This window comes from Electrona antarctica (genome assembly GCF_951216825.1).
Source record: "Electrona antarctica genome assembly, chromosome: 16".
NCBI lineage: Eukaryota > Metazoa > Chordata > Actinopteri > Myctophiformes > Myctophidae > Electrona > Electrona antarctica.
This window is the reverse complement of record NC_136797.1, coordinates 38,438,229-38,709,911: the sequence shown is the minus strand read 5'-3', so window position 1 is coordinate 38,709,911 and position 271,683 is coordinate 38,438,229. Positions and strand designations below refer to the sequence as shown.

Genomic DNA, 271,683 nt, shown 5'->3' with positions numbered 1-271,683 from the left:
TCCCTGGATGCCAACGATGAACCTCTGCCCCAAACGGCCTGTTATAGCGCCACCAGAAGGCCGACTTTTGTAAAACACAATTTTTGATATTACTCCTCCAGATTCTGTCCAAACATCCCGCAAATCGTTACACAGTATAGAGGGTATGCGCATGCTTAAAGTGAATGGCACATCGAGTGGCAAATCGAGTGGCAAAGCAACATGCAAAGTGAGTTTAACATTGTTTAACGTTGTTTAATGCAATCAGATAGGACTTTTCTGTTTGGATGTATGGGCTGTCAAGGCCAGAAAATAGTTTTTTGCCACTCAGTAGACATTCCTGCATAACTTCCAGGTTTGATGATGATTTCACGCGCATTCCCTCTATTAGTACTCATGTGTTCAAGACGGATCTGTTCCGATATTTCATATTCCATCCTAATTGGCTAACATTGGCTTTCAAAGTTTGCAGGATTGGCCCGTTTTGAACAAAAAGCCTCAAATCATGAACGCAGCGTGCAAATTAACGTGAAATCTTTCAGACTTTCCTACTAGGCTGAGGAATATATCCCACCCTTTTCACATTGGCCTGTTATAGCGCCACCAAACCTGCCCTGGTGGAGACCTGTGCCCCGAGGGGCACTATTTCTAGTTACTACTGAATAAACAATGATTATATAAGAGTATAGACAAATCATTTTATGTACTTAAAACATTAAGGTTCTAGACTTAACATTTGAATATAAAATGGTTTATTTTAACAAAGACAAACAACTGCTACTCTGTTACATTACACCCACTGACCTCCCCTATCACTAGGGTAATACACATTTTAGATCAATATATTTTTTTAGCCAGCCTGGGAAAGCAAACACCTACTGACCGACCTGGGGAATCCAGTCCTCCCTGGTCAAGGGAGACATTATGCTTCTGGGCTACAGGCAGGGCTACTCTTGCTACCGCCCTTGGGTAGACGTACAACCAAAGTGAAGTAGATAAAAACTGATGTGTAGTTTGCATAATACATGTTTAATCCACATTTCCTCCACCCATACAAGTCAATGCTACAACAGTCACTAAAAAGCACCAACAGAGTAAGTTAATGAATAAAAGGTTGTCTACAAGAAGTTAGTGTGTACAGACCACATGCTCCTTAGGAGTGCTAGGACCTGGGTTGGAATCCGACCCCGGCCTTGTCTCATCTCTCTACACGGACCTATCTGAAATAAAATACAAACTAAATATAGCTTTGTTAGGTAGTGGTGTTCGAGCAAACCCCTCACCCCTTAAAAATAATTAACAAAAACAAATACTTTTTTGCTTCTCTATCCATGCCAACGTGAGTTGACACTAGTTATTTAAGTATTGTTATAAAGTAGGCTTTTTGTGGTACATGTCACAAAGACATATTGGTTTTTGACACAGAACAGAAGGTTAAATCTCAGATCAATCACTCGTTCATTTAAACTAAGTGACAATGATGACACACAATGATGAGCTGATTTTAACCGCTTGATGGCAGCCTGAAGTTGCCTGGCTACCAGTGGTGGAAAGTATCTACCGTAAGTACATTTATTTTAGTATTTAAGTAAACTTTTGAAGTATTTGTACTTTACTTGAGTATTTCTAATTTCAAATACTTTTACTTCTAAATCCCAGAAGCAAAATATAGTACTCTTACTCCACTACATTTATTTATTTGAAAACTTTAGTTATTTGGTAGATTGATTATTACACATACATTACCCACTTCAGCCATATATATATATATTTTTTCCTTCCTTTTTTTTTTATTGGCCGATCTACAAGCTCATCTGCTATTTTCAAAAGATTTTCATTCATCTGAAAACCTGTGCATACTGCATAGTGAGTACTTTTCCTACTTTAAGTACTACATTTTGATGTGACGCCAATGTTTTTGTACTTTTTTTACTCAAGTAAATTCTGAATTCCGGACTTTTACTTGTAACGGAGTATTTCTACATTGCAGTATTGATACTTTTAAACTTTTAAAATGTGAGTACTTTTTCCACCACTGCTGGCTACAACAGCCCCTGAAACACTAGACACCACTAGCCAGCCCTTTGAACAGGGCTGCCTGTTACAACAGCCCCTGAACCACTAGACACCACTAGCCAGCCCTTTGAACAGGGCTGCCTGTTAAAAGATCTCAATACCTGTAGAAATAATTATATTATGTAACATTGAATAATGGAAGTGAAATGAAATTCAAGAAAAGTGTCAGGCTAGGCTAGGGCACGTCATTCTCAAACATGTTTTTTGAAAACAGACGATCTACAAGTACACAGCGTGCCACAGCGCAATGCGTTTGGAACTTGCAGATCGGCTATTTTCATGGGCGATGTCTACTTGGGGATCCTAGGCATGGAAACATTCAGGGACCACTGTAAATAGGAAACACAGTGGCACTCAGAGAAATATGCCTAGTAGTGGAATGAAGGCCTTACAGAGTGGTGTCTTAATGAATTATTAACATTAACATTAATCAAATTCCTTTATTTTCATATAACTTCAACACCTATTTGTACCAGAGGTTAAATCGTCTAGTTAAACTTGTAAAATCTACTTAAACTCTTAAAATATCAACAAAAAAACAATGTTTTTAAAAATGTAATTTGAATCTGGTGAATTACAAAATGCAAACAAAAATGAATTATCTGTTGCCAATTCTATTGCTAAAATGGTCTACGTGGAATATTTGGTTGTAGACAATTGTCAGCTTTGTGTAGGAGGTAAGGATTTGGAGAGAAAACTACAGCTATAAAAACATGATAAAAAAACCCCGCCACTTTACAGTTTGACAGAACCTTTTAGAAAGGGCTCGTATACTTTGCATCATCATAATTATAATGTATGAACGTCATCTATTTAGATTTTTGTATCATCAACCTGAAGAGTCCTTGTTATAAATGCAATTATTGCTAAACAGGGGAAGGAACCAGTGCAGGGAAGAAGGGAAAAAAATGCCAAAATATCTTAGATCTGCCACCCACACGTGTGTGCTGTGCTCACTTTCCTCACCAACCTGTCCTATTTTAAATAGAGTACAAATGCCCCCAAATCCACCCAAAAAGAAAAAAAAATGAACAATCATTCATGTGTATTTGCATGTGGACTACCCCTTTTCTGTGCTCGGCTGCAAACAAAAACAAACTTGGTTCCTTCCGCTGTTGCCAAGTGCCACTAAGGCTACCAGTTAAGAATAAAGAACAGTATAAAATGCCGAGCAGCCACCACCACGCGCATGCTGCGATAGCTCTCGTTTTAAAGGTTATACAAAATGTACAAAATAAATATGCTGAAATCAAATGACCTAGCATGTTCCATATCTGTGTATAAATAAGCTTAATATGGATATCGTCTGACAAAGCAGATGTACCTTAAATCTCCATTCATTTAAATCCCCAATGTCTCCCGCTTGCACACAAGAACATCCATCTGCATCTTGGGGAAAAATAGGATACATATTCTGCTGCTAAGGCGTTTTTTTGTTGTTTTACATTAGCTAATGAGAAACAAATGCTTAAGCTCCGTTTATATTCCGTCGCACGACGGCAGCGCCTGCCGGAAATGGCCGACCTACAAGCTCACGGTGTGTTGCAGGCGCGCAGTGGCGAGAGCTTGCCGATTGGCTATTTTCGGCGTGCGCAAAAGTGTAAATTAAGCCTTTGTTTCCTCCTTCTCTTTGCGATCAGCCCCGTTGGTCAATGAGTGGTCAATATTTGAGCCACGGGTGAGCTGCGATAGAGTCTTTGCTGCGGTCACCGTAGTCGTAGAGCAGCTCTTCGCCCTCGGCCACGTTCCGAGACGCCACCAGGATGAGGTGGGGCACGTCGTTGATGTCGTGCAGCTTGGTTTGGCAGTTGCCATTTTTACTGTGATTTATCAGCCTGCCCATTCGGCCAGTCTCATTCGTGGCATCCACACTAGAAAAAGAGAGAGATATATATATAAAAGATACTTAACCCATTTAGGCCTGACGTTGAAATAAATAAAAAAAGTTCGCTCTGAAAGAATATATATTCAAAGATTTGTGCCGCATTTTTACGATTTAAAAAAAATAGCAGACTTACAAGCTCGTAGCTTGTAGATCTGCTATTTTTCAATAGCTAAAGTATAACATAATGCTTAGTTAAAACACCAAAAGGGGTTCCCGCCCAGAATGGGTTAAGTATCATTAAGGTTAAAAGCAACAGGATAGACACGTTTTTAGTCTGCAAATATTTCTACCTAGGTCTAAGTTGTTTCTGCCGGATTGTTTGTCCAAAACGGTATAAAATTATTTATAGTTTTCCAAAGATTTGTATACATTTGAAACTCAAAATAGGCCATACTGTATAATATGAGTACTTTTACTTTTGGTATTTAACTACATTTTGATGCCAATACTTTTGTACTTTTACTCAAGTATTGAATTGAATTTGAATTCTGGACTTTTACTTTTAACTAGTATATCTATATTGCAGTATTGATACTTTTTCTTAAGTAAAACATTTGAGTACTTTTTCCACCACTGCCTGCAAGGGAAATGCTACGGTTCATTTAACATACCAGTATGTTTTGCAGAGGTGCTGAAAATAGTACATGTAGCATCCCGTGGCAGGGTTTTGAGAGTACTCGGCCTCCCTCTTTTTGGCATCGGTGATGTGCAGAAGATCGCCATGGTACTCCACGATGTACTCGCCTTTCTGGAAGCACTGGGTGGCAAACACCCCTCTCCCTTTCCCCTCGATATGTTGCACCTGTACCACAAAAAGAAAAAGGGAGTAGTCAAATGATGGTGTATTCATATAATTAAGTGGCAATACAAGCTATAAAAGACACTGCTAGATACAGTCCAAGTTATGCACAATATAGGGGGCTTATTTCCAGGCTGACATAGTCTCATGAACAGAGATATGTTGGAATAATTCCACATTTGTAACAAACTAAATTCGAATGAAGAGAAGCTCCATAACAAGCATGGACCTTTTAAAATGGCGATGTTAGAAAACAAAATTGGAATTAAATGACACAGCCTGGTTTTATTTTATTTATTTTTTACCTCCATTCCTTCCTCTATCCCGTTTGTAATGAGATGATCAATGTGCTGCTTTTGTTCACACTGACAATAAAACACAATGAGAAGGTGTTACTGCAAATGAACACATTTCACCTCCACACAAATACACTTAATATGAAGCCATTCTAAATACCCATGAGGTAGAAAATTGAAATACAAACAGCTACTGTAGGACTACAAGAAGAATTTAACCAAATTGCACAAAAAAACCCACCTTGATTTCGTCTTTACTTTTTCTCGAGCTCCGTCGAATAGGAAAGAAGTCGGTAACTTTTCGGTTTTGTGAAGTCCCATTTTCAGTACTGCGATTAACAAAAGAGACATTTACAACCATGTTTGACTACATGGGGGCGACCCCCACCCCCCCACACACACACACACACACACACACACACAACAAAAATACAAATAAATAAAAGTTCTAGATTTGAGACATTGTTGATTTCTGCCCCCATGTTAAATCTGAAAAATTACAAATAATGTAAAAAGGAAAACTAAAACATAGAATGCCACCCTTGATGATCGAGACGCCTTACATTCTTTTGGTGGACTTCTTTCCTTTGACCTTGCGTCGTACGGCTCTCCTCTGGTGGGCGAGCGGAGCGGAGCAGTTGTTGGTGAGGAGGGGCATGTGAGCCGTGTTGCTGCCCAGAGGGAGGGGCATGTGGGCCGCGTTGCTGCCCAGAGGAAGAGGAACCTCCACCGGAGAGCCACGCCACGTCTGAGCCGGGTAGTGCAGCTGTGGTGGCGACGGCTCCTCGTCTGACCAGCAGGGGGAGCACTGGTCTTCCTTCTCTGTCAACTCTGAAGCGTTCTGCATTTTCAAGCTGATGGAGTTTGGTTTGCTACCTGGGTGTGAAAATGAGCAAATGGTGGAAATTGAATGACTCGATAAAAGTAATGCTCCCGCACCATTCTGGTTCTGTAATATACTCATATGTTGCAAGACATCGGCGTTGAGCAGGTTTCTGAAAATGTCAAAGGACAAATAGAATAGACTCATACAGTATAAACTGTATGTGTGCATTCGGTTGTATTGTATTTTGTATTGTTGTCTTTAAACATTTTTGCAGTATAATAAAGAGACAAATAAACCCCTCTTGATTCTAACTTTTAGTTGTTGATAAAGAAAGAGAAAGCTTGTTTTGCTGGAGGAACCAAGATATTACCCTGGCCCCGGTTTCTTTTTTTTGCATGCATTTGTAAAACACTAAGGAAAATAGCTCTTTCAAAAGAACTCTCTTCCACCACCTTGTGAGTAACTGTCAAAAAGTCATTTTTGGAATGAGACCAAATGCATGTTTCAAAAGATGTGAATATGATTTGCCTGGACAAGCACACATTTTGCAACAGGAATGTTTGTGAGGTTTCCAACCTCTAAAAAGGTTGGGTTCATTAACAGGTGAGCAATTCTGCATTTGAAGGAAAACACAAGACTGCTACTCTATAGAATAAATGAAATGGAAATGAAAATTATAACACTAGCAGTACAGATGCATCAGCTTATCCAAACGGTATGGCATTTTGGAATAAATTAAATCCCAGTCGTGCCAAAAGCCACTGTAATTATCCTTTATTTACATGAAAACAAGAGTATTAAAGAAACTGTTTTAGCAGAGGCGTGGAAACAGCTTACTCAAAACTATTTACTTAAACATAGTATAGACATGTGGAAACAGCTACACAGTGCTGCTATCGATCAACAATGAGCAGTGTAGTTTACTTGCATGTAAACTTTTTCTTACCAGCTATAGCAGGATGGCATCGCAAAGCTATGAATTGTGGGCTATTGACTCAAGCAAAGTCTGCAGCAATGCATCCATTACACTAGTGTGCGGGTGTGCCCTCATCATGCACTCACCAGCTTTCAAGTGCAAACCAAGAGCCGGTCGCATTTAATCACGGATTATGTGCTTGTTTACTGGAAAAGTTCTCAAAGCCTCCGTTTGGAATAAACCTCAACAGAAACACAACGTACCTTCCTCTTGCCACTGTGTGTCATGTTGTAGACGCTGTATAGGAGAGTATCTTCCTTCTTGTGTCAGCTTGATCATCACCTCATCGTGAACGGGAGATGTAGGGCTGTTACGATTACAATTTGACGGTTAATTGTCATAAAAATAATCACGATTAACGATTTAATTGGGTTTGTAACATTGAACATTGGAACATATGAATAATTGAATATAGAATACATTTCTGTTTTCCTGGTAATCAAAAAATGCACAGGGCAGATATGACAAATAACTGAAATATATAAAGAAATTACTGGCCTATTCATTATGTTTATATTTAAAGGCTAAAGAAATAGAGGAAATAGCTGATATGCAAGCTTTTTTAACGTAAACAACAGATCAAATGGTTGGCTGAGACTAGCTCCATACTGTCTTCAATATGAGAACAGCCCGAGCTGTATCTCTGTATTTGAAATTTGAATGGTTTCAACTACTGTACATAGTGTATGGTTTATCTTTAGGTGAAACCATTTTATATAGGCTACACTGTATAGAATGCACATTTGTACTATCTTGGTTTGTTATAGTCATTTAGCACATTTATGTAATTGTAAGGTCAGGTGGGATATCTGTATAGCCAGATCCATATGGAATTGCGCACTAATTCATAAATCACACACACACACACACACACACACACACACACACACACACACACACACACACACACACACACACACACACACACACACACACACACACACACACACACACACACACACACACCGTGCACGCTGATGTAATGCCATATTAATAACATGGACAAACTTCCAGTGAGTTCCAGCCTGGTCCTGGATAACAATACATTTAGTTCAGGTAGTGTGTATTGTGAATGTGTATGTGTATGTGTATGATGAATTCCTGTTCTGTTCTTTGGCTAAATAGAAGTGTAAGTGTGAGTATGAGTAAGTGTAAGTGTATAGAAGTGTATATTTGTACGTCTCTAAATGATTTTGATGAATTGAACAAGGTGGACCCTCTTGTAAACAAGTGTAATGCTTTATTGGGGCGTCCACTCAGTTAACAGTTTTTGTATTTAGTTGTGCTTGAAATGTACTGTAATTCTGCAAACTGTTAATAAAAACTTCAATCAAGTGTGCACACACACACACACACACACACACACACACACACACACAATTCTACTTGGTACAAACTTGAATAATGAGACCCCCGACCCAGTTGAGTTCCTATCCTATAACACTGATCTAGAGTTCCTAGTGTAAATGACAGTAAGAGGGTGGGTGGAGCTATATGGGACCTGGGTCTTCTTGGTTCGCCATTGATTGATTGATGATGACCCGTTAAATAATGTCATGTTGTTATGATTCACGCTACTGCTTACACCCAAACACGTCACTGACATCAGTAGTGAGCTGCCTGCAACAGATCATGCAATTCTGCTGACCTGATCTAACATAGAACATGGTGTCTGTGTCCTCGGCTCGCCCCCCCCCCCCCCCCCCCCCCTTCCTTCAGTCAGACAGACATGCTGGCAAGTGGCAAACAACACCAAGGCAAGCAAGCAAGCACACAGTATATCAAACACATACGTTGCTTTCAGTACCTGCCAACAGTAAATAAATACACCACTTTGACTTCAATCTAAGCGCAAACGAAACTTACCCCCGTCCAGGTCGGATTTGTTTTCGTGTGGTTCCTCCTGCTGCCTGCCTGGATGCTCGGTTGGTAAAGGGATCCGTACATGTATATCCAGTAAATGCTACCGTTTCCAAACTATGCTTCGTCTGTCATACATTAGTCATTTACACTTTCGCTCAGGGACACTTTCACCCGACTTTAACGTCACGGACGCGTCCATTTTACTCTTGTCTGTGCGGAGGTTTTAAAGTCTTCAACCGATGATGATGCAGCCCGCACGGCTTCTCTCCGCCATGTTTGGTTTGAAAATGAGGCAGCTTTCTGTCGCCCTCTGGTGGTGCTTTATTTAAAACTGACAAGGCTTCAAAGAACAATGGAATATATATATATATATATATATATATATATATATATATATATATATATATATGTGTGTGTGTGTGTGTGTGTGTGTGTGTGTGTGTGCGCGCGCGCGCGTGCGCAGGCTTTATTTTACACATTTTAATATACATTTATTTATATTGCATGCAAGTCGATATGGCAGTTAAGTGACAAAGACATCAGTGCATTTAATTAAATGAGGAATATTTCAATTCATTAGCTTTATTGGCATGAGAAAACAAACATTTACATTGCCAAAGTGTCAAAATATAAAAACAGTTGAAAATGGGAACGTATATATATAGTTGGAGGGGGTACAGCATTTTGTAAACAGAGCTGTCTCAATTCGTTATATACATGTTATACATTAGGGTATAAAGCTTTTTGAGTAGTGCAGTATTTATTTATTTTTTGCAGTCACTTTGGGACAAATAGCAGCACCCCCCCCCCACTATTTTATGGGGAAAGGTTAAACTGGGCACACATGTCTAAGGGAGTTTTAGGACATAATCACTTTTGATTGATTAATTGATTGAATACTTTAATTGCAGAAAAAACACACAGGAAAGTACAGTTCAATATAAGGTCTGCTAAGAGGATTTGGCTTGCTTCCGGACCATTGGGGTCCTGACTCCTGTTCTATCATATTCATATTCAACTGAGTTAATTCATCATATCCTTTTAGCATTTCAAACCCAATTTATAATCAAATCACTCATAACGACATGCCCAAAATAAAAACGTAGGGACTAGGGACGCCAGCCAGGCCAGGTTCAAGTTGTAACTTTTTAGATTTTGGGGACACGTGGGAATTTGGAAAGCGCAAACCCACGCCGCCTGCTGGTCACTTTCCCCAACAACAACAAGAAGCCCCGCATGTCGTCACTTCCTAAAAAGACCTCAAACGGTCACGTGACACCAGATAACTCGCCTCGTCTTATTTTTTTTTAGCTTTTAATCTTCGTCGTTTTTTTTAACAAACGCGCGCCGAAATGACATCTTGGTCGCTTTGGTTTCACCGCGGGGGCGATCGGCCGGTGCTCGGCGGAGGAGAGCCGCAGTGGTCGCCGTTCTTCTTCGGGACGATGGAGATGGTGATCGGGACGTGAAGTGAAAAGGGTAGCAGCGCGAGCGGCCAAGGCAGCAACAACACAAGGCAAGGCAGCGAGCGAGCTCCGGGGTTCAGGCTGCGTGCGTCACGTGACCGGCATGCGGCTTTAGCGTTTGATAAAAAACATGGCGTGGTGGTGCTGGTAGTCTGTCTCGACTCTGGAGCGAGCAGCTGAACAACAAACACCATCACACATACACTGTCTGGGACCCACAGCGGTCGCGGTGTACCTGGCAAGTGAGTTCACATGTATCGTCTTTTAATTGATATTATGTTTGTTGTTATTTAATCTTAAGTACATTTTATGTATTTTAGTAATTGTACGTATCTCGACACATTTTAAATTCATTTAATCGGGACTGTCTGGCTGCGAGCGAGCCGAGGACACACACACAGCTCCAGGCTTCGCTTTCGTAATCTCGCGTAGCCACATGCCCCAGATTCATACGTCGTCCGTGCAACGGTGTCGCGCGGCGAACAATGTGCAGATCTGCAAGCTCACGGCGCCGTGCGTTTCGCGGACGTCCGCGACTTATAGATTCGCTGTTTTACCGCCGCCGCACGACGGAGACAGAAACGGGCGACATCTCTGCTTCTCTCTAGGGCTAGGCTGTGGGCCCTTGTGGGGGAACCTAAACCTATCTTTCCCCCGGGGCGGATACGGAACTGGCTCGCGTGCGTGCATGTCTCTGTACGGGTTTAAATGACCGGATGCGGTAGGGGGGCTCCAGACCGGATCCCAGCATCAGAGCAGGGAATACGGAATGCAGTGTTGCCATGTCTGCTTATTATACGCGACGTTGGGCTGGGTTGTGTTGCTTATTTGGGCATGTTTCCTAAATATTGTTTAAACGAGTGGTTCTAAAATCAGTGATGCAAATAGCCTGCATCCTGACTCACTAAATTGAGAAGGATGCAATCATGTCACCCTCCCGGGGTCCTGGGATGCAATACTGTACTCAGTACTGTACTCTAACGGCGTCGTTGAAGTAAAGGTGGCCTTACACTAGCCGATAATCGGGCATTTGAAATCTGACAGCACCACACACTACAGGATAATCGGAGCGGGGGCCGAGCAAATATCAAACATTCTTGATGTTGATCGGGCCGATCGCGCGCGGGGGGTGCCCGATTGAGTCGGGCACCCCCCGAGCGTCAAAAATGCCCGATTATCGGCTAGTGTAAGGCCACCTTAAGACTCAAAAAAATGTCCCTGGGCTGGGACCAGTAGTGTCGCTCAAAATCCTGAGGCCCCCCTGCAAGGATCCGGATGGGGCCCTTTCACCACAGTGTAGCCTATAACATCACAGAAGACTTACCATCTTCTCTGCGATTTGGAAAATCGCATTGCATTTGCTGCCGTGAATCCAGATGTAAACATTGAAGCACATGTGGATCTCCCACAGACAACGGCAACACCGTCCAGGGCACAAGCAGATATACGCAACAAGGGGTGGCAAGATGCCGTGAGTGGTAGGAGTCTCTTCCTGGTTTTTAAAGCTCCACCCATGCTGCAATTTACAGCGTCTGCAAAGCGTTTCCGTTTTTCTGGCCGACGCTGCAAGTTGCGGTGTGGGTGGCGCTTCATTTCCATCCACCAGCTGTTTAAAAACCAGGAAGAGACTCCTGCCACTCACGGCCTCCCCTTGTCGTGTATATCTGCTTGTACCCTAGATATAAAAAAAATAGATGCCTCATTGGCTGCTGCAGTTCATTGGAGCGATGTGTCTCCATTGAAGGCAGGGAAACTTTGACAGAAAAAGACTCGCTCACCGTATAGAAAATAGAAGTAAAACTCCTTAAACTGAGACTTATTTTCTTACATCTCAGTTTAAGGAGTTTTACTTCTATTTTCTATACGGTGAGCGAGTCTTTTTCTGTCAAAGTTTCCCTTATGTTTTTGAGACCACCGCTACCGTAGTCAAGTCTGGAAAGGAAAAAAAGGACGAAGAAAGGCGCAACAGTTTTCTCAGTACTCCATTGAAGGCAGGAAATCAAGCGGAAGTGCTGAAGGAACGCTGCGTCGCTGCCCAAGTTACGTCACTCATGCGACTCTTCCATGTCTCTAGGTGCTGCCACACTATCGAAAGAGCCGCGCACGTTCTCGGCTGTGCGCAGCTTATTTTCCGAGTTTTTAGACAGCTGGTGGATGGAAAAGAAGCTCCACCTCCGCGGAAGACTTGCGTGACGGCCAGATTCCCGGAAACGCTCTCCTCCGCGCAAGTCGTCCGCGGAGATGGAGCATAATTTCCATCCACCAGCTGTCTAAAAACTCGGAAAATAAGCTGCGCACAGCTTAAGAAGTGCGCGGCTGTCGACCGTTTTGCGCTTAGGTGTGGAAACAGTGTCTCGCTGTCACTTAAGTGACTACTGGCCAAACACAGCTTTTCCAGGACTTATGTTACGCACTGTCGCACGCAGAAGATTACTTCGCAAGGAATCTCGGGAAAATTGTGCCTTCAATTTTGACACGCGCCCCAGAGCCGGAAGAGGCATCTACCTTTTTATGTCTATGCCCACAGCAATGATGTCACTCCCTGGACTGATCTCAAATGTAAAATGGGTGGCCAACCAATATCTATTGCAGGGTGCATCGCTTGCGGAGCCTCAAATATGCCAGTGGCTGGGACCCATTACATTGAAAATCACACCCAAATTAATGTCATTAACACCCCCCCCCCCCCCCCCCCCCCCCAACTGGAGAAATAGTCTGTGCCAGCCTGCTTGCCAGGGACCCCCATACAAGATCAGATTTTATTGTTAAAATGTTTTAAAAAATATTAATTTATTTTTCTTTCTCCATTTATTTATTGATTGAAAATAGCAGATGCATTATCTTTGCTTCTTTTGGTCTTGTTTTCATAGACCCTGTTGCTTATTTCTCTCACGGCATCTGGCAACACTGACCAGTGCCTTTTTTCTGGTGACGCGAGGTTACATTATCATCTCCTTCTCTAGCATTTAGCATTAGCTTTAGCGATGAGCTAAGCTATCCTCCGCGCTGTTAAACCACACACACAGTGAGTGTATAAGCGTGTGACCGTCAACAATATCAAAACAATGCGGCGATAATTAGCCAAGCTAGCATTACCTAATGGTTGTAGCTAAACGTTATGATTTGGAATTCTAAACAGGCGACAATATAAAGCTCCAGTGAGAACTTGGGTTTAATGAGAACTGTTTAAACCGTCGTTAACTTTAACTATTGGTAAGTTTCACTCTTGAGCTGATAGGAGCGTTTTAATTTAGCATTTAGCTTTAGCCAAGTGAACCTACATTACAACCAGCATGTCAATTAAATTTAACACACGGACGAACGATGAACGGGCGACGTGTTTTTTATGAAGGGAAGTGTTGCTAGTGGTTCCAAGTCTAAAACCCACGTTTGTTGTTATTGTGACATGGCAGTTTGTGGATGAGCACATATCAAGGTGGACAGCTCAATCATTATAAGCATGGGTTTATTTATTATAAACCTCGTCATTGGTGGCGCTAGCCGAACACAGCAGCACATAAACAAACGCATCGCAGCACGTAGTGAGCTTGCAGATCTTCTTGTTTTCGGTGTCGTGGTGGTCGCGATTTACCGGGTCGTGTCATTGGTGTATGGATGGATGGTTGGTTATGTATCATGTTATGGTTCATCGGTGCTGTGTTGGTTACCTTTTTAATGATGGCAATGATTTAAATAATTATTATGTTGGGTTATGCTGTAATAATAACTGGTGGGAAACGACTTGAGACACACACACACGGAGCAGGAAGTTGTTCAGTGCAAACACGTGCCCGCCTGCCCTGCCGTCGCTGCCTGGGTCTGTCTGGGTCACTTTGATGCTGGACTGGTGACACAGCCCTCCCAGTCCCAGCCAGGATCATTGAACGTTATTATAACACTTTATTGTAGCGACCTTTAAACTTGTGTAAATACAAAGTAGTTGTGTAGAGCCAACTATTTATAACATCTAGGTATCTAGGCGACCATTCATTTGGAGAGCTGGTGTCTTTGAGCATCATGTAAAACAAACGTTTAGCTTGCCTTTACTAGCTGTTTACTCTTCACTTTATCTGTGATTGTCTTAAGATTTCTGCCAACTTCTTTATTATTTAGCCTTGTATTGTTAATTTGCGCCAAGTTGTGTTTACAATGAATTTGAGAGACTGATTCGGTCGTTTGTTCCCACATGTGACCCGCATAGCTGGACATGCATCTACTGATAAGCTTTCAGCTTTAATACGGTTTGACCAGGTCAACATTGTAATACTCTTGTATTATTGCAATCACTGTAGTTTAACTTTGTTTAATCATCAAGCTGTTGGGAGGATGGCTAGTTGGTGTATCACATTTCCATTGATGTCACTTTAAAATGTACAGTATAGTGAGGTTGGTAGTGATAATCATACATATTTTTCTTTTGCAGATGGATCCAGGACAGGATTTACTTCTGACTGCGTTAAGTGAAAGCGGCATTTGCCCCAACGATGTATTCGACATTGAATCTCAGGATGTTGCACAAACCCCCTCAGCCCAGCAAGTATGACGCCTGTATTTGGAGCTCACAGTCACAACTCTCTCAAATGTCTGTGATTACATAGAAAATGAAGTGTTAATGTGACTATCACTTGTGGCCCCATGTTGAGTTAGCAGAACTTTTATGGTGTGTTTAACGATGTTTTTTTATTGTCTGCCCCTAGTCTATCTCCATCAGTGCCCTGGGTGCTGGTTTGGGGACTGAGGCAATGGGAGCTTTCAGGACTGAGACTGCGGCTCTACACCCCATAGTTACTATCAGGGTATGTTAACCACTTAAACTATGTATAATACGTTGTATGTCTGTAGTGAAAATAGCCCATCTACAAGCTTGCATTTTGATGCTTTTTTTTTTTTGCCTATTAATCACATGCCCAGTAATAGGGACGCTAGTGTTTCATGTGATTAACAATGTATTTGAGCCGTTTTTCTATTCTAATTTTTTCCCTTTTTATGTGTTCCCATAATCTTCCCAACAGCACAAACCTCAGCCATCTACAACCACATTTGTCTTAAATCAGTTGAATCAGTTACCTTCGCTAGGAACCGTGGTGACCAAACAATCATCCAACCCCATCAAACACACCATCACTGTGACCAAGGTGGTGCACGTGAACGCTTCGGCTCTACGGGGTTCGTCGTCGGCCTCCGCTGCCTCCATGAATCCTTCGGTATCCACTGCTGGCACAGATCAGGTAAGTTTACCAAGCTTATTTCGGAAATCAAAAAATACGGAAGAATTGCAATTGGCCTTTGGTTACACTCCATTAGCGAATGTTCTTCTCTTCTCAGATCCAGCTGAAGGACCTCCTTAGGATGAGGAATCTGAAGAGCACCGGTCTAAAGGGCAACAGTCTGATGGAACTCATGAAGCTCAAGCCCCCGCCTGACATCGCTCAGCCAGTAGCTACTGCGACAGCCACAGGTCATAGTGAGTTAAACGGACACAGCTATAACATTTCTAGAGGAATTTGTTCTCTCAAATACATTTAGCAGCCGACTATTAAGTATACGTGGGCAATATTCATTGTGTTTAGCCAAGCCACGAAAAGCAAAAGAATCCTGCACACTGTCTTCACTTAGAGCAAAAATGTAATGCAATTACAACTTTTCGCTTGCTCGGATCTTCATCAGGTAACTATGTATATACCTGTTGGGGCCCTATGGTCAACTTAATCACATGACTCCAGAAATCACGTGTACCAGAGTTTGTGAAGTTTGGATACAATATGTAGACGTTTCAAAAGCAACAGCTTAGCATTTCTAAGACCTGTATGCTCTCTTGGACTTTCAGTGGAAATGAACAATGGTATAAAGAAGGAAGTCTTGAGTAAAGATTCTCCTCGCATCTGGGTAAATGATGACATGAAACCACAGAGCTTCTCACCTAGCCTGGTAAGTCTGGAATGCTATCATTAAAGTGTGTGTGTGTGTGTGGGGGGGGGGGGGGGGGGGGGTCAATGACATGCCTGCACATAATGGATATAGATAAATGGTCTCATGTCAGACTTTCATTTGTGTAATCATGTCTTTGTTTACTGTATTTAGAGAGAGAGTGTGTGTGTGTGTGTGTGTGTGTGTGTGTGTGTGTGTGTGTGTGTGTGTGTGTGTGTGTGTGTGTGTGTGTGTGTGTGTGTGTGTGTGTGTGTGTGTGTGTGTGTGTGTGTGTGTGTGTGTGTGTGTGTGTGTGTGTGTGTGTGTGTGTGTGTGTGTGTGTAAAGAGAACCAAAACAATTGAAGATGCAACATGTATCGTGCAACATGAAATGTAATATGAACTAATTGCAATTAAAGTATTAAGAAATGACAAAATAGGGATGCCAGGTGGAAAGTTGGTGAACAGTTTCTAACCAGTCGGTCGATTTGAAATGCTACAAAGCACTCGTTTTTCTCACAGAAACTCCCAGGGATGAAAGAGGAAGATGACCTTGAGGAGGAAGAGGAAGAGGAGTTGGGTGTTGCAGAAACGTATGCAGATTACATGCCAATGAAACGTGAGTCAACTTATAGAAACGTATGCCGAGTACATGCCAATGAAACGTGAGTCAACTTATAGAAACGGATGCAGAGTACATGCCAATGAAATGTGAGTCAACTTAGAACTTGGTTGAAAAATGTTATTACTGTTCAGTGATGCAGCTATATTCACGAATACCTGTAACTGTTTGGGATGCGACGACAACTTGCCCATCACAACAACACTGGCTTTTAATTTAAGTAATTTATACTTGGTATAATGGTGTTGCGCAGGGAGGATGGTCAATCTACAAGCTCGGCTTGCAACAACATTGTGAACGCTTTGGACATCTATTTGCCCATAATGCCATACCCAAAAATTGTGATGCCAAGTTTTAATTGGTAGCATATTTCAGCATTTTTACTTGTTACTTGCGCAAGCAGAGCGCGCAAGTACTGCGATCGGCTGGGTATGTCAGTGTTGTTGCAGTGGTTCTCGACTCAGGACCAGGGGCCAGGGCCCATTTGAGAATCTCAAACGTGATCGGCCGATAAGGCCCACCCATCCGACCACATAACCCGGCAGTTAAGTGGTCAGATAGGTGATCACTTAAGTGTTTTGCCAATTATTTGGGAGCCCACTTGGCAATATCCTGATCTTTTGACCTGGTTCATCCAGTAAAGATTGGCCAGCGGCATCCTGATCCTGTGGTGGAGACCAGCTCCTTGTCCAGTGTCAACCCACCCGACGTGTGGTACAGACTTTCTATCCCAGAAGAAACCATGGACCGAGGTTGGCTGTCTGCTTTGCAGCTGGAAGCCATCACATATGCCGCTCAGGTAAACGCACTATTTATGCCAGGCGTGTGAACGTTTGCCGTCCTTCAGCCATAGGACTTCATTACCTGTGGACATAATATTCCAAACGAGAGGTATGCTGAAGTCAGAAATAAAGACGGAACATTGCCCATCTGGTCAAAACCATGAAGAGTTCCCTAGATTAGGAGATACGAGCCATTCTTTCTGACCCGTAAACAAGGAAGTGAACGGCAGCGCGCATGTGCGAAACAGCAAGGAGTACGGTGCAGAAGGAGAGGACAACAAAAACAATCTATTTTAAATTTTGTTTTATATCAATAAAAAAAGCCCTAAAGACCTGTATACACATCCAAGGCCACCTGCAGTTTGATTAGAAAAGACGTGTACACGTCCAAAATTGTTAAGAGTGGCAACTGCCAGCTTGCCATAATTAAGTCATACTTAAGTACCTGATGATACAACTTATTTCTGTTTGTAACCATTACTTTTACTATATATAGTAAGATAATTACAATCCTTTTCCAAGTATCCTATATCATAACATGACCAAGTATCCTTGCCCAACCTTAATGGCTGGTGCGTGGCCATTCTTTCCAACTCGAAACCCAATAACGTTAGAAAATGCATTTTCAAATTGTGTTTAGTTAGACATACCAACAGTCAGACACCCTCCTCAAACCCTAACCTAACCTCACAGGAAGCCACGGGTGATTTCTAACCCGCAGCACAGATTAGTTTTAACCCGCCATGCATGTCGGGAGTCACAAGTGTTTTTTAACCCACAGCACAGGTGATTTTTAAACCGCAGACTGTAGGACTGTTTGTATGTCTCACCAACGTATGCCTTGCAAATCTTTATTTTGCATTCAATCTTCATCCCCTTTTATCATTCAGTCACCAAAGCTAAAAACTCTTGCCTTTCTGTCCATGGCAGCAACACGAGACATTCCTCCCTAACGGCGACCGAGCTGCATATCTGATCGGTGACGGAGCAGGTGTTGGCAAAGGAAGGACCATTGCTGGGATCATCCACGAGAATTATCTTTTAGGACGGAAGAGATCGCTATGGTAAGAACAGCCTTTCTTTACAGTAGACGATGAGTGAAACTTGTCTTTGTACCTATGCACTATGAAATGTGGAATGATTACCCCCTACTTCAGTTGACAGATTTGTATCCTTTCTGTTTGACTTGTTTATATAGGTTTAGCGTTTCAAACGACTTGAAATATGATGCTGAAAGGGATCTACGGGATATAGGAGCGAAGAATATTCAGGTTAATTCGCTAAACAAGGTAATATAATCTAGTTGAATAAACGGATGTTGCTGCTTTAAAAAAAAAAGAAGATATGATCTAGTTGAATAAACACATGTTGCTGCCTTAAAAATGATAATTGACATTTAATTTACCCATCTTGTTCATTGTATAGTTTAAGTATGTTAAGATCTCCTCCAAACACAACGGGAGTGTGAAGAAAGGAGTGATCTTCGCCACATACTCGTCACTGATAGGAGAGAGCCAGTCCGGAGGGAAATACAAAACGAGGTTTCAACAGCTGCTCCACTGGTGTGGAGAGGACTTTGATGGAGTCGTATCCTTTCAAAAAACAATTAGCCACTTGAGCCCTATTTTCTTTTCTTTGTCATATGATGGTGTTGTGGGAAAATGGCCAATGTACAAACTCGTCAGTCGACGCGTTGTGAGCTTGTTGATTGGCCATTTAAATAGGGAGGCCAATTTGAATTGGTTATGATAAATGGTCACTATCCTTTCTGTCTGTTAATTGTACATAGATAGATTTTTGCGCTTCGTAAAACAGAATTGAGAAGAACACCCATAGTTATTTCTCATTATTTTTCTCCATAAATGTTGATGGTTTTTCTTTAACCCGTTGTCTTTAAGATTGTCTATGACGAGTGTCACAAAGCCAAAAACGTTTGTCCAATTGGATCGTCTAAACCTACCAAGACTGGACTTGCAGTGCTGGAGCTGCAAAACAAACTTCCCAAGGCACGGGTTGTGTATGCTAGTGCCACAGGTTAGTAAGTCATTGTAAAATTATAGTAGTGCTGCGTGTTTTTATGGCGTGGCTCTGTGGGAGTCTAGCTGTCTGTGAGCTCATTTTGTGTCTGAGCTAATCTTGCGCACCGCTGGACCGAGTGGGCCACAACAAATGTTCATGTTTTTAGCCAGGTGCAACCTGGCTCTACTGTCGATGTTGAGACTAGTGTGGGCCTAGTGGACACTTTTTCATGATTGGCTGCCTCTAGCGCCTCTAAGCCAATGGGAGATAAAACCCATAGTCTGAACGCTGCAACATGAAGCCGTGTCCTCTAAGGCAGCCAATGGGAGATAAAACCCATTAGTCTTTTTACTGCACCTGGCAGTTATGACGTGAATCATTCTTGTTTAACTTACGTTTTTATAATGGAGGTCACTGCATTTGATCTACTCTTTCAACTTGGGGAAAGATGTCCTGAGGTAGAGGGCTGAGAAGAGGCATGACAGTAGCTGGATTTAAACTTTTTCTTGGTTGCAAGTCTTCAACTTGCAACTCACTGGCTCTACCACAAACCTTCTCTTTTTTTCTCTATCCAGGTGCCTCTGAACCTCGAAACATGGCCTACATGAATCGACTGGGCATCTGGGGAGAAGGAACCCCCTTTAGAGAATTCAGCAACTTCATCCAAGCTGTTGAGCGCAGGTGTGTGTGTACAATGAAATGGGTTGGGACACATTCCTCTAATGTATTGAAAAGGTGATTTCTTTGTTATGGTGAAAGCATTCTGATATATTTTGTCTGACCGTTTCTTAGGGGTGTCGGTGCCATGGAGATAGTTGCCATGGATATGAAGCTGAGGGGGATGTACATTGCAAGGCAATTGAGTTTTACAGGTGTGACCTTCAAAATCGAGGAGGTTCCTCTGACTCAGGCATACATCAAGATGTACAACAAGTCTGTACGCCTGGTAAGAACGTGCTAACTGCTTAAGCCCTATACGCTTTGTCGTACGTCAAATAGCCGATCTACAAGTTCACAACGTGTCACATTGTGATGGGTTGTAAATGTGTATTTTCACTATTCTTGAAAAAGGTTTTGGGTTTAAAATTTGATATGGTTAATTCGCTTGTGAAAGTATTTATATTGGTTAATAAGCTTGTGGAAGTACTTATATTTCCCTTATTTGCATTGCCCAGTGTATTGACTTGTCGTGTTTTTGTTTGTATTCCTTTTCAGTGGGTGAGCGCGCGCGAGAAGTTTCAGGCGGCTGCCAATCTGATGGACGCAGAGCAGCGCATGAAGAAGTCAATGTGGGGCCAGTTCTGGTCGGCTCACCAGAGGTTCTTCAAATACCTCTGCATCGCCTCTAAGGTTCGCAGAGTTGTCCAGCTGGCAAGAGAGGAAGTTCAAAATGGAAAGGTGAGCTTTGTCCTGGAAATAATCTGATTTCTCTTCAATCACTGCCTGGACATCCTCTCCTTTCTATTCATAATCACTCTTACGATGCTAAACCTTTTGAATTCATCTTAATTTGCCGTAATTATTTAATTACTGTAATACATTAACCACTTAAAGCCTGAATTATACTTCTCCATGCAATGGTGTCCTTATCTACAAGCTTTGTGAGCTTGTAGATTGGCTTTTTAGGTTATATGATGCTGGAGTGGCATACTACGACAAACTATAAATGAAGCACCTAGGCTTTTTGACACTGTTCATGTAGGATGACATGCCCAAAATAGGGAAGGCACTGTTTAGTTAAGTTATTAGACTAAGATCATGGTAACTCTAAAATGTGGGTTCATTAGCATCCGCTTTCCATGATGACGTTTGAGCAATATTGTTCCATTAGAGTGAATAATTAAATGTTTTTTTGTTTTGTTTTCAGTGTGTGGTCATTGGTCTCCAGTCGACGGGAGAGGCACGGACACTTGAGGCCCTGGAAGAAGGCGGTGGAGAGCTCAACGACTTTGTTTCCACAGCAAAGTAAGGAGCTCTACACATTAACACGATCATTCCCGGGATTCCTTCAAAATAGGAGCTCTGGGGTGCCGGAAAGACATGGCCGCTTTTACTCTGACCCCCTGTCAAATAAAATAGTCGTAATCGTCTAATCGCAATTATTTGAGATTATAGCAATGTATTATCGTCGATCGTTTCCATGTTTCCAACATTTTTCAAAAATAGCAGATCTACATGCTTAAAACACATTTTTGGGAAAGAAAAAAATATTAAATGTGTCTGCCATTTCTTTGTATATTTTAGTTATTTGTCATACCTGCACTGTGCAATTTGTGATTACGAAGCCTAAAAGTTGTTGTACAACTTTTACAATGCAAAAAACACTTAAATCATTCATCTCAATTAATTGTGTGACAAACTGACGATTAATTGTCAACTTAAACTTGTAATCGTGACAGCCCTAATCATGACAGCCCTATCTGTAAAGTGGCAAGTGTAGTGGTACACTAAACACTCCCATTCTTCTTTTTTGTTTTAGAGGTGTGCTGCAGTCTTTGGTTGAGAAGCATTTCCCAGCTCCTGACAGACAGAAGCTCTTCAGTCTGCTGGGTATTGACCTCTCTGTAAAGAAGACCCCTTCGCCCAGCGAAACTGCAGCTCAACAGAAGGCCAACAAAAGGAAAGGTACTGTCGGCGGTGACTTCTGTAGCGTGTGTATATATATATATATATATATATATATATAATTTTCTTTTTTTTGCCAACGAACTTATAACATTTTGTACTAGCCCATTTGTCAAATCATTCCAGATCCAAGCATACGTATATATATTTCTCCCCCACCGTCTTTATTCAATTAAACCTAAATTGTACATTGTCGTACGATGGTGTTGTGTGGCAAAGAGAGCCCATTTACAAACTGGCAACACATTGCATCACGTGTTGTGAGCTTGTACAGTAGATTGGCAGCCCTGCCATATGTTTTCCTGTAGTGCCATGCCCAAAATCGGAATGACAGGGTTTAAGTGGTTGGAGAAGTTGAAAAATCTCTTTTAAAATATGTTTTTCATTCCTAATATGGTCTTTTCCATACAGTTTGTAAGTTTCTCATTTGCCACCAACTTAATACTCCTTAAGTTGTTAAGTTTAGTTATAGAGTGCAATTATAATGAAGAAAAAAGTGCAGACCTTTCAAAAGGCGTTTGGGGCTTTTCTTCTATGCAATGTTTATTAATCTCTCCTCACTCCTCCAGGTCCAGAAGTTAAGAAGGTGACCAAGAAGCCTCGCAGGCACGGCGGCCTGTCTGGAAGCAGCTCGGACAGCCAGTCCGAGTCGGACAAAGAGTCTGATAAAGACGGCGATAGCGACGACAGCTTCAAGTCCGCCAGCTCGGTAGAGGACGACGACTTCAATCCCTTCAGAGACGAGTCCACCGACGATGAGGAAGATGGTTAGTCACTTAACCTCTTAAAACCCTTGCAGGATCTATATTCCGAGGGAAAACCTTCGCCGGAAAATGGCAGATCTAAAAGTACAACCTTACAACGCATCAAAAGCTTGTAGATCTGCTATTTCCCTGCAAAGAAATCTAATATAGAGTAAAGACACTAGCTGCATAGTGCTTTAACAATTACACATTTACACAAAGAATTGCGATTAACGCTTTAATTGCGTTTTTCTTATCTTTTTAACGTTACAACGTTGCCAATTGTGAAAAGAACTTGAGTACTAATATTATATCTCATTTATTACTGTGACTGTCACCTTTTATTTTGTCCATTGTGCTTAGATCCATGGCTCATCAGAAAAGAACCAAAGAAACGGAAAAAGAAGCAGAAGAGCAAGACGAGACGGAAGAGCATCGATCCAGACTCCATTCAAAGTGCCTTGCTAGCGTCTGGACTGGGCTCAACCAGACCTGCTTTCACTACCTCCGCCCTCATCCCCCCAAGCACACCCGCCATAGGTCAGAATTGGATTGATTGAATACTTTATTAGGCAAGAATGTAAACGGTACAGAGTACAGTCAAACACTTAGTCTAAAAGAATATCTCCTTGGGGTCTTGTTTCCATTCCAGTCCTGGGTATTCAATTCATAATCATGACGTGAAAACTAACAACAATATTCAAATCACCAAAAATAATAATGTACAGGTTGGGGAAAATAAAGGAAGGGGGTTTATGAAGTTGAGTTACAAACCCCTATGAACATTGATTCATCCCATGTACAACCATGATTGTAAGCTGTTTAGTTACACCTAGATGCTTGTTTGAATTTAGAGTACACTAGACAATAAGCCCCAATGCATTTTGCAATGACTTCCTCTGTCACTGTTGTCGCAAGTGATCGGTTACTCGTATAACCCAGATTTTCAATCGAAGCGGTCCGCGTGCAGTCTGAATGCTTCCAGAGGGCAGTGCTTTGAATTTCCAAATGACCAGAGAAATGGAGCACCCGGCGTGTGCTCTGACACTCCAGAGCGTGTTATATACAAATGCGCCCAATTTTATTTCTTTTTTTGTTTGTCCATTAGTAAAAGCAGAGAGTCAGGACTCTTGCCTGACGAGCCAGGATGCCGTGGAGGACGCCCAGCTAATGAAGAAAGATCTCCTGGAAAGGCTTGAGAAGCTAGCCCAGGATTTGCCTCCCAACACTCTGGACGAGCTCATCGACGAACTGGGAGGACCAGAATGTGTGGCAGAGGTAGGTACTAATATCTGGTCACCACTATGTGGCCAATCTTCATATTATTTATATTTCCTTGCTGTCGGGCAGAAACCTTGAATCTCCATATTTCAATCTTTATTTTTGTAAGTGAATGGCCTACTTCTTCATAGTGTTGCGCAATATTGTGAAAATAGCCAATCTACAAGCTCTCAACGTGTCACAATATAACGCCTTATAGCATATTAGCTATTGAGAAACAATTCTGAGCTTGTAACTAAATTGTGTATCCATTGGAACACAGGTTATTTATTTTAATATTTTAAACAAATGTTTCTGCCCAACTGCAACGATGATTTGGCCACTACAGAGACCCAATGTTGCTAAGCGGTCATCTGCTCTGTGTTTCAGATGACTGGTCGTAAGGGCCGCGTGGTCAGCAACGACGATGGAAGCATCTCCTACGAGTCGCGCTCTGAGCTGGATGTGCCTGTGGAAATCCTCAATCTGACAGAGAAGCAACGATTCATGGACGGAGAGAAGGTTAATATTTAATATAGGAGTAGAAAGGGTAAAACGAAGACATGAACCACTTGTATGTAGTTCGTTGTGTGATGAATAGTGAATATAGCCAATTTACAAGCTCAACAAGACACGCACTGTCATGCGTGTCTTGAGCTTGTACAGTTGCTATTTGTTTTATTTGGAATTTGTTAATTTTTGCCTATAATGACGCCGCCCCAAAATGGGGACACCAGGGTGAAGTGGTTGAGTCATTTGGTGACTCACTGACTGAAGAAGAATGATGCATAAATTGTAGTGGCAATGTTTTGAGGAGGGACAAATGTCTTTCTTTCTTTCACCCAGAACATAGCAATCATCTCGGAGGCGGCCAGCTCGGGTATATCCTTGCAGGCTGACCGCAGAGTCAAGAACCAGCGGCGGAGAGTCCACATGACTCTGGAACTTCCTTGGAGTGCAGACAGAGCCATACAACAGTTTGGTCAGTAGACCTTTTCTCTAACCACTCGACAATAGCAAATTGTGTGGTCTCTCTAGGCTAGGGCTGCAACAATCGAGTGTTTACTTGCCGATTATTCTTTTGATTCGTTTTTCAATTAATCAAATATTCGATCAGCGGGTTTAGAAATGTACATGTATGTATGTAATGTGTGTGTGTGTGTGTGTATATATATATATAATTTCTTTTCTTTTTCTTCCAAGTAATCGATTAATGACGAGCCCTTTTTTATACCGTAAAGATTTTGAAAATAGCTGAGCTTGAAGATCTGCTATTTTCACTAATCTTTTAAATTGTTTGCATATGACATGCCAAAATAGGGATCTATTATTTATCTATTAATTAATATTAACTAAATTATCTGTTTTTGTATTCAATGTAATTGATTAGTTCAATGAATGGTTGCAGTCCTAATGGTCCCAGTATGTATGTTGGCCTGTCTAACATGATGTTGTTTCTGTTCTCTCAGGGAGGACACACAGGTCAAACCAAGTCACTGCTCCTGAATACATCTTCCTCATATCAGAGCTGGCAGGAGAGCAGAGATTTGCATCCATTGTTGCAAAACGACTAGAAAGCCTGGTAATATATTGGATATCTATAATATATTGGGAAGAAAAAGAATGTCTGAATTTTTGTATTTGAACTAAATGCAAATTATTGATAGTATTTTGCCCTTTGTAACAGGGTGCTCTTACCCATGGCGACAGAAGAGCTACAGAAACGAGAGACCTCAGCAGATTCAATTTCGACAACAAAGTACGCAATTTGAAGCATAAATGTCTGTTCATTTTCACCTTGAGATGAATAATGTTTTGATTGTGTGGTGACTGACCATCTCTTACCACAGTATGGCAGAAATGCGCTGGAAATTGTCATGAAGTCCATCGTAAAACTTGATACTCCGTTAGTGCCTCCACCATCAACATTTGAAGGGGATTTTTTCAAAGGTATTGGTCTCAATATTTTCAGACATATGACATGTTGCTTACCGTGTTAGATGCACTACAAAGATATTGGTCAAATTATTGTTTTTTGACTACTAGATGGATGGTTTATGATGTTCAACTCATTAAGATTATGTCTGTTTTATTTATAGAAATCCAAACTGGATTAATTGGAGTGGGTCTCATAAGTGTGGAGGATAGATCAGGAGTCATGTCTGTGGACAAAGGTAATAACCTTTCTTTACAAATGAAAGTTACATTGTGCAATAAATTGATTGTCACGAGGCATGAAATGATGAGCATTGATTGAACAGAAAACCAGTTATCCATGTTGTTTGGCTTCAACCAATCAAAATCTGCTCACCCCGTGTGTGTGTGTGTGTGTGTGTGTGTGTGTGTGTGTGTGTGTGTGTGTGTGTGTGTGTGTGTGTGTGTGTGTGTGTGTGTGTGTGTGTGTGTGTGTGTGTGTGTGTGTGTGTGTGTGTGTGTGTGTGTGTGTGTGTGTGTGTGTGTGTGTGTGTGTGTGTGTGTGTGTGTGTGTGTGTGTGTGTGTGTGTGTGTGTGTGTGTGTGTGGTCATTTTAATTTGATGGAAGCATGTGGAGCCATGAGAGAGCTGGCTTTGTTATTTATCGTAGGGGCCACAAAATGGCCACTTCAACCCTATCGATACTATCTGATGCTATACTACCTATTTTCCCTCTTCATCAAAAACTATAAGCTTGTAGATCTGCTATTTTCACAAAGTTTGCCCTAGAATAGGGACGCTAGGGATGAGTGGTTATGCTCAACCCCCTGGGAGGGGGAGGGGGGGGAAGAACAATGTGAGAACATTGCTTTGAATGTGTTTGTGTGCATTCTTGCTCTTCCAGACTACAACAACATCGGGAAGTTCCTGAACCGTATCCTGGGCATGGAGGTCCAGCAACAGAATGCCTTGTTCCAGTACTTCTCTGACACGCTGGCAGCTGTTATTCAGGAGGCAAAGAGGAACGGCAGATATGACATGGGCATTCTAGGTGAGATCAGTTGATTGTTAATTCAAAACTGTTGCAAAGGGAGGGTATGCGTGTGACATCATCATCATACCCTGAAGTTATGCGGGATCGCCTACTGAGTTACCACTCACTATGTGTGTGTGTGTGTGTGTGTGTGTGTGTGTGTGTGTGTGTGTGTGTGTGTGTGTGTGTATATATATATATATATATATATATATATATATATATATTTTTTTTAAATCTGTAATGGTGGTGATGTGTTTTCACAATTAAATGTTTGCTTATATTGACATGGATGGACAACTTCCTTGTCTTGTACTAGATCTGGGCTCGGGTGATGAGAAGGTACAGAAGGTGGAATGCAAAAGATTCCTAACACCAGGCTATACCACAGCAGGACACGTTGAGCTCTACACTGTATGTCATTTCATATACGTCTGAAATCTGCAGAATGTTGCCCTTTTATTTGTTTTTTGCTTAGGAGAAAATATCTGCAATTAATTGAATGCTTTGAAACAATCGCTGCATTGATTTGTAATACCCTTAACTGTTTTATCAGGTAAGTGTGGAAAGGGGAATGTCGTGGGAAGAAGCCACCCATGCCTGGGCAGAACAGAGCGGATCAGATGATGGATTTTATATACAGGTACACTCCCTGTTCTTTCGTGTACATGTACAGTTCATTTGTTAACCAGCTCACTGGCCTTGGGTTGGAGTGTCCGCCCTGAGACTATGATGCCATGGATCAATTCCTCGGTGGGGTCAAGCCAAAGACTACAAACATTGGACCCGGTACCTCCCTGATGGGAACCTAGTATCAACAGTTTGATAAGTCCCTGTGGCATACGGGTACTAACGGCATGTCCAGGGGGTTGTGCTTGTACAGTATATCATGGCTGAGGGAAGCACTTGTACATCAAGCTACATAAGCAGGAGACTGGTTCCACTTCCCAAGGCCACTTACTAACAGTTGATTTCATATCGCACAGAGAGGATTTTTATTTTTAAATGGGGGGGCGTTGTGTGTTTTCTCCAGGTCGAGTATGTTTTCAGGTGGGGTCAGTTTTTTTTTGCGTAAACCTTATATGGGTTCATCATGGTTATTGGATAATCCATTAAAATGCAAAGCACTGGGCAGTATGTTTCAGGTGTGGTCTGGTTTAGCATACTAAAAGCTTCCATTGATTGAAACCTTTATTTCAGGGGAATCCATTGAGACCAAGATCTCTTTTTCAATGGTGCCTGTGTACAAGAAGGAACATTTATAACAATGATTTTACAAAGATGTAATACAAAACACAAAAAATATATTACACTTAGCAGGTGCATACTAAGGCCTTCCGAGTTCCAATACAAGGTCGGCTAAAAATAGCAAAATAAGGACATAACTTTTCTTGACATTCATTCCGTATATATGGAGCGCATACACCCTGAAGGCAGTATCTCCCAGCTTAGTATTGGTTTTAGACACCTTCAGCATATACTTACCTTGAGATCTGGTACCATGACTTGATGTATTTGGAATTAGGATCTAGCAATTTTGTAAAATACAATCATAATGTATGAATAATTGGTTTGTCATGGAAGAACCATTCAAAAACAATTGGTACAGATCAGTTGGCAGTAGTACCAGTGGTAAATGGGGGTGGGGAAGTGGATTTCTTCCCCCAGACTGTATTGTGGAATATGGGCGGTTTGTGTGTGTGTGGAGGGAAATACACATATTTTATAATGGGCTATAAAGTAATATATTATACAATAATTTTAGTTGAAGACAACACAACTGAGAGAATGAAAGAAAGCTGTAGGTTGGAGAAGGAATCGACACTAAAAATTAGGTTCTGCCACTACATTGACACTATTCATACGGGAGGGGGATGACCGTGTCAATTTCTGGGAAACGCAACAAGTCTCCCCTCAAAAATGAAGAGCCGGTTTGCTTCCTCTGGTTGCCTCCTTGGCTGTTGGTGCTCGGCTACAGTCGATATCAAAATGATAAAAGATACTACTAAAGAACTTTAGCTCAGATTCACATTTTTCAATTTGCTACATTGGGCTGCTAATGCGTTGTTGGCATGTAGCTCTCATTAAAGGGGAATACCACTCATTTTCAACATACAACTATGTCTGTTTCTCTCTATATACCTTAGAGTTGTGTGGATATAAGAAAAAGACACACTCTTCTGTCTATGTTGCCTTGAACTGGATAATCGATTGTTGGGATCATGTGATCAGTGACATACGGAAGGTGTACTCTTAGGCCCGCCCTCTAGTCTGCCTCGTTCATCAGAATGGGGAATCTCACTTCCAGCTGAAGCAGCATGACTTGAACTTCAAGTCATGTTGTTTATAATGGCCTACATTTCACAAGACATGGATAATAGAAATCAATCTGCTGAAAAAGTCTTAACTCGCATGGTTTCAGCTGGAAGTGAGATTCACCATTTCCGTGAATGACGCAGCCTATTGGGCAAGACAGAGTATTTAATAAGGTGTATATAAATGTAATTGAAAATGAGTCTGATTGAAATATTGGCCAGATAACACTTATCAGTGTGACGTTATGTTATGGACCACATGAGGAACACATTGCAGCTAGACAGACATGTCACTGAATGTAAATGTACAACAGTCTCTCACAGGTCTCAAAGGTCTTTAACTTCAGCAGGAATGTAAACGTTACAACAAATCAATGTTTTTAGGTGAGGAACAACAAGAAGACAGCCATACTGGTGAAGGAGGTGAACACCAAGAAGAGGTTGTTCCTGGTGCATCGGCCCAACACGGGCAAACAACTCAAACTGGAGGCATACGCAGACATCAAGAAGAAGTGTAAAAAGGTAATACAAATGTCAAGTGTTGACATCATAAATGTGCGCTGGGTTAACCCATTCAGGCCTGACGTCGAAATAAAAAAAACGTTCGCTCTGAAAGAATATATATTCCAAGATTTGTGCCGCATTTTTACGATTTTTTCAAAAATAGCAGACCTACAAGTTCATAGCGAGCCACTCGGTGGCGCGCTATGAGCTTGTAAATCTGCTATTTTTCAATAGCTAAAGTATAACATAATGCTTAGTTAAAACACCAAAAGGGGTTCCCGCCCAAAATGGGTTTAAAGCTATAATATGACACACATGCGTCCTCAGGTCTAAATGGGTTAAACTTTTTAAATGAGGTGATTATTTCAACTTTTATCCTTTCTTAGGTCTTGTCGGATGATGCAAAGCAACACTGGATGGACCAGTACAAGTCCTCTGCAACGATCTGCTCTCATGCATATTGGTATGTAGTCACAGAAGAGCACTTTCGACATCATGGTTGGAGTGCTTCCACGAAAGCCTTTAGTGATGCCAGCAACTTTTGAACCTATGAAGTTATATCAACCATTGCTTTGTTTGAACGCAGTCGCCTGTGTTAATCGCACACACACATTGCCTAGCTGAAGCTAGTTGTGGTAAGGATTTTAAAAAATACCGTTAACACTTGTTGACAAATTACACTTAGGGGGTCCTACAGTCCAGCAGTGGAACGCTTTGGATTTCATTTTCCCCCCCTTTATTTACCAAGGGTAGTAGCTGAGCACAAGTGCTCATTTTCAGCAACGCCCTGCACAAAAACACAGGCAGACACGCACATTAAAACCTGGGAGCTGACCAGTACAACCACAGTCTTATACTGTTGGCCACTAAGCAGCTCCACTGGAGCAGTTGTGGGTTCAGTGCCTTGCTCAAGGGCACTTCAGCTGTGGGTGATGATGACCAATCACTTCCCGACCCAGATTTTTCCTGCCCGTCCGGGGAATCGAACCGGCAACCTTTCGTCAACAAGGGTGCTCCTCTAACCCTTTTACCGTAGAAATGCATGGCAGGAAAGTGTCATGGCCCCTTATGTCAGTCACTTAACAGTTTGACGGCCGCTAATAGTTTACTCCAGTGTTCCACCGCGCGTAATACGACATTCCCGCTATTTGTTTAATGCGTTTAATTTGCTGTTTTAAAATAATTAAAAAGAAACGGCGCATTTATCCGGGACCTGATGACGAGGCCGTCGCGTTATGACGAAACCGGAAATCAAGTCATCATCTGGGCTGCTAGGGCTTCTGGGAAATTGAGCTCAATGTAAGTGGACGGGGGGTTTGTTTGGACTACAATGCCTCATAGAGGCGGATTCTGTACCGCATTGTAATGGCCGCTGGTGATGATGATCATAACATGCCGACGGACCATTCTAAGCCGGATTTTCGCGGATCAAAAGCCCAAATACTTCAGCGTATGCTCTAAAGGTAATAAAACAATCTCGGCAGCGTAGAATATTTGATGAAATGGCGGGTAACGCGTATAGTAGAACTGTTAACATAAATGTCTGTGCTTGTACTATGTGTCTGTGTGGTTAAGCCCTATCTGTGGCGTACGTCGGAATTTAGTTGATCTACAGGCTCACAAGGCATTGCATCACGCCACATTGTGAGCTTGTATGTCTGCTATTTTGCAACATACAACGGGGATAAAATGAAGCATTCCTGTGCCCCCCCCCCCCCCCCCCAGGCGAGGACACTGTAAGAAGGCGTCGATGGGTCTACACTGCGACATTGGTCTTCGGTGTCGGACGTACTTCGTCCTGTGTGGCTCGGTGCTCAGCGTGTGGACCAAAGTAGAGGGCGTGCTCGCGTCAGTCAGCGGAACCAATGTGAAGATGCAGATTGTTCGCCTTCGATCAGAAGACGGACAGAGGATAGTTGGTAAGTTAAAGGCCAGACATTTTGAAATATTTAAATAATTAATAAATTGCATTCTTTAGCTGGGCTGGTTCCTCAATGTCATGGTATAAGACTATAGACCGATTTGAACGTATAGTAATAAGTTTAAAATTTTCTTCCACAAAAATGTTTGGGATTTTGGATATATTGTGATGAGGCGTAAGTGTTGTCTTTTACTCGTCTTAAGCCTTATTTTATTTACATAAAGAAATATCTAATTTACAAACTCATTGTGAGCTTGTAGATTGGCTATTTTCACAATTTAAAAAAATGTTGACCAAGTACTGTACCACATATCGTACTGTGACAATATGATTACACATTGATTTGATTGTTGCCCAGCCCTAATTTCAATGCATCATATCCAATGACAGGAAAATCATGTCAGTAATTGCTTATTCTTTTTCCTTTACCTTTTTTTTTTACAACAGGCTTGATCATTCCAGCAAACTGTGTGTCGCCGCTGAGCAACATCCTGTCAACATCAGACCAGTGCCAGCAGCTTGCAGTGCAGGAGCAACAGAAATGGCAGCAACTTCACCCCCAAAGTCTCAGTCACGCGCACGATACATAGCATACCACTCATTCACCCCGGGTTCACGTCCTACCCTGAAGGAACTGCAAGTCTCCCATTTTGTGCATTTTAAGCTCATGTCCCTACTACCCCTTGTTGCGCGGCTCTTCAAGCTCTCAACATATTGTGCGCTTGTAGATCTGCTATTTTTGGTGTACGACACCTGCTCGCAACAAAGTGTAACTAGCTTTATTCTGCCCCACCCCACCTTTTTTTTCCTCTTTTCTTTTAAGGGTCAGAAGGTGCCATGCTAAGCTGTGGCATTCATAAATGTAAAAGCAGTGGCTGGCAAGTACAGGAAAGATTTCAGGTTTTATCCCCAGAGACAGTTTTCACCTTGAATTTTGATCGTTTACGTTTGTTTCTCCTCTGATATTCAGAGTGAAAGATTTGATAAAAGATGAAAAAAGAAAGACAATTTGGTCGATTTTGTTTGTCGAGGTGGCAGTGTGCAAGGGCTGTGGGAACACACGATATCCAAGAAGATGGTGTATTGGTCGAGGTTTTCCCTCTTAACCACTGTTTCTCTAAGTGGTGTGTAATAACCCTGTCTGTGTCTGATGAATCTCAGAGTTGCAACCTGTTCTAACTGTGTCAAGACCAAAGGTAGTTGAAACCATAGTGTACATGATGTGGATACCGCATTCGCCGCTGCTGTTCACAGGAGCTATGCGGCAACACGGCTGCTGTATTGGCAGGGGCAAGCCGTGCCAATATTTATGCATGTATTGAAGCATGTGGTCTCTCCACAATTAAATTAATTGCAACTGGCTGAATTCCCATCCGGTTGATTTAATGAAAGCTGTCGGTTTTCATACCAAAATACATTGTGTACATGGTAACTCGGGCAAGTTGCCCTGCTAATATGTTGCCCACATTGATGTACAATCTCGTGGCCAATGCGGCATCTGTGTGTATTCAGTCTATGGTTAAAACGGAGAAAGACCACAACATCGTCAATGTGAACCTGAGACAAAAGAAAAACCCCCATGTGGTTCTTTCCAAAATGGGCAATGCAACTTTTGAGTTTTTACTTGTCCTATAACCTGTCACAACCATAAATGATATTTAAAAGTTTATTATGAAAGCACAGATTTTTGCACTCAACTAATTCCTTCTCATTCTTTCCATGTCACTGGTTTGGGCATATTCTTTAAACCCCTAGCTCGATTTGTCCAAGTGGTGATCAAGGAGTTGGTTGTATAATGCTGTGTAATTCATATTTACAGTTGTCATAAGAAATGACTGTACGCATCATTGGGCTCTGTAAGGCTTCATCTTGGACTGGTCTTGGTTTGTTTCCACTTGATCTTGACCCAGTTCAGAACTGGTATGTATGTTGTACATATTTTGAGTTGGACTTTGTCACATTTAGTGTGGTCTAGACGAACAGTCCTTGACAGCCTGGTTAGTGCCACAGAAAATTGCCAACCTTTAAGCTATAATGCATACTCCTACAGAGGAAAACCTTCACCCACCCCAGTCACTGACAGAAGGATTATGAGAATAAAGAGGAAACCTGACAATACATGTGTCAAGAAATGAGACCCTTGCCAGAGACCAAGACGAGACCGTGACATGCTTGGACCAAGATTGATATTTTTGGTGTTGACAGAGCAAGACCAATCTGAAGCACTGCCCTGAGATTTCTTTAGTGATCTCAAAGTCTTCTCTTCTGAAGATTGAAATATATTTTCTATTTTTCTTTGTTCTTGTTTGTGATAACAGGACAGTGCTCAGGGGTTAACACTCTTGGAAAATTAAGAAACAAAAAGCAAGAGGCATTACAAAAAAGTCTTGTATGACCACAACAGACATGTTCTTTCCACTTCTGTTCTGACGAACACATCACCTGTGTTTTTATTTTGTCCAGTTAAGTTTACATCTTGCATCCTCCGTTAATGTTATCAGCTCTCTATAAAACTGCTTTGTTGAGCCACACAAGATGACTATAATCAGACTGGATAGCTTTAGTTCACCAAAGTGTTGAACGCTCTTGCCTCCTTGTTTTTCTACTGGATTGTAGAGCTGCACTGCAAAGGACGGGGCAACATCTGGCGATGTCTGCGAGCTGCCTAAATGGAATGGGAGTATTGTAGAAATATGCCCCAACACATCGAATCTGTGTATTCAAGACTTTGCTCTTTTATTTGAGGTGTGCATATCCTCTTCCCTTCTCATCCATTAAGATGGATATGAATGGGCTGCAGGGACTTGTCTTTGTGTGTCACCAAATTATGAGCATTTTGTACACTGTAAAGTAATATTAATTCAGCAATGCAGTACTGCAGGAGTTTAACATTAAGAGTTGAGTGGCAAATATTTCTGGAACATTCTACCATTTGCATTTATTGAATCGTAATGAGTCTGATTTATACTTGGTTGGACGTGGGTGGCGCACACCCAAAATGGCAGCTCAAGCTGCAAGCAATACAAGCTTAAAATCTGATCTACAAGCTCACAATGCACTGAGCTTGTAGATCAGCTATGTTAAGGTGCGCGACACCCGCGCTTACCTAAGAATAGCTCTGGCATAATGTATACATGTGATGACCCTCCCCTATTGTTTGTTTGTTCTACTTATTACGTTTTCTATGTACAGGAGGTTCATGGGCAGTGCTGCAGGGTCATCACTGCATAGCTGCACTATCACATTAAACAAATCTTTTCAACTGGAATGTCCACCATATACATTTGCCAGTGTCTGACGTCTTTGTTTTGACAAGTGACATGTTATGTACATGGGCTGCTGACTTTCTAAAAAGCTTTGAGTGCTGTACACAATGTACACAACGGGCAGTTTTGATTAGAAGTTAAAACACTTGAACAACTTTTACCATTGCACGAGTTGCACTACTGAGTTGTACAAAAATAAATCTGCATTACACGATTTGAATGCGTGCAATGATCAATAAAGCTTGATATACTTGTATCATGTGATTACTGTGTTTGCTTTAATACAGCACTACATCCTGGTGTGAAATAGAATGGTACAGCAATGGATCCCATCATTTACAAAGCTTAAACATGGGTGAAACTAGATGTAAAAGTTGATAGAAGACCAACAGGAACAACAGCAGTATGACTTTCCTCATTCAATCATTGACAATGTCTACTTCATTTCTATTCCTCAACTTGATGGGCCCTCTTTGCATCCCTATTTCAAACGGAACAGAAGCTTGCACGTGTCAACATTTGAGTGTTGTCAAAATTATTCCTTAGTATTTCTAAAGTACAAGGACACAAGTAGCCACAATATTCTGCATTAAATTCTGGATATTTTAAACATGCTTTTACTTTCTGGTAATAAATCTGAACTTGTAATGCCACGAGTTAAATAGCCCACTTCCTCTTGTATTGACTGGAATTAGTTAATATTGTTAGGCGTAGCATGGGTTTCTACCACACTTGCAAATTGATATATTAATTTTGTATACTGGGGAAGAAATTATATGGTTGCTTATATCTAACCTTTATATTTTACACACAGGGTGTGTGTGTGTGTGTGTGTGTGTGTGTGTGTGTGTGTGTGTGTGTGTGTGTGTGTGTGAGAGAGAGAGAGAGAGAGAGAGAGGTCAGAGAAGGAGAAATAGCCCAACAGACCATATGTCACTATGATATACTAGCCTATTTGACTCAGATTCATACAAGGCCTGTTGCAGTAGCTTTTAGCAGAATAAAATTTCTTCTGCCTGTTTCACACTGACCTGAAAATTGATATATTAATTTTGTATACTGGGGAAGAAATGATATGGTTGCTTATATCTAACCTTTATATTTTACACATGCTGTGTGTGTGTGTGTGTGTGTGTGTGTGTGTGTGTGTGTGTGTGTGTGTGTGTGTGTGTGTGTGTGTGTGTGTGTGTGAGAGAGTGTGAGAGAGTGAGAGAGAGAGAGAGCGGTCAGAGAAGGAGAAATAGCCCAACAGACCATATGTCACTATGATATACTAGCCTATTTGACTCAGATTCAGATTCATACAAGGCCTGTTGCAGTAGCTTTTAGCAGAATAAATTTTCTTCTGCCTGTTTCACACTGACCTGAAAATATGCTAAACTGTCCCATAGCTAGGGTCTCCCATGAAGGATGCTACCATAACAAGCATAATAGTTTAAACTTTTTGAAGAAAACCGCAGTATCTCCATTTCTCTCATCAAACAAGGCCAGGGAAGGGATAGGTTAGGCCTAGTAGTAGCAGGAGCATACATTTTTGTGATGTCTGTCTGATTGATGGTGGTGGGGCCGGGGTCCCCTCATGCAAGCGACCACCAGGCCCCACACACTGAGCCAACGGATCGTGACGCTGCGAGACATGATTGGACCATAGGTCCTGATCACTGTGTGTCTGTGTGTCCACCAATGGTCAAGAACGGGTTAGGGTACTATGAAGTATGAACCCCAGGCCACTGAGTGAGGACTCGGGGGCCAGATCATCACAACTCAATACTGGATGCATGGGAGTCAAAAACGGCTCGGACCCCCTTGCCTCGACACGTGACTCAAAATTAAGAGAGAATATTTGATATTTTAATTGAACTTTTAACGCTAAAACTCGAGCGGTACATAGTCGTCATGTCGACACGGGACGCGACGGACGCATCCCCCCAGACAAAGCCAGGTATCTATCAAGTCTTTGTGCTCAGAAGAATAATCTTCTTCTGCTTGGTTTATTATTCGTCGTACGGCGGTGTCGCTAGATCGGCTATTTTCGGCGTAATCGCCCCCCCCTCCCTCCCCGTGGACGGTTAAAGAAAATAAATAAATAAATAAACTTCATTGACAAACAAAAGCAGGCGCTGTTACCTAAATATTCCTTCAAGTCGTGGGTGTAAAACATAGAACTTAAAAAACCCGTCACAAAGTACTCTTTACCCACATAGCACGAGCCTAAAGTTTACTTTTTATGTGTTTCGGGAAATGTTATGTTTGAAAAGTTAAGCAATAAAGTGATGCCCATCGTCGATATAGAATTAGTAGTGTTTCTAGACTCTAGAAGAGTCTAGATCAAAGTTGATCATCTATTGTTTTTCCCAGTGGATCTTCTATATAAAATGCCCAAGGAGCAAAATACACTTGAGAAAAATATAGCCTATATTTTCTTTTTGTGTGTGTTAATGTTAAAACAAGCGAACACGTGTTTGGATTGTGGTGGTGATGGTGGGATTGCATTGTGTAAAAAAAAAATCCCCACCATCCAGACGATGTGTAATAATGATGTGTAGTTGCAGTGTTTAAAGCATAGTGGGTGTCAATATAAAGTGACGGCCATATTTGCCGGCGCCGCCGTTGTAAACAAAAAGTGAGAGACAGACGCTTCACTGAATTTCGGGTCATTTTTATTTCTTTAATTTACAATGTCTCTGGGAATGTCCTACAAACCCAACGTCCACCAGCCCATCCCGGGAACTTCTGGCAACCCGGGTAAGAGAAAAACAGCGGCGAAAACGAGCGCATCCAGCCGCTAGATCGAGTGTTTTAATTCGGGGTCTCGGCGAATACCTGGAGAAAGACCGTGGCGTGTAGTTTTTTTTTGTCCAGTTATATATATAGGGTCAGATCCTGGGAAGCTAGGCTAATTCATATCCGCCATTATTACTAATGTAAAGAGTCCCATGCATCCAGCGCACGGCAGCGCTGACATCAACGGTTGGCGGTTCTGTGGAGATTAAAATACGGATTCCCCCGCGTCGGGTTCTACCGTCGACCGACCCGTGTCCAGGATAAAGCCGGGGGGGCGCCGCTACATTGTGACAAAAATGTATCACTTTGGCTTCTTGAATCAGCCTTGTTCCGTTTCCTCCATGATACTCCCTCGCCGCGCAGAGCCGCTGCTGCTGATTGATCTGCCTGTGAATGTCTTTTTTTCCCTTCTTTTTTTCACGACTCTTCGAGGACACCTCGCGTTCGACGACGCGTACTGCAAGTGGGGGGAAAAAAGCCAGTGATTATTTCTTTCTCTCAACCTTTTCCCCCTCGGTTTTTTTTAATAGTTTTTTTTCTCGCCGGGGTCTAAAACTGAACTAACTCTGTCTCTGGGAGTGGAATGGAATAGTTTGGTTCCATATTATGTACATTCTTCTGTTTCTAACCATCAGTCATTATTTAGGGATCATCCAACTGCCAGAACCTCCCTGGCCTGATTGAGGGACCTAATGTTACTTGAGAACAGGCCAGGGCAGGAAGACCATCAAATACAACAAAGATTTACAACAAAGACAGTGATTTTAAGACAAATAACTCATATTTGGCCGCCAGGGGTCCTTGGGGAGGTTCAAGGCAAGGGGTCCCCAGTGAAATCTCAATACATCATTTTTGAGGGGTAGAAGACCAAACTGAAGGGGCCACGGTTTGCATTGCATCTGCTTTGTTTCTCTGCCCTTTTCATCTTGTACTGAAAACTATATATTTTTCTTTTAGCAGTTGGAAACATCCAGTCTCCCTCAACACCCAACTTAGCCAACTTAGCCAACTTAACATCCTACAGACCCCTCCTGAATGACTACGGATCACCCTCTTTAGGATTCTCACAGGTATTCAATTTCATCATGGGCTATACCAGTGTTTCAAACACATTTGTGGGTCACGGACCCATTTTATGGGTCAGACTATTTTCTTTTCCTACATTAAAAAAATTCCATAAAATCTATAAGCTCGCGAAGCTGCACCTATTTTCACTAGTTTGGGCCCCGACAAACGTCTAATCTCTGTTTTGTGTCTCAACCTGAAAAGTTTGGGAACCACTGGTTACAGCAGGATTTTTTTACTTTAACAATTATAACAAATTAACCCATAACATTTGATTATATTTGTACACTTGGATAGCAAATAAATTAGGATTAAACACTGAGGATTTTACTGAGGACCTTTTAATGTGTAATGTCTAATTGGCATTAGGGCTGTCCGCTCATTTCCCATACACATTTCTAGAAATAACCCAATTTAATTCTACCATTTTTATAACTTCTAAAAGCAAGTAGCCATTGTGAAATCAACATTACAATGTGTAGTTCTCAACCTCACCAACATGAAAAGGCTGTATGTGTCTGTATGATTGCAGGCAGTATACAATTTTACTGATGTTGATTAAATCAACTCCTGTAATTGATTTAGTCTACACCAGCGGTCCCCAAACATTATTGGCCGTGCAGTGTGCACCCCCTGTTACCTCCTGACCTAGCTGACGCACCCCCAGCGCTAAGTCTCGTTGTATTTGGCCGAAAATGATACATTTAAAGGGGCATTCCACTCATTTTCAACATTTTACTATGTCATTAATATACCTTAGAGCTGTTGTGTGGAAATAATAACAAAGTCCCCCTATTCTGTGTTTCCTAGAACTGGAGGTCTGAAAAAAATCATTAACATGGTGAATCACATCTTGAAGATGTGATTCACCATGTTAATGATTTTTGTGTTAATGATTTCTCTAGGAAACACAGAATGGGGGGACTTTTTATTGTTTCCACACAACAGCTCTAAGGTATATTAATGACATGGTAAAATGTTGAAAATGAGTGATATTCCCCTTTAATGATTATGGCAAATAATCACAGAATCACAGAATGTCACTGCACTGAGAGACATGCAGCTGCTGTATACTCCCACAGCTGCGACGTTTTTTGGCGCAGGCCATTTTTATAGAATGTATGATATTCATCAACCTTATAAAGCCTATACTTGTTGACCAGAGTCCACCAGCAATCTAGGCCCCCTCCCTTTGTCCCTCTACACTCGATATATTTTCTGAAATCAGCCGATCTATTGTATGATCTCCTGTTTGCTTCTATGTTTGCCCCAGAATATGGACACATTGATTGATTGACTACTTTATTAGACAGAAATGTGAAAACCGCAACAGAGTACAGTCAAACACTTGGTCTACTCTAAAAGGATGTCACCAAAAAATAAGTCCTTGCGCTCTTGTTTCCATTCGGTGAACAGGGTCCTATGTATGTTTTCATTCGGGTCATAATTCAATTCAGAAACATGACTAATACATGAATAATAACAACACAATTCAATGTCATCACAAAATAGGGGTTCACGTTGTTAAATAATTAGTGTTATTAGGGCTGTCACGATTATGACATTTTACTTGACGAATCTTGTCACTCAAATAATTTCAATTTAATAATAATAATAATAATAATAACTATTTATATAGCACCATTTCAAAAACAAATGTACAAAGTGCTTCACAGTAACAATAAAAACAACAATAAAAGTTGCAGTAACAATCACAAAGAATGTACAATTGAATTGTGTTTCTGTTGAGCTGTCTTCGTTGAACATCATGGAACATTATGAATACAAATGACATTGCTGTTTGGCTTTTAGGATCATGAACAAAAGGCACACAGGGCAGATAGGGCAAATCATTTATAATTGAATAACTTTATACTTTATAAAAATAGTGGAAATGGCAGATCCACAAGTTTGAACTTGTAGATCTGCTATTTACACTATTTAAAAAATATATGTGTACAGTTTTCAACATAAGGATTATGACGATAATGACGATTATGCAAAATAAATGCAATTATCTCAAATAATTGCGATTTAGGTCGATTGTGTAATAATTGTGACAGGCTATCGTTTCCTTCCAGGGCTCTACTGGGACCCAAGTGCCTCAGAGCAAATATGCAGAGCTGCTGGCCATCATCGAGGAGCTGGGGAAGGAAATCAGGCCAACGTATGCTGGGAGCAAGAGTGCAATGGAGAGACTGAAGCGAGGTACACCAGCTGTTCTCAAACGTTTTTGTGCCAAGGACCGCCAAACTATATATATATATTAGGGCATTAAGCAACTAGTCGACTAGTTTACTAGTCGACTAGTAAATCCACTAGTCGACCTTGTTGGTACTAGTTGACTAGTTGATAAGAAAAAAAAAAGTTTATTTTTTATTTTATTTCCCCCCCCCCCCCCCGATTTTGTAGGCCTCAAGATCAGGTAGATTATAGGTATAGTCACCATGTACACAGTCTTTCAATGTACAAATATTTATAAAAAAAAAAAAAAAAAGTTTATTTTTTACATAATAGGTAGTTAAACAACTAGTCGACTAGTAAACTAGGCAACTAGTCAACTAGTAAAAATGACTAGAAGTGAATGCCCTAATATATATATATATATATATTCAGATTTTAATGAGTAACACCTTATCTATTATTGTAACTCTTTTTCTACAGGTATAATCCATGCTAGGGGTTTGGTGCGCGAGTGCTTGGCTGAGACTGAGCGGAATGCGAGGTCCTAGCTAAGACGACACTGTCCTCTCCGCAAGAAGAACAAGATGTGTGTCTCACGTTGAAGAAAAAAATAAAACTCTTGCATGGTATTTCCTTTGAGAAGAGGAACAAGGAATGGATTTTTTTTTTCTTTTTCTTTTTTGAAAATATCATAATGGTGACATTACTTGTGAGTTTTTCCTTATAATGTATTTTTTTCCCTCTTTTTTTGGGGTGTGTGGGGGGGGGGGGTGCATTAATGTCTAGATTATTGGAATACAAATGATGGGAAACAATGTATTTTTTTTATTTTTGCCCCATTTTGAGGTCATAGTTTTGACTTTATATTTAAAACAGTGATTGATGCATGCTAATGGGCTCATGATAGCCTACTGGGTAAATTGTTGACACTGCATGGCCTGTACAGCGCTAGACTAGGAGAGGAGACTAGACTTTTTGATAAATTCGGTCTGTTTTTCAGACCCTTACACGGGTGAGTAGAGCTTGATTCGTAATGCGCCGTACAGCAGTTTCTGCGTGTGCGCCAACCGCCGTGCGACGGAGTACAAATCAAGCACGAGCAAAAGGACAGAAATGTGCCAAACTGATTGGTTCGTTCATGTTGAGGTTGTTTTTTTGGTAACAAAAAAGGAAAATGCTGTTACTTGCATCTTTGTATGTATTTATTACTCAGTGTAATAAATTGTATTTTCAGTTTAGTTGTCATTGCGTAATTCATGTGCACTGCACTGTTCATTGTCCAGTTTGTGTACACACGTAAAACATTTGCTCATTCAAGTGGTTGTTTAATCCAGGGTTTCTCAAAGTGGCTGCCGTGAGTCCGTGACCATGACCCAAGTCCAGGGATGCCTCAGAATACTTCGATAATATATGACTCTGTAAAACAGCACTGTACTTAGTGTGTTCTTTTTCAGTGTACAGTGTACAAATACACTGTACACCAAATATCTTTGCCAAAGCAAAACTGCACACTCTCAATGCGTCACAGCCAGGGCTGGATTTACAGGGGCCCCTGGGCTAGACAAACTTTCAACAATTAGGGATATTTTGGTTTAATTTTGGGGTACCCAGCCCCCCAAAAGAGACACAGACTAGTTGCTGTGCATGGTGGGCTTTAGACTGGATAAGGCTTTCCAACAACACAGCAGCCACTGTCTGCAGTGCAGACAACAGAGCAGAAGCTCTCAATGTTTTAATCATAATACAACTAAATATACTATAACTAAACACATCTTACTTGAATTGGATTGCAATAGTTTACAATTTCATCATACATTTTTATAGTAATTTTCAATCTGTCCTATAATGGAAACGGTATATTCTCTCAAGTTTTACTGCACAATTATGAGGTATTTCCAATTTTCAGTTTACTTGCACTCCACTACACATTCTTGTTTTGAAAGTCCACTGCCTGTTCTGCAGCTGATATGCTATTGCAACCTTCAAGAGAGCTGCCACCACGGGTCATACACATACTGGTACTTCATGCTGTTGTGAATGATAATGAAGACCATAACTGATGGCAGTGGTGGAAAGTAACTAAATACATTTACTTAAGTACTGTACTTAATTACACCTTTGAGACATTTGTGGGGGCCAGTTTCGAATTGCAGCTGTCCGTACATGCTCTTTGAGAGCAGTTTAGAAGGAGGAGGGCTCCTGTTAGGGTCTTCAAGGTGTTTTTGTTGACCAGTGAGGAGATCCTGTATAGGAATCTTGTTCTTTTGTTGACGTTTTTGATTACGTTGGTGGCCATTTTATCACCGGAAAGATTTGCCTCCAGGATGGAACCTAGGTAGGTAATTTCATTTTTTCGTGTGATAATATTGTCACCCACTAACCAAGAAGCCATCTCCAAAGAGAATGCATCAGTTCTTCCCAGGTCTAAGATAGTTTGTTATCAGCGAGCCAGGTGCAGATTCTACCGAGTTCAGAGCTAAGGGCCTTTTCAACCTGCAGTTTGTTCCTGTCTGAGACCAGAAGTGCTGAGTCATCTGCGAACAGCAACAAATTGCAGTCACAAGCTGATGTCATGTGGTTTACTTCGGAACAGTAAAGGCCCTAGTATGCTTCCTTGTGGAACGCCACAGCTCACTGGGTTAATCATGGATGTATTTTACTTACAGTAAAAGTGTTCATCGATGAGTATGATAATTTAACATGTTAACTGTTACTGGATGCTTGTCACAAGTAGGCCTACTCACCATTTTTACTTAAGTAAAAGTATAGAAATACTGTGTTTGTTGCAAGTATTCCGTACTTGAGTACAAAAAGTAAAAAAGTACAAAAGTATTGGCATCAACATGTACTTAAAGAACCAAAAGTAACTCATTATAAAGAATGCCCCATTTCGTGTTTTCAAATGTATAAAAGTATTTTGAAAATAAGAAAAAGCCTCCACACCCATTCTGTTCTTTTTGACAAGCATCATCACTGTCGTTCTACCAATCGGCGTTGAGCTGTGCAGCACCAGATCTACAAGCGATGGAGCAGATACCATAGACATAGACAGATACAAGCTAGTAGCTTGTAGATCTGAACTTTTTTGGGTGGGGGGCGACACCGTCGTACGGATGGAGAGTACAACTCACTATTTGCGACCAATCAGCGCTGAGCTGTGGAACGTTGCAGCAGGGGACGGACGGCAGGGTTGCCGAGTCCGTTTATTATAAGCGACTTGTTTTTCTGTGAAGTTGCAAAAATATTGCTATACCGTTAATCTGAGTTCCCAGAAGTTTTATTTTTCGCCACTACCGTAGCCTGGGTTTCAGCCTGATTTGATACAAATCAGGCTGGAACCCTAGACTTTAGAGAGGATTTGAATGGAATCATGTATCTGCAGGATCAGGTCTCAGGAAGATGTAATTAGTGTATACGGTAGATACTAGATGTAAGGGGACTTAGTGGTAGGTTGCCTACTGTTGCCTACCCCATGGCAAATGTCCCTATTCATATCAAGGTCCATTATTGATTTGGCATTTGAGCCACGGACCACCCTTTGATGAGATTTATATAGCCTCTCAGAACCAAACTTAGAATATTTTGTTATTGAATTTGTTGGATAAGATTTTGTTCACAATTCCATGCTGTGTTGATGTGTGGTGCCAATGGGAGAGATAACAGGCCAACGATGATCAAAATAACAAGATCTACCGGTACATTCTCTAATTGTAGACATCTCGTAAATTACGTATGCAGATGTTTAACAATAATAATTTAACTCTTGAGAGTGTAAATTATGGGTCCATTTGATTTCATTTGAGATTTAACTCTCAAGAGTTAAAGATCTTTAAGGGTCCATTACCAACTCTCCATCATTTAGCTAGCTTCAATGAACACCCTCATGGACCACTGGTGGTGGTCCCCGGACCAGTCGCTTCTTTTTGGCTTGTTTTTCCACAGACCTGGTTGCTTATCTGGCAACAACAACCGCCGCTGCAGTGCAGAGAGGCAAGCAGCAACCCCGCCGCTAGCCAACTATATTAAACTACATCACACACACCATAAAACACAAGGAAAACATGGACGATATTAGCAGGTAAATAATACGCAACAACACACCCACACACTTCACCACGAGCACGAATGCAGCTGCGTTCCCGGCGAAGCACGTCATTACGTGTGGAATTAATTATCTTCTTCTTATCAATGTCACTGCATGCACAGCTCGCGCTACTGCAGGGCTAGCTTCACGAAGAGCTAACTGAGCTAACTTATAGATATGAATTGTGTATAGTTGTGGATGGTAGCTATATAATACCAGTGCTTTTTTATCATTAAATAACAGCTTGTTGTAATAACGTCCGGGCTGTGCATCCCAGTTGGGACGGGCTGTGCGCATCAGCGCTGGCGTGAAGACGCATATGTTATCTTTTAGTAAAACCTTATCTTGTTTATACTTATGGCTTGTGTTGGTATGTCTCTGTTATTTTACTTGTTTAAATACAATCTAGAATAGATGATGTGTGCCAGGCAGCCACTGAGCCACACAAAGGTGTGTGTGTGTGTGTGTGTGTGTGTGTGTGTGTGTGTGTGTGAGCAACACGCACCCTCCTCATCAATGTAGACAGGACTGCAGAGAGAGCAGTTGGGTTGGTACCTGCCTTCCCTTCCCTAGAGACTACTGTACTACTATATAACACTAACCAATATGCAGCACCAGCCAGTAACACTACAACTGTTATGTATAACTAGTGCTGCATCTTGTTAGTGTTAACTAGTCAGTTAGTAACTACTGCATGTTACCAACTAGTGCTGCATCTTGTTGGTTAGTGTTAACTATAACTACTGAATGTTACCAACTAGTGCTGCATCTTGGTTAGTGTTAACTACCGAATGTTACCAACTAGTGCTGCATCTTGGTTAGTGTTGTTAGCTAGTGAATGTTATTGGTTAGTGTTAACTGATGCATCTCGGTTAGTTTGTAACTACCAGAGCCATAGAGTAAGACAGAGTTACGACAACTCCGTTCACTTCATGGGGCCAGTCCAATGGCAATGGCGGCTCTTCTACATATACTTCTATTGGCGAATAGGGACACCTTAAGTTTACGGAATGCATTGGAGTCTACTATGGGCTCGCACGAGTACATGAACCATGTGGCCGGGCTGTTTTCTGCCCCCTCAATGTCGCAACTCTGTCTATACTCTATGGCTCTGGTAACTACTAAGTAGTTAGTACTAGTATAGTAACTAGTATCAACCATCCATAATTGCCTCATTGAGGATTCTTCAGTGCTAGACTAGATGTTAGGTCAGGAAGTTTATGATAAGCATTACGGCCACACAGCCAACTCAAGGTACGGCCACTGAGCCGACTTGGGGACCCAACACAAGGACAACACAAGAGATGGTCACGGCCACACAGCCAACTCAAGGTACGGCCACGGAGCCGACTTGTGGACCCAACGCAGCTCCTCCAAGGAAAACAAACAAATGAACGGAGCTGAACGTGAATCCCCCCCACCGCCCACCCCTTTTTTCCCCTCACTGTATATGTTTCTTTTCCCTTTTTACCTCCTTTATGATTTCCTGTTCTGTCCTTTGTCTATATAGAAGTGTCTATTTGTACGTCTCTAAATGTTTTTGATGAATTGAACATTGTGGACCCTATTGGAAACAAGTGTAATGCTTAATTGGGTCATCCACTCACAGTTAACAGCCTTTGTATTGAGTTTGTGCTTGAAATGTACTGTAATTCTGCAAACTGTTAATACATTTTTCAATCAATCAATCAATTATTTATTTATTTACTTACCAGGAACAGAACAGTGCACATTACTCAACATGTCAGTTTTCACATTCATGTAAATGAGCCAGAGTTAGCCAAAAGCACATTTTCATCAGTAGTCCCTGAGCACAGGCTGTTAAAAGTGGTGATATAACTACTACCAATACAAAACATAGACCTATCAATACAATACAAGACGTAAGTGAACATAGTACAGTACAGGACAGGACAAAGAACAATGGTATAATATGAAAGATTGGGTTTACAAGTTTGTTTTGCTTTAAGACATCTCTTAAGGTTGAATTTGAAAGTCAAGTAGTTGGTGGTCTCTCTTAATTCGGTAGGAAGACTATTCCAGTGATGGGATCATGGGAAGCTTAACAGACATTGACATTATGTTGTCTTTAGGGGTGTCAATATTATTAAACAATCGTCTGATCGCAATTATTTGAGATAATCGCAATTATTTTGTCATAATCGTTACGGTTTCCATGTTGAAAGTTGTTCATACATTAAAAAAAAATCACACCCGTGTGAACTGAGTGGTGCAAGGTCTTATATAGCCTGATCAGCTGTGGTCTGACGTAATGTCAGTGACCATAGTAACCATGCTCATTCTTTTGAGGGACAGGTACACAAACACACACACACAGGTACTAACAAAGCCAGTTGTTGGAGTGGTTTGCACCACTCAAAAAGAAGAAATAGCAGATCTACATTGCTTACAACTCGTCACTTTGTGATGCGTTTTTAGATCAGTAATTTCTTGGTATATTTCAGTTATTTGTCATATCTGCCCTGTGTACCTTTTTTATCACGAAGCCTAAAGGTGGCCTTACACTAGCCGATTTTTTTCAATCTGAAATCTGATAGCACCACACACTACAGGATAATCGGAGCGGGGCAGAGCAAATATCAAACATTCTTGATGTTGATCGGGCCGATCGCGCTTTGAGCGGCCCCGAGCAGATCGATTGAGTCGGGCACCCCCCGAGCGTCAAAAAATGCCCGATTATCGGCTAGTGTAAGGCCACCTTAAAAGGCAAACAGAAATCTATTTTTTATTAATAAAGTTCCAATTTCCAATGCCAAAAACACAATGAAATTGTTAATTGCAATTATTTGTGACAATTAATCATCAACTTAAATGTGTAATCGTGACAGCCCTAGTTGTCTTCATTCAGTAATGTCATGATGACTCATTACATAATAGTGAATTAGCTGTCATGTAGGACACTTGATGATGGACACTATAGCCCCCAGAGGCTAGGGTCGGGATCTTCAATCTGGGTTCCCAGATTAAAGTTTTCCTTCCTTGTGCCCTTTTTGAGGGCCGCTATGCCCTCCAATGCATGGCTTTCAGAAATTATGTCATAGGCTAGCCAAGTCTGTGGACTTTTAATGTTTGTTTAGAGCCTTATTATTAATCCCCCGTCACCAACCAAGTCTATGGGTTAATGTTTGTTTAGGGTTAAATTATGATGTAATTCGTGCCAGCCAAGTCTATGGACTTTAATGTTTGTTCTAGGGCAGTAAATAACAATGTAAGACGTCGTCTGTCTGATATAAATTCATCTTGTAATAAATCACGGATATGAGAACATCATCCCAAAAATCTGGCCGCCCGTCACTTGACACAAGTGTGATTTTATTTTTTGTACTACAGGTGTCCGAGTGATCTTCTCTCCATGGGCCCTTAAGCATGTCCACAGATGACAGTATCTCTGAGGATGTGTCCAGCTCGGTGGGGGCCTTGAGCCACTGCCACGTCGGTCCTAACGGAGATGGGGGTAAGGAGAGCGAGACCTCTCTGGTGTCCTCGGAGGGGACATCGGCCTCTGGGCTCGCTGGGCCAGAGGACGGACACATCCCGACCTCACGGACACCTGTAGACGCGCTGGACATCAGGCCGCTGGACATCACGCCAGCATGCAACAAGATCAGGTACCATACAGCAGGGGTGCCCACCCTTTTTTGACTTGAGAACCACTTTTAAAATGACTAGCTCAACCAGATCTACCAACCCAAACATGTATTACCCCATTGCTGAAATTACTTTGAAAATGTACCTGAGGGGGATTTGGAATAGCGGTGCTGGCGTTACATATAAGACAAACACACTTGGATTGGAATGGGAAATTGAGGGGAACATTTACACGGTATTAGGGGTGCACGATTATGAAATTATGACCGATTTCCGATTATTTGCAGAGTCATATCTGCCGATACCGATTCTGACCGATTCCTATATTACGGATTGTGCTGCCTTCAAACATTACAAAGACACAAAACAAAAGCGACACTCTTGAAGACAAAGTATTACATCATGGAATTGCCTACTGTAGAAACCGTGAAGTGAGCTGACAGGCCCTTCTTGATGTTGATATCAAATCAATCAAGTCACCTTAATTCAAGTGGCAGATGCCAAAAATGTAGGGGTTTTTTTTTTGGGGGGGGGGGGGGGGGGGCATGTCAGTTTATAACCCAGTGCTTCTCAAACCTTTTAATGACAAGGATCATTTATTTGGCCGCGTGGACCTACATTTGAAAATTCTAAATTATTTAGAATAATTTTCAAAATAGCAGATGTGCAAACTTGCAGTGTGGCACGAAGTGACACGCTGTGAGCTTGGAAGTCAAAATGATTGTGATGCTATCTTAACTACTTTTGCTGGGGACCCCCCACCCCTCCTGTTACTGTTATTTCTCAGGATTCAAATTCAAATACGGCAAAAGTAGCAGATCTACAAGCTCGAAATGTGTTTCGAGACATTTCGAGCTTGTAGATCTGCTACTTTTGGTGCTTTTGTGTGACACTGATCATGTATTGTAGGGTGTTAATTTACGAGAACCCCCCCCCCCCCCAAAAAAATGTAGATAAGAGGTTTCTGCCTGACAGCAACAAACTATGTAACATGTCTATTTTGTGAAGAGACTTGGTGTGTATACAAAAAAACAACGCACCAAGTGCAAGCGACATTGATAAATTCCAAATATTATCAAAGTATTCTGAGGCCCCACTGGACTTGTGTCAAAGCATCCTAGGGTGCCACGTCACCTACTTTGAGAAACCCTGCTCTACACGTCACACAGACCTATCTGAAATATAGCATAAAAAAACAAAAACATTCCTTGCCGGCTGGAACATTGTGTTCAATACCAACTGCAGTCCTCTAGACTCTAGAGCGTGGAACAAGCCTTAAAATGTGCCAGAGTTGGATGTCTTCAGTCCAAAATGAAATGGGCCAATGGCTCTGTAACTGGGCAATGAAGGCAAAGACGTTGGAGTGCCATGTCATTTGGTTCCAAAGTACTTAATTTTACATACAGTACATCATACATACACGTATGTATGATGCTTAGCGCAAATAGCCAGTCTACAAGCTCACAGCGTGCCGAATCACAATGTGTTGTGAGCTTGTAGAAAGTTTATCTGCGCTATTTCTTTAAAAATAAATCTTTCAGAAAATCAAAAACATGTTCCAAAATGGACCTGGGGGAATCAATTAATCTCACAATATTCTGTTCCAGGGACTCCCAGAAGCAAAGATTTGAGTTAGAAGTTTTCTCTTTAAAGACTTTTTTCAAAAATAGCAGATCTGATCTACAAGCTCATAGTGTGGCACAAAGTAACTCGTTATGAGTTTGGTGGCTAAAATCTAAAATGACACAGATGCTTTTCCGGTTTTAATGGGTTTAACCCATTCAGGCCTGACGTCGAAATTTAAAAAAAAAAAGTTTTCTAAATCATGACAATTTTCGGAAAGAAAAAGGCACATTTTAACGATTTTTCAAAAATAGCAGACCTACAAGCTCATAGCGCGCCACTCGGTGGCGCGCTATGAGCTTGTAGATCTGCTATTTTTCAATAGCTAAATTATAACATAATGTTTAAAACACCAAAAGGGGTTCCCGCCCAAAATGGGTTAATGGTTAATGTGGTTAAACGCTAACGTGACATGGATGCGTTCCAGGTCTCAATGGGTTAATCAGAGGCATGTGTGCAGACTGCAGACAACATTTGAGCTGAACATTGCAACCTTCTTGCCCATCTTGTCAACAACAGAGACAAAAACCTATTCCTTCCCCACTGATGACAGCCCTGTGGGCTTTTGCTCACTATACTCATTCTCCCGCAGTTTGTTAATACCAACCACTGGAGAATGAATGCATTCATCATGGATATGCTAGCCCTCTGTCTGCGATTTCCTTTTCAATTCAAGTACATCAAAACCTGGAGATTGAGATTGAAGAGATTGTTTTTGGTACACCACCAGAGATACACAGATCCCCCATTACTATTCATGGTGAACCGATCAACCAGGTATGTTCGTACAAATACCTAGGAGTAGTAATTGGACCATCTGTTGTCATGTAAAGATCAGATTGATTCAGTGTGTAAGAAAACAAAGCAAAGAATCTACTTCCTTCGCTGTCTAAGATCCTTCGGTGCTAGTAAACGGATTCTTCTTTTGTTCTTCACTTCTGTTATTATGAGTGTTCTTCAGTACTGTAGTACCACCTGGTATGGATGTTTGTCTGCAGCCCTAAAGTCACAACTGCTGCAACAACTGAACATTTGTTCAAAGATTGTTGGATAACCACTTCAGAAACCTTATACATCCACGTATGATAACAGCATCCTAAGGTTAAGCAAGGAATATCACCTCTAATACTAAGCATGTGTTGTATGGAGAATATAGGTTGCTACCTTCAGGAAGGAGATATAGTGTACCAGCATACAATAAGGTCAGACTAAAGAGGTCCTTTGTCCACCAGTCGACTTTGAGGCTTAATCAGGAGTTGTAGTAGCCACGGGGTAATCTTGGCGGTGGACATTGCTCTTGTCTTCATGTCTTTATGTATGTAAATTGTCTTGTTCTTTGTGTTATGTCAAATAATGTGTGTATATGTGTTCTGCATACTTGGCTGCTCGGTCGCAAGACAAATTTCAGTGTGAACTGACAATAAAGTACTATATCATATATCATATGAGCATAAAACATAACATTACATCACAATCGGTCGTCTTTGGTTACGTCTTAACTACACTTTCACTGTCTCTCTAATGAATAATATCCCATTGTATTATGCTTCTGGCTATTGTTTCTAACACGGAATCTTGTACATCTGTGTTATTGTTTGAGGTTTGGTCATATGACTTAGAACGACCTGAGGCCGATTCTTACAAATCGTCTCTGTCGGGTAGAAACTCCAAAACTGTTACTTATCAGGATTCATATTCAGGGCACCTAGGCTGCTAAAGCCTGACAGCGTGTCGCGGGTTCGATTCCCGATCCCGACGACCTTTGCTGTGTGTCACTCCCCATCTCTCTCTCCCCATTTCCTGTCAGTCTCCTGTACAAAAAAAAATAGAAAAGAAAATGAAGATAAGAGGCCTGACAGCGAAAATGAAATGCCTTCTAAAACAGTTTTAGTCAAATCCAGATCAGTTTTCAGAAAATGTATGTACACAGTAGCTAAGATCTAAAATGAATGCTTTCAGGTCTGAATGATTTAAACCATGTGATATTGTACATAACCACACTAAAATACAGTTTATGGCTGTCTTTGTTAGGAGGCTCTGTCTAAGCACCGACGAGGCATTTGAACAGGGGAAAAACCTTCCGTTCATCAATCCCAGTCCTTTGGAGACCCTGAGGGTGCTGGTGCAGGAGATCCAGAGCAGTGGAGAGACGGACCCCGAGATCTGGAAGGACTGTGAGGTGAGAACCTTTTTTTATTATAGAGATGGCTCAATAATATGTCGCACTGTTCTTGTGAGATTATAAGAGCATGTTCAGTCAGGCCTTTTGATGGATTTGATTGCCGTAGCCATTGATCTCATGTAATTGCATTTGCATGCCTCATCTCTCTCCCTCTCTCCCTCTCTCTCTCTGCTATCACGTTTTGTTTGTCATGTGGATCACAGCTGAAAGCACAAACATTGTAAATTTGTTTGTACATTGTTAACACACAGTACCACACTTAAAGCTGATGGTTTAATGTTCAGGAGACAGTATTCTTGGAACACTGATATACAGTGCTACCAGCAATGTGGTTGATATCACTTGGTTACATCCATTGATGTAAACACATTCCAGTCCAAAGTCTTACTTGTTGTGAGCTTGTATATCTGCTATTTTCAAAGAATCTTAAAAAGCTTTGCCAATAATGTCCAAAATAGCACCATGGTTAATGTGATTAAAGTTGTGCATGTACAGTTGTACACCAAGATATTACAGCTCTCCAACAGTGGGAATGATGGAGTGTAAAATGGTTTATATATAGTATAGTCTGGTGTAAACCCAGTAGAGGTGCTCCGATCAGGTTTTTTGGAACCGATCCTGATCACCGATTGTTTTTCTCACGATTGGCCGGTACCGATCTTGTGCGTAAGGGGAAAATTGGAATATTTCCAAAATTAATATATGTCAAAACTGTTCCTGTGTGTGTGTGTGGTGAGGAAGGGGAGAATGTTTAGGCCCGTCACAAAGATGCAAAACGACTTGATACTATATATCTGATTGACCTTTATAACACTTAAGTGGTATAAAATCACCGATCACCAATATACCGTAGTCATTTGGAGTGAAAATCGGGCGATCACCGATGGGTGGCTGATCAATCGGAGCACCTCTAACACCCACCACTAAGTTCAAATAGCGACAGATCTCCACTTGAGTAGGATCATTCTCAGTTGGAAAAATGCTTGCGTGGATATTCACTATTATTGTGGTCACATGACAGTGGCGGACACGCCACAGATGTTCCATTGGATTCAGCTCAGGCCACATACACTTGGCCAGGTCATAGTTTTCATGTTTCTTCTTCCATAGAAACTCTTGTGTCATTTCGGCGGTATGTTTGGATCGTTGTCATGCTTCTGTCATGCTTCTGGAGAATGGGAGTCATCTTGTCAGCCGGTATTTTGGTAAGGCACATGGAGATCGTCTCTGTCGGGTGGAAACCAACCAAAACGATGACTTTTCAGGATTCGAATTCAGAAATGGCAAAAGTAGCAGATCGACAAGCTCAAAATGCATCGCTTCACGCCGCTTTTCAAGCTTGTATTTCTGCTACATTTGATGCCTTTGTGTGACGCTGTAGTATGATCAAGTAGGGCAGGGGTTCTCAACCCGTGGGTCGCGACCCCTCGGGGGGGTCGCCAAATTATTTTAGGGGGTCCCCAAATTATTTTCAAAAAAAAAAAAAGATTTTGTTTTTGAATTTCTTTTTCACGATTTTTCAAAAATAGCAGACCTACAAGCTCGTAGCGCGCCACTCGGTGGCGCGCTATGAGCTTGTAGATCTGCTATTTTTAAATAGCTAAATTATAACAATGCTTAAAACACCAAAAGGGGTTCCCGCCCAAAATGGTTTAAGGTTATTGTAGCAGTCAATTTATATTGGGGGTCGGGAGGGGGCAAAGCATTTTCGGGGGTCCCCGGCCAAAAACGTTGAGAACCCCTGAAGTAGGCCAGTAGGGCATTCATTTACAAACAAAACAACTTAAAATATGGAGATAAGAGGTTTCTGCCCGACAGCAACGATATATTATAGATAGACCTTCATTGATCCATTCAGTTGCATGGCAGCACCCCAGTACGACATACAGGGCAGATACCGTTGGGAGTAGAGTGATGCATATAAGCTTCAAGAGTCAGTGTGAGTAGTGTTTCCCGTAAGGCACCGGTTGAAAAATTGCAGGAACAATATAGAAAAATCACCAGAAATGAAAAAAGATTAATAATAATAATAACACTCAACTCTTACCTTCTCTAATAACAACCTAAAACATGAACCTTGGTTGAAAAATAAAACAAAGTAACAAGAAAGGAGTAAATGGGTAGTAATGGGGCGGCAGTGGCTCAGGGGTAGAGTGGCCGGTAGAGCAGCCAGATGTTCTATCCCAGGCTCCCCTTGAGTTAGTGTCGAAGTGTCCTTGAGCAAGACTCTGAACCCCCTAATTGCTCCTGATGTGCAGGTTGGTGCCTTGCATGGTTTCCTCCACCATCGGTGTGTGAATTTGTGTGTGAATGGGTGAATGCAATGTAATCTATGTAAAGCGCTTTGGTTAAGTGCTATAAATGTAATTTACCATAACGCACAGGAAGTATACGGTAAATAAGATACGCCCAAAGGAGATTTAAGGTCGGGCATGGTCATCTGCACATGGACCGACCAGGATTTGCATAATGATGTGCATGATGTATGAGCTACATCCACAGGCTTTCACGGTGCCATCTATAAATGTCATCTCCCTAACCGTAACGCATCTTTGCACTCATCATGCTGCCCTGTGTCGTCACGCTCTCACCTCCCTGCTTCGCTGCCCAGATCATTTTCTTTTTGTATGTCAGATTTCTCTCTATTTCTCACATACTGCATTGTCACAACATCATGTATTGTACACTTCCCGATGCATAATTGACAATGTCGACCGAAACCTGGTATTTTTCCTCGAACAGGGCCGATGGTTGCATCTCTTTCAGCTGGTCGAGAAGCAATACCACGAGCAAATCCTTGCTCAGCAAGAACAATACCAGTGTCAAATTCAGGTCAGTCTGCTTGCTAACAGCTTAATCTTAGTCATGCCATGTTGTTGGTAATTACTTAGTGGACAATATTCATGTGTATTAAACAAACCAACAACAACATGGAATGCTTGTTTTACAGCTGATTCAAGACGAAATTAAAGCCTTGGTTCAACTCCAGAATCGCCAGGGCAGTGGCCAGCCGACCCCTGTCAATGCCGCCCTCATCCCCAGTGACCCTTCTCCCCCTGAGGACTTGACCAGTGCCCCTGCCCGCTACCCTTTGACCTCCCCCTCGCCTCCTCCGCCCGATAGAGCGCCGGAGACCTCGAACTCGGCGGTTCCCGGCACCGAGGAGCGTTTGGCCACGGTCAGGAGCAGCGGCTATGGGACCCTGTCTGTGTGGGAGTCGGGCCTGGGCCAGACGCTGTCTCCCGGGGACGTGCACGAGGTCAGTCCCAGGAAGGGGAAGCACCCCGAGTGGACCTGCGGCCTCCAGGAAGAGCTCCCAGAGGTCACTGGGAGGATACACCAGCAGAGCTTTTCTAACGAGACGACTCCAGGAACTGGAGAATCGTGCCCGTTGTCCAGCCAGCAGAGAGACTCTAGGTAGGTCTTTAGTTTAGCCACTTTCAACCCAAATTAAAATGTGTTTGCTAAAGAGCCGGGGGAAACCCCTGTTACTGAACACTACTGCAATTATTAATATCAGAATATAGAGCTTTAGATTTTTAACCAAAATCTATTCGCTTTTACACACAAATATCACTTTTAATTGGTTAAATCATGTATTCTCTTTTCAACGGGACCTGATCTATTCTGTTCCTGCCTGGCAGTGCCAACCAGCCTTTGACCTCCTGGGCCCAGAGGCAGAAGCTGAGGCTGAAGAAGGGCAGGGCAGGGCAGACGTCACCCCAGGTGTGTGACTACTACCAGGAGCCCCTGAGCCCAAGGGAACCACACAGACACACAGTCGCACTGGACCAGGTACACTGCAACTCACTAGCAACTAACTGGCTGCACTCGTGTGTTGATTTTGACAGCAACATTTTGATTTAGTTTTAGTCATAGTCTTTTGAATACAATTTCATGTAGTTTTTCCATGTCATTTTAGTCATCTGAAAAAAATCTTGTTTTAAAAGCAACTGCCCACAGCCCTCTTATGAGAAAAATTGGTGGTATTTTATCATGAACATTAGTGAGGACCTATTATATGAATATAAGTTGAAAAGTGGTGAAGTGGTCCTTTAAACAGTATCTTTTCTATTAATATGTTATGGATTAATTTTAATGTGCATTTTGAGACATTTAACTATTTTTTGCAGCACCCCCCTGTATTAAGTAACTCTTGTTGAATGTATAGGTTATTTTTGTGAAGTCTCACCCAGTCATGTCTTATTGGCTTGCAGAATCAACTGACTGGGCTTTCTTCTAACGTGTTTCCCCTGAGGAGGAGTGACAGCCTGCTGTCTGAGGTGTCAGGTAATGACACACTGACAGAGAAAAGACTGGACTGATATTAATGTTGTCCTAATGGGAACATGTAATGACCAGAAGAGGGTGCTATCGCACACAAGGCTTGCAATTCATTTTCACCCAGCATTCTAGTAGACACAGTTTAAAAGATTATTTTCAAAGATTGTGAAAAATAGTCTACAAGCTCACAACGCACCGCATCGTGGTGCGTCGTTGTGAGCTTTTAGATCAGCTATTTTCACAGTACGACCAAGTCGTACGATGAACTACAGATTGTAAAACTTATTTTTTCTTTCTCCTCTCAAAACGAATATCCCAAAACCTACAGAATATAAACATTCAGAATCAGAACAAACTTTCAGAAAACATCTAGTTCATAATGATTTGTGATTAAACTCATCCGAGATTTTTGCCAAATTGACATGCCAGGTTTAAGCAATGGCTTCCTTTTGCCACCATTCCATAGAGGCCAGATTTGTTCAGCGGTCTGGAAATTGTTGACTGAAGCACATTTTCTCCTGCCTCAGCCGATCTACAGCAGTGTATCAGTTACATTTCTTCTGGACAAAGAAACTTGAGCCTAATTTACTCCCTGTAGTTTATGACGAAATAAAAGTTCAATGCTTTGATATTTGGGGCCTTATCTTGTGTGGCGCCTTATCCCTTATGACTAATCTTGTTTTTTTGTATTTTGAAAAACATTTTAAAATGTTGAAAATGGCCAATCTACAAGCTCATAATAACGTGTAGATGTAGATCGATTATTTCACTAGTGTGGTTGCCAGTGGGCAACGAGACTATAGTAATTGCCCGACTTTATTTATTTATTCCTTATAAACTTTATCTGTTACCTGTGACGTCATTTGGGTCAATACATTATCACCATACATCATCATCATACTGTACTTAGTGAGCTACTCGAGGGAAAGTGCAACCACACTTCCCAAAATTGTGAATTTTTGAAGTTTAAAATCTTTTTCAAAATATAAAGACATTCCTAATAAGACCCTTATGCCTTATTAGGCATTTATTTTAATATTTTGAATCGCACAAGATAGGACCCTTTTTGGTAAAACATTCTACATATCTTAGGAAACTTGTTTTAGGCTAAATGATGCTAAAATGTGTTTAATTTGTTCCCAGGCCTGACGTATTGGCGTCTGAATGAGAACGAGATCTATCGTCCCCTTCCGGATAGCTTTGACAGCGGCGCGTACCTCCTTTTGCAGGAGGTGTCCATGAGTCTGGTAGGTGTAAATAATGGAAACCTACTACTAGTATTATTCATGTGTTCTCTGAGAGAACTGTGTATTTTGATTATGCCATATACTGCATGTCTTAAATTGATAACCGTGATGTCATCGAAATCCAAGAACTCTGTGTTTTCTTTCTCGTAATTGAGGTGATATGAGGTGAGGGACGATATTAGGAGCTCAATAAAAACTTATCGCAACATCCCGGTTATCATATTAGCGCTTCTGACGCTAGAGAAGGTGATCGGCGGTGGCTCAAAAATGGCCGATTACTTCTCCCAGTTCACGGAGCCGGCCCATGGGGTCTTCTTCGTGGCCTTTTTCGGCCATTCTGTTGGCACTGCTGCCACCACTGCACCGGTGTCAATGGTGGCATGGAATCGGTTAATTACATCAAACAAGCCACAGAACAGAAAAGGAACAACAATTGATTGCTACTTGCCTGTCAAACCGTCGAGTGAAATAGATGGACGTGTCGTTTACAAAGCCTTAAATGCTGGTGTCATATCTCCCACAGACTCCACCTCAAGAGCCTCGGCTGTCTCTGAGACAGATCTACGAGAACAAGCAGAAACCAGAGCCTAAGCACACTGACTGGGACGGCTCCGGCACATCCAGTCCTTTGTCACCGCAGGTAATGCACACCAGAGAGTATTAAACCACAGATTACCAATGTTTTGACTGATATTTTGTAAAAAAAAAAAAGAAAAAAGAAAGACATGAGAAAGAAAAAAAGGAAACATTTTCTATTTTATTTAACCACTTACTGAAATCCTTTCGAAAATAGCCAGATCAAACTCAAAACAAGCATTAACTTTATTACATTTTTGAAAACATTTTGCCCAAAACAGGTTGAAAGTGGTTAAAAATCGGGACACATCAGCCGCATAATTGCCTGACGTCATTCAAAAAGTAAAATAATGTCTGATATATCAGCCAAAGCGATATATCGTTCTCATTATACATAATTACACACACGTACATACAGTGAATGGACTCTTTATAGTCTTAGGCAGAATAGCTCTCATAACTTGCACATGTTTCTTTTTGTTTGCATTGCAGCAGGCGTTAACTCTGGACCCTGCCGTTCACATGCGCCAGTCAGAGCGAACCTCCGGCGTCACTTCTCCCTCCAACATCAGCAGCCCCTCCTTCCCCGCCCAGGCGGCTCATCACCTCTACCCGAAGCACGGGGCCCCCGGGACCCCTGTCAGCCCCGACAGCGTGGTAGAGTGCAGCGCCAACAACCCCGGAGACACGGACTGCTCCTCCAACATGTCCAGCTTCTCCCCTATCAAGGTTTTAAAATAGCTTTGGATTTTCCATTTGTTTTGATTAGTGTTAGTTCGTTTTGAATGTTTTCTTTTTTTCTAATTCATTTAGTTATTAGTAGTTTTTGTTTTTGGAAATGCTATTTAGTTTTAGTTTTGGTTTTAGTGTTTTTTTTATACTTTGGGTTATTTGTCAGGTGCAGGATTGAATAGGTAAGTATTGTGTAATAAAAACGTAAACGATAGCATTTGGAAATGTATTCAGTTACGGATCCGATGGTAATTCTGACGACATGCGGGAACAACGGTCGGACTAGGGCTCGAACATGCGTTGCTCCCGTGTTTGCGGTTATGGTTAGGTTAGGGTTTGAGGTAGGTTGTCGGTCTAATGACTGTCGGACCAATAACAGTGTCAGAACTAAAGCCTGTACCCTTGTAAACACACAATACAGTTTCAGCTAGTTATCGTTTTGTATTGTAGTTTTTATTTAGTTCATTTAACGAAAATGTGTTTTTAAAAAAAAAATGCTATTTTGTTTTTTATTTAGTTTTAGTTAACTGTATTAACCTTGTCCGCTACCAAGGTGCAGAGCCCCTGGGCACACCCGTCGCAGCAGTCCGCTTCCCGGGACAAGGACCAGACCCCCTGTTCCTTTACGGCCAGGGTCAGCGAGGAGGAGGGCAGTCTCACCAGCACGCTGAAGCTGAAGTCCACCTCTGGCGCCAGTCAGCACGTAGAGAGGTCTTCGCTATCGGGAGATCCTGTTGCCCTTTCTCTGTGAGTGTAATGTAGCAAGCCTCTTATAACCACCTTATGCCATTTGAAAACTTGTGAAACGGGTCATTCTGCATGAAGAGTACTTCCTACAGAAGTACATTTTGATACCAATAGTTTTCTACTTTTACATTGTAAAACAGTTGGGAGGAAACCACCCTACTGCATTATTGAGGTTTTTTATTTTGTTTGCATAAATCAGTGCTATTGAACAGTATGAACACCCTTTACGTCTGTGTGTTGTTTCGAAAATATTGAACCAATGGAAAGTAGTAAAAAAAAACCTTGGACAAAACCTCTTAACTCCATTGGACCCTCAAACTGTCTGCTAAAGCAATTAACTCCACCACCTCTCCCACTCTTATGCAAGTAATTGACAATATATAAGTCACAACACCAACTTTGATGAGGCAGTATTGCTTTGTTTTCAAAATATAACGTTTTCTTAATTTCCTGAAAAATGAACATTTTGGAGTTAGGTGGTTTCTTCCCGACAGCAGAGATATCTACATTGCAGTATGGATACTTTCACTTAAGTAAAATAAGTGACAGAGTGAGTACTTTTTCCACCACTGTCCATTCCTGCAAAAGTCATTTTCTTATCCATCCATCCATCCATCCACCCCCCTCTTTCTCTCTCTGTCTCTCTCTCCTCGTAGGCTGAGGCAGAACCTTAGAGAGAAGCACTACAGACACGTGGATGATCTGAGAGCTTATTATGAGTCTGAGATCCAAACCCTCCGAGAAAAGCTCAACCTCAGAGACCTGCCCCAAGACCTGGAGCAGAGCAACCAGGCCCTCCGAGAAAGGTGTGTCTGTGTGTCTGTTTGTGGGCATGCATTCCTGGCTATAAAGACGTTGTGCGATGGTGGCTAAAAAATAATTGCCGATCTACAAGCTCACAACGTGTCACATTGAGAGCTTGTAGATCAGCTATTTTGGTATGGTGAAGTGTAAATGATCTTTCTCCTTCTAGGTGTGAGCATTTAGAGCGAGCTCTGGCTGAAGCTGCCGGTCATATCAAGGAACTAGAGGGCAAAAATTTCACACTGGAAAAGAAACTGGTAACATTGCTAGATCCTTCTACTATTTTATTTGGGATGTACAAGGCCTGTGGTGTTCTAATCTCTTTGTTATGTAGATAATGATCCGAATGAGTTCTGTTTTGGACAAAATATCACTTTGGATATCCACTATTTTTCAGTCACAGTGCATTTTAACAGCAGCCGGCAGCCAGATGAATTTTCCGGAAGTGCACTATTTGTCTATGCAACTACCGGCGAACGGCAGCGATAGCAGGCGCACAGGCGATAGTCGAAAAGTGGGTGGTGGAATGTCGCCCGAAAAGTTGAAAATAATTCATCTTTTGGGCGACATCGTCCGGCGATAGTGGGCGATTAGGTGATAGCCAATGAAATTCAAGTGTCGCTCGCCGTTGTTCTCCTGCTGTTAAAACGCACTGTAAGTAATTCCTTTGCATTTTTAGGTTAGCCTAAAAGCTAAACAGAAATGACATTTCTATTCATTTGTTCCAGTGTTCAACGACAAAAACGCAAATAAATCGTTAAGCTCAATTATTAGCTTGACAATTAATCGCCATGTAAAATGTCATTAATTGTGACAGCCCCTAAGAGTGGTTTACGTGACGTCTCCTCCTCGCCAGGTGGAATGGCCGGAGCGCTACGCCGTGGCGGTGGCCACGGTTAAATCCCTGCAGCAGCGCCTGGAGGAAAGCAAGCGGTCCGGCGCAGAGAGGGAGGCCTCGGCCGCCCGCCTGGAGAGCCGCGTCCGCCAGCTGGAGGAGGCGGCGCAGGCCGCCTGCCGGTAGGGATGGGACGACGATCGTTGTCACGCTTATCGTGATAAAAAAACCCACTCATAGCAATCGTATCGCAGAGATTTTAATGTATCGTGAAATTGTCTTCCGTCATTGACTAGGATGAATGGGCTTTTGTTGAGCTGCAAATTCTCTGTAAAGTATATGGTATGCTCTTATTTCACTCTACAAAAATCGGTTCGCCACAAATAGCCTATCTTTGGCTAACGTCCCCCCCCCCCCCTGAATAGGGATGCTGGGTGTTCAAGTGCTAAACAAAAGTGCCATTTTGATAATAATTGTAATTATTACAAAAAATTGCCACAATAACCGTAACACCAGGGCTCCACCGGGCGTGTCAGCGTCGCGTCACCGTCACCGTCAGGGAATGTTCCCTTTTTAATCAATGAAGGGTGGCTCCACTGCCCGCGTTGCGTTGCGTTGACGGAGACGCGACGCGTGCATTACAATTGAACCGGTGCGTTTTTTGACGCACGCGACGGAGACGCAACGCGTCCGGTGGAGCCCTGGCGTAACATGTGGTTTTCATGTGGTCCATCCCTTCCTGCAGGGAAGCCCGGGACAAGGAGGTCAGGAGGGAGCGGGAGTACAAGATGCTGCAGGATGTGAGTCTGCTTTGCTGGTCTCCTAATAGTGCTGCACAATTAATCGAAAAAAGATCACAATCTAGATTCAGACACCTATGAGATCTCATTTCTAAATTTGAGCAAGACTGGTGCAAAACTAGTGAGCTATCTCGCCATTGACATTTCTAGGTAAAATATATCTTAAAAAGGTATATGAGGAGGTTTCCACCACGTAGCAACCATCTTCTTAGACATCATTTAAAATAAATAAAGATGGATACGGTGTAATGTTAACTTTAGTTAAGTTTAGCGGCAACCATACTCCAAAATGTGGAAACATTTGGACATTCCCAAACGATTATGAAAGAAGGTACCTATAAATATTTGAAGTGGAAAAAGTGCAGTTGGGACTATTTAAGCCTGTATCCCTTTCTTATAGGCCATTATAACTTAAAACTAAGTTTGAATAAAATATCTGCTTTTCTTTTCTCAGCTGCTGGGGGAGTATGACTCTCTGAAGAAAGTCCATGTGGGGGTTAAGGTAACTATTCTATAATTTATTGCGACTGCAGGTCGCATTTACTATGAAAACGTACATTTCCCGTCAGTCAGTCAGTTAGTTAGTTAGTTAGTCACCCCCAGGCATGGCCATATACAGTATGGTCATTCCTGTTCTGACATTCCATATGTTGATCCTTCCCCATCCATCCTTCCTCTTCGATGTCTGATACCTGTCCGTTTTAAACTCTAGACGGGCCTGCTCCAAAGTTATTAGTGCAGCCGCGCCCGGCAGCCGGCGAAAACTAGAGTTCTTAACAGGCCCGAAAATTAAGGCCCGGCCCTACCTAGGCTCTCATCAAACCCTGTACACTCAAGATACTGCCCCCGCTGCCACACTTAGATCTCCATATGGAGCTGACCTGTTCTGACATAAGGGTTTGAGGTCAGATGTAGAGATGCTGACCATATATGGTCATGCCTGGGGGTGACAAACTAACTAACTGACGGGAAATGTACGTTTTCATAGTAAATGCGACCTGCGTTCGCAATTATTATTATTGTTAATATTGATGGAGTAATTGTATTTCATACAAATGTCAGAAATTAACTACCGTAATTCAGTCATAATCCTGTTGTAAAAGGCACACATTATGTGGATCTTCACTCTTTATGTTGTTCACTGCACCTGTACCCAACAGAACAGCCTAGTGTCGGCAGAGGACAAGCATCACCGCGCCAATGACCAGATATCGGAATTGAAAAGGTGAGTCAATCTGAGTGTTAATCTGGTTGTTCTGTTCTCGGGGTGATAATGAAACGTGATGAGTGTTAATCTAGTTGTTCTGTTCTCGGGGTGATAATGAAACGTGATGAGTGTTAATCTAGTTGTTCTGTTCTCGGGGTGATAATGAAACGAGATGAGTGTTAATCTGGTTGTTCTGTTCTCGGGGTGATAATGAAACGAGATGAGTGTTAATCTGGTTGTTCTGTTCTCGGGGTGATAATGAAACGAGATGAGTGTTAATCTAGTTGTTCTGTTCTCGGGGTGATAATGAAACGTGATGAGTGTTAATCTGGTTGTTCTGTTCTCGGGGTGATAATGAAACGTGATGAGTGTTAATCTGGTTGTTCTGTTCTCGGGGTGATAATGAAACGAGATGAGTGTTAATCTGGTTGTTCTGTTCTCGGGGTGATAATGAAACGTGATGAGTGTTATTTTGGTTGTTCTGTTCTCGGGGTGATAATGAAACGTGATGAGTGTTAATCTGGTTGTTCTGTTCTCGGGGTGATAATGAAACGTGATGAGTGTTAATCTAGTTGTTCTGTTCTCGGGGTGATAATGAAACGAGATGAGTGTTAATCTGGTTGTTCTGTTCTCGGGGTGATAATGAAACGAGATGAGTGTTAATCTGGTTGTTCTGTTCTCGGGGTGATAATGAAACGAGATGAGTGTTAATCTAGTTGTTCTGTTCTCGGGGTGATAATGAAACGTGATGAGTGTTAATCTGGTTGTTCTGTTCTCGGGGTGATAAGGAAACGTGATGAGTGTTAATCTGGTTGTTCTGTTCTCGGGGTGATAATGAAACGAGATGAGTGTTAATTTGGTTGTTCTGTTCTCGGGGTGATAATGAAACGAGATGAGTGTTTATCTGGTTGTTCTGTTCTCGGGGTGATAATGAAACGTGATGAGTGTTAATCTGGTTGTTCTGTTCTCGGGGTGATAAGGAAACGTGATGAGTGTTAATCTGGTTGTTCTGTTCTCGGGTGATAATGAAACGAGATGAGTGTTAATCTGGTTGTTCTGTTCTCGGGGTGATAATGAAACGAGATGAGTGTTAATCTGGTTGTTCTGTTCTCGGGGTGATAATGAAACGAGACGAGTGTTAATCTGGTTGTTCTGTTCTCGGGGTGATAATGAAACGAGACGAGTGTTAATCTGGTTGTTCGTTGTTCTGTTGTATTCTCAGGGTGATCTCCAAGCTGGAGTCTCAGGTCAAACAGCTGGAGCATGAGAACCAGGCCAGATCACGCCACCACGCCCCTCGTAACAGCACACAGCCCTCTGGGGCCGGGTAAGCATCAAGGATGTAAAAATGTATATTCACCTCCTGTATGGATTCCATAGAAGCCAGCATGTCTTCTGTCGTTCTATGGAAGCATGTTTCACAGCAAAAATAGCCGACCTACAAGCCGACCTACAACGCATTGAGAGCTTGTATTTTCAGATATTATATTAAGATTAGAGCATTTTAAGTGGCCAAACTAGCAATTACTGTATGTTCAGAAGCAACTTCGGTGTTGGATATTTCATATAAAGTCCTCAATCTGTGATTTCTTCACCTGGTTGGCACCTGGTTAGTATGTAGAACATACTAGAATAATATATTTTACATAGTGTGTTGTTTAGCAGACAACACTAGTGGGGCGGGGGGGGGGCTCCTTTCCTTTCACACCGTACAAATTGTACATTACGACTTGACCATACAAACATTTACAGTCGAAAATTTATTTATGATTTATGACACAATCAAGCAGTTTAAATTCATGGGAATTAATTATAATATGATGCAGTATATAATATGATCCAGTCTCGTCGTAGCTACTGTGCTATTGGGTGACACTATTTTGTCATTATAAAAAGTATATTTTGCTGTAGGTGTACATCATTATTATTTTGTAATTAGCAATGTTCGCGTATTGGACAATAAAGTATTTTTAACTTGTCGCCAGTCTTTTCCACCACCCTGACCTGCTACCGTCCCCAAGCAAACACCAGACGGAGGCAGACCCCGTCAGCGGTCTAAGGTCTCCTCGTCGACTAACCGACCAATCAGAGAGTGGCAGGAGGTCGCCGTTCGCTCAGACTAACCAATCGAACGGCTACAGGAGGTCACCATATCTGCAATGTGACCAATCAGCCGGCTCAGGAGGCTTGGTGGACTCATCGGGGGGTGGCAGCAATAGGAGGTAATGTTTCAGTAACGTTTCAGACAGTGTTGGAAACTAGCCGATCTACAAGCTCACAATGTGTACAATTGAGATATTAGTGTGAGCTTGTAGATCTTTTAGATCTAGATCTTTTTCTTCTTTTAGGTGTGAGCATTTAGAGCGAGATCAGGCAGAAACTGCCAGTCATATCCAGGAACTAGAGCGCAAAAATGTCACTAGAAGTTCATGACTCCAGGGGTACTAGGGCCCGACAAGCCAAGTGCTTCTCCCTAGCCCCTTTCTGACATTTGGACAAGCCTGTAGAACACTGACGCTTAAAATGATTCGCAGTCCATGTATGTCCAATATTCCCGAAAATTAAACTGAACAGCATTGAACTAAAGTGTTCAAATAACTGTAGTGGGGTAAAAAAAGAAGCTGTGAGATGTAGTGGAGCAGACGTATAAAGTATCAAAAAAGTGTACTGTAATGTAGTTACTGCAAGTGGAGATCTGCAAGCTCGATCCACTGAACACTGTCCGGACACAATGATTAATCCACCGACCTGCCATTCTGCAGGTGTTCATCGCCGCCAGACAAACTGCAGAGTCATCCTCAGGAACACGGTGGTGGTTCCGGGCTCCGAGAGGCCGGAAGGAGAGACAGATCCAGCAACCAGACCCCCATGCTGAGGGCTCTGATAGAGCTGGAGGAGACCAGGTCCACGCAGAGCCGAGCCCCCTGTAAGTGCACTTCCTCTACCCCCATTAAGACCTGGAACTCATCCGTGTGTCGACTTAGCTTTTAACCACTTTAACCATCATTTTAAACTTTTGCCGTTGAAAAATAGCAGATCCACAAGCTCATAGTGTGGCACCGAGTGCCGCGCTATGAGCTTGTAGACCTGCTATTTTTTGAAGAATGGTGAAAAGGTGTGCACATCGTTGAATATATATTCTTTCACAGCTTTGGAACAACATATTTTGAGATGGGGGGGTCTGTGGCCAAATACAGATCATTTTTGGGGTCCTTGACATGAAAAAGTTTGAGCACCACTGATAACAGAAACATAGGTTTTTCAGAAAACTACTGTTAAGAAGACATTTGTAGAATCTGGTCTCAGGTCTTAATGGGCTGGGATCCAAACACCACTTATCCATTATGATGGATGAAGTCCAGCCTAAACCCTCATATGGAATTGCTGCGTTTACGTTCACTGCTGACATAGTAACAATACGTTTTTCAGAAGACATTTTGTAGAATCGGCCTCAGGTTTATAAGACCTCGTCTACAATCTGTGTGGGTCTTCTCTCCGCAGGGGGGGGCACCCAGAGGACCACGGTGGGCCTTGTGGAACGCAAGCACAAGGAGCCCATCCAGGAGCAGGTGGGAGCGGACGCCTACGTGGACGAGCTCGTTAGAGGAAGCGCTGGACCCGAGCAAGGAGCGGCCAGAGCGGTCAGGTGTCGTCACGACGGACCAGAGAGGGCTTCAGCGACGCCCCTGAGACCCCAGAGGATCCTCTCTCCAGAGAGGGCTTCAGCGACGCACCTGAGACCCCAGAGGAGCCTCTCTCCAGAGAGGGCTTCAGCGACGCCCCTGAGACCCCAGAGGATCCTCTCTCCAGAGAGGGCTTCAGCGACGCACCTGAGACCCCAGAGGAGCCTCTCTCCAGAGAGGGCTTCAGCGACGCCCCTGAGACCCCAGAGGAGCCTATCTCCAGAGAGGGCTTCAGCGACGCCCCTGAGACCCCAGAGGAGCTTCTCTCCAGAGAGGGCTTCAGCGGCACCCCTGAAACCCCAAAGGAGCCTCTCTCCAGAGAGGGCTTCAGCGCAAGGTTATAATAGTTTTGGAATTTTCATTATAGTTTAGTTGTAGTTTGTTTTGACTTTTTTTTTTCTTCTTCTAATTCAGTTAGTTTTAATTTGTGTTTTACAGCGGGTTTGCTAGTTTTTGTTATTTATTTTTACGCTTAATTTATAGTTTTTAGTGTTCGTTTAGTTTTTTCATACTTTGGGTTTTTTGTTCAGGTGCAGGATTCAAATGTAAGTAGGCCTATTGTGTAATAAAAACTCAACAAAAGATACAATTTAAAAATATATATATTCTCTTAGTGTAGTAACAAGAAAAACTAAAACTAAGGGCATTTTGTCTATAATTTTAGTTAGTTTTGTGTAGTTTTTCTTTTCTTTTCGTACCGGTAATTATAGTCATTTAGTTCAGTTAACAGATTTTTTTCAATTTTAGTTTGGGTTATTCCGTTAGTTTTTGTTAACTATTATGACGCTTCTTCAGCAGCACTCCTGAGACCCCAGCGGAGCCTGTCTCCAGAAGGCCACAGATCGTCGTCTTTACCCCCGCATCACAGCCTGCCTCCAGCTACTCCGAGTATGTAAAACACCCCGCATCTCTCTCACTCTCTCTGTTCAGTAGTTTAAAATTCACGTGACATCACGCCTCGTGACACGCTCCATATATGTCCGTCTCCATATATGAAGACATGGAGAAGACTGGATCATCACCTAGATCATTTAATCAAATAATGGAGAAGCTTATTTTTTGAGGGGCGCTAGCTGCTAGCTAGAATCTAGCTGATCACGGAATTGAGATGATTTGATTAGCTGAGCAAAGCACGTATTGAGGATAATAATATAAAAATCACACTTGTGTCAAGTGAGGGGCGGTCTTATAATCGTACATCATCATGACGTAATGACGTCAATTTGCTCATACAAATTTAATATTTGTGTTAGGACAAAATAGCCAATTTGCTCAGACACACAGACACACATACATTCTCAATTCATTGTCGATGGCATTTAATGTTTGTGTTAGGACAAGAATATTCACTATAGCTGAATATAGGAGGGGCGCTCCTATATTCCTCAAAGTGAGGGCAGAAAAGTGAAGACGGAAAAGTGAGGACGCAAATTGTGACTGACCAGATGAGATGATGTATGATGATAAGAGCGCCCCTCACTTCACATGGGTGTGATTTATTTTTGTTATATCAATGAATCGGATGTGAAAAAAATAACATCTTTATAATCACCTATATTGATTAGTCTTAACCACTTAAGGGAATAGTTCACCCAATCTATCTATCAATTACACATCCCATGAAGCCTTGAATTCATGGAGTTTTCTTTTGTTTTTGTCACATTCCTTATACATTCACAATAATTTGAGTCTCAAATGGTCAATTAGACTACATCGATTTGTTCAGTTACCCCTACCTGACTGTTTCTAATATGACGATAGCACAGGGATTGGGCACAATGGTATTTCATCTTGATTTCTAACGCTTTATTATGCGTAGTTCAACGCGATGAAACCGTTCTAGAACGTTGCAGTGGTTTCACCTCGGCTCGTCGTGAACCTTAGGTCTGAACTAGGCTTTAGAATCATAAAAATAAGCTACTTTTGTTTTTGAATGTCATTTTTCCTTTGGTTTCTGTTGGGCAGCCAAGAGAGAAACTCTACTTATGCCTCTGTCTGCAAGATCCAGTCCCAAACGTTGTCCCACGGAGAACTACTCCACTGCACTTGGACAGCTGCCAAGACAGCAACACCTGCAGAAAAGGTGAGCCTCTCATAGTGTTGCTAACATTGGACACTACAAACTACAGTATTTGCAAACTCTGCTGCCTGCCTCCTCACCAGAGACCCAATCCTGAGACCACATCATACCGGTCCTCCGCAACCTTCACTGGCTCCCAGTCAAACACAGAATAGATTTAAAAATACTGCTCACCACCTACAGTACAATGCAAGTTTCCCCTACCTCTCTGACCTCCCCAAGACAAAACGACAAGTGAATCGAGCTTGTGGATCTGCTACATTTGATAATTTTGTGGAATGCTGTAATTTGATCAAGTAGGGTTTTCATTTACCAGACAACACAAAACTAGAATGACTCAGCCATAACTGCCATATGGGTTTTTATGCCGTTCAGACTATGGGTTTTACGGTTACAGTAAGTCTCCCATTGGCTTAGAGGCAGCCAATCATGAAAAATCACACCTGTGTGAAGTGAGTGGTGCAACTCCGTGTGAGGGGTCCCTGGGGGGTCCCCGGAAGTTCCAGACCCACAGGAACGCGGCCAGGGTGCCGGCCCAGTTCCGGCGAGCTGCCCCACGTCCGAAACGGTAGAGAAATGAGAGAGTTACCATGTTGGAGTCTCCGGGGGGTCCCCGGAACATCCAGACCGCCAGGAACGTGCCCAGGGGGCTGGGCTGATTCCGGCGAGCCGCCCCGCGTCCAAAACGGTTGAGAAATGACAGTTACTGTGTGGTGGTCCCCAGGGGGTCCCTCTACTGTACTGTACTGTCACACCCAAAATCATCATGTGTGTGTTAGGCTGTGCAACAATGACACTTGGTTGTGAAAACCAACCAAACGCAATTTTCGTGCTCAGACAGACCCAGCCAGGGACGGACACAGCCAGCCAGTCAGCCAGGGACAGACACACATAGCTACTTAATGGAGTGGTTGCACCACTCAAAAAGTGTCCACTAAGGTCGTCAGTACGGTCGCTAAAAAGTTCCAATATGGAGATGATAGGTTTCAGCCCTACAGCAATGATATCATGTCATATCTCTTTCTGCAGGTTAGATGTTCCACTAGATCAGAGACGTCATTCATTCCACAGTGCCAGCCCCAGGAAGAGACTCCACTTTACAGCATCAAGAAGAGATGAAGGTAATTACTGTAGTTCATTCCCTTTCTCAGTCAAAGAATAAGGCTGGATGGCCAAAACAAAGGGAAAAAATATTAAATTTTAAATATTGTTTTTCTTTCCTGCGAGGTCGTTGAGGCAGTCTGCTGGAGTGGGTTTCCACGTTTCTTTACTTTAAACCTAGGCGGAATTACTTTTTTTTATGCCGATTGGACTGTTATTTATCGCTGTGGTGAGAACTCTTGCTCAGTCTCTTGAGTATCTGCAGTGTGCTTTTTTTAGCCCTGTGGAATCACAGGCCAGCTGCTTGGCTTGAAACGTGCTGAATGCCACAAAGTATAGAGGGTATATGCGAATGCATAAAGTGAGTGTCAAATCGAGTGAGTTAAAGTGAGTTTAACTCCGTTTAATACAATCAGATAGGACTTTCCTTTTTGGATGTATGGGCTGTCAAGGCCAGAAAGTATTTTTTTGCCACTCAGTTCCCGCACGCACATACGGCCTCTATAGTATTACAGTGTTAATTTATACACTGTATGTCAGGGTTCCCCAATTAATTTTCCTCAAGGGCCATATTTTAACTAGGGCAGGGTTTCTCAACCTGTGGGTCGCGACCCCTCGGGGGGTCGCCAAAAGGGGTTTCCGCCCAAAATGGTTTAAGGTTATTGTAGCAGTCAATTTATATTGGGGGTCGGGAGTGGGCGGGGCGGGGGTCCCGAGACATTGCCAAAGCATTTCCGGGGGTCCCCGGCCAAAAACGTTGAGAACCCCTGATCTAACCAATGCATTAATTGCATTACATTTTTTTATCTAATCATTTCACAAATGAACTAACAACTAACAATGTCAACTTCCTTTTGATTTTACTATTTGATAGATGGATCCACACTTACTTACTTAATCCTCTTCGTGCTGGATAGCACATAAGGTCTTCACCAACGAACGCCAATGCTGTCTGTCTTCTGCCCAATGTTGCAATTGGCCACCCCAACTCTTTCATTTCTCTCTCCACTGATCTTCTCCAGGTCTCTTTGGGCCTGCCTCTTTTTCTTTTCCCAGGTGGTGTCCATCTCATGGCTACCCTCTCATGGCACTTGGGTCCATTCTGCAAACATGTCCAATCCACATCCACCTTCTGAACTTGATCACATTTGACAGTGGGGTCATGCCTGTTCTCCTGTACAGGTCTTCATTGGAGACTGTCGTGGGCCACAGATAGGGCTTTAAATCCGATATTTTCAAACCGTAAAATCAACAGGAAGATGATTATATATATATATATATATATATATATATATATATATATATATATATATATATATATATATATGATGCATGAATGTAAGATTGTGGCCTTTCCTCCCCATGCAGACTTGCTTCAGTCGTGCAGTTTATCAGCTGACTTCTCTGGCAGTGTCAACCCCACTGACACCAACTCCCAGCTGGGCTGGGTTGAGCAGGGGGCAGGTAGGCACCGTAGGCCTTTCACAATGTATTATGAGTGACACTGTTGTCATTTTTTTAAACGGCCCTACGTGTCATTGTGGTGTCAGCCCACCAGGGGGTGGTGCTGGGCAGTGGACGGGAGCTGCTGGACTCATGTGAGGAGTTGCTCCTCCCGGCCAGACTCCACTCGCTGGCTGATGCTGAGAGGCTGCTGGATGAGCTCACACAGGAGAAGCTGCAGGTAAAGGCCTATTCATGCTCCTGTTTGAGGTGATAGCTTATCACCGCGGTATAGTTTTATAAAGGTTAGGAAACTATCAGCTATCACCGCGGACCCCGGCACATCTCTTTGTTTTTACTGTCCGACAAGCCCTTCCACTCTGGGCTATCACCTCGTTCACTGATTGGTCTAGAAGTTGGTTGGGCGGTCCCCTTGGTTTTGCATGCACAGGGGGGTTTTCGTATCTGGGGTTTATGCTTAAGGACATCACCGCAAGTATGATGGCCTCGACTCATTACCACCGTTTTAGTTAAATAGGTGATAACCTAATCACCTAAAACTGGAGTATGTATGAGCCTTAAGAGTTATTATTAAAATTATCAATTTTTCTCAGGAGTTCTCAATATCATCATCATAATATGATATTTATTTATTAGGCCAAAGACCCCCATTAACTCTGACAAATACAGAGTTCCATACAAATAAAGAGTTCCATACCAGTGTTGTTTTCGAACTTTTCGTCGACTAAAAACATCTAAACATCGACCATACTCGAGTCGTGACCCATACAAATTGGTCTGTGACCCACAAATAGGTCCCGACCCACCATTTGGGAAACCGTGAAGCGGAGCATTCAATTTCGAAAAGATGTTACGTCAAGTTGATGTTTGTGCCCGACAGCAACGACATTATCTGTCCTGTGTGTGCTGAACAGATTGAAGCAGCTCTGAGCCGGATCCCAGGGGCTGGAAGCAGAGTGAGTTTACAGAACCGCTTAGATGAGGTAAGAGCTCAGGGGAACGCTCACATTTGCAATCGTCTCTCAAGACAGATTCAGAGTTGTCGTTATTAGGTAGTGTTGATTTCATTGACTAAAACTTTTTTCACTGAGAAAAACCAAATAAAAACTAACCTATGATGACTAAGGTCGCCTTTCTGATGCGGATCAAACAATCACATTCTAGTTCGCCAAAAAACAGGAGTTTCGCTTCGCTTCCAAGCGCACCTGACTTTGATTGACTGCAGGTGTGAATGCAGTCCGCATCAAATAAAGGAAATGAAATGTGAGCATGAGGAGTAAACACAGTTTAGAGGGCATATTTTACGCAGCGCAAATATGGTCAGACGAGCACATTAATCAATTGCTTAAGGAAACATTAAAAACACTGCAGTGTACAGAATATTGTCTGTCTGTGTATGGAGCGCTGTCACTGTGTGTGGGGATCCGAGTGGGGACTTTCTTCATCTTGTTTAAATAGCCTACTTCAAAATTAAACACATTGCACAGCATGATCTATAAACTGTAGCTAACATGGCATATGCATAATAATTTCATATGATGATTGGATCATCTATGGGAGTAGGCTACATATTCGTCGGATAATTCATTGTTGCGCTCCCGTCTCCGCTGTGCCTCCGCAATGTGCCCAAAAGAACATGCACGCACGCACGCGCGCACACACACACACACACACACACACACACACACACACACACACACACACACACACACACGTCCTAACTATAACTCGAAGTATAATTTTAACACCATAGATTTCACTGTGTAGTTTATGAATTTAACACATGGGTGACCATAGATGAGTGGTTAGTGAGCCCACCTGGAGAGCAGGAGGCACATGGTTGTCCCAGGTACGATGTGTGTTCCTGAGCAAGATTCTTAACCCATAATTGCTCCCCGAGCGCCGTAGAATGACTGCTCCACTGCTCCTAGTTGTTATAGGATGGGTAAATGAAATCACTGCTCCTAGTTATAGGTTGGGTAAAATGCAGAGGATGAATTTCACCTATGTGCATATATACTATATATACATATAATGTGACAAAAACCACACCAAAAGGGGCACAGCTGGCGCAGTTGGTAGCGCTGTCGCCTCACAGCTAGAAGGTTGAGTTCGATTCCCGCTGGGGGCGCTGTAAATGCTGGAGGCGTGTTCTGTCCGCGTCATCAGTGCCCACACCCTAAGTTGGGTTGGCATGTTCTCCCCATGTCCCCTAGGGTAGGTACCCTCACAGAAAACATACAGTAATCCTGGTCTCTAAACTGCCTCCCCCTGGCCAGTTGGACGTGATACGTCCAACTGGGGAAACTCCCCCCCCCTGTCAGGTGAAAAGAAGCGGCTTGGACTCCTCATGCATTGAAGGAAACATGTCAGTCTGTTGCTCTCCCCAGGTTGGCAGAGGAAGTATAGCGCCCAGGATTACATTAGATAATTGACACTTTGTGAAAAAATGCGTTGCAAAATTGTGGGATTAAAAAAAAAGGAAGTGGGGAGTATTCTACTAGCTATCTCTTTATTCTATTCTAACATGGGAGCACCACCGGTAGAGGAGGGCTGAAGGAGAGTGAACGGCCGACATCCGCTCTCACAGGAAATTGGGCGATGCCTCCAGTGGCAAATGAATAGGAAAAATACATTTCTTTCCGATGAGTTCCCAGATTGCATTTGCAGTAGCCTCGGAAACACAGACGTTTTTTATTTCCAGGGAGAAAAACAAAGTCTGGGGCCGAGTCCACTTCAATTTGGCATACAGTAGCGCAAACGTCGTTCACTCTCTGCTGATTTCTGATCGTCTGCACCTTTGTTAAATTGACGCACACTACACTCACACACTCCTGTCGCTCTAATTAATTAGTCTCATGTCACGCAGCTGCGCCTAGTTTCTCGCTGCCTATGCCATAAAAAGCATAGGTGAGTTCCAGTCTACATTTGCAGAGACCACCATTGACCAATAATTTGAATTTCCACGTATATTGATTTGAAGACAAGAAATAAATACACACGACTGTAATACTTCCTACATTATTTACAATTTTAGCATTTAGCAGGCGCTCTTAATCCAGAGCGATTTTCAGGAAGCAAGAACAACACATGGCACTACATCAAATGCATAGAAATAGTCATCAAGAATCATAAGCAAGCTAAGAGCCTAACATCCATCTAACAGTAGAATATCTATACAATGAAACTATGAGTATACACACTATAGAGTGCTATATCTACATAATATGCTATCTAAATTACATACATTTAGCCTTTTGCCTTAGCCTTTCCTAAAATAAAGCTAGGTGGCTTAATTGTTTCATCTTAAACGGACAATGCTTCCACAGGTGGCCTTAGAGAATCGTCTGGAGAGAGTAAATCGTGAGCTGGGTTCCATACGCATGACTCTGAAGAGATTCCACGTTCTGCGCTCCTCCGCCAACGTATAGCAATGTCTGTCTGTCTTTTCTACGTTATGTTCCACGTACTGCGTTTTGGCCGTCCCCACCGAGCACGATGACTCTTAACTATAATGATCGTTGAGTGAGCATCCACTGCCACTAATTAAATTAAAATGTATTATTGTGCCAAATAAGTTGTCTCAAGACACTTTAGTTTACGTATAGAGCAGAACCCCAATGTTTTCCCCACTGCCCTCAGGCAGAAACAGGCTCTAATTTATTATCTGCCATCCACTTGAGTTAGAATAATGTTTTAAACCAGTGGTTCCCAAACTTTTCAGCCCGTGACCGAAACTACTGAAAATAGAAGATCTACAAGCTCACAACTTCTTAAACTAACTTTTCTAATTCATGAAAAATCTTTTACTTCGGTATTAATGAATGAAAACTTTAGCTTTTTAGGGGAATGTTTTTTTTTGGGAACCAGTGTTTTAAAATATATGGTTATAGTTATGATGCTTGGTGTGGATGATTTTTGCTTAGTTGTGCGCAGGCGTCGATCATGCGTCACTCTACAAGCTCACAATGCGTCAATGCGACATGTTGTGAGCTTGTAGATCTGCTATTTCCGTCTGGCATGCAACTAAGTATAAATTAAGCAATAGTTTTATATGCAGCACAGATTGTTTTTCAGTCCTCTGTATTATAGATTGTCTGTAAAAGAAGTCCATGGTATCTTTTGATACATATTATTATTACTCGGGGATATTTTTTATATGTTGGAAAGATATCACAATTTTTGGAGTATATTTTAGTAATACACAGATTTGTACAGTCGTTTACTTTTGTAATCACTATTTAATATTAAATGTTTTATTGGCCATTTTCAGGTTGACAATGTATGTTTCAGTTTAAACATGAATGATAAATAACTATCTAGCAGACATCCGATCCACCTGAAAAATAAAACTGCCATTTCAGTTTTGAGTAAACATTGTCATTGACATTGTTTTTATTTAATGTTTTTATACTTAAGTTTGTTACTTTATTGTGCATTTTAAAATATTTTTATTGGTATAAATCTACATTTTTACCGTTTTGTCCAAATGACTTGAAAAGAACCTACTTGAATTAAATTGCCTTTTTTATGTTTTTTGTTTTTTTCATCCACTTTACATTCCATGTCTTAGCTCTATATTCCAAATCAAAGAGAATTTGCAAAAGTTCTGAACCCTCTTGATTTCTATCAGAACCATTTGTAAAATCTAAACCAGCACACGTTTTCAATAGACACAAATAGCATAACTTCTGATAATGCTTATAGACATGCATGGCGTTTTTTGCACCGTTTAATTTGGCCATGCACTTTTCCAGGCACTTTGCTATTACTTACTTGATGTGACTTTCACTGGAATGATAATATTGTTCTGAACCAATAAACCAAGCCTTTAGATAACTGCAAGTGCAATCATTGGTCTGTTTCTTTGTGGAAAAACTACTGAACTGACTACTATTAGCTGGCGTTGAGTCTTGCTCAACACAAGGGTTTGCACCATTTTTGATAACTAGACCTGTACGTGCCCATCGCAGTCGGCCACCGGCCTACTTGGGAACGATGCAACTTGGGAACCTAATGATATATATGTTGTCATAGACGTTTTAACTGTCAGCCGGTGTCCTGCGTGTGCCTGTGTGTGAAGACTTCAAACTGACTGGGAACAATGTACTTGGCAATCAATTCGGCCCACTGGCAGAGCCTGATTGGTTGAGCCTCAATTGGCTGAGGCAGAGGCTGGAAATTGCACAGGTGAAAGGAGTTTGCCTCATTAGGCCCACTGGCAGGCCTGACCAGAGCCTTTTGTGGTGGTTCTGGAGAACCGTGGGTCCGACCGACTCGATACCTGGCACTGCACTCCCTGTGGAGGTGTGGAACGCGTGTGTCGAATGTGAAGTCGGTGGGACAAACGGTACTCGAGTTACGTGCATTACAACCGTAAACACACGTACGCACGCAGAGACGGCGCATTATATAGTAGATTAGGTTTCAATAATCTGGGGGCTGTACGCTGTCTCTGGTGCTGAAGTTTCAACACAGCCAAATTGAGCCAACCATAGGGATGTACGCTGTCCATGGTTCTGAATTCTCCCCTCGGGCCTCTTTGTGGTCAACAGTAGTGGAAAAAAGTACTCAAATGTTTTACCTACAGTAAGTAAAGTACCATTGTACTGAAAATATCACCAAACTCTTGCCAACAAATGGAAAGACCTTTCTAAAAACAAAGTATACATTTCGTGATATAATGAACCTTGAGTGTTCTCTACACTATTTTCTGTATAAGAAAATACAAACTATGTACAGGCTTTATAAATAGTTTAACAAAAAATGTGTAATTACAAATTCATTGTGTCCTTAAACAACAACTACAGCAGATTTGAGATGGCCGAGTATAAGCAACACAGCTGTAACAAACTAAATTATGAGTGTGGTCCTCCTGAGATTAACGACTGGCCCTGCTTGGCTCTGCTCCCCACTGCACCTCCTAGTCCCTCCAAACACTGTGCTACAAATGCACTCTGGTACACTTTGGAAAGCCAGTCCTACAGATCAGCCACACTCAGCTCAACCACTTCGAAAGCAGAAAACACTTTCTATAGTGTTCCATCCCGGTGACTATCTGTCAGAGTCTGGTTCGTTTATGGTATCATTTACAACAAGAGTTGTGCTGTTGGTGCTGCCACTCCACAGTTATGGTTCCTTCTCTGGTCTTTAACAGTTGAAATGGTCAGACAAACTGGACTGCTTTTTACTGTAGGTCTTGCAGAGAGCATTACAAAATGAGCAGGGCTTATCGAGCATAGGGAAGTAGCAGTATTAGATAAAATCTGTCACACACGTACAAAAGTAATAAGCCAAATCACTCAAAATATCAACAAATGCCAACGGATGGAAAGACCTTTTCTAAAGACAAAGTATACATTTCGTGATATAATTAACCTTGAGTGTTGTCCACATTGTTTTCTCTAGAAGAAAATACAAACTATGTACAGGCTTTATACATTGTTTAACAAAAAATATATAGAAGTATTAAAAATAAAAATAAATATATATATATAGAAATGTAATAAACAAATTAATTGTGTCCTTTAAAACATTAACCCGGGTGTCCCTATTTTGAGGGCACTGGCAAGTCAATTTTAACAGTATTTGTACTTTACTTGAGTATTTCCAATACTACTACTTCTACTCCACTACATCTCAGATCTAAACATTGTACTTTTACTCCACTACATTTATTTGAAAACTTAGTTACTTTGTAGATTTGGATTTGGATTAAAAAAATAAATTCTCAACCTGAAAACCATGGGAACAGCGCCACGTAGTGGACAAGGTGAGGACGCACAGACTACTAGTGCAGTTATCAGGATTACATGATGATGATGTGTATGCGCGCAGGTGCGCAGTAGTGGCGTATGGGAGAAGTTGGTCCCGACTCCCTAATGATTATCAAACGGGCTGCGAACAACCATATGGCAGGGTGAGTGATGGCCAGTAGCCACTGTTCTTTCGAGAAGCCATGACTACCGTACAATTCAGAAGTTTAATATTACTGAGGCATGCAACAAGGAGGAATGACACACGTCCAAATGAAGCAGCAGCGTGGTAAAGCTATAATATTTCCCCGTGAATGTGGGTGTGCATGTGTGTGTTCATGGTTTTGTACAGTACAGCTAGCTCATTACATGTTAATTATACTAATTAAGAAAAGGTTCCATGATTGCACCATGGTAACGGGTGCATTTCTTCACGCACGATTTGACTCTTAGATCACTGTTCTAACTAAGATAACTAGAATTATTGCCATTTCCAGTTTTAATATGCTATATATGGGCAATGAGTGTGCATTTTATTCTGTGTTTTTTGTTTATTTATGATGAAAAACAAGACATCTCAATCTCATAACATTATCTCTGGAATCAATCAATCAATCAAAAATGCAACTCTGCCAACATGTTGTAGTTCGCAGTGCAAATGTACTCCATTGGGGAGCGCTGTTTCCCTTGATCGACGTCCACTATGCCCTGTGTTCTGCACTGGTTGGTAGACGGCAGTATAATATACCGGTAGTGAGCTTGTTTGTAGCTCGTCTATTTTCATCGTTAAGTTAAAAGCTACGTGACGTGGGGAACCAATAGAAAACAATAACTACACTGCACTGAACAGCAGTATTTTTTGATGATTGATCATACAAGAAGCGGTATGTGGGTAGCCTATACGCACGCACCACTAGCAGGACACCCGTTCAAAGCTTAGGCTATACATTCATCGATTTTCCTCTCTTTTATATGTGAACCCTAGCTGCATGGTGGTTGTGAAATCACATCCTGAACAATAATGCATATAATGCATTCCGGTGGAAACCCACCCTAAAATGTAATACAAGATTGCTGTCACGTCGTGTGATGCATTTTCGCAGGTGAGTGAGTAGTGGATGGGTTGTGTCGCTGCCGCATAATAATAAATATTAACCTATAAACCAAAGAATGAGACATTGAGAAAATGTACACAGGGCCTATTGGGATTTAATTTTGTCCTCACACTTTTTTTGAATGAGAGGTGTTGCTATTCTTTAGCTGCAATACTATAGGCTAATCACATTCTGACTGTTATCATGGGAGAAAACGTAGCCTGCAGATATACAGTAATTGCTCCTATACATAGGCCTACAGCCTTTAATTGGTTTCAAACAATCCAAATGCTAAATGGATGAATTGATTGATTAATTGATTGCCATTGTTGTTTCTGTCAAAAGGACAAAAGGCATAGCAAGATTGTTGTCCTATGTGCCCAGTTCATTTCAGAACACTCAAAATGTGAATTTCACATATGTGGGTCATAAAACAATACATTTTAGGAATGAAGATGTGAACCAATCTGCCCTCTGCATACATTGTTACTTTTCGCCCATCACTTCCCTCTATATACCAGTGGTTTTCAACCTTTTTCACACCAAGCAGTGTTGTTTTTGGCAGCAAATTTCTATTTTAGTTTTAGTCATAGTCTCTTGAATAGTTTCCATTTAGTTTTAGTCACATTTTAGTCACCTGGAATGTTTTACTGTTTAGTCTAGTTTTAGTCGACTAAATGTCATGAGATTTTAGTCGACTAAATCTACGGTTGATTTAGTCGACTAAAATGTATTTTGGCGGGCCTCGATGCCGTCATAATGGCTGATTTTACACATGCTGAAAATAGCCGATCTACAAGCTCACAACGCGTCGCAGCGCGACGCGTTGTGAGCTTGTAGATCGGCTATTTTCAGACTTGAAAATAGTCTGAAATGACTTATGACTTATACTGAATTACTCATACTGGATCTCTTGTCCACTAGTCCCTTCCTAACATTTTAGTCTAGTTTTTATTTGTTGACGAAATTGTCAATATATTTAGTCTTAGTTTTAGTCATCATAGCTTAGTTCTCATTTAGTTTCCATTTAGTTTTCGTCAGTGAAAAAATGTAGTCGACGAACATTTTTCGTCTTAGTTTTAGTCGACGAAAACAACACTGACACCAAGGCCCATTAATTTGGCATTTGGACCACCTGGAACCCCCTCAAGGACCACTGGTGGTCCCTGGACCACTTGTTGAAAACCACTGCTCTATACCGGCAGTCGTCGAAGCGTGGTCGTGTTAACCTGCAGAAACACACTGCCCTCTCTGTCTTGAATAAAGTCATTGCCAAGGAGCTACTGTCACTGTACCTTTACATAATCGGTATAATTCTTTGCACAATCCACACAGAAAAAGGCCTGTTTTAATTCCAGCCCAAAAAAAACCACTTATCTGTTGCATATCGGTTATCTGTGATTGTCCCCTCTATAAAATCGCCGATCGGTTATCGGTATTGGTCACAAAAATCCATATCGGTCGGGCCCTATTTGTTTGGTTAGACAGTGATGTTTTTAGGTCTACCAAACTGTGTTAACACACAGTGAAATCACCAAGATACTGAACAGCCAGAGGGCAGTGTGTTTCTGTAAACATACACTACTCCAGTGGCTGATAACTGCCGGTGGCATAGATGGAGGGAAATTATGGTTATTTAAAAAGTGTTATATTGTTTTGTTTCGCTAAGAATTTAAGCCATTGTTTCTCAACGTTGTGTCCGGGAACTACCAGGGCTTATCTGAGATAATCGCAATTATTTTGTCATCGTTTCCACGTTGAAAATGTTATATAGCTGATCTACAAGCTTACAATACAAGCTTACAATGCGTGAAGCTTATTAGTGTGACAATTAATCGTCCACTTAAATGTGTAATGGTGACAGGCTAGCCCTGATCTGGACCACTGTGTATGAAATGGACCCCGTATCAGTCTTCTTTCGGGACGAGTCTGTTTGATTGTCATGTGTATCACATGGAACTGAATGAAGATGGAAGCCCCGGCGATCAGATTATCAGAGACAAAATGATTAGGTTTGCTTTTAATGAATGCTGTTAGGAAGCAGCCTGTGCAGAAAGAATGAGTCACTGTATTGATCGCCCCCTCCCTCCCCTTCCTTCACCCGTTCTCGCTGTCCCGCAAGCTCGTTTCCAACCATATGCTCTCCCTACCCCTCCCCCTGTCTTTTCCATCCATCCATTAGGATGTAGAGCATCCGCTTGGCAACTGGACGGTTTCCAGTTCGATCCCAGGCTCCCCCAGAGTTAGTGTCGAAGTGTCCTTGAGCAAGACGCTCAACCCCTAATTGCTCCCGATGAGCAGGTTGGTGCTTTGCATCAACATCCACACTGGCCATTAAATCGTGGCCATTATCGCCGAGACGATACAATTTCTCCACGATATGCCTTTTCAGAGATATTTCTATTTCTTTTCTTCGATTCTATACCTTAATTTATACTAATGTAGAACGACGGTTTCGTTAGCCCAAATGAATACGTATTTTGGTCTAAATGGTCTGTTACTCCTTTTTCTTTTAGTTTTTGTTACCTTGTAGGTTGTTGTATGTTAAAGGACCACTTCACCACTTTTCAACATCTCTTCATATAATTGGTCCTCACTAATGTTCATGATAAAACACCACCATTTTTTTCCTACTCAGTCTGTGTGTCATAGGAGGGCTTTGGGCAGTTCGGACACCCGTCCACCAGTGACATCATCATTAGGCAGATTTTTTTTAAACAAGAATTGTTTTAAAATATATTTAGATTTTTATTATCGTGAGAACGATGACTTCAACTTTTGCATTGCAACTTTTCAGGAAAAGAAAGCCTGCAGTTTCTATTAGCTTGGATTCACCATTGATGATGTCACTGGTAGACGGGTTTCTGAACTGCCCACAGCCTTCCTATGAGATACAGACTGAGTAGGAAAAAATGGTGGTGTTCTATCATGAACATTAGTGAGGACCAATTATATGAAGAGATGTTGAAAAGTGGTGAAGTGGTCCTTTAAGTAACTTGAAAAATAACCATAACAAATATTGTGTATTGTGATACTGCTTGAAATGTTTCCATATGATGGACCTCCCATAGAGAACCCCCCATTAGAACAAACCCTCCATCCTTCTCTCTCTCTACCCTTCAGTCACGCTGTGTCTCATATTTCCTCACATCTCTCTTCTTCACTGGGCTTCCCCGTCATCTCTCCTCTTTCCTTCCACTACTCGCCCTCCCTTCATTCTCTCCATCCAAACGTGTGTGGGGGGGGGGGGGGGGCAACTTTGGACGTCTTTTTCTGTAAAGTTGCTTGTAATATTGGTAGTTGCGAGTTGTGTTTTGTATTTTTGGGCTTGTTTGCTTATTTGGGCTTATTTCCTAATGTCATTTAAACCAGTGATTCTCTCACACATTTCCATGTCAAGGACCCCCAGAATAATGTATTTGTCCAAGGACCCTACACCCCTGTACATCTAAACTATTTGGTGCCAGTGACCCCCCCCCCCCCCCCCATACCAGATTTGTGCTGTTAAAATGTTTCAAAAATATTTCAAATTTGTCACATTCTTCCAAGATATTGTTTTGAAAATGGCAGATCCACAAGCTCACAACGTGTCGCATCGCGATGCGTCGTGAGCTTGTAGGTCTACTATTTTCAAATAGCCCAGTCGCTTCTTTTGTGCTTGTTTTCATAGACCTGGCTGCTTATTTCTTTCACACAATCTGCAACGGCAACAATGGCGTGGGGGGGAGAGAGACCAACCGCTGCATACCAATAACAGCGTGACTCGATCGTGTGTGTGTGTGTGTGTGTGTGTGTGTGTGTGTGTGTGTGTGTGTGTGTGTGTGTGTGTGTGTGTGTGTGTGTGTGTGTGTGTGTGTGTGTGTGTGTGTGTGTGTGTGTGTGTGTGTGTGTGTGTGTGTGTGTGTGTGTGAAGGGGCGGTGGGCTCTGATGGTGATGCCACGTCATAGCGTGCGTGGAATCTATTTTTAGCAGGGTAAACAGAGGGATTCCAGCCCCACTGCTCCGCTCGTGGCCAAAGACAGCCTGATTTATATGCTGTGCCGAAAATAGCCTATCTACAGTAATAGCCAGTCGAGTCGACTCTAATTGGTGATTGGTGACACACGTGTGTGTGATGTCAGGCATGAATGAATGAAGGAATCTTACCACTTCACTGCTGCTCTGAAAATCAACGAGGCACTCTCTGCCTTTCATTCATTCTTAATGACTGTTATATGCACCGTCGTACAACAAAGTATAAACAAAGCTTCATTTTCGACTCCCTTCTCTTTCATTCACTGTAGGAAACAAAACTGCACTTTTAATATTTGCATTTTCATTACTGCTGTGAAGGAAGTAGGGGGGGGAAAACATCTAAACAGTTGATAGAAGAATAATTCTTTAAAGGGGCATTCCACTCATTTTCAACATTTTACTATGTCATTAATATACCTTAGAGCTGTTATGTGAAAATAATAAAAAGGTCCCCCCATTCTATGTTTCCTAGAACTGGAGGTCTGAAAAAAATCATTAACATGGTGAAACACATCTTGATGATGTCATCAAGATGTGTTTCACCATGTTAATGATTCTTTTCATAATTACAGTTCTAGGAAACACAGAATGGGGGGACCTTTTTATTATTTCCACATAACAGCTCTAAGGTATATTAATGACATAGTAAAATGTTGAAAATGAGTGGAATGCCCCTTTAACCACTTAAACCCCATAGGCCTACTTAGTTAACCGTATTCCCAAGGCTCGTACAACCCATCGCCGTTTGCACTGCATTATATCAAATATATTCACCAAAGAAATCTGCTACATTTGCTGAACGTTGGCCCCGGGAATAGCTGATGCCAAAGGTGTGACCGTGCATCCATTTTCCCAGCACCAATTAACAGAGTGATATTCCCATGGGACAATGAGGTTAGGTAATTGCTGTAAGAATGTAAAGCCGCCACGGTGGACCGACCGTGTTTGTGCCGCTTAGTTTGAGCACTCACAATAATTAACAATCCCAGGGCTTTGTTCGTTGGCAGTGAGGCATCACTTCCTCATCAAACATTCACACACACACACACACACACACACACACACACACACACACACACACACACACACACACACGCGTGCACATGTACACACAAGAATATAAGAATACACAGTGTGTGTCTTGCCTCTCTCTGAGATGACATGACATTTTTACAAATCTTTGATGTTGAATGGATACAGAGCTCGCCTTTGGAAGCAGAAGGTCCCAGGTTCAATTCCTGGCCCTGGCAATGTGTCGAGGTGTCCCTGAGCAAGACACTTAACCCCTAACGCAGAATTTCCCATGTACGTGCGATGAAATGGGTCTAATTATTACTTGTTTATTATTCTACAATCTACAGTATAATGACATGCACAAGACAGGAAGGCCAGGTTGAAAGTGGTGACAAATGACCAATGAATAGGCCTTTACCCAGCTTCTGCTAGGCTAGGGCCAACTGTATATTATCCGCCAGGGCTCATACGTTGGTCCGACGTACTAACAGTCCAACATGCAACGGTCCGACGCATGCGTGGCTGGTTAAGACTCATGGCTCCCAGCATGCGTTTGTGGTTAGAACTCACCATGACTTCCCTGTGAGGTTAGGGTTTGGGGTAGCCGTAGGGTGTCGGACTAATGTTTTACCCAGTGTCATGCTATGCTAGGCTAGGGCCAACTGTATATTACCCACCAACTTCAGAGGCCTGGAAGCAGGCCAGACAGTAATGATATTGGTATTGGATGGTTAGTGGAGCTCCTTCTCTTTTGTTCTGATTAACACCACTGCCAACCTTAGCGGTGGTAGTGTGGTCTATTGTCTCTTTCTCAAATGATAACGCTCATCACCATTCTTGCTCTCACAGCCTCTTTTGTATTGCACATGTAATGTATGGCCTATGTGACCAGTTTGAAAGAGGATTCAAAATAGGATTTCATGGAAAGCCAACACTACAGTTGACTTTCAACGTGGCATGCCTACAGTATTTTGGGCATGTCATTATACAGTAGGCGTGCATTTCAAAAATAGCATAAATAGCTGATCTACAAGCTTGCAGATTGGCTATTTTCATTAGTTTCTTTATAAAATAACGCTTAAAGGAGTAGTTCACCTCACTAATTTTCTATCAATTGCACACCCCATGAAACCTTGAATTCATGGCGATGTTTTTCTTTTGTTTTTGTCACATTCCTGACCCAATAATGTGATGGCCGGCGGTAAGATGCTAATGTCTAGTAGGAGACTCAAATGCAGGTTCATTGAGACTCCACCATCCATCCATCCATCTTCAACCGCTTATCTGTAGTCGGGTCGCAGGGGCAACAGCTCCACCAGAGTGCTCCAGACTTCCCTCTCCAGAGCAACATTAGTGACTTCCTCCTGGGGGATCCCGAGACGTTCCAAGGCCAGTGAGTCGATGTGTTTCCTCCAACTGCGCCTTGGTCTGCCCCGGGGTCTCCTCCCAGTGGGACGTGCCTCGAGGATCTCCCTAGGGAGACGCCCGAGAGGCATCCTAACCAGATGCCCGAACCACCTGTTTGATGGGTTCATCATTCTTGTACTCCCTGTACTATCTACTTAGAAGCTGTGTTTGTTACACATTAGTGTTTTGGTGAGATTTTAGAGCCATTTCCAGCCAGCCTCAAGCTCATGTTCAACAAACATTTGCTTTTGTTTGCAATTGTACAGTGTATTCATGTATTTACATAACCAAAAGGGAACAGAGCCATCTCTGCTTAAGCCAACACAGCAACATAAACATTAAAGTATGATCTCATCAAGCCCTGTAGCACCAAAAGATGAGATAACGTGGTGAGATGACAAGATTAGCGATTTTTACAGTCACCAGTGGCGTGCACAGACATTTAGAGGGGCAGGTGCTCAAGTTAAAAAAGGGCACCTTGTGCAGCGCGTGGAACCGGCCGGTTGCCTTAATCCATTTTGGGCAGGAACCACTTTTGGTGTTAGCATTATGTTATGCTTTAGCTATTGAAAAATAGCAGATCTACAAGCTCATAGCGCGCCACCGAGTGGCGCGCTACGAGCTTGTAGGTCTGCTATTTTTTTTAAATCGAAAAAATAAAAATAAAAGTTTTTTTTTTTTTTTTTTTTCAAAAGGGCACATTGCCAAAAGGGCAGGGGGTGCTCTAGCACCCCCTAGTGTCTATCTGTGCACGCCACTGACAGTCACATTTATACCTTGGATTTGGGCCTAGAAACCTTCTGAGTGATTCTTTTCATCTTTCATCACAGTAGAGTATACATAAAACATAAAGTGGTAAAAGGAAAGCTAATCCTTTCGTTTCTTACAACTAAAAACTTGAAATGAACCAAGTCATGTCAGGATAAAACATATAAATGTATACATTTCACTGTTGCTCCAGTAAAACGAATTAATGTCTTAATCCATTATTCTTTATTCATTTATGGTTTTGTGTAACTCTGAGAGTGTACCACTGGAACCAAATCGACCCGCAATGTACAATTGTAACCAAATCGACCCTTACGAGTCCATTTGGTTACATTTGTACACTCAGTGGAGTAAAAAATAAACAGTGGACTGGAGACTTTACTGTGTCAAATGTGTTTGTTTGTGTGTGACTGTGACGTAACTGCTACAAAGCATGAACCGAGGAACGGACAGTGTTTGATGAATCGCTGAGATCCCCCGCCTCTCTTAGGAGGTCGTTTATTGGCGTCAGTTAACAGGACCAAGGAGACATGTCACAAATAATATCCCTCACCAGCCCAAATGCCAGCACCCCCCCCGCCCCCCCACCCCCCCTTGCACAACACACCCATGCCACGTCTAAAAATAGACTGTCTTTGCTCATCATCAGTGTAGTTTTCACTTCAGGGGCACGTTTGCTGTGTGTGTGTGTGTGTGTGTGTGTGTGTGTGTGTGTGTGTGTGTGTGTGTGTGTGTGTGTGTGTGTGTGTGTGTGTGTGTGTGTGTGTGTGTGTGTGTGTGTGTGTGTGTGTGTGTGTGTGTGTGTGTGTGTGTGTGTGTGTGTGTGTGTGTGTGTGTGTGTGTGTGTGTGTGTGTGCGCGCGCGCACGCCCAATCATCCCTCACTTCTTTCTTTTGTTATTGTGACATCACGGCATGCGTCTGTTAACCACTTCCTTTCTGTCTTTTTTTTAAAAAATCCGTTTTAAAATCCGTTTTGCAAGTTGAAGTTGTTCCTTCACTTCCTTGGCTTTGGAGGGGCTGTAAGGTATAGAATTTCGCTAAACGAAAAATGTAACATTCTGTTCCGTTCTATTTGCTCATGTCGTGACTACTAATAATAATACTGTAGGCTGTCTCCTTGTATATAGGAAGGAAGTTGGTCCATCATTTCAAAGCGGTTTCATAAGAGTGTGGCCTCTCGAATTCATTTGACAATCCATTCTTTGTTTTATAATGCTAATCATATATTTCTCATTTGCAGGAAGAAGAAAAGAATTGTGGCTCTGAAGATGCACTCTGGGGTAAGTGGCAAACACTTCAGTACAGTGTTACCAAATCTGACATTCATTCAAGGATACTTGATCTAAATACTATTTATGTTTACCATGTGTTATAATTATACCATGATTACTTATTTTTCATCGTAAAACCTTTCTTGACTATAAATAATTTAAGTGATGTGCTCATAATAACTCAACAATGATTATATTTGATACCAACATTGAAGTCAATAGATCTTATCTTTAATCAATTAAATTATTAATACTAGCAGTCTAATACAGGGATCATCTCCATGCTGGATGATGGTGGACATTTTTGTCAAAATTATATTTTTGCCACGGACGTACAAATGAGCGGACAAATGGGACAATAATATATTTCAGAAACATACTGTAAAGAGCTATAGCCTTAAATGACCTTTACAGGTCTGTAACTCTGATGTGAGTGTGCACATGGAGTGTTATGCAAATTAAAAAAAAGAGAACCAGTGTCCTGGTGGCCTCCCAATGTGCCACAGTGTCGCAGTGAATCAATGTCATACATATTCTGAAGAAAACCTGGAGACTGACATTCAGTAATTGGTAAAAAAAAAATCAGTAAAAAAAATAAGAACATTATAATGTTATGTAAAAAACATTATACATTTGTTTTTTTACACTAACACATTTGTACATTGATGGACCCCTAAGGGTCCATTTGATTCCATTTGGTTGAATTTGTCCACTCACAGAGTTACAGACCAGTAAAGGTCCATTTGGAACCCCCATAGGAATCGTTAAATAAGGGAACCGCTAAGGAATCGGATCGTTAAGAGCGAATTGTTATAATAAGGAACCGGAATCGTTACAATTCTGAAGTATCCATTCCCAACCTTAACCGGTGTGTGGAAATAGCTCTGGTGTGGAAGACCGATGAGATGCAGACGAGACGCAGCATCATTCATGTACAGCATGGGTTCTCAACCCGTGGGTCGCGACCCCTCGGGGGGGTCGCCAAATTATTTTAGGGGGTCCCCAAATTATTTAAAATAAATAAAAAAATAAAAAAATATTTTCACGATTTTTCAAAAATAGCAGACCTACAAGCTCGTAGCTGAGCTTGTAGATCTGCTATTTTTCAATAGCTAAATTATAACAATGCTTAAAACACCAAAAGGGGTTCCCGCCCAAAATGGTTTAAGGTTATTGTAGCAGTCAATTTATATTGGGGGGCGGGGCGGGGCGGGGGTCCCGAGACATTGCCAAAGCATTTCCGGGGGTCCCCGGGCCAAAAACGTTGAGAACCCCTGATGTACAGTACAGGAGCAGGGATCATTCATACAGTACAGCAGCCAGGGAGTGACATTCATATGCACGAGGCCCACAGTGGAGCGGAGGTGTTTAGCGTAATGTAATAGACGGAACGCAGGCTGATTCTGTTAGCTGGCTTCTGCTGATCATCCGATAGGGGAGGTGTACCGACGTGAGTGTGTGCGTGCGTGCGTGTGGGTGGGTGGGTGGAGTACCTATCAACAAGCCATTTCATTGCGAGCATGTGTGTCTGTCTCTGCAGAGAGGGGGGGGCTATACAGAAGATTTTCAGATTATTCGTCTAGGATTACATACTGCATATTTAAATTAATACAGATGTCATAACTGGGCTTACCTTGCTACTATCTTCATGTATCTGTAACTTTTACATCTGTTGCTGTCTGTCTGTCAAAGCAGCAGCCATAGGCTTGTTTAGCGAAGGTTCTTGCTGCTGTTCTCGCCAATATATTGAATTTAGATTTCCCCAGATGTATCTGTATACTAGGCCGAGAGGGTAAATGGTGCATTTATATGGCGCCCTTACAGTGTGCATCCTGCACGCACACACGCACGCACACACGCACGCACCCATTCACAGATGCCGTGTGTGTGTAGTGTACTGTACCTCTACAGTGGAATCCAAAAATAGGTCTATTTGTAAAGCACATTTGTGTTGTTCATCAAGAGCACAAGCACATTGCTTATTCACTGATTTGATAGTCAAAGAGCGAAGGGCCTCGCGGCGGCACGACACAGATGGTTCATTCAAATTCTGTGGATAGTGCAGGTGAGCAAAGACTCACAGACACCATGCAGACGGATACGACATAAGCCTGAGTTATATATTTGGTTGTTTTGAATAGAGTTGTTCCATACCGATATACCAGTGTATATCGGAAAAGCTGCCGACGGCGACACTGCCTAAAATTGCTGTGATTATTGCCAGTCTATGCCATTCCCAGACCATGTAATTTATCACACGATGAGATTTAATGTGCAATAATATTTTTAATTGATTTTGCACTACCGTTTGGGGGCGGCAGTGGCTCAGGGGTAGAGGCTGGTAGAACCATAGATATTAAAAAATAGATGGCCGCTGCAGTTCGGTGGAGCCATGTGTGTTGACGGGAGGGTGGAACAATTCTCACTGGGGGAGGAAGTAAGTGTGGAAGGCACGTTACGTCACAATGCCACTCAAGTGATTACTGGCCAATCAAATCGCTTTTCCGGGACTTACCGTATCAGACCTGAACATGCGCTCTGTGACGGACACTCATGCTTCCGCGCTACTTCGCAAGGAATCTCGGGAACGGCCGGATGGGAGAGTCAACGTTTTTAGTTCGATCCCAGTTCGAACCTGAGCTCCCCCAGAGTTGGTGTCCTTGAGCAAGACGCTGAACACCTAATTGCTCCTGATGATGTACAGGTTGGTGCCTTGGATGGTTTCCTCCACCTATATAAATGCACCATTTACCATTTCCCGTTTTATATTCCGTACAATTTACATTTTTATGAGTCTGTCATTTCGAGTCTGTCATTTCTCGACCGTTTCGGACGGGGGGCGGCTCGCCGGAACCGGGGCAGCACCCTGGGCGCGTTCCTGTGGGTCTGGAAGTTCCGGGGACCCAATGGAGACCCCCACACGGAGTTGCACCACTCAGTTCACACGGGTGTGATTTTTTTACTAACTGCACTTTAACTAATGGAATAATTTTTTTTATCAGTTTTTATCGCACAATTTTGCAACCCATTTTTTCACCCAGTGACAATTATCTAATGTAATCCTGGGCTCTACACTCCCTCTGCCAACCTGGGGAGAGCAACGGACTGACCTCATCCTTCCTTCTGTGCATGAGGAGTCCAAGCCACTTCTTTTCACCTGCGTGGAAGGAACACGTTATCCAACCAGTTCCTTTTCCCTCCATCAGGTGCCCCAGCTGGCCAGGGGGAGGCAGTATAGAGACCAGGATTACTGCATGTCACCAAAAACATGCAGTAATCCTGTATGTTTTAGATTATAGGGTTCCAACGTCTGGCTTTCAGACACGACGTCATACTCTATGGACTTTTAATGGTTGTCTTATTCATGCCCCTCCCCCCCCCCCACACACACACACACCCACAAATAATAATAATAATAAAATTAAATCAGGCCCCACCTTGTAACGCCATGTGACAGTCAAGTCTATGGACTTTTAAATTTGCTTTAAGTAGTGACGTCATATAGCAGCCACACAGTGGGCGCCCCTCACTTCACACAAGTGTGATTTCTTTTATCGAACTGTATCGGATCGTATCGACCGATGACCACTCTTCTGATCAAGCTCATTGAATGATGCTTGATATTATCTGGAGACGCTGGTGGACCTGGTCTGTTTATGTATAGTGAGATTAATAGCGTGTCTGTTAGTCATATACCGTACACATTTACACTAATACACTTGATTTGCTTTTTATTAAATATACGTATGTTTTTTTAATTGGTTTTATTGTTTTCCTACCCTATTGCTCTATTAGGAGCATGCACTTATGGCATATAGGCACTTGGCCTTGGTGGAGAAAAGGAATTAAATGGATGGGGGGGGGGGGGGGGGAAGCAGCATGGAGCAGGGTTTGAGCGAGGAGACGGAGAGGGAATCATTACGGAGCGTAGTTGCATTTATTAACGAGTAGGCCGTGCCCGTCGGACTTCCTGCATCACAACAAAAGCCACCAATCGGGCGGCAGCCTCATGCGTCTCCATGGTAACTAGAGCTTACCCGGTCCTGAGGAGGGCAGTGACGGGGAGAGAGAGAGAGAGAGAGAGAGAGAGAGAGAAGGGAGAAAAACTGAGCGGTGGGTGGATGAGGCAGAGGGGAAGAGAGAGAGGGAGAGACCTGATACTTGCTCCTCTGGTGGGGATTTAAAACATCTGCGTTTATCATCCCTGGCCGGTTGGTTGTTTGAGTGAGATTTGCAGACAGCCTCTGACAGACGGCAGCTTTCACAGCAGAGAGAGCACCCTGGGCAGTAGCAACGTGGCTACTACTAATAGAACGCCCAAACTGCTACACGTCGTTTTTGTACTTCCGATCAAGATGCGGAATGAATGGCAGCCTCAAACTCAGCGGAACAGCTTCGTCTAGCTGGGTTTAGGTGTTATTTCCTACTGTTAAGGTAAATAATTCTTGCCTTTTTGTTACGTTTGTGAATGCTGTCTTTAGCATGGGAATGTACGGTGCTGCAGCATGTGTGCCTCTCGCTCTCCTCTCTCCCGTGTCTGCGCCGGTTTAACCACATGAACCCTAGCAGCATCCCTGTTCTGAGCATGACATAACAGGCAAACATATGGACAAACATCCAGCAAAAAACGGACACAGCGAAAACGACGCAAATGTTCCTGTGAAAACGGACAATCTATACAAACTGAAACTATTCTATGCTATTTTGCTGTTCTACAACAAAAGTGTACAGGGTTTTTTAAGTGGCTAAAAACACAGGTGGATGAGATGAGATGACGGGAGCGACATGGAGGAAAGGATGCCTGGCTGTTACAGTAAGGTGTTTGACTTGCACTCCGAGTGGCTTAATCCATTGATACCTGGAACGCATCCATGTCACGTTAGCATTAGCGTTTTAAACATTATGTTATAATTTAGCTATTGAAAAATAGCAGATCTACAAGCTCATAGCGCGCCACCGAGTGGCGCGCTATGAACTTGTAGGTCTGCTATTTTTGAAAAATCGTTAAAATGTGCCTCAAATCTTTCCGAAAATTGTCATGATTTAGAAAACTTTTTTTTTTTAAATTTCGACGTCAGGCCTGAATGGGTTAAAACCGTAAATGGAGGAGAGATGCAACCATAATTGTGCTTTCGAGGATATATATAGCATAGACTCTGTTACACAGTAGAGAGGTGGGGTGGGTGGGATTACATATACACATACAGGACGCAATGTGCTGCTTGCTTTTACTTGCTTTTGTGGCGTGCAGGCAAATACTGAACATCATTATTTGTTATCTGTCACGACAAACGCTTGTACGTTTTTGTGGCGCTTGCGATGCTGTAATCGATAAGTTCACCACTAATGATGTTTGCGGCACGCACTAATCCCATAAGGATTGGGTGCATGGGGGACTCTCCGTTTGCTGTCCATCTGATGGAGCGAGCCAACCGCGGTGTGCAACATGTTTTGAACTAACACCGGGAAATCACACGTGTCACTTTGGATTTTAGCCACTTTAACAGAATTTTTACACTTTGGCTTTTCCTATATATATATATATATATATATATATATATATATATATATATATATATTTAAGCAAACATTTTTTACTCAAAACTTTGCTTCTGGGGGGGTCTCTGGAACAAAATACCAGGGGGTCCTCAGTTAATATAGAGCGTCACAATGATTTGAACCACTTCAACCATATTTTATACTTTGGCTATTAAAGTGTGTGTGTGTGTGTGTGTGTGTGTGTGTGTGTGTGTGTGTGTGTGTGTGTGTGTGTGTGTGTGTGTGTGTGTGTGTGTGTGTGTGTGTGTGTGTGTGTGTGTGTGTGTGTGTGTGTGTGTGTGACATTGATTGATTGATTGAAAATTGTATTAACAGTTTGCAGAATTACAGTACATTTCAAGCACAAACTCAATACAGTGACAAACTAGTTTGAGATGGGGTATAATTTTGGGTGTCAGATCTTGCAACATACGTTAGGATTTAGAAGACACATTTTTACAATCAACGGGCCTCGGTTCTTCATGGGTTAATGGTGGTGGGGTTGGCCGATTGTCATGTGCGGCACGATCAGTCGCCTTTCGTTCGTTCCTGGCCGTTGTACGCCCGTGGCAGCGCGTTGGCTGGCTGGGGAAATCACCCAGAATGCATAGTAAATCCTCCATTAACTCTGAGAATATACAGTTTTAGGTTTATATGTAATCTATATAAATGTGAGAGCAGCATACCTCCTGTTTTCTCTGGACTGAATAAATGTACAGAATAAGTACAACGTCCAATCAACAGCCTATATTTGTACGGTACGAGGAGGCACAGTATATGATCAGAGTGTATAGCATAGTACTTGGATGTACAACGGTACTTGATACAGTATGTGATCTACTGTATGTGTATATTGTAGTACTTTGCCTGTTGGCATTATGAACGTGTGTGTTGCTCTGGTGTGTGGTAGACTGCATCCTATTCATCATGCAGTACCAGTATGCTTAAGATCTGAAGAATATTGTAGTACTGTGATCAGTGTATATCCTGCCATGGTAAGAAAGAAAATGTCCGAAGGCCTGCCAAGGATCCTGTTTGCACAGATAGTGTGTAGGCAAACCTTTTTGCCTACACACTTTCGTTTTAGCGTTTTATTTTTATTTGTATACAAAATGTTAGTGATTTCTTTATTATATTATAGTCCTACTAGTCCTCAGGAACTTACAGCTGGCCACAGAGGATCACAGGATCTACACCTGGATACTAGGGGGCTGCCATACTGTGTGTTGTAGGCTCAATAGAGCGTCGCAGTCCCGCCTCCTACCCTGGACCAGGAAATGAAACCCAATGCATTTTCCTCATAGACATTTCTTAAAGTATTTATTTAAAGACGGTTACGCCGCGGACAAAGCCAACTCGAGTCGTGACAACTCATGACAACACAAACAATATTTTGGACCAAACAAATAATTACAAAGAAGAAAAACAACAAAAAAAGTGTTGTAACCTGCCGTTTTTTTCTTCTTTCTAATTATTTGTTTGGTCCAAAATATTGTTTGTGTTGTCATGAGTTGTCACGACTCGAGTTGGCTTTGTCCGCGGCGTAACCGTCTTTAAATAAATACTTTAAGAAATGTCTATGAGGAAAATGCATTGGGTTTCATTTCCTGGTCCAGGGTAGGAGGCGGGACTGCGACGCTCAATAGAGAGTATGCACACGCTCACTTTTCCACCGAGACACGCCCCCTCATGTAGGCAAAACATTGAGCAGCATGGAGTGTTGGAAATCACTCAACGGTCCTGACAGGTGGTATACCTGTTTCTAATTGACGCTAACGAGCGCTTCCTGACACTTTAAAATAATCACCTGCACGGAATGTCTATCTATGTTGGATTTTTCAACAAAAACTTGGCAAATAGAAAGAGGATAATTCAAGCTTTCCGTACAGCTACAATGTTGGTGAGTTTAACAATGTTTAATACAACCATTCAAATTCTTTATGGATGTATGGGCTGTCAAGGGCAGAAAGTAGTTTTTTGCTTACTCACGGGCAGATGAAACGATGCAGACGCGTTGTGAGTTGATTTGAAGCAGCTACACGCATCTTTGCAACGTCATGTCGCTGGCTTCTATTGACAATGAATGGTAAACTGCATTGTTTAATCTGCCCGTGTGAATGCAACATAACTTCTGGGTACGATTATGTCACGCGCATAGCCTCTATACGTAAGTTTGTGACCTCCCACTTCACATTCAACATAAAATAGCAGATGCTGTACATCTGCTATTTTAAAAAAGCTAACATGTTTGGAAGATTTAAGAATAATCATTTGCTTGTTAACGCAAATCTTCTCTTCTGGGCAGGTCCCTGGGGGGGGGAGTAGTCCATGGCCAAATACACGTAATTTTTGGGGTCCTCGACAGGAAGACTTTTGAGACCCAGTGCAGTACTGGGGCTAGTAGTGTTCTGCTCATTAGTGGTGACTGAACCATAACCTGTGTGTGTTGCTGCTGGGTATGCAACACAATATGTACAGTGGAAATGCAATACACACACACACACACACACACACACACACACACACACACACACACACACACACACACACACACACAGTGAATAACGTGTACATAGTATCATATATTGTGCACAGTATGTGCAGTGTACATAGTGCACACATTTATACATATGTACATTTATACGTACATTTATATACACATTTATACGTACTAATTTATATTTGACTCGCTCTGGTACAATTTTAATTACGATGTTTGTTTTCTTGTCCTCTCTTGATTGATTACCTGTGAGACAGACAGACAGACAGGTTCAATTAGCATGGCCCTGAAGGTGGATGATAAACTGTTAAGTCATGCAATATCGCTGGTCCTAGTCGTGGCGCATGCACACACGCACACACAGGCACAGAAATGGCTTTGATGTGCTGATTCACCGCAGCTTGTTTAGAGCTGATGAAAGAGAAATGCATGGCTGTCCTGAATGTCCATACTGTCTGACTGTGTTTTGGCTTAATGGGGCTTTTTATGTCTGTATGTATTTACTTTATCAGGCTTTTGTTTATGGGCTTATGGTTTACGGCATGTCAAGTGGTCATATAGCGTGCTTATGAAATGTAGGTTGTCGGAGATCTTAGATTAAAGCACAGAACAGACGGAATATGTTGTTGATAAAGAAGAGACACGTGGTTTTATTTGCAAGCTTAGCTAGCAGCATGATACCGCTTAAACCCTTTACTTAGATGACAGTATTCCCAAGGGCTATAGCCTACACAGTATATACTATCTGGCTAATCCAACCAAGATTAAACCAGTGAGGTCATGTGACTGACTCCTGCTCAACTCGTCTATCGGCAGCTCCTCATTTTTGAGGGGCGCTAGCCCCTCCTATATACAGGTTTAATGTTTGTTTTTAGTTCAATGTTTGTTTTAAAAACGCCATTGACAAAGAAGGGAACATTTACATCATCTTGTCCCTAACACAAACGTTAAATGCCATTAACAATAAAGAGAATTTAATGTTATTTTGTCACCGTTTGTTTTCCATCACCATTACATCCCCTAATCATAGCAACATGAGTTAGACTTTAATATATTAGCGCCCCTCACTTCACACTGGTGTGATTTTTGAGCGGTGCCTCCGCTCCATTACGGAGCTATGTCCGTCCGTATCTGTATGTATGTCCGTATGGCGTATGTCCATATGTATGTCCGAGCACGGAAAGCTGCAACACCCAAAGTGGCCAGTACAGTACAGCACAGAGTACACTACAGTACGAGCCCTGGGCCGTTCCTGGGGCTCTGGATGTTCCGGGGACCCCCACACAGACCCCCCCGGGGACCCCCACATGGTAACTCTGTCATTTCTCGACCGTTGTGGACGTGGGGCGGCTCGCCGGAACCAGCCTGGCACCCTGGGCGCGTTCCTGGGGGTCTGGATGCTCCGGGGACCCCCGCACAGTACAATACAGTAGAGTACAGTAACTATAACAATACATTTATTGTTATAGTTGCACCGCTCAGTTCACACAGGTGTGATTTTTGTATTTGTATGGGTGGTGTCTGGTGTTTTACTGTCTTTGTGATATTTTTGTCATTTTGTCAATATTAGTTAAATATTCACAGATTGCAGATCAACAGGCTGTTGCAGATCAAACATCTTTGACAAATGGGTCGTTCAAGAGGCATGAAACCATAGGCTGATTCAGTAGTTTGTTTTCCAGTGTTTCCATGTTAAAAACCACAGTGTAGCTGGCAGGGTGTGCTAGATTGAGTGTGACTGTACCAAGCGTAGACGGTAGTTGACAGTGTTGTTAAATGCACCTAAAATCTAACGCACCCATTATGAATTGTATTAGCTGCAGCTGCGTTGCTGACATTTCGGTGTACTGTAGACTGATGCAGCCTGGCAGGCATGTTTTTTCCCTGCTGTAGTTTTTGAACTGAACCCGCCTGGACAACAAACTAGAAAAGTAGACTTTTAACGTGCTCTCTTTTTTTATTTATAGTTTAAATAGGAACTGAAATGAGAAATGTATGTTTTGTAATAACCTAAAACAAAATAAATAGTAATAAAGGAACAAATAATTGTAGTGTCGTAAAAGTACAATATATGTCTCTGAGAGGTATAGTGGAGTACAAGTAAAAGTACTGCAAATTGGACGTACTCCAGTAAAGTAAAAAATAGCACAGTACTTGAGTAAATGTATTGGTGACATGACACTGATCGTAGGTCTCTAGAGGTGCACGTGCTGGCAGAGGCGTGGCCGTGGATCAGTGCACACACACCGTGCACACACCGTGCACACACCGTGCACAAGTCTCTCAGGAACAGCCTCTGTTACTTTCTGACCGCCCGGCACACTGCATAGTTCCTGCACACGACCAAATGAAGGGACCTGCTTATCGCACGGCTAGTATACAGACAAACGACTGTCTCTCTCTGATTCTCTCTCTCTCTCTCTCTCTCTCTCTCTCTCTGATTCTCTCTCTGATTCTCTCTCCCTCTGTCTCTCTCCCTCTCTGTTGGGATTTAGGTTGGCTGAGCATTATGGGCAAGTCACTGGGTCACTGGATTACCTTGTAATAGATCTGGAGCAGGGATGTTGAGCCGCGACGCACCAGGACACACATGAGAAGTAGCTTACTAGTAAGTAAATGCTATGTAAATTAAGAAGAATGTTGGCAGACAAAACGGTGGACTAGTTGGTGTTGTTGGTGTAGGTGCTCTGATATTGTTTTTCAGGTTTAAAGAAAAATTGTTTAAAAGTTAAAGCTTAATGTTAGTGCACTTTCCATCCAACCTAGGAGAGAGAACACCACAGAGACCGTTTATCAGCTTGTGTTCCGGTTCTAGTTGTGTGTTCATTTGTTTCTTTCGTCACTTCCAATTTCACTTGTTTGTCCTTTTATCCTGTGTGAGTTCTCTCTCCTGAATGGATGAAATTGCTATCCTGACCTGAAAGTGTATTTTCTGTTTGCTAAAGAGCTGTAGAGACGAGGAAACCACTAACATCTTTGGCTCAGGTCACCCCTGTAAATTGTTTCATCCACGGCACCCTTGAATTACATTGCGTCAGGGCACCCTAGGGTGCCATGGCACCCACCTTGAGAAACCCTGCTCTGCTGCTGTAGTACTTACAGAGGTACAGTATGAAGCTGATGATGAGCCACAGCATGACGTTACAGAATGAGAGAGTAGTAGAGGCTAGGCTAAGAGCAGAGGTGACATTTAGCAAACGGCAGCAAATAAGAGCAGTACAGATGCGCTTGCTCGCCCCGATAGTACAGATGGAGAAGTGCTGTATGGAGAAGGACTTACGGACTTACAAACGTCTTTTTTGTGGACCTAGAGACGGTATATAGGGTGCCAAGGAGAAATGTTCTGTCCTTTTTTCGCTGATGAAAACTAAATAAAAAACGAAATAAAAACAAAGCTTAGATGACTAAAACTAAGACTAAATATACTGACAATTTCATCAACAAATAAAAAGTAGACTAACATGTTAGGGTGGGACTAGTGGAGAAGAGATTCAGTAGAACTAAAAGACAAGTCATTGTGTTGCGCTCGGTGTTGCACTCTGAAAATAGCAGATCCACAAACTCACAGCGTGCTGCAACGTGTTGTGAAATGTGCAAAATGCAACCAAGTGTAAAATCAGGCATGTACAGTAGCTTTCCCCCTGCCGTTGTTGGAGATATTTCATCTTGTAGTGTTCATGCCTTCACTGAGTACCTGCAGATCACTGATAGGCTCTCAAAGCCTGTATCTGCACAAAGAATTACGCCACCATCAAGGCTTGATTGATTGAAGAATGTATTAACAGATTGGAGCATTACCTGCCAAAATGCATTCAAACTGTACATTTAGTCGACTGAAATCTTATGACATTTAGTTGACTAGTACAACTACCAACAGTAAAACATATGACTAAAACTAAATTAAATTTTATTCAAAAGACTACTACATAAAAACTTGCTCTCAAAATCAGCAGTGCGAGAGAGATGAGGTATTGCATGAGGAAGTCAGAAGTGGCAGAGAAACATAAACAAAAAGAAGACACTGCTATGTTTCCCCGGGAGGTACAGACTACAGACGAACGAGGAAAATACATCCAAGCAAGGCACTCTCTCCTGGCTTCACCATCGTGACATTTTGCTTGACGATTAATCGTTGCACAAATAATCGGGATTGACGATTTGATCGTGTTCTTGGCATTGAACATTGGTTCAAAGATTATGAATACAATATAAGTTATGTCTGGCTTTCAGGATTCGTAAACAAAAAGTCCACAGGGCAGATTTGGCAAATAGCCTAAATATACTGTACAAATAAATCAAATGAATGACATAATTAATGTTGACATGGCCAGGTACAAGCTTGTAGACCCGCCATTTGGAAATGGCCTATGGCTATTTATTTGGAAATGTATGACAATGATTTCAACAATTATGACGATTATGCAAAAGAATTGTGATTATCTCAAATATTTGCGAGTAGGCGATTTATGTAATATTTCTTGTGACAGACCTACTGTATATGTGTCGACCACTCAAGTCTTAGTCAGGATCTTGTTAGTCTGGTAAATGGTAAATGGTGCATTTATATAGTGCCTTTATCCAAGATGCTTTACATAGATTGTGCATTTCATTCACCCATAAACAGCTATTATATTAGGGGTTCAGCGTCTTGCTCAAGGACACTTCAGATTGTTGCCCAAGAACACTTTGACACTAACTCTGGGGGAGTCCGGGATTGAACTCATGGGAACCTTCTGGTTCGCAAGCGGCCACTCTACCCCAATCCACTGCCGCCCTGCAGTTTGCAGTCTGTACTACTGAGGAAACAAAGCAGAATGTCTTGGACTCCTTTTGTTTATATAGGTGTACAGTATGTTTATATACAGTAGGTGTACAGTAGGGGTGGGCAACTGGCGGCCCGGGGGCCACATGCGGCCCCCACCTTCACTTAATGCGGCCCGCATGTTAATATCAGAATACTGATATAGTATTTATTTCAGCTGTTACAATTCCAAACCCGCTTTAATTACTTCATGACTAGTATGACTAGTACTTAATGACTATAGTATTAAAATGTTATTGTCTTTTCATAAAAAAAGGTTACTTTTCAGGATTCCAATAAAAAAAATAGCAAAAAGATATTCAGGTTTTCAATTCAAATATAGCAAAAATAGCCGATCTACAAGCTCAAAACGCGTCGCATTGCGACGCGTTTTGAGCTTGTAGATCGGCTACTGCTACGACAGTAATATGCACTACATGTGGCCCTCTGGAGTGAATGTGGAAATATAGTGGCCCTCGCCATCGTCAAAGTTGCCCACCCCTGGTGTACAGTATGCCTACCTGTTCCACTAAACAGCACCTGTCCACTGTTAAATGCAGCGCTTCCTTCTTTTTGTTTTAACTTAACCCATTGAGACCTGCAGGCCAGTTCTACAAATGCCTTCAGTAATTGTGCAAAAGATCCCCAAAATGTACAGTATATATGTATTTGGCCATCTCGGGAGACCTGGGTTCGATTCCCGGGTGTTACACGTGCAAGAGCCGGTGAAGGAGTTTAAATACGTGGACTCAATTGTCCAGAGTGATGGGGGAGTGGAGAGGAGAGAGTGCAGGCAGGGTGGAACGGGTGGAGAAACATGTCAGGAGTGATTTGTCACTAGAAAGGTGGCGGCCAGAGTTAAAGGGATGGCGTATAAGAATGGGAAATGGTGGCGCTGATGAAAAGACATGAGGTTGGAGCTCATAGGCCTATCTCACAGCCCGCTTTCCACGCCCACTTCCGGTAAATAGTGGTGTCTTTAACATGAGCATTTACACGTTTTTTTCTCTGGAGAATCTAAGTACATTTTCTAATGTAAAAATGTGACAGACCAATATTATTATGAAGCAAACAAGATGGTAAATCAGGTCGAACAGATAGAACAAACCTTACCTTGAGAAAACAAAAGTTGTAGACTTCTTAAATTACCTCTGTTAACATGTAGCGTCTATGGAGTGACGTCACGCTATCACCACTAACCCCGAAAGGGGGCGTATTTAGGGGGGCGGGGAAATTCTGTGAGATAGGCTTATTATGAGTGACTGGGAGGGAGGGACCGAGATCGGGAATGACGACAGTGGAGGGACAGCCCGGGTTGGAAGGGTTGGGTGATGATTAAAGCAAAGCACTTTGGCCCTGGTCCTTGTATTATAGAAACAACGGCACAAGTAGCCAGTGTGGTGTGGGGACCTTCCAGTGGAAACAGAGTATGGCAGTGTACTGTTTTATATTGTATATGTATCGTTTGCTGTGGGCAGTATAGATTTTCCATTTGTACGTAACCTGAATTCATATTATCATTTATTTCTTCTTTACTCCTCTTTACTTGACAGGCCCGAGTGACAATGACGTCAGGCTGTTTGCACATGGTGCTTGGGTAGTGCACCTCCACGAGCAAGAGTGCCACACACACACACACACACACACACACACACACACAGACAGACACACAGACACACACACAACCTACCCCATCAAGCACAACCATGTTAATCAAGGAGTACCACATCCCCATGCCGATGAGTGTGGATGAGTATCGGATTGCTCAGCTCTACATGATCCAGGTAAGTTGATTGATTCATTGATTGATTGATTGAAACCTTTATTTCAGGGAAATCCATTGAGACCAGGGTCTCTTTTTCAATGGCACCATGTGTACATGACTTAGAGGCCAGCTAAACATGAAAAGGACTGTTTTTGTCTCAGTGGCTCAATACAAAGGCACAGACACCTTGAGTGACAGACTGGCAAGCCAATCATGAAAAGGCCGCCACTACATTGCGACTACTGCTCTGGGTGATTGTTGACAGGCTGGCGCTTCAAGCCACCTGTAGAAAAAAGTTTCAAAAAACATTGAAACCAACACTGTGACCAGATTTGACTGAGAGCCTGCCATCGCGCAAATTACAACTTTTCACCAGAGGAGAAAAACTTTTTTTTTTTTTTTTTTTTTCAAAATGAGTTTATAGCACAGGCAGACTCTTCACATACTAGAGCATGTCTGAAATAAATGTCAGAGCTGAAATCGACATGTAAATATGAAATAAATGCCCAAACATGTAGCTAGGTGTAATGTTAGAGACCACAGAAGTGAACCTTTCAAGCCTGTTTTCTCAACTCGCTGTTTTCTGCAAGACATTACTCTATAAGCCATATGTCCAAAACTGGTGGGTCAAACTGAACAACCAATATGTCAATTTGAAGCTATGATTCCCTGCTTTCATATGACATGACAAAACGAAAATTCAAAAAAATCCAATGGCAGTCCCTCAGTCAAATTTAGTCACCTGCTTAATATTAAGCTTAATAATTAAGCTTAATACGTAATTAAATCACACCCGGGTGAACTGGATGACCGTAGCAACCATGGTCATTTTTTCTGCACAAAAAAGGCCAGTTGTGAAATCACATCCGGGTGTGATTTCATTACGTCAGATCAGAGCTGATCAGGCTATATAATACCTTACCTTATATAATAATAATGATTTCATTACGTCAGACATTACGTCAGACCACAGCTGATCATGCTATATAAAACCTTACACCACTCAGTTCACACGGGTGTGATTTTTTAATTGCAAAAGAAACAAGGACATCTAGCTTCAACTTTTCTTGACATTCCATACATATGGAGCATACACACCCAAAGGCTGTATCTCCCAGCTTATTAAACGGTAAATGGTGCAGTTATATAGAGATTTTATCCAAAGCGCTTTACACAGATTGTGCATTACATTCACCCATTCTCACACACATTCACACACCGATGGCGGAGGAAACCATGCAAGGCACCAACCTGCACATCGGGAGCAATTAGGGGTTCAGAGTCTTGCTCTGCCGGCCACTCTACCCCTGAGCCACTGCCGCCCCTAGCTACTATAGCTATAGGCACCATCAGCATAACCTTATCTTGAGATCTGGTACTGTGACTTGATGTATTGATTTCTAATAGTTCTGTGAAAAGAACTAATTGATTGACTGATTGATTGATGTTTTTTATGACAGACAGTGAAAAGATTTAGTGAAGAGGCTGAAAAAAGACAGGGGCCTATTATAGAGCCCAGGGGAACCTCGGTCAACGACCTAACACAGGGGGTTCAAGTGGTCATGGTAGGACAGGGCAGGGTCAAGAGGTCAACACCTGCTGCTACCATATGTCTTCTGGGTGGGTTGGGTTTCACTTTGTTCTCTCTCGCACGCACGCACGCACGCACGCACGCACGCACGCACGCACGCACGCACACACACACTTTTCTTCTTTTTTTTACTAGTTGACTAGTTGAATAGTCGACTTGTTGCTTAAAGCCCTAACACACACACACACACATGCACACTGCAAACAGTGCTGTCCATGGTTCTGAATTTATACATTACACACACCCACTCATTTAATATTTAGTGCAAATTAGGTGTTCAAATTAATCATTAACCATTGTCTTACCTTAATGCAGCAATATGCAACGTTTCGTCTTGGCATCAATGATATCTTCTGCTTTATGTTTGTCTGTTAGATCACGTTCAATGTGAACCAGACTTGACAGTCTCTCCTTGAGCATGTTTGTTCTTAGCCAGTTTCGGATGTGCGTCATCGCTGAGAAAGATGGTTCGCAAGTCGCGGTGCCGACGGGCGATGACGGAGCCAAACAAAAATGTTTTTCGTAATTTGGATAATGTCCAGACACAAGTTCCATTCTGATGTCTTCAGTGGATCTGTTTGTGTTGACACCATTGTCATTTCAGTCAGTGCGAGTTTAGCAGTGGCGTGCACAGATAGACACTAGGGGGTGCTAGAGCACCCCCTGCCCTTTTGGCAATGTGCCCTTTTGATTTTTCAAAAATAGCAGACCTACAAGTTCATAGCGCGCCACTCGGTGGCGCGCTATGAGCTTGTAGATCTGCTATTTTTCAATAGCTAAAGCATAACATAATGCTAACACCAAAAGGGGTTCCCGCCCAAAATGGATTAAGGCAACCGGCCGGTTCCACGCGCTGCACAAGGTGCCCTTTTTTAACTTGAGCACCTGCCCCTCTAAATGTCTGTGCACGCCACTGGAGTTTAGGGTTGATGTTGAGTCAGTTTGCAGTTTGTAATCACATTTGAACACAGCATCGACACTTTTAGACATGGCCAATGACTGGGCGGAGAATCTGTCTCGACACTCGCCCAGAAGTGTGTCCAAAACAGGATAGAATAGCTGACTGTCCCATTTTTCTTTCATGGTTTGGGTGGTTGCTGTGGTGCTTTCCACTTGGTGCTCTCTCTGGCCAAGGGTGCTCGTGACGACCATACAGTCAAGAGCAGCTGGCTGTTCAACAAGGCAGGTCTCCTCTGATCCTACTCGTCTGGGTCCTCGCTCTCAGTCTCCATAGAAACGCCAACTGACTGGCAGAATATTTTTTATTTCGCTCCAGATGTCATCGCATTTTTTTTTTTTTTTACTGTTGGTCCTCATGTTTTCAAAGGTTCTCATCATCGTTTTATCAAAATCTGCGCTTTTCACAGCATTCAGCAGCCCATCTCGTGTCGCTCAGTGCTGTAACATCTGCGGTACACGTGGTGTGTGCCTGGTTGTGTAAAGAAGGTTTACAGACTTTCAAGGGTGAGAAAATATGCTGTTGCTGTGCAATTGACTTTACAGGCATCCACCAAAACCAGGTTTAATGTGTGGGCCATGCAATGGATGTAGATAGCACAGTGGTTCCCAAACGTATTAGCCCTTAACCCAAAAGTGAAATTTGTCTGTCTTCCGGGACCCAAACTAAGCCAAAAATAGCAGCTCTACAAGCTCGCTTCGCGCCGCGTTGTGAGCTTGTGGATCGGCTATATTCACTACTTCTTAAACATTTTTCTAATTTATGGAATGGTTTCTTTGATTTCTTCATGAAATTACTGAAAAAAACAATAATTGAATTTGGTTTTAATTCATGAAAAAGCTTTTTTGGGTTATGTTTTTTGAAAATGTTTTTAAATAATACTTCAACCAAAATGTAGGAAACCAAAAAATGAAGGGAGAGTAGGGACTCATAAAAATGTGTCTGCGACCCACAAATTGGTCCCGACCAACTGTTTGGGAAACAGTGAGATATCAGATGGGTGATCCTTGCGCAGTTTTTTCTGCCCAGACATTACAGCTGCCCCGTCATAACACTGTGCGACAATGGTAAACTGTACATCCTCCAGAATGTGTTTAACATGACTATAAATTGAATTTGCATCTTGCACTTCAGAACAAATCCGAGAAGTCGCTCTTTTATTCCTGGGCAGCCCCTCTGCGTAACTCACGCACACTGTCATTTGCTCCTGTTCATAGAAACGTGCTTCATCCACAAGAATGGTGTAAAATCAATTTTCCTCAACACTGCGAATGATTTGGCTTTCGACAGTTTTTGCTGCGATTTCCAACAGTTCATTTTGAGCATCATGGCTAGTGAGGTTGAAGGAGCTTTTCAGCCGGACGCTAAGCGCCTCGTCATGTTTCGAAAACCATTTACATAAAATGTTTCCACGGTTTGATACTAGTCCATTTCCGTCTTCAAAAACAGCGTCCGTTTGTGTTGGTACAAAGAGATTGACAGGCGGATGTTTACAGACATCCAAAGTAGCCAATCGCCATCATCCTGAACGTCATGCTTTGCACCCAGCTCAGAATGTGATTGGCTACTTGGGATTATTATATAATGTATTTTTTGCCTATGCCTACCCATTGTCACCTCACGCTTGCTGTATTATTGCCTACCTGATTGTCACCAGGGGGTTGTCAATAGCCTATATATGCATAGCCTACCCTAGACTTCATTACCTGTGACCCCTGCATGTTTGTAGTCATGGCTGCCAGTTCCCACCTGAGGTTATGTGGCAGTTCCAACTGTTCCAGATCATACTGAATAAGTGCTAGCTTGCATAATGTCTTCAGGCTAGGTCTCAAGTCCAAGATACAGAAGTCATTGGGTCCGTTGCCTCCTACAAAGAAGACAGCACGATCTCCCACCATGCAACAGCACATTATATTTTCTTCCATTCTCCAATTGGGGCTTTTCCCTTTGGGCTCAACCTTCTTCCAGGAGAAAGTCTCTGGATTGAATTTCCACAGATCATTGAGGTTCCGGAACAAATTGCAGCCACCAAATATGTACAGCTCTCCATTGTAGGCAAAGGCTGAATGGCCGTAGCGATCTTCTGGAAGAAGCTGTGGAGAAGGTGTTCTCAGCCAAAGGTTGGTCTCTGTATCAAACACTCTGATGTTTCCCTTCCTATTTCCCCCAAATACAAACATCTTTGTCCCGATGATGGTGGCAGAGTGATTGTGACACCCAGAAACGGGTGGAAGAGTGCCTCTGGTGTCAATAAAAGTCCAGACCATTGTGGTGGTGTCCAACTTGTAGATGTCGTCGTGTTCAGTCCCCCGGGTCCATCCTCCATGGATATACATTACCTTCCCCAAGACACAGGCTGAGTGGTCGACTCTCTCCTCGGGAACAGTCCCAGAACTCCTAGGCATGAACCATCTGTGGGTGTCCACATCAAATGCAAAAAGGACTTTGCAGTAAGGATGCCCTCCCCATATGTAGACGATATATTCTATCAACACAGCTGTGTTGATAGAACACAGCATGGAGGGAGGCTCAACCTTGCATTCTCTCCCAGTTGTTACTAGGGGTAAATTCACCCAGGATAAAGACTCTGTGTGGAAAACATTCACATCAATATGATCCTTGTCACCGTCACATAATCTTCCAAAGGTGTACAGCTTGTGCTCCACTGACACAACAGCATAATTGGATCTTTTTGGTCCATTCAGCTGTAGGCCTACCGTCCAGCAGAACATCTCTCACAGCGTAGATCAAGTTGGATTTGTAAAGTCTTGCTCTGTAAAAAACTATTGAGTTCTAATGTTTGCACTATAACTTCCGGTTCAAATCCACACAGCCCATGGGTTGGGTTGGCCAGTCAAGGAAGCCGATTACTGTTGATCTCCCCCTCAAAATACGCAAGTGGATTGAATTGAATGAAGTTGTTCCAGATGGCTTCACTCGTTGGTAAAAGTTGCTGAATGCTGTTTTTATGCATTTGATGAATCATTTTAAAGGATATGTTTGTGATGATGTTTTGATGTCGTTGAGTGATGATGTCATTACGTAGAACAACCAATGCCATTACTCCAACTGGCGGCTGTCAGGAAGATGTCAACAGAACATCAACACATCACCCGTGTCGTTCCTATTTTGGGCATTCCATGATGGGAAGAAGTTGTACATTTTCAAAAATGGGAAAACACGACCTAACAGATGAGGTGAAAATGCTGTGTATGTTGTGAACTTGTAGATCTGCTATTTTCAGCATGAAACAAAGTGTAAAATCAGGCCGTTACGACGCCACCAAGGCCTGCCAAAATAAAACAATTGTAGACCAATTAAATTGTAGACTTCGTCGACAAAAGAATATTATGATATTTAGTTAATTAAAACTAGACTGAGACTAAAACATTTCAGATGACAATAAAATAAATAAAATATGACTCAAACAAAAAATGTATTCAAAATACTATGACTAACATTACATCAAAATGTGCTGTCAAAATCAACACTGGACAGTGCTCACATGTTTCAAGTAGAAGTCCTGTATTCAAAATGTACTTAGAAATGTACTTAGTCCCAAAAGTAAAAGTACAGTACTCATTGTACGAGTTCAAAATATATACAAACATATTTTTTAAATAGCTGATCTACAAGCTCACATCGCGATGCATTGGCAATTTTAGGCATGCATGCATGCACACACACACACACACACACACACACACACACCAACAATGTATCTAGAATACATTTTTCGTATCCTGAGCAAAACTATACCAAGTCGTGTTTAAAAAAATAAAAATAATTATAGGTGCAGTAAGTGATATTTCTTTTTTAAGCGTTAAACAGCTCTATATATTGTGTAGTACTCATTGCTACAGTGTTTGTTCAGTAACAGGAGTCGTTTTCAGGTCAGGATACCGATTTTATCCAATCAGGAGAGAGGAGAATTGCCATTGGCACACTTCCCAGTCATTACTCCTGCTTTGACGTTTAGCAAACTTTAGCAAATTTCTTAGTATTTATCAGAGCAATTGAGGGAGAGTTGCACCATTGATGGGGCGCAAAACAGCGCTTGAGCGCTGTTCATGCAGCCTTGGTGTGGTTGAGCGCTGTTCATGCAGCCTTGGTGTGTGAGCGCTGTTCATGCAGCCTTGGTGTGTGAGTGCTGTTCATGCAGCCTTGGTGTGGTTGAGCGCTGTTCATGCAGCCTTGGTGTGGTTGAGCGCTGTTCATGCAGCCTTGGTGTGGTTGAGCGCTGTTCATGCAGCCTTGGTGTGGTTGAGCGCTGTTCATGCAGCCTTGGTGTGGTTGAGCGCTGTTCATGCAGCCTTGGTGTGTGAGCGCTGTTCATGCAGCCTTGGTGTGGTTGAGCGCTGTTCATGCAGCCTTGGTGTGTGAGCGCTGTTCATGCAGCCTTGGTGTGGTTGAGCGCTGTTCATGCAGCCTTGGTGTGTGAGCGCTGTTCATGCAGCCTTGGTGTGGTTGAGCGCTGTTCATGCAGCCTTGGTGTGGTTGAGCGCTGTTCATGCAGCCTTGGTGTGTGAGCGCTGTTCATGCAGCCTTGGTGTGGTTGAGCGCTGTTCATGCAGCCTTGATGTGTGAGCGCTGTTCATGCAGCCTTGGTGTGGTTGAGCGCTGTTCATGCAGCCTTGGTGTGTGAGCGCTGTTCATGCAGCCTTGGTGTGTGAGCGCTGTTCATGCAGCCTTGGTGTGTGAGCGCTGTTCATGCAGCCTTGGTGTGGTTGAGCGCTGTTCATGCAGCCTTGGTGTGTGAGCGCTGTTCATGCAGCCTTGGTGTGGTTGAGCGCTGTTCATGCAGCCTTGGTGTGTGAGTGCTGTTCATGCAGCCTTGGTGTGGTTGAGCGCTGTTCATGCAGCCTTGGTGTGTGAGTGCTGTTCATGCAGCCTTGGTGTGGTTGAGCGCTGTTCATGCAGCCTTGGTGTGTGAGTGCTGTTCATGCAGCCTTGGTGTGGTTGAGCGCTGTTCATGCAGCCTTGGTGTGGTTGAGCGCTGTTCATGCAGCCTTGGTGTGGTTGAGCGCTGTTCATGCAGCCTTGGTGTGGTTGAGCGCTGTTCATGCAGCCTTGGTGTGGTTGAGCGCTGTTCATGCAGCCTTGGTGTGTGAGCGCTGTTCATGCAGCCTTGGTGTGTGAGCGCTGTTCATGCAGCCTTGGTGTGTGAGCGCTGTTCATGCAGCCTTGGTGTGGTTGAGCGCTGTTCATGCAGCCTTGGTGTGTGACAAGCTGTTCATGCAGCCTTGGTGTGTGAGCGCTGTTCATGCAGCCTTGGTGTTGAGAGCTGTTCATGCAGCCTTGGTGTGGTTGAGCGCTGTTCATGCAGCCTTGGTGTGTGAGCGCTGTTCATGCAGCCTTGGTGTGTGAGCGCTGTTCATGCAGCCTTGGTGTGTGAGAGCTGTTCATGCAGCCTTGGTGTGGTTGAGCGCTGTTCATGCAGCCTTGGTGTGGTTGAGTGCTGTTCATGCAGCCTTGGTGTGTGACAAGCTGGAGTTTGAAATAAATTTTCAACGAAGGCGGGCAAATATCAGCAATTGTAAGTATGTGTGCAACATGACAACTGTTTTAAAGTATTATGCAGTGACAACTAAAGTCTCTGTAATCTTTATCTTGTACTATTTCTAAAAAAAACATCTTAAATTAAAGCTGGGCTGTTGCCTGAGTCCAGTGCATTCTACCAACTTCCAGTCTAGGTCACACTTTACTATGCTCTTCGCCAATAGAAGTCTATGTAGAAGAGCCGCCACTGGCCCCATGAAGTGAACGGAGATGTCGTAACTCTCCTTCAATGGCCCTGGAATTTATAGATTAGCCTTTATTGGTCACGTTACTAGACTTTACTGTTTTTCCTGAGCTTCTTAGGTTGTGGGTAATGTGTGTGTTTGTTATACAGTACGTCTGTCCCTGTTATTGTTTTGTATTTATTGATACTGGCAGAGCCGTGTTACATTATTTTGCCTCTTCTCTTGGCCAGTTCACACTTGTAAAAGAGACTTCAGTCTCAATGTGTTTTTTACTTGTTAAATACATGTTTTTGAGTGGTGTAAACCACTCCTACAACTGGCTTTGTTAGTTGAGTGGTGTAAACCACTCCTACAACTGGCTTTGTTAGTTTACGTGTCTGTCTGTCTGTTCGTACCAAAAAATGAGCATGGTTGCTATGGTCACCCAGTTCACACGGGTGTGATTTCATTACGTCAGACATTACGTCAGACCACAGCTGATCAGTCTATATAAGACCTTACACCACTCAGTTCACACGGGTGTGATTTTTAAAATAAGTAGAAGGCTCGCATAGGATACATGATGAACAAATTAAACTGGAAATGACCACACACACACACACACACACACACACCACCACCACCACCTATGTATCACAGTAGACTGTTACCATAGCAACCAGTGACATCACCTGTAGCATAGCAATATTGTATATTCTCATATGTACTGTACAGTATATCAGAGAGAGACACACACACACACACACACACACACACACACACACACACACACGGACAGAGAGAGACATGCATATATAGAGAGGAATTATGCTGCTGTATTTCTATTTGTCACAACAATATTTTGTTACCAGTTTTGTTGTTTATATGTATTTGCACACTATATTACAGTCATTATATATGTGTGGCCGGTTAAGACACACATGTGGCCGGTTAAGACTTACCCGTGGCTAGTTATTTATTGTCACAAGCTCACTGCCATGAATATTTTGACCCCTGTTCTCCTCTCACCAGGCTTTTTTCATTCATCACTCCCCCGGTCAATCGCCGACATGGATGTGTGTGCTGTGTTTACAGGGGGAAAAATATATTCCATTGGGTTCTGGAGTTAGAGCCGTTTGGAAACGGCATGCCTTGCTGAAACAAAAGTCGTCCTTAGCAGGGAGGGAATGAGTTAATACTTTTCATTGATTACAGTTTCATAACACTCACTGCCGGATTTAAAATTCACTTTAAAATGTGTTCAAAAATAGCAAATCTACAAACTCACAATGTGTTTTCGACACGTTCCGAGTTTGTAGATCGGCTATTTTCCCTACTTACTGTATGTGCTACACCAGGGGTGGGCAACTGGCGGCCCGGGGGCCACATGCGGCCCCCACCTTCACTTAATGCGGCCCGCATGTTAATATCAGAATACTGATATAGTATTGATTTCAGCTGTTACGATTCCAAACCCACTTTAATTACTTCATGACTAGTATTAAATGACTAGTACTTAATGACTAGTATTAAAACAAAATATTGTCTTTCTGTGTCCAATGTAGTTATGTTAACAGTTCATAAAGTTAACATAACTATAACTAAATGCATTTGAAATTCAATAAAAAGGTTACTTTTCAGGATTCCAATTCAAACAATTATTCAGGTTTTCAATTCAAATATAGCAAAAATAGCCGATCTACAAGCTCAAAACGCGTCGCATTGCGACGCGTTTTGAGCTTGTAGATCGGCTATTTTTGCTACGACAGTAATATTATATGTGGCCCTCTGGAGTGAGTGTGGAAATATATTGGCCCTCTCCATCATCAAAGTTGCCCAGCCCTGTGCTACACTGTTGTCCAACAACTTCTTTTTCATTTCAACTAAATGTTGAAATGTGAAGAGCATCAAGTTGCATCCAAGATTCAAAGACAGCGGAACAAAGAGCGCTCTGCCCCAGTTAGAAAAAAAAGATGACTCGCAAACTGTGACCTCAATTCCACCTCAAAACAAGTTGCAATGGTTATCATCGCCGGACCAGAAGATGCAAAGATGTCACTGTTGGTCGCAGAAGAAAGTCTGGCTCAGAGATTCATAACACTGTAGGTTGTAATGGTCAGACGTCAGCTGATTCATAACACTGTAGGTTGTAATGGTCAGACGTCAGCTGATTCATAACACTGTAGCTTGTAATGGTCAGACGTCAGCTGATTCATAACACTGTACGGTTGTAATGGTCAGACGTCAGCTGATTCATAACACTGTACGGTTGTAATGGTCAGACGTCAGCTGATTCATAACACTGTATACGGTTGTAATGGTCAGACGTCAGCTGATTCATAACACTGTAGGTTGTAATGGTCAGACGTCAGCTGATTCATAACACTGTACGGTTGTAATGGTCAGACGTCAGCTGATTCATAACACTGTACGGTTGTAATGGTCAGACGTCAGCTGATTCATAACACTGTACGGTTGTAATGGTCAGACGTCAGCTGATTCATAACACTGTACGGTTGTAATGGTCAGACGTCAGCTACATGAAGGGTTACATCGGCATATAGTCAGTCAGGCCCCGATTTAAAAAAAATCAGGTCTTAGCCTGTCTGACGTAATGAAATCATGTCTGACGTAATGAAATCACACCCGGGTGAACAGGGTGAACATAGCAACCATGCTCATTTTTTCTGCACAACAAAGCCAGTTGTAGGAGTGGTTTACACCACTCAAAAAATGTCTTCTAAACGGTTTTCTGAAAATATTGAATGTTGCTTTATCAGTGGTGCTCAAAACATCCAACCTCCGCCCAAAATGATATGTATTTGGCTGTGGACGTCCTTTGACGTCTTTTGCTCCTATGGGGAAAAAGTCAGATGGCTTATGATTTTTTTAGAATCCATTTTTTTAATTTGACGGCGTCCTCCGTGAGGCGGTGGCGCCGATGCTGCTCTCTGTTCAGGAGGCCCCGGCTCGCGGCGACGTCCTCCGTGAGACTCTGGCGGTGGCACCGCTGGCGTTCTCTGGTCAGATGGCGGTGCCGCTTGTCGGCAGTCTCCTCCGTGAGAGTGTGGAGGTCATGCTGCTGGGGCAGATCGGCGTGTGCATGCACCCGCTTGGGTGACGGCAGACTGCTGGGCGAGTGCTGTCGCTTTGGCATGGGATCAACTTTGACAAAAAAAATGCACAATGAACAACAGATATGGCCTTGGCCAGGGTTCATGGCAATATATAGCATGTCTTGAGTGTAGAGGGTGTGATGATGTCAGACTGACATATGCATGACCATATATCGAGATGTAGTTGACTAGACGTGATGTCACGATGCGTGACCATATATAGAGACGTGGGGTGACAGATTGAAGTGCAAGTTCATAGTAAATGCGACTTGCTGTCGCAATAATGGTCAAAGTGGTTAAAATCTAAAATGTCACAGATGCTTTCCTAGTTAACTTGTAATGGGTTTAAGGCAACATTCTGGTTCACCCCGGCCTGGTTTGCACACACCACACACAAGTAGGCTGGCACTCTTCACTGTCATTATTGACCACAAATTATTAAGCCCACAGTATGGATGTTCATGGTTGAACATTGTGTAAACATTTAACACCATTGGTTAAACGATTGATTAATTCATTAGAAAGTCGGTCCCCTAACCCACTGTTTGCTGCATGTACACCCGATGCATAAGTGCCAATAATGATGGTAAACGTAAAAGCACATGGAATTGTACGTCCCGCTCCTCTCTCCGCCCAACTCTCCCTGCTGCCCAGTCACCTATTGTGTTCATATAGACCAAGGGGCCAGTGAGGCTATTCAACGTTGAAGCTCTCCTCCCTAGTGGTAGGAGGAGGGACTACAGACGGACCCGTGGATTCATGACCGGGAAACCCCGTGCAGCTGGGCTTTAACATTGAGCGCTCGGTTGCACTTCCGCATTTGACCACCACAATTTGGTGGTCAAATGCGGAAGTAGACGTTCTGAGACGGTACTTCCGGCAGTCTTCCGGGTGCTTCAAAACGCCACTGAGCAACTTCCACTGACATGAATAGCTGGGGGGCGGAGCTTCGCGCCAGTTCAGTCTCTATCCTTTTATATACTCTATGATATAGACCAGTGATCGTGGTGGCCAAACTTTTGAGGTCGAGACCCAAAAGAGAGACGTTTGCCCAGCTGGGACCCAGACTAGTGAATGGAACTTCACATGCATCTCTAAACTGGTAGCCTTAGAGCCACGTCACCAATTCAGCAGCACAGCAGATGGACTATGCTATTAGTCATATCAAGGGTGACCAGTTGGCTCTATTTCTAATCAACGGCAGACTAATATTTTATAGTGATATATTATTCAATTTGAACGCTAGGCTAGGTGTCCTTCGTCGTGTTTTGAGCACGGCTGGAGAGCCTATATTATATATCTCATCAGAATGCTTGGCCGGAACCACCCGTTGTATAATCTGGCTTACGGTTGTGTGGGAGAGGATTAATTTCCCGACAGCACAATGATTTGAAGCACACATCAAAGATTTGCCAGGACTATTAATGTCAAGGAAGAGCAATGGCTGTGGTATATGGTTTGTTTTTTCCTCCGCAGTCAATAGGCCTAAACCATTTGAGTACAACAAAGAGCAAAAATAGCTGATCTGCAATCCCACATCACATCACAATGCGATTAATTGTGGGGTTGTAGATCAGCTATTTTCACTACTGTACATAAAAAAAGGAAAACTCTTTTGTTGTCTGATGGAAACCTCATATATCCAAAACTGTTACTTTTCAGAATTGAAAATGGCCAAAATAGCCGATCTACAACTTGGCTATTTTTCCTACTTTCGTGTCACACTGTAGAATGACGAAATATAGGGCATTGATTTACGAAAAAAGCACATGAAAAGTATAAAATATGGTTTCTGTAACCAATAAAGATATTGAATTAAAATATTATTTTTTAGTAATCGATTAAACCTATTAGTTTATCTGACGCACCCCTTAAGGTGCTGTCCTGTCCTGTCCTGTCCTTCCTGTCCTGTCCTGTCCTGTCCTGTCCTGTCCTGTCCTGTCCTGTCCTGTCCTGTCCTGTCCTGTCCTGTCCTGTCCTGTCCTGTCCTGTCCTGTCCTGTCCTGTGCTGTGCTGTCCTGTCCTGTCCTGTCCTGTGCAGCCAGCTGGTGTTTTGCTACAACAGGACAGTATAGACCTGAGGATGGAAGGTAGCGAACAGCGCAGCGCGGTGTGACCTGCGGCTCTACGTGGTCACCTTGCCGAGTCATTAATTATTCAGGGTTCAGTTTGGCCTGGCAGAAATGAGACCCTCAGCAAAGTCAAAGGCCCATGATGCTGTCCCCGACGTGTACGGTGATACCCTCTAGTTGTACTTGGACCTTTTATATCTCTCTCATCCTTAACCCATTCAGGCCTGACGTCGAAATTTTAAAAAAAAAGTTTTCTAAATCATGACAATTTTCGGAAAGAAAAAGGCACATTTTAACGATTTTTCAAAAATAGCAGACCTACAAGTTCATAGCGCGCCACTCGGTGGCGCGCTATGAGCTTGTAGATCTGCTATTTTTCAATAGCTAAATTATAACATAATGTTTAAAACACCAAAAGGGGTTCCCGCCCCAAAATGGGTTAATGGTTAATGTGGTTAAACGCTAACGTGACATGGATGCGTTCCAGGTCTCAATGGGTTAACTTGTGTATGTTTCATCGTTGCCTGTGTTCTTTCTCTCATTCCCGTCAGACAAGCCACAAATAGACTGCAAGACATTTATAAAATGTCAACATCATTATTGTGAATGTGATATTTGATCTTGGCGCTCAGGCTCTGCTATTATATTTCTCCCCGCTCAGCACAACTTAGAAGACGACGCTTTTAAGAGCAGGGAGATTGTTGTTCTACAGAATTACACAGAACCCTCAGGGAAAGCGGAGCCCACTGGCGGTGCTGGGGTGGTGGTGGGAACAAACAAACATACAAACACAAACAATAGGTTCTCAAACTATTTCATGTCAAGGACCCCAAAGATTATATGAAATTGGCTGTCGACCCCCATCTGAATATATGTTCTTCCAGCCCCCCCGCCCCCCCCCCCCCCAGAAGCAAAGATGTGAGTTAAAAACTTTGACTGTGAAAGAAGAATATACTATATTCAAAGAAGAGTAAAGAGTAAAATGTTGAAAATGAGTCCCCTTTAAGTAAATTCAGACATTTAGTACGTTTTTCAACACTGTGTGTGTGTGTGTGTGTGTGTGTGTGTGTGTGTGTGTGTGTGTGTGTGTGTGTGTGTGTGTGTGTGTGTGTGACACCAACAGCGGCTAGTTATAATAAAGAAGTGTCCATTTGGTTACATTTCTACACACTTGACAGTTGAAATGAACAATAACAAAGTTTCCTGACAGTGTAGCAAGCAGACCAGAATCAGGTGAAGGTTATGTTTTTGATGGTTACATTGAGGTGTGCGAATACTGTGGGTGTGAAATTGTGGTCTCAAGTATTTAGGAAAAAACATTTACTATTTTATCATGAACATTGGTGAGGACCAGTTATATGAACATTGGTGAGGACCAGTTATATGAACATTGGTTGAAAAGTGGTGAAGTCATCGTAGAGGTGTATGGTGCAGTACATTGAATTGGAGGTGATTTATTGCCGATCTAATTCTGCGGCAACCCAGCTCTGTGGCTCCGAGAAGGCATGCAGAGATGAGGGGAGATGATTTAAGCCCCTTAGCTCCTCTCCTAAATTACATTGTGTGCTAGATTACAGTCATTTTCAAGCAATTTGCCTCCTCCAGCCTTCATTAGCAGTTCTTCCTGCAGTCCTGCTACAGTACCTCCTCCCCAAAGTGTTGAGCATGACCATGAACAGCGCTCGAGCGCTCGGTTTCCGCCCCCTCAATATCGTAACTCTTCTATTAGATGGCTCTGGTATAATCATACATAGTACCTGATGATCATGTTTTTTTGGGTGGGAAAAATCCCGGCACTCTACCTTTAAATTAATGTAGCTCTGATAGTAAGAGCTATAGAGTGTTCAGTAACAGAGGTTCCCTGGTCTCTTCAGCTCTTTAGTAAACAGAAAATAAATTTTCACGTCCGGATACAAATTGAGGCTGATAAATAGGTACTCTTTCCTGATTGGCTGAAATTGGCAACCTGTCTGAAAATGTGTTTTCTGTTTATTAAAGAGCTGGAGAGATGGGGAGTCCCTTGTTACTGAATAAACAGTAACAATAAACGCATATTCTTGTACCGAGCAGATAATCAGTGTGCGGGTGTATCTTTCATTTTTTTATTGTTATATGTACTGGCCTAAGAACCTGTTCATACCCCTAATCTGTAGGTGTGCGATAGTTTTTTTTTCTTCTACTACTGAACAAACAAAAATGTTTAGTTTTAACCAAAATATATCACTTCCCTATACCTTTTAATTGGAATACTGAATTTGTGTGTGTGAGCTTTGGCTCTGCTGTTTTTGGTCGGGGATAATGTCGCTCATACAACAAAGTATTAATCAGGCTTCAGACCTCGGCACCTGTGAGCCTGCAATGGTCATGTCCTTGTCCTACAGTTGATTGCTACGTTTCAAGTAAATACCGTAGAGACCGTCGTGTTCATAAACTGAGTTGTAATCCATGGCTTAGTGTAAGGAGCAGCAGCAGGCTGCTCTCCTCCTCAGACAGCCTGGGCTTAGACTGGCTCTGTGGGGCTAAGCCATCTGCCCACCCAGTCACCCACCCTGGTTCCACTAACCACCCACCCACCCTGGTTCCAAACGTAGTGGGAAGACAACAGGCTATTATTTAATGGTTTGCACTGCAATGACAATGATCTGAAAAATGAATGAAAATCTACGTCGCGTCGCCTCACAGCTAGAAAAATACATTTTGTTAGCCAAGACCACTGGCTAAGGCATATCTCGTTCATTTCTTAAGCGATTTTTAAAATTCAAAATTCGCCATAATCCTTGGGAACTCTACTTTCAATTGCTGTTGTCAGTCATGACGTCTCCCATACAACGAGAGAGAGAGAGAGAGATTCCCCATCGATATCATAGGCTATATAATAAATGCCTTATATGTGATAGCCCATGCATCTAAAAGTTCTCACAAAATGTAGGAGTCTGTGCTAACGTTATAGTCGATGAAACATTGCTGTTTAGTTTAGTTTAGTTTTATTCGCACAATAAAAAACAGTACAAAAAAGGTAACATCAATAAAAGAGAAATATGTGCAGGTGAGAAAAGAAACCCATGAAGGGCTTATATGTGGTTCTCACCAAAGATAATATACAAATAGTAAGTAGACAAAGTAATCAAACATAGGTATGGAAAAAAACACACAAATAATATCACATTAAAAACGATTCAATGAGAATGCATTTGAATAAGAAAATGTATTGGACAATTATTTAGCTGCTTGTCACCCAAGGATCATCCTTGGGTGAAAGTGTGCTGAGACTCTGCGCACAGAGAGAGAGAGAAAGAGAGAGAGAGAGATGTGCACCAAATCCTGTAAGTCAATCTCTCGTTCCACAACTTTCATGTATAATTTTAGGATGATAAAAAAAGCCTATTTATTGTATGTGTACCCTAGCACTCTCTCACTCCGACCTACAGTACCAGTGAAGACTGATAGAGTAGGCTAGGCAACTCGCATCATTGAAAAGTATAGTGGATTGAAATACTATGTATACTATTAATGCTTTTATCTCACGTCAATTTTAGCATTGTATACTCTTATACATATAGTATCTGTCATTCAGATGATGCTAATTGACGTTATGGTAGGCTACAGTAGGTTAGGTTCAACAAAGTTGTGGCTCTAACTGGAGTCGATCCTGTTCTGCCCAGATCAGCCAATGCTTGTGGTTTTCTGTGATTGGCCAAGCGTTGTTTTTGTAGCGTGGAGCGATACCCTTGGCACAGTCGGTAGTGCTGTCGCCTCACAGCTAGAAGGTCCTGGGTTCGATTCCCACTGGGGACGCTGTGGGCGCTGGGGGCGTGTTCTCTCCTCTGGGGCGGGTTGACAAAAGGGCCTTTCTGTGTGGAGTGCATGCTCTAAACTACCTCCCCCTGGCCAGCCGGGGCGCCTGATGGAGGGGAAAGGAACTGGTTGGAATAACGTGTTCCTTCCACGCGCTACAGGTGTCGGGTGAAAAGAAGCAGCTTGGACTCCTCATGCATAGAAGGAAGCATGAGGTCAGTCCGCTGCCCTCCCCAGGTTGGCAGAGGAAGTGTAGCGCCCGGGATTACATTAGATAATTGACACTGGGTGAAAAAATGGTTTGCAAAATTGTGGGATAAAAAAAAAGAAGCTGATCTACAAGCGTTGCGATGTGACGCATTGTGAACTTGAAATGGGACATTCTGCATAATGAGCACTTTTATGTTCTGTACTTAAAGTATACATTTCGATACCAATACTTTTGTACTTTTACTCAAGTAAATGTTGAATTCCGGATTTGTACTTGTAACAGAGCAGTTCTATATTGCATTATTGATACTTTTACACAAGCAAAACATTTGAGTGCTTCAGTCATTTTTCCACCACTGACCGTTGTTATTAATTTAACCCCTGCAGAAGAAGAGCAGAGAGGAGAGCTGCGGCGAGGGCAGCGGCGTGGAGATCCTGGAGAACAAGCCGTACGAGGACGGGCCCGGCGGCTCGGGCCAGTACACCCACAAGGTGTACCACATCGGCAAGCACATCCCCTCCTGGTTCTGTGCCATCCTGCCCCAGGCCGCCCTGCGTGTGGAGGAGGAGTCCTGGAACGCCTACCCCTACACCCGCACCCGGTGAGTAGCGGCCGTTGATTTCGTCAATACTAAATCAGTTGGTTTTCAACCTTTTTCATATCAAGGCCCATTATTATTTTCCGGTATTTGAGCCACGGACGGACCACCAAGGCTAAGCCTCTCAGACCCAAGACTAAAGAATGTTGTTATTGTTGGATAATATTTTGTCCACAATTCCACGCTTTATTGATGTGGGCACTGTGGGAGAGATACAGTAACAGGCAAAATCTAAATAACAATTATTTTACATTCTCTAATTGTGTGTAGACTTCTTGTAAATTAAGTAATGCATATGCTTAACAGTAATTTAACTCTTGAGAGCGTAAAATGAAACCAAATGGCCCCGTAAGCACCAAGAAACTCTCCATAATTTAGCTAGGGACCACCTGGAACCCCCTCACCACTGGTTGAGAACCACTGGTCTAAACTTATGACGATATATGTTCGTCGACTAACTTTTTTAGATTTAGAAGGCATTTGTGGATTCAGCCTAAAAGAAAAAGGTCCCTAAACGCATTAAGACCTGGAACGTATCTGTGTCACCTTAGCTTTTAACCACTTTAACCATTATTTTACACTTTAGCTAATGAAAAATGGAAAACTCTTAATGGCCTAACGAGCTCTCTGTCTGTCCCTCTCTCTCAGGTACACGTGTCCCTTTGTGGAGAAGTTCTCCATAGACATAGAGACTTATTATAAACCAGATACGGGGGGTCAAGTGGACGTCTTCAATCTGTCTTCTGCAGAGAAGAGACAAAGGACAATAGGTTAGTGTCACACACGCACACATTCACGCACGTCACACACATGCGAGCACGCACACACACTCACACGAACGCACACATGCCCACGCACACACGTACAAACACACGCAGGCACATGCGCACGCATGCACACACACACACACACACGCACGCACACACGCACATGCACACAAAAAAGACATTATGCATTATGTTGTTGTTGTCCTATGTGTGCTGTCGCACTTTGACCCAAGACCAAGACAAGAGAGAGAGATTTGCCCGTAGGCTGTATTTTATTCAGAAGTGATTTTACAAGGAAAGGCGGATAGGAGGTGAGCATTCGTCTATGCGAAACTACAACTGAAAGTCTCTATTTCTCTTCTTCTCCAGGGGCCGGGAGGTCCGGGCGGTGAACATAGAGATTTACTATTAACAAAGGTTTTTCTTCCTGTTAGGACTCTCGGGCCGGAGGCCGAGTCAATTCCGGCAGGGTCGCAAAAGAGAAACCCTACGGAGGTATATAGACACTGTGTTATTCCAGGGCAGAACGGGGGGGGGGGGGGGGGGGGTTCCTATCCGCGGTGGCGCTTGCCAGTCATCACCATCTTTTCCTGTATTTCCCTTAGTTACTCGGTCTCTCCCGAGACCGTGTCGAGCCAGTCGAATGCCTGCGGGAGGGGGGGCGAGAGAAGCATGATTATACAGCGTCACAATATTTGGCATTATTTAGAGCAGGGGTTCTCAACCCGTGGGTCGCGACCCCTCGGGGGGTCGCCAAATTGTTTTAGGGGGTCCCCAAATTATTTAAAAAAAAGATTTTTTTTAAATTTTTATTTTCACGATTTTTCAAAAATAGCAGACCTACAAGCTCGTAGCGCGCCACTCGGTGGCGCGCTATGAGCTTGTAGATCTGCTATTTTTCAATAGCTAAATTATAACAATGCTTAAAACACCAAAAGGGGTTCCCGCCCAAAATGGTTTAAGGTTATTGTAGCAATCAATTTATACTGGGGGTCGGGAGGGGGTGGGGCGGGGGTCCCGAGACATTGCCAAAGCATTTCCGGGGGTCCCCGGCCAAAAACGTTGAGAACCCCTGATTTAGAGAGGGAATTATCTGTGAGATCTCTTACCGCCAGACGCCTATATGCGTGCACAGTTGCACACACAGAGAGGACAAGCGGTGAATGGAGGGAGGCGGCCGCTTTTATACCCGGCCCGCAGGTGTGAAGGAGTTGGCTTGATTTAGGATCGAGACCGGTACGTAGCGGTCCGCTATGATTCGTCCCAGCGGCTGTCGCGGCGCCCCGCCTCCCTCTACCTGCCTCTCTCCGGTGTGGAGGCGCTTACCTGGCTGGCGGGCCCGTATAGAGACCCCACAGTGCATACATGCATGTCTACGTACGTACATGCATGTGTGTGTGCGTACGCGTGCGATGCCACAGCATGATGTGGGTTGCAGATGAGGTGAACTGTGAAATGTGATTACATAACACACACACACACACACACACACACACACACACACACACACACACACACACACACACACACACACACACACACACACACACACTTATTAGCATTGCCATCCACGTACATGGAGACGTCAAAAGGAATTTGCCTTTAAAAACCCTAACCCGGGCTTAATATCAACCCCCTAAATGCATGCCTCATCTTAACCCTGACCCAAACCGGTTTTCTTAATTGTAATCCGTGGTGGACAAAATATATGTGACAAAAACGAACTAATCTCCATGAATTCAAGGCTTCGTGGGGTGTGTAAATGATAGAAAATAAGTAATTCTTTGGGCGAACCAGTCCTTTAACCCATTTTGTGCAGGAACCCCTTTTGGTGTTAGCATTATGTTACGCTTTAGCTATTGAAAAATAGCAGATCTACAAGCTCATAGCGCGCCACCGAGTGGCGCGCTATGAGCTTGTATATCTGCTATTTTTGAAAAATCGAAGGACTGACATAGAAACATAGCTTTTTCAGAAAACTGTCAGGATGTAGAAGACATTTTTAGAATCTGATCTCAGGTCAAAATGGGTTAAGTTTGACATGCATCGTAGTGAAAGTCACCAGCGTGCAAAAAGAAAAATCCAATGCTCCAAAGATTGACTTGAATACAGTAATTAAGTAAATCTACCTAGCATAGTTACATACTGTCCACCACTGATCGGAACCGTGGCTCTGTAAAAAGCTTTATTAGCCGTGAGCATTTTTCTCAACGTGACCAGGAGAAGTTCCCTTTAAGTCAGGGGTTCTCAACCCGTGGGTCGCGACCCCTCGGGGGGTCGCCAAATTATTTTAGGGGGTCCCCAAATTATTTTCCAAAAAAATAAATATATATATATATATTTTTTTTTTTTAATTTTTCACGATTTTTCTAAAATAGCAGATCTACAAGCTCGTAGCGCGCCACTCGGTGGCGCGCTATGAGCTTGTAGATCTGCTATTTTAGAAAAATCGTGAAAAATTAAAAAAAAAAAATATATATATATATATTTATTTTTTTGGGTGCTATATATATTTATTTTTCTAAAATAGCAGATCTACAAGCTCGTAGCGCGCCACTCGGTGGCGCGCTATGAGCTTGTAGATCTGCTATTTTTCAATAGCTAAATTATAACAATGCTTAAAACACCAAAAGGGGTTCCCGCCCAAAATGGTTTAAGGTTATTGTAGCAGTCAATTTATATTGGGGGTCAGGAGGGGGCGGGGCGGGGGTCCCGAGACATTGCCAAAGCATTTTCGGGGGTCCCCGGACAAAAACGTTGAGAACCCCTGCTTTAAGTCACATTGTTTGGTGTTACTATCCCTGAGAGGACATTATGTCCTCAGTGTGCAGTGGTGGAAAAAGTACTCAATTTGTTTCCTTAAGTAAAAGTATCAATACTGCAATGTAGAAGTCCGCTATTCAAAAAGTACTGTAAGTACAAAAGTGTTTTTTTTTTGTACCCTTATGAAAACAAGTCATAGTGCTTTTTCTGGGTTTATCCTCTTTGTATAGACTTTGTATTGACCTGTACTTTCGTTGAACTGTACCCATTCTACAAAATCAATCAATCAATCAATCTGTCAATCAATCAATCAATCAATCAATCAATCAATCAAACTTAAAGTACCAAAAGTAGAAAGTACTCATTATGCAGAATGTCTCATTTCACAATGTTCAAATGTCTAAAAATCTTTCGAAAATAGCAGATCTACAAGCTTGTAGATCGGCTATTTTCAAATGGGGCTGAAGTTGTTAATGTATGTTTTGTAATAATAATCAAAATATACAAAGGAACTAATATAAGTTAGTAACTAAAGTTTTCAAATAATTGTAGTGGAGTAAAAGTACAATATTTGCCTCTGAGATATAAGGAAGTAGAAGTAAATATATGGAAAATTATGCAATTAGTTACTTTTCACTGTGGCATGCCATACAATATACATGACTGCACCTGCACAGCAGGTTTACAGTATGCTATGGCTGCATGCGGCTACTCTTCACTCATATGATTTGCATAAATTAATGTGGATATTGTGTAGAATGATTCTGCTGCCCTCTCTTCTTAACCACATTTATTAAACCTGGCATCCTTATTTTGGGGGGACTCATTGTTGGTGAAAGTTCTTTGAAGAAAAGGAAAAAAAGGAAAAAATCATTCCCTCAAAAACCACCCTCTAGGGGGTGCGTGACATGAAAAGGCTAATTACCCAGGGGGCAAAGGGGGTTGACCTGCATTTGTCATAACATACAAAGTTGTCCACCAGAAATAATATCTATGACCCCATAGGATCACAACCTATATGGACAACTCGGTAAATTTTGTTGCGAAAGTCCAATATGGCCGCCCCCAATATTAGCCCCTATTAGTTATAATGGGGGGTGAATAGGGCAAATTTTTAAACTGAGAGATATTTCCACAAAACTTCTCAGGTTGATCAATGATATGAATACGAACATTTTTTGTATTGCAAGTTTCCATGAAATCCAATATGGCCGCCACAATATGGCCGCCACAATATTAGCACCAAGAAAATAGGTTTTGGCTCTAACTTCTGAACCAGATGAGCTAGAAATGTGCAAACTTGGTGTCTATTTCATGGTTTCTGACCATGAGAGACTCAATGGAATACCTATTTTATTATTGGGTGTGTCTGGACCCTTATTGTGCATATTTACAAGATGGTGGCTACCCGAAATAGTGCTTTACCATTATTTCTACCATGATTGTTGACTGTTTTGGCAAACACAAGCAATATTAATCCATTGGCTAAGATTCATGGCACAGAAGGGACATATTTTCTTGAGCTTGCATATTGTCAAAATGGCTGCAAACATGAAAAAGAAAAGAGACATTACATTTCCTGTCAGATCCTATTACCCAGGGGGGCAAACCACCCCTTTTTGGATACCTGCATTTGCCATAACATCAAAGGTTGTCCACCAGAAATATCTATGACCCAATAGAATCACAACCTATATGGACACAACAGTCAATTTCTTTGCTGGAAATCCAATATGGCCACCACAATATTAGCCCCCATTAGCCTATAATGCGGGTGAATAGGGCAACATTTTAACTGAGGGATATTCCCACGAAACTTCACAGGTTGATCAATGATATAAATACCACAATGGTTTGTATTGGAAGTTTCCATGATATCCAATATGGCCACCACAATACTAGCACCCAGAAAATAGGTTGGGCTCTAAATTCAGAACCAGATGAGCTATAAATACAAACTCATGGTTTCTAACCACGAGAGAGATATATCAATATTTTAGCCATAATTTCCCTCTATTAAGCATTATTGTTCTGGGGTGTTTCTTTGCAGAAAGACATCCCTCTGGCTGTATTTTGGTTTTGTTATACAGTTTCTTTTGGCATTTCCTCTGTTTATGTTGACAATCATCTCTGGTAGGGACGTGCATCGTCAAGCCGGACATCCCTTCCTTCACTGAGTATGGATGGTCTCTCAGTGATGGTCCCCTGTCCATCTAGAGCCAGCCTGGCCTATGCCAGAAAATCTGTTCATGTGCCAGGGACTGGAGACAAGATGCAGCAGGAGCTTCACTCCATTCCTGACTGGGGATGCATCACCATTATCTTGGACTCTGGCTGGCATCCTGTCATGAAAGGACGCAATGAGAGAGATCAATGTCCCTGGACAGCCAAACTTGCCAGGGATCTGCCACAGGCCCTCACGATTGACTGTGTGAAAGGCCTTGGTGAGGTCGACAAACACCATATAGAGACCCTTCTGCTCTCTGCACTTTTCTTGCAGCTGGCAAATGGAAAAGATCATGTTACAGGTACCTCTGCCTCCGTGGAAACCACATTGGGATCCAGGGACAACATTCTCAGCATGGCTGATTAGCCGGTTGAGGATGATTCTTGCTAAGATCTTTCCTGTGATGTTCAGGACTCAGGAGGGCTATACCATGATGGTTATCCAAGTATGCCCCGTCCCCTTTCCTCTTGTAAACATGCACTATGGATGCGTCCTTGAAGTCTTGAGGGACTTCGCCCTATCCAGATTACCTGGTACAGGTGCCATGCCTCCATTCTTGTAGATGTCTGCGGGCAACCCATCACCTCCTGGTGCCTTTCCAGAAGGCAGTGCTTTCACTGTCTCTGCACTGGTGGGGGTGAGGGGGGGGGTCAGCCAGATTTGATTGGCAGCTGGGGTATCGTGGCAATATCCTCTTCGGAAATTGAGGACTCTCTGTTTAAGACCTCACTGAAGTGCTCTTCCCAGTGTGCTAGGATGTCACTCTTGTCAGTGAGCAGGACACTTGTCAGAGGAGCGGACTGGAGTTTAGCCAGTGGTTTTGGGCCCATAAATAGCACACAGAATGATGCATGCATCTGAGACATTCCCAGTCAGGAATGGAGTGAAGCTCCTGCTGCATCTTGTCTCCAGTGCCTTGCACATTAACAGATTTTCTGGCAGCCTTTGATACAGCTACATAATATTGTCTTGTTCATTGACATAGGCCAGGCTGGCTCTGTAGATGGACAGGGGACTGCATTCCCGTCACTGAGAGACCCTCCAGACTCAGTGAAGGAAGGGATGTCCGGCTTGGCGATGCACGTCCCTGCCAGGGATGATTGTCAACATAAACAGAGGAAATGCCAACAAACAGTAGAACAAAACCAGAATACAGCCAGAGGGACGTCTTTCTGCAAAGAAACACCCCAGAACAATAATATCTTTCGTGGTTAGAAACCATGAGTTTGTATTTCTAGCTCATCTTGTTCAGAATTTAGAGCCAAACCTATTTTCTGGGTGCTAGTATTGTGGTGGCCATATTGGATATCATGGAAACTTCCAATACAAAAAATTATGGTATTCATATCATTGATCAACCTGTGAAGTTTTGTGGAAATATCCCTCAGTTAAAAATGTTGTCCTATTCACCCGCATTATAGGCTAATGTGGGCTAATATTGTGGTGGCCATATTGGATTTCCAGCAAAGAAATTGACCGGTGTGTCCACATAGGTTGTGATTCTATTGGGTCATATATATTTCTGGTGGACAATCTTTGATGTTATGGCAAATGCAGGTATCCAAAAAAGGAGTGGTTTGCCCCCCTGGGTAATAGGATCTGACAGGAAATGTAATGTCTTTTCTTTTTCATGTTTGCAGCCATTTTGACAATATGCAAGCTCAAGAAAATATGTTCCTTCTGTGCCATGAATCTTAGCCAATGGATTATTATTGCTTGTGTTTGCCAAAACAGTCAACAATCATGGTAGAAATCATGGTAAAACACTATTTCGGGTAGCCACCATCTTGTAAATATGCACAATAAGGGTCCAGACACACCCGATAATGAAAATAGGTATTCCATTGAGTCTCTCATGGTCAGAAACCATGAAATAGACACCAAGTTTGCATTTCTAGCTTATCTGGTTCAGAAGTTAGAGCCAAAACCTATTTTTTTGGTGCTAATAATGTGGCGGCCATATTGTGGCGGCCATATTGGATTTCATGGAAACTTGCAATACAATTTTTTTTCGTATTCATATCATTGATCAACCTGAGAAGTTTCGTGGAAATATCTCTCAGTTTAAAAAATTGCCCTATTCACCCCCTATTATAACTAATAGGGGCTAATATTGGGGGCGGCCATATTGGACTTTCGCAACAAAATTGACCGAGTTGTCCATATAGGTTGTGATCCTATGGGGTCATAGATATTATTGATGGTGGACAACTTTGTATGTTATGACAAATGCAGGTTTCCTAAAAAAAGGGTGGTTTGCCCCCTGGGTAAATGGTGGTGCTATGGTGTTATTGAAGGGTGCTAGCCCCTCCTATGTCCAGCTTTGAGGGTCTGTGAAAGGGTCTGTGAAAACGCAAACATTGAAGACAAAAGTGTATAAACACAAACATTGAAGACAAAAGTGAGGACGCAAATTGTGATTGGCCAGAATGAGATGATGTATGATGACGTATGATGATAAGAGCGCCCCTCACTTCACACAGGTGTGATTATTTTAAATACCGGTATATGAACATATACAGTATGCTGCATATATGTGGATTGGTTCATATATTTAACTTTCCGTCTAGGGGGGTGTGACATAGTGAGAGACTACATCCAACGCTGTCATTAATGTGTTCCATTACAGACCCCATAGACATAGTGAGAGACTACATCCAACGCTGTCATTAATGTGTTCCATTACAGACCCCATAGACATAGTGAGAGACTACATCCAACGCTGTCATTAATGTGTTCCATTACAGACCCCATAGACATAGTGAGAGACTACATCCAACGCTGTCATTAATGCGTTCCATTACAGACCCCATAGACATAGTGAGAGACTACATCCAACGCTGTCATTAATGTGTTCCATTACAGACCCCATAGACATAGTGAGAGACTACATCCAACGCTGTCATTAATGTGTTCCATTACAGACCCCATAGACATAGTGAGAGACTACATCCAACGCTGTCATTAATGTCTTCCATTACAGACCCCATAGACATAGTGAGAGACTACATCCAACGCTGTCATTAATGCGTTCCATTACAGACCCCATAGACATAGTGAGAGACTACATCCAACGCTGTCATTAATGTGTTCCATTACAGACCCCATAGACATAGTGAGAGACTACATCCAACGCTGTCATTAATGTGTTCCATTACAGACCCCATAGACATAGTGAGAGACTACATCCAACGCTGTCATTAATGTGTTCCATTACAGACCCCATAGACATAGTGAGAGACTACATCCAACGCTGTCATTAATGTGTTCCATTACAGACCCCATAGACATAGTGAGAGACTACATCCAACGCTGTCATTAATGTGTTCCATTACAGACCCCATAGACATAGTGAGAGACTACATCCAACGCTGTCATTAATGTGTTCCATTACAGACCCCATAGACATAGTGAGAGACTACATCCAACGCTGTCATTAATGTGTTCCATTACAGACCCCATAGACATAGTGAGAGACTACATCCAACGCTGTCATTAATGTGTTCCATTACAGACCCCATAGACATAGTGAGAGACTACATCCAACGCTGTCATTAATGTGTTCCATTACAGACCCCATAGACATAGTGAGAGACTACATCCAACGCTGTCATTAATGTGTTCCATTACAGACCCCATAGACATAGTGAGAGACTACATCCAACGCTGTCATTAATGCGTTCCATTACAGACCCCATAGACATAGTGAGAGACTACATCCAACACTGTCATTAATGTGTTCCATTACAGACCCCATAGACATAGTGAGAGACTACATCCAACGCTGTCATTAATGTGTTCCATTACAGACCCCATAGACATAGTGAGAGACTACATCCAACGCTGTCATTAATGCGTTCCATTACAGACCCCATAGACATAGTGAGAGACTACATCCCTCCACACGAGTACCTGGTGGAAGAAGACCCCAAGCTCTACCAGTCGGTGAAGACCAAGCGAGGCCCGCTGAGCGACGACTGGGTCGAGGAGATCAACCGGGACCCCCACGGGCAGACCCCCGTCATGTGTGCCTACAAACTCTGCAAGGTGGAGTTCAGATACTGGGGGATGCAGTCAAAGATCGAACGCTTCATTCACGACGTGGGTAGGTACTGTTGCAAGACGTACTACTGTATGGGCAGTTCTCTGAGGTTTTCATGTCGGCAAGGAGCTCCAGATTGATAGTTCGGAACCGCAAACCGCACCAATGAACACAACTCCTTGCAACAGCAACTACTTGCAACTCCTTGTAACTTTTGCAACCATCATCCTAGTTTGCAAGGAGTTGCATTGGTGTGGTTTGTTTTGTTGCAAGGAGCTGCGACTAGTTGCAAGGAGTTGCAAACTGGTGTGGTTTGGGCCTACAGAAGCCCATTTGGAACAGAACACTGTGCAGTGTATTTGGTCATTATGAAAGACAGATGTGTAGAGCGATCAAAGTAAGCGATTTAGCGTATGACCCACTGCACGGTTGGAGCTGCGGTGCACTCTGGCTGTTGCTATGCCATTTTTCGCCTGTACCACTCGTTATCGGATATAATATCAGATTAAGGTAAGAAAACGATTAATCTCGAATTCTCCTTTAATACAATATACATGTACATAACTAACTATTACATGTGCAGGTGGTTCCCCTACTCTTCCATTGCAGACATTTTGAGACATTTTGACCCTGTGTGTTGGCTAGGAACTGGTTAACAAGCAGTACTGCCTTAAGCTGATTAGCCCAATATTATTTCCCATGGCCAAGGGGGGGGGGGGGGGGGGGGGGTTATTCAGGAGACCCATTCAGTTTGAATCAGTTTCCATTATCTTTCTCTGGCAGATTAGGACATAACATTTCTACTGATTGTAGTTTTGACTCTTCTGACCAGAATCACCGTATATCTTTCGAACGATTGGTCTTTCCCATTTTTGTTTCCAGTAATTAAAGCCGGCAGGGGAAAGTACAGGGAGGAAAATGAGACCGAAAAGATTGTGCACAATATAATAACGGACGAGGTTAAGCAATTACATGCAAGAGAGAAGTGCAATTTGGAAAGTGTCTAGGACCAGAGAGAAAAGAAGATAGGAACACTGTCTCTCTGAGATAACAGAGCAGCAGACAGGATCATTTGCTGCCTGTGTTCAGCAGGCTGGCAGGTTAATCACAGTAATCTGGGGTGCTGTTTATATATGGGCAATGCTCTCAGACCGTCTATTGCACTCTCTAGTGCAATAGACATACAGAAGCTCCCAATCATTAACTACTTTAACCCTGTGTCATCTCCATTTTAGGCATGTCATTTTATTCTTTATCCCATGGTTTTTGTAACCCATTTTTCACCCGGTGCCAATTGCCTAAAGCTGTAATCCTGGGCGCTCTCCTCCCTCTGCCAACCTGGGAGAGCCCCGGACTGAGCTCATGGGCTCGTGGGCTTCCCCGACCTACCCTAGGGGACATGGGGAGAACATGCAAACATGCACAGAGAAAGGCCCTTTCGCCAACCCCACCTAGGGTATGGGCGCTGATGATGCGGAGGAACACAAATCTTCTTCTCGTCTCCTCATCTTCAGATGGGGGTCTGCAACCAAATAAATATCCTTTTGGGGGTCCTCCTTGGCATGAAAATGTTAGAGAACCACTGATTTAGAAGGCATTTGTAGAATCGGCCTTGGATCTTAAATGCATGTGTAACAGGGTCAGTCCATTGAATGGAAACGTTTGCCGGACGTTTTCTATCCAGGGGTCATCTGGCTTGTGGTTGACATTTTTGTCCAAATTAAATTTTTGCCACGGACATACAAAATGAGTGGACAATAATATTACCAGAAACACATACTGTAGATGGCACTGAATGACCATAACATTATACTGGTGTGTAAAAGAGAATTTGCCACAGACACGTTTGTCCGCGTAGGAACACATTGATGACCACCTGTATTCTACTCCCTCCAGGCCTACGCAAGGTGATGGTGCGGGCCCATCGGCAGGCCTGGTGCTGGCAGGACGAGTGGTACGGCCTGACCATCGACGACATCCGCCTGCTGGAGCTGGAGACGCAGCTGGCCCTGGCCAGGAAGATGGCCCAGTACAGCCTGGCCGAGGAGGAGGGAGCGGAGACCAACGGGGGGTCCTCCTCCTGCTCCGCTGGCCAGGAGCACCACGGGGGGGACCAGGGGCCCGAGGGGGGCCTGGGGGTCATCCCCGAGACCAACGCCGCACTGGGGGACGAGGCGCGGGGGGAGCTCACCAAGCAGTGGTCCATCTCTTCTAGATCCTCCAACCGCTCTTCTAAAAGAGGTGTTGGCCACCGTTCTGTGACCCCGTTGTTGCAGGGTCATATCGGCCGATACCGATTCCGATATATTACATTATTATATTATATACAGTATATATTGAACGCATTGCTGATTTTTGTTTTGTTTTGCTTTGCTGGTGAAAGTAGATGGTATTGTACCGCTCCCCACTAACAGCTGACACTCTGAAAGAGACAGAAGGCAACACACACAGGCTCGCGCATCAAAACAGCCGCCACCATTATTTTCAATGGACCTATCCCACACCGGCCGTGTCAGACACGCATTCACGCCTCTCCCGGCGCTCTGATGCGCCACTGTTCTATTTCCAGTCGTTGCCGCGCGGTGAAAAAAAGGAAAAACAAATGTGGCAGCGGAGCGCTGCGTCCTGTTGGTGCACGTCGATACTGTGCTGTGCAGCCTGTGTGTGTTGCCTTAGAGACAGGCAGACAAAGCCATTGATGGTCACATTATTATTGCGCCATCAATATCTGTGAAAATAATCAGGATTATTTTGAGACCGATTCGATAACAATACAGTGTCATTTTTATGGCCGATTTCGATACGCTACAGATTATATTATGTATCTCTACTTCTTACTGTACCTTATCGTTGCTGTCATGAACCGCTTATCTCCAAATTCTTACTTTTAAAACGTATAAATGAATGTCCTACTTGATCACACTACAGCGCCAGACGATGCGGCGCATTTTGAGCTTGTAGATCTGCTACTTTTGCTGCTTTTGAATTTGAATTGAATCGAATTTTAATTGGTTTCCACCCGACAGACGTTGTGTAAATAAAATGACTAAACTTAACATGTCTGTCTGGTGCAGAAACCTTGTATATCCTACTTTGTCATACAGTCATGCAAAAGTAGGGCTTGTAGCAAGGCTTGTTGTATTATGTCTTTTTTCTTTGTTGGAAAGATCTTTAAAGTGAAAATGGTTAAGTCTGTGAGTGGGTTTATAAATATTAATATTGAACCAACGAAAAAGTATGAACCAGAGCTCGTGACTAATTAATAACTACATTAGATCCTGTGGAACACACAGTTTCTTTGTCGGTTTCCTGAAAAGTAACCTTTGGAGCCGGCAGGGGCAATATGAAAGATAATTCACTCTCTTATGGTTAAAGCACCCGTGTAATGTCTGTTGTATGTAGTGAAGTTTAATCCAGTATGTATTCCCTATGTCTACAGGCAGCCCATCCCACCAGAGCATTTCAGAGTGGAGAATGCAGAGCATTGCTCGGGACTCCGATGAAAGCACCGATGACGAGTTCTTTGATGCGCACGGTACGCTCCAGTGTTGAATTTGGTGACTAAGACTAAAAGATTTTGATATTTAATCGACTAAGACTAAACAATTTCAGATGACTAAAATAGGACTAAAACTAAATGGTGTGTTATTCTTATGACTAGGACTAAATCAGAGTTTGCTGTCAAAATTATATATTGTAAAATGTGTGCAAAGTAGGTTTTTTAAACTGATAATTGCTTGCTCTAATGCTTGGCCCAGTCTTTGGTCACAAAACGCTTAACTCCCTTTGTTCAATGTACAGCCAAAGCCCAATTTATTTTAAGACACGATTAAAGTGAACTTGCACTACTTAATTGGAAAGCTGCTTAGTAGTATTAATGTTAATGTTAAATTGTGTCAATTTCCAAACTGTACAGTAGTCTTATTTTAGTGTTCTTGTTATTGCATGACCCTGCAGTTATAGGGATATTTCACCCCAGACAGTTTTTCAGTTGCTTGTTTCAGTATTTAGATATTTGATTTATTTTAGCTGCCGCCCCATTTCTTATAAATCTGATCAAATGAATATCAAATATCATACCGAATCAAGCAACTTAAGAACTATCTTTACTATATTTTTTTTACAAAAGCCTGATTAAAATAGCCCAAAAATATTTTGAAAGTGAAATATCCCTTTTAAAGATATTTCTGTACTGTGTGTGTGTGCGTGTGCGCGTGCCATGCCTTTGATTCCTTTCTTTTCCTTTCTCATCCTGCAGAAGACTTCTCTGATAACGAGGAGATATTTCCCAAGGAGATCGCTAAATGGAATTCCAACGATCTGATTGACAAAATAGAGACAATTGAAGTAGATGAAGCAAACGGTAGGTTGTTATACAGTATACACTGTAGATCAGTGATCTTTTTCACATCCAGGTCCAGGTTCTTTATTTTGGTATTTGAGCCACGGACCATTTGATGAGTATATATTTGATGAGTGTATTGAATATTTTGTTATCGCTGGATAAGATTTTGACCACAATGCCATGCTGTATTGATGTGGTACGGTACCATTAACACAATCAGCGCCGGGATTCCTTCAAAATAGAAGCTCTGGGGTGCCGCTTTTACTCTGAAACCCCCAGATTATTCCCAGATTGTATTAATATCCCCTGACTATTACGGGTCCATTTGGTTCCATTTTACGCTCTCAAGAGTTAAATTATCGTTAAACATCTGTATTACTTAATAATTTACAATAAGTCTACACAATTTGAGAATGTAGAATAATTTATATTTTGATCAGCATTTTCCTGTTATCTCTCCTATGGCACCACATCAATACAGCATGGAATTGTAGACAAAATCTGACAAAAACAAAGATTTTGGGTCTGAGAGGCTAAATCTCATCAAATGGTGGTCCGTGGCTCACACACCGAATATATAATGGACCTTGATATGAACGGGGTTGAAAACCACTGCTGATTGTATACAGTATGAACATTCATCGTCTGTCTAGTCTAAATGCTCTCTCCTTTGTGTATGAATGTATCCACAGAATCCCTGTATCAAGAGTCTGGGGAGGAATACACAGTCACAAGTAGTCAGGACACCCACATTGAGGTAGGTATTTCCTTACTACTATTACTCGTGCCTATGTCAAACTGATATCTATCATTGCCTGTATCAATACACCTAATTTCATTTAGCTGGTGGGACCAGTGTTTATTTCGTCAACTAAAATCTATGGACACAGGATGACACAGGGGGGTGTGTGTGTGTGTGTGTGTGTGTGTGTGTGTGTGTGTGTGTGTGTGTGTGTGTGTGTGTGTGTGTGTGTGTGTGTGTTCCCACACGCACACTCAAAAGCTAATCTGATCACACCCCCGTCCGTCACTGTCAGTTTGTGGTACGCTGGGTTTTTGTCTGACTGTTCCGTCGCTCACCCTCACTACACATTCACACTGCACTCTCCTGTCTCCTCCCCTTCCTTCCTTCCCTCCCTCTGTCTACTTCCTCCCTGTTTTCTGCCCCCCCTCCCCCCCTCCTTCTCACCTGCAGGATGGTTCGTCCCAGCAGTGTCCTCAGTCCTCTAAGATTCATGTTCTCATTCTGGTGCTGCATGGAGGCAACATTCTGGACACGGGCTCTGGTACACTACATCCACAGGGACTTTGTGTAGAAATCACTGTTTGAGGGTGGGGGGGGGGGCTTAGCTGTTTGAGGGTGGGGGGGGGGGGGGGGGGGGCTTAGCTGTTTGAATCAGGGGCGTCATTTGGGGCATCAAATGCCGCCCCCTAGTGTTCACATTTATCGTCAAATTCAGTTATTTTATGCATAATTAAAATTATGCATAAAATTCAAATTCAAATCTTCTTCTGCAAACACACCTTTTATGTTAAGTGTACACACCGATTTAAGACAAGAACGTTGTGCAGAAACCACTGTTTATTCAAAGATTTGTACACATTTTCACGATTTTTCAACAGCTACAGTAAAATAATGGTTAATGTGGTTAAACGCTAAAGTGACTCGGATGCGTTCCAGGTCTTAATGGTTGGGGGGCTTTGGGTGGTGCAGGGGGCTAAAGCTCCTCGCCCACCATGGTTGGGGGGGGGGCTTTTGGTGGTGCAGGGGGGTAAAGCTCCTCCCCCACCATGGTTGGGGGGGGGGGGGGGGGGGCTTTTGGTGGTGCAGGGGGGTAAAGCTCCTCGCCCACCATGGTTGGGGGGGCTTTTGGTGGTGCAGGGGGGTAAAGCTCCTCAACCCACCATGGTTGGGGGGGGGGGGGGGGGGCTTTTGGTGGTGCAGGGGGGTAAAGCTCCTCAACCCACCATGGTTGGGGGGGGGGGGGGCTTTTGGTGGTGCAGGGGGGTAAAGCTCCTCAACCCACCATGGTTGGGGGGGGGGGGGGGGGGGGGGCTTTTGGTGGTGCAGGGGGGTAAAGCTCCTCAACCCACCATGGTTGGGGGGGGGGCTTTTGGTAGCCTGGCGCGGCCAGACTCATAGCGAGGGTTCACTGATGTTTCCTCCCCGCATATGAGTCTGGACTCGGGCTCATTGACAGAGTGTATGCGGAAGCTGGAGAAATCAGAAAATGACCGGGGCCAATCGGGCCAATCAGTGACTGCGTTTCAACGGCTGTCCGTACAACAGTGAAAAGCAGCCTCTGATTGGTTCATGTGTATATGGTGACGTAACATTCATGCTGCAGGACTTTCAAAACAACAATGGCTGCCCTCAACGCAACAAGTTTAAAAGTTTACACAGAAAAGATAAGAACAGCAGTTATTTCAGATATAGACTCTGACATATATCCGACATATCTCGCTCACGTATAAAGTAGAAACTATTAAACAGACCTTGTTGTTTTTAGCGTGGTTGCCGTGGTATGAGGAGCGGACCAGCGCACTGTGTGGTGACGTCAGCTTTTTGTTACGCTGATTGGCTAGATGGATCTGTCTGTCAAGGCAACTACTAACGCCCACTTTTCAAGCTGCCTATGGCCGAAGTCCAGACTCATATGCGGGGAAGAATCTTCAGTGAATCTCCGCTATGAGGCTGGCCAAGCCAGGCTAGGCTTTTGGTGGTGCAGGGGGGTAAAGCTCCTCAACCCACCATGGTTGGGGGGGGGGCTTTTGGTGGTGCAGGGGGGTAAAGCTCCTCGCCCACCATGGTTGGGGGGGGGGCTTTTGGTGGTGCAGGGGGGTAAAGCTCCTCGCCCACCATGGTTGGGGGGGGGGCTTTTGGTGGTGCAGGGGGGTAAAGCTCCTCGCCCACCATGGTTGGGGGGGGGGCTTTTGGTGGTGCAGGGGGGTAAAGCTCCTCGCCCACCATGGTTGGGGGGGGGGGGCTTTTGGTGGTGCAGGGGGCTAAAGCTCCTCGCCCACCATGGTTGGGGGGGGGGCTTTTGGTGGTGCAGGGGGGTAAAGCTCCTCGCCCACCATGGTTGGGGGGGGGGGGGCTTTTGGTGGTGCAGGGGGGTAAAGCTCCTCAACCCACCATGGTTGGGGGGGGGGCTTTTGGTGGTGCAGGGGGGTAAAGCTCCTCGCCCACCATGGTTGGGGGGGGGCTTTTGGTGGTGCAGGGGGCTAAAGCTCCTCGCCCACCATGGTTGGGGGGGGGGCTTTTGGTGGTGCAGGGGGGTAAAGCTCCTCGCCCACCATGGTTGGGGGGGGGGGGGGCTTTTGGTGGTGCAGGGGGGTAAAGCTCCTCGCCCACCATGGTTGGGGGGGGGCTTTTGGTGGTGCAGGGGGCTAAAGCTCCTCGCCCACCATGGTTGGGGGGGGGGCTTTTGGTGGTGCAGGGGGGTAAAGCTCCTCGCTCACCATGGTTGGGGGGGGGGGCTTTTGGTGGTGCAGGGGGCTAAAGCTCCTCGCCCACCATGGTTGGGGGGGGCTTTTGGTGGTGCAGGGGGCTAAAGCTCCTCGCCCACCATGGTTGGGGGGGGGGGCTTTTGGTGGTGCAGGGGGCTAAAGCTCCTCGCCCACCATGGTTGGGGGGGGGGGGGCTTTTGGTGGTGCAGGGGGGTAAAGCTCCTCCCCCCCCATGGTTGGGGGGGGGGGGCTTTGGGTGGTGCAGGGGGGTAAAGCTCCTCGCTCACCATGGTTGGGGGGGGGGGGGGCTTTGGGTGGTGCAGGGGGGTAAAGCTCCTCTCCCACCATGGTTGGGGGGGGGCTTTTGGTGGTGCAGGGGGCTAAAGCTCCTCGCCCACCATGGTTGGGGGGGGGGGGGGGCTTTGGGTGGTGCAGGGGGGTAAAGCTCCTCTCCCACCATGGTTGGGGGGGGGCTTTTGGTGGTGCAGGGGGCTAAAGCTCCTCGCCCACCATGGTTGGGGGGGGCTTTTGGTGGTGCAGGGGGGGTAAAGCTCCTCGCCCACCATGACGGAGACGTCATGGTGAGCGTGGTGTTTGAATCCTCTCGGCAGTGCATCTGGATTTTACTATTTTATTTCTACATTGCAGTATTGATACTTTTTACTTAAGTAGAATCCCCACGACTGTGCTTTGTGTTCCGTTGCAGGCGAACAGACCAGCAAGCAGGGAGACGTGAACACGCTCAGTGGGGCGTTCGAGACGGTGATGAGACTCCACTATCCCACGGCGTTGGGTCGCATCGCCATCCGTCTGGTTCCCTGCCCCGCTGTGTGCGCCGACGCATTTTCACTGGTGTCCAAGTGAGCAAACACTCTCCAGTTATCGCCGTTGCTGTTGTCGGGCAAGAAACCTCTTATCTCCATATTTTGACTTTTTGTGTTTTTTCGTGAATTAACGCCCTACCTGATCATACTACAGCAGTGGTTTTGTTAAGGTTCATTATTTTACCACCTTTTGATGAGATTTAGCCTCTCATACCCAAGATTGTTTTAATGTACACTGCTAACTGTCCGGTGTCCGTCCGTCCATCCCGTTGCAGCCTGAGTCCGTACAGCTACGACGAGGGCTGCCTGTCCAACAGCCAGGACCACATCCCCCTGGCCGCCCTGCCCCTATTGGCCACCTCGGCGCCGCAGTACCAGGACGCCGTGGCCACCGTCATCCAGCGAGCCAATCAGGTGTACGCCGACTTCACCAAGTCCAGGGAGGGGTCTTCGTTCTCCGGTCAGGTCAGTGTGGAATTTGGAGGGCTTTCCCGGTGGTGGTGGGGAAGGAAATTAAGTCACACACAGTGTCAAGTGTGTGTTTTAACTCTTTTTATTTCCTACATCAAAATGACAAACGTTTCGGCTATCCAGCCTTCCTCAGTGTCTGGTTAGCCAAAACGTTTCGTCATTTTGATGTAGAAAATGAAACGAGTCAAATGTTACAAACGGTCTTCTAAGTAGTCGTGGACTGGTTTGCTTCTCCCCCGACAGATTTTTTTAAATTATTACAGCCAATTGCTGCACAAAATTTTGGCATTGTGATCAGCCCCCAGCAACTAAGAGTGTAAGACAGTTATGGAAAATTATATTATTAAGCATTGGAACACACATTTTATTTCACTTATATGTTCATTAATTTCACGTTATAATATTCACATATATAATCTCATTTTAAATCATAAGTGGCAGATCTACGTACAAGGTCGTTTTGAGCTTGTAGATCTGCTCCCTTTTGCTATTGTTGAATTTCAAAGAAAGCAATAAGGTACACCCGCACACTGTGTATCTGCTCGGCACAAGAGTATTGTCTTATTTAATGAAGCAACGTTTCGGTCACTAGGGACCTTCCTCAGATGCCTGAGGAAGGTCCCTCTTGACCGAAAGTGGCCCCTAGTGGCCTACGCACCTGTGCATACGCCTGATTGCTAGGTGTGCGATAGTTTTCTCCTGCTATTGTTGAATTTGAATCCTAGTGAAAACGAACCGTTTACACCCTACAGAGATGACTTATTTCCATTACCGTTCCCCCATGAATGTACTGCATCAAAAGCACTGGGTGCAGTATAATGAAATGGCCACCCCACCCGGCCGGTGGTGCTCCATCCCATTCCATGCCTGGCTGGCTGGATTCAATGTTTATCTATTGGCCGTGCGTTTATTATTCGTTATAGAGTGCAATGATCAAAGTTCAGCAATGTCGAAGGCTGACCACAACCAGGGCAGGGGTCATCGCCATGTTGGCTTGTGGTGGACATTTTTGTCAAAATTCAGTTTTTGCCACAGACATGCAAAATGAGCCTTCTGTAACTCTCAGAGTGCACAAATGGAACCAAATGGACCTATTACGGGTCCATTTGGTGAGTTATGGGGTCCCTTGAAAATAAAGTATCCTAGTGGACTGACTGACTGGACTCCTAAGGCCATATTCTTGCGCGCCGCCTTACACCTTATCCCTAAACTCCTTTCCCCCTTTATTTTTTACTATTTAAAAAAAAAAAACGTTTTAAATATTTCAAATAGCCGATCTACAAGCTCACAATGTGATGATGTAGATTGGCTAGTTGAACAATTTCTAAATGTTTTTCAAAATAGTAACATTTGGCTACTAAGTTTAGGGATAAAAGGGGTAAAACAAGACACGTGGGCAAGATAGGCCCCTAATGTGCCATACTTCAGTGTCAGCGGTGGCCGAACGGATAGCGGCGCGGTCTAGATACCGGAAGGTTCCCAGTTCGAATCAGCCGTCCGACACGTTAAAATTACCACCGCTGAAATGCCCTTGAACAAGGCATCAACCACTACGATGAAATGTGTTCTATGAGCAGGGCCTGGCTGGAAACAAGTTCTTGAGCTTAGCCCAGATACCCTGGGTAAATATAGATTTCATTTCATTTCATTTCATACATGGAACGTGACATTCAGTAACTGGTTCTCTATGATCAAAATAAGAACATTATAATGTTATCTAAAAATCACTTGTGTGAAGTGAGGGGCGCTCTTATCAACATACATCATCATAAATCCCATTCCGTGCTCAGCCAATGAAATCATCGCTATGGGGTGATCAGTCAATGTTTGTGTTCACACAAACCCTCAAAAAACAAACGGACAAGGTACGGCCAAGTCTTGCCACGGACACATTTGTCATACTTCAGTGTCAGCGGTGGCCGAACGGATAGCGGCGCGGTCTAGATACCGGAAGGTTCCCAGTTCGAATCAGCCGTCCGACACGTTAAAATTACCACCGCTGAAATGCCCTTGAACAAGGCATCAACCACTACGATGAAATGTGTTCTATGAGCAGGGCCTGGCTGGAAACAAGTTCTTGAGCTTAGCCCAGATACCCTGGGTAAATATAGATTTCATTTCATTTCATTTCATACATGGAACGTGACATTCAGTAACTGGTTCTCTATGATCAAAATAAGAACATTATAATGTTATCTAAAAATCACTTGTGTGAAGTGAGGGGCGCTCTTATCAACATACATCATCATAAATCCCATTCCGTGCTCAGCCAATGAAATCATCGCTATGGGGTGATCAGTCAATGTTTGTGTTCACACAAACCCTCAAAAAACAAACGGACAAGGTACGGCCAAGTCTTGCCACGGACACATTTGTCCGTGTATGTGTATGGCAGTGGTGGAAAGTAACTAAGTACTTTTACTTAAGTACTGTACTTAAGTACCATTTTGAGGTATCTGTAATTTACTTGAGTATTTCCAATTCCCAGTACTTTTACTTCTACTCCACTACATCTCAGAGCCAAAAATTTTACTTTTACTCCACTACAATTATTTGAAAACTTTAGTTACTTTGGAGATTTTAATTTTGATTAGAAAACATACATTAACCACTTCAACCGTATACATTTCGACCATTTGAAAATAGCCGATCTACAAGCTCACAATAGATTTCGTACACATTTTGAACTTGTGAAATGGCACATTCGGCACAATGAGTACTTTAATTTTCGTACTTTAAATACATTTTGATGCCGATACTTTTGTACTTTTACTCAAGTACATTTTCAATTCCGTACTTTTAACTTGTAACGAAGTAGTTATAAATTGCAGTATTGGTACATTTACTTAAGTAAAACAATGTAGTACTTTTTCCACCACTGGTGTATGGACACATTGATGACCCCTGACCACAACTCACACTGAGCGCTCTCTGTGGTGCCTGCGCCACTTTGCTCGACAGAGCGACAAAATCCATCCTTTTGGTGCTGTGCAGCAACCCATTGGACATAATGGCATAGAGCCCTGCGGTGCTGCGTCCGCGCTCGGCGTGGAATAAGGCCCATTAACGCAGTAGTGGTTTTCAAACGTTTTCATTCCAAGGACCCCCAAATTGATAGATATTTTGGCCGTGGACAGCCCACCACGCCCCATCTGAAAATGTGTTTTGCCAGGGTCCTCCGGAAGAGAAGATTTGTGTTCCAAACACTTTCTTTTTTTTTAAATTATGTTTTTATTTTGGTCATCGTGTACAAGCATAATGAACAACTACATCATGAGATCAAGTACATTACAATCATATATATATATATATATATATATATATATATATATATATATAAAGATATATTTCCCATGTTCTCAATGGTGACCAAAGTTACAACATTTTCTTTTTCTTTGGAGCAAAAAAAAAACGAACAAACAAGAAAAAACAAAAAAGACAAACATCTGGGCAGCTCTGAAGGGAAAGGGGGAAAGGAGACGCTTTCACAAATCTACATTACAACTTATTTGTAAGCAAGTACAGGGTCATACATTCAGCAAGTTACAATAAAAGAAAGGAAATGAGAATAAAACATAAAAATAAAAGAGGTATACATTACATTACATTACAGTCATTTAGCAGACGCTTTTATCCAAAGCGACTTACAATAAGTGTATTCAACATAGGTAGGGAACAAAAACTACTAATCACCAGAAGTCTTTAGTGCATTTTCTGCAAAAACAAGCAACCAAGAGTATACCTAGCGCTAAGGTAAAAGTGCAATATATCAGCTACCTATTTCCTTAACCGGATGAGACAAAATAGCTAAATCAAATGAGCATGAGCTAAAACAATTAAGTGTATCGACTAAACAAGATCCAATAAACAATACAACAATAGAAAACAAACGTTCGTACAACTAGTTAACAACAAGTAGGTCAGGCAGAGAGGAAGGGTAGTGTTTCCTGAAGAGGTGGGTTTTCAACCTGCGGCGAAATATGGGCAGTGACTCTGCTGTCCTAACATCAGTGGGGAGTTCATTCCACCACTGTGGGGCCAGAACAGAAAAGAGTCGTGACCGTGTGGATCGGCCAGAAGGACCCTTGAGTGACGAGGCAATCAGTCGCCCCGAGGTGGCAGACCGAAGTGGTCGGGCAGGGGTGTAGGCATCGACCATAGCCCGGAGATAGGAAGGAGCTGTTCCTTTCACTGCCCTATAGGCTAACACCAGGGTTTTGAACTGGATGCGGGCCGCTACGGGGAGCCAGTGTAGAGAACGGAGAAGGATGGTTGTGTGGGAGAACTTGGGGCGGTTGAACACCAGACGAGCCGCAGCTTTCTGAACAAGCTCCAGAGGTCTGATGGCAGATGCCGGAGCACCAGCAAGGAGGGAGTTGCAGTAGTCCAGGCGGGAGATGACGAGAGCCTGGATGAGCACCTGGGCTGCCTTCTCCGTGAGGAAGGGGCGAATCCTCCTGATGTTGTAGAGGAGGAATCTGCAGGACCTTGTCACTGATGCGATGTTTGCCGAGAACGTCAGTTGATCGTCCAGGGTCACACCCAGATTTTTCGCAGTCCGAGTTGAGGTCACCACAGCATTATCAATGGTGATGGCCATGTCTCGGTGCGGACAGCCCTTCCCCGGGAGGAACATCAGCTCGGTCTTGTCCAGGTTGAGCTTCAGGTGGTTTGTCGACATCCACGCCGAGATGTCAGCCAGACAAGCAGCAATGCGTGCCTCCACTTGGGTATCAGAGGGGGGGAATGAGAGGATCAGCTGGGTGTCATCGGCATAGCAGTGGTAGGAAAAGCCATGGGAGTGGATGACAGCACCCAGAGATGTAGTGTAGAGAGAGAAAAGAAGAGGACCCAGAACCGAGCCTTGGGGAACCCCAGTTGTGAGCCTGTGTGGTTCTGACACAGACCCTCTCAGCATCACCTGGTAGGAGCGACCCGTCAGGTAGGATGCAAACAGGGAGAGTGCAGAGCCTGAGACACCCATCCCCTCGAGGGTGGAGAGGAGGATCTGATGGTTCACCGTGTCGAACGCTGCAGACAGGTCCAGGAGTATCAGGACGGAGGAGAGAGAGTTCGCTCTAGCGGCATGGAGCGACTCCGTCACTGCCAGCAGGGCAGTCTCTGTCGAGTGACCCACTTTGAAACCAGACTGGTTGGAGTCCAGGAGGTTGTTCTGGTGGAGATAGGAGGACAGTTGTTTAAAGACAGCACGTTCGAGAGTTTTAGATAGGAAGGATAGAAGGGAAACCGGTCTGTAGTTCTTGATCTCAGAGGGGTCAAGTGTCGGTTTCTTCAGGAGGGGGGTGACTCTGGCAGTCTTGAAAGTAGAGGGAAAGTAGCCAGATGTCAGAGAGGTGTTAATAAGGTGGGTTAAGAAGGGAAGAAGTTCAGGTGCAATAGACTGCAACAGAGTGGATGGGACCGGGTCCAGAGAGCATGAGGTGGGGCGACTAGAGGTAACTAGAGGTAACAAGGAGGTATAGGACGAGCGATAGCAACACAATACTTTGTTTTCCCTTATTCAGCAAAAGTCTGATCGGACAGGTGCGATATATTCAGTCCATTTAGTCCAGATCCAGAAGAACTTTTCTTCCTGAAATCTGAGTGAGTACGTCAGTTTTTCCTTTCCAAACACTTTCAAGAGTTTTTCGTTCTTTTTTTCAAAAAGAAGTGACGCATTGTGAACTTGTATATCTGCTATTTTTGAATAGTCAACATAATAGTACTGTATAGATAAATGTGACTAAAATGATTGTCATGCTGTGTTAATACATTTTCCGGGGACTTCCCATGGAAAATTGGGGGTCCCCGGACCCCACTTTGAGAACCAATACATTAGCTTGCACCAGCCTGTGTGAGTTAAGGGTATAGAAGGGGCGGGTTGCCGATGAAATCAGCCTGTGGCGGAAAACACTGTCACCAAGGTTCACTCCCACAGTCCACTCCCAATTACTTGTTTGCCCAGGATTTTTCTTTCTTCTGAAAACAAAACGCCTGCAGTTCTCGAGGCTACCAGTGCATTTTTGCCATTTTTTGAGGGGCGCTATATACAGCTTTAATGTTTGTCTTTCAATAATGCTTGTATAAGAAAATGTCATAGACAATAGAGAGAAATGTTATGTTTGTTTTTGAGGACTAAAACAAACATTAACACCCGTTGCTTAAACAAACATTATGTTGTAATTGATGTTGTAAGATAACAGTGCCCCTCACTTCACACAGGTGTGATTTTTAGGGTTACGTACCCTAAAAAAAATCACACCTGTGTGAAGTGAGGGGCGCTCTTATCATCATGTATAATCTCATTCTGGCCAATCACAATTTGCGTCCTGACCTTTCCGTCTTTACTTTTATCTTCAATGTTTGTGTTTACACAAACCTGGAAAGCTTGGCATAGGAGGGGCTAGTGCCCCTAAAAAATACTTGAGAGTAAATGTACTTGGTCACTTTACACCACATGGGGTTTTCACTCCCCAAGTATGACGTAAGAATACGTCATACTTGGATATTGGATATTGTCAATAGACGGTCAATGATCCCCCTCTGCTGCAGGTGTGTGTTATTGGAGCTCTAAAAACCCACCGTGTATTATATTATGGAGAAAATAAGACTTTTGCACTTCAAGGAAGGGGGAGAGGGGATTTTTTTCTCTCCCTCTGGTTACGTTTTCGCCAGCTGGAATCAGGGTAAGCTGAAGAAAGTCAAAGGATTGTTCCAAAAGGTTGAGAGAAAGGGCTGACCATGACGACATCACAGACCACTGATGTGCAGATACAGTATATACTATATATCCTGGCCTTCGATAACACGTCTTTCCTTGTCTGCTGCAGGTGTGTGTTATTGGGGACTGTGTCGGGGGCATCCTGGCCTTCGATGCTCTGTGCAGCAGCTCTGTGACCGTGTCAGAGAGCCAGAACAGCAGCCGGAGGGGAAGTACCATCAGTGTGCAGGTATAGCAACTCAGACTGGCACCTACACACACACACACACACACGCTAGGGCTGTCTGTCACAATTATTACATAATCGGCCACAACCTGACCTGCCCTGGTGGAGACCTGTGCCCCGAGGGGCACTTTATCTAGTTGATTATGAGGCCTTAAAGGCAATCTGAAAAGAATATATATATTCATATGATGTTCAATGCCAAAAACACAATTAAATCCTTAATCGCAATTATTTGAAAGACATTTGTCAACTTCAAATTTGTAATCGTGACAGCCCTAACACACACACGCCCGCACGCGTGCACCCTTACATTGTAACAATTATTTCATGTCCACATAAAGGAGAGCATACAATGCCACAAATATTAAAGGTACAGTTAAGGTTACATTCACACAACTCATGGCATAATGTCTTCATGATTCAATAAGCATGTCACTCAGTAGGCTACTGTATACACTATGGGTATGAGAAACAGCACCTCCGCCATATTTGACGGCTGCCAATCATAGCAGAAACGGCACAATACTTTTTGGGCATCCGATCCCAAGTTGTTGAATCCCTCGAACAACCAGTCTGTGGGTACAGTATCTCCGAGGCTACCAAATAATCAGCGTTGTTTGTGTTCGTTTATGTGCTAAAAGAGTGACTTTGAAAGCTGTTTCGTTGTACAGCGAAGTCGATGACATGCTATTTTTGGTCAGTTGATTTTCCATTATATTGGAGAATCAACAGCACATTCTACCACAGCATTGTAGAACACTCAGCATGTATAACACACAGCTCTTCACTTAGCATGGAAAATAACTTGCTGCTTGTTGTGCCTGCTAGGCAGGAACTGTTCCGTCTGCATTGTTGTGACAATCTGTGAATGAATGTCACAGTGGCGTACCTTTCGACCCTCTGTGGTGTGGTGTGGTGTGTCCTTTGTGTTGTTACTTTAACCAGAAAGCAGTGTCATTTTAGATTTGAGCTAAAAATAATTATTTTCTACTTTGGCTATTCAAAAATAGCAGATACATTGTGCTCACTAAAAGAGTGACTTTGAGGGTTGCATATGTTTGGCCTCTATTGTTGTTTTTTGCTAGGAACCAAAACCAAATAATTGTACCCTTGTGCACACTATGTAACAATAAAAACCTCGAACCTTGAATCTCGGGATGCAACTATTTATTATTTCCTTGGTGATTTTTCTATTGATTACTTTTTTCGATGAATTAAATAATCAAGGAGCAGGGTTTTTATATTAAAATATATTTTTTACATTATATTAAAAAAATGGATTCAATCAATTACTCTCTCTCCTTTCCTCGCCTCTCTCCATGCAGGAGGCGGAGCTGCTCTCCCCGGGCATCGTTATAAACAGCGTGTCGTCAGGCTCCACCCCCTCCTCCCCCTCGCTGGAGGGCAGCCGCCACCTGAGCCGCTCCAACATCGACATCCCTCTGGGCAGCGGTGGCTGTGGCGCCGACGACGCCAGGAAGCAGCTTCCACGCAAGCGCAGTGACTCTTCCACCTACGAGCTGGACACCATCAAACAGCACCAGGCCTTCCTGTCCAGGTCCGTCTGATGGCACGCATGCACACACACATTTCGCACACACACACAGGCCTGTCACGATTACACATTTAAGTTGACGATTAATTGTCAAACTAATTATTGTGATTGAATTGTGTTTTTGGCACTGGAAATTGGAGCATTATGAATAGAAATGTTTTAGGCTTCGTAATAACAAAGTGCACAGAGAAGATATGACATGTAACTGGATTTTTTATAAATATCTGATCTACAAGCTTACAACACGCGTTGTAAGCTTGTAGTTATTTCTGCTTTATTATGTAATTGAAAAAATTTTCAACATGTACACGATTATTACGATTATGACAAAATAATTGTGATTATCTCAAATAATTGTGATTAGACAATTATGTAATAATTGTGTTGTGACCACACACATACACACACACACACACACACACACACATACACACACACACACACACACACACACACACACACACACACACACACACACACACACACACACACACACACACACACACAGTATACACAATCAGAAATAGCAGTGTGGCTGTGCGCATGCTGAGAACCTTCTGTAGTCTATCTAAATCTACAATCCCACCATGTGCTCTTTACATTGCAGGGAAATAGTGCACTGCCAGCGCTACACTTAGACAGAGCTGGTCTAAGGCGCAATCACTTTCTGGCTTTTCTCTCACTCTGCCCAATTATGCGCCAACAATGCGCCAGACGACATCTAATTTTAAGACTAAAGTGCCCACGCACAATTGATAATTCTAAAACGTGGGTGATGGGCATTAAAATGACAACTGTGTCGGTTGGAAGCTATCAATGACAATGATGACGTTATTGCGCCCTATTGCGCCTGCGCCGGGTGTAAGAAACTGAAGGTCTGAATGACAAGCCAAACCAATAATGGTCTGTAACCGATTTTGCCTCTATTGTTCAGGCCAAAAAAGACTGAAATTCATATAAAGAGAATCTGAACTCTGCTGAAGAAGCACTAAACATGATACTGAAAACTATCAAAGAAACGAGCTATACAGTAAATATAAGAATTAAAATAAATGAAAGTATATGACATCCTCCAAGCCAGCTCAGCTGGTGCCACGGGAGTGTGTAAACCTACCAGTGGAGCGACCTGACCTGCAGAAGCAGCACGGTTTACATTCCCACAGGAAATTCATCCATGGAGAATGATGATGTTTTCATAGTGACTTAGGTGGTCCCTCCCACACTGGCTCTGTTTTTAGATGCACACAAGACAATACAACCTCAAAAGGACATGGAAATGCAGGCGAGGCCAGTTCAACAACAAACAAGATGACCCTGAACCCACAGTTTAGTCTAAACATGGACCTGTTCAGGTGCATTATATGCAGATGAAAGCAAGACATTTCCTTTGTTTTAGAGAATTTGACATGCATTGATCAAAGTACTTGTTGACCAAGTCCGTTTTGAAATGAAACTGTATATGCAGTAGATCAGGGGTGGGCAACTGGCGGCCCGGGGGCCACATGCGGCCCCCACCTTCACTTAATGCGGCCCGCATGTTAATATCAGAATACTGATATAGTATTGATTTCAACTGTTACAATTCCAAACCCGCTTTAATTACTTCATGACTAGTATTACATGACTAGTACTCAATGACTACTATTAAAATGCTATTGTCTTTTTGTGTCAGTAATGCATTTTATATTCAATAAAAAGGTTACTTTTCAGGTTTCCAATTCAAAAATAGCAAAATAAAAATCAGGTTTTCAATTCAAATATAGCAAAAATAGCTGATCTACAAGCTCAAAACACGTCGCATTGCAACGCGTTTTGAGCTTGTAGATCGGCTACTGTATGCACTGTGGCCCTCTGGAGTGATTGTGGAAATATATTGGCCCTCGCCAGCGTCAAAGTTGCCCACCCATGCAGTAGATCATGTTATTGGTGTTGCGTGTTGTGACTGTCTTGATATGGAAAGGGTTCCCTGTAAGTGGCAGGTGATTGAAAGCACTGGCTTTGTGTGTGACATTACATTGTGTGCCCTGACCTAACCGTAGCACGTCTGTAAATTGCTGTGAGGAACTGTCTGGGTCAGTGATGGGAGGTCAGCTCCCACCAGCTGGTTCCTCAGATTGGACGGCCTCTTGTCGACAACAGGAGGGTCGTGATGTGGTTATAACCACCATTTTATACATTCAAAAGTAGTGAAAATGTCAGATCTGCAGGAAACCCGTTTTGACGCCACTATTTCAGCCAATTCAAATCCAACCGGAAACGAATGCTATTGGCTGGTTGTGAGCTTGTAGATCTGATATTTTCACTACTTTAATTTAGTCCCCAATACTTTGGGGTATTGTTTTGTCACTGTACATTAGCATGCATGTAAAATGTGTCATGCATGCCAATTACCCATCCTAACTATTAGACTGCTACTGTAGTTATGGGTGAATGCAGAGGAGAAGTGGCCACTGTTAACACTATGCCTGGAGAGCTCAGATTAAGTGTCTTTGAGAGCGGTTAAGAGCGGTTAAACATTTGCCGAGTGCTGGGTCAGATTCTTATCTATAATATGTGCCAGCCAGTGTGTTTTCCAATTCATTCAAATGCCTTGCCAAGGCATGAATGAACGCTGGCTTATACATCAAATCTAGAGTCAGACACTGTGGGTCTGGTACAGTTAAAACATTGTTTCAAAGTGGCTGTGTGCCTGGCTGCACAGACTGTTCATGTTTATGCTGTCTTTGTTGAACATGTTTGTCTAATAAGTCTAATAAGTTTGTCTAATAAGTCCTATAAGCAGCCGTTCAATCCGGGAAAGCAGGAAAGAAAATGTGACAACTGGGATATACCATGTGAAAAGTAACATTAAGTACATTCAAAATATTTATTTTTTATTTATTTTTTATTAAAAAAAATCAAAAACAATCAAAACAATGATTTTTTTTTTTTTTTAATACGTGGTGCCAAAGTTTGTGTTTTCACCATTGAGAATGCATTTGGCGTTTAAATTAAATAACTCAGAAACTATAAAACATTTCAAAGTAAAAAGTTCCAGCATGTGTCTCCACAGTCAGCTGAATTATAAAAAATCACACCCGTGTGAACTGAGTGGTGTAAGGTCTTAGCCTGTCTGACATAATGAAATCATGTCTGACGTAATGAAATCACACCCGGGTGAACAGGGTGAACATAGCAACCATGCTCATTTTTTGAGCACAGACTAACAAAGCCAGTTGTAGGAGTGGTTTACACCACTCAAAAATGTGAATGGATTTTCTAGGTGAAAGTGATTTTTGGGCAGTTTTGCGTGGGCTCTCAATGTGTTAACACACACACACACACACACACACACACACGCACACACACACACACACACACACACACACACACACACACACACACACACACACAGGCCAGGGAGAGCTTGTACAGTATAGTATACAGTACGACGTACATCACAAGTACAGTACAGCACCACTCACTTCAGACGGGTCTGTTTTTGAAAAGTTGGAACAACGGGACATTCTGCATAATGTCACTTTTACTTGTCATATACTGTCGTACATTTTGATGCCAATGCTTTTGTGCTTTTACTCAAGTAGATTTTGAATTCCGGACTTTTACTTGTAACAGAGGATTTCTATAGCACAGTATTTATACTTTTACTTAAGTAAAAATTGTGAGGACTTTTTCCACCACTATGAAATATGGTGGGAGACAGACGGTGAGAGACAGACTTCTCTGGGATTGTTTTGTCACACAGAATTTCTGTCTTTGGTGCCTGGCAGCGTGTTCCGACCCGGGTTCAGAGAGAAAAGGGCAAACCCCAACAGAAGTTACTGCATACCATGCAGTAACTCCTGTGACCAGGAAAATGGTCCTGTCTACAGTATTTCTCAAATTCTACTATTATACTTTTGTCCTTGCATGTATAGACATAGACACACACACACACACACACACACACACACACACACACACACACACACACACACACACACACACACACACACACACACACACACACACACACACACACATTATTTGCATTCACATTTAACAAGAAATTCTCGAACACAAACAATAGTAGATGCGCAAACTTGGAAAACTCTACAACAAGTGCTTCAGGATACAGATCACGGGTACAGGAAGCAACGCCTTCTCCATATATGGCGACTGTCTATTATTGCAGACACTGAACAGAATTTTGCAAATGCCTGGGCATGCCTGCAATCTGCAGGCCCCTCACGACTGATTTATGGACATTACAGAGGCTTCCAGATATGAACACAAGTAGTTTACATTTTTAGCCAAGCTGTATGCTTTGGGGTGCACACCCCACACGCACTATTTGGATAATTATAAAGAGGGTCTCAAATGTGCGGAGATCCAGAGAATCCATAGAATCCAAGAGAGACAGTCAGTCAAGAATCCAGTCAGTCAGAGTGAGATCTATAGCCAGGTTCCAGATGAGAGCAGGGACAGCTATGATGGGACTGCTCTAGGATGGCTCTGGAGTGGACTGAATTTGGTAACTAAGCTTTGTCCTTAATAAAATGATACAGAAATAAGGACATGCCTGGCCTCTCCAATCATTTATGCAACAGGGTAAAAAGTGCTTCCTGGACACTCAATATACGACAAATAATGTCAATACACTACAGCATCCTTAAGACGAACTTAAGCACCTTGGTAAGGAATGCCTCTTTCAGACTGTGCTTAAATGCACATGCCGCTTCCAAAATGGTCTCACGCACGCACGCACGGGCACACACAGACATACACACAGTAACGTGCTTTGTGTCCCCCCCCCCCCCCCCCTGCAGCCTCCATTCCAGCGTGCTGCACACGGACCAGGCCTCCAGGCGCTCCAGTAACAGCACCATGCTGGAGGCGGCTGGCTCTCTGGGGAGGCTGGACTTTGAGGTGTGCCACTTCTTCCTGTTCGGCTCTCCTCTGGGCCTGGTGCTGGCGCTGAGGAAGACTGTGGTGCCGTCTCTGGATGGTGAGTGAGGAGGAGAAGGGTTTTCTGGCTCACTACTATGGGGTAGGCTATATGCACAGGATAAACGAAAACAAGGGCTCGCAACTCACTTAGTAATGCTCCAGGTAACTCACACAGCAGGCAGGACGACCCGTGTCGGTCTTTCTCAAGTATAAGTGAGATAATAGGAAATGATTATTTTTATACAGAGTGTGGACAAAAGAGCCATCAGCTTCATCTTGTGTTATGGGGTGGCTCCAAAAATGACATGTGATTGATAAACATTTCTTCACATGATCAAAGTTAGTGCGTAAATATAAATGATTATTTTTTATTATCAACATGATTTTAGTAATTGTATTAAAGTAGAAAAATAGAAAAGTTTAAAAAACAATAGATAAGGCTGAGTATATCAGTATCATGTCAACACCCATTGGATCTGAGGCCAAAAAATAGTCCTCCTAATTATTGGGACATTAATGTAGAGACTTTGAGACCCACTGGTGTAGCGGTGTGTTTCCAACATGCACAATAGCAGTACCCTGACTCTGTTTGACTAGAATGGAACAGCCTTCATTAGTATCATCGGTTCTACTTCCTTTACACCTGTGAAGAAAGTAGAGAAGGGGCCCATAAGTAGGAAGAGTCATTCTGAGTCAAATCTTTGCTTCTTGGGGGTCCCCTGGAACAAAATATTTTGAGATGGGGGTCGGCGGCCAAACAGTATAATTTCTGGGCGTCCTTGATATGAAATAGTTTGAGCACCACTGATATAGAAACATAAGTTCTTCAGAAAACTGTCATGATTTAGATGACAGTTTGTAGAATCGTCCTCAGGTCTAAAAGTGTGTGTTGTTGTAATGTCTCCCCTCAGTGCCTGCCCTGCGACCAGCATGTCAGCAGGTGTACAACCTGTTCCACCCGGCCGACCCCTCGGCCTCTCGCCTGGAGCCCCTGCTGGAGAAAAGGTTCCACGTGCTGCCTCCCTTCAGTGTGCCCCGCTACCAGCGCTTCCCCCTGGGCGACGGGAACTCTGCTCTGCTAGGTACGTACTGGCTTCCTATTGGTTCACCAACCTATGTGTTCGCCTCCCCACCCCCCCATCCCCCTCTGCTCCCGACTACACACAGCGGAAAACACCGATGGCACCACATTTGGAGTGACGCCCCTCTGCACTCGTCATTTTTTGTGAAAATACAAGGTTCACTCCCGCTCGTATGCCAGTTCTCATGTATCTCTCGACCAGGCGGTTTTTTCTCCTTTGAAACAAAACGCCTGTGGTCTCCGAGGCTAGGTACGTACCGCCTCCCACCTCGCTATCACCAGCAATAATCAAACTTGGATAACAGGGGAGAGAACAGTGGATTGTGTAGTTTTAGCTTACCACCTGACAGCATCCCAAGCAGAGGAAAAGAGCTTTACTGAGCTGAGGTTCAGTCTCCTCACTTGGTGATTAAATGCGGCAGTCGTAATTTTCCTTTCCTCACCAAATTGTGGTGGTCAAATGCAGAAGTGCAAACGAGCGCTCAATGTTAAACCCCAGCTGCACGGGCTTTCCTCGTCATAAATCCTCGGGTCCGCCTGCAGTCCCAGCTTTAACCAGTAGGGCAGAGTGCTTCAACGTTGGAGAGCCTCCCTGGCACCCAGGTGGGACATTAAACTGTGTGTGTGTGTGTGTGTGTGTGTGTGTGTGTGTGTGTGTGTGTGTGTGTGTGTGTGTGTGTGTGTGTGTGTGTGTGTGTGTGTGTGTGTGTGTGTGTGTGTGTGTGTGTGTGTGTGTGTGTGTGACTGTGTGTGTGTGTGTGTGTGTGTGTGACTGTGTGTGTGTGACTGTGTGTGTGTGACTGTGTGTGTGTGTGTGTGTGTCAAAAGCGGTCACTTCACTATCATCAACTTCATGTTGAAATGTGTCGTCTCAGATTGTATCAATACATACGCTAGTGAAACAAGCAGCCGTGTCCACCTGTTATGTGCGCTCATTGACTGCAGTACACCTCTGCTCTCAGCCCATTCATTCAGCACATTCCTCAAATATTTATATTAAAAAAAGGCGAAGTTGTATCTGATCAATGTCGTGCAGATCATGGTATTACGGCAACGAGAAAGTACAGCAAAACTAAATATTTAGCCTTTCATGAGCAGAGGCAATTCTTCTAGCTGCAGCCCGAGCACTCTGACCCCTGCCTACTTTGTTAAAAAGTTCCTCTTTATGAGTGGCCTTTTTGGTTCAACTTCTGGAGTTCAGGGGCTGGCTCTGGAACAGTGGTATTCAGTCTGCCAGTGTCTTGGAGACCCCCTTGAACTTAGGACCAGCTCAAGGGCCTTGTGGTTACAGCAGGGGTGATGATGGAAAGGGACACTATTATTTCCACACTCACTCCAGAGGGGCCACTATATTTCCACACTCTCACCAGAGGGCCACTATTGTTTCCACACTCACTCCAGAGGGCCACTATTGTTTCCACACTCTCACCAGAGGGCCACTATTGTTTCCACACTCTCACCAGAGGGCCACTATTGTTTCCACACTCTCACCAGAGGGCCACTATTGTTTCCACACTCACTCCAGAGGGCCACTATTGTTTCCACACTCTCACCAGAGGGGCCACTATATTTCCACACTCTCACCAGAGGGCCACTATTGTTTCCACACTCTCACCAGAGGGCCACTATTGTTTCCACACTCTCACCAGAGGGCCACTATTGTTTCCACACTCACTCCAGAGGGCCACTATTGTTTCCACACTCTCACCAGAGGGGCCACTATATTTCCACACTCTCACCAGAGGGCCACTATTGTTTCCACACTCACTCCAGAGGGCCACTATATTTCCACACTCACTCCAGAGGGCCACTATTATTTCCACACTCTCACCAGAGGGCCACTATATTTCCACACTCACTCCAGAGGGCCACTATATTTCCACACTCACTCCAGAGGGCCACTATATTTCCACACTCACTCCAGAGGGCCACTATATTTCCACACTCACTCCAGAGGGCCACTATATTTCCACACTCACTCCAGAGGGCCACTATATTTCCACACTCTCGCCAGAGGGCCACTATTATTTCCACACTCACTCCAGAGGGCCACTATATTTCCACACTCCAGCGGGCCTCATTGCAGAAACCTCTGGAATTGTGACACCTGAAATCAATAATATATAGTATAGTGATATTAACCTGCGGGCCATGTCATGGTCGAGTCATACCAAAGACCTGATGCCTCCCTGCATACTAGCGTCATGTCCATGGGGTGTACGTGTACATCATGTGCAGGGGGTGTACTTGTACATCAAGATCTGTTATTTCTTTTGCTATTTCCTTTCACCTGTAAAGAGAATAAAAATAAAACATTTTACCTCCAAAATCGATTATTTAATTAGATCTTTTTTTTGTTTAATGATCAATGAAATTCATTCATTCGATTAACTGTTGCACACCTACTTGTGTCTGTCTGTCTGTCTGTCTGTCTGTCTGTCTGTCTGTCTGTCTGTCTGTCTGTCTGTGTCCGTCCGTCCCTCCCACCCTCCCGTAGTGGAGACCATGCAGAGTAACCCCTACCTGTTGGACAGTGGGGGTGGTGTAGCCCCCGCCCCACCCCACCGCTGCCAGGAGGGCGGTGTCAGTGAGACCTCCATCCCCGTCCCCGTTCTCAACTGGCAGGCGTTGCAGCCCCCCGCCGAAAGTGTGTACCCTGCACCTGTTTGCTTACGTATGTCTGCTTCCCATGTGTGTGTGTGTGTCAGTCAGTCAGTCAGTCTGTCAGTCTGTCAAACACCTTAGTGTTCATTTAAAACACTGGTTTTCAACCCTTTTCATATCGAGGTTTATTATTTATTCGGCATTTGGGCCACGGACGGAACACCATTTGATGAGATTTTGCCCCTCAGAACGCTTTTCAAGCACCTGGAATTTTTTTTATTGTGAGCTTGTAGATCTGCTATTTTCAAAAGATTGTATGCATTTGAAAACTTGAAATGGGACATTCTGCATAATGTGTACCTTTACTTTTGGTAGTTTATGTACATTCTGATACCAATACTTTCTATATTGCAAAATTGATACTGTTACTTAAGTAAAGAATTTGAGTACCTCACCACTGATCATGTGACATCTTGACAGTAACGTGGGCCACCCTGTCCCCTGCATGCATGTTGTTGATGATTCTACTGTACCTCCACAGCGGACGTGCTTCACTCCCACTGCGGTGTGTTCGTGGAGGGCCACTCCCCGTCGTCCCCACTGCCAGGGGTCCCTCCTCTCCTCAGGGGCCTCCGCAGGGCCAGCGAGGTCAGCATCGCCAGCCAGGTGTCGGGCATGGCCGACTCCTACACGTACACTGGCTCCAGCATCACCAACAGTAAGTGGCTCTTTTACTCGTTATGTGAGGCGTTGTTCATATTATCGTGTTCACGTGTTGTAAGTGATATTTCAATCATTGTCTTATAGTGTTTGTTCAGCAACTCAACTGTCTCTCCAGCGCTTTAGTGAGCATAAAATACATTTTTATGTCGGGTCACAAATCGTATCCAGTCAGAGAGAGAGAGAGAGAGAGTCAGACACACACAGAGAGAGAGAGAGAGAGAGAGTCAGACACACACAGAGAGAGAGAGAGCTCAGAATACAGGATAAACATCAGGATAAACACGAAGTGATGAAACCTAAACAAGAATGAGTCAGTCATAACCGCCAGGTGCAGCATCTACTCGCTCTGTCCGTTCCTCCTGCAGTTGCGTTCTCATACAAACCTCTTGCACAACAGTAGCCAATAACGCTTCACGTGTGGCGTTCAGAGCATAGATATTATAAGAAATAGATGCCTCATTTTCCGCTGCAGTTCATTGGAGCGACGTGTATCCCAATGAAGGCGAAAGTGCAGTGCTGAAGGCTTTTTTTTTTTTTTAACAAATCTTTATAACAGTCATGACAATATACATTACAAAACAAGACAAACAAACAAACACAAACAACAAAGTTATTAACAATACAACATCAGAGCCAGGGGGGATTAGATTACAGAAAACAGAAAACAGAAAACATTAAAGAGTGAACACAAAGCAACAGTTCTCCGCAGCTTTCTTATTTAGAAGTGCTGAAGGCATTTGCTGAAGGCGACTGCGTCGCTGCCCGAGTGACGTCACTCATGTGACTCCTCCATGTCTCTCGCTGTCACTCAAGTGACTACTGGCCAATCACAGCGCGTCTTTTCCGGGACTTATGTTACGCACGCGGAAGCTTGTAAGCTTCCGCTTTGCTTCCGCTAATGCTTTGCAAGGAATGTCGGGAAAATTGCGCCTTCAATGGTGACACGCGCCTCAGATCCGGAAAGGGCGTCTACGTATATATGTCTGTGGTTCAGAGTATGGATTTGTATGCCGTTCAGACTATGGGTTTTATGGGCAAGTCTCCCATTGGCTTAGAGGCAGCCAATCATGAACAAGTGTCCACTACGGTCATTAGTAAATGTTGTCGAGGCGCTTTTCAAGCCCCTGGCAAAAAATAATAATAATTTGAACTGGTACACTATATAATTGAAGCTGATAAATGGATTCTCTCTCCTGATTGGATAAGTACAAATCGGGCTTTTTATGAAACGAAGAATACTTTCAGCAACTGTTCGTGTTCACACTATTAATTGATATTTGGTGTTCCTAACTGTTAACATTTTCATTTCCCCACGCACTCACGCATGAAGGTAGCCCGTCGTCTAAAGGGGTCGGCCTGTTGTCTCAGCTGGCAATAAACTACAATAAACTGGGCCTCGGGTGCCCGTCCCCTCGGTCGCTTAAGAGAGGTGCTGTGGTCCCGAGGCCGAACGGTGTGGTGGCCATTGACCACGCAGATATCTCCTCTGTCATCATCACTGACACCAACGCCGCTCGCCCTTCGCCACCACCAGGGGCACTGCAGTGCATAGAGCAAGGTACCCTGGACCCGGTAGCAGCAGAGAGGATGTACAGTAAAGGAAAGACGCTACTGTAGAAACCGCGTACACTTTCCTTACCTTCCTGTTATCTCCGCCAGGCCGAAAGATAGGGGGAGATGATGTTTTCCACTCTGTCTCTCTGTATGCCTGTCAACATCAGCGGCAAATTTATTGGGCATGGAAGGTCAAGGAACACAATCCCTGGATATTTTTCAAATACTTCAACGTGTGCGCATCAGTGTTGATTTTGACGACGAAAATTGTCCGTCGACTACATTTTTTCACTGACGAAAACTAAATGAAAACTAAATAAACACTAAGCTATGATGATGACTAACACGATGACTTAATGTACTGACATTTTCATCAACAAATAAAAACTAGACAAAATTGTTAAGAAGGGACAAGTGGAGAGGAGAAGAGATCCAGTAGAACTAAGACAAATCCTTATGTTTGGTTGCGCTCGGATGTAGAGATCTGAAAATAACCGATCTACAAGCTTACAACGCGCTGCGACATGCTGTGAGCTTGTAGATCGTCTATTTTCAGCATGCAACCAAGTGTAAACTCAGCCATTACTATCAGGGCATTACAATCTTATGATATTTAGTCAACAAAAACTAGTCTAAAAGTAAAACATTTCAGATGACTAAAATATGAAATGTTATTCAAAAGACTATGACTAAAACAACATAAAAATGTGCAAAATCAACACTGGCACGCATGCATGCGTGTGTGAGTGCTTGTGAATCTATAGCCTTCTTTCTAGGCTATGGGATCAGGTTAGAGGCCCAGTCAAGTCTCACCCAACTATGGAGTTCCACCCAGCCTGGCGGAGATAAGCGCCTCACTCTGAGTGTGCCTTTCTAGTTTCCTTCTATCTGTGATGAGTACTGACTCGACACACAGCTCCCACGTTACTATCAACAACATCCCTTTGTCTGGCCTCTACTCTGCCTCAGTAGTCCACACTTCAACTTGAACAAAGTTCTTATACTGTATGTTTGTGTTTCCCAGTGTGGACGCTAATAAACCTCTTTAGAACGACCTTCTCTGTCTCTATCAGAATGAATAGTTTTCCTAGTGCTGCTTTAAATACATTAGACACACTGTTTCCCAAACAGTGGGTCGGAACCCATTTTTATGGGTCCCTCTTTTGGGGCTCCACTTGAAAAGTTTGGGAACCATTGCATTATAAAACACATTGTAACATTTGTAGTGGAGAAACCTCTACAACTGTGTTCATTTTCAGCCTTTCTCAATCCTGAGCTACAGTACACAGTCAAATCCTGAATGTAAATTATACCCATTTTATAACTCAAAGTGTACAAATGTAAACACAAGTCCATTACATTTGTACACACAGAGTTAAAGTATTTTTGGCACCACCTCTAGTAGCTACGTGAGTACGTGGTCATTGCAGCCTTTGTTAGAAGTATAATTCACAGCGTATATGGAACACGACAGACACAACAAAAAAATGTATATGACAAATAACATATTACATTGCTGTTCGGAAGAAACCAAATATTAAACCAATGTATTAAAAAGTGGTTCGCCAAAAACCTCTGAACTCCACTTGAGCTGGATGTTTTCATTTCCTGAAAAATGAACATTTTGGAGTTAGGTGGTTTCTTCCAGACTGCAGAGATGTATAACCTATGACCGCATAAGTAATGTTGAGGATTTTCCTGTGTACTCGTCACAAGATGACCACCTCCATCCGAAAACGTCTGGACAAATGAAACCTATATAAATCAAATGTAGGATCTGCTAGATCAGGGGTTCTCAACCTGTGGGTCGCGACCCCTCGGGGGGTCGCCAAATTATTTTGGGGGTCCCCAAATTATTTTCAAAAAAAATAAAATCTTAACTGAATGGAAAATGGAAATTAAGAGTTTACATATAGTACACAACACATAGTACATGCATACACCTTCCCTAATGATTATATCTGGTTTCAGTATTTATTTATGGCGTATTGTCACTATTATTAAGGTTATTGTATAGCAGTCAATTTATATTGGGAGGGGGCGGGGCGGGCGTCCCGAGACATTGCCAACGCATGTCTGGGGGTCCCCGGCCAAAAACGTTGAGAACCCCTGTGCTAGGTGGACCGACCACTAACACACCTACCCCCCCGCTCCGCTCTGTGTTGCAGTTGCGTCGTGTTGGTGGGGCAGTAAGAGGATGGACTTCGCCCTGTACTGCCCAGACGCCCTCACAGCCTTCCCCACCGTGGCTCTGCCACACCTCTTCCACGCCTCCTACTGGGAGTCCACCGACGTCGTCTCCTTGATACTCAGACAGGTGAGCCCCGCCGGGGGAAATTCCAACCCCAGAATAGAATAAAAAGTCAGACCCAACGAAGAGCCCGGTCGGCTGTCTTTTGGCTGTTTTTCAGCTTCTCTTTCAACTTAACATTCCAACCCCACCCACCCATGACTGAATGATAGCCAACAATATACATTAACCCATATCGACCTAGACATGGAGGCAATTTTAAAAACCCCATCTAAATCCTAACCTGCGTTTTCTGAAAAACATGTCTTTTTTTATTATTACAAAAAAAAAAAAATGTTGCCATAGATATTTTTTTTGTTAAGTTTAAAGGTCTAAAATGGTATTTGTTTACAGGTGATGAGACATGAGAGCTCCAGCATTCTGGAGCTGGACGGCAGAGAGGTTTCGAAGTTCACTCCATCCAAGCCCCGTGAGAAATGGATCCGCAAGAGGACGCACGTCAAGATTAGGGTGAGGCCTGATGAATAAAGATATTTCCATCGGTAGATAGGAATAATCATCTGAATTGAATATGGACAGACACTGATTCTTTCCTTTCTTCGGAACGCCAATAATAACAAACATTGATCATTCCAATTGTGTGATCTCTCACTCCCAATAATTTTCTTACGACTTTTCTTTTTAGTTTTTGTATTTGCTTTTCATCTGTTTAATATTTACAGATAATAACTTTCACTGTTGGATGGCTCTATAAATAACTTCTGAATTTGTTTTTGGAAGGGATGATTTGATTGGCTGCCCAAAGTACATATTGAGGATAAAAAGTGAGGGCAGAAAAGTGAAGACGCAAATTGCGATTGGCCGGAATATGATGATGTATGATGATGATGTATTGTATGATGACAAGAACTTCACATGGGTGTTTTCCATGCTTGTGTGTATCAGAATGTGACGGCGAACCACAGAGTGAATGACGTCGTCTTCACGGAGGACGGGGTTCAAATGGTGACGGGACGCTTCATGTACGGACCGCTGGACATGGTCACCCTGACCGGGGAGAAGGTAATGACACATTTGACAATGATACAGTGTACTGAAAGACATAGGTTAATCCATTGAGACCTGGAACGCATCCATGTCACGTTAGCGTTTAACCACATTAACCATTAAAGGAACTAGAATTTCGCCGCCCTTTGGGCGGCTCATCCTAGAGTTACGTTGCAGCGCAATATGGGAAGAAGGAAATTGCGGGAGTTGACAGACTCCACTTCATGTTTCAGCTGTATTGTGCCCTGCACATGTAGTAACGGATAGGTTATTAATTATTATTATGTGTTGTTGCGCACGCACACACACACACACACACACACACACACACACACACACACTCACTCACTCGCGCACTTGTCAATTCAAGTCCCCCTGGCCCCGCGATGCGATACAAAAATCCTCCACAGTGTACTGTGAAGTTGTGAACCCGTGGCACTGATTTTGTACGGCAGCTGCTTTAGCTGCATTCACCAAGCATAGTTGTGTGCATGGCGTTTGCCGTGCGATAGGCGAGAGATGTCTTTTTCGGGTTGTTGCCGGCGTGTTGTTGTTGCTGGCGGTGGCCGTCATGGGTCCTTATTAGTTTTAATGTGTTTAACGTTATTTGGATGACCCTAAGGATCATAAAATACCTTGAATGATTACTATTGCAATTTATGTTGGGTCACGCCCCTTTTTAGCTTGGATTGACTGGGGACACTTGGACACATGGCTGGGGCTGGGACTTGTAAAGTAGTAAGTAGCCTTGCCGAGCCATGAGGCCCATAGGGCAGGAGCCTATCTCCTGTTTCTGTAGCGTGAGGCAGCTTGATGTACAAGTACACCCCCTGGACATGACGCTAGTATGTCGCAGGGACTTACCCCCAATCCAACCCTTGATGCTGAGTGTCAAGCAGGGAGGCACTGGGTCCCATTTTTACAGTCTTTGGTATGACCCGGCCGGGGATTGAACCCCGACCTCCCAGTCTCAGGGCGGACACTCTAACCACTAGGCCACTGAGTTGGGACTTGTACTGGGGACATTCTGTTTCCCAGATGGCCTCCCTTCTACCCATTCAGCTACTATATGGCCGCCATAAAAAAAATCATTAAAAAAGGGAGACTAATCAACCGACTGGTTAATTGATTATGCGGGGACAGCCCTTTTAAAGCAATGTTTTTCAGTGTGTTTTCATCTCACTGAAAGGTTTGTTTTGTGTTGTTGTCGTTTGTGCCAGATTGACATCCATATCATGACTCAGCCACCATCTGGAGAGTGGGTGTACTTTGACACGGAGCTCACCAACAGCAGTGGACGAGTCTCCTACATCATCCCTGGGAACAAGAAACTGGGTATCGGCGTGTATCCCGTGAAAATGGTGGTCAGGTATAGGCTTCGTTGCAGTTTTTCATAATGACCACTTAAAGGACCACTTCACCACTTTTCAACTCGGTCTGTGTCTCATAGGAGGGCTGTGGGCAGTTCAGAAACCCGTCCACCAGTGACATCATCGATGGTGAATCCAAGCTAATAGAAACTGCAGGCTTTCTTTTCCTGAAAAGTTGCAATGCAAAAGTTCAAGCCATCGTTCTCACGATAATAAAAATCTAAATATATTGTAAAATAAATCTTGTTTAAAACAAAATCTGCCTAATGATGATGTCACTGGTGGACGGGTGTCCGAACTGCCCAAAGCCCTCCTATGAGACACAGACTGAGTAGGAAAAAATGGTGGTGTTTTATCATGAACATTAGTGAGGACCAATTATATGAAGAGATGTTGAAAAGTGGTGAAGTGGTCCTTTAACCCATTCATCCGTATTGTGCGGAAAAACCTTTGCTGGAAAATAGCAGATCAGCAAGCTTACGCGTTACACGTTGTAACTTGTAAGCTTGTCGATCTGCTGTTTTCAGCAACAGCTTTCCCCACATTAACAGAAAACAGAAAAGACTTGTTTTCACCTAGTATACAGTATAGTATACAGTTAATAAGGGAACATTTGCTAAATGTGTGGCAACTCAGAGAGAGAAACAGCACTGCTCTGTATTAAGAATATACAGCAAATGCCTGGGCCGTGGCTCAGTGGTCCAGGCACCTTGGCTGGTAATCCAGTCTGGCAGTATGCTGCGGGTTCGACTCCCGACGGCCTTTACTGCATGTCACCCCCCCATCTCTCTCCCCATTTCCTGTCAGCCTACTGTTTGTCCCTCCATAAAAAATATAAAATAAAGGCGAAAGCCACAAAAATCCATGCATGTTTTTCCTAGGAGTGAAGGAAGGGGAAAAAAAACATTAAAAAAAAGAATATACAGCAAATAATGAAACATTGCATTTCACTGTGTACTTTTTAATTAAGCTTTGCAGTTAAGTACAACATATAAAATCAAACCAAAACAACTTAAAAATTGAAATACAAGCTGAACATTTTTGCTTTTGGAAAGTCTCTCTCTCCCTCTATCAACGCACGCACACACGCATGTGCATGCAAATAATAAGTAAATACTCAAGTAAAGTTTAGATATTCCAAAAATGTTATTGCCAAACATTATTGCCAGCAATGACCTTGGGATCACAGTTTGTTGTAGGCATGAAGCCACAGGCCAAGTGGCCAACTAGTCTTGAAAAGTCATCATCAACATGCCACATCAAATGAAAACCTGTAAAACCATCTTGTTATAACAATACATATTTTCACATTCATGGCGTAGAAAACAACGCAAATTCATGCAAAAAAGAAAAGCCCCCCCTAAAAAACCCCAACAACAACTATAAAACGATTAAACTAAACAAGGTGCTTTTGGTCCTCCACAAACCTCCACACACTTTATGCAAACGGGACACGTCTTCTTCATGGTGGTCAGCCAGTGGTCCACGCACCGTGTGTGGTAGGCATGGCAACATGGCAGCACCCTGAGCTTCTCTCCCTCCTCGTAGTCCTCCAGGCAGATGGCGCACGTGTCGTACGCCGTGTCCCCTTCCTTGTGCGTGTGGACGGGGAGCCTCTTCAGCATGAGTCTATTGAGCACACAGTTGCACATCAGGAGTAAAGCCATGAGGGGGAAGAATATCACGCAGACAGGCATGATGGTGAGCATAACGATGATGAGATAGGTGAAGAAGAGCGAGTAGATGGAGAGGACGACTTGGGCCCCCTTGTCATAAGTATAGGCCTCCTTCAGGGAGATGGCGGTCTCCTCGGTCACAAACAGGGTTGGAATATTGATCTGCTTCCTGACATCTTTGGAGTCCAATCGGATGAAGTCTTTGGAGTCCACGTTGTGAATTATGGCCGCTTGGTATCCTGCTTCTTCGGCGCTGAGGACCTTTTTGTAAAAGTTGCAGTCGGATCCGTTGATGAGGATGATGAAGGGCAGGGGGGTAATGGCAAAACTGGCAGTGGCTCTCATTCTCTGAGGTGGTGGTAGTGGTGGTGGTGAGTTAATGGACTCACAGGGATTCTCTGGCCACGCAACGACCAAGAGGCCCCTCAGTCCATTGTAGCTGGATGTGTTTGCCGAGATGCAGAGGAAGGTCTTCAAAGTCCATCCTTTTGTTGTCGAGTGAGTAAGGCAGTAAGCAGAGATGTCTGCCTGAACAGGCAGCAGGTTGAGGACAGTTAAAATGATTTGGATCCCTATGGTCGACAACAGTGGCATCTTTAAGAACCTAAATTCCATCAAGGAGCCTTGTTAGTGTGTTATAAAGTCAATAGCCAACACACTTGTGAGTAAAGTGAGCACAGGGAGAGCTGAGGGCTCTCACACATTTTACCCCCTTCTTTGGGACACACCTCCGAATGAATGTGAAACCCAGCGAATCATAGTGGAGCGGCTCAGCTCAAATTAACATGACTGGCCCTATTGCATATCAATGGGTTGGGTGCTCTGACAGGCTGCGTTGGTTTCTGGTGCCCATGGTGTTTATCCCATGGTGCTTATCTTTTCAGTCTAGCAGCTCATAAAATGCAGCCTTTGGTGGACATGCTAATAGGGGCTTTGTCTCCGACACCACTGTGGCCCAGAGAAGTGCTACAGGTGTAACCAATCACACAAAGTTTAGTGTCCCGCCTGCTGCCTCAGGAAGGAGCATATCCAGTATGAACTATGGAGTGAACTTTCATTTAAATACTTTCTCAACCACATGAACCCTGGCTAGCGTCTCTGTTCTGGGCATGTTATAAATTGGCAAAATAGCAGACCAAGAATACAAGCACATAATGTGTCACAACACAAAACTTGTAGATTGTAGATCTGCTATTTTCACTAAGGGATATGGTGGAGAGGGGGAAAAAGAGGGGGCCAAGTATAGACACCTCGGGGGCGCCCCCCGCGCCCTGTCCCCACACACACACACACACACACTTCAATCGCTATTATTTATTTGTTTATCTCCGCCCCCTAACTTTTTATTTATTGATACCCCACAAAGCTCAGATTATGACTCAAAACACTGAGTTTGAGTGTTCCTTTGAAGCATGTGAGCTTCATGGAACTCAAATGATGTCATGGTTGTAAAGCTGTGAAGCTTCTAGCTTCCAGCATGTGAGCTACTGTATGAGCTCATGAATTTCTATTTTTCTCTTAACCACTTAGAACAAAATAGCAGATCTACAAGCGCACTAGCTCAGCTTGATCAACTATACATTACACAGTCTCCAAAGAAAATGCTTTCTTGTCACTTTCTTACCGCTTTCTTCACAAATTTCATAAAAGGTGTCTACTATCACTATCAATTTGTTCCAATTTGTTTCCCTTGAGAAACTTTGTGACAGCTGCTGAAAGGTGGGGTACCATTAACGACATATATATTGCAATCATTAGTTTAATAGTTTTGCATGAAAAACACTCATTTTCGGCTAAAAACGGCCATAACCGTCGTCACAAATGTGATTAGGACATAGCCCACTATGGCCGAAAAGTAATGCTACTTTTGCAATGTAGTTAAATAAAATCACACCCGTGTGAACTGAGTGGTGTAAGGTCTTATATAGCCTGATCAGCTCTGATCTGACGTAATGTCTGACGTAATGAAATCACACCCGGGTGAACTGGGTGACCGTAGCAACCATGCTCATTTTTTGGTACGAACAGACAGACAGACAGACACGTAAACTAACAAAGCCAGTCGTAGGAGTGGTTTACACCACTCAAAAAATTGTGAAAAAAGCTCGGGGGGAAGATGAATCATAAAAAAAAAAGATTCGGTCATTTGTCTGGAAAATAATTTTGTGTTTGAAATATCATGAAAAATCGTATCATGAACCTCATATCGTATCGTATCGTGAGTTGAGTGTATCGTTACATGCCTATTTGATATCCATTTTAGCTGCCTAAAATGAATATCACATATCCCACGTTTCAGCTACACCCAGCTGATGGCCTCTTAGAATAGATGGTTATGGTGAAAAACACTCCTTTTCGGATAAAAACGGCCATAACCGTCGTCACAAATGTGATTAGGACAGCACATTTGGGCTATGGCCGAATTTAGCCCAAGGAGTGTTTTTCGTGCAAAACTAATGCTGGCAATGGATTCAGAATCACGAAAAACCTCTAGTTTGACACACCACATCCTACTTAAAAGCATAATGAAATTTTGAGAATTTGTTAATGGTACCCCAACTTTCAACAGCAGTCACACATTTCTCAAGGGAAACAAATTGGATCTAATTGATAGGTGAAAGTAGACACCTTTTGTGAAGAAAGCAAATTCTCCCTTTTTAAGTACATACAGTGCTAATGCCCATGAATGATGAGAGTAGGCTACTGCACTATACTGTATATAAAGCAGCACTTTTATATTTTTCCAATCAAAGGAAGACCTCTCTTTATTCATAATGTACTTTTTACAATCTTTTCCATCAAATACTGTACATTATATTGGTGTTTTCCACAAAGTTACACTTCTCTTTCCTGTCACAGGGGTGACCATACGTTTGGTGACAGCTATCTGACTGTGTTGCCACGGGGAACGGAGTTTGTGGTCTTCAGTATCGACGGGTCATTTGCTGCCAGCGTGTCCATTATGGGCAGTGACCCCAAGGTCCGAGCAGGAGCTGTAGATGTTGTCCGGTAAGACATATATCTTTTTATACCCTCTACTGCTCTACTGTGGGTTAGGAAGTTGCTTTGCTAGATAATTCTACACACATGGGGGGGAAATGTCAGATACGGCTAATTGTATATTTGCATTACATTGGTTTCTGAGAGAAAGAGAAACTGCAAAAGCAGAAAGCCCACAACACTCCAAATCATATGCTAAATCAGGGGTTCTCAACCCGTGGGTCGCGACCCCTCGGGGGGGTCGCCAAATTATTTTAGGGGGTCCCCAAATTATTTAAAAAAAAAAAAAGATTCTTTTTTTTTCACGATTTAAAAAAAATAGCAGACCTACAAGCTCGTAGCGCGCCACTCGGTGGCGCGCTATGAGCTTGTAGATCTGCTATTTTTAAATAGCTAAATTATAACAATGCTTAAAACACCAAAAGGGGTTCCCGCCCAAAATGGTTTAAGGTTATTGTAGCAGTCCATTTATATTGGGGGTCGGGAGGGGGCGGGGCGGGGCGGGGGTCCCGAGACGTTGCCAAAGCATTTTCGGGGGTCCCCGGCCAAAAACGTTGAGAACCCCTGTGCTAAATCAAAAGTTGCTGTCAAAATCAACACTGATGTGTTATTTGTCTTCTCTGGCAGACACTGGCAGGACCTGGGTTATCTCATAGTGTACGTGACGGGTCGACCGGACATGCAGAAGCAGCGTGTGGTGGCATGGCTGTCTCAGCACAACTTTCCACACGGGATTGTGTCTTTCTGTGACCGTTTGGTCCACGATCCCCTCAGACACAAGGCGTCCTTCCTCAAGTCCCTCATCTGTGAGGTATGTATGGAAGACCCTGACATTTCCAAAAAAAAAAAAACACACATTTTAAACCCATTAAGACCTGAGCCTCTCAATCTGTAGTTCTCTCACACTTTCAAGATTTTTCAAAAATGTTCAAAAATAAAATGGTAAATGGTGCATTTATATACTGTAGCACCTTTATCCAAAGCGCTTTACATAGATTGTGCATTACGTTCACCCATTCACACACACATTCATACACCGATGTCGGAGGAAACCAGGCAAGGCACCAACCTGCACATCGGGAGAAATCAGGGGTTCAGAGTCTTCTTGCTCAAGGACACTTCGACACTAACTCTGGGGGGAGCCCGGGATCGAACCGGGAACCTTCCGGTGCCAAGCGGCCACTCTACCCCTGAGCTACTGGCGCTGATATATACCAGATATACAATATACAGTTGGGTGCCACCGATATTGTCCCTTATCATTTGACCCATTTAGGCCTGACCTCAAAATTTAAAAAAAATCCTTCTAAATCCAGTTTTCTGAAATAAATATTTTCACGATTTTTCAAAAATAGCAGACCTACAAGCTCGTAGCGCGCCACTCAGTGGCGCGCTATGAGCTTGTAGATCTGCTATTTTTCAATAGCTAAATTATAACCGCCCAAAATGGGTTAACTGTCCTTTTGCGCAGATCACGCAAACCTCAGAAACCAAAAGAAAAGGACAATATCGATGGCCTCCAACTGTAGCAGATATACAACAATTGCCAACGCTAAAATCTAAAATGACACGGTTGCCTTCCCGGTTCTTCAGTATTTTTTTTAAATAGGGCTCCAGCGGTTTATTCATGTGTTCATGTAGTATTGCAAGATTGCAAGTGCATTATAATGCATTATAATTCATTACAAATGTGATTATAATGCATTATAGACCCAACCTTTAAAGTAAAGTGTTACCTGGTAGTTATAATGTGTTTTGCTGAGTTTATAATGCATTATGATGAGTCATAATGTATTATAAACTAATTATAGCTATGTTATAGCTGGACAAAATGTATGACCAGCACTTATATTATTATAAGTTATAATTCTTCATCAACCTTGTCGCAAGTTTTTATGCATAATAAACATTTATAACATTACAACATTTATAACGCAGTGTTATAATGCCAACCACCGCCACCAGGGGCGCCAAAAGTCCCAGACTTCTTTTTTACCATGTTAAAAAACACGAAAAACACGTCCTTGGCGCTCCAGGACATCATGAAAAAGAAGTTAAATAAGTCCTTGGCGACCATTGAGTTAACATGAAGTCAAAAAGTACAGTACTGGGGTGATATTCTGAGCAATATATGATTTATGAAACCAAATGTGTTCCGTTTTGATTTAGGCCCATATGAAGATATTTGCTGCATATGGCTCCACCAAGGACATCTCTGTGTACACGTCTATTGGCCTGCCAGCATCACACATCTACATCGTTGGAAGAGCCACCAAAAAGATGCTGCATCAGTGCCAGGTATGCTATTAGTGCAGTGGTCCTCAAATGGGGTACCACTACTACACCTTGTGGTCATTTGTGGTTCTACAGGTACTTTTTGTCTGATAACGCTTATTTGGTTATGAATAAAATATAAATCTGGAAACTAACATACACATTTGAAAAATATTTTATACTGTATGCCATAAACTCATTTTATCTAGCCTGTGTGAGTTGCGAAATATTAAAATCAAACAAAATAAATAAAGAATATATTCAGTATGTGGAAAAATATATTCAGTATGTGGAAAATTAAAAGCTAAGACAGAAACACCAAAAATGAATCCGTACCAGGAAGAATGCTTTGTGCTGTGAAGAGGATTCAGTAAAAAAAAAAAAAAAAGCCTGTTTAGTTTGTTTGTCCGAGATCCATTAGATTGTTCCAGCTAATGCTTTCCTGAACTGAATAGTGTATTTTTTGTGCATTTATTGTAACATATGCAAACGCATGACCGTTTTTTAAAGCCCTTGTGCGGCCCTTTTTTTTAACCCATTTAGACCTGAGGACGCATGTGTGTCATATTATTAGCTTTAAACCCATTTTGGGCGGGAACCCCTTTTGGTGTTTTAACTAAGCATTATGTTATACTTTAGCTATTGAAACATAGCAGATCTACAAGCTCATAGCGCGCCACCGAGTGGCGCGCTATGAACTTGTAGTTCTGCTATTTTTGAAAAATCGTAAAAATGCGGCACAAATCTTTGAATATATATTCTTTCAAAGCGAACGTTTTTTTTATTTCGACGTCAGGCCTGAATGGGTTAAATATCATGGCAGCCCCCTACGGTCGCGGCCCACCAGGAACATGCCCGGTACGTCCTATGGCCAGTCCAGCCCTGCCTTGTGCCAATGACCCCAACCATCCAGCACCTTTAAATGGCTTTTAGTGGCTTTGCTTTAATCAAGTGTATTGACCATGAAATGTTCTGAATGACCCATAATCAATTCCAGTGGTGGAAAGTAACTAAATACATTTACTTAAGTACTGTACTTATTAGGTCTTTGTGCTTTACTTGAGTATTTCCAATTTCCAGTACTTTTACTTCTACTCCACTACATCTCCGAGGCAAATATTGTACTTTTGCTCCACTACAGTACATTTATTTGAAAACTTTAGTTACTAGTTACTTTGTAGATTTGTATTATTATAACAAAACATACATTAACCACTACAGCCCATTATACATTTCGGCCATTTGAAAATAGCCGATCTACAAGCTCACAATGCGTCGCATCACGACACATGCGAGCACTTTTTCCACCACTGATCCATCAATTGATTTCCATCTTTGGTCCCAATCAGTTCATCCCTGACGGCTACGCCAACCACCTGTCCCAACTGGAGCTGTGCCAGAGGTCCCGGCCCGCCAAGTCCAGCGGCCGATCCTCCATGATCCTCCGCAAGGGCAGCTTCGGCCTGGGCGCCGCCGGGGGAGACTACCTCCGCAAGCGCAACCACGTCTTCCGCACCATTTCCTCTCAGCCCGGCGGCGGAGGAGGGGTGACGACGGGCGGGGCCGCCACCAACACGCCCTCCGGCTCTCCCTCCTGCCAACCCGGAGGAGGAGGACGGACGGAGCGCACGCTGAGCCAGTGCGACATCGAGCGGGAGCGAGGGATCGCGGCCACCGCCACCCAGAGGAGCATGAGCATAGCGACGGGTTGCTGGGGCCGCAGCGGGAGCCAAAAGGAGGGCAGCGGAGGGTTACTCAGTCCCAAATAAAACTCACATATACTGTAGACTTAACGGGCTTTTCACATCGAAAACTGGCGCGTCGAGTAATTCATTTTAAATGAAGTTTGAGTGTTCTGGTGGTGGTGTGTGTGCGTGTGTGTGTGTGTGTGTGGGGGGGGGGGTGCTCGTCTCTAGCCTGGCATGGCCAGACTAATATCTCTGCGTAGATATTAGTCTGGAACTTCGGTGTGGGAGATTTATTTCCAAGGGGCGGTTACAAACAGTTTACAATGTCACAGCAAAAAAAGGCTCACTTTGACTGGTGGCAGTGGTGGGCTCTGATTGGTCACCCACAACTCTGGGGTGAGCGAAATGTAATTCAAACTGAGGAGTGCCAGACCCAATTTGGCCAGGGCTTTTTTCCCCTGTGGCAGATTCGTCTGGTTTCCAGGATAGCTCGTCTCACGCACACCTTGTCGAGAGGTGAAATGTGGAGAACAGTGGAATCCTCACGGATCCAAAGCGAGAAGGCGGGTGGTGCAGTGCCGCTTTCCATGTGAAAAGCCCTGGTGGTACCCATAGCCAGAAATTAAACCACAATGATCTCTGGATTACTACTTGAAGAGAGGCGGAGGAAAAGGGATGGGTTAAGAAAGGAAAAATAGTAAAAGAAAAAATGGATACATGAATGGCTCCCGTAGACAGACGATGGGGAGACTTCTGGGGACAGCTAAACTCAATGCAGTGGCTAGAACTGGGTGGAAAATAACTGCAGTGCTGAACCAATGCAAAGTTTAGGGCGTCTTCCATAACTTTGGGACCGTGATATTTGTTTTCAAAGCAATGAGCCTTTAGGTTTGTTAGCAGACGTTTCCCCCACTGTTCTATCCACTACATTGAATTGCCTCTATGTACACAGAGTAACTCTTCCTTCTTCCGGGCCCCTTCCCTACTTCCTTCACAGGTGTTACCGATGATACTAATGAAGACTCTGTTCCATTCTGGTCACACTCTGCTACACCAATGGGTCTCAAAGTGTCCTTGAGTGGGTTGACTGGGTTCCAAATTGTTCTCGTACGGGCGTGTAACTCTGAGAGTGTACAACCCTTACAGGTTGCTTATGGGACCTTTATGGGTCCATTTGGTGCCATTTGTACACTCAGAGTTATAGGGGTCCTTTAAAATAAAACATTTGAGAACCACTGCACACTGAATGGAACAGAGCCTTGATTGGTATCATTGGTAACACCTGAAGGGGCCTGGAAGCAGGAAGAGTATTCTGTGTGCATAGAGCCTATTCAGGTGTCTCTCCGCATGTATCAGTTGGTGGAGATCTCTGGTCGTCTGGCTACGAGAGAAGAATATAGATGCAGAAGAAGCATGACAGCTTTTGGAATATAGCCAGAAGGACACGTTTGATTGTGACAACCAAGATCCTTTTGAATGATGGACAATTCTTCTGTAGCACGAACCACGACACGTAGTAAGTAAACCTTTATTAGAAAAACACACAGTACAGTACATCACTGGCCAAAACACGACGACGAAGATGACAAAATATATGAAATGTTGTAAGCCTTAATCAAATCTCCTGTCACAGATAGATACCCCTCCTCCAGGAACACGTTTTACGGGACAAACTGACGGACACACGCAAAAAGCTCAGGACAAAGTAGCCGGACACGATCGTTAACATGAATGTCAGGACAGTCATTTTCGACTCTTATTTCTCTGACTATTTCAGTCGAGTTATGTATGCGTGAAAATGTGACCATCCAAGTGATCCAACTGCCTGGCAATAAGTAGCAGAAAACATCTCACTTTTCACAAGAGAGACATATGAAATATGTCCCAAAAGGTCAAGGAGAACGGGACACGAAAATAAGTTGTGAGTTCTGCTGTGACGGGGGCTGTTTTACAGAGACGTAATACCCCTCTCTTTCACAGGAACATTTTACTAGTGTTCTATTTTAAGAATGTTTGCGTCCAAAATGAAGTTGCAATCCTTGCTGCGGCTCCACCCTTTACAAGACACTGGACTATCATTTATTTAAGCGTGGTCTTTATGGGCCACTCAAGGCCTTAATTAATATCCAATGACAGATTTACAGTAATCCCCACAGACATAAATGAAGGCAGATAGGAGGGCATGCGGTGACACAGTGACATTTTTAATTCTGTACAGTCCACAGCAACAATCCCTTTATTCTGGTCATCTGCTTGCAGTACCTCTGAGCCACCTGCTGGCGGAGTTTTCTGCTTTCCACAAAACGTTGCTGCTAAGAGACATTTCATCGTGACGTGCACCCTTGCTATTTTCTTTTAGCTTTGTTTAAGCTATTCATTTTTGTTCTTACTGTACGTTCACATTGCACAGCACCCAGTAAAGCTCAACTTAAGGCCAACCCATATTCCAGTTTTAGGCGATAAGCACTATAGAGAGTATGCGCATGCTTAAAGTGAATGGCACATCGAGTGGCAATACAGTGGCAAAGCAACAGGCAAAGTGAGTTTAACATCGTTTAATGTTGTTTAATGCAATCAGATATGACTTTTCTGTGTGGATGTATGGGCTGTCAAGGTAAGAAAGTAGTTTTTTGCCACTCAGTAGGCGTTCCTGCATAACTTCCTGGTTTGATGATGATGTCACACGCATACCCTCTATTAAGCAGCTACTCACCTTTTCGGTGGTTCGTAAATACAGAGATGTGTTGGGGTGAGTGGTGAGTCGCTTACCACCGCGGCATGACATCATTTGTAGTTTTCCCAAACACCACGGTGAGTAGGTTATCACCTGAAAACTGGAGTATGTGTGAGACTTTAATACTTAAAAATTATAGTAATAACAAAACCGATTGTCGTACGACCAAGTATGAATTGGGTAAGGCCACACGAGGCCTGTGTGGGACCTACTTTTTGCGGGAGGTTTTCCAAACTGTGAAAAATGAGCCGACCAAGCTGGGACGAAGTATTTCCGTGAAAGAAATCCCCCCTTATTGTTCCATTTGCGTCAAAGGCCGGCAAGGAGAAAAACTGTAGCTGTTTTTCTCTTCTTCACTAAGTGGAATCTGACATGAGCCAACGTGTCTGCTCGCATTTTGTTGTACGTTTTATGGGCGTGTCGAAAGGGAGATGAGATATGTAACAGTAACCTACACCTCAGATTTCTATACTTCACTAATGAGCACCATTGTTCATTTAGTGACCTATTGCGTAATTTATAAACTTGTCGTACGACGAAGTATGAATCGGGCGTATCGGTGGTTTTACTAGGCTACAGCTGCTGCTTGTACTTCACAATGTATTATACCTACTGCTATTTTATGGCCATGTTTTTATGAGCTATGAGCAGATACATTGTACAGTAGGAGAGAGAGAGTGCCTATAGGTTTTGTGCTCCTGTGTGTAATTATTAACATTCTATCTGCAAACCCACACACGAAAGCTGAAATCATTCTCAAAATACTTGTATTTATTTAACCCTGTAGCCTCATTGTTGTTTTGCACTAGTTTTACGGTCGGAAATAATAGTTACTGTACCATCTCATGTTTCTAGATGTTATGTGAAGTTTTTAGTGCATGCGTCTATCCTTTTTTATTTATTTCAGGGCATAAGTGCTGGTATGTACTTCTTTCTGTACACACTTCTTTCTGTACAAGTTGTCAGGACTACGTGGCGTCTAAAGTAAAACGTGCCAAAACAAAACAAACGTGGACAGCTTTGGGTTGAGGAGCCAGTGTTTATTCAGTCATATCCAATCTTTCCTTATAGTAGGCTAGTCTTGGGAGAAGCCATGGCCATTTGTATCGAGAGCATGATTTTCCGAAACAAATGGATAGATATTCTTTTTTTTTTTTTTATGTGCCGCTAATTATCTGATGACTGTAATATTTTTAATCCGTTGTCCGCATCAACAATGAATGTATGTCAGTTCTACAAAGTATATCGATGTCCATTTATTAATTCAGAGCATTAATAGGTGAAGCATGTCGCTGTGACTCTTTTAGACTATGCCACAAATTATGCTTGCAAGTAATACAGCTGTAAAGAACTTATCACCGTAGCTATACCATAGATGTTATGCTGTAGTCGGCATTAACCGGCATTAACCTAGCGACTGTAGTTGAAACCGTGGTTTATTCTTTGTTGTGAGACGGTATCATATGCTGCAAAAATGGCCAATCTAGAGGCGCTGTGAGCTTCTAGATCAGTGGTTTTCAACCAGTGGTCCTTGAGGGGGTTCCAGGAGGTCCCCAGCTAAATGATAGAGTTGGTAACCAAATGGATCCTTATAGATCTTTAACTCTTGAGAGTGTAAAATGAAACCAATGGACGCTCTCAAGAGTTAAATTATTGTTAAACATCTGCATTACTTAATTTACAAGAAGTCTACACAATTAGAGAATGTAGAAGAATTGTTATTTTGATCAATGTTTGCCTGTTATCTCTCCTATGGTACCACACATCAACACAGCATGGAATTGTGGACAAAATCTTATTCGACAATAACATGGGACTGAGAGGCTGAATGTTATCAAATGGTGGTCCATGGTATCTATGGTGGCTCAAATACCAAATAAATAATGGGCCTCAATGTGAAAACGGTTGAAAACCACTGTTCTAGAAAGCCGTTTTGCTGCTGTTTTCCGTCGTACGACGAAGTAAATCAGGCTTTTTGGATACAACCCGGTTGCCAGCTTTAGGACTGCTGGCTGACGATGAGTTGAATGTATGCCTGTTTGGACCTGTAGTAGTCCGGACTGTCGATGAGCCATGGATGTGTCACTGTACATACTGTATATGTATTATATGTGCGTATCTAGTACTTAAATGGTTATTTATTTGCATAATACAAATCATAAAAGGTAAAGGTGGAATTTTCAGGTGAATTACATTATGAAATATGTAGCATTTTGTCAATCTGTCAGTCGTTTTGTTTAAATGTTCTAGGACCAACGGTATATATTTCTTTTCTTTTTTTTTTGTACGATTCTACCAGTGCAATATTATCATTCCGATCACAGCGATGCGTAACCTCATGAGAAGAGATCACTGCAGGGGTGTTCTCTGCTGCGTCAAAAAAAGCCACAGGGAATTCCAAGTATGAACAACACACACAGACACCCACGCACGCACGCACGCAGACACCCACGCAGACACCCTACTGTACCTACAGTATAGTTAGAAGAATGTCCCCTTTTAAAAAATGGATTTATATTCTATCTAGCCACTGTTGACCTATTCTGCAGTTTCGTTGCAAAGTATATTCAACGAGACAGAATTTTATATCGCAGACAAAAGCTATTTTTCAAATTGGGAGTATTTTACGAAAGCCGTTGACAAATGCCGTATAGGCACATTTTCAATCAGTAGCAGGTCATAATGGAGTGCACAGGGAAGTGACCCCACCACCGCCACCACCGAAACGAAAGCTGCTATATTTCAACAAGCTATTGCGTGTCATCATCCACACAGATTGGACCTATACTTGACTTGTCTATATTTACATCTAAGTATAAAACAATTACATCAACCGCATGAACCCAAACATCCCTATTCTCGTTCCGAACATTGGGCTAAAATTGCAGATCTGCAAGACCTTGTAGATCGGTTATTTTCAGCAAAGAGATATATATATATATTTAGTGGGAAAAAAGGAGGGGGGCTAGTATTGACACCAAGGGGACTCCCGTCTAGGAAGTATGGGTACATGTGGGCCGTTGTAACCACCATGCCATACTACAATGTGTACTCCGGAGTGTTAATTCAACTCTGAGAAATGAACATATTGTAATCAAACTGACCCTTTTTTAACTGGTCCATTTGATTATATTTGTACGTTTCAGAGTTACAAATGGATATTCATTTCAGCAAAACCATGCTACTAATTACATTTCACAATAGTCAATAATCTTAAAACACAAACTATACACACACAGGCTTCCATTTTATCTTCTATACTCTTTGACTCTGCCCAGTCCAGTATTACTTGTAGTTCTCACAATAATATAATAATTGAATATTGATATTGAGTACAGTATAATGTTTTTTTTTTTTTGTTTTGCTACATCAATCGCAGAATATCAAAATACGGATGTACAGCAAATTATCGAATTCACCACATGGCTGCCTGGCAATTTCCACCTACAGTATATACAGTATAGGATTTGGTATACCTAATAATAGTAATACTCTGTACATACTATTGGACTATATAAAAGAAGTAGCTACAAACACGATTATTGTAATAGACCTGTAACATAAATTAACATGTAAAACTGTATATGGTGGCAATAATTGATATATATTTTGGATAATGCAGTATGTTTAAGACGATACTTACCGGTATATAGAGGGTCTGAATAAAAGTAGTTCCCCGTATCTCCCGTTTCAGTTTTCTGTTTTTATTCATGTAAGTGGTCGGATTTCAATTTATTTGTCATGCTTTACATGGGTTATGGGGTGGTAAAGATGTATCTTTGACCCATAGTTTGATCATATGCCATTAGAGAATCACTGTGTGTTCTTGAATCAAACAGCAGTCAAATCCTCAGTGTTATTTGATCCTTTTGTAACTCGGAGAGTGTAGGTTTGGTTGCATTCGTACACTCTCGGAGTTAAATGAACTCTGAGGATTTTTACTGTGTACTACTTACTGTTCATGAGTTTGTTCTTTGCTTCACGTCTGTTATCAGGCTGGTTATCTAAAGCATTCCCAGGCTGGCCGACGTACAGCTTGCTCTATCATTGTCTTTACTGTGAAATAAATACATTAGAATACGATATACGATCCTTTTGTATTTTTGAATTGTGCCAAATTAAAACAAATCATTCGCATGCACTGCAGACTAAAAAGTGTTAAATGTGATACACAGTTTTGTTCAAAGAAACTATTGCTTTTGAATTCAATCCTAAGGATTCTGCTTCATTTTCTATGTTTATAAAACATACAAATGAAAGTAAAAATCACTTTGAAATGCATTCACCAATCTATCATGGACTCACATGCGCCACATTGTGGCTCATTTGCCACACTACATCCATTGACACCTTTAAATTAAGTGTGAATTGTGGTACCACTAAAAGGCGTGTGGTGCCCCCCTGGTACCACTGCAATTCTCAACTGCTCACCACTGTACATCCACTCAATCATCACTGCCGGTTCGATACCCCACTCCTCCGGCTTAGTGTCGAGTCTCGACGTGTCTTTGAGCAAGGCGCTGAACCCCATGTGCATACTGTACTTCAATACCCCAACTATACAACTAAAAAGACACACGTGGTATATTATTATTATCATGTAGTGCAATAAAAGTGCTTTAATCTTAACGCAACATTACAAATTATATCATACATTAACAACAGAACAGCAGCAGTTCGACTCAACCTGTCTATACATTTGTCATTTATTAGCTTCCATTTTAATGCAAATTCTGAATGGGGAAAATGAGGAGGACCCTCAGAGATAAAGCAACAGATACTTTTAGACACCGGAAATTCAAATGATGTTGGCATTCTCATGAACAATAAATATTAGTAAGGGCATTTTATCAGGTATTTGACCAATCTGGGAACTAAATCGTTACCAAGAAATTTCTTCACCAATGTGTTTCTAAAGGTGTCTAATAACATGTACTAAAAGTTTGACATTCAACTCCCGTGGGAAAATTGAGTTTTTAGCATAATATGTGACCATACCCATAACATCCTATATAAGGCAAAAAAGTCCAAATTTCATCATTCTTTAAGTAGCATGTGACATATGAAACTAGGGTGATTTCATGATTCTGAATCCATTCCAAGCATTAGTTTTGCACAAAAAACACTCCTTGGGCTAAATTAGGCCATATCCAGTTGACCAAATGTGCTGACCTCATCACGTTTGTGTGGCCGTTTTCCTCCCAAGGAGTGTTTTTTGTGCAAAACTAATGCTTGGAATGGATTCAGAATCATGCAAACACCCTAGTTTCATATGTCACATGCTACTTAAAGAATGATGAAATTTGGACTTTTTTGCCTTATATAGGATGTTATGGGTATGGTCACATATTATGCTAATAACTCAATTTTCCCACGGGAGTTGAATTTCAAACTTTTAGTACATGTTATTAGACACCTTTAGAAACACATTGGTGAAGAAATTTCTTGGTAACGATTTAGTTCCCAGATTTTCATAGATTTCTCTTACTATATCTTCAATTTTGGAATTATGTTATTTGAATGGCAATATCGGACCCCAAATCTCCACATTTCCCATACTCAAGACTGTGATGTCAGGAGTGGAAGAAGTCCCATGCAATGATACTTATATCATCAATATACATTTAATTTCATAATTAACAGTTTTTAAAAAAAAGTTCCGGAGCACCCCAAAAAGGTAGTTTTGAAGGCTAGACATTTACAATCTATGTAGGCCCATATTATACGATACAGTATGTACACAACTAGCAACTTCCTCCACTCACAATGTCACGATTATTCAATTCCAACTTTTCAGAACTTTAAAATGTACCATAAGTCGTTCATTTCCATATAATTATGTTAAAAAAGCAACTGATATTGTTTAGATATGTCGTAGTGATATCTGAAGTTTTTTCCTTATCTGTTGCCCTATCTATAAGTGGTCCTGTAAACCAGTGGTTCTTAACCGGTGGCTCAGGACCCCCAGGGGGTCCCCACATGATTTATATATTTTTTTTGGGGGGGGGGTCCTCAGATAAACAGTAAAGTGACAATTTAAGGACTTTGAAGCCCTTTATAATACAAAAAAATAGCGGCATCAAAGGTAATCAACAAACTATACTATAAACACTGTTGCGAGGCATTGTGAGCTTTCACAATATGTACGTATCTGTGGAACCAAGTCAAACTAAATGTATCCTACAATTCCAAGTGCTTGTCAGGGTGAGTCCCCAGTTCAAACATGATTATTTTGGGGGGTCCCCAGTTCAAACATGATTATTTTAGGGGGGTCCCAGCCTGAAAAGGTTGAGAAACATTTCTGTAAACAGCACAGTAACAAACAGATTTAAGACTGCGACTAGGTGATAGAGGCAGACAGGATGTAATTATACCTACTATTTTTGATTAATAACTTGGGCTGGGCACAAAAACGTTCTTTGGGGGGAAACAAAGAAAACATGAAAAGGAGCAAGTGTACCTTTTCCATAAAGTCAAAGACTTAAGGCTTTGCATGCTTGCTTGCATAAAAATATGAACTTTGTATGTCTAGTCTGCGACTAAGGATTCTATAACCACCTTCGGTGCAGGAACCAGGGTTCGATTTGCTGCGGAGGGAGGGGGAGTCCATGCATCTGCTTTTGATATCGGCCTTTAACTGTTTATGGCCGGTAGGGATATGTTTTATCCACTGCTTCTGATCAGACTGAATAAAATATTGTATATGTATATGTATGTGCATTTCCTTTTGGGAAATGGCATGATAGGTTGACCACATTAACCACATACATATTTGAGGCAAATGTTTCAAAGAAAGTTGTCTGTCTTTAAAAATAATGATTTTTTTCTTTATTTTCTACAAATCGAACCCTGATAAAGTGTGCTTATTTATTCAGTGTTTCTCAACACTGGAACTCTGAAAGTCTGCACAGTCCCTACACAGTTTATCATGAAAGCGAACGTTTGTCAAACAACTGACATGGAATGGGTGAAATGCTGAGTTGGGGTTCTATTAACAGTTGACACGAGAGGGCCAGGGATGGCCAGCTCAGGGGGATATTATACATACAATCACAGTTGTTTTGTACATGCAAAAACACCTGCTGCATGGGGCTTCGACCGACACCACCTTGAAAAGTTCATAATATCGTCGTTATCGGGCAGAAACCTCTTTTCTCCATATTCTAACTTGTTGTGTTTTTTCATAAATTAACACCCTACTTGATCATATACAGCGCCACACGAAAGCATCAAAAGTAGCAGATCTACAAGCTTGTTTATGACACGTTTCGAGCTTGTGGATCTGCTACTTTAGCCGTTTTTGAATTTTAATTGTGAAAAGTAGCAGTTTTGGACATACAGTAATAAGGTTACGTTCCGCCCGACGATAGAAATGATATGCTAGTACTGTTCTACATACAATGTTCCAGAGAGAAATACAATATCAAGTATTCAACCGCCTCCACCTCAGGCTTAAGATTAGTCACTTAATAAAGGTAGTTCACATGTTGAATGGTACTGTACAAGAAGGGGTACAAACGTAAAACTCTCCTCGTGAGCAGCGCGCAACTCTCACAGAACGGTAATGGTTTGGAAAAATCGACCAGGGCAGGCATTTTATTTACCCTATAAAAATGTCTTAAAAAAACAATTTACCTACAGTATGTACTTCTGTCTTTGAGCGTCAACCACGCGTGAGTAAATACATCAAACAGTTACAGTAACCTTGTAAATGCAGTCTACAGGAGATGGCCCCTGAATTTACAAATGGACCAGATGGAGAACAGTTTGCATTGGCTGCCTGTACGACGGGATGGGGGTACCGCTAGACAGTCGGAGACAGATCCTCCCTTAGATAAACCAACGGCTTCCTACAGTAAGCCAGTGTTTCCCAAACACGAGTCAGGACCCATTTCTATGGGTCACGTTTCCTTTTTTATTATTATTTCAATAGAAAAAAATTGAAGAAAAATAAATACATCAATAAAATAAAAAAATGTTTTGTTGCTATTTGCTATTTTCACTAGTGTGGGTCCTGGAAAGAGACATAAAAGGTCTCTTTTGGGTCTTGAGCTAAAAGGTTTGGGAACCACTGTCCTAAGTCATGTTTTGTCAACGTTGGCCCACCAGAAACATTATTCTTTTATTTATTTTTTCCAGTTTCCAGTTTTCTTTGACCTAATGTAGTGTCCCTACTCTATTCTGGGCATGTCGTTATTATCGTCATCTTTCAAGTCCTTGGCATGAATACATTTCCTGTCCTAAGCGGTTCTCCCATCATGGTCAGGGCAGGCATTCACCGATTCATATTTTGCATGTTTCATTGTTGTATGGGAAACTCTTGTTTGTGCAATGCTATACAACATATACAGTCTCTCCAAGGGGGGGAGGTGTGTGTGTGTGTGTGTGTGTGTGTGTGTGTGTGTGTGTGTGTGTGTGTGTGTGTGTGTGTGTGTGTGTGTGTGTGTGTGTGTGTGTGTGTGTGTGTGTGTGTGTGTGTGTGTGTGTGTGTGTGTGTTTCTAAAGTGCACGAGGTCTCTTAGGGTTAATCTGTATCTGTTTGCTCGCCTGCTCCTCTTCCTGAAGCGTGGACCGGAAAGACTTCACTTTATCTGAAAGATAAATGAGAGAATGTCACATTACGTCACCTTAAAGGTATATTCAGTGATTTCACTTAATTCAAATATCACTTATTTTTTCTTGTTTTTTGGATAATCCTCCCTACTATAAAGTGTGCTGACCATATAAGGAGTTCCTCCCTGTCCCCAGTGAGCCCCTGGGGTCAAAAAACCCTAGTTTCGGTTTGGGCTTTGGGTGGCAAAGCCTTCATCCAATCAGGATGAGAGGGGCCTTCCTCCAATCATGATCGAGTGGGGCGGGCCTTGGTGCACATGCTGTTGGTCTGTTGTACTTCCCCCACTGTAGAGCGTGTGCATGTGCACATCTTGTTACCGGGTGGACCGGGTATTTTTCCAAATCACCCAAATCACTGAATGCTACAACACCCAATGAAGGATGAAATATCTGTCATATGCACAGTATCCTAAAAGCTTTTATCTAGACACAGCTGAAAAGGAAAAAAAAGAAAAGAAAAAAGAAATAGCATAATATAACAACAACAAAACAAAAGTAATGACTGATTTTACACTTGCTGAAAAATCAGGCTTGTGCGCTTGTAGATCACTTGTGAGCTTGTAGATCTGCTATTTTCAGCATGCAACCACGTGTAAATTTTTTTACTGGATCTCTTGTCCACTATAGTCCCTTCCTAACATTTTAGTCTAGTTTTTTATTTGTTGATGAAATTGTCAATATACTTAGTTTTAGTTTTAGTCATATCTTAGTTTTCATTACGTTTTTGTCAGTGACAAAAAGGTAGTCGACGAACATTTCTTTGCAATAGTATTAGTCGACGAAATCAACACTGGTACCTCTAAGCTCTGTAAGGATGTCTTATCTTCTGGTCCAGGATCTCCTTACCTCTAAGCTCTGTAAGGATGTCTATCTTCTGGTCCAGGATCTCCTTACCTCTAAGCTCTGTAAGGATGTCTATCTTCTGGTCCAGGATCTCCTTACCTCTAAGCTCCGTAAGGATGTCTATCTTCTGGTCCAGGATCTCCTTACCTCTAAGCTCCGTAAGGATGTCTATCTTCTGGTCCAGGATCTCCTTACCTCTAAGCTCTGTAAGGATGTCTATCTTCTGGTCCAGGATCTCCTTACCTCTAAGCTCCGTAAGGATGTCTTATCTTCTGGTCCAGGATCTCCTTACCTCTAAGCTCCGTAAGGATGTCTATCTTCTGGTCCAGGATCTCCTTACCTCTAAGCTCCGTAAGGATGTCTTATCTTCTGGTCCAGGATCTCCTTACCTCTAAGCTCCGTAAGGATGTCTATCTTCTGGTCCAGGATCTCCTTACCTCTAAGCTCCGTAAGGATGTCTTATCTTCTGGTCCAGGATCTCCTTACCTCTAAGCTCCGTAAGGATGTCTATCTTCTGGTCCAGGATCTCCTTACCTCTAAGCTCTGTAAGGATGTATATCTTCTGGTCCAGGATCTCCTTACCTCTAAGCTCTGTAAGGATGTCTTATCTTCTGGTCCAGGATCTCCTTACCTCTAAGCTCTGTAAGGATGTCTATCTTCTGGTCCAGGATCTCCTTACCTCTAAGCTCTGTAAGGATGTCTATCCTCTGGTCCAGGATCTCCTTACCTCTAAGCTCCGTAAGGATGTCTTATCTTCTGGTCCAGGATCTCCTTACCTCTAAGCTCTGTAAGGATGTCTTATCTTCTGGTCCAGGATCTCCTTACCTCTAAGCTCTGTAAGGATGTCTATCTTCTGGTCCAGGATCTCCTTACCTCTAAGCTCTGTAAGGAATGGATGTCTATCTTCTGGTCCAGGATTTCCTTACCTCTAAGCTCTGTAAGGATGTCTATCTTCTGGTCCAGGATTTGCTCCAGCTGGGTAGCGTACGTCTCAACATCGTAGTCCACTTCCTCTGTCATTTCCAGAAGCACCTTCTCATCCTCCAACCAGCGAATCGACTCCTGGAAAAAGAACAAACACACCGCGTGTTTCACTTATAGGGCTGTCACAATTACAAATTTAAGCTGACGATTAATTGTCACACAAGTAATTGCGATTAACGATTTAATTGTGTTTTTCTTTTTTTTGCATTGAATATTAGAACGTTACAATTTGTATTTCTGTTTACCTTTTAGGCTTAGACAAATTCCACAGGGCAGATATCAAATAACTTAAATATACAAAGAAATCACTGACACATTAAATTATACCTGTTGTTTCAAACTGTGGACGAGCCTGCCCCAAAGTTATTAGTGCAGCCGCGCCCGGCAGCTGGCGAAAACTAGTTCTCAACAGGCCCACCTGTCCATTCAAAACTAGAGTTCTCAACAGGCCCGAAAATTAAGACCCTGCCCTACCTGGGCCCTCATCAAACCCTGTACACTCAAGAGAATGTCCCCGCTACCACCCTTAGATCTCCATATACTGTATGGAGCTGACCTGACCTGACATTCCATATGTTGATCTGACCTCATCAAACCCTGTACACTCAAGACATGCTCCTTATGGCCAGTACAGAATTAATTAAATCCATGTTGATCTGCCCCCCCCCCCATGCCAAAGTGCCAGCGTTCGCCCAGCAGTCTGCCGTCAACGAGGCGATGCGTGAAGCGAGTGTGAAGCGACCTCGCCCTTCTAGCCCTCAGGCGTCTTACTGGTTTTATGTCTCCAGTAGGAGACTCAAAGAGTCTGCATTGAGTCTGCTGCCGGTCATCAAATAATTGGCTTAGAAATGCAACCATGGGTTGTGTAATTGATAGAAAATAGGTAATTTTTGGGTGAACTACTCCTTTAACTGAGATATTGCCTGAGAGAGTGAATTGGCTGCGCAGCCACAAACTCAACTAAATATGTTCACTGTTCAGAAGCATTTTCTACTGTTTTATTTGAGTATGTAGTATTTCGGGTACCTGGAACACAGCCCTGTGGTCCTCCAGAACCTGGTCTTCCATTTCTACCAGCTGAGAGACCGCTTCATGGAAGCTAAACAGCTGTGGAGAAACCTCCTCCTCCTGTGGAAAGAGTCAACAGACATACTTTGTGAGCTTGTAGATCTGTTATTTTAAACAGTTTTGCTTTCATTAACATGATTTACATATGTCATGCTACTGTACATACAGTACATTACAGTCATACTGTTCATGCAGTATAGTATACAATACATACACGTATTCATCCAAATGGCAATTCAAAGTTACAGTCATAATAACGACACCTTCTTAAACTGATGGCATAAGTCATTTTTTGAGGAAAAATATTTTTTTGGCCCAAGTCAGCTCTTCATGACACATGGCCACCTCTGCTAAAATCACCAAAGTCCTAATTGAAAGGGATCATGCTGATCCCACCCCTTTTAGTAAAATGGCATTTCCAGACAAAAGAAACCGATCACTCATAAGATAAAAAATAAAAGTAAGTGGTCACAGCACTGACGTATCCAGTGCATCCCATCAGACTTTCAGATGCTGTTTTCCTCCCAGTGTGGAAGAAGAAGGTTTAGGGTGGATATTTAGTTTGTTTACTGTGATCTCTCACTCTTGAAATATATACCTTGGTTTATGTTGTGTCAACTTGTGTGTAAACAATAATAGCGATTCTCAAAGCATTTGTACCCCAAACTCCACCAGTCCACCTCCAGTCGCAGAGGGAGTGCTTCCTATGATCACGGCTGCTTGATCGCACAGCTGTAGCCCCTCAAACCTAATTGCCGTGCGATGTTGCACGCAGAGAATGGCTGAGAACAGCAGACGTCCAAGTCACATGGTTTAGTGACTTAGGCAAAAAATAATAATGCCATGTCAGGAGTCAGGACTCAAGTCAGGTTTAATCCTATTTAATCCTCTTATGTTACATAACTCATAGTCATAAATTGTTATAAATGTTTTTTTTAATGAAATGATTAAGAAATATATAGTTATATAGTATTGGTATATAGTAATCAGTTTTTTTTAATTTTTATGAAAAAAATCACACTTGTGTGAACTGAGTGGTGCAACTCTGTGTGGGGGAACACAGAACTTCCAGACCCACAGGAACACGCCCAGGGTGCCAGCGAGCCACCCCGTGTCCGAAACGGTTGAGAAATGGAATTAGCAGACAACACTCTCTCTCACAAGTAAGAGTGTTGATCTGACCCCCCATGCCAAAGCGCCAGCGCTCGCCCAGCAGTCTGCCGTCAACGAGGCAGTGCGTGAAGCGAGCGTGAAGCGACCTCGCCCTTCTCGCCCTCAGGCGTCTTACTGGTTTTATGTCTCCAGTAGGAGACTCAAAGAGTCTGCATTGACTCTGCTGCCGGTCATCAAATAATTGGCTTAGAAATGCAACAAAAACAAATAAATGTCCATGAATTCAAGCCTTCATGGGGTGGTATTCTCTCTCCCTCCCTCTCTGTCTCTCGCATGCACACACGGCGCACGCTCCACATTGTAATTAGCAGGCAACAGTGCAACGCTCTCGAGCTCTCTCTCTGTTTCTAGCTCAACAGCGCCACTTTTGCACCTGTTGGTACCCTAAACAGACAGACATACATAGGGACAGACATTGCTGTTCCTTGAAGTGGTTGCACCACTTAAAAAAAGACTTAGGCCATTAGCTTAAGAAGGTGATGATAAGTAACAGCTTCTAACTTGGTGAGTGGAAAGTGTTATTATACTTAGTTTTTCGAATAAATCTATACATAATGTGCAATCTGTATGTATGTAGAGTAGTTAATACAATATAATGTATACAATTGGGGTGGTTGTATTTGGTATCCCCGCTGTTCTATTGAGACGTGTGTGTGTGTGTGTGTGTGTGTGTGTGTGTGTGTGTGTGTGTGTGTGTGTGTGTGTGTGTGTGTGTGTGTGTGTGTGTGTGTGTGTGTGTGTGTGTGTGTGTGTGTGTGTGTGTGTGTGTGTGTGTGTGTGTGTGTGTGTGTGTGTGTGTGTGTGTGTGTGTGTGTGTGCGCGTGCGCCTTACATTCTGTTCACAGAGCAGTTTGAGGTCGTCCCTCTGGGGGGAGCTCCCCACTCCCCACTGTGCCTCCAACACCTCCAGCTGGCTGAGGTTGTGCCCCCCCTGGTGGCCGGACTCCATCAGTGCAGGCCCCATATGCTCCATCACCCTGAAAACAGCCAAGCACTGAAAGTGAAAAATCATGTACAGCGTGTGCACGATAACCGGTGGTGTAAAGTAACTAAGTACTGTACTTAAGTACAATTTTGAGGTATATGCTTTACTTTACTTGAGTCCAATTGCCAATACTTTTGCTTCTTCCCCACTACATCTCGAATCCAAATATTGTACTTTTACTCCACTACATTTATTTGAAAACTTACTTACTAGTTACTTTGTAGATTTTGATTATTATTACACGACATACAATATACACAAAAAAGGCGATCTACAAACATGGTATACTACAGTTATGCACAGAGCTTATTGCTGGTGAATCGGATAAACACCTCGTTATTTTGGACATGTTATTTTACCCTAGTTCCGGCATGTCAGATAAAAAGCCCTATTTCATACTTTGGCTATCTTTGACTAATTTGAAAAAAATCAGCCTATAATGACTTGCAAGGTTTAATGTGGTACATCATTTTGGCATTCCAGTGTAGTGTGGCGAAAAATAGCAGATCTGTTATTTCTGCTGCGCGACACTGTCATATGACAAAGCATGCAACTTAAGCGGTTAAGCAATTAACACCATGCAAAGCACAACAACCGTAGATAGGCTTCTATGCATGGCAAGAGAAGTAACCCATGGAACATGAGCATCGGCATGAACAAAAAGCTCCATGTCCATGAACTTTATGTTTGGTTGCGATTTTTTTGTCGACAAAATGTACATTTAGTCAACTAAAATCTTATATTTAGTCAACTAAAACTAGACTGACAATCCAGATGACTAAAATATGACTAAAACTAAATGAAATTTTATTCAAAAGACTGTCTGTGACTAAAACTACATCAACATTTGCTGTCAAAATCAACAGTGTTGTGGGGGGAGACCTACTCGTCGTCGTACTCATAGGTAGGGGAGAGGTCCGAGCGTCCCCCTCCACCGCTCTGCACGAAGGGAATGTCCGAGGGACTGATCCCAAACTCCTTCACCCTGCACGCACGCACGCACGCACGCACGCACGCACGCACGCACGCACGCACGCACGCACGCACGCACGCACGCACGCACGCACGCACGCACGCACGCACGCACACACACACACACACACACACACACACACACACACACACACACACACACACACACACACACACACACACACACACACACACACACACACACACACACACACACACACACACACACACACACACACACATTTTAACCATTTATTTATGTCCACACAAAGGAGATGCATATAAGGACACAAATATTATATGTGCATTAGGGTTACATTTACAAAATCATGATGTAGTATGTGGTCAAATATATCCAAAATAATTGTTGGCAAAAGTTCCGTATTAACAGAGCCATTCAGAGAGATCTGAATGGAAACAATGGAGACAATAGAAAATAAGTCCCCGGGACTTTTTTTGTGTTATCCTTTTAGCCTTAAATGTTTGACTGTAGCACGTGCTGATTATATGTTTGACTCATTAGTATTCAATCGATCAATCAATGAATGACTGATCATTCAGAGATCGTTCAGATTAGCTAGAGAAAGTACTTTTTGTGAGTAGAAACCCCAATTACTAAAATGTGGCTTCGATATCCCAGCAAGCATGGTCAGGACCTGGACTTATTAGTGACGTCTCCATTGGGGCCAGATCAAGATAAAAACCAAGACCAGTCAGATCTGGCCCCGGATTTCACCTGATTTTAACCAACAGAGTCTGATCGAGGCCAGATCAACTTAAATCATATCACAACTGGTCAGATCTGGCCCAGAATAAGATTTCAACTGGTGAAAACATGCTGGAAATGACGTAAAGATCATCCCCATAATAGGCAGTGATCTGGCCTGGTCCTGAACATCCTGAACGTCACCAGAGGACGTCATCATAACATCATCATGACGTCATTTGGCTTGCTGGGATAGAATATCTTTTTTTTCTTTTTGGTAAATGACAAATTATCACGTTTCTGCCCATTCTCAAGTGCTCCGTGGATGACGTACCTGTTGGCATATCTCAGTGTATTTAATGTGTTTTCACAAGACGCCATCCCTGGAGAGATAGTAGCAATCTGTGGGGATAATATCATACAGTAGTTACTTCGCTGTCTATTGAAGATGGAGTGCCGTGATTTTTATACTTTTGCTGTTTTGTATGTGGAGTTGACATTACTCTAATAGACCCTCAGGTGTGGTTATAATAATCCAAAAAGCTGAAAGTCTTTGAGTCAAAAGGCTCAATCGAAATACACCATCATAACAGAAAGCCAGCGACATGACGTTGCAAAGTAGTCTTTGCATCGTTTCATCTGCCTGTGTGAACGCACCATGAGCCTTCAGCTAACCCCTCCCCCATTATCATACAACAACAGCTGTGTGTCATGTCACGATTATCCTGGCAAAAATAATTGCGATTCTATTGTTAATCGCAATTATTTTAGCCAGAATTAACAACTTATGATCCTGGATAACTATTTAAAACGTAAATGCCACTTTTGTGTAACCACTTGAACCCCCCAGCAGGGGGGAACGTTCTGCTGTTTATTGCAAATCGATGTGTGTAGGGTGAAATAAGAGCGTACCAAATGTGCTTCTCACAGGCCCGTTTTATCAAGCATAGAGTTTAAACCTCTTGAGCCCCAATCCCCCGCCGACGGGGGCAGAGGCTGCCCACCTCATGAACAGCTCTCAGCGGGTAAATGGGGCTGGTCAAGGTCTTAGAGAGTATCGGAGTCTCAACTCCGATATTTTTGATTTTCCCTCCTGGACCCCCCTGGGGTTTAAGGGGTTAAGTGGTACTGAATTTGCAGCTAAACTAAAGCCAATTCATCCTAGTGTATGACAGGACAATTTCACGATAAATAAACATTTCTGCGATATGATTATTGTAAGCGTTTATTTTTATCACGAGAATCGTCCAGTCACGTTGAGAAAACGACATTTAGCGATGTAGTAAAAATGTGAGTGCGTTAAAAGAGTGCCATTACCATGCATGTTCTGGAGTTCTCTCCGATGAAGGAATCCCTCAGCACCTGGGTCAGTTTGCTGGCTCTGAACGGAGTGTGGGGTTTGTTTCGCCCCAACGCCCGGATGCACTCCTGCGGGACACAGTCGCTATTTTTAACAATTACAATTACAATGTAGGCATTTAGCAGACCATAGAATGCTATAGAATGGTCAATAATGGCCTGGCATATGTCTATATAACATGCTATCTAAATTACATATTTTAGCCATTGCATAGCCCCGCAAGGTCGTCGAGGCTATGGCCAGTGCTAGGTGGAGTCTGAAGAGGTGAGTCTTCAGACTACGGCGCAGATTGGGAGTGAGTCTGCAGTTCTAATGGCAATGGGGTTCTATAGTCACTCTATAGTTTGGGAGCCAGAAGGGAGAAGAGTGGGACGTGTGGAGCGTTGTCCCGGATGCTTTGCTGCCACACAGATCTGCTTCTACAGATAACAGTTATTGATTCACTGGAAACGGGAGTTTGGAAAGGGAACAGAATTTGTAGTGTCCAGATAATACAGAAAGAAACCTGTGTGTAAACCATGACTATACTGTACTATACTGTTCCCAACCACCGGTACGCGGACCGATGACACTGGGACTGTCAACTCACTTTAAGAACAAATGAAGACAAAGTCTGTGAAGCCTCAACAAATCACTTATATCTTTGTCTTATTTGGAATTTAAAAAACCACACTTGTGTGAAGTGATTGGTTCTCTTATCAATACATACATCATACATCATCATCATACATCACATTCCATGCGCAGCCAATCAAATCATTTCCGTGGTATACACACAGACACACAAAACTGGGCATAGGAGGGGCTGACACCCCTCAAAAACATTTGATCATTATCTATGTCTAATGGGACCACGTCATCATGACACTATGACTCAGCCATAACCACAAAGGAGATCCCAATGCAGCTATGCCCAAATATGGAGTTTGTTGTCCAACCTCAATGTGTCCTCATGTCATTGGACGCAAACAAATCAGTCAGCTCCGTATATTATGGGCACAAAAGGGGGCATGCCCATTAATGGGCATAGGACATCAGGGATCATCCAGGTGTGTATTTGATGTTTCACCATTCGGTCAGTCATGCCCATATTTATGGGCATGACTGACCGAATGGTGAAACACCATGACAGAGTCATCATGACCTCATCGTGATGACGAGAGCAAGTGCCATCAGAGGGATATAAGCAGCTACATTCACAGCTCAGGTGCAACTTCGTCACCCATGTATCGGAAACGCAGGAGACCGACTCTCCAGTCAGGAGGTCTGTCTGGTCTGTCCATGAACAGGAGCGCTACAGGAACGGAGAATAGTCAGTGCGACGAGGCCTGCGCCACATGCCTCCACACCCCTCAGAGGGGTATAAGCAGCTACATTCACAGCTCAGATGGAACTTCTTCGCCCATGTATCGGAAACGCAGGAAACTGACTAACCGAACAGGAGGTCTGTCAGGACCATCGCTGCCCGACCCAACGGACACAGAGGAAATGGGAAACGCCGCGAGTAAGAGTGCTACAGGAACGGAGAATAGACAGTGCGATGAGGCCTGCGCCATATGCCTTCACGCCGTTCAAGACAGGAAGACTTTGGAATGCCGTCACTCTTTCTGCACCGGGTGCATCGACGCCTGTTTCAAATACATGCCCGCTTGTCCCATATGCAAGACCTTCTATGGAATTTACACCGGAACACAGCCGGAAGGGACCATGAGAGTGACACGCAACACAGGGCGTTTACTCGGCTTTGACCAATGCAAAACCATTGTTATTCACTACCACTTCCCCGCAGGAATACAAGGGTCCGAGCACCCTAACCCCGGAGTAATGTACGGCAGCACGTCGCGAACGGCCTATCTGCCGGCCAGCAAGGAGGGTGAGGAGGTCCTGAAGCTGCTGAGGAAAGCATTCGAGAGGCGCCTCGTCTTCACCGTCGGACAGTCTGCCACCACGGGCCGCAACAACTCCATCATCTGGAACGACATTCACCACAAGACCAACCTGTCCGGCGGTCCACAGCGCTACGGATATCCAGACCCAGAGTACTTGTCCAGAGTGCGCGAGGAGCTCCGTCTCAAAGGTGTGACAACAACTACTTAACGTAATTTACGCGCCCTTTTGGCGTGTAAGACAAGGTCATAAGGGAAGCTGCAACAGCACATTGGAGACCTGAAGGGACAAGTTCACCTGCTGCCCTCTGAGACGTGACAGTCAAAACTAAGTTTATACGGTTTAAGCGATTACAAAAATGACTTAACCCATTGAGACCTGGAACGCATCGGTGTCACCTTAGCTTTTAACCACTTTAAACCATTATTTTAAACTTTAGCTATTTGCACCATGAGCAAATCTTTGAATATTCTTTCACAGCGAATGTTTTTAACTCAAATACTTGCATCCCTGGAACTGATTTTCAGACTGGGGTCCGCGACGAAATACAGATAATTCTGGGGGTCCTTGAAATAGTTGCAATAAGAACCGCTGATATAGAAACATAGGTTTTTTTCAGAAAACCCTAGACATTTTGTAGAATCTGGTCTCTTTAATGGGTTTTTAAAAAAGCCTAAATAAAAAGTGGACGAATGCGAGGCAGCGAAGCGCCGCAGACCGACCTTGAGGGCCAGTAAGCTCTTGTTGATCTCGGCGCCTTCCAGGCGAGTCTGGCGGTCGGCGCTGGACGTGTCCGCCCCTCTCTCGTTGCCCGCCAGGTCGATGAGGGAGAACTTGCCGTGCATTTTGCCCCGCCGCCGCAGGATGAGCTGAAACACAGCGTGGCTCCGCGAGGAGTGGGCGTTGGCCGACGTCTGGCCTGATGTCCTGGGAGCGGAGCGGGGAGGGAGAGAGGGGGAGAGAGAGGAAACACAAAATAAACAAGTAAACTGGTTGAGTGATGATCATTGTGCTGTATACATGTCTGACCAATATTCAGCCACACTTTCCTCGAAGGCAGCACAGTGAAAATGTAGTTTTGGGGGGCGCCAGCCCCTCCTATGCACAGCTTTGTGTGTATATGTATGAGCACGGAATGTGATGTATGATGATAAGAGCATCTTCACTTCACACAAGTGTGATTTCTTACATTACGGCAACAAACCACTTTCTTTTACTTTTCTTTTTTAGCCCCTCCTATGCACAGCGTTGTGTCTTTGTGAATATGAGCACGGAATGTGATGATCTGATTGGCTGAGCACGGAATGTGATGATCTGATTGGCTGAGCATGGAATGTGATGATCTGATTGGCTGAGCACGGAATGTGATGTATGATGATAAGAGCGCCCCTCACTTCACACAGGTGTGATTTTTATAGTTAGCCCTTATATGCTGCGTTCACACGGGCAGATGCAAACATACAGTCTACCATTCATTTTCAATGGAAGCCAGCAACATTTGTAGCTGCTGCAAAAGCTACAAAAAAGTTGAGCTTGTTTCAACTTCAGCTACAAAGATGCAAAGCTACAAATACGCTGTGTAGCTTTTCATCTTTGTGTCTTTTGCATCTGCCAGTGCAACGCAACAAGACTAAAAAATAATAATACCTGCAGCTAGCCCTGTCACAATTATTACATAATTGCCTAATTGCAATTATTTTTGTCAATCGTTTCCATGTTGAAGAATGTCCATGAACAAATCATCAAAAATAGCAGAAATAGCAGGTGCTTGTAGATTAACTTTCTGCTATTTTGTACAGTTTTTGGAAAGAAAAAATATTGAAAATGATTAAATGTGTCAGTGATTTCTTTGTATATTTAAGTTATGTGTCATGTCTGCCCTGTGCAATTTCTGATTACGAAGCCTAAAAGGCAAACAGAAATACAAATTGTAACGTTCCAATGTTCAATGCAAAAAACAAAACTAAATCGTTAATCGCAATTATTTGTGTGACAATTAATCGCCGACTTAAATTTGTAATGGTGACAGCCCATACCTGCAGCTGTTTCCCACTTCGATGAGTTTGAGGACGTCCTCTGTGCATTTGACATCCTTCTCCTGCAGACCCACCACCTGCACCTGCTGCTTTCCGTCCTCCAGCACCCTCAGCTTGGACTTACGGTTCAGCAGGTCGAACACCTGCAATACAATGAAACACTTAGCAGGTCGAACACCTGCAATACAATGAAACACTTAGCAGGTCAAACACCTGCAATACATTGAAACGCTTAGCAGGTCAAACATCTGCAATGCAATGAAACACTTAGCAGGTCAAACATCTGCAATACATTGAAACGCTTAGCAGGTCAAACATCTGCAATGCAATGAAACACTTAGCAGGTCAAACATCTGCAATACAATGAAACACTTAGCAGGTCAAACATCTGCAATACAATTAAACACTTAGCAGGTCAAACATCTGCAATACAATGAAACACTTAGCAGGTCAAAGTCAAACACCTGCATTACAATACACTTAATGATCTATATTCTATTTGGACAAAATGTATTATTAACACACATTCAGACACTTGCCTTCCCGCTGTAGATTTCAAAAAATGAAACTAAGACCTGGAGGTCTAACTTCTTGTAGTTTGGCTTCTTTAACATGAGAAAGACATCCCTGGCTGAACACAGATATAAATACATTCAATAACATACAGTTTATTTATAGATTAAAAAGACAAATAACATATCTGTTTATGGTAGAAGTGGTACTAACCAACCAATGCATAAATCCCCTTAGCACAGTCCTGGTTCTTTCCTGAGAAGTCTCCTCCCATTGTCTGAAATAAGATTCATAATTTATCATTTAGGCATTCAGCAGACGCTGTTATCTACAGCAGGGGTTCTCAACCCTCAGGGGTTCTCAACCCGTGGGTCGCGACCCCTCGGGGGGTCGCCAAAATATTTTAGGGGGTCCCCAAATTATTTTCCAAAAAAAGAAAAAAAATAGATTTTTTTTAATTTTATTTTCACGATTTTTCAATAGCTAAATTATAACAATGCTTAAAACACCAAAAGGGGTTCCCGCCCAAAATGGTTTAAGGTTATTGTAGCAGTCAATTTATATTGGGGGTCGGGAGGGGGCGGGGCGGGGGTCCCGAGACATTGCCAAAGCATTTCCGGGGGTCCCCGGACAAAAACGTTGAGAACCCCTGATCTACAGCATGGTATGAACCCTCCTAGTCAACGGGGTGTACTGTGCTGCTAGCGCCCCTCAAAAAAAGCTGTCAGGAAGGTGAGATATGAGTTGCTATCTGCATTGTCTTCAACAATGTATGACTATGTATACTATGTCATATTTAACAAAAGACTCACATGTGTTTTTCCACTTCCGGTTTGCCCATATGCAAAGCATGTTGCCATCCCCCTCTCAAAAATGGTCTCAACTAGTGGCCTGGCAGTGAATCTGAAATAAAGTGAACACAATAACTATTGCTGTATGTGTTTATTTTCCAGCTAATACTAATACAAAGAAGGTATGTGTGATTCATGCATTATTCTCACAAAGGAGAAAGAAGTCATTTTTAAGTCTTTGATAGTTCTTTTGCTAGGTGATAGTTATGAAAGAAACAACATGCATTATCTTGATTGCACTTCACAATCTTCATGTAGTTATCTTGCCATGATATCATTCCAAATATTGGTGAGATATCTTCAAGGGGACTGCCCATAATTCCAACTACGTGGCCGGTTAAGAGTCACTAGTCAACTAATCAATAGTTGATTTGAAATTGTTATTCCAAAAATATCTCCTCATTGCAACATCGCACAGCGAAAGATCTCTGAAATTGAATGTTTTAATTTCAGGTGGTTTCTGTTTTACATTATATTGGCAGAATGATCTGCCAGAGGTATAATCATACCTGTAGACCATTTCATTGTTAGCGCTGTCGTCAAAGGTGTAGTCGAAGCGAAAGGTTTGGTTCTCCAGGTATCGGGTCAGGTCAACCTTCTGCTTCGGCTCATGGACCATCACCACGTCCTTACTGGGAATGGTGATCACATCCAGGTCCTTCATGGTCAACTCTGTCAGTGTCAGAAACACAAAGAGAGACCAATATTAAAGCAGTGCGGTAATGTGCAGAAAACAGTTTGGAAGTGAAACTTTGTTCTGATGTGGGGAATCAAAACAATACCCTCTGTCTTCTGTGTAATAAACGACGCATTTGGTGTCATTATTTTGTGGTGTCAACATTTCACAGAGAAATACACAGAAGACAAGGCATGTCTCCTCAGAGGCAAGCCGAATAGGACAGGATCTGTCTGTCTATGTCACCTTTAGTATTTCTATGCCTACACTTCCTTTTGATTGCGGTTCAGATGCTAGGATTGCTATTCACTTGATCGTACTGCTTCAAGGGTTTTATATATTTTCTATATTCAAGGATTTTTATATGCCTAAAGTGAGCTTTGAGCATCTTCTGTGCCAGGCAGTGATGCAGCCAGTCATACTGTCATAGCCTAATACTCTTATAGGATAATACTCTTATCTTTTTTGTCACAGCAAACTTATCCCATGGTCCCTGGCCCTATTGTTTGAAAAATGTTCATGCAAATGATTTAGATGTGGATAGTGTCTGCTACTGTAAAAATGCCTGAATTCTAATTGTGATTAAGCATCAATTAATCTAAAATGTCAGCAACAAAAATACATAATCGTTAATACAGCTTACCTTTTTTATTGAGAGGCCGTGATCGTACACATACACATATCCTATGTTCCTCTATCTGAAACATCAAAAGATATTTCTTAATTTGCAGAACTGAAGAAAATGCTTTAAAAATGCTTTCTAGTTAGTGTTGTAAAAATGGGTTAATATGATTCATACATTTGTGAGGCATCTGGTGCAAACCCATGCGCTCGCTCGGGTGCACCTCATGAGCATCAAGGTCTCGCTACCAGCGTGGCCTTGGGGCTCTTGGGTCAAGTGATTTTTTGGAGGTAACAAAAACAAGCACTCCTCTCCCCCAACCCTCCCGGGGGGGGGGGTGGGGGGAGGGCACAAAAATAAAGCAAACTGGTAATTTTCACTGTGGAACGGAATGGAAGAAAAAGAGAATCCCTCTGAAATATAATTTCTCCAAAGAACAAACTGATGTCCTTGTTAGAGGCGCAGAGTCATCAATAACAAATCTATAGCACCTCAAATTCTGTTAGGTTGCTTTTTGTTGCTGTTGCTTTATGCACTCTCATTTATGCCGAATCTGTTGCAACAACCTCTGGTTACAGAACATGGAGCACCAGGGCCGGTCCTGAGCAATCTGGCGCCCCAGGCGGGAATTTCCGTGGCGCCCCGGCCCCGGGGGGACACTGGGGAGGCACTGGGGGGACACTGGGCACTGGGGAGACACTGGGGAGGCACTGGGGAGTCACTAGGGAGGCCCTGGGCAGACATTGGGGAGGTACTGGGGAGGCACTGAGGGGACACCACTCCGCAATGTATACAGCCGGCTTAATGAGTAGTGGAGCAGACATACTACCATGTCTGCGGTGGTGAGGGGTCTGTAGTCCAGGTTGGCTCTGAAGTCTCTGATCATGCACATGATTTCATAGTTTGGTACAGTGACGTCCACCTCCTTGAATGACAAGATAAAACAACATTGGTTCAGTCTATCATACATGTACTGTACATGTACTGTACATGTACTGTAAGTAAACCTATTCTAACTAAGCAAAAGTCTGTCTGTCCTATAACATCCGGGTCAACCGGCTGTGTCGCGCTGACTATCACATCCGGGTATATCGCGTTACACCACACTTGGTTGCCTATCGAATTCTGTTACCTTACGTCAGCTGCAGCAACACGTTTGCAATGTTCGAACGTCACTCGATATAACTTCCAACAAAACACAGGTGAAACAGTGCCGGCATCGTGGTGGCATATATTCGAACGGGTACAGCCAAACATATTGCTGTTCAAAATGCAAATAGTCTTAATTGGAAACATCATTGATTTTCATCCTAAATTCCTATAGATATGATGTCAGGAGATCAATAGTGTGTCCTCTGTTTATTTCTGCAAAATGCTGACAAGTGAAACAATGCAAAGCTTTCCGTGAAGAAACATTGGCCGAATGTGTTGTCAGAATCACGAACAATGTATATTTTATTGTAAAAGAAAAATCCTTTCTCTCATACTTATGCCAGCATTCCAGTGATCACCCTCCCCATGTGCCAATGTTGGCCTAAAGGTTGCCTACTCCTATATATCTACTCTATGAAGATGTAGCTCTTGAGCCGAAAATGGCAACTCCTGTTGCACGTGAACACTTGTATGTATAGTAGACGCACGCACGCACGCACGCACGCACGCACGCACGCACGCACGCACGCACGCACGCACACACACACACACACACACACACACCGATGCCTTTTTCTCTCTGAGCTCCTGCTGTTGAAGGCGTCTCTTCTCTCGTTTCTCCTGCAGCTTCTCCACCTCCTTCACGCAGTTGGATTTCCTCCGTGCTGGAGAGATTGGGGGGGGGGGGGGGGGAGGGGGCGCAAAAACACACAACCATTAAGAGATGACATCACTTTGAGCTCAGTGACTAAAACAAGCAATAGCGTCACCATTTTTCTTTTAGAACAGCGATTTGCGGGCCCCCAAAATAATTGGCAAAACACCCTTATCCCTAAACCACTCTGAGAATGGAGGAGGAGGAGGAGGAGAGAGAGAGACAGGAGAGGTGGAGAGAGGGATCGAGGCCCAATGGCTGCCGTGTTAAGTGGTCAGATGGGTGGGCCGCAAACAGCCAAATTGGGCTGTGATTAAAACATAATAATAATAATAATAATAATAATATATATACGGTTTAGAAGATTGGGGACATTTCAAATGTTGTGTCTGGAGTCTCGGGATTAAAAAACAAAAGCGTCCATAGTAATCCCGGCATCTTTATTAGAATACTGGGACAAGCAGCACTCTACTATGAATGGACTTTTGAACGCCAAGCCAGGGAGACACTGTCAAAGAGCCTTTCAGGAAATTCACAGCGCGCACACACACACACACACACACACACACACACACACACACACACACACACACACACACACACACACAGCTGTGGTGGAGAAAGTGACATCACTCGTGAGTCGTGTCTGTGCTAGTACACTCCGCCACATGTCTTTACACAGGGGGAATATGACCACAGATCAACTTTGCTTTTCCTCACAGACAAACCCAGAACACCCCTTGCTGCTAAAAGAGTTTACACTCACTATCTTTTCTCTATTTTTATATTCAGTTATTATATTCTTACTGCTATAGCGCAGTCTGTGGAGCATGACCACTCACACATTTCACAGCTTGTACTTTTACATGACAAATAAATCCTCTTGAATCCAAAGATTACAGGCCAGACTTTTCTTCAAGAATGTCTTAACCCATTAAAACTGGGAAAGCCTCTGTCATTTTAGATTTTTGGCTATTCAAAAATAGCATATGTGCGCAGCTTGCACATCATTAGCAGTTTCTAATGAAGGCTCTGTGCACACCTGTAAAGGTTCCTCAAGGAACTATGAAAGTAACTGGACCACACTTTGAGACCCACTGGTGTAGCAGATCTGTTTCCAGTGAGCCAATATGGATCAGCACACTGACTATGTTCGACTAGAATGGAAGAGAGCCTTCATTAGTATTATTCTTAATGCCTATGAATGAAGTAAGGAAGAGACCTAATTTCATTCCAATATGGCTGCTGAGCATAGAGCCTATTAGTATAATTATTAAGACCTGTGAAGGAAGTAAGGAAGAGGCTCACTATTCCAATATGGCTGCTGTACATAGAGCCTTCCACTGAGCCATAGTCAGCTATTAAACGTCTGTCTAAAACCGGGTTATAACTGGTCTAAAAGTGAACTTTTTTCAACCAATGACTAGTCTAAACCAAAAACTGTCTAAACTAAGTACTGCACCCATCAAGACGAGAAAGAAGGGGGGAAAAAAAGATTTGCTTCTAGCCAATCAATGTTCTCTGGACACCCGTGGAATTCGTGAAATACACAATTAAATCGTTAATCGCAATTGTTTGTGTGACAATTCATCGCCATCTAAACTTTCATAATCGTGACAGCCCTGTTTCTCGTGATGTGTCTCTGCCTTTGTTCCAGTCTCAAAGTAGTAGCAGCATTGTTACTAGGCGCCACACCACAGTGTGGCTGGTACTGTGTGTGTGTGTGTGTGTGTGTGTGTGTGTGTGTGTGTGTGTGTGTGTGTGTGTGTGTGCGTGTGCGTGTGCGTGCGTGCGTGCACGCAGTGTTTACATGTCTGTGGACAGCTGCTTCTGTCAACATGATAGCATCACATCAGTGCAAGATGCACTGTGATGAATGAACCGGCCCCGAGGGTCACAGAATTGTACACAGCAACATTAGATTGGCAACTACTGAGCTGAGTGATAAAAGACAGGCTTAGACGTTCACTTGAAACACAATGCATAATGAGTCATTTCTGTTTTCTAACAGAATTAGCTGATAAAATGTTTTTTATAAATGAAAAAGAATGTCAATAAATATATTGTTTTAAAAAAAAAAAAAACGTATACTTAAAAGAAATGTCAGACGTGTTCGGCCTTGAGAACCACTGGCATCTGCAGAATCACAGGGAGATAATGCCCTTAAACACTGTTTGGTCTTACTTTGGCTTTACCATAATCCTATGATTTGCAACCTGGGCGTTCAGCCTCGTGGAGCATTGAAAGAAATGCCCACACACATTCTAATAAACATATGGATAAAAAGCAAAAAAAAAAAAAAAAAGATTAGCTGATAATCATTCATTATGTTGCTTAAGTTACTACCAACAACATCTACCAGCGGTATGTGTGAAAAGCCTTTGTTAATGTTCTTTTAAGAGCAGGTTTTTTGTGAGTGCACAAATATGCTTTATCCTTTCTTTAGCCTTTAATTATTAAAACAATATAATAAAACATAATGTGCAATATTGCTTCAATGCAGGTCATCCGTGTGAATGGTTTCAAATAGGGAGTGTGAATTTGACATGCTGCCAGTCAAATAGCAAATCAAAAAGCAGCAGTAATTAATGGCCCAGATGGTTAGCTCAACCGTCTGGGAACCTAGGCTGCTGAGCCAGCCTGACGGCGTGCCGTGGGTTCGACTCCCGATCCCGACGGCCTTTGCCACGTGTCTTCCCCCCCCATCTCTCACCCCATTTCCAGTCAGTCTACTTTCAACCTATCAATAAAGGCAGAAAAAAAAAAAAAAAAAAAGCAGCAGTAATAATGACCAATCTATCCACTCTTCCTCTAGACAAATGATTAGCAGCATTGTTTCCAATACAACTGTGTGTGCGTGCGTGCGTGCGTGCGTGCGTGCGTGCGTGCGTGCGTGCGTTACCATTTTGCTGTTGCAGCAGGGTCTGTTGCTGGGTAGGCTGTGCTGCTGGTGCTATGGCTGGCGGGGGAGGTTCTGTAGCTTGGCTCTGCTGGCTGGGTCGGGCCCGAGTTGTTCCCACTGATGCAGCTGGGTATGACACAATATAATAGCAATGATAATAATAATGTTATGGTTGATACGTTGTTGACAAATCAGAGACTTTTGTAAAACTTTTTTTCCATTGGTAGATTCTTGTAGGTGCATAATACGGTATATCCTGTGAATGTATTTAAAATTAACAAGTTTATCTTGTATTAATATATTCTCTGTGTCCTCCTTCTGTCCAAGAGATATCTGTGATATCTTGCCATATCAACGTAATAATCATATGGGTGTCCTTTGGCACCTAATGGGAGGGAGTAATTGGATGTCTACTTCTAGACGTCTAGGTATTTGAATGATGCAATATGCATACCTCTATTCTCTCGTACAGGGTTCTCAGTCTTAGGTGGTACGATTGTTCTTCGGGTCTGGAATGAATTAATAAAGAAACATGATTAGTCCCTGTAACAAATATTGTTAAACATTACTCAGGAGATTTCAAGTTTCTTAGTCCACAACAAGGTTTATATCTCATTACACATTAAGGATGCAAACCCCTTTTTGTGACTATACCTTTCAAGACGGGAACCCCTTTTCGGGTAGTTGTTGCTATGTACAGAATGTAGCAAAAGAAATGCGTTTTAGAAGGCGTTTTAGAATCGGCCTCAATCCAAAATGGGTTCTTTGCTTTATCAGACCCCTTCATTTCTTTAAAAAAAAACAACAGTGGGAACGACTCGTGCCCGACCCAGCCAGCAGAGCCAAGCTACAGAACCTCCCCCGCCGGCCATATATTAAAATCATTCTGGAACTCAAATGCCTGCGCATTTGAGTTCCTGAATGATTGTAATGAATATACTACGAACATTGTAGTAAATGTTTTAACATGTTAACTGTCATGTTAACTGTCATGCTGTGTCCATCATGCAAATAAACCAGCAATTCTCATAGTTTTTAACCACATGAACCCTAGCATCCCTCTCTAGGCATGTCATAATTGGTGAACATTCTGCAAAAATGGGTGAACAAATACACAAACATTTGGCAAAAATAGCCGCAAAAATAGCCGCAAAAATAGCCAATCTACAAGCTCCCAACACGTTGCAATATTTGATATACAATATCAAGTGAAATTCAACAGTATTGTTAAAAGGAGATCGTTAAAGTGATGTATGGACTTGGCATGACTTTTGAACCACTTAAAGGGACACTTCACCCTTTTTGCACACAAAGAAATATGTTAACATTTAGAAGATTTAGAACACTTTCCTGGGGGTCTTTCCTTCCTGGACTACAATTCCCATAATGCTTTGGTGCACTGCTCCTCCTTGTGGATAGGGGGAGGGCTGTCTTATGAGACAACATGTAGTCCAAGGTTAATTAAATAAGGTTAGGAAGCGAAGACCGTACGGTGGACTCCATGTTTCTCACTGGAAGGAAAGAAACATGCGCAGTTGAGACCAAGGAAGCTGAATGCGGAAGTGTTGGCTGCATATAGCCCATTGCGCATGTTTCTTTCCTTCCAGGGAGCAACATGGAGTCCACTGTACGATCTTCGCTTCCTAACCTTATTTAATTAACCTTGATGTAGTCCAGGAAGTAAGTGAGCCCAGTGTCCATGACATCAGAGACACTGGGCTCACTGCTAAATTATCTAAAACCACAAATTACACACATAAAGACCCCCAGGAAAGTGTTCTAAATATTTTCTAAATGTCAATAACATATTTATTTTGCAAAAAGGGTGAAGTTTCCCTTTAAGCCCTATATACTCTGTCATACAAGAGCAAATATATATATCCAATCTACAAGCTCACAACACGATGGATATCGTGCCACGTTGTCAGAGATAGATTGGCAATTTTTTGGGGGAAAAAACGACAATTTTTGAAAATGTTTTTGGCAATAATGAGGGTTAACCGAGTAAAGCAGACCTTGGGGGTCTTGATGACCTTGGCAGCTGCAGTGGAGGGCGGAGGGGGGGTCTCAGGACTCAAGGTTATCTCCTCTTCAGGAGCCACGTCTGTATTCAGAGCGAACACGCTCTCCAGGTCAATCTGCATGGGGCAGCCACGGGAAAGAAACATAATCGTCACTGTCGGTTGCAAAACGAGCATGTTCAAAACAGTTAATATTCTGGAAATGGTGAAAAATAGAAATAACCGGCATTCCAATGGATCCATTGTAGTAATCATGTGGTCACACGCTTGTTAATACTTTTCATTAGTTAAACATTTACAAAAAAAATACAGAAACAACCACTTTCACTTCTTTCCTGAATTGTGAATATAGGCGTTCTATAGGCTCCCAAAATGTTGTTGTGAGCTTGTAGATTGGCTACATGTTCACGACACTCTTGAAGGACTAAATTAATATATTTGCATAAAATGAAACCATTTGGTTTCATTTCACGCTCTCAACAGTTCAATATCTATAAGGGGCCATTTGGTTACCAACTCTCCATCATTTAGCAGCTGGACCAGCAGTTGATAACCACTGCTTTAACCTCATATGTCCAAAACTGTACTTTTCAGGATTCAAATTTAAAAATAGCTAAAATAGCAGAACTACAAGCTCAAAACGCTTCGTGCCACGTTTCAAGCTTGTAGATCTACTATTTTTAATACTTTTGTGTGATGCTGTATAGAGTGTCGCAGTCCCGCCTCCTACCCGGGCCCAGGAAATGAAATCCAATGCATTATTCTCATAGACATTTCGTAAAGTATTTATTTAAAGACGGTTACGCCGCGGACAAAGCCAACTCGAGTCGTGACAACTCATGACAACACAAACAATATTTTGGACCAAACAAATAATTAGAAAGAAGAAAAACAACAAAAAAAGTGTTGTAACCTGCCGTTTTTTTCTTCTTTCTAATTATTTGTTTGGTCCAAAATATTGTTTGTGTTGTCATGAGTTGTCACGACTCGAGTTGGCTTTGTCCGCGGCGTAACCGTCTTTAAATAAATACTTTACGAAATGTCTATGAGAATAATGCATTGGATTTCATTTCCTGGTCCCGGGTAGGAGGCGGGACTGCGACGCTCTATAGCCTGTAGTATGATCAAGTAGGCCAGTAGGGCGTTCCTTTAAGAAAAAAACACAGCAAAACAGCTGGCCGACAGCAACGATATATAATATATCTATGCACTCCAATCCTCAGTAAAACTCCACAGACACACTATCAATCAATTGAGCTGGGGACCCCCTGGAACCCCCTCGAGGACCCCTGGGGGTCCCCCGATCCAGACCGGTGAGATCCAGTGCTCTGAGACAGTTACAGGCGGACGAGCAGTGTGCATGGGTGGGCACTGGGCAGCCATACTTCTTTCCCTTTGGTGTCTCCATTCTCGATCCACTCCACAGTCACGCTGTCATTGTCTGGGTTCAACGACGTGACCATCGCTTGGTGTATTCGTCCTGAGAGAGAGAGAGAGAGAGAGAGAGAGTGAGAGAGAGAGAGAGAGAGACGTGACGTGACGTAAATATATCACGACACGTTGGCTCCATTCAGTGTTTTACCATGTATGAGTCAAGGCCAGGGGTCATCAACATGTACGTACATGGACAAATGTGTTTGTGGCAAGACTTGGTCTTGTCCGTGGCCGATTTTTTACACACCATAATGTTCTTATTTTGATTATAATACCCAATGTCAAGTCTCCAGGTTTTCTTTAGGATATGTATGACACTGATTTACTACGACACTATGGCACATTATGAGTCCACTAGCCTATTGGTAGCCTTGGTACCCAGGCTTTTATTTTCATTTGCATTCGACTCAAAAAGAAAAGCCTGGGGAAACGAGACGTATTTCCTAGTCTGGAGTGGGAGTGAACTACAGTGCAGAGGGGCGTCACTCGAAATTTGGTGACGTCAGTGTTGTCCGCTGTTTTCTACCAGGGAGGGGAGGAGAGGGGGGGCGTCAGGTGCTCAGATCGGTGAACCAATATGATCCAACACCGTGATCCTGGCGGGTGGCCCGCCCCTCTATACCAGAAATCACCGTGGCTGCATGGCCAGGCTAGCCTACTAGTAGCCTGGGCAGCATTCCATTTTGTGTTTATGATCCGGTCTGGAGCGGATGGTAACTTTCGTCATGTTGTAGTCAATGATTTGTAGTCAGCTGGCAGGAAACCACAAGGCAGAATCTGTATTATGATGGGTACTTTCTTATTCCGCCTTGTGGTTTCCTGCCTGATGACTACAAATCTGACTACAACATGACGTAAATTACCATCCGCTCCAGACCGGTTCACACGGCGATTTTGGAACACAGACCAGGCTTTCCTCCGAGGTGGAAAGCCTGGTGATGCAATAGACCCTATACAGGTCCATTTGGTTCCATTTGTACACTCTCAGAGTGACAGAGCTGTTATGGTCATTCAGGACTATCTGTGTTTCTGGTTAAATGTAATTTTGACAAATGTCCACCAAAAGTCAACATGACGATGACCCTTGGTCAAGGCCTATGGAAGTGATTCTCAAACACGATCATGCAATGTCAAGGACCCCAAAATTGTTAATGTATTTTGCCACGGACCCCCATCTGAAATTATTATGTGCCAGAGGGAACGCCATGAGATCAGATTTGTGTTGTTAAAAATAGATTTGTAATGTTTAAAAAAATCATACAATCTACAAGCTCACAATGCATTGCATCACAATGAGTTGTGAGCTTGTGGATTGGCTATTTTCATAGCCGAAGTATATAGGGTTAAAGTGGTTGAACTGATTTACGATGCTAGCCTGTATTAGGTCATTTTGCTGGGGACCCCCTGGAACCCCATTAAGGACCAGCTGGGGGTCCACGGACCGGACTTTGAGAACCACTATAGCCTACTGACTATAGAAACACATAGCTACTTCTATCTTGAAATCATGACACATCAACTGCCAAATCTCTGACCATATATATGTTTGAACACTTATTAGGCCTATACATATTTCAAATAAATAAAGATGATCCAACCTTAATGCCAATGGGTATTCTGCGATGCACAATGGGCGTGGTAGGCTACACTACACACAGTACAGGTACCCATCAATTATGTCGCATAACTTCAGCACCTCGCCTGTTTATTGGACGCTTGGCATCACCCAATGACATTTAAAATGCATATTTCGCATACATCATCAGAAAGCGAAAGGTTGCCTCCAGTATAAATTTCAATATTAGACGTATCATCACAAAATGCTGTCTGGTCAGACTCAGAACAGAACACATCTGGCTTCTTATCGCTCGATCGGCGGCTGACATAATAAACCCACACATTGGTGTAGTGTGTGTAGACTAATTAATGAAATTCATCAATCAGTCAAAATGTCTACCAATTAACCGAGATGAGAGCACGCTGACAGGCAGCTTTAATGCAATGATACATTTGTGACACGCCGTGCCTTGACTTGACTTGACTGAAAGCAACAAACAATGCAGAAATTGAATTGTGGTTTCATTCAACGAATGATGTAGCTAATAGCCTAGCCTAGAATAGATCATCCATTCTATATGTCTGTTAGAGAGTCCTGACCAAGCAACAAAGATGAGGGTGATGATGGTAAATGAGGGTGGTTTATAGCCCAGCTGCTAGCTATAGCGGCAGACAGACAGCAGTGATTTCAATGAGCTCGCCTCTCAACATCTCAAGTCACCGCAGCAGGATGATCGGATTCGGGATGATGATGGTGCATGGTGGTGGTGATGATGAGAGAAGCCATCGGTATTATAATACCCACCATCGCTACGTTTGATCTCCACATAGATGCCGGTGAGGATTTTCCCAAAAATAGCAGCGGCCATGGTCTGTCGGACACTGATGTCTCGTCACGTTTATACGTGCAATAAAAATGAAAAAGAAAAGAAAAAAGAAAAAGTGGTAAATCTCAGGGTGGGCGGAGGTTGTGTGATTATATTTTCCCTCACAATTGTTCCAAGTTGCAGCCGCAGAAAGGGATAGGTCAGAGGGAGAGAGAGACATAGATTGTCTATGGAGGGAGAGAGAGAGGGGGGGCTGGGTGTAGTGTAGTCTAGTGCGTCTGCGCAGGAGACTCGCCCTTTATGCTGCTGCTGTCTCTTATAGCTATTACGTCGTCGTACGACGGGGTCGCGGGCCGAAAATGGCAGATCTACAAGCTCACAACGCGGGGCGGTGGCGATGCGTTGTGAGCTTGTAGATCTGCTATTTTCGGCCAGATCAAGCCTCGACCCCGTCCTCTCCTAACTGTCCTGTGTGTGAGAACTAATCATCATCCCCAGACACTGAGACAGTGACGTTATACTGTCATTGGCTACACTGTATCCTGATGTGTTTAGATCATATAGATCATATAGCTCATTCTCAGACCACTTCTAAGAGTTTTCTTTCGCTGATTTGTGTCTGTTAGTTGCTTCTCATTTACAGTACTGTTGCATCATAGATAAAGTTTGTTCCCATGCAGTTGCCAAAATGCCAACAGAAGATTTATTTTTTCATAGTGATTTCTAAAGTATGATTTTGGCATATGGTTTAAGTAATGTAACAGAAGGTGGTGATAACTGTGGTAATGGATGCCAAGTTGCCAACTGTCCAGGGAACTCAAAAAACTGAAGTGATGCATGACCCACAGCCATGAAATAGTTACGACACTCCCATAGACTTCATATTCAAACAACCAACTTTACAGTTGATTTGGAATTTGTTTCGGTGTGCTCCGATATAAGACAATAATACTGCAGAATCTGCTATTATGAACATAGCCGATCTACAAGAAAGATCACAACTAGCACAAATAACTATAGCCTATTTGTAGATCTGCTATTTTCTAAATGTTTTCGCCTATAATGACAGTAGGGATGCCACATGCCAGGGTTACTGTGGTAAATGGGTGCACCGTGCAAGCCATGGTGCATGAAGCACACAGCCTACAGGTCAAGACACCATTCCCGGAAACATCCCACTTCTCCCGCGTCGCCGCATGGGAAACTGACACTAAAGCCAGTCTAGCCAGATATCTTAAACACTACCCTAATCCCCCATTTAAACCCAGGTGGTTGGCTTTTGGTCTTCAGGCAGAGACTCTGCCATTCTGCACTTGCTACAGCATCATGATCAATTTTTTTTTAACAATATATTTATTGCATTTTCTTTCTTTCTTTCTTTCTTTTTACAAACAAACAACAGAACAATATATAAGACATCAGACAATACAATTACAGTACATACATAAATACAGTATAATAAGGGCACTTAGACTGGTAACAACAACCACAGAATCCTTATGGCTATGATCACATAATTACGGCGATAACAAAGAGTGCCATAGCTGTCTGTCAATGATTGTTCAGTGTTAGTGCACAGGAGTGAGTGTGATGCATGCTGGAGGGGCGGGCAAGTAATTAAGGAAGTGAAACATGAAGAAGCAAACCCGTTACAACTGTTTCCCACCGTGGAAAGCTTGTGAGGCGAAGTTGGTTAGCTTAGTGACTCGTAGTGGATTAGTGTTTTATATCTGTTAGTTGTACGACAATGTACTGATGATGTACACTCTGACTTCGGTGCGCTCCAGGGCAGGGCCGGTCCTGAGCAATCTGGCGCCCCAAGCAGGATTTTTCGCGGCACTGGCGGGACACTGGCACTGGGGAGACATTGGGGAGGTACTGGGGAGGCACTGGGGAGGCACTGGGGGGGCACTGGGGGGGCACTGGGGGGACACTGGGCAGACAGAGTTGGGACAGAGTTAAAAAAAAAAAAAAAGAAAAAATGTTTTTGGCGCCCCTCCCCCATGGCGCTCGAAGCCGTTGCTTCGTCGGCCTGTAGGAAGAACCGGGCCTGCTCCAGGGGCATGCACAGATACACAAGGTAGTGCTAGAGCATCTGCCCTTTTTCCCTCTGGACAGCAATGTGCCTTTTGAAAGTTAGTTTTTTGTACTGTTTGTTCATTTTATTTTTGTTTTGTACAGTGTACATGGGGCCACATATACATGTGTATATGTGGCCCATCATGGTGACATCGACCAATTCTGGATTAAAAGCAGCTAATATATTATTTATGCCCCAAAATCTATAAATCTCACAAAGGCAGCCGGCGGTGCGGGCTTTATTCACTTGAGCACCTACCCCTCAAGATGTCTGTGCACTGGCGCTATCCTCTTAGATCGACATCACATCATGTAAACAAAAGTCTCACACACAATTGCAAGAGTGAGTTTTAACTCTTTTTATTTTTAGCCTTCATCAGTGTGACACACTGATGAAGGCTGGATATCCGAAACGTTTGTCATTTATATATGTAAAAAACTAGAAAATAAAAAGAGTGAAAACTCACTCTTGCCATTGTGTGCGACCCTACCTTTGTTTATATGATGTCAATCTACAAGCTCACAACACATTGTGACACCTTTTGAGCTTGTAGATATGCTATTTTCGGAAAATTTTCACCTAATAATGACATGCCCAAAATAGGGACACCGGGTTGAAATAAGTTAACAGGTTGATTTTCTACTAACAGCTTAGAGATTCAACATAGACCATATATGTGTTTCTCTTAACTGCACATTTTCTCTGAGTATGTTTTTGTTTTTTTATAATTTTTATCCCACGATTTTGTAACCCATTTTCACCCCTGTGTCAATTATCTAATGTGATCCTGGGCTCTACACACCCTCCGCCAACCTAGTCCCCATATATGGGGGACATGGGGAGAGCAACGGACTTTAACTCATGCTTCCTTCATGCCTGAGTGTCCAAGTTGCTCCTTTACACCTGACAGGGAGTATGTTTAACCAGTAAAATAACAATCCTGTCCATTCTATCAAGTAACCCATTCCATGATTTTCTTTCATTTAGCTGAACCAAGCAGATGGAATCTACCACAGAACTCCTGCACACTGCCAGGGAGAGGCTTGGGACAGGGCCGTACCTTCATCAGGAAAAAGGGAGAGACATCCTGAAAACCCTGGAAAATTTAAAAAATGAAAAATGTGAACGTTTCCAGTGGCATCTCTCTAAGAATGTGATGTCCGAGTTTGAAGCCATTCCAAAGAGCCACCTGAAGAACAAGAGCCGGTATGAAACGACGGATGTGATGGTGGCTTTTCACACTGATGACACAGCTGTGAAAGTTGCAGTGGAGATCCTGAAGAAGTTGAGTCGACATGATGCAGCACAAATGTTGATGGAGAAATAAACATCTGTCAAACATGGAAATGTCATCCTGTGCATCTCTACCACAGACCTCCTCATGTGCAGCCTGGAGGAGTTGGGAGGTGAAGATTTTGAACGTTTCCGGGAGCAGCTCTCTCAGAAATTGTTGATCGTTTTTTAAGCCATTCCTAGGGCCCGCCTTGAGAATAAAACTCGGGAGCAAACAGTGGATTTGATGGTGGGTGCTCACACTGAAGATGGAGCTGTGAGTGTTGCAGTGGAGATCCTGAAGCTGATGGGTCAACGCAATGCAGCAATGATATTGCCGCTGTTAAATAGGAATACTGAAGTAATACTAAAGAAATTCCAGCAGCGTTTCAGACTTTTTCTAGAAATATTGTATGAATTGGACCAAGAATGTTTAAAATCATTCCAGCAGAATCTCTATCAGCCAACGACGATAGGGTTTGAAGCCATTCCTAGGGGATTTGATGGTGGCATATTACACTGATGACAGGGCTGTGACTGTCATGGTGGAGATCTTGAATCGGTCAACGCAATGCAGCAATGAAGTTGCAGAAGGAATATAGAGCTCTCTGCCAAGTAGACGGTACTGTCTCTCTGACCTTCATCTCCAGATGGTGAAGATAAAGAAGCCATCTGCTCATCTGCCCTTCCTCGTGGTAATCAAAATATCAAATGACAATAGGATGACAAACAAACACAAAACAACAACAACATCAACAACAACAACAACAGTGAAACATAACATTTGTACATAATAGTTTTTGAGGGAGGGGTGAGTCGTCATACACCTCCCCGCTTGGATGTTTTCCTACTACTATTATGCTATTTATTTTAGGGGTGGGCGATACAATGTCTCCACGTGATATGTCTTTTCAGAGATGTCGTATATATATCGTGATACAGTGAATGCACATTCTATGAGTTGCAGTTCTATACCTTAATTTATACTTCTGTAGAACGACGGATTTGTTCGCAAAAATAATACGTATTTTGGTCTAAATTGTCTGTTACTCCTTTTTCTTTTAGTTATTGTTACCTTGTAGGTGGGTACTGTTATGTAACTTTAAAAATAACCATAAAAACACATGAAAAACATATTTTGATATATGTTTCCATATCGCCCACCCCCATGTTTTTCAAATGGTGGGCTACAATAAATAATAAAAAACAATGAATAACATGCATTTTGTATTCTGTGATCATATAGCTTTTATGTTATCGATTTGATAAGGTTAACAACAATCAGTTAATTATATATGATATGAGATTTAGAGTACACACTCTTTTTTATGGAATGTAGAGCAAGCTGAAGATAAAGCTGTTTTAACCACATTAGCCCTTGTGTCCCTATTTTGGGCATGTCATAGGCTCAAACATTTTCAAAAATAGCAAAAGATTTGATCTACAAGCTCACAACGCAACATGTAAGCTTACAGATGACGTTATTAATTATACACTAACCACAGCAATATGATTAACATGAAAAAACAGCTAATAAGCTTTTCTTCTAACAAGTGTCAGTTATAAATGGCTTGCAAATACAGCTTTGCTTACAATAAAATATAATTCCCACCCAGGCAGTCAGTTCTCAAACATTTCCATGTCAAGGACCCCCACATTGATACAGTGCATATTTGGCCGTAGACCTCCATCTAAAAATATCTTGTGCCATGGGACCATGTCAAAAACGATTCTACATCGTTCTAATATATTTAAACATTTTTCGAAAATAGAACATTATGTAGATCAGCTATATTTTTGACAATCTGGATTATAAAATAGGGTTACATTTGTAAACTGATTGTTGTGATGCTATATTTTGCTGCTCCTGGAACCCCTGCTGGAACTCCTTCAAGGACCCCTGGCCTAGTACTATGCCAGTATGCCTGGTAGTGGTAGTGGTCCATGCGCAGACCCCACTTTAAGAACTACTGCTACGTCCGGCCAGGGAAATTCCCCCCTGTCAGGTGAAAAGAAGCAGTTTGGACTCCTCCTACATAGAAGGAGGCATGAGGTCAGTCCGCTGCCCCCCCAGGTTGGCAGAGGAAGTGTAGCGCCCAGGATTACATTAGATAATTGGCACTGGGTGAAAAAACTGGGTTGCAAAATCGTGGGATAAAGAATTTAGAAAAAATAAAAGAATAACTACTGCTTTCGACATAGGACCCTGCTGAAGGATCTCAAGCAGCGGGCTAGGCTCATATGGTGGCAGCGGTGGCCGAACGGATAGCGGATCGGTCTTGATACCGGAAGGTCGCCAGTTCGAATCAGCGGTCCGACACGTTAAAATTACCACCGCTGAAGTGCCCTTGAACAAGGCATTGAACCACTACGATGAAATGTGTTCTATGAGCAGGGCCTGGCTGGAAACAAGTTCTTGAGCTTAGCCCAGATACCCTGGGTAAATATAGTAATCATTTCATTTCATTTCATTAAAAGATCATTACACATCATCAACAGACAGTTCAGCACTGGACCATTGTCATTTTTGGTCCCATTGTCATTTTTCAGTGAATGGATTTGCGTATCTAAAACAGTAGGTGGCAGCATTGCACCTCTAAAGCCCAAACCAGAGTAGTGGTATAGACTAGTAGAGCAGTGGCCAGTCGTTGTGAACTTGTAGATTGGCTATTTTCACTAGTACTTCTTAAACATTAGTTTTCTAATTTATGGAATGTCTTAGGATTGTCTTTGATTTATTCATGAAATTACTAGTGAAAATGTTTTTTGAAAATGTTTTGAAAGAATAATGAAAAACAAAATTTAGCAAACACAAAATAAAGGGGCCCATAAAAATGTGTCCACGACCCACAAATGGGTCCCGACTCCCGACCCAGTACTGTTTGGGAAACAGTGTAGAGTTGTAGACTACTGCCACAGCAAAGCGGTAGGTGGCAGTAATTCACCTCAATCAATCGTCGTCAAGAGGGGAGAGAGAAGAAGTAGTGTGACTTGTCTTGTAGTCAGAGAGGCGTGCTCATTCTACAACTATCACAAGTACTCTTCATTTAATTAATAACAACGCTTACCCGGACCGAAAAGTTATATTCGTGTGGTGAGAGGCACGCGTCTTCCTTATAAACACATTGCTTTTTGAGAGGTGGGTATCTGGGCAATTGTTATGTTTCTTTTTGATGAATATAAATGGTCATCTTGTGTGCTAGCTAGCTAGGATAATGCTGTGTGTGTGTTGCTAACGTAACGTTTTACTGTCAGCTTAACTAATGAATTATGAATGAATGAAGCCATGAAATCACACTCGGACCAAGGCGTCAACACAGTACGGGTGGTGTTAATATAAATACAATGACTCTGCGTGGCAATCCCTTGAACTAAGGCAGCTATGACCGCATGTGTTAGCTGTATGGTGCTATAATATGAAGCCTAAAACAGTGTTCCCTGCAGTATAGTAGCATATGGCATATTATTTCACATGGCTTTGTGGTTTCACAGTAAAATCCCAGGTGTTCCTTTAACTACTGAGTGTACAAGCCCGAAGGGGTCATTCTGTACAGTCGATATGAGTCAAGAGTAACAATGACTAAGAAAGGAGGTGATGTCTAAAATGTCAGATTGTCAAGGAATAAATGGAAGCAGGCAACGTCATGATTGTGCATAGGCCTTTGGTTTGGGGCAAGAGAAATAAATGCCATCATGCTGCCATAGCAACTGCTGAATAAGATGTGAAATATATGGAAATTGTATCTGAGCAAACTAGACTGCTTGTAGCCCAAGATTTAGACTCTCGTAGATTTTCGATTCTGACGAATAAAAAAACCTCTACGAGAGTCTATATCTTGGGCTAGACTGGTTGATCACAATGACACAAATGTCACCCCTGCCCAGCGTCCATATATGGAGCTGGTCTGTTCTGACCTCACAACACTCCACATTTGGACATGCTTGACACAGAACTCCACAAGCTGGCCTGTCCTGACATCCCAACACTCCATATTTGGGCATGGCTGACACAGAACTCCATATATAGGAATAAAGGTAGACTGAGACACATACAGAAATCTGACATCATTCTGACGTCGGGCATAAAATAGACACAGCCACAATATCTGGGTGGGGCATGGATTTCCAACTTGCATCATTCCAAGTAGGCCAGTGCCCAACGAGCACCGCCGTAGAGGCCCCGCGGGCACCTCTAGTTAATGAAATTAGAAAAACTGTTACCATTGATTTGTATATGAAATTGGTGGAACGTAATATGGCCTATTGGCCTTGGGATATAATTGTCAACTCATTGTCCTTGTATTTGGGAGTCTGGGCCATGTTCACAAACTTGTGCTCAGGGGCCTGCAAATGCAAAAAAAAGGTTGGCTAAATACTGTTCCGTCTCTATTGGCTATATGGCTATTATGGGATATGGAGATTATGGGCTAGCTGGAAAAGGCGATGTTTCATTTTTCCTTAAGTAGCTTCAAAAAACAAAACAATATCTGTCTAGTGTGAAGTAGCAGTTTTGTCATCAATGTGCTATCTTTTTTTCCTCTGTGTTGAGCATGTGCCGCAGTTGAATCTGGTATGACTGTAATAGCCTTCTTCTGATCAGTGTTTGGATCTAATGTGCAGAGCCTTGATCCTTTTGTGCAGATCTAAATAAAGGTGTGTGTGTGTGTGTGTGTGTGTGTGTGTGTGTGTGTGGGACAGTTCTTATGGCTGCTACTGAGATGGAGTCGAGTAATCCAGAAAACAAAGCAGACCACCATCACCACCACACCAAACCTGATGATTCCAAGTATCCATTGAAAGTGCTGTACTGTGGAGGTAATGATAATAACGCTTTCACATAATCCAGCCTCTGGCCAAATTATTTATTGCACATTTCAACAACCTTATGATCAATACGTATCGTGATACAATATATATAAAATATATATAAAACGATATGTGTTGATTTAGAATAATGACCGTGTGCGTGTCCTACTAAATGTACCTTTGCAGAGTCCTAGACTACCGACTGCTGATGGTTTGACAAATATATTGTCACTTTCCAATTCCAAATCAATTTGAAAAAAACGTTGTTTAACATTTAAACAAAAAGCAAGGAAAAATACAAATGCATGTTTTGATGGATAAATGCAAAAGATGTAATCATGTATATCGTAACTGTCGGGCAGCAACTGATGCTGATGTTAAAGCTGTGTCACACAGCATTTCCTGCCGTATCGATATGGTACGATATGATTATCATGCAGGAATACGATGAGATGAATTGAACCCACCCCTAGTTTCTGCCTACTTATGAACATTTTCACTGGATCTGTTTACTGTCATGTGTTTAATCATGATATTTTCTGCCCCTTTTCTAGTGTGCTCCTTGCCTACGGAGGTACGTTTCCAACTTGTAACCGATTTTAATGGGTTAAATTATTACTCTTTTGCAGTGGTTCTGCAGTGCTGCTATTTTGAGGGTCCTATGTCCAGTTTTGAGGGTTTGTGTAAACACAAATATGAATTGGTCCTAACAAACATGCAATGCCATTGACAATGTATGGCCAGTTTTGAGTGTTTATGCAAACACAAACATTCAATGCCTTGACAATGAAATGCCAGTTTTGAGTGTTTGTGTAAACACAATCATTTACATTGTGCGAAGACAAGTGAGGACACAAATTGTGATTGGCTGGAATGAGATGATGATTTTTTTTTTAAATGTATTTTATTTCCAAGTTGTTTCTACACATTTCTATCCCCTATGTTGAATTTAATCACTTGACTAAGGGAGGAGTGATCAGTTCCTCTCCCTTTGGTCTGCTGAAAGGCGGATTTTCAGGCCTGTTTTAAGGGATGCCAGTGATTTGCATTTTTTAGGGATGCCACCAGATGTATCGGTAGGTGGAAATCTCCAATAATCTGGTGACGAGAGGGACTACCTGACTGTATGTAACGTTTACCTTTTCTGCTCTGTCTCCAGTACTGTGAGTACATGCCCGAACCTGCCAAATGTAGGCAGTGGCTTGAGAAGAACTTCCCAGATGTATTCGCTAAGATGAGTGTAGGTGAGTTGAGCTCCGTTCGATATTTTATCCACTTAAAAGAGCCATGGAAACCTAGTCCGGTTTTCTAGTTTGTTTTCTGCTTCATGTTAAAAGCTACAGATGGGTAAAAACATGGCAGTTTTATAGCACACAGGCCCCTTTTCCACCATGGCTGAACCGGTTCGGTTCTTTTTCCCCGCCTAATATTGAACCAGTTCAGAGTATTTCCACTGAAAATTAACCCCATTTTGGGGTTCTGTACAGTATGTACAGTATTAAAACATTTAAAAACTTTGATACTGCTATATAAATATTTGAAGTTTTTCAGAAAACTTAGGTCAGGCTTTAGAATGCCTTTTTAGAATCGGCCTCAGGCCTAAATGGGTTCTAAAGTTGGTTCGGAACTGGAACCAAAAAATGGCCGCCGGTTCTGTGAAAGCAGTACGTTTCCAAAAATCTAGAACGGAATAGTTCTAGAATCAAAGTTATTTTGGTGGAAAAGGGGCCTCTGTGTTGTAAGCAATGCAGGTGTAACTGGTGATTTAGGGGTGTCAGTACTAAGTACTGTCCCAAGTATGCTTGGCACTGGGCACATTTAATTCATCATTATTAATATCATTAGCAGCAGCTGCTTGGCTTACTAGCTTGCCATGTTTTTTTTACCCTTCTGTAGTTTGTAACCTAAATGGGAATACTGTACAAAGTACAATATCAGACTTTCATGCTCCTTTTAAAATGTAGACTAGATGCCTACAATGTAAAATGTCAAGCAGTGGTTCTCAAACCTTTTCACACAAAGAACCCCCAAATTGATAGTTTGGCCACGGACCGCCATCTCAAAATATATTGTGCCATAGACCCCAGAAGAGTTTTTTTCATTGTTTTTTTTTTTAAACTATTCAAAATAAAACAAATCTGGATTCCCCCCCCCCAATATTTTCAAAAGAAAACTACAACGTTTTCTAACGTAGTTTTTTTTGTATTGATATATATATATATATATATATATACACAATATTGTTATTTAGAATACATGGAATGACAGCCTTTTATAACAAGTCCGATTAAATTGCCTTGCCCACTCCCTTACATTTTCAATTTTTTAAACCCATAAATAAACGAACAAAGTGCAAAAAGAACATAGAAATATCACATTTTTGGAAAAATAAAAGCACATAAAAAATAAGAACACATGGAAAGAGGGGAATGTATAGATGGAAGGGTAGATCGGGGGGAGAGAGAAGAGGGGGGCCCCAATCACTCAATGAGTAGGGATTAGTTGGCGATTAAAGAATAACAAAGGATCCCATTTCTTTTGGAACGTAGAGAGATTACCTCTGGTAGAATATCTGATTTCGAAAAGGACATTACTTCTCTCAGCCATTGGGTACTAGAGGGTGGTCTAGTAGATTTCTCTAACGTAGTTTTTGTGTGGCTGCAGCAATAATGCAGTAGATGGCGCTGTAGTGACCCCTCGTTGCATGTTGTATTCTGTCCTACTGGCCCTGAAGGAAACGCACCCAATCAGGAAACTGCTAGTGGAGAGGTTCCCCCTGCTGGCGAAGAGGAAGAGAAGAAGAAACAGAAAAGAGGTCTGTTGCCCTAAATCTGTTTTCAGATTTGTTTAGGTTTTAAAACAATGTATGTATGTTCTGTGTTAAAATGTACCCCTTAAGCACTTAACCACTTAAAGGACAACTTTGTTTTTTTTTCATGTTTTAGGCTGTTAATACAGAAAGTAAAAGATTAGTGTTAATATGTTTTCATTTGCTGCTTTATCTCGTTTAAGCGATTTTAGCTATTTTTGACAGGGGGGGGGGGAGGGCATTCGAACAAGTGGCTAAATTTGTATTGTTTTACAAATAATGACTGCGGTTTCTTATTTACTATAGTTCTACTAGACCACAGGAAATGTCATCTGGCCACAGATCATAGGATCTACTGAATCTGAAGGGGGAGGTGACTAACTGACATATTGAGCCTACAACACACAGTATGGCACGCCCCTACTACCTCCCCCTTCACATTCAGTAGATCCCGGATTCTTTTGTGGCCAGATGTAGTTTCCTGGGGTCTAGTAGGACTAGTAAATACTGATAAAGAAATCTCTATTCAATTTAGTAAAAAGATACATATTTAGCCACTTGTACGATTGCCCCAGCCCTCTATGAAAAATTGCTAAAATTTGTGTGACACAAGGCATGTTTCCATAAAGCCCTGGTTTTGCGCAATAAGGCTCTTGCGAATAAAATCCTGAATGGCTGGCTGTCGGAAAAAACACACTTTATTATAGGCTATTATTTAATATCGCTGTGTTCTGGGTAGAATCCTGTAGCGTGTGATGCTATCAGATTTCAGATCAAGTAGTGTTTTACCACCTTAACAGAACGCCAAACTTCATGAACTTATTTTAAATCTCCCAAGAAGTGCATTTTATCAGTGGATGGAAGCGGAGGACAATGCGCTTTTCTTTTTTCGACTTAATGAACATAATGCTTCCTATTTTCTCAAAGGCTTAATGGAAACATACCTACAGTCGTAAAATAGGACTTATTATGGTTAATATTTGTCCTAAATGTATTCTCAAAGGAATAATAAAATGAGTTTTGTATGAACCTGCCTTTTTCACTATTATAATAATTAACATAGTAATATGTAGTAGCCTAACAGTCAGTGTTCTCTGTCCTTCAGGAGGCAGAGGCCAGATTAAACAGAAAAAGAAGACCGTGCCTCAAAAAGTTTCAATAGCGAAAATCCCAAGAGCCAAGAAGAAATATGTCACACGGGTCTGTGGTTTGAATACATTTGGTAAGTGTGAACTATAGTGTAATTTTAGCGGCTTTGGATGTTCTCTCCGTATTTTATGTCCGTCATCAGCCGTTATCATGACGTTGACATTGTCCGGTGTGGCGTAGGCCACGTTGTCTGACTATTACTAACTATAACGGCTAAATCTAACCCTAACCTCAGTCTTAACCGGCCATGTAAGTTTCCAGACGTTTTCGCTTCAGCAGCAGTAATTTCACTTCCACATTTCCTAGTTGCTTATTCGCTCGCGGTATGAAGTATGTGGAACTGCCTACTGGCTGCATTCAATAGACTTGATAAGGACATACTGGTGATTATCGCTTGATAACATTTGATGCAGGTGGTAGTTTTCTACTGAAGACGAGCAGACAGCCACTGAGTAAAGTCATTATTATTGTAAATATGTGTTTTTCTTTTTGCACATCAGATATTGACCTTAAAGAGGCGCAGAGATTCTTTGCCCAGAAGTTCTCATGTGGTGCCTCAGTCACAGCGGAGGATGAAATCATTATTCAGGGAGACTTTACAGATGACATTATTGATGTCATTCAAGAGAAGTGGCCGGAGGTATGTTATTTGTGAAATAATGTTCAAAGTTGGTAAAAAAACTCTTCTATTGCAGTGGTTCTCAACCTGTGGGTTGGGACCCCCAGGGGGTCCTGATTTTGGAGGGTCCCCAGATAAAAAAAAAGACCATTACTGCCTCAAAAGTAACCAACAAATTATTACTATACTATAAAAACTGGTCAAACTTAAGAAAGATATTATATGGATATTATAAGATATTATAAGAAAGGTGTTGCGGCAAAATGTAATGCCTCAACAACTACCATTCCAAGTGCTTGTCAGGGTGGGGGGGGGGGGTCCCCAGTTCAAATATAATTATTTGGGAGGTCGACCGCCTGAAAAGGTTGAGAACCGCTGTTCTATTGTATCGACTAGCTTTATTGTCTGCATGTAGGGCATTATGGAACAACAAGTATCCAATGAGTAACTATCTGGCCTTTCACATTGAATGCACATGAGCTGCAAATTGCATTCAGCTTGTGCAAACGGAGAGCCAAGCGGCAAAAACAATATACCTGTATATTGCAGATATTCAAGCATATTGTATACCAGCCATTTATATATAGTATCTAGTCTATAGGTAGCAGCTAGCAGTAATAATATAGTAGATATCATCAATGTAATATAGTGCTTATGATTTGCTATGTAAATACTTTTTTGTGTGTGTGGTTTTATCAAAGTAGTCCAGTGTTCTTAGGACACACACACACTGTGGTCCATTCAGCCCTGCCCTCTCTGGCTAGCAGATAAGCTACTTGCTGCGCTTTGAAAAGTCAGTGACTGGAGGGATCAGAGTTGAATTTAGTTGGACTTGGGAGTGCACTCGCACGCACGCGCCTACATGTGTGCATGCGCACAGAACAGCCGATAGCCTAAGCCTACATTGTTATAGTGTAATAAGTGTATGAGAGTTTTACACAAACAAACACAAAAGTAGACTTGCAATAATCAGATAAACGTCCTTACTGTGCTGCAGTAGTGAAACTAAAAAGTTTGCTTTGTACAAATCTCTTCTTTGATTCTTGTTGCGTGCGGAACACCACAGAAGCAGTGAGTAGACTAATGGAGCCATATTGCTAGCTGTGTTGCTTACTGTGAATGAGACGTTCAGGTACCTGTTATGTGAAGTAGTAGCCATTTGATTTGGGCATGGTACTTGACACTGCGTGAAAATAGGGGGGGATGGGGTGGCGCCCACCGCCAGTAAACCTAGACCACTAGGTACTTGGTGCGTCTTTTAAAGTCTGGTGACGCGAGGTTAGGTGCATCTTCTCTGCTATCTGGAGGTGCCTTTTATAAATCTAGGGGGACGCGTTCTATCGTGCATGCGCGTGCACCGTTCCGTACCACGCCGTGATATCAAAGGCACTTGCCGCTAGTGTGCAAGTAGGTTTCACATTCACTATTTGTTATAGGACAAAGAAAATGTATATAGGCACATACTGTGGCTAAACAAAATTAAATAATGGAAAATGTAGGTATTTACTGTAAAACCTTTTTTTATCACACATTGGGATTTCAACAAAGGTTTAAAATGATATGCACAGGAACATAACACAATATACCGATATGTCTTTCTCTTAGGTGGATGATGAAAGCATTGATGATTTGGGAGAAGTCAAGAAGTGAAGACAACTATGCACTTTTACTGAAAAAAATGATTTGACATGTAACAGCAACAACTTGGCCAAATGCACACACATCAATGTTAAAAGTTGTTTTATATCTATTTTATTTACTGTATATAAAACTGTGGATGTGGCCACGTACTTGGCATTTTAGTTATTGGTGGCTGCTTTCTCTCTCATTTGCCAAAGGTGTGGTGATGTGAATTCCTCTCAAACGCTGTTCAATCAAGTTGACTGTAGCCTAATAAATTTAATTCTCCTTCACCAGTTCATGCAAATCCCTCTTTCCTAGTCTTTATTTTCTTTTTTTAAATGCACACATTTATATTTTACTGAATCTAGAGGGATTTTCTGAGCAGTTGCTACAGATTTGTTTTTTTCAGCACTAAGTATTATTTCATCTCATCTGAGTCACCTTTTTGACCCAGCAAGTTAATCTTTTTTCAGTGACTCCTCCATCCCACTCTATACCTGTGTATTCCCAAACACAATATTGTTGCTGTCAAACAGAAACCGCTTATTTCCATATTTAACTCTTCATGCCCCCTTCCCATAAATGAATCATACTACAGTGTCACACACAAATTGATCTACAAGGCTCAAAACGTGTCTCATTGCAACTCGTTTTAAGCTTGCAGGTCTGCTATTTTTCTTATTTGAATCCTGAAAATGGCTTGAATGTGATGTTTCCACCCGACAGTAACAATATTCTATAATGAAGGCACTGAACATCTGAATTGTTGAAGAATGAAAAAACATTGCATGGATGAACCTGGGACGTATCCTCAATGATGTATCCCAAGGTCATCAGGGTTTCAGGTCTCGCACTCAGGTGACGCAGCCGGGGTGATCAAGTCCCGACTTACGTCCCAGTAGCTACTGTACCCACGATCAGTCCCATTAGGGAAAGACAGGGCTACACAGTCCGCCGCTCCTGAACTACTCTGCCGGGACTGGGAGGTCTGGCACGAGGCTCTGTGGGTTGACTCCTGTCCGGGCCCCTCCTACGTCTAACCAGGTCCTGTTCTTACCAGGTGCAGCCAGGACCTGTGCGTTGCACCAGACTCCCAGCACCAGACACTTCATTCAGGAGTGGTGGATTCTTGAGCCACAATGGTTCCGCAGGCTCCACTGGGGCCAACGGTGGTGCTGCAGGCTCCGCTTGCAGTGTGAATGGCCCTCCTAAAGGCCTTACCGTGGGCTGTTGGGCCTCCTCCTCACGGAAGACACCGTCTGGGTGCCAATCTAGACTACCCGGTTGTCAACTTGTCACATTACATAGTCTAAATAGTCACTAATTAGAACAATTAAGAACGAAAAAAACATTGCATGGATGCACCTGGTCCTCAGTGATGTATCCCAAGGTCATCAGGGTTTCGGGTCTCGCAACATCATACCCCTCACTCAGGTGACCCAGCCGGGGTGATCAAGTCCCAACTTACGTGACGTCCCAGTATGATAATGGGTGTTCAGTCTTTAGAAGGTAAAATAGGCTACCTGTTTTTATATTCATTGTTGATACAAATTTACATGTATTCATTCTAAATGTTTGTAGACTTGTGCATATATCGATCTGTACACTCACTCATTGATATACAGTACTGTACATTCATATATTGACTAGTGGTGTATAGCGATGGATGTACATAAATATATTCACTTGTTAATATTTATTGATATGCTGTACATTTCACTCATCCAGAGATCCAGTGCATATGGTATATCTAGGATCAGCATTTCAGTATTTTATTTTATCTTTATTTGTTTGGATGTTTGGATTGTTTGGATGTTACCTCTCCTGTGTTTCACTGCTGATGTTGCTATGATGATCATCAATAGGTTTATCTTAGGAGTAAATCAGCTCTTTGAACACTTAAAAATGGTTGACCTGTAACTGGCTATAAAGCACTGGTTCCCAAACACTGTTATACAGGCCTGTAACTCTTCAGTATGGAAGTCCATGAGCCCTTGTATGTGTCCATTTGGTTCCGTTTTTGTAGCATTACCCACAGTACTACAAATTCGATTGATGTTATTGGTCATGGTCAATTTCCATAAGCTCTGCTTGTGTGTTTGAATTGAAAGAAAACATGACCAATTGAATTTGTCAATATAATTTTGCACGTGTGGGGAGAGCCAGAGCCATTGAAGTATGACAGAGAGAGCGGCCCTCCCCGAAACAGTTCAGATTATGGAAGGCTATCACGACGCAGAAACGACGTAGTTAATACCACCTACGTCACGGTCAGCATGACGTCATGGTTCTGTCAGACAGTAGCAGCCAGGGCTGGGCAGCGCGAGGACTGGAGGAGGCTATACAGTGTTGTCATCTGTTCTAGCTGTCTGGGAAAAGATGCAAAACTCACCGCGACCGCCGTCACATCATCCAACGCGTCGATAACCAACCGAAAAATCAGATATCTTCCCCAAACCAAGTAAGAGACTAATGGGTTTAGTTCAACTTTTCCTGTGCATGTAACGTTTCGTCATGTTGCTCTACATTCTTTAACATCAGCTATATGCTATCTCTGCTAATCTCTAGCTAGCGGTCTGTCATTGATATAAACAGGTACTTGTCTTGGACCAAACATTTGTAGACTTTTTGGACAGCTAGAAATCAATTCAACATACAATTCAGATATGATGACAGTAACATCCCTTAATGATGTGTGGTACACTCATTTAGAGGTTTGTTTGTGCAGTCAATAGCTAAACGCCCAGACAGCTGAGAAAGGGCAATCTCATCTGTTATATCAGCCACATTTAAGTCAAAACAACAGCACAAACAAAGCTTTATTTCCCAGTCGGTGATGTGTTATGTGGTGGTGGTGCATGTTGTGACAGCTCAGAGCTCAGGGTGTTTGTTTTGGTCTGGCTGGGTGGAAAGGAGAGGGGAGGTGAGCACTCACAGCTGACAACATCTCATCTTACATTCACGGGTAAAACTAACCTATATAAAATCCATAAGTGTTGATCTGTGAAAATATAATTGTGTGCTGCAATTTCTATGTGCTGGATATAGTTTGTTTTCCATCTGCAGACAAGTATTTCTGCCTTCTGTTCTGTAGTGTATTGCATTTCTTTCCTTTTGTGTATTGGTATTTGTGTATCATTGCTGTCAGGTAGAAACCTTGTAATTTGTGTATCTATATTTCAGATGTGATTGTTCTTTTGTAAATAATTATTAATGCCTTATTACTTCAGTGGTTTTCAACCAGTGGTCCTTGAGGGGGTTCCAGGTGGTCCCCAGCTAAGTGATGGAGAGTTGGTAACCAAATGGATGCTTATGGATCTCTTGAGAGCGTAACATTTTTTTTTACACTCTCAAGAGTTGAATTATTGTTAAACATATGCATTACTTAATTTACATGAAGTCTACACAATTGGAGCACGTAGAATAATTCTTTTTTGATCAACGTTTACCTGCTATCTCTCCAATGGCACCACACATCAATACAGCATAGAATTGTGTCTTTAGTGTTGGGTCTGAGAGGCTCAATCTGATGAAATGGTCGTCCGTGGCTCAAATGCCGAATAATAATGTAAATAGTTGAAAACCACTGCCCTGCTTCATCGTATGTTGTAAATCAATCGGCTATTTTCACGGTTTTAAAGTAGCTGTTTCCACCCGACAGCTACAATATTTGATTTGACTGTGCCTTCCTGTTATTTGACCTGGTCTGTGTTCCTTTCCTCTCTATACGTATTCTTTCTTCCACATTCTAACTATTATGTTGAGACTTGAGAGCTTGCACCAAAAATCATTTCACTCTTTCACACCTGTAATCATGTGGTGTGAGTTGATTCTGATTCTGATCTCACTGCGAGAGTGTACAAAATGTAAACCAAATGGACTCTCGGAGTGAGATTAACACAGGATTTTACTGTGTGTGGAGGCTTAGCTATCTATCTAACAGAGCGTCATGCAATATGTAGACCGACATACTGTATCCTGCAGCTATGTCTTTAAGCACAGTATTGAAACACATGTAAATGTACAGTACATCCAGTGAAATCATAATTAGCAGGCTTGAGATCAGTGCTCTGTAGTTCCCGTGACCTAAAAGAGAGAATTGATGGCCCCCGCCCCCGGGATTGGCTATTTCTTTTTTACTACTAATTAAACATTTGTTTTCTAATTCATGGAATTTCTTTATGAAATTACTGAAGAAGTCATTTGTTTTTGATTCATGAACATTTTTTTGGGAATGTGTTTTGGAAATGTTTTTGAAATAATTAAAAGCATTGTAGGAAACCAAAAATAAAGGGAACCATAAAAATGTGTACGTGAACCACAAATGGGTGTTTGGGAACCAGTGCCTTTTAGCTGGTTCAGAAGTACAGGTTAATATAGATGATAATAAATGAATAATAGATATTGTGGTGGTATTAAGTATGAATAGGACAAAGTATAGGTTCACTGACAGACAATGTTGTGGATTTAGGGTAGAGGAATCCATCCTCATATTTAGAGCTTTGGTAAATCTACCCACTCTTCCAGTTCCAGTCACAACTGGGTCAAGGGTTGAGTTGGGGTTAAGTTCCTGTGTGTGCCATAAGCCATTGCATCATGTCCAGGGGGTGTACTTGTCTTGTACATTGAGCTGCCTCACCCAACGAAAACAGGAAACAGGATATAGGCTCCTGACCATGAGGCTACTTACCTGGCATAGGAATTTAGGAAAATGACACTTTGTTTATTTGCTGTTTGCAAACAAACATAGAGTTGTCAAAATGTATCCTGCCTATGGCAAAATGTATCCTGCCTATGGCAACACTAATCTCAAAAAGAGTGCACACATGCAAATACATTTTCCATTGTGTTTGTATTGTTTAGTCGGTTGACATTAACAAAACGAAACAAGTTCAGACTTGTTATCATCGATTCATATTGTATGAATGAATAATTCATTTTCCTTTTCTCTCTGTCGATCCACTGTCATTTGGAGTTTTCACAGCTGTTGTGTGTACAGAATAAAGTAATACTGTACATCTGATTATTTTGTCTATATTTCATTTTAGTCTATTTGATTCGCTTAAGTTAATTATCTTTTCTCCCTTAGCTACCTTCCATCAAGCTGGAGCACTGTCTGGAAGTGGGGAAGACTTTAGGTCCCCCACATTGAGGAGGTTGTACCCCCCGGAGTGCCCCGCCACCCAGCCTGCACAGGAGGACCAACCATGAGTGTTACAGCCAAGCCCAGTGGACTCAAACCCCCCAGCAAGATAGGACGCCCTGCTGTGGCGCCCGCAAGAACATCCCCCTCCTCTGGTAAGCAGCACAACTTATTACAATAAATAACAGCATCTTTATTTGTATGGTCTTGCTTATGTAACAATATAATAATACACTATACAAAGCACTTTTCGCAACAAAGTTACAAATGCTTTCCAATACAGTGCAACAAGATGAAAATAATAATAATAATGTAAACAGGTAAAAAATACAAAAAATGAAATAATACATCAATTAATCCAAGGGCCTAAGTGAAAGTCTTGTGTACAGGTGAGTTTTCAGCTGTGACTTAAAAGAACACAGTGAGCTAACTTGTCTTGGAGCCTCTTGCAGGGCATTCCAGAGCCGAGGTGCCCGGGCAGGGAAAGCCCGGTCACCCATGGTGACAATTTGAGTAGCGGGTACTTCAAGGAGAGCCTTGTTTTACTTCAAGGACAGCCTTGTTTGAGGATCTATGGCTGCGGCTCCAGCATATCTGTAATGTAGCTGCAGGCCAATCCATGCAGGGCTGTATACTGTGACATGTACTGAGTTTTAATAGAACTCTGATAGGGTGCAAATTTAACCAAATGGACCCTATGGGTCGCTGTAGCTTGTAGATGTAGCTTTTTCCTGAATAGGCACATGAAAACAAACAGTGGAACGTTATGCAACTTTTAAAGGTGCAATCTGGATCAATAAAATCAATAAAATATTATTTTAATCTGTATGGTAAGAGTATGTTAATACAATATAACTAGCACCTCTGCAATGGTTGATACCGGTCTCCCTACTCTTCCATTGAGACATTTAGACCCTGTTGTCAGGTAAGATACCTAGAAGTAATAATATTCTGAAGCTCTAAAGCACAATATCTGCTATTGATAGATGTCAGGTCTCCCATGTGGGGGGTCAGAGTTCGAACCCTGCTGGGTAGAACATAAAGCGTACGGCGAGGAAAAGGGCCAACATGTTCATTGTATCCTGGTGTTACTCGACACTTAATCTAAATAATACATTATTAAAGGAGGTAGAAGTGATATTCGCTTGTTAAAAATATGTGTTAAATAGCTCTATATTCAGATAGTAATCATGTTTGTTCAGTATATTATGTGTCTCCTCTTCTGTCGAGACTGAGAGACCCCTGTTACTGAACACTCTGAGTCGATAACAATGGTTGCAATTAGAATATAGAGCTTAGACCTTGACCTTGCTTTCCTTTCTTTTTATTTAATTTAATATATATATATATATATATATATATATATATATATATATATATATATATATATAAATTATTTTTTTCACTTACATTTACTATACATAATGTTTCTTCAGGTACTCCAAAGCCAGTCCCTCCTGACAAGCCCTCGGAGGGGGCGTCGTCTCCCACCACCCAGGACGGAACGGGGGACTTCCAAGTGGGAGAGAGGGTGTGGGTCAACGGCAACAAGCCCGGCTACGTTCAGTTCGTCGGCGGCACGCAGTTCGCCCCCGGGCAGTGGGCGGGCATCGTGTTGGACGAGGCCATCGGGAAGAACGATGGCTCGGTGGCGGGGGTCCGCTATTTCCAGTGCGAGGACGGGAGGGGCATATTCACGAGACCCTCCAAACTGACGAGGAGCGAGCTTCCGGAGAAGGAGGCGAACGGGGAACAGGCGAGTCCGCCCAAAGCAGACACAGCACCACCTCCTCCTGAGTCTACACCTGCTGCACCTGCTACACCTGCCTCCACTGGTAAATGTAAATTATCAACTTGTATTGCACGCTAACCTAAGAATAAAGATTAAAGGGGGTGGAAGTGATGTATTGATGTTAATCACATGAAACCTACACAGTACTATCCTTATTCTGGGAATTTCATACTAGGTAACTAGGTGATAATTTAGCAAAGATTGCGACGCATTGTGAGCTCTTAGCTTGTAGATTTTCAAATGGCCAAAATGTATAGGGCCATAGAGATTTACAAAAATATTTATCAATTATTTTAAGCCTACAATCAAGCCATCCAAGATCCTGGTGAATCATGACCATAACACCTTTGATTCCATGAAAGAAATAGAAAACCTGCTAAACAAGGGTCTTTTTTAATATACCCAGGTTGCATTTACTATGGAATCGTGCATTTCCTGTCAGTGTCAGTGGTTGGTTGGTCACCCCAGGCAAGCCCCCATATATGGTGCCCAGGTCTCGTGACATCATGTGACATCATGTGACATCATCAGGCCAGGGATGTTGATGTGGAGACCCTGATGTCATAGTAAATGCGACCTGCTGTCGCAGTTAAGCCCACATATGGAGATCCCTGATGTCATCAATATTGGCCAGCAACTCTACATCTGACCTCAAACCCTTAGATCTCCATATATGGATATATGTCAGAACCTGTTCTGGCATTCCATATGTTGATCCTTCCCCATCCATCCTTCGTCTTCGATGTCTCCCTTTTGACTTATACCTGTCCATTCAAATTTTAAACTCTAGACGGGCCTGCCCCAAAGTTATTAGTGCAGCCACGCCCGGCAGGCGGCGAAAACTAGAGTTCTCAACAGGCCCGGGAAATTAAGGCCCTATCCTACCTGGGCCCTCATCAAACCCTGTACACTCAAGATAATGTCCCTGCTACCACCCTTAGATCTCCATATACTGTATGGAGCTGACCTGTTCTGACATTCCATATGTTGATCTGACCTCATCAAACCCTGTACACTCAAGACATGCTCCTTATATGGCCAGTGCAGAATTCATTCCATGTTGTCCTGACCCCCCATGCAAAAGCGCCAGCGCTCGCCCGGCAGTCTGCCATCAACGAGGCGGATGCGTGAATGCGACGCTTCTCGCCCTCAGGCATCTTACTGGTATATCATATCATTAAATATTATTATTTTTCAAAGGATCAGAATCAAAGGTTTTATGGTCATGATTCACCAGGACCCCGGATGGCTTGATTCTAGGCTTAAAATAATTGATATCAATAGTTTTGTAAATCTCGCATTAGAGACTTTTCAGTGGAAGTAGAAAACCACGCCCACTGCTATTCCCTATTGTAGTGGAGTAAAGTACAATATTTGCCTCTGAGATGTAGTGGAGTAGAAGTAAAAGTACAGACAATTGGAAATACTCCAGTAAAGTAAAAGTACCTCAAGATTGTACACAAGTACAGTACTTAGTACTGTAATTAGTTACTTTTCACCACTGCTAAACAGTACTGTATATGTACAGTATGTCTATTATTAAGGTTGTATTCTTGCTTCAGCACAGGGCAGCACTGGCATCAAGACGAGTGGCACACTTACCAGAACCCTCACAGCCAGTGAGTCAGTGTCCAACCTTTCCGAGACGGACTCGGCCAAGAAGAACCGACGCGAGTTGAAGCTTGGAGACCGTGTTCTGGTAAGGGTTGTGTTAAGGTTCTGCTAAGTGTCATTATTTACACCTGTTATAATCACAGGTGGGGATGAAGCTGCTGAATTTGGAGCATCACATCACTGAAAGCGCAACTGTACTTGCTGCATCAGTGTATGATGTAAAGTTTGTCAGCAGCTCATGTCCACAGGGATATCTGCGTGCATCAAGATTTTATGACTGATCATACTTTACACAGTGACTGCATGCACTAGAAAATGTAGCTAGATACTTAGTTTGAGGTGGGATTGAGAGATCTGTCACTACCTGCTGCATTATATTAATGTGACAAATAAATTATACAAGAAGTGATGTTTGCTACCACTTGACTCCCAGCTTCCCTATTGAGGGGGGCGAACATTCGGTAAAAATTGCAGTTCTAAAAGCTTGTACATCTGCAATTTTATGTAAACTAGAGGAAAAAAACAGAGGGGACCTGGGGGACTCCAGTCAACTCTGTATATACAGGGATAAAGGGGAAAACAGGAATGCACAGAAATAATTTATGCAAAATAGAGTAAAACTAGGACAGTAGACCTCTTGTCACAATGGCCTCTTTCTTACCACGGTACAAGTCCTTCAATTGTGTGCAAGAAGGTCATTAGATTATACCTTGTATTGAGTACATCCTGAGTTGCTGTGGCTCTCGAGCGTGTGTGCATCTGCAGAACTGTACTATAATCACATTCACAAACACGTTGTGTCCTGTGCACGGACTCTTGCGCCTACTCAGACTCGGCAAGTATAATCAAGCCTTTATACATTGCTTCTGGTTAATAGAGCTGCAGTCATTTTTGAGTGGTGCAACCACTCCTATAGACAGCTATGTGTGTCTCTGGCTGGCTGGCTGGCTGTGTCACTGTTGCGCAGCCTAACACACACACATATTAACTGTATATACTGTATGATGATTTGGGGTGTACAGTACAGTACAGTAGAGGGCCCACCTGGGGACCCCCACACGGTATCTCTGTCATTTCTCAAACATTTCGGATGCGGGGCGGCTCGCCGGAACCGGGCCGGCCCCCTGGGTGCGTTCCTGGGTGTCTGGACGTTCCAGGGACCCCCCGGGGACCCCCACACAGAGTTGCACCACTCACTTCACACGGGTGTGATTTTATTTGACATATAGTTTCTCTCTCTCTCTCTCTCTCTCTCTCTCTCTCTCTCTCTGTATATGTAGGTGGGCGGCACCAAGGCAGGTGTGGTACGGTTTCTGGGTGAGACAGACTTCGCTAAGGGAGAGTGGTGCGGAGTGGAGCTGGATGAACCCCTTGGCAAGAACGATGGAGCTGTAGCAGGGACCAGGTAAGACATGAACCTCTGCCTCCGATCTGAAGTATACACAGTAAAGGTGGTTGCACACTGGTGCGTTCTTTCGCTGCGTTTTGCAGATCCGAAAGTAGTAGGCTATCACTAGCTTTCAGCTTGTAACCAACACCCCACTAGACAGCGGATAAACGGATAAAATTTACCCCGGTCCAAAAACGGCATACAGACGAAAAAACGCATCGGTGTGCAAACAACTTTAAATCCCAGTGTTGTATCTGCAATCAATGAGATTCATGTCCTTCCCGAGATACAAGGCCAGGGTGATAACCAACATTTGGTCCCATTTGGAGTTAGAGTCCCATTTGGTTCCATTTGTACACTCTTCAGAGTTAAAATAACACAAAGGATTTTACAAATGGCATCCACTCAATTCTGGAACTGGTGTAAAGGACAAAGCTCCTAAACTAGCAGCTGGTTAGTTTGAATTGAAGTGCAGAGACTAGAGCAGTGGTTCCCAAACCTTTTAGCTCAAGACCCAAAAGAGAAATTAGACTTTTGCCTGGGACCCAAACTAGTGAAAATAGCAGATCTACAAGCTCACAGCGCTTTCGCTTCGCACCGCATTGTGAGCTTGTAGATCGGCTATTTTCACTACTTTTGAATTATATATTTTTAATTTATGGAATTTCTTAGATTTGTTTGTTTGGGTTTGTTCTTTCATTTAAAAAATGGGTCCCGATCCACTGTTTGGAAACCCCTGGACTACAGAGTGTCCTGTTTTGGTTTCCTCCTCCTCAGGTACTTCCAGTGTCTACCTCGGTATGGACTGTTCGCTCCGGTGCACAAGGTGACGCGCATCGGCTTCCCGTGCACCACCCCCACCAAGACCAAGAGCTCCTCCCGACGGAGGTCTGCGCTGAGGAGGAGCCCCAGCGCCTCCTCCATGAGCTCCATCAGCTCCGTCACCTCGTCTGTCGGCGGAAAACCCAGCCGAACCGGCCTGGTGAGACACAGTCTAGTGTTGATTTTAACTAGGGGTGGGACGATTCACTTTACCTCCCAAGTTGATACCATATACATTTACATATAAATAAATACAAATTGATTCTGAACTTTGCGATTCGATTTTAATATCATGGCATTAAAAATGATGTATATATAAAAAAAATAAGTGTTTGGTGCTGTGGGCTTTAAAAAAATAAAATCACATCTTAACCCTTGAACTCCCGTTGACGGATTTGACGGAATTAATCAATAAATCCAGACCTCCCGTTGACGGAATTGACGGGCTGTCAATCGGGAGCCTAATCGGGACCTTAATGTAGCAAAATTTTGCATTTTTTGGCTAATTTGGCTAACGGCCGATGTAATGTTCCTAAAACCGGCCGAAATCCGCGCGTGCATGGTCGAACACGCACGCGCATGATCGCGCATGCATCGCTGCGTAAAATGCGATGTTTTGGGCTTGATTAGAGCTTAATTTGACTTAGTTATGAAAAATACGATGATAGCTTAGCATTCCGGACATCTGATGTTGTTGCACAGTAGCAAAGATACTACCGGATATTTTGATCCAAACCGGAAGTGGTCATCGTTCACTCGCTCCCTTTGGTCAGAATCGGCACAATGGTGACGTTACCGCCACCATCAGGACTGATTGTCCCAATACTATAGTCTTGCCCCGTCAAAATGAGATATAGTGTGTAAATCGCGGATTTTTCTTTTGGCATTAAAATGATGAATTAAAAATATGAATATATGTCACAAAAGGGCTGCTATTGGGGGTGGCACCCCTTAATGTGCACAGTTGTTGAATTACTAGAAAAAACGCAAAAATACATAATACAAAAATGACATTAGTGTTACACTAAAAACTCGGCTTCCCATCATGCACCTGTAACCCAACGTGCACTATTGTAATAGTTCACAATGTGAAGCTCAACAGCGGCACTAGTAGGTGACCCAGTGGTATTGCAGCTGTTCGTACTGCAAACATACATACGGAGATTACGGACACACGCGGCCAGTCATTTGAGCGGTTGGCATCAAAGACGTTTGTCAGGGAATGAGTAAATTATCGAAGGAGGTCACAGGTGTGTGTGTGTGTGTGTGTGTGTGTGTGTGTGTGTGTGTGTGTGTGTGTGTGTGTGCGCGTGCGTCCAGCTGACGGAGACGTCGGCGCGCTACGCCCGTAAGATCTCGAGCACCACGGCGCTGCAGGAGGCGCTGAAGGAGAAGCAACAGCACATCGAGCAGCTGCTGGCCGAGAGGGACCTGGAGTGCCACGAGGTGGCCAAGGCCACCAGCCACGTGGGGGAGGTGACGCAGGAGCTGGCCCTGCTCAGGACGGGACAGGACCAGGTGAGTGATAAGAACGCATGCATTTAGTAAAGCAGTGGTTTTCAGCCCTTTTCATATCAAAGCCCACAATTCTTCTACATGCTCTAATGTGTAGACTTCTTGTAAATTAACTGAAGTAATGCAGATGTTTAACAATAATTTAACTCTTGTGAGTGTAATATACGGGTCCATTTAGTTTCATTTTATACTCTCAAGAGTAAAAGAAATCACCGGGACAACGCTCCACACGTCCCAAACTCTTCTCCCTTCTGGGTCCAAAACTATGGAACTTCAATCTCCATCTTAGCCTGTAGCACTTGCCGTAGCACTTGCCCTAGCCTCGACGACCATACAGGTGTATGCATATTGCATAGGCTCAACTTATGTAATTTAGATAGCATTTTATGTAGACATAGCACTCTATGTAGTGTATCTGTATACGCATAGTGTCATTATATAGATATTCTACTGTTAGACGGATGTTAGGTTCTTAGCTTAAGTATGATTCTTGATGACTATTCTTTATGCACATAAAGAGGCTATTTTATATTGTGTGCGTGCGTGCGTGCGTGTGTGTGTGTGTGTGTGTGTGCGCGTGCGTGTCAGTATGCCATAGATATGGAGGCCAAGCTGGATCAGCTGCGTATTCTTGTGGAGACCGCAGACCGAGACAAGGTGGAGCTACTCAACCAGCTGGAGGAGGAGAAGAGGTGGGTGGTGTTGGTATTATTTTAAGACAAGGTGGAGCTACTCAACCAGCTGGAGGAGGAGAAGAGGTGGGTGGTGTTGGTATTATTTTAAGACAAGGTGGAGCTACTCAACCAGCTGGAGGAGGAGAAGAGGTGGGTGGTGTTGGTATTATTTTAAGACAAGGTGGAGCTACTCAACCAGCTGGAGGAGGAGAAGAGGTGGGTGGTGTTGGTATTATTTTAAGACAAGGTGGAGCTACTCAACCAGCTGGAGGAGGAGAAGAGGTGGGTGGTGTTGGTATTATTTTAAGACAAGGTGGAGCTACTCAACCAGCTGGAGGCGGAGAAGAGGTGGGTGGTGTTGGTATTATTTTAAGCTGAACAAATGAAACCATATGTATTACGAGATACCATATGACAACAGCTGACATGATTATTTGGTCTGCAGTTGTCTGTGCTTTGTCATCAAAAATGTAATAAGACACGTCCGGATGACTAATGCACACGACTGCAGAGATCAGGGGTTTGAATCCTCTGTGGTGCATCAGGCTCGGCCGATGTCGTTGTAGATGAGCTGTTTTTGAAACATTAAAAGCAAAAAAAACAAAAACTTTTTTAAACACACATTATCTTATGGGGGTCCGTAGCAGAATGGATGGGGTCCATGGCCAAATACATACAAATGTGGGGGTCCTTGGCACGGAAAGGTTTGAGAACCACCAATATAGCATGTTCGTATGGCTGTTCTACATGCTCCCGGTGAATCTCCTCCCTGTCAGGTGAAAGAAGCGGCCAGACAGTGGCTTCATATGTATCGGTGTAGAGTCTGTAGACACATGCTCACCCACACCCTCCTTCATGACAAACTGTAGGGGTCAGCGGTGACAGGGACTACAAGTGTGTGGGGCAACTTGGGAATTGGCATAACAACGAAGGGCAAAAAAAATCCATTAGCAATAAAAATATAATAACTTATTTCCCAAATAGATGACAATTAAACAGATTTATATGTACTGTAAAGGAGGTTGCACACTGGACGCAAACCGACGGAAAAACGCAGCTAAACATCCGAAAACGTGTCCAGTGTGCAGGGACCTTAAGTGATTATGTTTGGGTTAATCCTGACCTAAGTTTTCTGAGAAAATATTTATTCAAAAAATTTCAAAAAATATATGTTGTTGTACATAGCAACAAGAACCCCAAAAGGGCTTCCTGCCCTAAATGGGCAAAATCTAAAAGTATTTTGTTAAAATGTTAAAACGCTACATTATGATGGTAACAATTGCTATTAAAGTCATTGTTCAGTAACAGTCCCCCTGTCTCCTGACTGGAGAGACAGGAAGACCCCTGTTACTGGACAAACACTCCATAGCAATGGTCGCTATAATAGAGCTATTTGTATTTAACACTTATTTCAACAAAAGACGTGCTCACTGCACCTTCCTATCATGTCCTTTTTTCACAGGAAAGTGGAGGACCTGCAGTTCCGTGTGGAAGAGGCATGCATCACCAAAGGTGACCTTGAGGTAACCAATGTTATATTTTTAGTCTCTCTCTCTCCCGTAATCTCTCTCATCTCTCTCTCTCTCCCTCCCGCTGGTTTCTCTCTTCGTCTAAAATAGTAGTGACTTGACATCACGTCGGCTCCCTGTTATCTGTCTCTCTCTCTCTCTCTCGCTCTCTCTCCTTCTGCAGGCTGCTTTGAAATGTTAACTGGCTCCTACTGCTGCTGTTCATAATCGTAGCACACTGATTATGCCTTATCATAAATAATGATAATGATGACGTCGACAACCTTTTTTTTTATTTTTATCTTAACTCATTCCTGAGAGCTAATGCTTTATCGAAATACCGTACGCTGGTCAAGCGATTGCTATGTATTAAGTGATCCTTAATTAAGCCCGATTTATACCTTGACGTACAACTATGGTGTGCGCCGAAAATAGCCCACGTGTGAGCTTAAAGATCGGTTATTTTCGGCAAGGGACGGTGTCGCACGACGGGGTATAAATTAGGCGACTCTCAATAGCGCTGTCATTTATTCTCAGGCCATCTGGTTGTCCCCTTGCATAAGTCGCATTTCCACTACACTGCCTCAAGTGTTTGTATGCTTTTATCTCATCCTCCCTGTCTGTGCTGTTTGTGTCACCCTGACGGTCTGTCAGCCTTTTTAAATACTTTAAATACTGCTGTTGTATCATCCATCTGTGGTTATCCCTTCCGGCATTGGAATAGAAGATAATTGACAGTTTAACGATTTAGGGAATTAGCCAGACACTCTTATCCAGAGTATGATATCTGAGTAAATGACTTGAACCCTAATCAGTGAACGACAGGGTAAATAGTCCCAAGAAAACAATTTAGCGCTTCAAAGAAACTAGAATACCAGGTAAACATCCAACTTAGCAGCATCTGTCTAAACCAGTGGTTTTCAACCCTTTTCATATCCATTATTTATTTGGCATTTGAGCAACGGACCACCATTTGATGAGATTTAGCCTCTCAGACCTAAAACTTCGAATATTTTCGCCAAGACTTTGTCCACAATTCCATGCTGTATTGATGTGTGGTGCCATAGGAGAGAGATAATGTTGATCAAAATAACAATTCTTCTACATTCTCTAATTGTGTAGACTTCTTGTAAATTAAGAAATGCAGATGTTTAACAACAATTTAACTCTTCCAAATGGATCTGTAAGGGTTACGGGTTCATTTGGTTTCATTTTACACCCTCAAGAGTTAAAGATCTTATCTACTGTATAAGGGTCCATTTGGTTATACAACTCTCCATCATTTAGCTGGGGACCACCTGGAAATCCCTCAAGCCTCATGGACCACTCGTTGAAAACCACTGCTCTAAACAACATCTAAATAAGCAAAAAATAATCTAAATAACATGAACAAGTTACCAACATACAGTATCGTTTTGGGGGCCTCCCAAGGGCTCATCATAACCATCTGAGACCAGCTGAAACATTAACATCTATCAAAGAAGGAGAAAATGAATGTCAATAAGACAGACAATGATGTAATTGAAGGCCGTAAAATGGAGAGAATTGTGAGCCGAAAAGTGAAATGATCCACAACAAGCAGCTACAAAGAGTCACCAGAGTAAGTAATACTACCGTGAATAACTTTAGAATGAGTTTAGTTTGGATTGGGCTTCTTGTAGGGTTTAATTAATACTCATCCCTATTCCACTGTCCCCGGATAACAGTGACACTGATAGACGTACACCATACAGTTCATTACATATACTATACTATGCATTATGTCATTATGTCTGACTTCCTCATCTTCCTCATCTTCTTCTTTCATTGACCACATTCACACGGCGGCCATTTTTCTCTTACGTCATTACAGGGGGGTGGTGCGTGTGTGTTTCCCACACCTTGAGTCTTGCTTAAAGGGATATTTCATTTTCAAACATGGTTGAACGTGTACTAACTACTACTTGTGTGCCCTCCAGACAGTTTTTAAGGTGATTGGTTCAGTATTTAGATATTTGATATGCATTTGTTCAGACAAGCCCCCTTCCTACGTAACGTCAAACTTAATTTTAAGCACACGTCCTTGGTTCTGGACTGGTGAATGATATTGTCCTTCTAATTCGTGATGGGGCTGTGTTTTTTCTATTCCATTTTTCATTTATTTTTTGTACAAAAAGAAAAACTACACAGTGCCTCATCATTAGAAGGACAATATCAGTCACCAGAACCAAGGAAGTGTTTTCAATGAGACTAACAACCATTGTAGAAGGAGGTAATTACTTTATTGAATAAACCAGGGGTTCTCAACGTTTTTGGCCGGGGACCCCCGAAAATGCTTTGGCAACGTCTCGGGACCCCCGCCCCGCCCCCTCCCGACCCCCAATATAAATTGACTGCTACAATAACCTTAAACCATTTTGGGCGGGAACCCCTTTTGGTGTTTTAAGCATTGTTATAATTTAGCTATTTAAAAATAGCAGATCTACAAGCTCATAGCGCGCCACCGAGTGGCGCGCTACGAGCTTGTAGGTCTGCTATTTTTGAAAAATCGTGAAAATAAAGATTTCAAAAAAATGTTTTTTTTTTTTTTTTTTTTAATAATTTGGGGACCCCCTAAAATAATTTGGCGACCCCCCGAGGGGTCGCGACCCACGGGTTGAGAACCCCTGGAATAAACGACAAGGTTTCGATCTTAGTAGATCTTCGCCAGGTCAGTAAACTAACAACCATTGTAACACAGTTTCAGTGGGTTTGTATAGGAAGGGTGCGTGTCTGATAAAATGTATGTCAAATACCGAATCAATTCAAGCAACTTAAACACTGTCTGGTGTGCACGCAAAAGTAGATGAAAAAAATCACCCCAAACGTGTTTGAAAGTGAAATATACCTTTTGAAGTTATACTCTCTGAGTTGCATACCGAAAACAGCTGTTCTACAAGCTCGCATAGCTTGTAGATCGGCTATTTTCGCACAACTCGGTCTCGTGACGTAACATAAAAATGAGCGTCGTGTGAATTAAAGCGCCATTCACATTGAGCACAACAGCTATAAAGATGACTATATCATTCACCATTGCATTTCTGTGGCGTGAACTCTGCCATCCACTCAGGGGTCATCACCATCTTGGCTTGTGGTGGACATTTATGTCAAAATATATATATTCTTTTGCCATGGACATACAAAATGAGTGGATAATAATATCACCAGAAACACTAAGAAAGCTATCCCTGAATGACCATAACAGGTCTGTAAGTCTGAGAGTGTACAAATGGAATCCCATGAACCCTTACAGGTCCATTTGGTTTGTACATTTGTACACTCAGAATTAAGGGGGTCCTTGCAAATAAAACATTTGAGAACCACTAGTACTAGTTGAACTTCTAATGTGCCATAGTGTCATAGTAAATCAGTGTCATACACTGTACATATTCTGAAGACAACCTGGAGACATTCTGTTATTGGGTCTTACGATCAAAATAATAACGTGGTCAGTAAAACAGAAAATCGAAAATGTTCCTGTCTCCAAACTTGCCACAGACAAGACCAAGTCTTTGCCACGGACACATTCGTCCGTGTACGGAGCTACGGACATATTGATGACCGTTTGATGCACTTGATTTTTAAAACTATATTTGTATAGTTATAGTGCTCCGGGTGAATGGCCCTTAACAGTCAATGATGTTTTGTTGTCCTCGATCTTTCTGTGTGCGGCACAAAGCTAGCATGTCGCTGTGGCCTTGCCTTGTGTGTGTGTGTGTTCTTCTGCTGTTTTCTACTTCTTCTCGCTCTCTTCTTTTACTAACAGACGCAGATCAAACTGGAGCATGGCACAGTAAAGGAGCTCGAGCAGAGCCTGCTCTTTGAAAAGACCAAAGCAGACAAACTCCAGAGGGACTTAGAGGACACTAGGGTAATACTTAATAATATCTGAACCAACCCCGCCCGCCCTCTTCCCCCGAGCCACAGAAGCACCGTCTGTCACTCAGGATGATTCACACTGTAGGCTTATTACAGGCTGTCCATCCATATTCTTGGGGGGGGGGTTAGCCAAAAATACCAGATCTACAAGCTTGCGATGCATCACGCTGTGGCGCATTGTGAGCTTGTAGATCTAGCTATTTTTAGCCGAAGAGATTTGGTGTAGACGGAAAAAAGCGGTTTCTTGTACAGAGCCAAGTGATTGCTTGTTTGATTGGCCATGGGACCCCCATTTGATAGGGTTTCTCATCTCTGGGACCCCAATCTAAGAACATGTTTTATTGTTAAACATGATGTTATCCGATATGGTCTATCATTTGGTTCCATGATCCCCCCCCCCCCCATTTAACTAGTAATCATTTAGCTGGGGACCTGGGGACCCTGCCCCATTGCCCCAAGGACCCTTGCCCCAAGGACCCTTGGGGCGGTGGGGATATTATTCCATTTATGCCATCACATGTACAATACATAAGGGGCTACCGCTCCGCTATATTTGGACAGTGTGTGAAAGTATGGGACAGGATGTGCGATTTGCACCCTGACACTCAATGTTATTCAGGTTTTATAAGAAAAAAAGTGTGCAGGACAAATAAAGTAGAACATGAGGTAATTCGAGTCTACACACTGCAATAAAGCTCTCTGTCCAAATTGTTTTATTGGAACAACAGAACTTACAGGTCTGCTTAGTACTAGGTATGGTAAGGTTCTGTAAGCATTGAAACGTTGTTGATAGGGATGCACCAATTGATCGACATCATATCGGTATCGGCTATAAGTCGGAGTTAAGTCGACCATACCAGCCCTGAATATCAAAATAATATATCATTATCAATATATTATTTTTGTTATAGTGAAGCTGAAAAAGCCTTTTGTGTTTTTCTAGATCAACACGTTGGGGGAAAAATGTAAATACTACATTTACTTTAATATGTAAATGTACTGTTAAGAACAAGAATGCACTGTTTATTATAACTCTGCATCCTAGCAGAAGAGGTTATAGCAGGTTGGAGTCAATCAATTCACCTATTGGGAAGAGCGATACACACATATAGCAAGCCACATTTTGAGTACTGCAATTGTCTTCATCCATTGGAGAGGGCTGCTTGAACGAGGACACCAAAGACAGGTGTAACATTTTTTGTTAAAAAGGTAAATCTCTACATTCTGACAGTAATCAATAATCATTGCTATGCAGTAGTGTTGGGTAACAAGAGACCCGTGTTACTGAACAAACGCACGATAGCAACTATCAGAATATACAGCTATTTCACACTTATTTAACAAAACAAATCTCGTTTTATACCCTTCAAGGTCCCTAAAGGCTTATTTATCACAGTGTCGCATCATGCCAAAAATTGACTATCTGCAAGCCATGGTCGCAATGCGATGGTTGTAGATCTGCTATTTTCGAGGATAAAGCACGTCTATTAACCTCTTGAACCCTGGTAATAAAACCCTGGTAATAAAAGATGAATGAAAACTAGCCTATATCTGCAAGCTCACAATGTGTGCCCCCCCCCCACACACACACACATGTAGGGAGTTTGTAGATCAGCTATTTTAGAAACCATTTTGAATAATGTTGTGGTTAAGCTATTTAAACCCAGCTCTGTGGTACAGTACAGTGTGTTGCTCTCTGTGCCTCCTCTCGTGGGTTGTCCCTCGTCCACCTTGCCGTTGACGCGTCTCGCCCCTCGTCCCGTCATGTCCCGTCCCGCCGCAGGTTGCCACGGTGTCGGAGCGCTCCAGGATCATGGAGCTGGAGCGGGAGGTGGCCGACATGCAGCTGAGGCTCCGGGCGTCCCAGAGGACGGAGGACGCCATGTCCCTGTCCCAGCAGCAGCTCAGCAGCCTCAAGAGCCAGGCCACGTCCCAGGAGAAAAGGGTTGGTGATGGACATTTTTGTAACACATTTTGTGCCCAAGACGTCTGTGGACGTCCTTGGTAATACCGCACGTGCATAGCCCAAGACGTCTGTGGACGTCTTTGAAAAAAAAAATATATATATATATTTTTTTATTATTTTTTTTCTCTTTTTTTTAATTAAAATAAATCAAAAAAATCAAAACAATGATTTTTTTTTTTTTTATACGTGGTGCCAAAGTTTGTGTTTTGGGTTGTACAGTGCATTTTAATATATAACACAACTTGAATGTCTTCCGAGTCTGCCATTCCTTCGTGGCGTGAAAACAATTCAGCTTACCATTGAAATTGCATTACGGAACGTACACAGTGTTACATTCTATGGGTTTTTTTTATGGGTTATTTTGTCATCGAGCAAGTTATGGTGAAGTATTGTAGTGCAGGTGATTGCAACAACCAAAAAATGAAAACAGGAACGCCTAATATTCAAAACTTTCCGAGATTCTGCCAATAATCATATTCTTTGAGATATACATCTGAGAATTTCCCGGGTCAAACAAAATAATTACGTGACGTTGATCCCCTGCCCCTATTCGCTCATACTAGGACATGACTTATGTGTAGCCAGAAGAATTAGTCCAAAACTCAGCAGAAAAAGAAAGCAGAGTGGGTTTCCACAGGAAAGAAAGCAGAGTGGGTTTCCACAGGAAAAGAAAGCAGAGTGGGTTTCCACAGGAAAAGAAAGCAGAGTGGGTTTCCACAGGAAAATGATATCAAGCAAACAGAAGTCTCAAATTTACAAAGTTCTCAGTCCGCTTCTCTATAAACAGATTTTGTACCTTTAATGTTCTTATACTGTAGTTTAGTCGATCACTTTTGTCACGGCGTAAACCATTTAAATGCATTACATTTGTGGTGTGACTGTGCTCCTGTGACATTACAGATTTATCTGCACAAGCCTGACACAGTCTGAGATCATTGATCATGATGATCGATAATTTGACAAAATTATCAATACAATAATTGATCCCAATATTGGGCATGTCACTAAAGTTTCCAGAAATATCTTAAAATAATTTAAAATAGTGAAAATTGATGATCTGCAAGCTCACAACACGTTGATGCGTTGTGAGCCCGCAGGTCTGCTATTTTTGCAAGACATGGTTGTGTGACAAAGTATAAATTAGTTGTTAATTGAATAATTGATATTTGAATTATCTAAAAAGTAATGGATATAACTTTTGCTAATAAAGTAATGGATAGTTAGAGCCCTGATTGTGTTTGTACTTTCCTGCAGATTAGTGAGCTGAGTGTGGATCTGGAGAGCAAACAGAAAGAACTGCAGTCTGTCCAACAAGACAAGAGTTCTCTGGAAACACAACTTACTGATCTGGTGAGACGCACGCACGCACGCACGCACGCACGCACGCACGCACGCACGCACGCACGCACGCACGCACGCACGCACGCACGCACGCACGCACGCACGCACGCACGCACGCACGCACGCACGCACGCACGCACGCACGCACGCACGCACGCACGCACGCACGCACGCACGCACGCACGCACGCACGCACGCACGCACGCACGCACGCACGCACGCACGCACGCACGCACGCACGCACGCACGCACGCACGCACGCACGCACGCACGCACGCACGCACGCACGCACGCACGCACGCACGCACGCACGCACGCACGCACGCACGCACGCACGCACGCACGCACGCACGCACGCACGCACGCACGCACGCACGCACGCACGCACGCACGCACGCACGCACGCACGCACGCACGCACGCACGCACGCACGCACGCACGCACGCACGCACGCACGCACGCACGCACGCACGCACGCACGCACGCACGCACGCACGCACGCACGCACGCACGCACGCACGCACGCACGCACGCACGCACGCACGCACGCACGCACGCACGCACGCACGCACGCACGCACGCACGCACGCACGCACGCACGCACGCACGCACGCACGCACGCACGCACGCACGCACGCACGCACGCACGCACGCACGCACGCACGCACGCACGCACGCAAATTATTCGTCCATACCGGTACATAAACTTCTGAATAAACAAACTTTCCTTTCAATTATGCTGCCGTACCTGGGGCCTATTTCACAAAACTTGGTTTAGGGATTAAGCCGGGATTTAACAGATATCCTGGTTTAATATATCCTGGATCAGCGATTAACCGGTTTCATGAAAGCTGGTTAATCTTGCAAGATTAAGTTAGCCAGTTAACCTGAATATGTTGAGGATTGATTCAGAACTCATTTTGCTGGGGACCCCCTGGAGCCTCCTCCAAGAACCACTTTGAGAACCACTGACTTAAATAAAATCTACCCCCTTATGAGCCACAGACGGGGGCCTCATACTAGGTCTAGGGCCTCCAGCACTAAGTCTGCCGCTGCGTACGTGCGCGTGCACACACACACACACACACACACACACACACACACACACACACACACAACACACGGACAGTGATTTTATCTCTGCCATTGTTGGCGATCTACAAGCTTTCAGATCTGCTATTTTTGGTGCACGACACAGCAGCACACAACTAGGTATAAATCAGGTGTAAATCCAAACCTAACCTAATGTAACCAATTAAATCAACCTGAATATTTTCCTAATTGTAAGCCTAACGCCCCAATTAACCCTAAAACAACCACTTCTCTAGTGGGGACCAGGAAACCTTTCCTCACAATGTCTGTTTCTCAAATGCTACTATACTTGTTGTGGGGACATTTGTACCTCACAAGTACATGCACACACACACACACACACACACACACAGACACACACACACACACACACACACACACACACACACACACACACACACACACACACACACACACACACACACACACACACACACACACACACACACACACACACACACACACACACACACACACAGAGAGAGAGAGAGAGGACTGCGTAATCGATTTGTTAACTATCACAAGACACCATAAGTTATTGATTTGCAGTTAAGTGTTCGAACTGATAACTGATGAGCTGTCTGTTCTGCAGTATAGGCGCACTACTGTAGTGTTTAACCTCTTTCCAGCTGGCTACAACCCCATTTTCTGCCCTTTTGGGCTATTTCCACTGTCAAAAACAGTGAAAATAGCATAGCTACAAGCTAACATTGCGCCGTAGATTGTAGATCAGCTATTTCCGCAGTATAAAATCCTGGAGTCCAGACAGTGGATTATTTTTTCTTCCTATTATGTGAAAGGAGCGGTTTCAGTCACCCAGGCACTGAAGATTTTGATTGGTCTGTGGGCGGGGTGGGACCAGAGCGATCCAATGTAAAATTCAAGTCACTTCCCTTCCTACTGGGATTGGTTGAGCACTAACCAATCAGCAATGATGTGCCTACAGTTAATGTTTGGAAATCAGACTGAGAGAAAATCAGAAAAAAAGTAAACTTTGAATGTAGCGAGCCTGTCTGGATTCCAGGCTAATAAAATAGGGCTTATGTGCTTAAAAGTTGGATCATTTAGACCTGCTTGGCAATTCCCATTTTCATTAAATGAACATGTCTAGTCTTGGCTTCTTTACACTGACCCAGTTTAGAAATGCGTTTATTTTCTGTGGATGTATGTACGTCAGTGCAGATGTAGTTGATGCTTCCCGACTAAGAGAAGGAGACAGCAGGTTACTTACTATGTAGTAGGAAGTGTGTACTGTAGCTGCCTGGTATTCACGCAGCTGTTTCATGGTTTCAGAGACAGAAGGTTGACACGGCTGAGGAGGAAAACCGAAGATCAGCGAAGGTCACGGCAGGTAACGTGGTCGTCTGGTGACAACTGATTGACATTGATTATTGGAGCCGTGGTTCCCAAACCTTTTAGCTCAAACTAGTGGACCCAAACTAGTGAAATGACTGAGCAGATCTACAAGTTTGTGGATCTGCTATTTTCTACTTTATTTATTTATTCATGGGAATTATTAGATTTTTCATTGTATTAATGAAATACTTAAAAATAATGTTGGAATTGTTTTAAATTGATGAAAAGTTGTGATTTTGTTTTTGTTTAAACCTAAAAAAAAATATATATAACCGTGTGTGTTCAACCATGTTTGTGTGTGACTGCTATGAGCACCAGTACCAATGAGTACCAAAAGTGGTGCTGTTGTGCCAGAAACAGAGAGAGAGATAGTGCTGCACTGTTGCCTGCTAATGAGAGAGAGTGGGGGGGGGGGGGGGGATTTTCACCACTCAGTTCACACGGGTGTGATTTTTTTACTAGTTTGGGTCCCGGGCAAACGTCTAATTTATCTTTTGGGTCCTGAGTTAAAAAAAGATGATGTTCTTTTATGCCACTGCAATATGAAGTTATTAATTTATGGATTCATCCCATTATGTTATGTTCTCTCAGAGCTGGAGAAGAGGATGGAGCAGGCGATTAAGGACAACCAAACCCAGACCGCAGAGAGCCAGAGCAGAGAGGGAGAGCTTCAAGACCAGTTGAAACAAGTAGGTTTTACTCTATTTATTACTGTATACAACCAAACCCTGAGTGCAGAGAGCCGGGGGAGAGAGAGAGGGGGAGAGAGAGAGAGAGAGAGAGGGGGGGAGGGAGGGAGAGAGAGAGAGAGGGGAGAGAGAGAGAGAGGAGAGAGAGAGAGAGAGAGAGAGGAGAGAGAGAGAGAGAGAGAGAGAGAGAGAGAGAGAGAGAGAGAGAGAGAGAGAGAGAGAGAGAGAGAGAGAGAGAGAGAGAGAGAGAGAGAGAGAGAGAGAGAGAGAGAGAGAGAGAGAGAGAGAGAGAGAGAGAGAGGGAGGGGGAGAGAAGACCAGTTAAAACAAGTAGGTTTTATAGTGACTACAGTGAGGTTTTGTCTACAAGCTCACAACAATACATGAGCTTGTATATCAAATATTTTCACTACTTTCGCGACACTCTTATATGATGAAGTAGGGCCCAAAAATGTAAAAGTAAATACTGTAATTAATACTGTAAATGTAAATACTGAGATACGAAGTTTCTGCCCGACAACAATGATTTAGAACTCCGCCCCGTTCCAAACTTTTCACCTCTGTCTGATCTGAGATCAGATTTTAAAATCCAGTAGTGTGTCATACAGTTCCAGGATCAGACCCGGTATTTCAAAACAATTCAGAATAGCATCACCCCGTTACCAGATGCTGAATATCAGCGCTTTAATCCTTGCTATCGCCATCTAGTCTAGTGGATATTATGAAGAACAACATACAGTAAGGAACACAATTTAGAGGCGTTTTGTGAGGATATGATTGATTGATTGAATACTTGTTTGGCTTGTTCTCATATAATAATCCTTAATTATATTTCCCAACTGCATAACACTTATATACAGTTATATACTGTAGGTTATATACACAGTACACACTCTTCATTTCTTCATTGTTGTTCTGTGAAAATGTAACTGTTGAATGAAACATTTGGTGGAGATTGGTCATAAGAGTCTTCAGGAATCCAAAGAGTTGTGAATGTGTAATGTTAACTTTGAGATGTGTCTGTCCATGGTTCCTTAGGCCACTGAGACGTCGCAGAGACTGACCAACGACCAGCACACGCTGGAGAGTCAGGTGAGGAAGAGGATTAATGTGGATCTGAATAATACTTTATGAATAATACTTTATGAATAATACTTTGTCATGTGCTCGTTTCTATGAGCATGAATGTTACACTTCATATCAAGGTCTCTCTGGTTCTTTGGAATGGCAAGAGAGACTTTTTATTATTTCTTGTCTTTAGGCTACAAATGACAAATGTTTTGTTTCGGCTATCATAGCCGAAACATGGTTGTTAACTCACTCTTGCCATTCTGAGTGTGACCCGTCACTTTTGTAATATGATATTTGTCTAGGATATCGCACCAGAGGAGTCCGAGCGAGGTGGTAACAAAATGTTTATCTCTCTGATTCTTTCCCATTTTTATGGACATGGTTGGTTTAGGGTTTATCTCTTTGAATATTTCAGCCCTGCTGTGATTGTTATGTAAATAGTATGGCTACACTACAGTCTATTATGTGCATGAGTGCATTTCTGTGCCAATGCACATTTGTATGCCTATGCATAAGGTTAACCTCCCAGGTTACTCTGCATTTTATTTAATCACGCAGGCTGAGTTTGACTTATATTTATTTTGTCACACTGAGTCAGTCTGGCGTGAATGGCTGCAGGGGCTGGTGTCCTTTCTCCTTCTCTTCTTCTTCCTCCCGCTTTCATTTCTTATGTTTCACCTTTACTCTTTTTTTTATCCCAGGATTTTTGTAACCCTTTTTTCAACCAGTGTCAATTGTCCAATGTAATCCTGGGGGCTACACTCCCCCTGCCAACCTGGGGAGAGCAACGGACTGACCTCATGCTTCCTTCAATGCATGAGGAGTCCAAGTCGGGAACACAATCACTTGATTAATCATAAGATTAATCATTTCTGTAGTATGGATCTGCGGAATGCCATCTATATATTTGAATCTCTCTGCCCTCCAAATCCACTCAGAACCGCCCGCCCCCTCCCGGTGGCTGTGTGGGATCCAGATGGTCAGTCTCATGAGAGCCATGCAAATGGGAGATTAGAGACATACATACATACACTACAGACAACATCATCATCATCATCGGTTTAAAGTCCGCTTTCCAGGCACCGCTGGGTCGGACATACATACAGACAACACTAACTACGGTATATATACTGTCTGTGTACACTGCACACACACACACACACACACACACGCACACATGTGCAGTTGTGCACACGCAGTGTAAACTGCGAGGGACACGCATTATGCATTTCAGGCTGTTTGTTAATACATGTGTTCGGTATTACTTTTTCATTATTCCATTCCATTTCATTATTTGACAGTCTCACATGACTTATTTATTTTGCACAGAGCACTCCTGTCATGATGACGGTTGTTTCCTTTTGTCAGAAATTTGATTTATATTCAAAACATTAACGTACAGCCAGCAGTAAAAGAGAAGTTCCTCTGAATATGGCTGGAGTGGAGTGAATATTAGTGGACATTGGACAATATGCAATTCAACTAACTAACTAATAATTAATTCAAATTATTCTGGTTCCCAAACTTTTTTGCTCGTGGCCCAAAACAGAAACACTTCAGATTAATTAGCTTGTCAGCTTAAACTTTAGACGGATCAGCCTGCTCATGTCAAGTTAGTTGATGTGAAGAAATTAAATTAGATCTACAAAAACCTAAGTGTTAATGTCATTATAAAGCTAAGATACTACCGGGTGATGTACGTAAGAGGAAAGACTGGGGTTATGAAACCTCAGTAGGGGTCATCCTCTAGGTGTGCATGAAGCTTGTGGATCTGCCATTTCTGTTTCTGCCCAGTGAAAGTTTTATAAATATTCGCTAAATGTCTTGCCTCACAAGGATGTCCTTGCTGTCAGGCAGAAGCTGTGTACAGTATCTCCATATATCTACTTTTCATGGGTTGTTGCATCAGCTATTGTTTTGGTATAAATAAAAGAAGTAACGGTTTGGACATACAAGGTTTTCCACTCGACAGCAGGGACATGTTGTAGTGGCACATGCTGTATGTGCAGTGATGCTCTTATGTCTGTCTGTAGGCATTTAGCCGTAGGCTGTGATGTAATCATGTACATGACAAGTGAACTGGAGAGTGGCGTGCGTGCGTGCGTGCGTGCGTGCGTGCGTGCGTGCGTGCGTGCGAGAGAGAGTGCGAGAGAGAGAGCGAGAGAGGAGAGAGGAGAGAGGAGAGAGAGAGAGAGAGAGAGAGAGAGAGATGGCTGGGCAGAACATTGCTTTATTGACTGGACATGAAACTCTCCTGGGCTATTTTGTGGCATTTTCTATTTATTATAAATACCACACAATAAACATGTGAGTTATGAGGAGATATGGACACTGAAGAAAAGTGTTCCTCATTTACACACCTCAAAGTATTTAATTTGAATATAACTTTTTGACAAAGTGGATCACACTTTTATTATTTTTATTATTTCTGTATTCTTTCCAACCAGAGAGATACATGATTGGAATAAGTGTTTACATGTTGATCTGGATATCAAACGGTTTAAACCACCCCTCTCAACCAGAATATGAGAATTCCTTCCGACCTGATTGGACTATTCTCTTCCAACTGATGTGGCATTTATATTCTGATTGAGCTATCATTCTGAATATTAGTGGAATATTCAGATAATTTATTCTGATTGAGCTGTCATTCTGAATATTATATGGAATATTCTGGTTAGTTAAATAATGTCTTGAAACCACTTTCAAACTGGCCTCCCTCTCTTTGGGGCACGCCATTATAGGCGAAAATCATCAGAAATGTTTCCAATACATGCGAGCTGAGCTTGTAGATCTGCTGTTTTATTTATTTGTATAGATCTTAAGTGGTTAAATCTGGTGTTTGTTTGGGATAGAGATGGCAGGTTCAATTTGCGTATATGGTGGTGAGCGATAGTGAATGAAGGACGGTGCACGTTTGTGTGGGGCGCACGTGCCATGCGGGTGTGTGCATATGTCTCACACACAGCTGCAGGAGGTGGGGGGGGGGGGGGGTGAGTGTAGGAGGAGCTTATCGGGGGTGGGGGACTTACATAATCAAAGAGCGTTGCCTCTTTAATGCAATGGGGGAGAGAGCGCTCAAAGGCAAACATGCTCCCTCTCTCTCCCTCCATCTCTCTCTCTCTCTCGGGCGCCGTGCATGACTGGGGATGATGAGGGCTGATGGTTTATTGATGCCAGGCTTGCGTTAGTCACTTTGCGTGTGTGTTATTATAGATGGAGGAACAGTGGTTACAGCACACTTGAGTGTTTTTTGGTGCAGTGATTGATGACAAAAAAAAGAACGTGGAGAACAGTTTGTTGAGGTTGGGGAGCAGAGTCCGTAGGATAGGATGGACGTCAGGGATTCTCACCTCAGTACCAGGTACAATTCAATGTTGTTTCTATATACTGTCTTCAGCTTATCGGGAACCCCATTCAGGGCTGTCCCGATTGGACATTTAAGTTGACGATTAATTGTCACACAAATAATCACGATTAGTTGTGTTTTTGAAATTGGAACAGTATAGAAATTACATTTATGTTTGCCTTTTAGGCTTCGTAATGAAAAAATGCACAGGGCAGATATGACAAATAACTGAAATATACCAAGAAATTACTGCAATGTTAAAAGTAGCTTACAACACGTCGCAAAGTGACACGTTTTAATCTTGTAGATCTGCTATTTCTGCTTTATTATGTATGAACATTTTTCAACATGGACACGATTATGACAAAATAGTTGCAATTATCTCAAATAATTGCTATTAGACCTTTATGTAATACTTGTGGCAACTCTAAACCCATTTAATTATGATACAATTAAAAGAGCTTTATGACAGACATGGATGTAAGTTTCTGGAATGCAGTCAGTGCACCATGGCACTTTATATAGTACGTATATGTGTGCTTGTAACTCTCATAAGATGAATTCAATTGCACGTCATACATATTGGGCTTTCTTAAATGTTTGTCTAGGTTTTCATTTAGATTTTGTCTTTTTATTATGCTTTTTTAGATGGTTTGTTGCTCTTAGCCAGGGCAGTGATAAAGCTCTGTAGCATGTGCCTGTCATCCACACACGCGGCTCATCCCGATGTTCTAAACACAAACGGTGTCACCGAATGCCACTGGCATCCTTACAATGGTGTCGCTCACGCTCACAGGGGGAAAGAAATAGACGATCTACAAGCTTACAACATGTCACGTTGCAACGCTTTGTGAGCTTGTAGATTGGGCTATTTTGAGCATGTAATGACTTTCCCAGTCTAATTTGTGTGGGGCTGCATTCAGTAGACTACTTTTGGCTGAGGTGCTAGACGGTAACCTACAGCAGGGGTTCTCAACGTTTTTGGCCGGGGACCCCCGGAAATGATTTGGCAATGTCTCGGGACCCCCGCCCCGCCCCCTCCCGACCCCCAATATAAATTGACTGCTACAATAACCTTAACCCATTTTGGGCGGGAACCCCTTTTGGTGTTTTAAGCATTGTTATAATTTAGCTATTGAAAAATAGCAGATCTACAAGCTCATAGCGCGCCACCGAGTGGCGCACTACGAGCTTGTAGGTCTGCTATTTTTGAAAAATCGTGAAAATAAAATTTAAAATCTTTTTTTTTTTTTCTTTTTTATAATTTGGGGACCCCCTAAAATAATTTGGCGACCCCCTGAGGGGTCGCGACCCACGGGTTGAGAACCCCTGACCTACAGTACTAACCTTGACCAAAAACAGCAGAAAAATCAGTCATTGTGCATGTTTAGTATGTTAATGTTGTAGCCTATTACAAACTGCATGTCTAGTTTAATTATTAATTAATTTAATATTATGTATTTAGTTCAACTTGATGTCTCTCACTCTTTCTCTCTCTCTGTGCATGATACATTGTTAGGAACATGTTTAGTATGTTCATGTGACATAGACGTCTGTCCTATCCACACATTGGATGCTGTATCAGTTTATTAAAATGACACGTTAAGGACCCAACTAGGAATACAAAGCTTTATTGTTGCTGACCATGGAATGTAACGTTAACGAGGTTTGCATGAGCGAAACATATAAACCCCTATGTATAGATGTTAGTTGGACCGGTCTGACAATCAGTGGTGGAAAGTAACTAAGTACATTTGCTTAAGTACTGTATTTAACCCATTGAGACCTGGAACGCATCCATGTCACGTTAGTGTTTAACCACATTAACCATTAACCCATTTTGGGGCGGGAACCCCTTTTGGTGTTTTAAACATTATGTTATAATTTAGCTATTGAAAAATAGCAGATCTACAAGCTCATAGCGCGCCACCGAGTGGCGCGCTATGAACTTGTAGATCTGCTATTTTTGAAAAATCGTTAAAATGTGCCTCAAATCTTTCCGAAAATTGTCATGATTTAGAAAATAAAAATAAATGTCGACGTCAGGCCTGAATGGGTTAAGTACAGTGTTGAGGTACTTGTACGTGAGTATTTCCAATTTCCAATACTTTTACTTCTTCTACTCCACTACATCTCAGAGGCAAATATTGTACTTACCTCCACTCCACTACATTTATTTGAAAACTTTAGTTACTAGTTACTTTGATTATGATTACAAAATATACATTAAACACTTCAGCAATTTGAAAATAGCCGATCTACAAGCTCGCAATGCGACGCATTGTGATCTTGTACATCTGCTATTTTCTAAATAATTGTATACATTTGAAAACTTGAATTGGGACATTCTGCATGAAGAGTACTTTCTACTTTTGGTACTTTAAGTACAATTTGATACCAATACTTTTGTACTTTTACTCAAGTACATTTGTAATTTTACATTTTTAATTGCAGTATTGATACTGTACAATGATAAAGTACAAAATGTGAATAGTTTTTCCACCACTGCTGACAATACAACTGAACACGGAGAAGGACTCCTCCAGACAGAGCATATCTGTTAATGTACAAACATAAAGGCATGTGACCTATATGTTGGATTGTGGTACATGTGCATTATTATTATTTTAACCCCATTCCATCTACAAAGAAGGCGATGATTTGGAATCTATAATTTATTCTTAGTCTTAAATTAATTATTGTCCCTTGTTGGCTCTACGTTAGAGCTGGTGAGATCATAGATCGGTTGGAACAGTTGGAACAGACACGTGAAGACTTTTATGACTCTGCTGCTTGCATTATTCACCACTTTATTATTTATAAATGGAGAGGTATATTGAATACATCTTGATGTCTCAATTTTCTTTGTCTGCTGTGCCAAACAGAAGCTGTTTGGAAAACTGATAATTAAACCCTATATGGTTGACCGGAGTTCTTCAGGGCTCTCTTTTCAGTTTTTGCTCTACATTAAAATGTGAGCTTGTGCTGTAGTAGAACTGATATTTCCTCCGAGAGTTTCCCCCAGAATTCCGACGATGTCTGAGGTTTAAGTGGTTAAACCCACAGTTGACAGGATTCTTATGTTATTGTTGTTGTTATTCTTATGCTGAAAGTGTTCCCCACAGAAATGTGACGCTATAGGTTTCAAGTGCTTAAGAGCTCATAAATAACTGCCGCTGCCTCGCGGTTATAATAACGCTTTTGATTACTTTTAAAGTGATGATCACCAGATTAGTTATGGCCGATTCTGGGGTGGATTTCTGGGGTTTTCAAAATAAATGATGCCTTTTCTACGGCTGGCAGTAAGGGACATTTGACTGAATCGCGGGTTGGCAATAAGATGGCGGCATGATATTATGGACAATTTGTGCGGTGGTGATTAAAGGACAAAATCATTATTATTATTACAAATGAGAAGTTTTGTAACAGCATATTATGATGGTAATTTGCTAAACAAATAGATTGTAACCTACAGTATTCCTTTCTGCTTTTCCCTTCAGGGGTTCGCCACCGCAAATCATCTGCCTCCATCTCACCCAGTCTCTCTGTCCTCCGCCTCCTCTTCTCTCACACCAACTAACTTCATGTCCTCTTTCAGTACATCCATAAATCTCCTCTTTGGTCTTCCTCTATAAGCCTCCATGCCTGGCACTTCCAACCTCAGCATCCTTCTACCGATGTACACACTATCCCTCCTATGTACGTTTCTCCAAATCATCTCAGTCTTATTTCCAAAACCTCTGATGCTGCGCTGTCCCTCTGATGTACTCTGATTCCTGATCCTATCCATCCTTGTTATTCCCAGATGCCCCTTTTCCACCGGGTTTGAACCGGTTGAGTTATTTTTTCAAGTAGTTTTCTGCCACTCAGTAGGCGTTCCTGCATAACTTCCGGGTATGATGATGATGTCACGCACATACTGTACCCTCTGTTCAGTATCTTTAACCCATTCAGGCCTGACGTCGAAATTAAAAAAAAAAAGTTTTCTAAATCATGACAATTTTCGGAAAGATTTGAGGCACATTTTAACGATTTTTCAAAAATAGCAGACCTACAAGTTCATAGCGCGCCACTCGGTGGCGCGCTATGAGCTTGTAGATCTGCTATTTTTCAATAGCTAAATTATAACATAAGGTTTAAAACACCAAAAGGGGTTCCCGCCCCAAAATGGGTTAATGGTTAATGTGGTTAAACGCTAACGTGACATGGATGCGTTCCAGGTCTCAATGGGTTAAAAGTTGGTTCGGAACTGGAACCAAAAAATGGATGCCGGGTTACATGAAAGCACCAAGGTTCCAAGAATCTAGAACGGAACCAGTTCTTGAACCAAAGTTATTTTGGTGGAAAAGGGGGCCAGAGAGAACCTCAACTTTTTAGTCTCTGCTACTTCCAGCTCCGCTTCCTGTCTTTTCATCAGTGTGATGGTTCGTGTTAATGAGCTATTTATCCTCCGGGGATTTGTTTTGTTTTGTATTTTATTTGTTTGTAACATTTTGTGATCTCTCTTTTTTTTCATCTGTGACTTCTGCAGCTTGACGTTCTGAAGCAACAGAACTCCAAATATCAGGAGGAGCTCGGTCTCTCTGAGGAACGCAGCCGTTCAGAAAACCAGCGCATTGGAACTCTCTGCAAGGAAATGTAAGTTACAATGAACAATATTTAATGACTTATATTGTTAGTTTTGTTCTTGTTTTTGAGTTTTGAGTTAGTGAGACATAATGTGAGGGATCTTAGCCAAATAATAATAATAACTTTTATAAACCAAAGTTCAATGGTTTATAAAGTTATTCCTATGTTTGCCTTGAGGGGGGTGGACTTGCAAGGCGCCCCATTGCTCCAAACCACACCAAAACTTGGCACAAACACTGGTATAAGAATAGTCAGTCAGTCACTAATAGTTTGTCAATAGTTGTTCTGATCAGCACAATATGGAATTAGGTTTGAAAATGTGTCCTCTGTTTTTAACCCATCCTAGCTAATTGGATCAGTGGGCGAGTGCCTTTAGGCGCCCGTTTATCTCACCCATACTGTATTTCATTCATACATTAAGTCTAGTCTAGGGACAGTAAATGCATTTTATATATGTTTAATAGAGAACCAAACAAATACCTATGAGGAGTTATTATTAACATTTTATTATTCTTCAAAATACCCGTATTTAAGAGCAAGAAAGCAATAAACATTCATTGCTTATTAGCTCACTGGTTTCCATAACATTGTCATTCTTGGCGAGCTACGTCTTGCTCATTAAAATGTTTGATCTGTCAGATGGCTGGCACAAACTAGCCAGGTGCTTTATTATGGCGGAAGAACACACACACACACACACACACACACACACACACACACACACACTCTCTCTCATTGTGCTCCAGAGTCATTTATTTGACCACGTTTCGAGCCAAAGCTCGTCCTGACTGTGCCATCATGAAAGCTGGTGTTACACAGGCAGAACAGTTTTTACTTTTTATGATTTTACTTAAATTAATGCCCTACTTCGTCATACTACAGTGTCACACGAAAGTACCAAAAATAGCCAATCTATCGATGACCCTGATGTATTTGTCTGCTTTTTCTGGTTTTATCCTCAGTGGTTTTTGTATTGACCTGTACTTTCTTTGAACTGTTCTACAAACTGTTAATACAATTTTCAATCAATCAAGTAACTGTTGAACATCTAACAGCAATGATTTAGTAGACACAGAATCAAAACTACATTGGATCCACACTTTTTTCCATTTCCTGAACGGTTTTGGACATACAGGGTTTCCCTAGGCACATTTTTTTGTGTCAAGGATGCCCAAATTAAGTCTTGAGACTTTTTTGTTGAGAACTGCTATTTTCAAATATCTCTTGGGGGTCCCTGGACCCCACTTTGAGAACCACTGGCCTAGTGTATACTTTGTTGTGCACTGTGAGCTGGTGTCGCACACGTGTCACCTTGCAGATCAGCTCGCTCTCTCTCTCTCTCTCTCTCTCTCTCTCCCTTTTTTTTAGCCTATAAAGAGGGAGAGCCAGTTGCAGTGGTGGAAACTGAAAGTAATTACGTACTTTTACTTAAGTACTGTACTTAAGTACAATTTTGAAGTATTTGTACTTTACTTGAGTAATTCCAATTTCCAATACTTTTACTTCTACTCCACTACATCTCGGATCCAAATATTGTACTTTTACTCCACTACATTTATTTGAAAACTTTAGTTACTATAGTTACTTTGTAGATTTTGGTTATTATTTCAAATATTCATGAACCACTTCAGCCCTATTTCGGCCATTCGAAAATAGACTCTCCACAAGCTCACAATGTCTCACGATGTGACGCACTGTGAGCTTGTAGATCTGATATTTTCAAAAGATTATTATACATTTGAAAAACTTGTGATTTGGGACCTTCAGCACAACGAGTCATCATCACCTTTATTTATACTCGGTATAAAGTACAATTGAGTGCAAGCCCTCATTTTCAATGTAGCCGAGGTTAATATACATAGTACAATTAATACATCCAAAACACAATACATTATAAATCAGGGTAAATTACAAAGGAACTTTATGCAGGGCAACCAGTCAAACAAACAAACAAACTGTACAAACAAAAATAACTTGGTTGAAACGGGAGCAATCAAGGTTAAACATTGTTTTGAAGCATTCCTTTGAACTGATGGCAGGGAGCTCAGTTTTAAAGAATTTTGGAGGATGTTGGAGTACTTTCTACTTTAAGTTCATTTTGATACCAATACTTTTGTACTTTTACTCAAGTACATTTTGAACTCCTGTACCTTTACTTGTAATACTGCAATTTCCACATTGCAGTATTGATACTTTTTCCACCACTGCCAGGTTGAAAGAGGCTAACGGGGCTGCAGAGACACAGCTTGGTTCTATTTTTCTTCCTTCTGTTTGACAATGTGTTCCTCTTGTCTTCTGAGGCTCTGAGTCTCTTTCCTCAGCCTCCTCCCGGGAGGGAAGCTTATGTAACGCCTCAGCTTTTCATAGAACCGCCTGGCTCCGACACTGCCACTCCTCTCATTGTGACCTCACTGCGTGCGTGCGTGCGTGCGTGCGTGAGTGCGTGCGTGCGTGCGTGCGTGCGTGCGTGCGTGCGTGCGTGCGTGCGTGCGTGCGTGCGTGCGTGCGTGCGTGCGTGCGTGTGTGCGTGAGTGCGCACACCATGTGCTGAGTGTGGCTTTCTACATCTGAGAGAACAGCTGTAAACACTGCTGTGCTGTTAGCTCTCAGTGCTTCCATCCTCGTCAGATATGGGATTATCCATCTCGTTCATTACTTTTTAATCCATTTACCAACGTTTGTAATCCAGGACGCTTAACGGCCCAAATCACTGTGTTTTCACAGTCATCTTCTTCAAACACTTTTCTGCTATGCTCTTGTTTTCAAGTAAGGGACAGTACAGTATGGTTTTCAGTATAATGGAGAAATGGCATACACCACCTTTGACCACCCTGTTTACATTTTTGTCCCGCCATTTTTTTTGGCCTAAAGGTTCAAGAGATATAGGCCAAAACATGAAGCAGCCTGTTATAGCGCAGCCACAAAGCCCATTTGATCTTTGGCCTACCGGGACTGTGCTTGCAAAGTTTTACTCCAGAGATTATTATTCACAGACACACGGACGGACAGGAGCCGGTTGGCCTGGCTCTTGACTTATTGATCATGTAGGATTGATTTATCACAATGTGAACATTTCATCAGGATGAACATTGAACATACGTTAAATGTCACTATTCCTTTCATTCTCTTCTCTTTTCCCAGTGAGGAGCTAAAACTGGCTTCCGAGAAGTTTCAGCACCTCAAGGAGGTACAGAATAGTTTTTCACACAAATATTACATTTGGCTTAAAATCCTCCTTGACCTCTTATAGATCTTGGTTTGTTGGCCAGCCCAGAATCAATTATTTTATGTTTTCATGTTTTCCTTGTTGTTTCTATCAGGCAGATTGGTTATGATAAAAAAAGAAAATGTCACTCAATGTTGAGCTTCAGCTTAATGTTATACCACTGTGTGCAGCTGTCACTCACGTACAGATTTATATTGCAGTATAAAGCATTTAAACACCTCACCGTTTTGACACGGTGACACTGACACGTCAGGTAGAATTGCATGAATGTTGTTTTCAGATAATCCACAATTTAACATAGTATTAATGAAATTGTGATACGAGGCATTACACGGAAACATTCTCTCTGTGTTTATTTAACTCTGAGAGAGTAACCAAATGGACCCGTGGGTCCATTTGGTTACTTTTGTACTCTCAGTGTTATAAATGGATACATTGACACAGATCATTTAACCGTGTTGGCACTCGTTCTCTTATGTGATTGCTAATTTACTTGATTTGCATTAATTTGACCATCTGACAACACCACAGTCCGTTAACACCTTGGAGGCCCGGGCGGAGTTCTCCGTCCAAGTTCAAGGTCATGGTCAAGTGCCCAAGCCGGAGATTGATAAATAGGACGGAGATTAATGATAACAAAACCGCTCGCATCGCTCTAGAGCCTTGGAGCGCTTGTTGCCCGATCCGATGACGTGTCAAAAAGTGACACGTCATCGAAAATGTCCCCTGCCTGTTTAGCTGACGAAAACGAAAATCTTAAAACGATCATAACTCCCGATCAAAATCATCCCGTCTAATTCTGAAAAAAGATCCTGTGTTTGACGGCCTTCCGCGGTCCAGTCGCTAGTCGCGATAGATTTATTATTACCTCCCGTTGTTGTCGATCGACTCTAGATTGGTGTGGCTATTGTTAGCTGCTACACAGACATGCACACCAGCTTCCGGTGCGCCGGTAAAAGTGGTCCGTGCGCTATAAATGATGGGCACATGGATGAAATAGTTCCGGGCCGCCAAGGTGTTAACGCTTTTGAAAATGGGACTATAAACCCTTTATTTCGTCAGTATTTGCCTAGACTTCTATGTGTTTTTAATTTAAACTTGAAACTTTTGTTAATTTCATTGTTTTTTTGCTTTTTATGCCATGTAGCTCTTTGAGATTTGTTTCAAATATAAAGTGTTACAAATTAATGTATTATTATTATTGCAAATGAAGGTTGCAGTTAACTATAGAATCACTCATTTCCTGTCAGTGTGTCGGGCACCAGTGTCTCGTGACATCATGTGACATCATCAGGGTTGGAGATCTGACCTTGATGTCTCACAGACAACTGTTGCTGTTCACATTCTGCTATATAATGAAATGCTGCTGATAAAATCAACACTGAAATCATAAGTGACAATGTGTTTTATCATAACCAATCGGCATGATAGAAACAACTATGGAAATGTAAATAAATGTTTACTATAAGGAATACTGCAGGCTTGGTGCTTTGACTGAACTTGAGTGTGACACACACGGTTGTAACTGCCTCTGTGTTTGTTTGTGTGTCTTAGAACCACGGAGAGCGCAAGAGTCAACAGCTAGACATGATAGACAGGTAAGAGTCTGTAGCCGGCCAAACCTGAACCAAATTTAGTCTGTTCTGGTGTTGTATGCATCAGGGCTTTAGGCTACAGCAGAGGTTCTCAGTGTCGAGGACCCCCATCTCAAATCTGTTTCCAGGGACCTCCAGAAGAGAAAATTCACATTTGTTCAGTATTTTTTTTCCAAAATAGCTTGATAATTATTTGCTATTCATCAATAGTCAAAGTATAAAATAATAAGGCTTAAATTGGCTAAATCAGGCCTCCAGAGCGTCTGGGAAACTGTGACGCCACCCTGCCCTACTGGCCAAAGCTGGAACTGCAGGTGGGCGGAATATATGCACGAGCAAAAGAGCGCGCAGCATGGGGTTTAACACGGAGTGCTGGTTCATGAATGGATTCAGGTGCGTTCACGGAGGTTAGCAGCGTTCACGGAGGTTAGCACTTCAGGTGTGTTCACGGAGGTTAGCACTTCCCAATATTGGGCACCAAATGTGGTGCCCAAATCAAGAAGAAAAATGGAATCAAGAAAAGAATAGCTGGGGGCGGGGCAGTCCGCCCTCTAGTTTATATATAATAACTAAGGGCTAACTGATGGTGATGCTACATTAACTCATTTAGCTGGTCCCCTTCAAGGACCCCTGGGTGGCCCCCGGACCCCACTTTGAGAACCACTGCTTTACAGAATGCTTTCAAATGGTTTTGCTCTCTCTCTCTCTCCCTCCCTCCCTCCCTCCCTTTCTCTCTCTCTCTCTCTCTCTCTCTCTCTCTCTCTCTCTCTCTCTCTCTCTCTGAGTCGATGTCAGTGTCTCTCCCTCACATACAGTAGACACAAACACACACACTTCTTACAGTATGTATGTGATTATGTCTCTAACTAATGTTTACAGGGAGACCATTTCTAACCAGAAAACAGGATCCACTGGAGCCTTAATATCAGAGAAGGACCAAGAACTGGAAACACTCAGGAATGAGGTACACACGCACGCACGCACGCACACACGCACGCACGCAGTTGTACTAAATGCTTGCATTGTACATTGTAGGAATTGTACATTCTTTGAATTATAAATAGCAAAAATAGACTATCTACAAGCTACCAAAGCTTCGCAATGCTACGCTTTGTGTGCTTGTACATCGGCAATGTTTTTCTACTTAAAAATAAAATGAAACATTTGAGAAAAGTATATTTTTGGAAATTTGCCCAAAAGAGCCAAAATAACCATGGTTAATGCGGTTAATTGAGTCATGCGATCTCTCAGGAGCAACAATAAGTCAAACAGGCTAGGTTTGATGATTCGACGGTTTGGTGCAGATCGCTTTTAAACCATTTTGGGCGGGAACCCCTTTTGGTGTTTTAAGCATTATGTTATAATTTAGCTATTGAAAAATAGCAGATCTACAAGCTCATAGCGCGCCACGAGTGGCGCGCTATGAACTTGTAGGTCTGCTATTTTTGAAAAATCGTGAAAATAAATTTTTTTGAAAATATTTTGGGGACCCCCTAAAATAATTTGGCGACCCCCCGAGGGGTCGCGACCCACGGTTTGAGAACCCCTGAGCTAACCCATCTCTCCCTCTTTGATGATTCGACGGTTTGGTGCAGATCGCAGTGCTGCGGGGCGAGAACGCCATGGCCAAGACCCTGCAGACGGCCATGGAGACCCTGGAGCGAGACAAGGCCCAGTTGCAGAGCCGCGTCCAAAGCCTGGAGCAAAGGCTTCTGGGTAGGCAGGCCTCGGACGGAGGAGACAGTGGAGTTCCGTCCTCAGGTGAGCTAGTGCCCGCGTTACACATGCCCTTAGTCTCGCCAAAGATGGTTCATTTAGGAAGATACACCATCCCAATGGGATAGATAGACACCATCGGCCACTGGGCCTTAGTGGTGGGAATTCACGTTCATTTCGGTGTTTGAATCATTTCGTTCACGTTCACGACAATTTAACAAAGTATCTTATATCATCATAACATAAATACTGAGTCTGACATTTATTAACAAATTAACAAACCATTATGAAAACCGGTTGGGATTTCAGTGAGGGAGACATCCTTCTTCCATAGACATGCAAAAAACATCCATTAGGAGGCACAGCTTCCCGAACAAATTCACCCACAAAATTACTTTTATTTTTGTCATCAATTACTCACTCCGTGAAGCCTTGACTTCTATGCGGATTCTCCAAAAGCATACTAGGGTACCTTATGATGTATTTCACCTAAATAATACACAACTAAACTGAACTGTAGTAATAAAAGAAAGGCCAAAGGCTTTTTCACTCAGACGGACTTTATTTTTGAGTAGATTAACATCGTAGTAGCACTACAAATGTGCAGAATACTGGATGTTACGTCAGTGAGTGTCGGTGTGTTTTCTATCCAGGTGATGCAGCTCTGGATCAGCTGAGGGACGAAAAGGAGTTTGCCGAGGGACAGGTATGGATATATTATGACACGAGTCTCCTTCAAATTCACTACGTCTGTCTGAGGTTCAACTGATCGTTTGATTCTTCTTGTGTTCTGTGCTGTCTCCTGGTTGCCTTTCCTGCCTTGTTGTTTTCTGAATAAGGGAAACATATAAAAAAAAAAAATTTTGAATCATGTGGATCTCAGGATCCAAATGGGAGTTGCATCTCTCCAATGTGGATCTTGGACTTGGTGTGCACTGTGAGAGAGAGATAGGGCACAGAGAGAGGGTATGTCATACTCGTATCCCCAAACGGGTATGGACTAGTTAAAGTTAAGTGTGCACAAGAACTTTGGCGCTGCCCCCCCAGGTTGGCAGAAGAAGTGTAGCACCCAGGATTACATTAGATAATTGACACTGGGTGAAAAAAATGGGTTGCAAAATCGTGGCATAAAACGTTATTAAAAAAAATAAAAGCTTTGGCATTGATCAGTCCAGCGGTTTGCGAGATTACTTCCAGATGCAGACGAAGACAGACAGACACACAGATACACAGGTGGACCCTGTGTATCGAAAGCTTTTTACGTCGTAAAAAGCTTTTGTCGATGTTGCTCTTTGTCGCACATGAATATATTCTGTGTTCCTCTCTATAATTTAAGCCTCTGCTATGCCATTTAAAGCTACATAAGGGTCTGATTGTCCCTCTCTGCTCGTCTCAGATCAACTTCCTGAACAGTGTGATCGTGGACCTCCAGCGGAAGAACGAGGAACTCAAGGTCAAGCTGAAGAAGATGGCTCTCGCCGAGTTCAACGGCAATGACGGTACAGACGGGTAAGACACGCACACACGCACAGGGTGTACAGTGTTAAAACCAAACAACAATCTCCACCTACCTCACTGTTTCTGTCAGATTGCCACTGAACCATGACTGTGGAGAGTGTAGACACACACACGCACGCACGCACGCACGCACGCACGCACGCACGCACGCACACACACACACACACACACTCACTTTCGCTCACAGATTTTCCTCTGAAATCTCTCACTGAAATAAAGCCATGACTGACATGCCAGTGTCTGAAACGGCGGGGGTGTAAGATTGACAGGCCCAGCGACAGTTGCTAAGAGGGGCGGGATTTAGCGAAGGACGAATTACAAGTCCCCTTGTGCTGTAGTCCCTTACATACTGTATGTCGGATTTAGCAAAGATGCTAGTTTACGTCTGCAGTCCCCGCACAAAACAAATCAGGCAGACAGTGAAGCTAACACAGGGGTTCTCAACGTTTTTGGCCGGGGACCCCCGGAAATGCTTTGGCAATGTCTCGGGACCCCCGCCCCGCCCCCGCCCCCCCCCCCCCCCCCCGACTCCCAATATAAATTGACTGCTACAATAACCTTAAACCATTTTGGGCGGGAACCCCTTTTGATGTTTTAAGCATTGTTATAATTTAGCTATTGAAAAATAGCAGATCTACAAGCTCATAGCGCGCCACCGAGTGGCGCGCTACGAGCTTGTAGGTCTGCTATTTTTGAAAAATCGTGAAAATAAATTTAAAAAAAAAAATGTGGGGACCCCCTAAAATAATTTGGCGACCCCCCGAGGGGTCGCGACCCACGGGTTGAGAACCCCTGAGCTAACCCATCTCTCCCTCTTCCCCCTAGTCTGGAGGAAGGAGCGTCGAAGCGAGGAGAGAAGAAGGCGCCACCGCGTCTGTTCTGCGACATCTGCGACTGCTTCGACCTCCACGACACAGAGGACTGTCCCACGCAGGCGCAGAGCCCCGACTCCGTCCCACACTCAGCCCACCGCGGCAACCCGGCCGACGAGAGGCCCTACTGCGACATCTGCGAGGCCTTCGGGCACGCCACGGACACGTGCAACGATGATCAAACCTTCTAGAGCTTTTCCACACAGCGATCCTCTACCCTTAAACAGTTAAACACACAATCCCCTACCCTTTAAACAGTTATATTTAACACACAACCCCCTACCCTTTAAACGGTTATATTTAACACACAATCCCCTACCCTTTAAACAGTTATATTTAACACACAACCCCCTACCCTTTAAACGGTTATATTTAACACACAATCCCCTACCCTTTAAACAGTTATATTTAACACAAAACCCCCTACCCTTTAAACAGTTATATTTAACACACAATCCCCTACCCTTTAAACAGTTATGTTTAACACACAATCCCCTACCCTTTAAACAGTTATATTTAACACACAATCCCCTACCCCTTAAACAGTTATGTTTAACACACAATCCCCTACCCTTTTAAACAGTTATATTTAACACACAATCCCCTGCCCTTTAAACAGTTATGTTTAACACACAATCCCCTACCCTTTTAAACAGTTATATTTAACACACAATCCCCTGCCCTTTAAACAGTTATGTTTAACACACAATCCCCTACCCTTTTAAACAGTTATATTTAACACACAATCCCCTACCCTTTAAACAGTTATATTTAACACACAATCCCCTGCCCTTTTAAACAGTTATATTTAACACACAATCCCCTGCCCTTTAAACAGTTATGTTTAACACACAATCCCCTACCCCTTAAACAGTTATATTTAACACACAATCCCCTACCCTTTAAACAGTTATATTTAACACACAATCCCCTACCCTTTAAACAGTTATATTTAACACACTGTCTTAAACCCTCTAGTCTTAGAACACAACTTTCGTTACAACTTTGTTCCGTCTACACCAAATCCCTTTGCCAAAAACAGCCGATCTACAAGCTCAAAACGCATGGCATTTTGAGCTTGTAGATTTGCTATTTTTGAGTAGTCATGCTGGGGTTCAAGTGGTTTAACAATTCCTTTTTTCTCTAATTCTAATTATAGTTCTGACACTAGGTCCTGCAGAGCCAAACAACAGATTTTTCCATATATATATTTTTTATACTTGTATTTATATATATATATATATATTATAGTATATAACGTAATGTAATGTTGCGAGGTGTTTTGAATTCTTCACTCCACAAAAAGACTCTTTAAAACGTTTAACATAATAAGCTAAAGTGATCTGAATGCAATGCATAATAATGCTTATCCAAATATGCTGCTGTAGTGCAATATTAATGTGTGGTAAGAAATAAGCAACACATCCTCTGCACTTGCCGTTTAATATGTTTAATTTATAATGGCGCACGACGGTGTCGCGTGTCAAAATGTTGCTGATCTACAAGCTGACACGCAACAAGGTATAAATCAGGCTTTTGTTTTTTAACGTGTGATCTTTTTGCATTGTATTGTGTTTTTTTAGAAATACTGCATTTGGGCTGATGTTTGACCTCAGTTCCTGTTGTGTTTTACGAGTCGTTGATATTAGAGAAAAACTAGGGAAAGGATGCACAGAAACAAACGAAAGGAGCGTTGTAGCGCTAAACTGCCTCTGCCTTGCTACTAGCTTCCTGCCGTCCGTGTCACATTCCATTGTCTGAGGCTAAAATCGCACAAAAATATGACTGCCATTTTCAAATGTAATTGGGCAACAGCCTTGGCCTTTCACAGTGTATTAACTTAGCTATTAACCCATGGGAAGCTATTTTAAAACTGCAACCTGGAACTTATTTTAATTATTAAAATGTTATTTTAATCAGCCTATATGGAAGCACACGTTAAAGCTGCAGTCCAAAACTTTTTTGTGTGTGAAACGCAATTGTACAGAACAAAGTCTGTATGGTAGAACATGACTAACTTTTATTGAGACTTTTAGATCCTGTGGTCCAGTAGGACCACTACTGGTTGACAGGAGATATTGCATGAAGCTCACCATGTAATATCTCGCCACTATCAGTATCACTATCATTACGAATGTGAGTACTTCTTCCATCACTGCCCTGGCATCTGGTAAGCCACCTATTGGCTGACAAGTAGTACTGCCTGAAGCTCGCATACACAATATCTCCCCCTGGCCAAGTGGGGAGTCAATATCTGGTGAAAATAATCAGGATTATTTTGAGACTGGTTCGATACCGATATGGCATTTTATGGCCGATTTCGATACGCTACCGATTATATCGTGTATCTCTAATTAGGAAGTATGTTTTGTTTTTTCTACTTGAGTTTTTTTTACTGAGATGTACATTTTGATAGGAAGGGAATGAAGGGAGTATTGTGGCGTCCCCGTGGGAGGGCCGCCGTGGGGCACGTGACTTTTCTGCATTTAGCCAGCAGATGGAGGATGCTCAGATGACAGCTCAGAGTTGAGCTGTCATAGGGGGTTAAGTGTCTCGCTCGGTGCACTTCATAGATTGGTGAGCCAGGCAGGGACGCTGCTGACCATTCATTTTGGTTGCCCCCCATGCAGATCGGCTACTTTCACTGTTTGATTTGTCCTAATGTTGCTGCTTCAGCTCTGAGCAGATCCACAACATCACGCATGCGACTTGAGGACGCACGCACTGGTGCTCGTTATTAAGCCGCAGAGTCGAAGAGAAAGATATTATGAGGATCGGCTTGGCGCATGTTGTTTTCCCCCTCGGCGAGTTGCCCTACACACAGTGCGTACTGTGCGTATGCCTAGGGGCGGTACTGGAGCCGGGGGTCGAATTATCACAGATTGATTGGCTTTTCTACCCACTCAGCTACAGCCTCTAAAAATAACAGGCAGAGGACAGAGTTTCCATCTAGCAGGGTGCACATCATTTAGGTCAACGAGAGCGTGTGCGTGTGCACTAGTTAAATCACTACACAGTCAACATCTGCAGAACATTCTCATTAAGTCATTGTGTGTGTGTGTGTGTGTGTGTGTGTGTGTGTGTGTGTGTGTGTGTGTGTGTGTGTGTGTGTGTGTGTGTGTGTGTGTGTGTGTGTGTGTGTGTGTGTGTGTGTGTGTGTGTGTGTGTGTGTGTGTGTGTGTGTGTGTGTGTGTGTGTGTGTGTACTCATAGCACTTTTACAATTTTGGCATTTAGCAGACGCCCTTAATCCAGAGCGATTTACAGTAAGCAAGAACAACACAAGGTAAATACACCAAATGCACAGAAATAGTCATCTAGGATCATACATGTAATTAAACTAAGAACCTATCATCCCTCTAATAGTAGAATATCCGTATTGAAACTATTTAACACTATAGGCTGCTATAGAATGCCAGATCAATAATGACCCTGCATCTGTCTACATATCTATCTTAAATTACATATTTTAGCCTTTGCAAGGTTGTCGAGGCTAGGGCAAGTGCTATGGGCTACCGTGGAGTCTGAAGAGGTGAGTTTTCAGACTACGGCAGAAGATTGGGAGTGAGTCTGCAGTTGTTTTCTAAACTGATTACACCTACAATACAAATCAAATCCGTTACAGAGGATTTGATTTAGATTGTGTTATGTCATGAGAGGCATCTAGAGCAGGCTGGTGTGAGAACTAAATAAGGTTTAATTTAGCCACAGATAATTTACTTAGACAGGCCAACATGAGGGCAATTTGCAAAGACGTCACAAAGGGAGAATAATTAGTAGGTTCGCCTCCGGGCTCCCGCCCAACGTCTACATGTCGAAGTGTCCTTGAGCAAGACATTTAACCCCTAACAGCTCCCCTCCCCCCGAGCGCTCATCGTGACCATCTGACTGAGCTGGCTGAAACTGAAAGTTAATTTTCCCCTGGGGACCGTACGGTCCTACAGGTTCCACAAACTCACTGAGATAAAGACTATAGAGTATTAGTGTGTTCTATAGCAAAGACCAGTGGTGGAAAAAGTACTCAAAGGTTTTTACAAAAGTATCAATACTGCAATATGGAAATATTCTGTTACAGGTAAAAATCCGGAATTCCAAATTTACTCGAGTACTTTTAGTACAAACGTATTGACTTCAAAATGTACTTAAAGCACCGAAAGTAAAAGTAGGCTACTAATTGTGCAGATCTACAAGCTCACAATGTGTCGCGATGGCGGAAAATGCATATAGGGCTCCACGATGTAATGTATGTTTTGCAATCAAAATCTACAAAGTAACTAAAGTTTTCAAATAATTGTATTGGAGTAAAAGTATTGTACTTTTACTCCAATACCTCAGATATGTAGTGGGGTAGAACTTAGTAAAAGTATTGGAAATTGGAATTACTCAAGTAAAGTACAAATACCTCACTAAACCCTAACCTAGTTACTTTCCGCCACTGGTCAAGACTACAGAACATACCCAGACCTCTAGCAATGTGCACTGTTCACTTTAAAAGTCCAGAATTCAAGACACATGTATAAACCATAAACCGTTGTTGTGATTTCTATAAGGGTCAATGCAGATGACGTGTACTGTTCAAATCACTTATAGACAGTGGTTTAGATCGGCTATTTTTAAATGTGCTGAAGTGGTTAATGTATGTTTTGTAATAATCTAAAACTAGTAACTAAAGTTTTCAAATATTTGTAGTGGAGTAAGAGTACAATATTTCTCTCTGAGATGTAGTGGAGTAGAAGTAAAACAATTGGAATTACACAAGTAAAGTACAAATTCCTTGTACTTAACAGTACTTAAGTAAATGTATTTTACACCACTGCTTATAGACTTCATCCTTCAATAATTGTACCTGTATAGCAATGTGTATTTGAATCATCCTCTTGTTCATATCACATTGAATCTTACAATTTAACTATATATATATATATATATATATATATATATATATATATTATATATATAAAACAAAACGTATCATTGGCTTTGTAAATATGGATCAGAAATGTCCTGATAGATGTGCACACTGCTTCATGGACCAGAGAAAGATCTTTTCTGTATATGGTATTTTATTTTTTATGTATGATAATCCACTCCACGGACAAACACACATGTATTAACAATTTAAGCACATTGTGTAATTTGTACTTTGATTCGTCTATAATTAGCACAGTTGTTTTCTATGTCAACGCTTTCAGGCACCAACTATAAACGGTTTAACATTTTAACAGTAAG

The 271,683-nt window shown here is 42.7% G+C and overlaps 8 protein-coding genes across 30 annotated transcripts; 6 read left to right on the top strand and 2 right to left on the bottom strand.

The window, feature by feature from the left end:
* Nucleotides 1-991: 991 nt before the first annotated feature.
* kmt5aa (lysine methyltransferase 5Aa) lies at nucleotides 992-8,973 on the bottom strand. Of its 2 annotated transcripts, XM_079524383.1 has the most exons (8): nucleotides 8,704-8,973; nucleotides 7,041-7,144; nucleotides 5,735-5,911; nucleotides 5,599-5,701; nucleotides 5,277-5,364; nucleotides 5,045-5,104; nucleotides 4,552-4,742; nucleotides 992-3,926 (listed from the first exon to the last, which is right to left on the bottom strand). In XM_079524383.1, the coding sequence occupies exons 2-8, from the start codon at nucleotides 7,114-7,116 to the stop codon at nucleotides 3,716-3,718; spliced, it is 906 nt and encodes a 301-aa protein (XP_079380509.1). In that variant the 5' UTR covers nucleotides 7,117-7,144; nucleotides 8,704-8,973; the 3' UTR covers nucleotides 992-3,715. The 2 variants fall into 2 exon arrangements, with proteins under 2 accessions (XP_079380509.1, XP_079380508.1); XM_079524382.1 differs by having other exon boundaries at nucleotides 5,599-5,911.
* A 1,027-nt stretch (nucleotides 8,974-10,000) lies between these two features.
* On the top strand, nucleotides 10,001-35,334 carry sbno1 (strawberry notch homolog 1). Of its 6 annotated transcripts, none has more exons than XM_079525010.1 (33): nucleotides 10,001-10,408; nucleotides 14,590-14,703; nucleotides 14,864-14,962; nucleotides 15,179-15,394; nucleotides 15,471-15,630; nucleotides 15,994-16,094; nucleotides 16,597-16,693; nucleotides 17,335-17,495; nucleotides 18,409-18,542; nucleotides 18,677-18,767; nucleotides 18,904-19,065; nucleotides 19,377-19,512; nucleotides 20,073-20,178; nucleotides 20,290-20,443; nucleotides 20,713-20,895; nucleotides 21,365-21,462; nucleotides 21,977-22,122; nucleotides 22,692-22,889; nucleotides 23,229-23,405; nucleotides 23,974-24,143; nucleotides 24,516-24,647; nucleotides 24,972-25,107; nucleotides 25,595-25,707; nucleotides 25,813-25,884; nucleotides 25,976-26,075; nucleotides 26,225-26,299; nucleotides 26,944-27,090; nucleotides 27,392-27,486; nucleotides 27,629-27,715; nucleotides 29,772-29,909; nucleotides 30,278-30,354; nucleotides 31,617-31,810; nucleotides 32,260-35,334. In XM_079525010.1, exons 2-33 carry the CDS (start codon nucleotides 14,590-14,592, stop codon nucleotides 32,400-32,402), a joined length of 4,212 nt encoding a protein of 1,403 aa, XP_079381136.1. In that variant the 5' UTR covers nucleotides 10,001-10,408; the 3' UTR covers nucleotides 32,403-35,334. The 6 variants fall into 6 exon arrangements, with proteins under 6 accessions (XP_079381136.1, XP_079381138.1, XP_079381137.1 ...); XM_079525012.1 differs by having other exon boundaries at nucleotides 10,002-10,408; nucleotides 15,492-15,630; XM_079525011.1 differs by having other exon boundaries at nucleotides 10,002-10,408; nucleotides 15,492-15,630; nucleotides 16,579-16,693.
* Nucleotides 35,335-36,779: 1,445 nt separating this feature from the next.
* On the top strand, nucleotides 36,780-42,345 carry cdk2ap1 (cyclin dependent kinase 2 associated protein 1). 7 transcript variants are annotated; one of them, XM_079525018.1, is made up of 4 exons: nucleotides 36,780-37,020; nucleotides 38,823-38,932; nucleotides 40,991-41,135; nucleotides 41,592-42,345. In XM_079525018.1, exons 1-4 carry the CDS (start codon nucleotides 36,975-36,977, stop codon nucleotides 41,657-41,659), a joined length of 369 nt encoding a protein of 122 aa, XP_079381144.1. In that variant the 5' UTR covers nucleotides 36,780-36,974; the 3' UTR covers nucleotides 41,660-42,345. The 7 variants fall into 7 exon arrangements, with proteins under 7 accessions (XP_079381144.1, XP_079381143.1, XP_079381145.1 ...); XM_079525017.1 differs by having other exon boundaries at nucleotides 36,781-37,020; nucleotides 38,820-38,932; XM_079525019.1 differs by having other exon boundaries at nucleotides 36,789-37,020; nucleotides 38,820-38,932; nucleotides 41,009-41,135.
* A 2,729-nt stretch (nucleotides 42,346-45,074) lies between these two features.
* Nucleotides 45,075-77,014, top strand: mphosph9 (M-phase phosphoprotein 9). Of its 5 annotated transcripts, none has more exons than XM_079524898.1 (28): nucleotides 45,075-45,189; nucleotides 48,547-48,824; nucleotides 52,459-52,606; nucleotides 55,352-55,441; nucleotides 55,560-56,026; nucleotides 56,254-56,404; nucleotides 56,827-56,899; nucleotides 58,037-58,140; nucleotides 58,664-58,780; nucleotides 59,209-59,445; nucleotides 60,002-60,195; nucleotides 60,852-61,001; nucleotides 61,169-61,256; nucleotides 61,856-62,016; nucleotides 62,580-62,634; nucleotides 63,089-63,136; nucleotides 63,795-63,859; nucleotides 65,064-65,168; nucleotides 65,827-66,063; nucleotides 66,604-66,767; nucleotides 67,343-67,861; nucleotides 68,320-68,412; nucleotides 69,490-69,607; nucleotides 70,634-70,725; nucleotides 72,074-72,169; nucleotides 72,256-72,389; nucleotides 73,084-73,152; nucleotides 75,499-77,014. In XM_079524898.1, the coding sequence occupies exons 2-28, from the start codon at nucleotides 48,583-48,585 to the stop codon at nucleotides 75,598-75,600; spliced, it is 4,119 nt and encodes a 1,372-aa protein (XP_079381024.1). In that variant the 5' UTR covers nucleotides 45,075-45,189; nucleotides 48,547-48,582; the 3' UTR covers nucleotides 75,601-77,014. The 5 variants fall into 5 exon arrangements, with proteins under 5 accessions (XP_079381024.1, XP_079381021.1, XP_079381023.1 ...); XM_079524895.1 differs by having other exon boundaries at nucleotides 56,806-56,899; nucleotides 59,212-59,445; XM_079524897.1 differs by having other exon boundaries at nucleotides 56,806-56,899; nucleotides 60,008-60,195.
* Nucleotides 77,015-79,186: 2,172 nt separating this feature from the next.
* Nucleotides 79,187-172,832, top strand: pitpnm2 (phosphatidylinositol transfer protein, membrane-associated 2; the record flags this gene model as incomplete). The annotated part of the gene is made up of 27 exons (XM_079525149.1): nucleotides 79,187-79,213; nucleotides 88,465-88,504; nucleotides 102,888-103,118; nucleotides 120,952-121,166; nucleotides 121,812-121,933; nucleotides 130,789-131,025; nucleotides 132,859-133,203; nucleotides 134,402-134,497; nucleotides 135,221-135,325; nucleotides 136,000-136,064; nucleotides 136,503-136,593; nucleotides 139,464-139,617; nucleotides 139,857-140,046; nucleotides 146,883-147,002; nucleotides 148,325-148,557; nucleotides 153,363-153,541; nucleotides 154,395-154,565; nucleotides 157,062-157,211; nucleotides 157,710-157,886; nucleotides 161,614-161,762; nucleotides 162,090-162,206; nucleotides 162,642-162,758; nucleotides 163,964-164,112; nucleotides 168,649-168,798; nucleotides 169,417-169,600; nucleotides 170,959-171,087; nucleotides 172,413-172,832. The coding sequence occupies exons 3-27, from the start codon at nucleotides 103,041-103,043 to the stop codon at nucleotides 172,830-172,832; spliced, it is 4,143 nt and encodes a 1,380-aa protein (XP_079381275.1). The 5' UTR covers nucleotides 79,187-79,213; nucleotides 88,465-88,504; nucleotides 102,888-103,040.
* Nucleotides 172,833-183,984: 11,152 nt separating this feature from the next.
* On the bottom strand, nucleotides 183,985-209,461 carry LOC306939548 (kinesin-like protein KIF2A; the record flags this gene model as incomplete). The annotated part of the gene is given in 21 exon segments (XM_079524139.1): nucleotides 183,985-184,076; nucleotides 185,868-186,003; nucleotides 186,952-187,053; nucleotides 188,999-189,143; nucleotides 190,038-190,136; nucleotides 191,164-191,231; nucleotides 192,147-192,257; nucleotides 194,799-195,003; nucleotides 196,113-196,255; nucleotides 196,652-196,738; nucleotides 196,837-196,902; nucleotides 197,438-197,528; nucleotides 197,986-198,148; nucleotides 198,796-198,850; nucleotides 199,604-199,699; nucleotides 200,491-200,591; nucleotides 203,484-203,609; nucleotides 203,938-203,992; nucleotides 205,499-205,621; nucleotides 206,890-206,984; nucleotides 209,301-209,461. Coding segments are annotated over 21 exon segments (2,223 nt in total). The 5' UTR covers nucleotides 209,365-209,461.
* A 6,111-nt stretch (nucleotides 209,462-215,572) lies between these two features.
* denr (density-regulated protein) lies at nucleotides 215,573-223,970 on the top strand. Of its 5 annotated transcripts, none has more exons than XM_079524757.1 (9): nucleotides 215,574-215,768; nucleotides 217,316-217,336; nucleotides 217,367-217,489; nucleotides 218,035-218,054; nucleotides 218,640-218,725; nucleotides 220,207-220,295; nucleotides 221,395-221,511; nucleotides 221,939-222,078; nucleotides 223,663-223,970. In XM_079524757.1, exons 3-9 carry the CDS (start codon nucleotides 217,378-217,380, stop codon nucleotides 223,705-223,707), a joined length of 609 nt encoding a protein of 202 aa, XP_079380883.1. In that variant the 5' UTR covers nucleotides 215,574-215,768; nucleotides 217,316-217,336; nucleotides 217,367-217,377; the 3' UTR covers nucleotides 223,708-223,970. The 5 variants fall into 5 exon arrangements, with proteins under 5 accessions (XP_079380885.1, XP_079380883.1, XP_079380884.1 ...); XM_079524756.1 differs by having other exon boundaries at nucleotides 215,575-215,813; XM_079524759.1 differs by lacking the exon at nucleotides 217,316-217,336 and having other exon boundaries at nucleotides 215,573-215,813; nucleotides 217,373-217,489; nucleotides 218,640-218,724; nucleotides 220,215-220,295.
* A 2,054-nt stretch (nucleotides 223,971-226,024) lies between these two features.
* Nucleotides 226,025-271,334, top strand: clip1b (CAP-GLY domain containing linker protein 1b). Of its 3 annotated transcripts, none has more exons than XM_079525223.1 (23): nucleotides 226,025-226,141; nucleotides 228,770-228,978; nucleotides 230,260-230,658; nucleotides 232,178-232,314; nucleotides 233,510-233,634; nucleotides 234,397-234,601; nucleotides 235,762-235,959; nucleotides 236,545-236,648; nucleotides 238,093-238,153; nucleotides 241,923-242,027; nucleotides 243,819-243,980; nucleotides 245,256-245,351; nucleotides 247,728-247,785; nucleotides 248,382-248,479; nucleotides 249,518-249,571; nucleotides 257,431-257,537; nucleotides 260,670-260,715; nucleotides 262,309-262,352; nucleotides 263,229-263,313; nucleotides 263,945-264,110; nucleotides 264,719-264,771; nucleotides 265,462-265,574; nucleotides 266,409-271,334. In XM_079525223.1, exons 2-23 carry the CDS (start codon nucleotides 228,888-228,890, stop codon nucleotides 266,644-266,646), a joined length of 2,745 nt encoding a protein of 914 aa, XP_079381349.1. In that variant the 5' UTR covers nucleotides 226,025-226,141; nucleotides 228,770-228,887; the 3' UTR covers nucleotides 266,647-271,334. The 3 variants fall into 3 exon arrangements, with proteins under 3 accessions (XP_079381349.1, XP_079381348.1, XP_079381350.1); XM_079525222.1 differs by having other exon boundaries at nucleotides 230,260-230,664; XM_079525224.1 differs by lacking the exon at nucleotides 241,923-242,027 and having other exon boundaries at nucleotides 230,260-230,664.
* Nucleotides 271,335-271,683: the final 349 nt, after the last annotated feature.

Excerpts from the sequence above, each read along its gene's own strand:
- kmt5aa (XM_079524382.1), bottom strand. The coding sequence starts at position 7,116 with ATGATCAAGCTGACACAAGAAGGAAGATACTCTCCTATACAGCGTCTA. Across the intron at positions 5,912-7,040 it reads CACACAGTGGCAAGAGGAAG|GTAGCAAACCAAACTCCATC; the intron begins GTACGTTGTGTT and ends TTTCACACCCAG. Across the intron at positions 5,105-5,276 it reads AAAGTAAAGACGAAATCAAG|TGTGAACAAAAGCAGCACAT; the intron begins GTGGGTTTTTTT and ends TTTTATTGTCAG.
- sbno1 (XM_079525007.1), top strand. The coding sequence starts at position 14,590 with ATGGATCCAGGACAGGATTTACTTCTGACTGCGTTAAGTGAAAGCGGC. Across the intron at positions 19,066-19,376 it reads GAGAGGACTTTGATGGAGTC|ATTGTCTATGACGAGTGTCA; the intron begins GTATCCTTTCAA and ends GTTGTCTTTAAG. Across the intron at positions 20,444-20,712 it reads ACAACAAGTCTGTACGCCTG|TGGGTGAGCGCGCGCGAGAA; the intron begins GTAAGAACGTGC and ends ATTCCTTTTCAG.
- cdk2ap1 (XM_079525013.1), top strand. The coding sequence starts at position 37,757 with ATGTCTCTGGGAATGTCCTACAAACCCAACGTCCACCAGCCCATCCCG. Across the intron at positions 37,824-38,819 it reads GGGAACTTCTGGCAACCCGG|CAGTTGGAAACATCCAGTCT; the intron begins GTAAGAGAAAAA and ends TTTTTCTTTTAG. Across the intron at positions 41,136-41,591 it reads AATGGAGAGACTGAAGCGAG|GTATAATCCATGCTAGGGGT; the intron begins GTACACCAGCTG and ends CTTTTTCTACAG.
- mphosph9 (XM_079524894.1), top strand. The coding sequence starts at position 48,583 with ATGTCCACAGATGACAGTATCTCTGAGGATGTGTCCAGCTCGGTGGGG. Across the intron at positions 55,442-55,559 it reads AATACCAGTGTCAAATTCAG|CTGATTCAAGACGAAATTAA; the intron begins GTCAGTCTGCTT and ends CTTGTTTTACAG. Across the intron at positions 56,027-56,253 it reads AGCCAGCAGAGAGACTCTAG|TGCCAACCAGCCTTTGACCT; the intron begins GTAGGTCTTTAG and ends CCTGCCTGGCAG.
- denr (XM_079524758.1), top strand. The coding sequence starts at position 217,378 with ATGGCTGCTACTGAGATGGAGTCGAGTAATCCAGAAAACAAAGCAGAC. Across the intron at positions 217,490-218,034 it reads GAAAGTGCTGTACTGTGGAG|TGTGCTCCTTGCCTACGGAG; the intron begins GTAATGATAATA and ends CCCCTTTTCTAG. Across the intron at positions 218,726-220,206 it reads TTCGCTAAGATGAGTGTAGG|CCCTGAAGGAAACGCACCCA; the intron begins TGAGTTGAGCTC and ends CTGTCCTACTGG.
- clip1b (XM_079525222.1), top strand. The coding sequence starts at position 228,888 with ATGAGTGTTACAGCCAAGCCCAGTGGACTCAAACCCCCCAGCAAGATA. Across the intron at positions 247,786-248,381 it reads ATCAGCGAAGGTCACGGCAG|AGCTGGAGAAGAGGATGGAG; the intron begins GTAACGTGGTCG and ends ATGTTCTCTCAG. Across the intron at positions 265,575-266,408 it reads GGCAATGACGGTACAGACGG|TCTGGAGGAAGGAGCGTCGA; the intron begins GTAAGACACGCA and ends TCTTCCCCCTAG.